This window comes from Cricetulus griseus, chromosome 5 (assembly GCF_003668045.3).
Source record: "Cricetulus griseus strain 17A/GY chromosome 5, alternate assembly CriGri-PICRH-1.0, whole genome shotgun sequence".
Classification (NCBI taxonomy): Eukaryota; Metazoa; Chordata; class Mammalia; order Rodentia; family Cricetidae; genus Cricetulus; species Cricetulus griseus.
Window position 1 is genome coordinate 189,907,980 of NC_048598.1, and position 251,846 is coordinate 190,159,825.

The 251,846-nt window shown below is 48.6% G+C and overlaps 2 protein-coding genes, 1 long non-coding RNA gene and 1 other non-coding gene across 7 annotated transcripts; 2 read left to right on the forward strand and 2 right to left on the reverse strand.

Moving 5' to 3' along the window:
• Positions 1–84,865: 84,865 nt before the first annotated feature.
• On the reverse strand, positions 84,866–93,335 carry Glrx5 (glutaredoxin 5). The gene is given in 3 exon segments (XM_027416472.2): positions 84,866–85,454; positions 93,024–93,249; positions 93,252–93,335. Coding segments are annotated over 3 exon segments (471 nt in total). The 5' UTR covers positions 93,321–93,335; the 3' UTR covers positions 84,866–85,278.
• A 1,570-nt stretch (positions 93,336–94,905) lies between these two features.
• On the forward strand, positions 94,906–95,181 carry LOC113835808. Its single transcript, XR_003485519.1, has one exon.
• Positions 95,182–95,580: 399 nt separating this feature from the next.
• LOC118238877 lies at positions 95,581–110,716 on the reverse strand. The gene is made up of 3 exons (XR_004770250.1): positions 110,512–110,716; positions 95,807–95,934; positions 95,581–95,719 (listed from the first exon to the last, which is right to left on the reverse strand). It is a non-coding gene; the product is annotated as an uncharacterized LOC118238877 (long non-coding RNA).
• A 3,958-nt stretch (positions 110,717–114,674) lies between these two features.
• Positions 114,675–195,977, forward strand: Syne3 (spectrin repeat containing nuclear envelope family member 3). Of its 4 annotated transcripts, none has more exons than XM_027416469.2 (18): positions 114,675–114,811; positions 146,994–147,151; positions 152,413–152,585; positions 153,539–153,848; positions 158,163–158,324; positions 160,270–160,617; positions 162,382–162,515; positions 164,208–164,382; positions 166,697–166,879; positions 168,759–168,902; positions 170,262–170,396; positions 174,387–174,548; positions 174,679–174,851; positions 175,270–175,399; positions 177,202–177,360; positions 180,210–180,359; positions 181,328–181,366; positions 188,940–195,977. In XM_027416469.2, the coding sequence occupies exons 2-18, from the start codon at positions 147,008–147,010 to the stop codon at positions 189,144–189,146; spliced, it is 2,928 nt and encodes a 975-aa protein (XP_027272270.1). In that variant the 5' UTR covers positions 114,675–114,811; positions 146,994–147,007; the 3' UTR covers positions 189,147–195,977. The 4 variants fall into 4 exon arrangements, with proteins under 4 accessions (XP_027272270.1, XP_035301396.1, XP_027272272.1 ...); XM_035445505.1 differs by lacking the exon at positions 188,940–195,977 and adding an exon at positions 183,767–184,329; XM_027416471.2 differs by lacking the exon at positions 114,675–114,811 and adding an exon at positions 115,888–116,033.
• Positions 195,978–251,846: the final 55,869 nt, after the last annotated feature.

Here is a 251,846-nt window from a genome sequence, read left to right on the forward strand (position 1 = left end):
ATTTTTTTACTGCTTTAACTTGTCGTGTAAATACTTTGGGAGATAGATGTTGGCAATATGATGGAGCCCCACAGATTTAGAAGCCAGGCTTCATGAGTTATCTGAGGAAGACAAACCTGGGCTGTTTCTCCTGGAAATCAAGCCCAGGCTGCTCAGATGTTTGTGATCAACATCATGTAAAATGTGACTGACTCTGGCAAGGGCAGCTGGGGCTTCTCACTAGCCTTGCCCTTGGCCTGGAGTGTGACTACTCACAGGGCCATCTCCTCAGCACAAGTCCTCACTTTTCTGAGGCCACAGCAGGACAGTCACAAAGCAGCCCTGTGATGGCAGCACCTGTGGCCTGAAGACCGGCTCTGTGTGTCCTTTTTCTTTTTGAGAACCGCAGGCCAGATTCTTTTCATCCCACCCAGCTCATGTGGAACACCTGTGCCTGTCAGCATTTCCCTCCTCCTCCCCTCCCTTCATCCTTCCTTCCTTTCTTTTTCTCTCAGAAGGGTCTCATGTAGCCCAGGTTGTCTTCAGACCCACTTTGTAGTTGAAGATGATCCTGAATTCCTGGTCCCCCTGCCTCAGCTCCTCTAGTGCTGGGATCACATCCCCAAGCCTAGTTCTCTGTCAGACTAGAGATCCAACCCAGAGATTAGCACAGGCTAGCCAAGCATTCTACTACATGAGAACCCCCTCACTGCATGGAGACACATAGCCCCATGGAAGGCATTTTCGGCTTATTTTATCTAAACTTGACAGAGCCCAGAGTCATCTGAAAGGAGGGAGCTAAGAAAATGACTCTAAAAGATTGGCCTGTAGGCAAGACTGTAGTACATTCTTAATTAGGGGTTGTTGAGAAGAGAGCTGAGCCCACTGTAAGTTCCTTACAAAAGTATACTGACCAAGTCATGGACATGTAGCCCGTAAGTCACACCCTACAAAACCTCTGCTTCAGTTCCTGCCTCCAGGTTTGTTGGGACCCAGTCCCCACGAGGTCTCTAAGAGTTGTTTTCCAGAATAACCAAAGGTACCTCCTGTTTTCCTGACCTCAGCCCAATAGCATCAATATCCTGTCGTGAACCCTTCACCTACAATTTTTGTAAGTTTGTATATAAGGCTGCTACATAATAAAGGTGAGAGACATTCTCTCAGAAAGTGGACCAGGCGTCTTGTAGTTCATCCAAATCTCCTGGCATTCCCCCAATACTCTTAGTGGTGGCCAAGAGCAGCCACAAGTGCAGGTTCCACCGAGATTGGGAAAGAAAGGGGACCTGAGAGATTACCCTCAGAAGGCTGGCAAGCAAGTAAGGAGTTGTGAGGGTGGATTGCAAAAGGTACTAGAAGATAGGTACCTTAACTCATAAGAGAGTTGGATTGTAAAGGCACTAGAGAAGGGGTGCCTCAGCTCCTAAAAGAATTGGATTCTAAAGGCACTAGAGAAGGGGTGCCTTAACTCCTAAGAGAGTTGGACTGTAAAGGCACCAGAGAATGGGTGTCTCAAATCCTAAGAGAGTTAGATTGTAAAGGCACTGGAGAAGGTGTGCTTCAACTCCTAAGAGAGTTGGATTAGAATAGAGATCACAGTCAAATACACAGAAAAAGGTGAAAGAGACAAGGGACTGGTAAGATTTCATTTTAACTTAGGATTGAGAAATAAGGCTACGAAAATTATTAAAGAAATATGAGAAATCCTCCTCTGAGGATCCCTCCCCCATGAGCTGCGCACCAGCAGCCCATGCTCTTGTCCAGTCAGCTGACAACCATGTGGTATGCTGGCTGGGGAAATCTCCTCCTGAGAAAAAGTTGCGGCGCTATGCTTGGAAGAAACCCTGGTTTATCCTGCGGAGAAGTCAGATGAGTGGTGACCCAGATGTTCTGGAATACTACAAGAATGAACACTCCAAGAAACCCCTGAGGATTATCAACTTAGACTTCTATAAGCAGTTGGATGTAGGCCTGACCTTCAGCAAAAAAAGAGCTCAATGAATGCACCTTCTACCTGGTGGCTGAGACAGAAGCTGACATGAATAGGTGGGTCCAGAGCATCTGCCACATCTGCAGCTTCAGTCAGACTAAAGAGAGCACAGACTCCCTGAGAAACATTTCTTCAGTCAGTCATAGTCTCTGCTCTTCTGCAGCTGAGTTCAGCAGCTCCAGTCAGCACCTGCTCTGAGCAAGGAAGTCCTCAGCTCCTTCACACTCTAGCCACAGCCTTGCGTCTAGCTCATCTGGCCTGTTTTGTCCACCAGTGCACCTCGGGAGTATCAACACTTGCACAATACATAAGCCAAAGGACAGGAAATGCAAGAAGTGCCAGCTTCTCTCAGGGCACCCGACGGGAGAGTGATACAGCCAAACAAAAACTTGACCAGGGCAATAGACACTGTAGATAAATTACATAGCCCTGGACTTCCAGCCGCTCTCACCGAGCCCTCATCAAAAGCCATCCACATCGTCTGTCACATTGGATGAGAAAGTAAAATATGTCCAAGTTATAAAGAAAAGACCCAGGCCCTACAAAAGACCATACAGGAATGGACACAGCACTTACGTCTGAGAGGAAGATGGGCAGCAGAAAAAACTCATTATAGAGTTTGCCTTTGACATGGCAAGACTAGCCATTTGGAAAAGAAGCTACTCTTGCCTGAACTGTTTGACTGTTGCTTTATAAACTAGACATGCAAGACCCACAGGAAAGTAACTGCTAAAACAAGATGGACAGTCCTAAAGGGTGGCGGCTTCATGAAAGAGTCTGCCAGATATTCTACAGGACACAGAAAAAATGTAGGGATGAACAGCCAATGCAGGTGGACAGTTTAAAATTTCCTCATTTGCTGAGAAGTCTGCCAGACACATGGTGGCCTGTAGGACAAAAATGGATGCATCAACATTACCAAGAAACTTTGGGTGACTGTCTAGGAAGCAAGATGTCTCTGTCAGTTCTAGAGTTTCTGTATTATCCATCTATGGTCTTTGGTGGAGTTGAAGACAGATAGTTATAGTAACATACTAAGATAGAAAGGTTAAAATCTTATAGTTCTTACTTGATAAATGTATTGTTATACATAAAGAACGGGGATGTGTTGGGACCCAGGCCCCATGAGGTCTCTAGGAGTTGTTTTCCAGCATAACTACAGGTACCTCCTGTTTTCCTGACCTCACCCCACTGGGATCAATATCCTGTTGTGAACCCTTTGACCTGGGTTTTTGTAAGTTTGTGTATAAGGCTGCTCCACAATAAAGGTGAGAGATTGTCTCAGAAAAGGACCAGGAGTCTTGTGGTTCATCCACATCTCCAGGATTTCGCCCAATACTCGGACTTAGTGCTGGCCAAGAGCAGCCACACGGGTTCCTGCATAGAGCTCCACCCTGGCTTCTCTCAGCAATGGAGTATGGCCTGTAGCCAAGAGACCCTTTCCTTCCCCAAGAGGCTTTTGATGACATCAATGTAAAGCTAATGGGGACACTCCCTGAGCCAAAGAGAACCTTCAGTAGCACAGCCTTCACAGTGGACACTCACCATCAGCCATCTTGAGTCTGGCTTGCCCACTGCAGGTTTGGACTTGCTCTGTCATCAAGTGTGCCAGCTCCTATCACAAATCCACCCGCAGGCACACATGTCCCCTTGGTTCTGTTTCTCTGGAGAATGCTGACTCATCAAGTTAGCCTCTACCCTGAGCAGTTCCAAGTGAATTTAGAGTTGTCACATAACCACCTTATCCCAGCCCCAAAGCATGATGGGATTCTGATTTGCATAATTCGAATCTCTGAGTCTGTGTGAAAAGAATTAAGAACTCCCTCATGTTGGAACCCACACTCCACAGGTCTCTCTGAGTTTTAGGCTGCCTTTAGTTTTATTCTATGGGGTGGTGCTGTCTATTAATAGGTGTTTAGAGTCAGGCCCGTTAAAATGCTGTGTTATGTGTGCTTGCTAACATGGTGGATGTGGTCTGAATGAGAATGGCACTCAGAGGTGGTGCCTCTGTGCTGACCACCCAGATGGTCTTCTAAAGACCCTGCATCCCTTGAAACCCCTCTCCTGAGCCGCCAAAGTGATGCATGTTGGACTCGGCGTTCTCCTACCCTTCATTTGTGAGTCCCATCCCTCTGTGTTCCAGCCAATCCTGTGCCTTGATGCCCACACCTGTGGCAGCCTCTGACTGTAGCAATGCCTGCTAGGAATGGCTCCATTGTTGGATCCCAGCCCCCACTGGGTATGTGTGAGTTGCTTGTCAGCCAATAACCACAGGTGCATCCTGTTTTCTAGTACTGGCTTATGGCCCTTGCCTTGCCCCACTGACATCAACATCTAGCTGTGAAAACAGGAACTCTTGCACCTGGAATTTTTCCACAGTGCTGTAAGTCTGTAACATTGACAAGAGAGTTTCTCTGAGGCCTGGCCCTGCAGCCTTTGCCTGCCTGCCCAGAGGGTACCACTACCCCAAGTCTCCCAAACACATAGATCCACTGCCCATGGTTGAGCCCTCCTTTACTGCATTATGCCCCCAACATACTGAGTCCTCTTGGACCCTGGTTTGGATTTCAGCCAAGTAGGTGCTGTCTAGCCTCAGAATGACAGTTTGGAGTAGTGGAAACAGTCTGTTAGCCTAGGATCAGCCTGGTTTCCTCATTCACATTTCCTCATGGTGAGAACCAGGATCTTGCCAAGATCTACCCACAGACACTGCTCCCAGGATAAGACCTCCTGCTCCAGGATAAGATGGTCAACAAGCAAATCCAGAAACCACAATTTCTCCATCATCACTGGGCACAACCTGCCCTTGAGAATGAGGACCTCTGCATCAGCAGACAGGAGCTTTCACTTCCTCCTTGCTCTGGATGAAGGACAACAGAGCTGGATGTATTTTGTGTGTTGGGAGGAGGACCCTGGGTTAAGTGTACTTACCATGGTAATTCCTGCTTCCCTAGGCCTTACAGACGAGAGTGAGCCTCTAGAACACTCTTGGCATTTTCTATCTTCCCACGAGTTAGAAAACCCAGGATTTCAGGGTCCAGCCAAAGACAGGGCTCCTGCCTCCTCCCATGGTTAACTCTCCCTCATTCTTTCATTCAGGGTTCTGTTAAAGCACTGGTTCCCTCTATATAGCTGCTCCACCCTGAACATTCCCAAGCTCTACTCAGCTCCACTATTAACAGGCTTGTCCTGTTTAGTATTTGCATAGGGAGCATCCCAGTGTCTGTGGGTTTTTATTACACGGACAGTACCCAAGCTGTTTATATTTGTACTGGACTGGCTGTCTGAAGGCATTGGCTGTACCAATCAAGTACCAAAGCGCATATAGGTTTGCTGTCCATCCCAAAGTCAGAGTCCAGTCCTTAGTTCAGGCATTCGCTCCATCACCCTCATCTTATTAACTTGACTTTTTGATCTTCCCACTTTGTACATGTGACAAAAACATGTTGGCTGTGGTTGGCTGAATTACAGACTGGCACCAACCTTTGAGAGCCTGAGTCTGGGGAGGACAGCTACTCCTATACCCTTGACAAAAGCAAGCTCCTTCTATACCAGTGGCCCTAACCTCCTTATGCTGTGTCCCTCATGTTGTGGTGACTCCCCAGCCACAAAGAGTTTTGTTGCTACTTCAAAACCATAATTTTGCTACCATTATGAAAATATAAATATCTAATATGTAGAATATCTGACATGTGACCCCAGTGAAAGGGTTATCAACACACCTGTACAGCTCTCATCCCAAGATTGGGAATGACTATTCTATATACACTGAGGAAGAAGCTTCTAGAAGAATGCACCTGGACTCTAAAGAGATGAAGCAAATCTGCTGCTAGCCGGTCACATTAGACAAACCAACCCTGGTGGTCAGAGTGTGGCAGATTTCTAGAGGAGGTCACAAATGTTCCTGTAATGTTTGGGGGTCATGTTCTACTTTCTGCTTGAGAACCCAATAAGGACAGACCATTTCAGCACAGACTTTAAGGAAAAACAGTAAGTTTAATTAGTTAAAAACAAGTTTGGGGTGGGGGTTGGTGTCAGCATCACTTCTAGGAGCCAAGTACTGAGCTTGTGGGAGAAGTACACCAGATGCTCCTGCACACATCCCATTGTGTCTTCAAGCCACTGAGCACAGCACCAGGTCAACTTCTAGCCAGCATTGGTATCTCAGAGATCCACAAGGCATGGAGTCCCAATCCATACCTGCTCCACAGGCTCCTCCAGATCAGAGCCACCTGAGGGTCATGCTGCACGGTGATGCAGGAAAGGGGTTCAAACAGATGAGGGGTCTTTAGAAGGATGATCTGTGAGGTCAACATCAGAGGCACAAAGACAAGAGAGCCAAGATGTCCCCAGGAAGGAGAAGGGGCAGGAAACACACAGGCCAGGCTCACATAAGCAGATCATCTGAAGTTCAGGGCTGACCCGAGCAGGAGGCACTGCTAGACTGGAGACCTAGGGAACTAGGAGAGAAGTAGATACATAAAATCTCAACTGAGGGTACAGGGGGCTGGGGCGTGAACGACTGTGAAGATCTAGGGAGGACCAAGGAGAGACTGCTTAGTGAATCCCTGCAGAACTGGGTGCTGGACCAAAAGGCGGTGCTCCAGCCAGGCCAGCTACAGCCCTGTGCCTGGGACATGTTCTCCCCAGCCAGGTAGAGCTGCTACCAAGCTGGGGGAGGTGCTCAGTGTAGGTTCTCTTGTGCCAATACCACACAGCCCTTTAGTGTGATAACACTGGAGAGCCAAAGTCAGTAGGTTCTAGTCCCATCACTGCTGTCCAGGGCTCTGTGGTCTCAGGACAGGCAGTCCAGTACCCAGAGTATGTTTGATTAGCTGCGACATGGAGCACTGGACACGTGGGTTTGATTCCACAGCTGACGGTGACTCTGTGCTTAATGTGTGGTCAGCTCACAGCACTTATATCCAGATGAGAAGGGTGACAGGTGACCACACAAGGAAAGCCCAGGGAGAGCCACTAGCACTGCCTTCTGATAAGGACAGAAAACCTTCTGGGGCCCATCTTACCTATTGTGTTGCCCATCTCTAGGACCAGTTGTTCTATTTCTCCATTCTGCAGGAGAAGGAACAGTCATCAGGATAATGGTGACACACAACTAGCCAGCTCTAAGACAATGACTATTCAGACAGACTTGAGGCAGCACAAAGAGGAAAGGGGGAGAAGGGGATCTGGGGTGTGGGTTCTATAGCCAGAGGCTTGTTGGGACCCAGCCCCCATGGAGTCTCTAAGAGTTGTTTTCCAGCATAACCACAGGTTCCTCCTGTTTTCCTGACCTCACCCCACTGGGATCAATATCCTGTCATGAACCGTTCACGTGGGGTTTTAGTAAGTTTGTACATAAACCTGCTACACAATAAAGGTAAGAGACATTCTCTCAGAAAGTGGACCAAGCATCTTGTCTTCATCCAAATCTCCAGGATTTTGCCAGATACTCAGACTTAATGGTGGCCTAGAGCAGCCACAAGTGGATGTCCCACCAAGATTTGGCAAACAAAGGGGACACCGAGAGATTGCCCTCAGAAGGCTGGCCAGCAAGTAAGGAGTTATGGGGTTGGATTGCAAAAAGTACTAGAAAATAGGTACCTCACCTCCTGAGAGAGTTGGATTGGAAAAAGGTACTGGAAAATAGTTGCCTCAACTCCTAAGAGAGTTGGATTGTAAAGGCACTGGAAAAGGGGTACCTCAACTCCTGAGAGTTGGATTGTATAGGCACTAGAAAAGGGGTACCCCAACTCCCAAGAGAGTTTGATCAGAAAGGTACCGCAAAGGTGACTCAACTCCTAAGAGGATTGATTGAAATAGAGAAAATACACAGAGAAAGTTTAAAGAGACAAGGTACTGGTAAGATTTCATTTTAACTTTGGATTAAGTAATAATGCTAAGAAAATTATTAAAGAAATAAGAAAATTCCTCCTCTGAAGAATCTCTCCCCCATGAACTGTGCACCAGCAGCCAGCTGACCCAACAGCCCGTACCCTTGTCTACTTGAACTCTCTATAGGCTTCAGTCAGCAGGCAATGCTGCACTGGCTGACTGGGAAATCACCTCCTGAGAAAAAGTTGGGGTGATATGTTTGGAGGAAACACTGGTTTATCCTCTGGAGCAGTCAGATGAGTGGTGACCACAGGTTCAGGAATACTATAAGAATGAACACTCCAAGAAACCCTTGCGGATCATCAACCTAAACTTCTGTAAGCAGTTGGATGTAGGCCTGACCTTCAACAAAATAAAGAGCTCCAAAATGTTGTTATGATTGATATCAAGAACAAGGAGCACACCTTCTACCTGGTGGCTGAGACAGAGCCTGACATGTATAGGTGGGTCCAGAGCATCTGCCACATCTGCAGCTTCAGACAGACTAAAGAGAGCACAGACTCCCTGAGAAACCTTTCTTCAGTCAGTCATAGTCTCTGCTCTTCTGCAGTTGAGTGCAGCAGCTCCAGTCAGCACCAGCTCTGAGCAAGAAAGTCCTCAGCTCCTTCACACTCTAGCCAGGCCACCCCACCCAACCTCACCCCTGAGCATGTCAAGCCACATCAGGCCTGCCACCAATGCATAAGCCAAAGGACAGAAAATAAGAGGAGGAATGTCAGCTTCTCTCAGAACACCCAACAGAAGAGTGATACAGCCGTACAAAAACTTGCCCAGGGCAATAGACTCTGTCAACAGAGTCAGCTCTCAGGTCCATGACTTCTATAGCCTTCCCAAGCCAAGCCAATACAATGCTTTTGACATCCCCCCTAGCCTGGCTTCACACAGCCACACCACGGGCAGCCTCACAGGGTACGTACGAGGCAGATAGTGAGGATGTGTACACCTTAAAGGCACCCAGTAAAACCCTGTGTCAGGAATTTGGAGACCTCCTAGTGGACTCAGTCATAGCTCTGCCACCACAGCACCCCAAGCCAAGTCAGACAAAGACACCTCGGTGGGGCAGCCCTCAACAAAGACCTCCAGTAAGTGACTACAACTATGTGCCTCTAAACCCAGGTCATTAGATTCCCATGAGCACAGGGCCACATCACTTTGACCCACAAGGCTACCCATCCACAGCCCTTCCTATTCATAAAGGTTCCAGCCGATGAAGCGAGATCCAGCCACTCCCTGTCAATTGCAACCTCAAGCCTGGCCGAAAAGCAGAGACAGCACCCTTTGATCTGTGAAACAATGCTGTCATCAATGAGCTACGTTTCAAGTCACCTATCACCAAGTCTTGGTCCACGATCAATAACACCTTTAACTCCAGCTCCTCCCAGTACTGCCATTCCATCACCACACAAAGCAACACCAACACAGACTCTGGAGACAGTGAGGAGAGCTATGTCCCTATGCAGAACCCAATGTCTTCATCCCATGTACCCAGGAGCACTAACAGCCCAGTTCCAAAAATTGGTACTGGCCATGTGAATTACATAGCCCTGGACTTGCAGCCACTCTATCCAAGCCCTCACAAAAAGCCATCCAAATCATCTGTTGTATCAGATGAGAAAGGAGAATATGTCCAAATAGATGAAGAAAAGACCCAGGCCCTACAAAAGACCATATAGGAATGGACAAAGATGTGGCCTCAAGACCCTCCAAAGATGCCAAGCTATGGTAAGGATGGCCATCCCTGACACCTCCTCTCCTTTGTGAGTTTTGTTCAAAAGATGTATGTATGTTCTGTATATGTGGTATGGCCACACATGTGTGTATGAAGTGTAATCATAAATGTGTGACTGTTAACAAAAGAATGCTATTGTGTTGTCATTAAATAGTTTAATTGCTGGGGAAGGAGCAACAGTTATTAAAGTACAGGCAACTTGGGAGGAGTATTTCTACTTTTGTTTCCATGGAGGGTGAAGGACTGTGGATTCCTTCCAGACTGGTGTGGTTTCATGAGGCAAGACCCTGTGAAGCAGTGGCCCAGGTGATCCAAATATTTGTTTTCATTTAAAGTTGGTAGGTTTGAAAGGGTAGTGGTCACAGTCAATCACTTTTTAAAGGAAAAGGGAAGAATATGATATAGAAATGATACTTTGTATTGGAATGGATCTTCATTTGTTGGTATTAGTTAGATTTTCTAGATATATAGATATTCTTCAAATTTTCCAAAAAACTAAAGAATATATGGCATTTAAATGGTTTAAGGTTTCTCTTGACAATGGTACACAACTGCTCCTGGCACACCAATTACATCTGAGAGGAAGATGGGCTCAAAGAAACTACTTATAGAGTTTGCCTTTGACATGGCAAGACCAGCCATTTGGGAAAGAAGCTACTCTTGCCTGAACTATTTAACTGTTGCTTTATAAACTGGACATGCAGGACCCACAGGAAAATGCCTAAAGGGTTCCTGCTTCGTGGAGGAGTACAAACTGCCAATGCAGGACAGTTTAGAATTCCCTACTTCATCAAAGAGTCTGCCAGACATTCTACAGGACACAGAAAAAAGATGACAGACAAACTGCCAATGCAGGTGCACAGATTAGAATTTCTTCCTTTGCTAAGAAGTCTGCCAGAAACATTGTGGCCAGTAGGTTAAAGATAGATGCCCCAAATTTACCAAGAAACTTTGGGAAGCAAGATGTCTCTGTCACTTCTAGAGTTTCTATATTATCCATCTATGGTGTTTGATGGAGTTTAAGACAGATAGTTATAGTAACACACTAAGATAGAATAGTTGAAATCTTAGTTATACTTGATAACTGTTTTGTTATATACAAAGAAGGGGGAGATGTTGGGACCCAGCCCCTATGGGGTCTCCAAGGGTTTGTTTTCCAGCATAACCTCAGGTACCTCCTGTTTTTCCTGACCTCACCCCACTAGCATCAATATCCTGTTGTGAACCGTTTGACCTGAGGTTTTTTTAAAGTTTCTATATAAGGCTACTCCACAATAAAGGTGAGAGACATTCTCTCAGAAAGTGGACCAGGCGTCTTGTCATTCATCAAAATCTCCAGGCTATCGCCAGATACTCGCACTTAGTGGTGGCCAAGAGCAGCCACAGAGGGAAGCATCACTGCCATCCCCTGCCCATTGTACACAGATACCCACATGTGTGCATAGATGCATTTTCTTTCTTCATCCTTTCCAAACTCCATTGTATTATTACCCTCCTGAAGTAGACAGCTCAACAACAAAAATATCTTCATGAACTCCCTGAAACTGAACTGATTCCCTCGACCCCTCCCTGCCAGAGGAAGCAGAGCCAAGCAGCAAAGACTCTAACAAAAGAGGAGCAACCCAACCAAACACAAACCAGAGAAGCTGTCTGAAAGGGGTTCAGACTGAAAGGGCCAACTGAGGCACCTGGAAAGGACACTGTCTAACCTGCTGAGCTGCCAGCAGGCTGTACAGTGTGCTCCAAGGTCCCAAATTTTGTGAGCCTTCTGTCACCCATGCTGGGTGGACTTTGGTGATGCAGCTGTCTTTGAGTCATTTCTTCTCCTGGAAGTGATCCCACACCCTCACCCATGTTCCGATAAGGGACCCCAATATACTCAATGCTTTCACAAGATGAACTTGGTGATACCTGTTCTTTGGTGTTATGGGTTCCCTATCTGGGGTGAGGAGATGAGTTTGTTTCATCTCACCAGGAAAAGACTTGTCACACAACAACACTCCCCAAAGGCTCCACTAAAAATGATCCTGCTAGAGCCCTTGAAGGAAGGTTGAAGGAAGGAGAGGTAAGAATCTCACTGGGGAGATCTGGTCCTGTCCCGTATCAGCTGTGACACTCAGGAGAGTAGCCCCTCTACCACACCTGGACAACACAGTAGAGCTGGCCCTAGGTGCAGCCTTGGGAGACCTGACCCTGAGGAAATGAAACCGAGACAAATGGCTCTGCCCTTTGCTCATCTGTGCAAGGGGTGAACTAGCCAGGGCAATGCTGGAGAGCTCACCCAATGGGTGAGGACAAGGGAGAGATGGCAATGTAACCAACCCTACCAGAACCCATGCCCAGATTCAGGGTGACATGTTGGTGCTCCCCAACATCACCCCACCTGTGATCTGTTGGAGCACATGATGGGAGCCAACCTGCAAACCCAAAGCTGCAGGATTTCCACTACACAGGGCACCAGCAGGATAACCAGGGGGAGTCCAGTGAGAGCCCAGCATGGACAGTGTAGCAGAAACCAAAGGTGTTGAACCAGATAACGAGTCTTCAAAGAACACTGCAAATAAACATAGATGGATGAGAGTGTTTATAACAAGATACTCTGTGTCTCTCAGCTTCCATGATGAGGTTAATTTTTCCTTACCCCCCCTACTTCTTTTTTCTCTTAAATTTTATTTTATTTTAGAGGGAGGGATTTCAATGGCAGGAGATACAGAGGAAGGGACAGGGAAATGAAGGGGATGGAGATGCATGATGGAAAGACACAAAGTATAAATGAAAGAGAGGAAAAATCTTACTGAGGATGACATAGGTTGAAAAGCATTTGCATCTGACCCCCCAGCCACTGCAGCTTTTAATAGGAGGTATCAAACAAATACTTACCCCGACACGTTCTACTACTGTCCAGAACCTTAAGTCTGTTGCAGAGTATAATATCGGTGAAAGTTTCCGCCATATCATGGGAAGAAATGTCAAACTTGAGAAGACATGGGACCGGGTGTCATAGCAACAGTTCTCCACATGCTGCAACCTGACAGTTGTACGTATTCCAGGCTGAAGGGAGTAGAGTGGAGAGGTACCATTAGTCAGGCCTGGGTGCTGGCAGAGTTTTTTGCTGACAAGGTCAAGAAGAGAGACTACAGAACTCTATTTCCAGGGATCCCAGCATTTATTCATTTGGAAATGAGAGCTAAAGATGACCTGTGGAGAAAAGCACACAGCATAATGTTCCAGGCCAAACGGACGAGTTACCAAAAAGAACTATGTGTGATTGGAGTAGGTCCTGTCCCAGCCTTCAGTGTGTGACAGAAATCACATACACACACACACACACACACACACACACACACACACACACACACTCTTCACACACATTCACATATCACACACACACACAATCACACATAGTCACACTTTTTCAGCCACCCTCTGGCCATGCACCCACAGCACTGAAGTTATGAGCAACAGAGCCACATGGGGCTTTTATGTGGCTGCTGGGATTATAACTCACAGGTTTCTGTTTTTAAGATTTATTTATTTGCTTTTGTATTTATAACTTGTTTGAGGCAGGATCTCTGTGTACACCTAGCTTGCCTGGAAATGACTAAATGGGCCAATTTGGCCTTGGACTTAGAGATCAACCTGTTTCTGCCATGTGCGAGTGTGTGTGTGTGTGTGTGTGTGTGTGTCAGTGTGTGTGTGTGTGTGTGTATGTGTGTGTGTGTGTAAATGTAATGATGAGACTGTTTCTTTGTATACAAACCTAGAGTGACAAACACACAGAGAAATAGAGGAAAGATTAAAATAAGAAAGGAGAGGAAAAAGGACACCGAAGAACAATGCTGGGCCTGGGGTTGCAACCTTGAATCCCACAGGACTCAAGAGGCTGTGGCAGAGGAACACAAGTGTCAGTCCAGCCTGAACTACAAAGTGAGTTCAAGTGTCACTCCAGGGAACACTCCAGTGAGTGTGTCCCTTAACAACAGGTTTTCCTGTGGGCCTCAGGTGGATTCTTTACAGGGGCTGTGGCTTCTCCTCACCCCCTTGAAACTCAATTGTCCAAGAAGCTCTTCTGGATGCTGCATCTGCCCCTCTAGGCACACTTGGATCCAACAGCCACTTTATTTTTTAAAGATATATTTATTTATTTTGAATATATTGTTCTGACTGCAGGACAGAAGAGGGGCCCAAATGTCATTACAGATGGTTGTGAGCCACCATGTGGTTGCTGTGAATTGAATTGCTCCTAGGTATGGAGGAGGAGAAGGTTTATTGCATAAAAGGGAGAGCATAGCCAGAGACGGAGCCATCTGGGTGAGTTTGGAGTGAGCATCACTGTTAGCCTGGCCATGTGAGGAGAGGAGAGGGGGGACAGGAGTTGCCCACCAAGTGTGGAGGCCTGGGACAAGAAACTGGCATAGCCAAAATTACTGATTTATATAAGAATGGACCAGAGGAGGGGAGGTAGGGTGGGAAAGTTGGGGGTTTGGGGCTCAGGCCTTGGGCAGGACAGTTCAGGGTCAAGGGCAAGGTAAGCCTGTCATACCCTGAAACAGGTAGGGAATGAGGGGTTCTGGGAGATGGTGGCCAGAGGATACTTTGATATGTTAACTGGATCCTCAGCCATTTGTCCCAGGTGTAAGACCTAACACCCCTCAGGCAGATACCAGGCAGAGGACACATAGTATATGCTACACCTACACAAAAGCTTGGGGAACACTTTGATACCTAGAAATGCTTTTCCTGCAGCATCACAGAGTAGTACGGCTTCCTGGGATCCACTATAGTCTAAAGTCACTGCCTAGAGCAGATTTGAAGGTGATTATCCTCCCCCCCCACACACACACATACACCCTAACACACCAAGACTACCCACAAGATCACAACACAGCCTCTCTGGAGCCCCAAATCTCACCGAGTTATGAGTTGGATGGTCTGTAGTAAATTCCAGGCTTGAAACCATCCAGATTCTCCCCTTCTCATCCTTGTAGTAACCAGGATTTTCCAAAATAAGCCTGGCTGGTGTTAATGCCAGGGGAGAAACAGCCATAGTGAGGAGCTCAAGATGCTGGTGGTTTCCTTAAAACACAATCCTTCAGGGGCAGGGTGGAGAACTAACCACAGGTTGCAGCAGGGGCCTGGACAAGAAAGCCTGAGAAACCTAGTTTTTCTGCTGCTGGGCCACGAAGTTAACTCCCTAGAAACAGCTGCCGGCTTCACCAGGTGCCCTGGATCCTCAGGCTAGCCCTCTCCAGGGCTTTGTGGGGACACTCCCAGACCCCCAGGTGCCCTAGATCCTCAGCCTAGCCCTCTCCAGGGCACTCTGTGACCCTGCCCAGACCCCCGGTGCCCTGGATCCTCAGGATAGCCCTCTCCAGGGCTCTCTGTGGACCCTGCCCAGATCCCCAGGAATTGTTTTCCTCACCACCTCTCCAACACATTTCCATCAAGAAACTAGTAGAATACCTGTATCTAGGACAATGGCCCTCAGACTACCTAATGCTGTGATGTTTTAATACAAATTCCTCATATTGAGTAACTACCAACCATAAAATTACTTTTGTAGCTACTTCATAACTGTCATTTTGCCACTGTTGTGCATTGTCATGTAAATACTTTGGAAGACAGATGTTGGCAAAATGAAGGAGCCCCACAGATTTAAAAACAAGGCTTTCGGGGTTATCCGAGGAAGACACACCTGGGCTAAGTTTCTCCTGGAAATCAAGCCCAGGCTGCTCATGTGTTTCTGATCAAGGTCGTGTAAAATGTGACTGACTATGTATGGCAAGGGCAGCTGGGGCTTCTCACTAGCCTCACCCTTTGCCTGGAGTGTGACTACCCAAGGGGTCATCTCCTCAGCCCATCTCCTCACTTTTCTGAGGCCACAGCAGGGGCAGGGCACTCACAGAGCATCCCTGTGATGACAGCACCTGTGCTCTGAAGGCCAGCTCTGTGTGTCCTTTTCCTTTTTGTGAAAGACAGGCCAGATTCTTTTCACCCCACCAAGATCATGTGGAACACCTGTGCCTGTCAGGATTTCCCTCCCTCCTCCTCTCCCTTCATCCTTCCTTCCCTTCTTATTCTCTCAGAAGGTCTCATGTAGCCCAAGTTGTCTTCAACCTAGCTGTGTTGACACTAAATTCCTGGTCCTCCTGCCTCAGCTCCTCTAATGCTGGGATTATGTCACCTCACCCTGTTCTACGTGGGGCTGGAGATCCAACACACAGCATGCACAGGTTAGCCCAGCATTCCACCACCTGAGACCCCTAGCTGCATGGAGACCCCCTAGCCCCATGCCAGGCCTTTCTTGCTATTTTAACTCACCTTAGCAGAGCCTAGAGTCATCTGAAAGGAGGGAGCCTCAATTTAGAAAATGACTCTAAGACTGGGTTGTAAGCAAGACTTTAGTGCACTTTCTTCATTGGGGATTGATAGGACAGGAGAACTAGGTCCTCTGTAAGGGGAGTAAGCCAAAGGCAGGTTACCTGGGTTCCATAAGAAAGAATACTGACCAAGTCATGAACATATAGCCAGTAAAGAGCAGCCCTCCACAGTCTCTGCATCAGCTCCTCCCTGGCTTCTCTCAGCAATGGACTGTGCCCTGTAAGCCAATAGACACTTTGCTTCCCTACAGGCTTTGGTGATGTGATGCTACCCAACTTTAATCCTATGACTCGGGTTTAAGAGGTAGAAGGATCTGTGTGAGTTCTAGGCCACCCAGATCTACACCAGATTGATCCAGTCCTAAAGAGAAAGAGCTCACATAAAGATGATCTCAGCACCTGGGATCACACTTTAAACCGAGCATGAGAGGAGTATGAAAGATAGGAGCAGTCTTCAGGAGTCAGTATCAGCACTGCTTCGACAGGTACATTGAGGACAGAAAGACACTGGACACTCAATCGTCTCCAGCCAGGCTGAGGAAAAGCAGTAGTGTGAGGTTTGGCGGAGGCAGGATCTCCTTTCAGTCAGGTAGAGTGAGAGGTAATGGCCAACTGCTTTCTTTTCCATCTTCACCTTGAAGCTTGAAAACCAGTGTAAGTCTCTGGGTCTTATTTTTCATGATACAAATGAAGGGGCCCTTAGTTCTTTCTCTCATATCCTCTGACAGTTTCGACTTTGACTGGATTCATCACTCTGGGAGAACGAGGCACACCTCTGGGGTGTTTATGGGTGGAGCACCAGTGTGGGTATGCCATCCCATGTGCTGGGACATGCAGTCTGAATAAAAGTGTGGGAAAAGAGAACAGGTGTGCATTCTTTCTCTACTCCTGGAAGGAACTGAAATGCTTCTCACACTCCCCACACGAGCCAAAACAATTTCTTACTCTTTTCTAAGTCATCTCCACCAGGCATCTTGGTCACAGCAGTGAACTAAAGCAGACATCCAATTCTTCTGTCCACCTCCACCTTTGCTAGGACTGCTTTATTGTAGCAAACACCATTATCTTTAAACATATGCCTAGACTGGCACTATTTGATAGACAGTGTTAATCCTATTTTCTCCATGTACAGGCTTGAAAGCAATACTTCCCCACCAGGCTCTGTGTCCCTATTTGTTTCAAAGAAATATTTAGTAGGACCACACCCCAAGGCTGGGTAACACCATCACTAGAACAGGGCATCCAGGCAGTAGGAGCCTGCAGCAAGGGAAATCAGATGACGCCTGGAGGGCAGAAAGCAAATGTGTGGGCTGCTGGATCTCTGCAGGCTCTCTCCTCCTAGTTTAGTCCATCCACACCGGCAGCTTATGGAGAGGGTGCCACCCACAGTGTGGGTCTTTTCAGCTCTCTTTGAAAACACACTCAGGACACACCTTGGCTTGCCTCAATAACAATCTAAGTGAGTCTGAACCTACTCAAGTTGACCACTAGGCTACCCAGGAGAGAGAGATTCCTAAAGACCAGTTTTCCAGATCAACTCAGCATGACACAGGACAAGGCAGTATCAGGCTTCAGGGCTGATGATGGTACCATCTCACCCTCATGGTAACCTTAGGGACTCTGAGCATCTTCCCTGTACTGACCTAAAGTGGGAAATTACCAATACGGAGTCAGGTAGAAATACAAGGGTATTTGATAGGGGAAAGCCTTATTTACAGAGCAACCTAGCCAGCTGGCGTGGCCGCAGTCTGTCCCAGCAAGTACAAAAGTGAAACCGAAAGAGAAACGCAGTCCCCTGAAAGTCTCACTCTACATCACCCTGACCACTCCCTCGCAAGCGTGGTCAGGCACACCTGTAGCCAGCCCCTAAGTAGGCGTGGCTACATCTTCCCCTACAATTCCCCTTTTATTCTAAAAGAGGATTAAAACTTAACAGTGTAGAGTATCCAAAATTAACAATCATAAAGGTAAAATATAAGAAGATACAACAATCTGCTTATGTCACATCCTAACTGTCTATTTTAACTAAACACTAAAGTCATCTGAGAGAGGTGTCCAAGCCTGAACACCTCCTTCCAATCCCAACCATAAACAATAGGAAGCTATCCCTAACTAATTATATACACTGTCCTAAATGACAACAATGGGGAAAGGGGACGTAGCATCCTCCAAGTTACTTCCTGCTGAAATGGGACGACGATAGCCTTGTGGGGTCCTGTAGGAAGAAAATGTTAATGTAGTGAAAGTCTTGAATGGATTGTATCCAGTCCATGTTAGATGGGATACTTTTGATAGAAGATCTCACTTGAAATCCTCAACTTGATTGAAGTCAGTATCTGAATCTTTGGCCAGAGTGTCCATTGAAATGGAGCAAGTTGGATCCAGTGTAGTTGAGGAGGTGTGGCCCATTTTCTTTCCAGGGTGTCCAGGGATTGCTGTCAAGAGGTCTTCATTGGCTGTGTGGGACTCAAACATAAACAGTTAGCAGAGAAATGTTTGCTTGTGTATGTACGCATGCTGGGGAATGCAACCATGAGAGCATAACAATTATGAGAGGGTGTATACCTTGAGAGAAAGATCCAAGAAAGGACAAAGATAGTCCCCAAATTCTTCTTTTATTCTGTATTACATCAATTGGCTTCTTGATACAATACAGAAACACTAAAGTTTAGTTAAATAACATGCTTGGATTTTAGAGAAGGAAAGCCAAATCCACCTCTAAATCCAGCATTGGTTTAATTGAATAAGGACTAGGAAATAAAGAGAAATAGAGTCCTCTGAGAGACAGCTGTAAAATGTACCATATGGCACATTCCTTTTGTTTGATGGTTATAGCTACCTTTTCTTCTTAAGCATCTACCCATGCAGTGTCCTTTGCCTTCTGGAGATGAGTTTTCCTGTGAAGATAAAAGGAAAACACTTCCCTTTCCTTTGGGAGGTTTCTACTTAGTTTATGAGATATACGTTAGTAGAATACCTGTCATTTCTCCTCGTCGACAGGTTTTTCCTTTTCCACTCGAATCTTGATCAATGTTGATGGTATCCAAAGTTTTTCTTCTCCTGTAGAAACCAATGCAAAACCCCTACCCCAACGTAACACATGTCCTGGTTTCCATACAGAGGTTAGTACATCTTTGAAGTATACTGGCTGATTCAGTTCAGCAGTTTTTTCCGTAGTCCAGTGTCTTTCTGCAGCTGTTTGTCCTTCTTCATTGGCATTAAGAAAGTTTAGTGTTAATAAAGCATTATGCTAACTATATTTGGAGGGTTTAGTCTTCTCCCAACATCGCTCCCAACACCATACACATATCCCACAAACATACACACACACACGCACGCACGCACGCATGCACGCACGCACGCACACAGGCATGCACACAGACACGCACACATGCATATACACACAGTGATTTTGTAATTACAAAAAGTAAAAATTTGGGGCTGGAGAGATGGCTCAGAGGTTAAGAGCACCGACTGCTCTTCCAGAGGTCCTGAGTTCAATTCCCAGCAACCACATGGTGGCTCACAACCATCGTTATGAGATCTGGTGCCCTCTTCTGGTGTGCAGATATACATGGAAGCAGAATGTTGTATACATAACAAATAAAATCTTTTAAAAAAGAAAAAAAAGTAAAAATTTTAAAGACCAACTTCCCTGTGCTGTGTAGTTTTTTGTCAACTTGACACAAGCCATGATTGGTGTGACCAAGCCATGCTGACTGTGGGTTATGACCCCCTGGCTGTTGGTCCTGGGTGTATAGGAGAGCAAGCTATGCGGAGCAAGCCAGGAAGCCACTTACCTCCTAGCCTCTGCTGCAGTTCCTGCTTCCAAGTTCCTGCCTAGAGCTCCACCCTGGCTTCTCTCAGCAATGGAGCATGCTCTGTAAGTCAATAGACCCTTTCCTTCCCCAAAAGGCTTTTGGTCAGTCCTTTGTGGACATCAGTATAAAGTAATTGGGGACACTCCCTGAGCCAGAGAGAACCTTCAGCAGCACAGCCTTCACAGTGGACATGAACCATCAGCCATCTTGAGTCTGGCTTGCCCACTGCAGGTTTGGACTTGCTCTGTCATCATGTGTGCCAGCTCCTATCACAAATCCACCTGCAGGCACACATGTCCCCTTGTTCCTGTTTCTCTGGAGAATGCTGACTCATCAAGTTAGCCTCTACCCTGAGCAGTTCCAAGTGAATTTAGAGTTGTCACATAACTACCTCATCCCAGCCCCAAAGCATGATGGGATTCTGATTTGCATAATCAGAATCTCTGAGTCTAAGTGAAAAGAATTAAGAACTCCCTCATATTGGAACCGATAATCGAAATGTCTCTGAGGTTTAGGCTGTCTTTAATTATATTCTGTGGTTTTGTTCTATTTTTAGGTTTTTACAGTCAAGCCACTTTTTTTCCTAGACACAATAAATTTTATTAAAGAAATAGAACAAACGGCATTGCAATAGGGCTTAATTATTTTTTATAGTTTATGGAAATTGTGTCTTAAGACATCAATATAATACCCTTTGTTTCCTTCCGCATGTTTTTTTTTCCATTTTTGCCCATTTAATTCTATATCCTACATGGCAGGCAGGGACCTCCTCTACCCCAACCTAGCTCTCAGGAAAACAAATCATATGGCACAGTTGTTGAATAGCAAGTTCTCCCATTGATCTCTCTCTCTCCCTCTCTTTAATATGCCAGATCTGCATGGCTCTGTTCCTGGGTTGTGTATTCCCTTTGCAGGGCAGTTTACCTGTTGTTAAATGTCCAGTACATTGTTTTAATTACGCTTACTATATACAGGGCTTTGACATGTTAGAAGATGAGTTCTTCTGACCTGTTGATATAAAGGCAGTCAAGCCACTTTCAATGTTACATCTTATATTTCTATGTGTGTGTGCTTGCTAACAACATGGATGTGGTTTGAATGAGAATGGCCCCCAGAGTCTTTTATATTTCAATGTTTTTTCCTTAGTTGGTAGAACTGTTTGGGAAGCATTAGGAGGTGTGGCCTTGTTGGAGGAGGTGTGTCACTTGGGGCACCATTGAGGTTTCAAATGTCCCCTGCATTATCAGTAGCTCTCTCTGCCTCATGCCTGGGGATTATAAGATATAAGCTCTCAGGTACTGGTCCAGCTTTATGCCTGCCCATCTGCCATGATTCCCCACCATGTTGGTCATGGACTAACCCTCAGGATCCATCAGTCCCAATTAAATACTTTCTTTTACAAGTTGCTTTGATAATGCTGTTTATCACAGCAAGAGAAAATCAATTAAGATACATAGTAATATTTGTTCCTGGTCTTGTTTCCAGAGAACTGGGGTGACTACATAACCATTATGTCCTGTAGTTTGGAGACAGACGTTTCTGCATCTTCAATTATTCCAGGCTCCTCCTCTCTCTTCTGATACCTTTGCATCAGCTACTCCAAGCACAGGGGTGAAGCAGAGGCAGCAAGCAGCTTCACTGGAAGCCGGGTCTATTTCAGAAGGAAACTTTTGCATGCAGAAGGATTATTAGAATTAGAGATCCTCCCTTAAATTGTTCAAGATAAAACAACCCATTGCTGAAACATTGAGGGAAGAGTCTCCCTGTGGCCTGGCCCTGCAGCCCTTGCTTGTCTGCCCACAGGGCAACACTTCCCCAAGCCTCCCAATCACATAGATGTCACTGCCGATGGTGAGCCCTCCTTTTCCTGTCCTCTTCCCCCAAAATACTAAGTCCTCTTGGCCCCTGGTTTGGATTTTAGCCAAGCAGGTGCTGCCTAGCCTCAGAAGCACAGTTTGGAGTACAGGGTACAGTCTGTTGGCCCAGCATCACCCTGGCTTCCTCGTTCACATTTCCTCATGGTGAGAACCAAGATCTACCCACAGACACTGCTCCAGGATAAGACCTCCTGGCTCCAGGATAAGATGGTCAACAAGCAAATCCAGAAACCACAATTTCTCCATCATCACTGGGCACAACCTGCCCTTGAGAATGAGGACCTCTGCATCAGCAGACAGGAGCTCTCACTTCCTCCTTGCTCTGGTGAGAGGGGATGAAGGACCACAGAGCTGGATGCAATTGTGTGGCTGGAGGAAGACCCTGGGTTAAGTGTACTTAACCCAACTTAAGGGGATAACCCAGGCCATCCTTGCTTCCCTACACCTTTCAGACAGAGTGTGCCTCTAGAAAACTATTTTCCATTTTCCCATGAGTCAGAACCCCCAGGGCTTCAGGGTGCAGCCTCAGACAGGGGCTCCTGCCTCCTCCCATCATAAACTCGCCCACATTGTTTCATTCAGCCTTCTGTTAAAGCACTGGTTTCCTCTATAGCTGTGCCACCCTGAACATTCCCAAGCTCTGCTCATCTCCAATGCTAAGCAGGGCTGGGCCTGCTACGTACTTGGATAGGGAGCATCCCAGTGGCAGATGGGTTTCTATTGCCCGGACGCCAGTGTATATTTGCACTGCACTGGCTCTCAGAAGGCAGTGGCCCTATCAACCAAGTACTGAAGAGCACATAGGTTTGCTGTCCATCCCAAAGCCAGAGTTCAGTGCTTAGTTCAGGCATTTGCTCCATCACCTTCATCTTATTAACTTGGCTTTTTGATCTTCCCACTTCATACATGTAACAATAACTTGTCTGTATAGGCCGGCTATGGTTGGCTGAATTACAGACTGGCACCAACATTTGACAGCTTGAGTCTGGGGAGGACAGCTACTCCTATACCGTTGACAAAAGCAAGCTCCTTCTATACCAGGTCCTTAACCTCCTTATGCTGTAGCCTTCATGTTGTGGTGACTCCCCAGCCACAAAGTTAGTTTTGTTGCTACTTCAAAATCATAATTTTGCTACCATTAGGAATCAAAATATAAATATCTGATATGTAGAATATCTGATATGTGACCCCAGTGAAAGGGTTGATCAACATCCCTGTATGGCTCTCATCCCAAGGTTGGGAATGACTATTCTATGCATATTGAGGAAGAAGCTTCTAGAAGAATGCACCTGGACTCTTAAGAGATGAAGAAGGGAATCTGCTGCTAACCAGTCACATTATTCAAACCAACCCTGGTGGTCAGAGTGTGGCAGATGTCTAGAGGAGGTCACAAATGTTCCTGTAATGTTTGTGGGTCACCTTCCACTTTCTGCTGGAGAACCCATAAGGACAGACCAGGCTAGCATAAAATTTAAGGAAAAACATTAAAGTTTAATTAGTTAAAAACAAGTTTGAGGCAGGCTTACAGTCAGCATCACTTCTAGGAGCCAAGTACTGAGCATGTGGGAGAAGTACACCAGATGCTCCTGTACACATCCCATGGTGTCTTCAAGCCACTGAGCACAGAGTCCTTTGCCCAGCTCCAGCTCAACTTCTAGTCATCATTGGTAGCTCAGAGATCCACAGGGCATGAAGTCCCCATCCATACCTGCTCCACAGGCGTCTCCAGATCAGAGTCACCTGAGGGGCATGCTGCACTGGGAGCCCAGAAGGGGGTTCCAAATGGATGCGGGCTCTTTAAAAGGATGATCTGTGAGGTCAGCATCAGAGGCACAAAGCAGGCAAGTAAGTCAAGCTGTACCCAGGAAGGGAGAAGAAAGCTCAGGACACAGACAGACAGGCTCAAAGAAGCAGATCATCTGATGTTCAGGACTGAGCTGAGCAGAAGGGACTGATAGACTGGAGACCTGGGGAACAATCAGAGAAGTAGATGCATAAAATCCCGACTGAGGGTACTAGGGGCTGGGGCCTGGGGGACTGTGAAGACCTAGACAAGACCAAGGAAAGACTGCTTCGTGAATCCATGCAGAACTGGGTGCTGGACCCAAATGCTGTGCTCCAGGTTCAGATCTTTGCCTGGGCCAAGTTCTCCTCAGCCAGGTAGAGCTGCTGCCAAGCTGGGGGAGATGCCCAGTGTAGGTTCTCTTGGGTCAATACCACACAGCACTCCAGTATGATTAAACTAGGTTCTAGTCCCATATATGCTATCCCAGGGCTCTGTGGTCTCAGGTCCTGCATTCCAATACCTAGAGTCTGTTTGCTTAGCTGTGACATGGAGCACTGGACACACACAATTGTTTCCAGGACTGAGGGTGACTCTGTTCTTACTGTGTGGTCAGCTCACAGCACTTACATCCAAAGGAGAAGGGTGACAGGTGACCACACAATGAAAGTTCAGGGAGAGCCACCAACACTGCCTTCCGATTAAGAGGGAAAGCATTATAGTGCCCATCTTACCAGCCCTGAAGTCCAGTGTAAGGACCAGGTATTCTCTGTCACCAATCTGCAGGAGAGGGAAGAACCATCAGGATCCTGGGTGACACACATCTAGCCAGCTCTAAGACAATGACCATTCAGACATGAGGCAGCACAGAAGGGAAGGGGCAGAATGGGATCTGGGGTATGGATTCTATATTCAGAGGGAAGCATTACTTCCACGGCTGCCCATTGTACACAGGAACCCACACGTGTGCACACACATATTCTCCCTCTCCATCCTGACCCTGACCTGTTGTATTGATAGCCTCCTGAAGTAGAGAGGTCAACAACACAAATCACTCCAAGAACTCCCTAAAACTGACCAGATTCGCTAAGCCCCTCCCTGCCAGAGGAAGCAGAGCCAAGCAGCAAAGACTCTCATACAAGAAAAGCAACCCAGCCAAGCAGAATCCAGCCAAACTGTGTGGAAGGGGTTCAGCCCTACTGAGGCACCTGGAAAGGACACTCTCCAACCTGCTCAGCTGCCAGCAGGGTGTGCTCCAGGGTCCCAACTTTTGTGAGGCTTCTGTCACCCATGCTGGGTGTGCTTTGGTGATGCAGCTGTCTTTGAGTCATTTCTGCTCCTGGAAGTGATCCCTCACCCTCACCCATGTTCCTATAAGTGACCCCAATAAAACTCATTGCTTCACCAAGATGAACTTGGTGGAATCTGTTCTTTGGTGTTATGGGTTCCCTATCTGGGGTAAGATGAGTGTGTTTCATCTCACCAGGTAAGGTTTTGTCACACAACAACCCTCCCCAAATCCTCCACTAAAAAACCCCTGTTAGAGACCCTGAAGGAAGATTGGATGAAGGAGAGGTAAGAATCTCCCTGGGGAGAGCTGTTCTTGTTCCTCATCAGCTGCAGCACTCAGAGTGGCCCCTCTGTCACACCTGGACAACACAGTAGAGCTGGCCCCAGGTGCAGCCTTGGGAGACCTGACCCTGAGCACATGAAAGCTGGAGAATGGCCCTGACATTTCTCATCTGTGCAAGGTGTGAACTGGGCCAGGGCAATGCTGGAGAGCTCACCCTATGGGTGAGGACAAGAGAGAACTGCCAGGCTGATCAACCCTGAAACTACCCAGGCCCAGAACCAGGGTTATGAGCTGGTTCGCCCCAACATCCCCACCATCTGTGATCTGCTGGAGCACTTGAAGGGAGCAAAACTGAAGACTCACAGCTCAGGATTTCCACTACACAGGGCACCAGCAGGATAACCAAGGGGAGTTCCAGTGAGAGCCCAGCATCAGACCAATGAGTCTCTGCAATGAACACTTGCAAGTAAACATATATGGATGAGAGTGTTTACTGCATGACTCCCTGGGTCTCTCTACAGCTTCCATGATGAGATTGATTTTTCCTTATTCCCTTTTTTTTCATCTTTTTCCTCTTAAATCTTATCTTTTGGGGGGAGGGGGTTATAAGGGCAGAGGGTGGATACAAAGGGAGTGGGAAGTGAAGGGGATGGAGATGCCCTAAGTGAAAAACACAAAGAATAAATGAAGGAATGAAATATAGGACCCTCCCTGGGGGTGGGAGAGGATGAAAAGCGTTTGCATTTGACAGCCCACCTGCCACCGCTTTCCCTGGGAGGCACCGCACACTTACCTGGATATGGTCCACTAATTTCCAGATCCTTAAGTTTGTGCACCAGTATGATGTCAGAGAATGCTGCTGCCATGTCTTGGGGAGACAGATCAAATGCAACTCAGAGGGAAAAGTGGCCTCCGGGGGCAATCTGCTCACCTGCAACATTCTGATGGTGATAGAGTCTTTAAGCTGAAGACAGTAGAGGGGACAGGGACGTTAGGGACAGATACCATTAGTCAGACCTATGTGCCTAGCTTTTTTGCTGCAAAGGTCAAGATGAGAGATTTTGGTTCCAACAGCCCTCACCACAGCATTGTCTGCAACACCTCGGTCTTCCCCAGGACCTGGGATGTCTGATTCTGTTTTGAGGCTCTGACTCAGGCAGAAGGATCACAAGTCCTGGTGCCATCTGAACTACAAAGTGAGTTCAAGTGCCACTCCACGGGCACTCCAGTGGATGGGTCCTTTAGCAACAGCTTTTCTTGGGGCCTCAGGGTCATTCTTTTACAGCAGCCATCAGATTCTCCCCCACCCCCAATTGCCCAAGAAGCTCTTCTGGATGCTACATCTGCCCCTCTAGGCGCACTTGGATCCAACAGCCACTTTAACCCAAGGCTGGCTGCAGAAGCAGAGTGGCTGGGAGGCACGTGACTCTAATGAATTTAACTGACTATAAAAACACGATCTCGTGGAAGCTGCTGCATATACATCCTCACTAACGGAATCCTCTTCTGGCTCTTTTTTCCCCTTGTAACTGAAAATATTTGGTACAAAATGTTTCCATACTTTATTTGGTAAAGGTTTACCAAGCAGTTGAAGTTGTTTTTTTTTTGTTGTTGTTTTTTATTTTTGTTCTTTTTGTTTGTTTGTTTTGTGTGTGTGTGTGTGTGGTAAGATAGGCAAATTACCCTCTTGTTAAGTTTCAAACCTGAAACAAACTAATGTTCATTAAGATATCATATTCGGAACCAGAGGAAGAGGGACAGGAGAATGAAAGAGGAAGGGCATGACTGCTCCCGAGGTATGGAGGAGGAAAAGGTTTGTTGTAGACAAATCTCAGAGCATAGGCAGAGACAGGGGAGAGTTCTGAGAGAGCATGACTGTGAACCCGGACAGAGAGGAAAGCAGGGAGTGGGGACGGACATGCAGGAAAGGGAAGAGGAGTTGCCTATCAAGTGGGGTGGCCTGGGCCAAGAGACTGGCATATTCAAATTTGCTGAGTTATATAGGGGCCAGAGTAGGTGGGGTGGGATGGACAAAGTTGAGGGGAGGCTTAGGCCTTGGGGTGGACAGTTCAGGGTAGAGGGCAAGGTAACCCTGCCATACCCTGCAACAGGTAAGGACTGAAGGATGCTGGGAGAACTTGGTGGCCAGAGAACGCTTTGATGTGTTAATCGTCACCTCAGCTCCTTTGTCTAAGGGGTAAAACTTAACACCCTTCACCCAAGTACCAGACAGGGGAGCCATAGTCTCTGCCACGCATAAGCAAGGGCTTTGATCTCAAGTGGCATCCCTGGTCCTTGGGGAGAGTTTTGAAACCTAGAAACTTTTCCTGAAGCATCACAGAGTAGTTTAAACTCTCCAGGTCCATTGTGGTCTAAAGCCACAGCCTAGAGCAGTTTTCAGGGTGCTATCTACTCACCGGCAGATGGAGGAACCCAGCAAGGGCCCTAATCAGTTTCCAGTGTGAGGCCCCCTTAGCTGTTAAATGCTTCCCCAGGCCATTCAGTGTTGGGGGCAACAGCAGCAGAAAATCAGAAACTGGTGGTTTACGTTCATATCTGCTCCTTCCAAGTTGTGTGGCTTATCCTGGACCTGCCTTTTTTCTGACCTAGAGAACTCCTATTCCTCCCTCAGAGCCCAGCCTAAACCATCCTGTCCATAAGCTTTCTCAGCATGCTCCCTCTGACTAGTCCCTCTGCCAGTAAGTCAGGCCTCACCACAAGGGCCCCCTACATCTGTGGATTAGCCTGAGCCTGTGGGGATTCCAAGCAGGGGCTCCTGGGGCTGGTGCAGGGGTGAAGACATGGTTCTGTTCAGAGACCAATATCAGCTATATTCTGACATGACTATAGCATCATCCCAACACACACACTGTAACCCACAAGGTCAGGGTACAGCCTTCCCAGAGCCCCAAAACTCACCCTGTTATAAGGTGGATGGCAGGGATGAAATTCCTGCTTTTCAACCATCCAGAATTTCTGCTTCTCGTCCCTGTAGTAACCGGGACTGATCCAAGTAAGACAGAATGGTGGTGGTCGCAGGGGAAGAGCAGCCATAGTGAAGAGACCGAAGAGCTGGCAGATTCCTTCAAATACAGTGCTGCAGGGGCTGGGTGGGGCTGGGGCAGGGAGAGTAAGCGGGAGAAGCCAAGACCTTCTACAGCTGGGCCACAAACTCGGGTCCCTAGAAACAGCTACCCAGCTTCACCAGGTGCCCTGTATCTTCAGGCTAGCCCCCTACAGGGCTCTCTGTGGACCCAGCTCAAACCCCAGGGTGTTATTTTCCTCACCACCTCTCCAGCACGTTTCCATCAGGAAACTAGCTGAACCCCCTGGATCTAGGACAGTGGCCCTCAGCCTCCCTAAATGCTTCGACCCTTCAATACAGTTCCTCATATTGTGGTGAACACCAACCATAAATTAATTGTGAATTGTAATGTAAATACTTTGGGAGATAGAGGTTTCCCAGAGGGTCACAATCCACAGGTTGAGAACCAATGTCCATTCTACAGGTTAATTGGACAAGACACACCTGGGTTAAGTTTCTTCTGGAAATCAAGCCCACGCCCCTCAGATGTTTGTGATCAAGACCATGTAAAATGTGACTGACTCTGGCAAGGGCAGCTGGGGCTTCTTGCTAGCCTTGCCCTTGGCCTTTGAGAGTGCCTACCTAAGGGATCATCTCCTCAGCCCATCTCCTCAGCACAAGTCCTCACTTTTCTGAGGCCACAGCAGGGCAGTCACAAAGCAGCCCTGTGATGGCAGCACCTGTAACCTGAAGACCGGCTCTGTGTGTCCTTTTCCTTTTTGAGAACCGCAGGCCAGATTCTTTTCATCCCACTCAGCTCATGTGGAACACCTGTGCCTGTCAGCATTTCCCTCCTCTTCCCCTCCCTTCATCCTTCCTTCCTTTCTTTTTCTCTCAGAAGGGTCTCATGTAGCCAAAGTTGTCCTCAGAGCCCCTTTGTTGTTGAGGATGACCCTGAATTCCTGGTCCCCCTGCCTCAGCTCCTCTAGTGCTGGATTACATCACCATGCCCAGTTCTCTGTGGCTCCCCAAGCCAGAGCTTCTCACAGGCTAGCCCAGAATTCTGCCGTCTGAGACCCCTAGCTGCATGGAGACCCCTAACCCCATGGCAGGCATTTCCTGCTTGTTTTATGTCAAGTTGACAGAGCCTAGAGTCATCTGAATGGAGGGAGCCTCAATTAAGAAAATGACTCCATAAGATTGGGCTGTAGGCAGAAATGTACTGCATTTTCTTAATTAGTGATTAATGGGGAGGGAGAGCTCACCCACTGTAGGTTGGACCTGCCCTGTGCTGGTGATCTGGGTTCTGACAGGAAGTAGACTGAGCATGTCATAAAGATGTAGCCAGTAGGCAGCACCCCTCCACAGCCTCTGCTCCAGCCTCTGTCTTCAGGTTCTGGCCTGCTTGAGTTCCATTCCTGATTTTCTTCAGTGATGGACTACAGTGTGGAAGTGTAAGACAAGGAGAACTCCCCATCTTGCTTCTGGTCAAGGTGTTTCATCACTGCAATAGTGACCCTAAGACACTAGGTATTGCATCTTGAAACTAGACACTGCAGACTCCATTTCACAGATGAAGAAACTGAGGCATGAATGGTGTGGCCTGAGGGAGATGGGTGGCCGAGACAATCTGTGACTCACCTATGCTTGGCTCTGAAACTTTGCTGCCAATCTTAGCTGAGTCCCTAGAGTTGCTAGGGGCACAGGCAGAGGCTGAGAATGTGTCCCTGGGAGGAAGGATGTGCACGGTCCTTTTGTCCTCTAGCTTGTCATTGTCCACATCATGGCTGACAGGTGGTAATGTATCCTGGACAACTTGGCCCTCTCTTCTACGTGGCAGAGAGCCATACCCAAATCCAAGTCTGCTGTATCTTAGCAATGTGCATGCCACTCACCTGTCAGTCCTCTGGTTCTTTTGTGTGCGTATACATGTGGGGGCATGCTCTTGTGTCTGCAGCTGCACATGTATCTAGGCCCCCATGGGCAGTCTTGAGTCTTCCTCAGGTGCCAGCCACTTTTTTTTTTCAACTTATGAACCATTAGTTTTATTGGAGTAACTTATAAGAATATGGATGGAGACTTACTTACAGGAAGAGACATATCTCATAGACAGCTGCATTACCAAAGCCCACCCCAGCATGGGAGACAGCTCATAAACTGTAAAAACATGAAGCATACTGCACAGCCTTCAGCCAGCTCAACAGGTTGGATAGTGTTATTTTTTAATTCTTTTTTTCCCAACTTTTTTTATTTGAATTAGAAATAGGATTGTTTTACATGACAATCCCAGTTCCCTTTTCCCACTGTCCTCCCCTACAGCCCCCTCCCAACTAAAACCCTACCTATCACATATCCTTTCTGCTCCCCCTGGATGGTGAGGCCTTCCATAGGGGGTCATCAGAGTCTTATTGTATCCTTTGGGATAGGGCCCAGGCCCACCCCCGTGTGTCTTGGCTCAGGGAGTATTCCTCTATATGGAATGGGCTCCCAAAGTCCACACCTATGCTAGGGATAAATACTGAACTTGTTGTACAGGAGGTTCCGTAGATAATTGGAAAGGAAGAAGTCAAACTCTCACTATTTGCAGACGATATGATAGTCACATTAGTGACCCAAAAAACTCTACCAGGGAACTCCTACAGTTGATAAACACCTTCAGCAAAGTGACAAGATACAAGATTAACTCAAAAAAATCTGTAGCCCTACTATATACGGATGACACATTGGTGGAGAAAGAAATAAGAGAAACATCACCCTTTACAATTGCCACAAACAACATAAAATACCTTGGGGTAACACAAACCAAAAACATGAAAGACCTGTACCATAAGAATTTTGAGTCTCTAAAGAAAGAAATTAAAGAAAATACCAGAAAATGGAAAGCACTCCCATGCTCTTAGATAGGTAGGATCAACATAGTAAAAATGGCAATCTTGCCTAAAGCAATCTACAGATTCAATGCAATCCCCATCAAAATCCCAACACAATTCTTCACTGACCTTGAAAGAACAATTCTCAACTTTTTATGGAGAAACAAAAGACCCAGGATAGCCAAAACATCCCTGTACTTCTAGAGGCATCACCATCCCTGACTTCAAGCTCTATTATAGAGCTATAGTCCTGAAAACAGCTTGGTATTGGCACAAAAATAGACAGGTAGACCAATTGAATAGAGTTGAAAACCCTGATATTAACCCACACACCTATGAACACCTGATTTTTGATAAACAATCCAAATATATACACTGGAACAAAGAGAACATCTTCAACAAATGGTGCTGGCATAACTGGTTGCAGACATGTAGAAGACTGCAGTTAGACCCAAGCCTTGCACAAAACTTAAGTCAAAATGAATCAAAGATCTCAACATAAATCCAGCTACACTGAACCTATTAGAAGACAAAGTGGGAAATACCCTTGAATTAATTGGTACAGGAGACTGCTTCCTGGACATTACACCAGTAGCATAGACAGTGAGGTCAACAATTGATAAATGGGACCTCCTGAAACTGAGAAGCTTCTGTAAAGCAAAGGACACAGTAAGACAAAACGGCAGCCCACAGACTGGGAAAAGATATTCACCAACCCCACTTCTGACAGAGGGATGATCTCCAAATATACAAAGAACTCAAGAAGCTAGTCTCCAAAACACCAAACAATCCAATTAAAAAATAGGGTACAAAACTAAACAGACAATTCTCAATAGAGGAATCTACGTGTCTGAAAGACACGTAAGAAAGTGTTCAACATCCTTAGTCATCAGGGAAATGCAAATCAAAACAGCTCTGAGATACCATCTTACTCCTGTCAGAATGGCCAAAATCAAAAACACCATTGACAGTTCATGCTGGAGAGGATGTGGAGAAAGGGGATCACTTCTCCACTGCTGGTGGGAGTGCCAACTTGTACAGCCACTTTGGAAATCAGTATGGTGACTCCTCAAGAAAATGGGAATCATTCTACCACAAGACCCAGCAATTCCACTCTTAGGCATATACCCAAAAGAAGCGCATTCCTACAACAAGGACATCTGTTCAACGATGTTCATAGCAGCACTATTTATAATAGCCAGAAACTGGAAGCAACCTAGATGCCCCTCAACTGAAGAATGGATAAAGAATATGTGGTACATTTACACCGTAGGTTTTGAAACAAGGTTTCTCATTGGTCTGGGACTCACCGAATAGGCTTGAATGGCTAGCCAGAGAGCTAAGGGGATTGGTCTGTCTTTGCCTTCCCAGATCTGGAGTCACAAGCATGTGCTTTTCATGTGGGTGCTTGGGATCAAACTGGATCCCCTTTATCAACTGACCCAGCCCCCCAACCTCCTATGATGATTATTATACCTGCCATGTGTCATTTGGAGAAGTCAATGTCAAGTCCGAGTACTTAGCACACAGTGTGGCACAGGAAATACTACCCTGTGGGTAGTATTGATGGGGACTGTGCTGGCTAGTTCTCTAGGGCCACATATTGCAGAAAAGGCTAGACGCACCAACCCTGTGAATTGCCCCTGGACACAGCACCTTACATTTCTGCTGACTTACCATGCCCCAGCCCTCTCCTGAAGCTGCTCCCTGCTGGTCCCCAGTGACAGTCTTCCTGATGGTGTGAACCGCTGTTTCCTCGGTGCCATGCTGCCAACTTTCCCGCTTTCCCTCCAGCTTCCACTTCTCATTGGTTTCCACGTCTCTTGTTGCTTTTGTTTTGGTATTTTGAGATGAGAGTCTCAATATGTGTCCCAGCCTGGCTTGAACTCCAGATCTTCCTGCCTCAGTTGCCTGTGTTCTGGAGCTGTACTTTTTTTTTATTTTATTCTTTTATTAGTTCAAATTAGGAACAAGCTTGCTTCACATGTCAATCTTTCTCCCTCTCCCTCCCCTCCCCCCAACATCCCACCTGCCCCTAGCCATCCCCCCTCCACTCCCCTGGCAGGGTAAGGCCCTCAAAAGGGGCTCCCCAAAGTCTACCACATCATCCTGGGCCAGGGCTAGGCCCTCCCCCATGTGTCCAGGCCAAGACAGCATCCCTTCACATGGGATGGGCTCTCAAAATCCCTTCTTTTTTTTTAAGACCTTACATATTTAATACAGTGTGTTACCCCTGTACAAATGGAAAAAAAATAAGTTGAACATTTCTAGACCAATATGGCTGTTAATTTTTGTACAATGCCAACTCAACATGGTAAACTGGGGTACTTTTTTCCAAAGTTGACCGCACAGCTAAAGTTTCCAAAAATTCAAATTATATATGTATATATATACATATATATTAATATTTATATAAAAAGACCAATAATAGCAATATGTTATGCATCAATAGCAGCAACATCTCTGTGAGTTGGAGCTGCACTTCTGATAACAGTGTTCATCCTTCCCACCCATCTGCCCACCCCATCGGAGATCTGAGTGTTTATTCCAGGATTTGGTGATCTGGTGACCACAGACTTTCCTCTGGGGAGAGCCAAAGCAGCAGTCACTCAGTAGCTCTCCATTTTTAGTCACCAAGCTAACTCACTATTGTGTGAGAAGCTCAGTAGGGTTCTTTCGGATGTTCCATATTCTCATGCTTTGGGGTCCTACCACAGGAGATGGACAGGGGCAGGGCCAAACAGAAGCAAATGACTACCAGCCCCCAAGTGTACACAGACCTGTGACAGCCCTGTCTCCCGTGACCTGCTGTGCCTATCAGCTACATTTCTTCTTCCCAGAAGTTAGGAATGTTCCTTCATGACCGCTCACCTGGATTCTAACTCTGAGTCCAGCTCCATCATGATGCAGACACAGGGATGGACTAGGGCTCTGAGAACTCAGTGAGTTCAACCCAGTAATCATGATGACTACCATAGTGTCAGACAATGTCGTCCAAGCCTTACCCACGACACAGCATCTCACCACAGATGGTCCAGCCTAATAGTAGCAATACAGGAGCACCTCCCTATATGAGCCCAGTCCCCTACACAAATACACATAAACACACACACACACACACACACACACACACACGTGTGAAAGTGCATATACAAATGCATACCACGGGGGGGAGGAATTGGACACACCTGATATTTGTGATTAAATCATCTGTACAGGGCAATCTGTGTTGGACCTACAAATCATATCCCCTGGGCTACTCGGGGCCAGAGTGAAAGGTTCCCATACAAATTACCTTGACAGAATGCAGACTTTCTTCTGGGCTTTACCCTTCTACAGCTTCCTGGCTTCCTAGATTCCAAAGATGCAAGAGGAGGCCTCGAAATATCCAGGCCCAGCTTCATCTCCTCTGGAAACATGAGGCAAAGCCTGTGTTGTAGGTAAACTTGTAGGAGTGTCCATGGAGCCTAAGGACCACCTGCTGCTGCCAGGATAGCTACGGATGCAACCCAACCACAAATCATCAATTTACTTAAAACATTGTAAGACTTTCTTTGGTGATTTTTGGGGGGAGGGGGCATTTGAAACAAGGTTTCTCTGTAGCTTTGGAAGCTGTCCTTGAACTTGCTTCATAGACCAGGCTGGCCTTGAACTCACAGAAATCCTGTCTCTGCCTCCCAAGTGCTGGGATTAAAGGCGTGCGCCACTACTGCCTGGCTGAAGCTGGATTTTAAAAATAAGAAGAATAATAACTCACTCATTCAGTTTTTAAGCGTGGATTCTGCATTCTGCAAAAGGCAGAATTGTGTCACAGTATCCAAAGGTTTGTGCTTCCAAAGCATTTCAGAGTGGCTTAAAGTCACACTGAAGAGCAGGGTGTGGCAATCCTGTATCATGGGTCAGGTGTAAATGCCCCAGAACTGTATCTACTTGTTATTTCTTCATTTCTCTTCCCTTTTTGTCCCAACACCTCCACCTAAGAGTATTCCCCAGCCTGTAGATATTTTAGGGAGCCATTTCTTCTGCTAACCCCCAAGTTGAACTGAGACAGACTCAGTTGATATAAAGCATTCTAGAAGATTCCAGAAAGTAAGATCTAGTCCCAAACACAATAATACTGATAGTCCTCGTGGTCCTTACTTTCACTCACCATCAGTCACTACTGTGTGCTGAATGTGGGCCTGACCCTGCCCTGCAGATAGACCCACAGTAGACAGACAGACAGACAGACAGACCCATCCCTCCTCTCTGCTTCCCTTTGTCCACTCCAGTGAGGATGCAGAGGATTGGTGAAAGCCACCCATGTGATTCTAGGTGGTGAGAAATGCCATCGTCTGGCGGGTGATGGGGGAAGGGGGGTCTCATATCAGTCCAGATGCTCAATAAGAGCTCTTGGGGGGAGGGGTGTTCAAGCATGGGGACCTCGGTGTTGGGCAACACTCTGCTTCATGACCAGGGACAGACATTCCCAGGTGACAGGAAGATTGTGAGAAAATCCAGGACAAGCCTGGAGGGCAGGAAGACTGTCTTGCAGCAGGGAACATGACCTTACCAGAGATGCAGAGCGCCTCACCCTCTGCTCTGCTCCTTCTGAGGTTCACTGCTCCCGGGGTTGACATCCCCAAGCCTTGACTCTCATCTCGTGGCTTCTTCCAATCAGCTCTAAGAAGAGGGAGAGAAACTAGATTCTGGAATGGCAGCTTGCTCCCGCTGCCTCGAATGTAAATGGGAAACCCTCTGAATAACATGGAAACAATGACAGATGAAGCGCCTTTATTCCTTTCCTTGACAGCCAGCACCTCGGGAAGCCTTTACAGTGCCTGACCTCCATCGGAACATAAGCTGGTGTTTTGCATCCGTAGACTCGGGGATAAAGCTAGGCAGCTCCTGGTCTGATAATGAGCTTCCAGTTTTTGGCAGGGCCATGGGGGAGGACAGAGGCAGAGAGCATCTGAGGCCTGCAAGGAAAAGTTATTTGAAAGTCAGGGCAAGTCAGACATGGAGCTGGCCCAGTTACTGAGATGATGTAGGGCTCCCTGGGGGGAAGTCACCTGTCACACAGCCCTGGACAAGGGACAGGGCCTAAAACTGAGACTCAGAGTCTGGGATCCCAGCTAACTCACTACACACACACACACACACACACACACACACACACACACACACACATCAAACATGTGAAGTGAGCCATGCCCTGTATAGACACTGCTGTATGTGCTGGTGGAAAATCATGACTATGTGAAGAGGGGTGCGTGCGTGCGTGCGTGCGTGCGTGCGTGCGTGCGTGCATGTGTGTGTGCGCGCGTGTGTGTGTGTGTCTGAAAGGGAATCCTAGGCTTAGGGAGCAGCAATTGCAAAGACATAAGAAAAGCCACTTGGCAGGCTCGGGTTTTGCCTACGAGTTCTGTGGAGTTGAAATACACACTGGTAGTCTGGTAGGCTGTCTGGCAGGCTATCTCTAGAGTGACTCCCCATGCCTCCTAGAGTTCATACTTTTGTATTATCCCCTTGGCTGAGTATGGCTGTGGCTGGGATTTAAGTATAACCCACCAAATACAGGATTCCTGGTTCATAGAAACCATGAGACAGGTGGCACGGTATACAGGTTACTCATGCTCCTGTCATATGGCCATGTCACAGAAGATGGAGGTGCCCATCTGGCACCTTTGCACTCCTATGCTGGTCTTGAAGAATCAAGGGGCCTAGTAAGAAATCTCATATAAGCAAGAAATGTAGACAGTCTCTACCCAGCAGATGTGGGGAGTGGGGAACATTACCCTACATGCACCAAGAAACAAATGCCACCAACAGCACCTAGATAGACTTGGAATCAATGGCTTCTTGAGCCATGCCTTTAGATGTGACCTAAAGCCTGACCTGTAGCTTGGCACATCCACACTTCTGAGCAACTCAATCACATTGCCTTGTCTTAAGTTCCTGTGGCCACAATATCCCTTGTTCCACAGTAACAGACCACAGGTGTGGGGCAGGGTGAGAGGTGAGGACCAATGGTGAACAGATTTACAGGCCACAGGAAGAGGTTTAGACTCACAAACTCATGGCCTTGGGTATGCTGGCTATCCAACTTCTCAACTTCCAAAACTATAAGGAAATCAATTTATTGCTAAAACCTCCCAGACTGTGTCATTTTTGTTGTGGTAGCCCAAGTAGGCTAATACAATACTCACACAGCTCTAAAGTCCCTCAGTCTTGTCAAGACCTGGGACCTCCTGGGATCCAGGACCTTGGAGGTAGGGACCTGAGGACAAGAGGCTATTTTTCTTTCTAAACTAAAAGATCAATTTAGTCTCCCTTCTCTTTATTTGGATTGTTCCTAGACGTTGATAGACAGTAGGAATCTCATGAGTCCTATTCAGCGGGCCTGTTATGATGTCTTGTTTTCCAGACAGCACAAACCTAAGAACCAGCAGGGGCCACTCATACTTTGGCTATGAACTCAGCACCAGCAGAAGACATTGGCAAGCCACTTGAAACCACATATTACAAGCCTTTGTGTGCCTATTTTCAGTCCTGTAACTCCACTTCTGGGAAACCATCCTGAGAAAATGACCTAGGTGCAAATATTTATGTGAAAAGACATAATGTTTATGTGAAAAGACATTCTAGCAACATGATTTGGAACAGAGAAAGATTGGGGAAAGACTACATGGGGAAAAAAAGCTATAGAACATGTAAGAAAATTATGATGCAATCCCTGATTAAACATTTGTATACCCTTACTAAAGACATTAGTGGAATTGGAGAGATGGCCCAGCAGTTAAGGGTTATGCTGCTCTTCCAGAGGACCAGAGTTCAGTTCCCACCACCCACACCAGTGACTCACAGCCACCTGTAATTCCAGCTCCATGGCATGCAATACCCTCTTCTTCATCAGAGTGGAATATTGTTGTGACATCCAGAGCCACCACCCTCCTACTCTCCAGCCCCTGAGAAGCACTAACTTAATTGACTTTTCTAAAATGGCATTGTTTCAAGATTGCCATAAAATGGGACTGTAAAGTTGATCATCTTTGGGGACTTTTTCCATCCAGCATAACTCTCTAGCAATGTATCCCAAGTTGTAGCTATTAACAGTTCAGTCTTTTTGCTGTAAACAGTATCTCAGGGTTCTGATTGACCTGTTTAACCCTTCCTCTGCTGAAGAAACTTGAGCACTTTCCAATTTTTGACTCTGAATAAAGCGGCTAGGACACTGGTTCTCAACCCGTGGATCGCAACACCCCCTTTTGTGGTTGAGTGACCCTTTCATAGGGATCACCTAAGACCATCAAAAGACACAGAGATTTACATTACAATCCCTAACAGTAGCAAAATTACAGTTGTGGAGTAGCAACCAGAATGATTTGATGGTCACCACAACATGAGGAACTGTATTGAAGGATCACAGCATCGGGAAGGTTGGGAACCACTGCGTTAGGAGGACTTAGATACAGGGAACAAGTTCTTGTTTGAGAGTTGTGCTTTATTCATGAAAAGTGTCTAGCTGGTGCCAGGGTGACAGCTTCTGCTATGTTCTCACCCTGGCAGCTTGTTGCTTCCTGTGTTCTGATAGGTGTGACATCTCCTGGCTTTAATTTGCATTTCTTCATGGCTGCTGCTGCTGCTATTATGTACTTGCAGGTTCTCAGATGCCATCTGGTCACCATCTTTGCTGAAATACCAGCTCGTGTCTGCTCGTGAGTAAGACTGTTGGATTGCATGGTTTTTTTCACTGATGGGTTTTGAGCATTTTCCCTGTATTCTAGCAGTGTAAAACCCCAGGTTGAATCCTCAGCACCAAAATAAATTCAAATAGACTCACAAGCCACAAGGAAAGCATAAGCAAATGTCTCACTCCCCTCACACTCCCTGAACATAATCAATGGCTTCTCACAAGGAAAGGCCTTCTGAGGAAGGGTGGCATTGTGGGTGCCTTTTGGATGCCCAAGGAGGTGGGTCCTGTGTGGTTAGTCACAAATAGGCATCTGTCCACTGACCATTGTACTCAGTGGTGCTTAGATTTAAAAAAAAGTTTACTTGGCACCTACTGTATGCAAGGCTTCATCTTACAACACATTCAGAAACTGCTTCTGAAAAAAAAAAAAAAAAAAAAAAAAAAAAAAAAAAAAGAAGCCCAATTCCTCACCTTTCCCAGAATGCAACTCAAAGCCGGGCAGAAGCCTGACTCCTCTGCCTGTGTTTCTATCTCAGTCTTCCAGCTTCACACAGCACACTCCCTCTTAGCTCTCACATGGCTATGTGGAACTCTTCTGTTTTCTGAAAGCTGCCCTCCATCACTTTAGGAAAATCTTACAAAGAGAAAAAGCGCCCTGGGCCCCCAAAGGACTTCCCTTGGGGTCAGGGGCCACTGGCTCCCTTTATTTTCCACCAGAGAAAAACTTGTGAAGGTTAATAAACCTTGGTTATAGGATGCATTGGCTTCGCCACACCCCTAAGGATGGAAATAAAAACAAATCTGAAAGCCTTTGTGTTGGGAGCCAAATCTCAGGGCTGGGCATGAGATCCTAGGCCAGGATTGGCAGACCACATAGTTAACCTTGACATAGCAGCTCCTTAGAACCTCAGCTCAAGAAAAGAAACAACCTGACCCAGTCCTCCACCCACAGGCTCAGTCACCTAGGCAACCCTTCCTGGGCCTCTTACTCATGAACTCTTTACCCTGCCAAACATCCTCTTTGTGGCTTCCTAATATCCTACCTATACCAACACCTGGTGCACAAACAACCCATTCTGCCCTTCCCCATATCCTGACTATGTAAGCTAGCCTGAGAAAAGTCAAGTTTGCCACTTGATCAGAATCCTGTCTTGTGGTCATTCTTTCTGCGTCTCTTGTCCCCATTCCCTATCCCTGACTCTCTTGCCCCAGGTTGATGTCCTGCAGGTCGGGACACCTTTGTGCTGGGTATGGGGTAGGGGTGTCTTTGGGCACAGGACCCTGAGTTCAGAGAAGCACAGTGTCACCTGTCCTTCTGTGAGCTGTGAGCTTTTCTCTTTAGAACCAGGGATCCTGCTTACAGATCATGCCTGACCCCACAAGATGAATTTCGTATTTCACAATGATCCAGAATTGTTTAAATCAGCATTTTTCTTCCTCTAGGAAGCCTCCCAGCTGGACAGAAGAATTCATTTTGGTTTGGGTTTTTTTTCCCCAAAGAGTATGGCTTATAAAAATATTTCAAAGGTTGCAGAAATGAATAAAACTGTGATAAAAGACCTCAGCCCCCAGCTTCACTCACTAAGGGGATGTGGGCAGGTGTGGTCTCAGCCTTGTCTGTCAGCTGCAGAGAGAGCCCCACCTGGTAAAGCTGTCAACGGGGAGTCGGAGATGACCGTGCAGTGACCAGCACCTGTCACCTCTGGTCTTACTTCTGCATGTCCCACCTTCAGACAGCAGCCTGGGGTGACCTGAAAAGCAGCCTTGTTTTATTCCACACACACACACACACACACACACACACACACACACACACACACACACGCACGCACGCACGCACGCACGTACGCACACACGCATGTACACATACACACACATGCTTGCACATGACACAGCATGTGTGTGGGGGTCAGAGAACAACTTCAGGAGTCAGTTCTCTGGGATCAAAATGAGGTCATCAGGCTTGGTGTCAAGTACCTTTACCTTCTGGGACATCTCATTGGATCAATTGTGGCCTCAAAAGGGTTTCCCAGATGGTTCCAAGAGACTGGGCCCACACTGGCTGGATAACAGATTTAAAGAGTGCTAGTCTAGTCTTCTGTTTCCCTATCCCCAGCTCCCTGTACTAACCCTCCCTTACTTCTGACCCTCCAGCCAGCTCCTCTGTGTGGTTAGTAGATTCCTGCCACTCAGGGAAGCTAGAGTAGAGTGCTGTTCCAGCCTATCCCCATCTGATTTCAAGCCAGCAACTCTGAGGTTCCCATTCTTTCACTGTGGGAGGACAGTGCTGCTGTGTGACCCTGGGCACACCGTCTCCTCTGAGATTCGGACGCTTGGGGATCCTGGGTGATGAACTTGCTTGTATTTCGTTAAAAGATGCCAGCGCTGGTTTGTGAGGCATGGGCTCCACACACAGCACAACTCTAGCTCTGGAGTGACCCAGATCCTGGTCTTTCTGCTGCTCTTTCCAGTTGGGTGAACTGGGCAGCGGGGAGTCTATGAAGTAGAGTGTCTCAACTCTACCGTGCAGGAGCTCCATGTCCTGTTAAGCAGGGATCCAGACTCAGTAGTGTGGGAGTGCCTTGTTTCCTACATGCTCCTGCAGGAAACATGATGGCCCCCACGCCTCTTCCCAGGGCCACTGGTCACACTTGGAGTAGGAAGCTTCACTATCAAAATGGCTCTGATGAAACCTAGCTGGTGGGTAAGTTAGGCCCAGTGGCCCAATCTGAGGGTAGACCCTCCGCACCCAGCTTCCTTTCAATAGTCATCGGTCCTCGGGCAATATCCATCCTGGCTCCTCATTCCCCCTCCCCCCACTTCTTAACTGGCACATTCTGGAAGTTCACTTGGAGGGCCTTGCTGCCTTTCAAATGTCCTAGGATCTTTGGCTCCTCCTCTCTCTCTTCTATTTAAATTCAAAACCCATCCCACTCGTGGGACATCTATCCTCTTGGTACCATTAGGAGATGAGAATGTCACAGCACCAGTCACTCACTCCCAAGGCCATGCTCTTATTAAAGCTGGCTACAAAGCATGCCACCTGCACAAATGACAGGAGAGGGAGGCCCACAGGGACAGGCTTTCTGTTAATGAGGCCTGCGGTTTGCCAGGTGCCTGGTTCATCTCTTAGACTCTGCAGGGGCCTCACAGACACCCAGAGATAGATATGGGGAGCTTTCCACATCCCTGACACCGCAGTTTTCAGGACCTGGGATCTGTCTTACGTCTTCCTCTCACCCTCTCCACAATTCTGGATGCACCCCAGCTTCAGGCTCCCCATATTTTCTATGACCCCCGTTTATAAGTTAAAAGAGTCAGGATCATAACTACAGCACAGGGCTCTTCCCATCCATGATACACATAGGGATCATGTGCACACCTGTAATATGTCATGCCTACGCCATGTGTGCTCTATAGTAGTGTACCTTCTACACAGTTGTTACAAACATGAAGTGTGTGCCACCTTGATAAAGAACAGCCTCCCCGCACATCGACCCCAGACTGCTGTCTGGGAGGCCAGTCCAGGACTGATCCAGACCCCTGAACATGGATGTCAATTAAGTGGCCTCTGCACTCTAGGGAGCCCCTGGTAGTGGATCAGTATTTTCCCCTGGTGTAAGAAGGGACTTTGAGAGTCCATCCCACGTGAGGGGAGGCACTCTTGGCCTGGACACATGGGGGAGGGCCTAGGCCCGGCCCAGGATGATGTGGTGGACTTTGGGGAGCCCCCGTCGAGGGCCCTACCCTGCCTGGGGAGTGGAGGGTGGGTGGGGTGGGGCAGGTGGGGGGTGGGGAGGGTTGGGGGGAATGGAAGGGAGTGGGAGAAGAAGAGATTGACTTGTGAAACAAGCTTGCTCCTAATTTGAACTAATAAAAAAATAATAAAAAAAAGAACAGCCTCCCCCAACACCACATCTGTCCCCAGCCTTGGCCTCATTCCCATTCCGTTTTTTTTTTGTTGTTTGTTTTGTTTTGTTTTTTTTTATTTTATTTGCATTGGTGTTTTGCCTGTATGTATGTCCATGTGAGGGTGTCAGATCTTGGATTTACAGACAGTTGTGAGCTGCCATGTGGATGCTGGGAATTGAACCCCAGGTGGTCTAGGAAGAGCAGTCAGTGCTCTTAACCGCTAAGCCATCTTTCCAGCCCCTTCCTGTTCCTTTTTTATTACAACATTTCTGCATGGAGTTTGTAGTGGTCTATTGACTCAGACACTCTCCCTGTGGGGGTAGCCCAGCAGGGAATCCATGTCTGATGCTGACCCACAGGGTAGTATGGCAGGCCCTTGAGCAGCTGTCTTGCCTCAGCAGAGCTCCTTTTCATGTCACCTGCTTGCCCCAAGTCTGCCAGGCAGGAACTTACCTTGAGAGACCTCACAGAGGACTTCCTGAAGAAAGCAATAGACTTGCTTGGGCCTGCATGGTGCTGTGTGGTTGGTCAGAAGAGCTCAGCAAGCCTTCACTTCACAGAAACCGGAACAGATACTAAGTGCTGGGTGACAAGACAGCACTCAGCACTCGGAACTCCATGTGGAGGTACGCTCTGCTGTTCTCACACTCCCTCCATATGACTGCCATCGGTGCCCCCACGCCCAGCACAGTGTTTGAGCGATGGTCAAGTTCAGACGTCATTCTACATGACTTTTGGTGGCATTAAGCTGGCTCACTGCACTGTCTGGGAAACATTCAGGATCAGGGACACATAGAGGGTGTCCCTTTGCTTTACGGACTCTCCGTCACTGGTTTCTTCCCAAAACCCAGCTAGACAGTAGAAGTTTCTTTGAATCCCTGCCTGGTGGACACAGAATGCCAAACGGCCAGGCCAACCCTCTCCTTGTTGGCCAGCTTCTGTGGCACGCTCCTCAAGACCCAGGCTCCAATGCTGGAGCAGACCCCACCAGGAGCCTCCCCCTAACTCTAGATGCAGATGCCCACTGGCATCTATCTACCTGGGTGTCCATTTGAGCATCTCAGAGTCAACATGCACAAAACCAAGCTTCCAACAGCCCTTCCTAACCCCACCAAGGACAATTCCAAATGGTCTAACATGCCCACCAGTTCCACGGGGAAGACATGGACAATGCTGGGCCTTGCTGGGCTATCCTGCTGACCCCACTCCCTATGCCTCCGTGGGTCCTGGGGTACACAGTAATGTGCAATAGTTAAGTGAATAGGCAGGCACGGGTAAAGCCCCAAGCCGTGAATCCAAGCAGGCTCCCCATTCCCTCCCCATCCTAACCCTCACTCAAAGTCCCTCTGGACTCGGCCTGGTGGGGACACACTCTCACTGTGGCCTTGCTCGCGATGTCTTAGTCCATGTTTTGTGGCTGCAACTGAACGCTGCAGACTGGGTAACTTAGAAAGAATGCAGGTTTAGCTATTTGTAGTGGCACACAGTTGCAATTCTGGATCTCCAAAAGCTGAAGCAGGAAGATTGTGTATTTGAAGCCAGCCTAGCTACATAACCAAAGACCACCTCAAAAATACCCAGGGCTGGGGATGTTCCTACGTGGTAGAACAAGCATCAGACGTGTGCAAGGCCCTGGGTTCCATTTCTAGCACTAGAAAGCAGGAAAGAAGACAAACAGAGGCACATTTAGCTTGAGGGTCTGGAGCTGTGCGGTCTCGGGGCATGGTGCCAGCATGTGTGCAGCCAGTGGTAAGGATTTCCTGCTGGATGACCACAGGCACTGCTGTTTGAACACGTGTGTCAGCAGGAGCCGGCTTTTTATAAGAAAGCCTCTGACATTCTCTTGACAACCCACGAACCCAGTCACCTCCCAGAGCTCCCACCTCTAAACAGCCTGAGCTTCAGACTCTGAGAATTTCTGGTCTCCGTATGGAGGCGTGGGTTCGAATCCCACTTCTGACACCAGATATAGTAGGAAATTACCAATACGGAGTCAGGTAGAAATATAAGGGTATTTAATAGGGAAAAGCATTACTTACAGAGCGAACCAGCCAGCCGGTGGTAGTCTGTACATCAAGAAGCAAAGAGAAACCGAAACGGAAATGCAGTCCCCCTACTCACTCTGACCACGCCCTCACAAGCCTGCTCAGGTACTCCTGTAGCCAGCCCCTAAGAAGGCATGGCTACAGCTTCCCCTTCAACGTACACTGGAATTCCAGGGGGCAAGCATTCAAGCCTCAGCCATGTATGAAGCCCCATCCAGCCTGCACCCCTGCAAGCAGATTTCCCTTTTCCTGGACGAGTATTCCAAAGGGTTGAATTGTTCTCTGCCCTTTCCCTCCCTGGGTTGATCTTGGAGCACCCCTCCCCTGGCCCCTCATATGCTATCTTGAACCATTCTGTCATCACCCTCTGCCCCATTCCCCAAGTCATCCTCCTATCCCAGTGTTCCAGGGCTCTGTCTCCATCCCCCCGGGCCCCATGTGTAGCTGCACACAACCTATTCAATAAGTAAATCACTCTCCGTGGCAACACCACATCTTTAAAAAGTACTTAAGACCGCACGTTCATTTTCCTCATGCAGATAAATCCATGCCCACACCCTTGCTCCCCTTCTGGGAGATATTTTCTAAATTTACAACCGCTTTTTGGGGGACGGAGGAACCACTTTATCATAATGGCATTCAATATTCCAAACATTTGCACTCCCGGTAATGTGTTAATATCTTAAGTTGTCAAACTCAGAGGAGAGCAAAGAGCCATCTTCATCCGCTCTACAGGCTGTGTCTGCTTGGTTATTGCTCAGGCCTCCCACTAACAAAGCTCCAAAGTAGATGCTTCTAGCCTTCCCCCTAGCCTACCTGTTGGAATGCTCAAAAGTCCCCTCCCCACCTCTGAGAGCCAAGTCTAACAAGGTGTGGCACACTCACCCCACTGTTTAGGAGATGAAAATTCTAGGTGGAGCCCGTCGGAGAATTGCAGTCACCGTGTCCTGCGTTTTAGAGATTCCCAGGAATGCCTCAGGGTAGCACTGACCATTCTGGCCATGTAGAAGAGCCTTAGGAAAGACGATGCCAATAAGACTGAACGTATTAGTCGGGGTTATTGAATTTACTTATATGGTGTGGTCTGGGCAACCAAACAATGGCTTGTCTTCACTCTGGAGAGGCTGAGGACCTGATAGCTGCTCAGCAGTCCCTAACGCTGGATACCTTAGCAGTCCTAGTCTGGCAAGGAAGCATAGAGGATTCCTGGAGAGCCACTGGTCTTCGGTTCACATTCGAAGAAGCAGGGCTCCGATGACAATGAATGACAGCAGCAACAGCAGTGGCAGAAAGTGGGTAGATGAACCCACCAGGGAGACACAAAGGCAGTCAGCAAAAAAAAAAAAAAGGCAAAATCTTTCCTCTTGGACCTCCTTATGTCTGAGCTGCCACCAAAAGGTGTCACCTACATTTAGGTGAGTCTTCCCACTTCAGCTAACCTAACCAGGGAAATCCAGGCATGGCCAGAGCCTTGTTTCTTAGGTGATTCCCATTCCAAACAGGTTAACAACCAAGATTAATGGTCACACTGGGTCTGGTCAATTGTCTAGACACTAACTGTATACAAAAAGCATGCTACCAGAGTGTGACGGGTAGTGCCCGATGTCACCTTGCCATACTCTATAATTGACTGGCGATAGACCTCTGAGAACATCTGTGAGTGATCATCTTGATTGTGTTCATGGCTATAAGGGGATCCATCTTATTTCCCCAATTCTCTATTCAGGGAATCCTGGACTGTATTCGAGTGGAGAGTGAGCCGGAAACTAACAGACACGATTGCATCCATTGCCCTCTCCTCCTGACTGTGGACATACTGTGTGGCCCACTGTCTCACGTTCCTGCTTGATCTCCCCGCCATGATGGAGAGCTAAAATAGACCCTGTCTCCCTCTAGTAGCTTTGGTCAAGGCATTTGTTTTATAGCCACAGAAAAAGAAACTAAGACATGGAGACGGGTAGGCGGGTTTGATCCTCATCTGCTGGAAGCTGTCTTATGAAAAAGGAAAGGAGTCTAAGCGGGGAAATGGCATCTAATGCTAGACATGGTGTGGCCTATACCTGCAATCCTAACACTTGAGAGATGGAGGCACGAGGACCAGGAACTTAAGGTCATCCTCGGCTGTAGCAAGTACTGTGCCAGCCTGAGCTATGTGAGACCCTGCCTCCACCCCGCCCCTCCCCACCCCTCAAATGGAATGTGTTTAAGAATCATTTGCTTGTGAAGAGATGTTTCTAGCAGTCTCACAATGTCCTTAGGCACCGTCTCCATCTTACAGGAAAGAGAAGCCGGGAAAGGTTAATTAACCCGCCTGTAGCTGCTATCCTTTGCTGCAAACAAATTAGCCTCCGACAGACTGACTGAAAATTTGGGTTAGGTGAAGTCAGGGAATAGCTTAGCTAGGGGAGTCTGGCTCAGAGTTTCTTGGGAGATTTTCAACAGCTGGTTGACAGGAGCTGTAGTTCAAGAAGGTTTAGCCAGGGTGAGCAGATCCAGCCCTGTGGCTGGCAGAAGAAAGGCCTCATGGCAACGTCCACACCTCAGACCCTGAAGCTTGCACATCAGGCTGTGCGGTGACGAGAATTAATGTTACAGGTAGAATTAAACTGTAAACTGGTGTGTAGGGACGCCCTCCTGGGTTCTCCAGGTGACCGCTGTGGGATTGTAGGGGTTCCTAGTTACGAAGAGAAAAGCCAGAGAAAGATGTGACAAGAGAAAGGGAGCTGGGTGGATGAGGAGCCGCTGTAGATGGGGGAGGGGCATTTCCATGATCTTAACACCTCCTAGACACAACCTGAAGGAGGAAAGACAGATTTGGGCTCCTGATTTCACAGAGACACCAGTCCTCAGCCACAAGGAGAAGAGGTAGTGTAGGGGCAAGGGGGTATCTCAGTAGCTGGTATTGGGAGCATCTCACAGAGGCCCCTCACATGGCGGTAGGCCAGGAAGCAGAGGAAATGAAACCCTGAATAGGGTAGGAGTCAAGCTGCAGCCTGCCAAGGCCCTCCCTTAGTGGCCTGTTCTGTCAGCCGGGCCCCACCTCCTAAGGATTCCACCATGGCCTCTCAAAAGCAGTGCTATTAGCTGGGACCTTTGGGGACATTTATTATTATTATTATTATTATTATACAAGGTTCTTTAAATATTTTGACATTTCCTTATTTGTCTTGTGTGTGGGGAGGAGAGCACCATGGTAAGGAGGTCAGAGGACAACGTACAGGAATTGGTTGAGTGTTCCAGAGATTGAATTCAGGTCATCAGGCTTGGTGGCAGGACCTCTTACCTGCTGAGCCATCTTGCCAGCCCCAGGGATATCTTAGATTCAAAACACAAACTCAAGGAACCTGAGAGACTTCTAGAAGCCATAAAAAGGTAAGGAAACAGAATCTCCTGCTAGGGACCTCCTGAAAGGGATGTAGATTTGGGTGACACCTTGGTTGTGGCCTTGTCCACCCCTGCTGATTCCCTGAGATACGGAACTATGAGTTGAATTTGTGATGCTTGCTGTAGGCTTCCAGGCATTTTATAATCTGCTGCAGTAAAACAGGAAACAGTTTCTCACATGGTTCAGTGACATGGCTCTTGGCAGCAGCTCTTGCCCCTCTATGGGCTGCTTGAGTGTCCTTATACCATGGCAGCTGTCCTCCTCCAGGTTCGACACAGAATACCAGGAACACTGCCACTCGGTATGTCATGGGAAGGCTAAATCAGCATTTCTGTCACTTCCTGTTTGGAGTGTTAAGTAGGAGTCATCCTTAAGACAAGAAGTGAACTCCATCTTTTGAAGGGAGGAGTTTCAAAGAATTTGTGAGGCTTTTTTGCTGTCGAAGGTCACATTAGATGAATCAAGAGGACTTGAAAGAGGACAAAAAGCTCAAGTTTGTAACTGTGATGCTTAATTTTAATTGTCAACTAAAAGAGTCTTTCAATGAAGGATTGTTGGCCAATGTGCTTGCCCTTAGGGAACCGTCTTCACAACATTAATGGTGGTGGGAAGACATGTCCATTGTGGCTGGAACCATTGCCTGGGTTTGAGTCCTGGACTATATCGGAGGAGCGAGTGTGCTGGCAGCATACATGAGTACATTGTTCTAGGAGTCTGATTGCGGATATGATATATCCAGCAGTTGAAAGTCCCTGCCTTGACTTCCCCACCATGATGTACTGAGACCTGGAACAGCAAGTAGGTTAAACCCTTTCTCCTTTAAAATGTTTTTCCGGGATATTTTATTACAGCCAACAGAAACGAAACTAGGACACTGGCCACAAAGTCTTTCCATCTCACAGAAAGAGCTGTGTCTACTGTCTAGATGTGCAGCCATACTGAACCTGGGTTCCCCGGGAGCAGCCATGGAGACCTGAGAGCTATGTCCCGTGGTTTTAAATTGTAAAGGGAATGCTGCCAACCCAAAGGAGGCTGAGCCAGCTCTTGCATGAAATGACATTGACTGAATTGCTTATGCTGTGACCAGAAGCTCCGGTGGGAGTTATTGATGCCTTTACTAATGTAGCCTCTCAGGGCAGAAAGCCGAGAGCATATTGGTGCAGGTGAAATGAGGCAAACCCACGGTCCTGCTATGTTGTGACTAGGGAAACTGAGTAGCGGAGAGGGCAGGACCTCACCCAAGCCACCTGGGTGCCAACCAGGACTATCTGCATCCCCAAGTCTGTTCCCATCGCCTTGATGAAGAAACAGGAGAGTCTGCTAACTGCTCCTCCCCAAGGCTTGGCCATTTCCTACTATGCTGAAAAGGCAGTTAATGCGTTTCCATGGGAACAAATGTGGCAGATAGGAGGGAAGTGCTGCTGTATCTTGGAAGATGGAAGTTTGGGGAAAGAACGTTGGAGTCCTTCCCTAAATCACTGCCTGGGTACCAAGAGAGTTTATCAGCAGACAACATAGAACTCTGGGCTTAGAGTTTCTTGTCTACCCTAGACAATAGTCCCAAGAAGAGGCAGACTCAAGTGGCAAGACTTCACTTCTGAATCCTACAACAGTTCCCAGGACCTACCCCCGAGCCTGCCCCATCACATTCAGAACTCATTTGAAAAAGTGATGCAGCTGCTCTGGAAAACACTATAGTGGCTCCTCAGAAATTCGTAGACAGAATTACAAGGTGACCCCCAATTTCACTTTTTTTTAAAAGATTTTATTTATTTGTTATGTATACAACATTCTGCTTCCGTGTATATCTGCACACCAGAAGAGGGCACCAGGTCTCATAACGGATGGTTGTGAGCCACCATGTGGGTGCTGGGAATTGAACTCAGGACCTCTGTAAGAGCAGTCAGTGCTCTTAACCTCTGAGCCATCTCTCCAGCGCCCCCAATTTCACTTTTAGATGGGTTCACTGAAGAGTTGAAAGTGGGGACCAGATCCCCTGCTTCTACACCCACATTCACAGCAACAATGGCGACAGGCAAAATGTGAAGCAAACCAAGTGTCCGTGGGCAGACAAAGGGATAAACAAGATGTGGTATGCACATATGACAGACATTTGTTGGACTTTGTCCTAGTTACCTTCAGCTGTCAACTTAATGCAGCTTACATCGGTGGTTCTCAACCTGAGGGTCATGACCCCCACAGAGTCATGGATATTTACACTGTGATTCATATAATAGCAAAAATACAGTTCTGTTGGGAGCCGAATCTCAGGGCTTGGCATGAGATCCTAGGCCATGCTTGGCAGGCCACATAGTTAACCTTTACATAGCAGCTCCTTAGAACCTCAGCTCAAGAAAAGAAACAACTTAACCCAGTCCTCCACCCACAGGCTCAGTCACCTAGAAAACCCTTCCTGGGCCTCTTACTCATGAACTCTTTACCTTGCCAAACATCCTCTTTGTGGCTTCCTAATATCCTGCCTATACCAACACCTGGTGCACAAACAACCCATTCTGCCCCTCCCCATATCCTGACTATATAAGCTAGCCTGAGAAAAGTCAAGTTTGCCACTTGATCAGAATCCTGTCTTGTGGTCGTTCTTTCTGTGTCTCTTGTCCCCATTCCCTATCCCTGACTCTCTTGCCCCAGGTTGATGTCCTGCAGGTAAGGACACAGTTCTGAAGCAGCAACAAAATAATTTTGTGGTTGGGGGCCACCACAACATAAGGAACTGTATTAAAGGGTCTTGGCTTCAGGAAGGTTAAAATCTATTGGCCTAGTGTTACCTGAGGAGGGTGCCTCTATTGAAGGACTGCCCTGATCAGATTGGCCTGTGGCCATGTCTGTGAGGGATTGTCTCCATTGATGGTTGGTATGCAAAGGCCAAGCCCAGAGTGGGTGTTACCATCCCTAAGCAGGTGAGCCTGGGCTATATAAGAAAACTAGCTGAGCAAGAGCCTGAGAGTGAACCAGGAAGAGAGCCGCCAAGCACTGTTCTAACTCAACTTCCTGCCCCAACGTCCCTCAATGAAGGACTGTCACCTGAAACTTACTCTTTCCTTCCCACGTTGCTTTTGTTCAGTGTTACATCACAACAATAGAAAGCCAACTACAACAGCCTTAACACAGAATGAACTTCTAAAACATGCGACCATGTCAGTGTGACTTTAAGAGGTTGTGCTAAGTGAAATAAGCCACAGAAAGCACCATGTGATCCCACTTACATGGCTGCCTAGATAAGTTAAATTCCAAGAGTCAAAAAAGAATAGGGCTGCCAGAGCCTGTAGGTGAATGGGAGTTGTTAATTTAATTGGTGTGGTTTCTGTGCCATGACTAAGTCTAATGGAGCCTCCACTTATGGCCTGCACCAGGACTAAATCCAAGTATCAGGAGAAAGCCTAGAGATTTAGTTAAAAACCGAGACTCTGGTCGTTTGTGCTAGGAGAATATGTGTGCATGTCTGTTCTTTTGCAGAGAGGGAGCAGCCTAATATATATACTTACAGCACAGTGGAAAAATCCCAGGTGTAAGAGCTAATGTTTTTTATGCCAGTGGGGTACAGCCAGGACTGTAATCCGGGACTAGAAAACAGGATGCACCTGTGGTTCTTGGCTGACAAGCAACTCACAGAGACCCCGTGTGGGCTGGGACCCAACATCTCCCAACAAATTGGGACAAAACTTCACTATGGGAAGATGAAGGGACTGTGGGGAGGGATAGTGGCCACCGCTGAGTGATAGTGTAAAAGAAGACCACTAGAGAATGACTTTAAGGTAGTTAAGATGGAGACAGAAGGTGGCTCAGAGTTATGAGCACTGGCTGCTCTCCCACAGGACCTAAGTTCAGTTCCCATCACCCACATGGCAGCTCACAACTGTCTATAAATCAAGCTCCAGTGGCTAGAGAGATGGCACAGTGGTTAAAAGCACTGTTCTTCCAGAGGACCCTGGTTCAATTCCCAGCACCTACATGGCAGCTCACAACTGTTGGTAATTCCAGTATCGGGGGACCCGACACCCAAGGCAAAACATCAATACACATAAAATAAAAATTAATAAAATTTTAAAAAATCAAGTTCCGGGGTTTCCAGTGCTCTCTTCTGGCCTCCTCAGGCATACATAGACAGACATACAGTCAAAAGACCCATATATTTAAAACAATTTTTAAAAAATTAGATCGCTAAGATGGATTTTATACAGTGTGTACTTCATCACAATATTTTAGAAATTTAAGAATGACACTGGGGAGGTCACACTGTTGGAAAGGGCCAGATTTGGTGGGTACACGGAGAGAAATGACACTCCAGCCTCTCTGACAGACCCTGCAGAATCAAGACTCAGCTATCCGTGCAGCTGTGTGTGAAGAGAGACACCAGAATTGGACATGGGACCTACCAAGCCTGACCCAGAAATCCAATGACTGTGCCCAACATGGAGAATGCCTCCATGCCCAGCAGAGGCAGTTCCAGAGATGGGGGGGGCTTTAAAATTCCCACCCTCTGTGCAAGCCAGCTCCATCTGACCCGCAGGGCCCCTAGATGAACCAGCAGGTGGGAGAAGGGAGAATTCTCCCCCCTCACCCCTACACCTTCTCTACCCTTATCTTACTGCCCTGAGAAGTCAGATCTGGGTTCCTCAGTTGGCCTGTACAGCAGCTTCCTGGAACTCTCCAGCACATAGCATAGCCTCAGACTGAGAAATTCGCCATTGGCTTCCTTGCTTGTCAGACTTTCAGACAGCCTGTCCAGACCTTATCAGCCTCCATAGTCACAGGAGACAATTCCCTAATACATTCCTTCACATCTGAGCAATGATGATGGACTGGCATCCTTTGGTGTCCCTCTGGACACTGAAATTGGTTCCAGAATTCCCACAGACTCCAACCCCGTGGATGTTCAAGTATCATATAAAATGGCTGGCATTTGTTCATGTTCTGTGTACACCCTCCTGTGTGGCTTAATCATCGCTATAATATTCATAATCTCTGATACAATGTAATTGCTGTGTAAACGGTTGTTACACTGTATTATCTAGTTAATAATAGCAGGGAGAAATCTGTGGCTATTCAACACAAGTGCAATTGTTTTTAAATATCTCAATATGTGGTTGGTTGACTCCATGTTTCTTAGTTGCTTTTTTTCCTGTTGCTGTGATAAAATTCCATGACCAAACTAACTTAAGGGAGAAAGGATTAACGTTGCCTCCCAGTTACAGGATACAGTCCATCCTAGTGGGTGAGTCACAAAGGTAGGAGCTTGAGGCAGCTAGTCACATTGTATCCACAATCAACAATCAGGGACAGAAAAGCTTCTGTTCAGTCCATTTCATCCTTTTCCTATAGGCAGGATCCCAGGCCAGGAAATAGTGCCACCCACAGTGGGCATGGTTTTTTTAATTAGTCTAATCATGATAATCTCCCACAGTCATGCCAGAGGCCTGTCTCCCAGATGATGCTAGATTCAATGCTAGCATCAAAGAGACAATCAAAATTAATCATCATGCCATGACTGTGAAATCCACAGATGTGGAGGGTTGATGGGACCTAAGTATAGCCAATTGGTCTGTCTCCTTGGGAAACCCTAAGACTGTGCCCTCATGAAAGAGGCTCATGAGACATCTCTCTCTCTCTCTCTCTCTCTCTCTCTCTCTCTCTCTGTCTCCTCTTTCTCTCTGTGTGTCTGTTTGTGTCTGCCTGCCATGTGATGAAACAGCAAAAAGACAGGTGTTCAGAAAACAAAGCAGACTCCACTTTGATGGGGGATGTCCGTGTGTGTGTGTGTGTGTGTGTGTGTGTGTGTGTGTGTGTGTGTGTGTGTGTTTCTCCTATTGCTTGATAAATAAAACACTGATTGGCCAATAGCCAGGCAGGAAGTATAGGCCGGGCTATGAGACAAGGAGAATTCTGGGGAGAGGAAGGCAGAGAGAGGTCGGGAGAGAGACACTATGTAGCCAATGAAGGAGTAAAAGGTCTGGACATTCTCCGGTAAGATAAGATCATATGTAAATAAGATTAATAGAAATGGGTTAATAACTAAGAGAGAGCTAGCCAATGAGAAGCCTGAGCCACTGGCCAGTTTATAATTAATATAAGCATCAGTGTGTTTATTGGGGGCTAAACGGCTACGGGACCAGGCGGGACAGACACTCCATCTACATCACTTAGCTCCATAGCTGACAGGACCTTGATTATGGACTTCTCCCAGGACTGTGAATAATAAACCCTGCTGCTTACAAGCCACAAAGTCTGTGCTGTGTTGTGACAGCAGTCAACAGAGACGAAGACTCCTTCCATCCATGGACATGCCCATAAACGTCATCAGCCTGCCAAGAGGGAAAAATGGAGGAAATCACAAACGTTGTTTGAGGTTTGGATATGGGATTTTCCCCTCAGAGCTTATGTGCTAGAGGCTTTGTCCCCAGTGTGTAATATCAGAAAATGACATTGAAGTTTGTTGTTGTTGTTGTTGTTTCCTCCATTTTTTATTTAAATTAGAAACAAGATTGTTTTACGTGTCAATCCCAGTTCCCTCTCCCTTCCCCTCCTCCCCTGCCCCCTACTAACACCCTACTATCCCATACCATTTCTGCTCCCCAGGGAGAGTGAGGCCTTCCATGGGAGACCTCAGAGCCTGTCATATCCTTTGGGATAGGGCCTAGGCCCTCCCCCATATGTCTAGGCTGAGGGAGTATCCCTCTATGTGAAATAGGCTCCCAAAGTCCATTCCTATGCTAGGGATAAGTACTGATCCACTACAAGGGGCCCCATAGATTTCCAAGGCCTCCTCACTGACACTGACATTCATGGGGTCTGGATCAGTTCCATGCTGGTTTCCCAGCTAGACATGGAAGTTTTTCGAGGTAGATCTTAACAGTCCTGAGGTCCATCCTTTCATGCCAAGGGGCTTTGCAAGCCCAGGGCTCACTGTGTACAGGGAAGTCCCCTAAGAAATAAAAAAAACAGCCGTCATTTATATCAGGGTGACAAAAGTCACAGACGGTAGTAGATGTGCTGTAATGAAAACCAATACAGAAGCCCAAAGTGGCTCTGACAGTGGACTCCAAGGCACACAGACAGGAGGCCTGGTGCTCCATCTGCCCAGTCCTAGGGTCACCTCCCTGAGAGCCCTGGAAATGGGACACAGCTGTTCCCAGTCTTGTTGGAGATTTGATTTGGTTTCTGATTTTTTTTTCTCACCACGGTTCACTCTATGTGAAGATGAGAGAAAGCTCGAGGTCTGGATTAACATGCTAATTACTCCTCCGTAATTAAATTAACGTTAATTGTCAGGAAATTGAAGTGATCTCCCCTCCAGCCATTTTCCTTGTTGCAATAGCCGCTGGCACTTGAAACCAAAGAGGCACTAGTCAAGGGGTGGGACACTGGTGAGCACAATAACAGTGAGCAGGCCCTTTCCATAAAGGAAAGGAAAATAGTAATCCTAAAGGTGACACCTTTCAGTAGTGTCACCAAGTCTTTTATGCATGAAGCTTGAGGGCAGAGACACTTCAGATCCACACCATGACAGGGACAAGGAAACAAACCAGCACTTCACTGAGAGGTACTCAGGTATTTCGTGCACAGAACCCAGCCATGCCTGAGGCGCCTGGTCCTGTGGGTTGCTGTGTGTCCTGTGTCACAAAGACAGGCTTCTCCTATGAGGAACACATATGCTGACCTCTGTGGAAATTAGAATTTCTCCTCATTGCCACCACCCCTCAAAGCAATCTACACGCTTGACGGTGGGGTAAGACAAGAACAAGATGAGAGCATTTGGCCAAATTTTCAGGTGAGAAAGCTACAACCTGGAAATTGAAGACATTTGCCAGGTCATGAATCCTATCCTGTTTAGTGTTCAACACTGAGCAGCTGGTCACCCAGACTGCCCAGAAAAGCGCACTGGACTCAATCACGCTGCTCTGGTCTCTAGACTGGCCAATAGGCTTATATGCTGTCTCTGTCAACCCACTGTCCTGCTGTTCATGTGTCCCTGGCTCTGTACATACATGGCTCTCAGTAGCTGGAAGACATCACAGTGGCTCATCTTCCACTTGCCCCCAGCTAAGCCTGCCCTCCCAAGTCTTTTCTTGGTATCCCTCAGCTCCAGTCAATGGCACTCAGAGCTCTGAGCACCAGCCTTGTCTCCATAGGACTGACAGGTGCCAATCAGTCTTTTGAGGTAGGGGCAGGGTGGAAATCAGTAATGTAACGATTTAGTGAGTGCCTACAGTGTGCCACATAGGAACGGAAACTTCTGCATGTATGACCCAGGCTCTGGGGCTTGGTGTGGGTGTTTACTTCTATAATTCCCACAGCTGGGAAGAGGCAGGATTGTCATTTAAAATTCTATCATGGTTTATAGAGCAAAACTGTTTCAAAAGACAACAAAAGTCTCTGCTGTTGGAGAGAGAGGGACTGTTTGTTACTAAAAAATAGTGTGTGTGTGTACGCGCACACACACACACATACATACACAGGCACACACACATACATACACAGGCACACACACAGACACGAACATGCACCCACATACACACATGTACACATACACACATATACGTGCACACATACACATGCATGCACACCCCAGCTCTCACCAGCCACATAGCTTCACTGTGCCTCAGTTTCCCCAACTGTAAAACATGGATAATTCTATTGTCTATTGTGCATTCCCAGGGTCTATGTGAACAATAAACACACATGCATGAAGTGTGTACAAGAAAGTGCTCTGTGCACACTCCTTCTGTACAGCTGTGTGGGAAAGCAAGCTTGAGTAAGTCCTTGAGCAAAGTGATTCCTGCCTGGCTGTGCATTTAAATCCCATGTGCAGTTGTAACTGATCAGGTCTCTCTCCAGAGTTACTCTGACATGTAGAGTCTGTGTTTATAAAGTGTCCAGGGTAGCTCTGATTAGGATCTGAGTAGGCATTCACTACTCTAAGTGCAAAGCATCTCCCAGAAGGACAGAGCTGGCAGAAGAGGAGCTCACTTCAGCTCAGCACAGGGAATCAAGGGATGCTGGCTGGACACTGGGAATGGACCAGAGTTCAATATGGTTGCCTTCCTTCAGCTTTGGCTGTCCTAGTATTCAACCAAGGCTGACCTGCACAGTGCACTCCGGAGGAATCTGTCTTTGAAAAAATAACGAATGATAGCTGCTGGGAGAGGAAGCATTGGTGTCCTTTAAGACCAGAAGTCTTTCTGGTCTATATACACATCTCCTCAGCCTTAAGTAAGCAACTTCAAGCATCTTCCTCCATTGCTCTCTGACTTATTTTGGGGGACATGGTCTCTCACTGGATTTGGAGTGCAGTTATTCAGATGACCTGACTGGCCTTTTTGAGCTGTAGAGAGCTGCTTGCCTCTGTCTTCCCCCAAGGACTGGGGATATATTGATTAGTCTTTGTCAACTTGGCATAAAGTCGAGTCTCCTGGGAGGATGGGACCACACTTGAAGAATTGCCTACATCTAACAGGTTTGTCTCTGGATGTGTCTATGAGGTATTTTCTTGATTAATGGTTGATGTGGGTGGGCCCAGCCCACTGTGGGTGGTAGCACCTCTGGACACTTTGTCCTGGATTGTATATGAAAGCAGGCTGAGCAGGCCAGGGACACCACGCCAGGAAAGCAGTGTTCCTCCATGGTTCCTGTCTGTTCCACTTAAGTTCCTGCCCTGACTTCCCTCAGTGATGAGCTGTGATCTGGACTTGGAAACCAGGTGTGGTGGTTTGAAAAAAAATGGCCCCCAAAGGGAATGGCACTATTAGGAGGTATTGCCTTGTTGGAGTGGGTGTGGCCTTGTTGGCGAAGTATGTCACAGTGGGGGTGGACTTTGAGGTCATATATGCTCAAGCCAGGCCTAGTGTTTCAGAACACTTCCTACTGCCTGCAAGCCAAGATGTAAGGCCTTCCGGCTACTTCTCCAGCACCACATCTGCCTGCACATTGCCACGTCCCACCATGAAGATAAAGGACTAAACCTGTGATACTTCGAGCCACCCCGATTAAATGTTTTTCCTTTATAACAGTTGTGTGGTCATGGTTGTCTCTTCACAGCAATAGAAACCCTAAATAAGTCATCAGATAAACCCATTCCTCCCCCAAGTTGCTTTTGGTCAGTGTTTTCTAACAGTAACAGAAAATGACTAGGACATGGGAGGGGGTGGAATCACACACCCTAGGACATTCGCCTCCACACCTGGCTTTTTACATGGGTGCTGTGGATCTGAACCGGGGTCTTCACACGTGCACAGCTCTTGTCCCCTGAGCCATCTCCTCAGCCTTAAATAAGCAAACTCTGTAACAAATTAAATTTAAGGCAAATGATGAGACCAAATTCTAACCTGTTAATAAAACGTTTTGCAAAGGGAACAATATAAATGACATGGTAGCAATAACCCACACTCTACTCTAGGCTTTACTACCATGATGCCAAATTTGTGCACCACTAGAACAATACCCAGGGACAAAGATGGTGCTGCATACTGCCGCTCTGCCACACGTGGCGGACCTTTGCCGTATGTGAGCTCCAGCCATAAGGAATGACTCTAAGATGCTCAGACGCATCCTATAAGCTTTTTTCATCTATCCTCAAATTCATTCCAATCCTGGAACTCTCTTCTCAGCCCTGCTGGCTAATCTACCCCAGCTCCTGCTCTCCCTTCCCCATCTCCACAGCCCCCTTCAGCTCAGATCAGAATCAAGTATACCTCCTCTGGTTTCACACACATGTGCACACGTAACACGTGCACACGTGTGTCCATACACCACTCACATACACATAAACATAAATATGTAAAATGTTTTATGTCCAAGAGTTTGACCTAGCCTTCCATAACATATGAACTATTTCAAAACATTGTGCTGTATAGCGTAAATATATGTGTATAGTCTACATCAGCGGAAAGCAAGAACGTAAATAAAACTAAATCGTCTTAAATGTTTTCAGAATTCCTAAGAAAAAGAGAAGCGCTCACGTGAATTGGGCATGTGTCTCAGTGTGCTAACACGATACCTGAGAGAGTTCCACAGAAAAAAGTGCTGACAGGAGGCAGAAATCTTCAGCCTGCCCTTCCCAACACGTAATAGATGCTCAGTGGGCAGGGTTAAGCGAAAAAATAAACACAACCCTTGTTTCCCTCAGAAGAGGCAGGAGTTCTGGAGCACCTCTTCCAACCAAAGTGTGTGCCCACATCAGTGCGCTGCAGGAGACCAGGCACACAGATGTGCTACAGATGTGCATGCCCGTCTGGAGGGAACCCCTGTTACAGCTCTCCATGTTTCCATTCACGAGGACCTCACATATGATTGGACTCTACATCTTTGCTTGAACCGAGGTGAACTGACTGGCGGGGGCAGGTGAGTGGACAGGTGTCTAGCCTCATAAGTGGTGCTTCTCCTGCCTCAGTTTTTCCAGACTGCCCCATCCAAGGCAGAAGCTGGGGACAGCACAGGTTCCAAAGTCTGCTCAACCCCACAGGATGGCCCTGGCTAACCAGAACAGAGGGAACTCCCAGGAACCAACTCAAAAGGACAAGACACCAAGATCTAAACTAAGTTATTCTTCCCAGCAAACTCTGCTGGCATCTCCACAGGGGCGTCCTCAAGGCTGTGACCTGTCCACAGGGGCGTCCTCAAGACTGTGGCCTGTCCACAAGGGTAAGGCTGTCACCTGAGCTTTTTCAAAGACGAAGAGTCATCCACATTGGTAACAGGGACTTGAGAATTTTACCTACTAGTCTGTGGGGTAGACACATAGGCTCCTTAAATCGCACATAAAAACAGCCAATCTGAACCAGGTATGGTAGTTCATGGCTGAAAACCCAGCATTCTAGAGATAGAGGCAAGTGGATCTCTGAGTTCCAGGCCAGCCAGGGCAACATAGTGAAACATTGTCTCAACAAACAAAACAAAATAAATCCAGTCTTCCAATTTGGAATATTTAAACACATAACAGACACAATGCCTGACCTCCAGGAGATCCTGCTTAGACTCTTGAGGATTTTTGTTGTTGTTGTTTTGGGGATTTGTTTGTTTGTTTGTTTGTTTGTTTGTTTTGTTTTTTGGTTGTTGGGTTTTTTTATGTTTGGCAGAGGCTGGGGTTTAAGCTGCATGGGTTTTTTATAGCCTCTTGGGCCCATAGGACTCTAAGGTAATTCTGCTGCGTCTGGGTACATCTTATATCGGCCTTATTTGACTAGAGGCAAAATAGAAATGCTGATTTCTGCCTACTTTAACAGACTTCCTGGAGCATGGCATACCTTTTGATGGCATGCCATTGAAAGAAGTCCTCACTCTCGGCCTGAGTCTCAGGTGACATCTGTCCCCACTCCATCTTTCGTCACTCTAAACCACTCTGGGTCTTCCCCGGTGACCCCAGCCCTGGAAAGGACACCTCTCTATGTTGACAGCTCACCCTTCATACCGCAGTAAACAGAGGCTCTTGTACCTCACCCCTGTGTGTACAAACAGTGCCACCTCTTCAGCGGTATGAGCATGCCCCACCTTCCACACTGCCTTCCCAGGAGGCCCAGCAAAATTGTCCTTTCTCTTCTGTAAGCTGAGTGCACTGAGCCTTCAAGTTAGCTCTGGCTTGGGATTCACCAGCCTTGTGGCCTTAATCAAATGGCTCTTCTTCTCTGGGAAGACATTCTGTTTTGTGCAAACAAACAGTCACTTAATCTGTAGAGTCATTATGGGTATCCAGAGACTCTAAAACCCTCACATGCTGGGCTAGTCTTTGCTTTGTCCTTTTGCTGGGCGGCATCACTCCCTGCTCTACCTTGCACTGAATCTTAGGTCTTCTCCGACAGGTCTTCGACTTGTCCTTCACAATGAAGAATATTCATTTGTCACTTATTTGCCAGGTGCTGTCCAGGGCAACCGGCTATGATAATCTGAGACTCAAGTGGCTACAGATTCCTGTGCTCCAGGGGCTAGGCTTCTAACCTGGGAAAACAGAAAGTAAACAAAAGGCATAAAAAGGCATTGTCTTGCATGCTAGGAGGATGATAAATGCTATGGAAAAAAAAGGAAGAAAATTGGGATGAGAAACTAGGGCAGACGGCTCACACCAGTGGCGGGCAGAGAAGCTAGCTCCAAAAGCAGCTGAAGAGATGAGTGGATTGCATTTCTTTGTTGAATGAATAAGTGAAGGAATAAAGCAAGAGTGAACAAGGTTTTATTTATTTCTTAGGGAAAATGTCTCGACAGCAAGAGCTTGACACTTAATGAAATTTCTACCAAACCCAGATGATATCTAATTAATGGGAGAGAAGGGAATTCACGGTATTGGTCCTAGAAGCTACTTATAGGACTTCTTCTAAAGAATGACATTCAGTGTGTGGGAAGAAGGGGGAGCCCTCCGTCTGCAGGGGAAGTTTTAATTGACTTCCTGTGTAACTGATATTTATAAATTGCATCTGACAAGAGAAATCTGTTTGCTTAACCATTAATTCCTCCAGCTAATTCTGCAATGAGTCTGCAAGACTCCGGCCCAGGCTGTGAGACTGGTACTTAGAGCTGAGGGTGCCAATGAGCTGGAGGCAAGACTCAGAGACTGATGGGGTGAGGGTAGAGGTGGGGGGTAGAGGGGTGGGCTGAGGGGAAGGTTCTTGTCTCCGAGGCTCTAGAAGACAGGCTGAATTTTAGCCATCTTGTGTCCTCAGATGCTCCTTCCCTGTAGAGAACACTAATAGTGTAGAGGGACCCTGAAGGTGGCTTTTCCTAAGGCCACCCAGCATCCCTGGGAGGTCACAGAGGTACAGTCTCCACCTCCTTTCCTAGACTAGGCAACTGAGGCTCAGAGAAAGCAAATGGTTGCCCCCAAACACTGCCATGTTTTAAGGGTCTCCTTAATACAGGATCCCCAACTCAGGGCAGTGGTGGCTCACACCTTTAATCCCAGCACTTGGGAGGCAGAAGCAGGTGAATCTCACTGAGTTTGAGGCTAGCCTGGTCTACAAAGTGAGTTCCAGGACACCCAGGAGTGTTACACAGAGAAATCCTGTCTCAAAATGGGGGGGGGGGTATTTGAGATGCTGACCTCACTGTGTGAAGTCGCCCAGATGTCCCTGGGAACCAGTCCTGCTTTACAAACCTACAGGAGGTGACATCGGTGCATGTGGCATTCTCTGGAGTCTCTTCTTCTCCCAGGGCCAGCTACACCTGGGCGTGTCTACCCAGGCCTCTCTAAGCCAAGCGATGAGAGGATGAGAGACAGAAAAACAAAGGGGGGCGGTGGAACTGGCTGGGTGTGACTCTCACCTATGAGGGCAGCAGAAAATCCTAAGGAAAGTTAAGTAGGGGTGGGGTGGGGTGGGGTGGGGGTAAGGTCGGGCTCTCTGGGCTCTCTGGGCTCTCTAGGCTCCTCTCTCCCTCCGTCCTCTCTCTCTCTCCCTCCCTCCCTCCCTCCCTCCCTCCCTCCCTCTCTCTCTCTCTCTCTCTCTCTCTCTCTCTCTCTCTCCCTCTCTCCCCCCCCTCTGTTTATTTAAGCAGGGTCTCATGTAGAGTAGGTTAGCCTGAAACTACAAATGTAGTTGCAGAGGACCTCGACCTCGAACTCCTGATCTTCCTTACCTCAGCGCCCCAAGTGCTGGGATTCCATTCGGCTGTGTTTTGGGAAAGACAGACTGTGAGACAGGGCGAGGGCAGGAAGGCTGGGGACTGCTCTCAGCAGCTCAGCCTCCCGTGTTAGTGGTTTCTACTCCCTGGCCAAGGAGCTATGGCGTCCGATATGGGGGTCTGAGTTCCAGATCCTTTGGGTTGTTTCTGGGCTATGGACCAGTGAGGAAGCATCACTCATCGGCTCTCTTCTGCCCCCTCGTGTACTGTTTCGGCAGCTACACCTCCTTGTGGTCCTTGCAGGCTTTCTCTAGAGTCCTTACTTATTTTAGCCAAGAGAAAGCCACCTTTTCTATGAAACACGAGATAGCAAAACCTCTGGACTTCGTAGAACGTCTGGTGTCTGTTTAAACCATTAATCTCTGACTTTGCTGCAGCAGCTAGCCAATACAGTAAGTAAACAAGGCAATATAAGGCATGATTCCTGGATAGACTTCGTGTGTGTGTGTGTGTGTGTGTGTGTGTGTGTGTGTGTGTGTGTGTGTGTGTGTGTGCATTTAACTTTCTTTTATGTGCACTGTGTGAAAGTGACAGATCCCAGGGAACTGGAGTTACAGACAATTGTGAGCTGCCATGTGGTTCTGGGAATTGAAAGCCAGTCCTCTGGAAGAGCAGCCAGAGCTGTTAACTGTCAAGCCATCTCTCCAGCCCCAAATAGACACGTCTTTAAGGAAGGAAATAAAGTTAATCTGACCTCCGTTTTTTGTTCATGATGAGCTTGTTTTGAATCCCAGGTTTCATTACTTCCTCTCTGAGTGCCTTGTGAAATTTCTAGGAACTCTCGCATCATCGATGCAGCCACAGTTGAACGAGGGTCATTTTCTCTTTTCTGAGAAATGCAAACCGTCCCTGGCCTTTAATGATACCCTCCTTTCTCACTTTCGGCACCATCTGTTTCCTTCAGGTGCCAGATAGTCATTTAGGGTGAGGTTCTTCCATTCTTTAAAGTCCATCACATGGGTTTGGGGAGGTGGCTCAGTTGCCAGAGTGAATTCAGACCCCCAGCACCTGTGTGATGTCATGAGTCTGGAATCTCAATGCTGGGGTAGGGGAAAGTGGATAGTTAAGGCTGGCTGGCCAGCCAGAACAGTGAGCTCTGAGTTAAATTAACATAACTAAGTGAAGTTAAATCCACTACACCCTTTGATTGGTAGACTCCACCCCCGGCTTTTTTCTCAAGGTCCTCCAGTCTCCTGCCACAGCTGCTTCTGTGGTTTTGCTGGTCTGGACTCCAAGTGAGCAGAGGACAAAGGAGAGATCAGGGCACACGGTGTTCATCTTACCTGGGACTTACAGGAATCAGCTTCTGAGCCTCACCCAACCCACTACACATGCACACCAATGCCCGTGTGCATACAGGTACACATGGAGGTACACATGGGTGCACACGCTGAGTTGTCAAGGTCAAATAACACAGCAGACATGAAGAGCTCTGTACAGACTTGTGGAGAGCAGCGGTGATAGCCATTGTGTGCAGTCCGTGACGGCCTGCTTGTCACATACCTAGAGCTGTCTAGGAAATCCACTGGGAGAACCTTATTACCCCTGAGTAGTTAGAAAACTTTGAACAGAGACAGACCAGAGAGGGCAGGAACAAGTGACCTGTATTGATCATATGCTCTATAGTCAGCTTTGTGCAAAGTCTCACTTCACCTGCTCCTCACAGCACAGCCAGGCTGTGTATGGCCTCACTGTATTTGTGAGACACCCGGCCATGGGGCACTTGGCTAACTGAGGCTACTACTATCCAAGCTATGTATATCCAGGGATTTATTCAACATGAAAGTATTGGACTATTGTAGCTGTCAGTAGAGCACATGGCAGAGTCTAGCACATTCCCAGCTCTGAGAAAACAAACTGGAGTGTTTCATATGGAGAGAAGTAAAACCCAATAGTAACCATGGTGTCCTTGATTCCTTACATTTAGAGGCCATGTGTAAGCTCTGGCCCTGAAGGAATATGACTCAGATAGGCACATGGCTGGAGAAAGGACGTGCCTTGACTTGGCACCAAGGCCACAGCAACATGGGAGTTGTCTTGCAACCACCCCTTGCAACACGACTTGGTCCTGGGTTCTGCATGAGGAATGCCACTTACAGGCTTGCTTGGCTGGCTTTCTTATATAACCTAGGCCCACTGTCCTGGGGATACCACCACCCACAAGGGCCTAGGCCTTTCTGTATCAGTTAGCAATTAATAAAATGCTCATAGACATGCCTATAGACCAATCTGGAATAGGTAATCCCTCAGGGAAGGCTCTCCCATAGATCTGGGCTGTGTCAAGTTCATAGCTTTAAGCTAACCATCAGTCCTCATGTACTTATGTACACATGCATATTCCTACATGTACACATGCATGTACACATATCACACCTGTGTACACTCATAAAATACTTATAGACATGCACACATTATCAATTTCTATACATATTCATATATACACATGTGTGCACACATCACCATATATGCACACACATCCTTATACATGGGTGCATGTACATACATGCACACGCACACTCATGTACACACATGTACATATTTATCTCACTTTCCACATAGACTGTCATGCACACTAGCACAGACACACATACATTCACACATGTATACACATATACTTATCCCGCTGCTACCCACTTTCTAGAAGATCTTAAACTATAACTGTGTGATGGAAATAAAAAAAAACACCATATGCCTTATAAGTTTTCTAGCACCCATAACCCCCACAAAAAAAAGAAGCAAGGAAATGCACACAAATACTATTTGTTTAATTCAACACACCCAAAACACTATTTCACATGTCATTACTCTTAAAAAACACTGGTAAGCTACACATATTTTCTCTGTTTTTATACTAAGGTCTTTGAACTCCAGTATGTATTTCACGGTCACAGCACATCCACGTGTGACCCCTGGCTGCCATGTTGAGCAGCCCAGCCTCAGATGGCAACCTTCCTCCTCTGAGTTTTGCTTTTGTTGACTGTATGGTGGCAGGGCTGCCTCCTTTGCACTCCACAGATCTGCCCTTTGACTTGACAATGTTGCCATCACCCGCTCCTGACTCATCAGCAGGGTATCCCCTACATGGGCAGCCAGAACAAGGCATGCACGTGACAGTCACTGGGGTTTAATGAAGTGGCACACCGCTGGGCTATAAAAAAGCCACTAGGCAGCCTTCCAGCCAAGGAAGTATTGAACAGCAGGTTAGGGAGATAGATAGTCAGCTGACAACCGCCTCAGCACTGAAGTCCCTGCTTTGAAAGATGACAAAATCATGCCATGAGGTAGCACTGGGGACAGGAAGTTCTGTGGGACTTGGAAGGTTGAGATATTGAGTTTAATGTGCAACTGCTGTTTGTGCCACTGGCATCCATGTCTAAAATCCAACGGAAGTACAGGAGATGGACCCTGGGAACGACACCGTGGGACAGGATGGATTCATGGGGTGTGTGTAGAGAGAAGGCCATGCAACGGAGTCTTTGGCAATGGAAGGCAAGCAGAGGAGGCCCATCCACAGAGAGAGGAAAGATCCGAGGGAAACCGGAAAGCGTGATGCCAAAGAAGGAGCAAGTATCAGCAATGCAGTGTTCTCGCTTTCTCCACCCTGCACCACAGCGTCCATAGTTCTTGTCGGTAACTCGTCCGTTTGGCCTGGAACATTAAGCTGTGTGCTTTTCTCCACACGTCATCTTTAGCTCTCATTTCCAAATAAATAAATGCTGAGATCACTGGAAATAGAGTTCTGTAGTCACCAAATCGAGCTGGGTTTCTTACGCTCAGCATCCTTCCTTCCTCCACAGGGTTCAAAATGATACACTTGACTACAAAGCGGGAAGGTGGCTCCGTTGCCAGCTCTGTGCTAACCAACGGCAAGGTGGTGGGATGTCTAATGGGAAAGCTGAGTGGAACAGGGCCCTGCTGTGAAATCAGCCAGGGAGGCAGATATTCCCCTGCACCGGCTGCTTTTCTGCCGACTTGACACAGGCTAGAGCTGTCTGGGAACCTTAATCGGGCAAATGGCCTGTATGCCAGAGCATGGCCATTTTCTTGACTGATGGTTGATGTAAGAGGGATGCCCTGATAGGTGGTGTCTGGAGCCCTTACCAGGTTTTAACCCAGGAGGAATGACAGATTCACCAAGTTGGTTTCGAGTATATAAGTTTTACTTCACATTTATGTCAAAGTAACACACAAAAGCATAAGCAAACAATCCTAAGAACCATAGACACTAGGCTCATAGCAGGTGGTACCTCTCCTGCAACAGCAGCAGGTTCTGGCTCAGGACTTGAGTTCCTCTGAATTCAAGCAGAGTCTTCTGAGGGCCCAAAATTGTGATATCGGGTTTCAGACTGGGTGGCTCTCGGGCTTAATGGACCCTCTGTTTCAGGTTATTGGAGGAGAGATCCAGGACATAGAGTCATGGTACACTCTAAAGTTCCTAGTTCTGAGCTGGTCACTTAAATAGCTTGCTAAATCTTGCTAATCACACTTTGCCACACAGTCTCACTCTTATCTCCAATAGGCCCATAGTGGGTCTATGCTCTCTTTCCTTTAATCTTTCTCCATCCAGGCCTTTGCCTGCCTGATTACAGGCTCCTTACAGGTAGTCCTAGGTTATGAAAGAAAGCAAACTGAGATGGGCTGCGGTGGCACACTCCTTTAATCCCAGCACTTGGGAGGCAGATGCAGGCAAATCTCTGTGAGTTCGAGGCCAGCCTGGTCTATAGAGCGAGTTCTAGAATAGGTTCCAAAGTGGCAGAGAAACCCTGTCTCAGAAAGAAAAAAGAGAAAAGAGAAGAGAAGAGAAGAGAAGAGAAGAGAAGAGAAGAGAAGAGAAGAGAAGAGAAAAGGAAGCAAACCGGGCACAGAGTGTAAAACAGGCCAGCAGGCAGTGTTCCTCCACATCCTCGGCTTCAGCTCCTGCCTCCAGGCCCCTGCTTCTGCCCTGCCCTGACATCATCCCTCAGTGATAGAGGATGCTCAGGACACAGGACCCAAATACTCTTTCCTCCACAAGTTGTTTTTGGCCACATGTTTTATCACAGCAACAAGAAGCAAACCATCCTGGCCCTCAAGGAAATCTCAGACAGGAGGAACTTGGTTCCCTCAACTCCTTGTAACCTGGCACAGAGCCAGGCCCCAAGTTGGTTCAAAAGGAATGTGCAGAAAGGCCAGATTCAAGAACCTGAATGTGGCATTTATGCCACCACAATCCTTGGGCTTTAGGTGATCAATATGCGTCTGCTAAAGGTTACATCGAAAAAGGCCATTTTTAAAGGCCAAGTGTGAACTCAGCAAAGGGCATGAAGGAGCCTGGCTAGGGTTCACAGGACATCTCAGTGAGTTAAGGGACAGAGAGTAGAACTGATTCATTCAGCGACAGTCGGGGAGCTGACTCTAAATACCACAGCCCAGCCCAGGGTAAACCCTTACAACAAAGCTTGTCACAGGGCACCAGGCTGCCACACAAAGTGGCACACATCTTCCCCTCTGGCCTTCCAGCAGAGAGGCAGAAGTGATCTCATGAGTCTTTTCAGGGTTGGAGAGAAAAGGCAGGCTCCCTACTATGGGCACAGAAACAACTTTTATCCCAAAGGGGAGAGGTGATGGCTTATCCTGTAGCCAAATATGAGGGACCATGGCCTGGGAGCACAGAGTCAGGTGACCCCAAATTTCATGTTCTGACGTGGTAGCAGCTTGATGCTTTTATCAAAGCCAGACAAGGCAACTCATTAATTACGGCACTTTCGTAGGTAGGTAGGCTAAATCAAACAGAGAACCCTCCCCGTCCAAGACCTCAGATCCATCAGAGTGTGGGGATAGGCAGATCGTGGGTGAGTGATGAGTTTATAACAGGGATGGAGCTTCCATTTGTCCCTGCTCTCATTGCTGAAAAAGCCGGTTCTCACGAGATGAGCCACGGAAGGAGAAACCACATTTATTAGAGGCTGATGCCCCAGAAGCTGGAAGGGCTCTCCAGTTCCTGGATCTCGACCCCTGTGGTGGTTTAAATGAGAAAGGCCTCCACAGGCTCCAGTATTTAAATGCTTGGCTCCCAGTTGGCAGTGCTATTTGGAGAGGTTTGGAAGGTATGGCTTCGCTGTAGGAAGTATGTCCCTGGGAGACAGACTTTGAGAAGAAAAATCCTTGCCTACTTCCAGTTTGCTCTCTTTGCTTCATGGTTATGTTTGAGGATGTGAACTCTCAGTTTCCTGTTCCTGTTTCCATGCCTGCAACTTACTGCTATGCCTTTCTGCCATGATGGACCCTTAGCCTCCTGGAACCATGTGCCCAAATAAACCCTTCCTTATGTCAGTTACTGTGGACATAGTGTTTATCATAGAAGCAGAAAAGGAACTAATACACACCACCTCCCCCCAAAAAACTATCCCAGGGTATAGGGGGAAATGCTGACCAGGCCCGCTTGGGGGTGATCAGAGTGATGTAGCAGGGGTTTAAATACCAGAGAGGCATGCATGTGGCCCTCTTTTTTCTCCCTCCCACCTGGCTGAGTGGACGAGCAGGCATCTGGTGGTAAACCTGGTCACTGGCTCCATTGCGTGAGTACTTTCTTAATAAACTATCTGTGATGGATCTAGTTCTGACTCCACATTGCATTTGGCATTTCCAGGGAACACAGACAAGTGACAGGCTTTTGTAGAGAGGGGCAAGAGGTGCAAGGGACAACAAGCATAAGGCTACTTGCTGGATGGAGTCTTAGTCACACAAAATGTGTCTCCTCCTTTGGCCTGAACGTCACAACTGACCTTCACCTTCTATGGCCAGTTCCAGGCTCTGAGCCTGGACTTATCAGGAGAGTACTGGGGAGAGAAATGACAGATCTGAGCTATGGACAACTCTACCACTAGAAGTCAAGCAAGCAGAGGAGACAAATGTCACTTGTCTGCAAATTAAACTTCACGGAAGTTTACTTGTGTTAGTTGTTTCACAGACCGGAGACTAAGGGTGGTTACTCCACATTCTGATGGTAGGTGAGGGTCACAAGATGAACGTCCTGGGGTTGGTAGATCTGAACGGTATTTCAGTGCATAAGGCTTTAATTATTCAGATGGGGCTTGTTTTCATTTAGAACGCCAGTCAAAAGGAGGGTAGACAATTTTGCAAAGGGCAAGTCTTAGAAGCGCAGCCACTGTGGCATGCAAGCCTTCTTCAGAGGTCACAGGGAGTCTAGTGCCTGGCATATGGCAGGGGAGAAAGAGCACAGGACCCTGTGACTCCAGACGGGATGGGTTGGCTGCACAGCCTCAGGTCCAAACTAACCAGTCCTTGAAGCCACTTCTCTCTTCCCTCAGGAATAAATAAGCAACCTGGGAGTCTGGGTGGAGTTTTTCTCCCCCTGGGCAATGCATGAGGTCTGTGGAAACAGATTGTTTACAACGAGCTCAAACATCATATGAGACAGAGCAATGCTCTTCCAGAAGACCTGGGATCAACCCCCTGCACCCACACAGCAATTTACACTTATAACCGTCTGCAACTCCACTTCTGGGGGAGGGAGGGTATGGGAGGCTACACTGCCCTGTCCCCAGCCTCTGCAGGCACCTGGCATGCATGTGATGCACAGACATACATGCAGGCAGAACACCCGTACTTTTATAAAATAAAAATTCATGTTTCAAAAAAAAAGGGCTGAGGTGTGGTGTGCCCTGTGTCCAGACCACACAGGTGTGGTGGAGCCACCAGAGAGGAAATGTGACCAAGGTTGCACCAATCAGAAAGGATATGGAGGACACTCTCAGTCCCAGGCACGTACAGCACCCACTGGTAAGCACTGTGTAAGAGGCCAACCCTGCAAATGCCATGGTCTCACCTGAAGCACACTGGCTGGGGCCTGGGCCACCACTCAGGAGCCATGTTGACAGCACCCCCACGCTCTCGTGAAGCTGCCCTTCACGGTGTCATGTCAGGGTTGGTAGTCTGGGAAGTAAGAATGAGTCTAGAGGGGCTCCTCCTGTGCATTACTGAAATGGCATGTGTCACTTGTGCCCCATGTCATATGACTGAGTGGGCAGGGGCAGTGGGTGACACCAGCCATCTCTGTTGCATTCTGGGAAGTGGGTGGCTCCAGACTGCCTGGAGCTTCTGGGCACATTAGCTGGGAGCCAGACTTCAGCAACAAACTCCCTCGCTGTTTCCATTACCAAAGGGGCGCGACAAGGGCTACTGCTGCTCAGAATACTGCCTGTGTTTGCTTGCAAACACTTTTTGAGGTTCCACAGAGTGCAGGTATGAGGGTGTTCACCCCCCGAGGGTCACGGACAGATTTCAGGGTGACCCACGAATGCAGGTGGGAAAATAAACACATGCTTGGTTTCCCTAATCTCTCGTTGAAATTTAGCATATCCTTCCATTAACAACACCGGCGACACAAAATATAATAGCATCTTCAATAACTGAATTTGTCTCCAGTAGAAACCACAGCTGTTTCCATGTTGCTTTACGTCTCAAAATATCCGATACATTGGCCTCTAGTATGAGATTATGGAAATTATTAGATTCCACCACCAGGCCTAATTATCTAAGGTGTTAATAAAGAGACACACACATTAGTAATTCTGTTGCATGGTTTTGTATTTGGACAACTTCATTTTTAAAGGTTTGTTTATTTTTATTTTATATGCATACATCTTGCCTGTATGTATGTATGTATGTATGTGCACCACATGCATGCATGCAGTACCTACAGAGGCCAGAAGATGGCATCACATTCCCTAGAACTGGAGTTACTGTCAGTTCTGAGGCACCATGTGGGGAGCTAGGAACCAAACTTCAATCTTCTACAAAAGCAATACCCGCTTACCACTGAGCCATCTCTCCATCCCCTAATAATTTTAATGCAATTGAAGGGACTTTATTTTATGCATGTAAAAGAGGACCATACTGTAGTAGGGTCTACATTAGAAACATGTTAAGAACCCCAGGTTAAGATTAACGAGTTTACTTGGCAATATCTTGTGCATTTTCTGTTATTACAATAAAATATTTGATGATGGGAACTTTATAAAGAAAAATCTTACTGGGCATGCAATCCCAGCACTTGGGAGCCAGAGATGGGAGGTCAAGGCCAGTCTGGGCACCTGGCAAGTTCCAGGCCAACCTGGGCTACAAAATGAGATCCTGTCTCCCAGAGCTGAGATCCAGAAGCATAAATGGCCAAGTTTCTGTCCTTCACAGACCACCCAGTGTCTGGGATTCTGCGGCTGCACCTGCGAACAGGATAGCGCAGGCCTCAGACTCCCTCTGGGAGCCACTGTCAGCCAACTCTACCTTCTGGGACCATGAGGTCCACCTGACCACCGAGATCTTTAGAAAAGGTTCAGAGTGTCGCAGACTTAACCACCTCTCCATGCCATGTTCCTGGTGGATCTTCTCAGCCCTAGAGCTCCCAGCCTCCTTGAATGGAGAATGGGAGACAGTTTTCCAAACTTTGCTCGCATCGCCAACGCATCCCTCTCCCCACTCCCACCCCGCATCACACCATCATCCCCCATCCTCACACTCCACCCTCCTCCCCAGACCCCACTGAAAGCTCATCCCTCCTCTCCCCTCTGCCCATCAATGCTTTATCCTTCCACCCCCAAAACGTCATGCCCACTCACCCTGGTCCTGAAGATCTGCGCCCCCCCCCCACCTCGCCGCGCCGGGCGCGCGCACGCACCCCCCCTCTATCACGTGACTCTGAAACCTTAAGGATTCCTCCTAATTATATAGCCCTGTTATCTGTGCTCCAGCCCTCCCTCTGCAGCCCCGCCCCCGTCTCAGTCTCTCATGCACAGCCTTCATCCCCTCCACCTGCTGAGGGGTGACTGGAAAAGGAATCTGAATATCGAGTGGGGATGAGAGCGGTGTGTGAATAAGAATGGAGTCGTTACAGGACAGTGGAACCCTGACCCCCTTCTTACTCAGCCGCCTGTCTGGAGCCTGGACCCTGCTCTGCCTGCGGGGGGCACTGTGAGTTTGTGCCATTGACATTAGAATGGATGGCGTGAGCTCTGCGGGGCTGTCTTCGGGTTTATTCGGCATGGGGCTCCGTGAGCAGGATGCTATTACAGCAGCGTAATTGGTTTCTCCAAGGTGATTTACTACTCTTGTTAGCAGACCGGAGAGGTTGAGGATTTCAATCTACTAACATTTAGATTGCCTCAGGAGGGAGGCCACATTTGAAATGTGTCCTGCCGGCGCACATTTGAAATGCCTGCAGCTAGCACCGCGCTGCAGATGCTCGGCGGAGTGCTAATGGGTTCCCGACGCTGGTACGAGTGACCTTAGCTGGGGTAGCAGAAGCTAGACACTGTCCTCCACCTCAGAGAAGAGGAGGGTGTAGCTCTCAGCAAGGTGAGCATGTCCTCTTCACTGGAGTACCCTGGAAGCACTGCCTGAAGCCCGGCACACAGCTGACCCTTATAGTTTGAGGGTGCGCGCGCGTGTGTGCGTGTGTGTTCACACCTACATTTCCTCACCCCTGGCCACACTGGGAGTGTAAAACCCTTTGGGGTAGATGGAAAAGGAGAGGTGACAAAGACAAAAGGCACAATCTGCGACTATGACTCAAGGGGTCTGTGTGGCAGCAGAGAATGATTTGGTGAACCTCAGTGACAAGATAGGAGCAGATGTGCTGGGAGCATCGATGAGAAAGGCCAGAAACCATCATGCAGCAGGCAGGCCATCCCAGAACAAAACCAGACCGGCTGGGTCATTCCTTCTGCCCCGCCCCTGCCAGCGTCTGAGACATACCCGGTACTCCACAAGTGCTAGTTTAGAAGAGTTTCTAAACTAAGTGCTAAACTAAGTGCTAGTTTAAACTAAACTAAAGTGCTAAACTAAGTGCTAGTTTAAACTAAGTGCTAGTGCTAAACTAAACTAAGTGCTAGTTTAGAAGAGTTTCTCCTGAGGGAATTCCTATCTTTCCAAAATGTGAAAATGAGGCTGTATAAGGATTCAGGGTCCTGCCCCTGTCATCTGGCAGAAAGCGCTCAGGCAGTACCCTGGTCAGCCCAGTGTTCCATGGTTGCACAGTCTGCAGGCAGGTGCAAAAGACCCATTTAAATGAAAGACACCCCCCCACACACGCTTCACCCCGCCCCAAACCCCGCCTACTTATTATGCTCTGTTTCCAGCTCTTTCTCACTGTTCCCCTGGGGCACACGGGATTTTTTTCCTGTCTCCCTCTCCTCTTCTGTCCTCTCTCTGTCTCTCTGTCTGTGTGTCTTGCCCAGGACAAACATGCTGGGGTTCATTCAGTCTCTACATCACACCAGAGAAAGCTAACATTCAGGGGCCCCTTGGCTGGATCTCCCAGAGGCTCCAAGGGAACAAGAGTCAACAGCCAAGTTTGCCCTCTGAGAAACCTTGCTCTCTCTGCCAGTCTCATGGGTCTCAGTCCCAGGAAGAAAACTCGGTACTCATAAAAGAGGCTTTTGACTGACCTCTGGCCCTTCCTCCCTTTCCAGGCCTTCCGCCACTCTCCCACGACTCTAAGCCTGGCTGATTTCTCTCTTCACAGACACCTGGCTCCCTGACCCCTGGCCTCTCTCACACACTGTCCACTGGGAAGCCTGGAGGCCTCCAGGCTTTAGCCTTGATGTGCTAAAAGGTAGAAAAAGGAATCCCAATCCACCAGGATTCTTCTAAACTTTCAAAACCAGGACTTTCTCTGCCTCTCCTGCCTTGGGCGCTAAGCCTTCTGGCTCTCCGGGAGCAAGCGGCTAGCAGGAAATAAGTGGGCAGAGATGGAAAATGGAAATGCTTTGGCTAAAGGTTACAAAAGATTATCCTTGGGACATGGTTGTGATCATCTGGCCCTGGGGGTGAGGGTGAAGTCCCCAGAGCCTGCAGAGAAACTTCAAACAATGTTTGAGCATTCCTGATCTTCAGCCCTGAGACAGCAGGGGGTGAAAGCAAGCTCACAAAAGCTCAAGTCTCTCACTGAGGTGGAGTCCTCAGCTCTGCAGACGTCACAACTCTGCCCTGATTAAGAAAGTCAGGGTTTGAAAGAGGCCATTTCCAAGGGCTTGAAACTCAGAGCACCTCCTGCCAAAGGCTCCAATTTCCCGAGCTTCAATCTTCTCCGTAAATACTCGGGATACAAAAACAACCGAAAACTTTCCATTTAAGGGCCAGAAGTGTGGGGTCCTGAATTCTGGGAAAATTGGGTTCCCTTGGGGATCTGACATGGCTACATCCATTGACTAGAGAAGAGAGAGGAATCCCAGGCAAGAAACAGGAGCAGACAATTCAGGGCAAGTGGACAGGAGGGCAGTACCTGGCTGGAGGGAGTCTACTTGGAGGAGGGAGGCAACACAAAGCAGAGACAGGATGAGGAGAGCTGAGACCATTCCAGAAAACCTCACCCAGAAAGCACCTGGAGCCTTAGGGCCTGACTTTGCTTCTACCCTAAGCGCTCTGCATCCCGATCACTAAACACGTGAAAAAGTCATGCCCCAAGCTCTCGCTGCCATTCCTGTGCCTTGCCTGCCATAAGAGACCGTGCTCCCCAAACTGTAAGCCAAAATAAACCCTGCCCTCTCATACACTGCTTCTGTTGGACATTTTGTCACAGTGCTCAGAAAAGTAAATAATGCAGAGGTTGGCTGGCCTCAGTTAGGAAGCCTTGTTTGGACTCTCACATGTGCTTTCAGACATATGGTAGCTAGGACGCAGCCCGCTGAAGAATCTTCAAGGCTAGGAGGCAAAGAAAGCACACTGTGAGTTGCAAGTGGTTGTCAGCTGGGAGCTCAGCTGGAGTTGGCAGCCAGACTTCTCCATGTGATTCTTCTCCGCTCTCAGCAGCTGGGTTCCTGAAGACACTGTAGCATGAGCGAGCGCTCATGGAGACCCAGGCAGCAGCTGGAAGGCCTCCTAGGAGCTAATCTTAACCAACTCCTCTGCTGTTTCTGTGGCTGGCAGCACAAGTTGCCATAGGGAAAAGTAGACTCCATTTCTGAATGGGAAATTAATACATGTATTTATGCAATGAATGAGGACTGCCCGGGGTCAATTGCACGTATGTTTGCAGGTGCACATTTATGTAGAGGCCAGAGGGCAACCTGGGGTGTTCTTACTCAGACACTGTCCATTTTGTTTATTGAGATGTGGTCTTTGAGAACTTGGAATTTGAGTGACTTGGAACTTGAGGGAGCCTGGAGCCGTCATGGACATTGATATGTAACCCCAGGTATATATCAATGAAGCCATATATCCCTTCTACAAGGAGTAAGGGAAATAACTCTTTCTGGAGGATGAGAACCAGTTTCATGTGTTCCTAAGGAATGTTGTTGGCTTTTATCTACCTGCCAAAAACCCTCCTATAGTCCAGTGTGAGCTCATTTCTAGACATATGGACAGCCTGAGACTTGAGACCTAACAACTGGTACCTCCATCCATTTGAGCTCTGCCAAGAGGCCATTTCTCACTTTGAAACCACCTTGTCACTTGGAAAGCTCGTCCTCTGGTCTTCATATATGCACCGTAAACATCCCCTAAATTTTGCTTGGAACTGACACACACACACACACACACACACACACACACACACACACACACAATGCCCTAGATAACCTAGGTTCTGCTATGGGTGGCAGCAAGTCCGATTTAACAAGTCCTGCCTGTAACCTCAGTTCCAAAGAGGCCAGAGACAGAAGGCTCTCTCTTGCTTGCATCCTTCTCTGCCGAGAAATTGAAAGCCCTAGATTCAGGGAGGGACTTTGTCTCAAAGGAATAAATAGGTGGAGAGGGACCTACTGCCCTCTTCTGGCCTCTGCGTGTGTGCACAGGTGCAGGCAACTGCACACATGTGTGCACACACACAAATAAATCTTTATAAAAAGAATGAGTGAAAGACAGACTACAGACATCTAAAAGAAAGAAAAGCCAAGGGGGGTGGGAGTCACTAAGAATGGTGACCCAGCTCTGTAAACTCAGCTGTGGGAGGTAGAAGCAGAAAGATTGCCCGAGCTACATATCTGTCTATACCCCACTAGACAGGACTTAGGTGCACATCCCTAAAGCTTCAAGGGAGCTAGGGAATCTGGGAGATGTAGTCTTTATTGCTGAAAGTCTCCATCCAGCTAAAATGTCTGTTACAGTGAAAGGGAGAGGGGGTGAGGTTTAGCCACAAAGACATTAAGCAATCCTCCCAAAGCTATGCAGATAAATAATGCCAGTGCCACCATGTGGGTTCAAATGTCAGAGCCTGGCCTTGAAAGGGGAAAATTAATAAAAGTCTAAAACCCGGACTCCAAAGCCCAAATTAAAAAAAAAAAAAAAATAATAATAACACAAAAAAAATTCTTAAAGCTTCTCGGAGTTCCCAAAAGGCAGCGGCAGCCCAACAGACAAGGTTAAACAAAGATCCACTTGACTCAAGGCCTTAGACCAAATATCACACCCCTGAGTGGTGCTGACATTCCTCTAGTCCAAAGAGGATCGCATAGTTATCAATTGTAGAAGTCCCCAGCCCAGGAGACAATTAACAAACTCATTTCCTCTGCAGCATCCTGCTTAATTGCACCTTGCCTGAAGCATACAACCATTGTCCTGTCCTGTGTAACCACGGAAGTTTTGTAATCCCGGGGCTTCCAGCCCTACAATTTTTCCTTATAAAAACAACCCTCAGTCGAAAGTGGGCACCTCATTTGTTCCCGAACGAATGGGGTCCTTGCTGCAGCTCTATCCTCGGAGTCAATAAAGAAACCTTTGCCCTTGCATTCGGTGAGTCGTCTCCTTGTTGGCGGGGTTCTTTTTTGGGGTTCTGCAATCTTGGCACAACATCCTCAGCCATCCCACACCCCAGGATCCACGCCAAGTCCACCCACCATGTGTTTTGTAAATAAAGTTTGATTGGTATACTGCTATCCAGCCACCTACTCTCTCCTGCTGCTTTTCCCTGTACAGAGCCAGGCAGTTCCAGAGAAGGATAAATTTCCCTTCATAAAAGTTTCCAACCTTGTGCTATATTGATCCCTTCAGTGAAATACAGTATAGAAAATGACTGGCCCAGCTCTTGCCTGAGAACCAGCACTTAGACTACATTGTCAAGATGGGGCTGCTACTGTCATGATGGACAAAATCAGTAAAGGCATCAGAGCCAGCTGGAAGCCAGCATTGCCCAGGCTGCGTTCCAAAGGGGACCACTGTAGGGATTCAGGCATTGTGCTGGCCTGCCCCTGTCACCTGGCAGAATGCACTCAGGCAGCCCAGGATTACATGATTACTAGTCTGCGCGAAGGTGCAAAGGACCCCTTTCAAAGACAGACACCCCCCCACCAACTTAGCTCTCTTTCTGTGGTCTCTTTCCCATTTCCCTGGGGCAGACAGGACTTTTCCTGTCTCCCTCTTCTCTGTCCTCTCTGTCTCTGTGTCTCTCTCTGTCTCTGTGTCTCTCTCTGTCTCTGTGTCTCTCTCTGACTCTGTGTCTCTCTCTGTCTCTGTGTCTCTCTCTGTCTCTGTGTCTCTCTCTGGCTCTGTGTCTCTCTCTGGCTCTGTGTCTCTCTCTGGCTCTGTGTCTCTTTACCTTTTTTCCCTTCCCCCTTCCCTCCCCTTTCTAACAAAACTTCTCACTTAAGCTCTGTCTGCCTGCTCGGCATGTTTGTGTCCCCGCCCCCCCCTGTCCCCCCCCCCACCCACCCCCCACCCCCACCCCCGCTGCCTCGGTCAACCTCACCTGCCATGGAATCCACCAAGGTTCCCCTCAGTGCATTATCGTAATAACCCCTGTCACCAAGGTGAGGGCCTCAAGCAAGCCCTACCACCTGGGTCTGAGCCAGCTGAGAAGCACCAAAGCCCTGGGATCTCAGTGGGTGCAAGGGGAAGTGTCTCCTGCCAAAAGGAGCCCATGTTTTGCAGGGCTGGGGATAGACTGAAATTGCAGCTATTTTTCAATGCCTCGAATGTGTGTAGACTAGCAAAAGTTAAAAAGGGAATCTGTTGACAGAATGATTCTAAACTCCATGAGGAAGCTGGGGGGAAAATCACATAAGAGGAGACTGAAAAAGAAAAAGAGCTGTACCTAGTGGTACAGCCTGTGACCCAGAGACAAGGATCTTAAGTTCAAGGCCTACTTGGCCTATAGACTTAGTTCAAGGTCAACCTAGGCAACACAATGAGACCCTGTCTTTTAAAAAAAGGCCAGGGCTGTATTTATAACTCAGTGGTAGAGTTCTTGTTTAGTGTCTTGCTATATGCAAGACCTTGGTTCAACCTCCAGTAGAGAAATGAAAGAGAAAGGGATAGGGAATAAAGAAAGGGGAGGGAGGGGACGGAGGGATAGAGAAAAGAGATATGATACAGGGATTTTTTTTTTTTTTTTTTTTTTGAAACAGAGTTTCTCTGTGTAACAGCCTTAGCTGTTCTGGAACTTACTCTAGAGACCAGCCTGGCCTTGAACTCACAAAGATCTGCCTGCCTTTGCCTACCAAGTGCTGGAATTAAAGGTGTGTACCACCATACCCAGCAGTATATGGATTTCAAATTGTACCACTCCACAGTAGACTGGCACTACCCCCACTTGTAATATATGTAAACTATAGATATAACTCTTCTATATCCACAGTGTCCATCTCCTATTCATTCAAGTCCATGCCTAAATCTGAACCTGCAGGAATGGTTCCACTCTGAATTTAAATGTGAGAGGTTTAACTGACTCCTAGAGTCAGCTTTGTCTTTGGACAATAAGCCTTCAGGAAATGTTCAATGCATTCATGCCCTTATTAATTCTCTAGCAGGAGCTCTCCGGTGAGGAAACTGAGACCCAGAGAATTTAACTAGCTTATCCAAGTTAAGTGGCAGCCGGTCCATTTCCATCCCCAACCTTCCTCCCCTCTCTGCAGAACAGCTCTCAGCCTGAGGAGACCACTAGATGCTGGTCTGTTACATTGCCCACAGACTGATGTGACTGGTACCAAAATCCACTCTCTGGACCACTCTCTGGATCTTGCTCTGAGACCCCACTCTCAGAGCAAGATCCACTTCCATGAGAGGAAATAAGTATGCTCTATGGGGGATAATATGAATTCTAGAAAGAGGGGAATGTGTGTCTTAAGCTTACCAAGTACAGGAGGGAGCCAGGCGGAAGCCACCTAGGCAGAGAGAGACTCATTCTGGAAGCAACAGTGCCATCTTCTGGATTTCTGTGGTACAACCCCCCTGTGGCACCAGACCCAAAACATCCCAGGCAACCATCTTCTACTGTTGGGGATCAAATTTAAAACTACATAAGTGCTGGGTCCACTTAGAATTTAAGAGAAAGACATTTTTAATTGTTTAAAAAGCGTGTAAATTGATTCCTAATGAGACAAGACAGACATGCTTTCTGCCCTTCTGTAAGTTCCATTCGGTGAGCTTAGCTGTGCCGTTACCCACAGAGACTCACTCATATGCACACGGATATTTTGTTACACAAGGACTACAGGAGGCTGCAGCTTTGGAGCAGGTTCCCTTACTGGACCTCCAAAGCATCTGAAAATCACACCAAGCTTCACATCACCAAACCAAACCCCAGTCACCTGACAAAGCTTCTGAGGGATACAGGAGCTATGCAAGACAGTAGCTAAATTCCCAAGCAGCTTAGGGTCAGTTGGCACAATACTGACGTTTTCTGCCTTAATCCTTCCCGAAAGGTCACCCTATATTGATCAACCCTTTGTTTCCTGTTCTGTCTCCTGGTCTTATAACCAGGGAAGTCCTGGAGCTGGCCGAGCTGCTCGTTTGTCTCGGCTTTCCTTTCATCAGCCTTTGTCTGGGACACCAACCTCTCCGCTGCACCCAGAACATTACACTACCTAATGAGACACAGCACTGACCGTTGAAGCCCACACATAAGACAATTAAAATATCCACCTCATTCAGCTGTTTTAAATGATGCCCGAATGTATGTGTGCCTGTAGACTGTGCACGTTTGTGTCCAAACACATGTACCTGGAGTCGCATAGGCAAGCCTGGCTTAGGTGTAGGTGGACGTCATGAGTAAGTTATGGAATAAAAGATGACACAAGTTCTGGAGGAGTGGTAGAGGCTTGCTCTCCAGCCAGGGTAGTAGATAAGGTTTCTTGGTGTAAAGAAGATAACCACATGAAAGTCACTATGCAGGAGTTTCTAGAACCTGGGTCTGAGCCGTACACACAGCGTGCCCAGCGAGAATGTGCACCCAAACACTGGTGCACACTCATAGCTCTCACTGGAGGCTGGTCTCTGAACTCAGCTGTGGGTCACTGCCTCCTCGAGACCACACTGATAGAGCAGGTCCTTACCGGGTGCTCTGGCCTGAGATCATTTCCCCGAGGAGACAACTCTGTCTCCTTCATTGATGTGTACGGGGCTAGGGACACCTCACACCCAGCTGAACCGTGACTGTCCACTCCCAGTGCCTGGCTCCTAGGTCCTCCTTTCGCTTCCTGAGGGCAGTGGGAGATTGCATCACAGGCATCACATTGCTGACTCGTGGGAGGCAGAAAGAGACATTCAGGTTAGAGGAGTCCGACTCTGTCAGGTCCAAAGGAAACTCCACTCCCCCAGATTCTGGCAGTTAGACAAATGCTGGCATTTCTGAGGAGCTTGTGAGGCTTGTCTAATAAAGGAGTCAGTTCTCTTACCACTGGCAGAGGGACAAATGGTTATCTGTGGTGCCTATTAGCATATCATAGTATACCAAAGTGCACACTGGCTCCCTCACAATTGCGACTTCCTGGCTCTTCTCACCCGTCCCCAGCTGCTCATTCTCCTTATGACCTGTTACTTGGGGCATCCTCTCACTTGCCCCACTCTTGGTTGTCTCTTTCTCTTCCTCTCTTGCTCTCCCCCTCTCTCTTCCATCATGGCCCAGTCCAGTCTACTGCTTTCTCTCTCTGCTCTGGATTCTTCCAGATGCCTTTGGCTGTTCTCTCCCTCACGTCTACAATAAAAAACCTTCTGCTTACCCACGCCTTGGAGCAGTCATGTCCTCAGGTTATACTGGGGTACCAAATCAGGTACTGCAGCCCCAGGGTCTCCTCCCTACACCCTGTGGATCCTGAGGGTGCACATATTCAAGTTGGTCCTATGGGCAGGTGTGGGTGCTAGTCCTGTGGCCATCCATTCCTCTCCAGAGCCCCAGCAGCCCTTCCCATGGAAACTTTTTGGTACAGGATCCCCAAAGAACACATGTCCATTAAAAGCATTAAAGGAGGGGCTGGAAAGACAGCTCAGAGGTTAAGAGCACTGACTACTTTTCCAGAGGTCCTGAGTTCAATTCCCAGCAGCCATATGGTGGCTCACAACCATCTATAATGAGGTTTGGTGCCCTCTTCTGGCGCGTAGGTATATATGCCAGAAGACTATATACATAAAAAATATATACATAAATTTTTTTTTAAAAAAAAATGTTCACTCTTGGGCTGCAGATATGGCTCCACAGACAAACATGAGTACTAACTACTCTCACAGAGGACCTGAGTTTGGTTTCCCAGCACCCAAGTGCTGTGGCTCACAACTGCCTTTAACTCTAGCTCCATGGGATCAGACGTATTCTAACCTCCTCGGGCGCCCACATCACACACACATACTCCCACCTAGACACACACATATAATTAAAATTTTTTAAATCTCAAAAAAAAGGGCTTTAAATCTTAAAAAAAAAAGTTTGTAGGAATAAGTTCTCTCCTTCCTCCATGTGGGTCCTAGGGATAGAATACAGATCATCAGGCTTTGTAAGCAAGCACCTTTACCTGCTGAACCATCTTGCTGGCCCTAAAATCCATCTTCAATGCACCGCTCAGTGATAATCGCTATTGGGACGTGGATCTGTATTCTTCCCTCTTCCCCCAAAGTCTACGGGAATTGATTGGTGTTTTTTAAACCTAGACTTTAAACATTCACACCATGCTTGAGTGTGCATATGTCTATTATGTATGCTGTTAAAATGTTTTAAAATCATTAAATATTTTCAAAGTCATGATGCTGTTTTGGTGATTGTAAAATGTTCTGTAATTCACTCAGCAAGTATCTCATTGTGACCGTCACTATTTCTTCATTCCTTTTGTCATATTGAGCTTCCCTCTGATAATTACATTAACCCTTTTGTGCATCCATTGTTATTAAAAGCATCTTTTTGCAGAAAAAAAAAAGGGGGCTGGAGAGATGGCTCAGAGGTTAAGAGCACTGGCTGCTCTTCCAGAGGTCTTGAGTTCAATTCCCAGCAACCACATGGTGGCTCACAACCATCCGTAATGAGATCTGGTGCCCTCTTTTGGCCTGCAGGGATACATGCAGATAAAATACTGTATACATAATAAATAAATAAATATTAGAAAAAAATGATGGCCGGGTGTTGGTGGCACACGCCCTTAATTTCAGCACTCGGGAGGCAGAGGCAGGTGGATCTCTGTGAGTTCCAGACCACCCTGGTCTTCAAGAGCTAGTTCTAGGACCGTCTCCAAAGCCACAAAGAAACCCTGTCTCGAAAAAAAAAAAAAAAAATGTTCACTCAACATAACTTCAATTTCTAAAGTGACTAATGACATATGATTTGGAAAGTGTGACAAAAATCCAATATAGTCACAATGGCATACACCACACATCTGTGTGAAGCTATCTAATGTTCCTAGAGAACTGGGTGTGATTCTGTTTGTACAAGGAACTTGTGTTTCCCTGTTTAATCCTCACAGTGACCTCTAATTATGCCGACCCCGGAGTTATTGAGACTCACCTGAGATAATATCTTCAATTTTCTACTTGGCAAAGGTGTGCAAATCATAAAGAAAGCATTCTTAGTTAACTTCTGGAAGGAACATTGCACTTCTTACAGGGAGGGCTTCAAGAGGGCACATTCTGGGTGACTCTGATAGGATCTCATGGATGCCCAGGCTTTGGGCAGATCATCCCCTGGCAGCCTGTTCTAGTGCAGCCAGTATCCTAGAGAGGATGCTTACAGTGCTGGTGTGCTAATATGATCCTTATCATTCCTGTTTTCGACAAAGGAGCCTTACGGAATACAGGCCGATCCAGGGAAAAGGCCAAAGCAGCAATAATGGAAAAGCAACTCAGCCCACAGCTAGTGTGACAGCAAGGGACAACTGCAGCATACTGATGTGTGTGACCCACGGCCTGGCATTTGTGCTTAGGCAGGAAAATCAGCTGCTAATGGTGTTCTTCCCAGAGGACATGGCTGCCAACACAGGCAGGATCCTGAGCACAGTCCCTCTTCTGGGCTCCTTCTTTACCTGCTGAACAAAAGGCTTCCAAGGGGTTCTAAGTCCTGTGAGGCATCCAGGAAGGCTCAGCTCAAAAGAAGTGAGTATGCAATCAACACAATTAACACCTTCACAGGATAGTCATTGTAGAGGGCTGTCATCTTCTGATCTGGCTCACAGGTCCCTAGTGAGATGGGGGAGGGGCGGTCTTGGTCTGCAGCTTCCCTTCCCTTCTTGGGGGAATCCCAAACCCTGGGAGGCCAGCAGGAGGCCCATTCACCCTTCCTTCAATCCTATCTCGGGAAGAGAGTGGAGCTCAAGATGACTAAACATACAAAGCCCTAAAATAGCTTTTGGGAGGTCAATATTCATTCTCTGTGCCCTTTTCATGGACAAAGGCAGCCTTCCTCCTGCCTTTGTGACTTCTAGGCAATGCTGTCTGGCTCCTGGAGCCTGAATGTGGCCTTGGGCAGAGCCAGACACACTGGGAGAGAAGTGCTTCCTTCCCATGGATGGGGTTAGGAGTCAGGTCCTCCACTCTAGCCTCTGGATGGATCAACCCTGGAGAAGTCCCACCAAGATACTATGCTAGATGGACACAGGTCCAATCAATTCCTCTTTTTCACGGAATAAAAAGAGGCCAGCTGATGCCTGCTCCCCATTAGCTACTGTCACGGGCTCCAAGAGTAGGGGTGGAGGGTTCTCCTCTCATGTCCACATCCCTCCAGCACAGTGTCACACCTGGCTCCATGGCACACACACTGTACCTACACTACCTAGTAGCCTAACGGTGAATATGAGAGATACTGCTAATGAATTATTCACAATAAGAGGACATAGGTCAGATCTGGGGCTGTACCTCTGTTGGTCAAGTGTTTATCTGACATACCAGAAGGTGAGGCAAGAGATCTTAAATTCAAGTTTACCCCTTGGCTAGGTAAGGAGTTCAATGCCAGCCTGGGCTGTATAGAAAGAAAGACAGAAAGGTGAGTGGGTGGGGGAGTAAGAAGCAGAGGGCAGGAGAGAGAAATGTGTGTGGGGGGGGGAATGAAGACAAGACAAAGGATAGGTGGCTGACCCTCGACATCCTACAGATCTATACTTGTTCAGGGAATTTCTCAAATACACATGGTCTGTGTTGGCAATTTATTTAAAAAACAACAACACTCCAGCCATCACATTTTCTTCTCTGTTCATCATTTCCCTTATAGAAGAAGTTACAAAAACATCAGGGGGTTTTGCCATCTTTACAACCCAACCCACAAGAGTCAGGAATGACTCCTGAACCAGGCAGAGAATAAAAGACAATATAAGAACAAATTTGGGTTACAGCAACACCGGATTACAATGCCAATTTACAGGGCAGTGGTTACAAGGAAGTTCACCATAGGGGATTCTGAGCCAAAGGCCAAGTAAAACCACTGCCTGCTTGCAAGGCTGGAGGCCCAGTGCAAGCACCCACAGCACAGGACATGACTCGGTAAGGCTTTTCTGGCAGCGAATGTGATGAAGAGGGCACTCTGCTCAGCGAGGACCTGGAGCCCTCACTTTGAGTCTTGGTTCTTCTCATCTATCAGGGCAGAGCGGATTCCCAGCTTTTTCAGTTCCTCCACCAGGTCCCCATTCTGGTGCATCTGCAGAAGGATGTCACAGCCCCCCACAAACTCGCCATTGAGGTACACTTGCGGGATGGTAGGCCAGTTGGAATAGTCTTTAATACCTGTGGAGAGATGGGAGATGCATCACTGAAACAATCAGGAGGGAGTGAACCTTCCACCCACCCAGGCTCTCCCAGGTGTCCCCACCCCCACCCCCCACCCCCAGCAATGAGTGTCAGAGACAAATGGACAGCACATCGCTTGACAGGTTGGTCACAGAGTCCCTCAGCTTCTCTTTCAACCTTCAGCCCCTGAGGTTTTCATGAGAATCAGTTAAGGCTCTTGGTAAAACAGTGACACATCAGCCAGGGAATGGAACTGTCTAACCAAGGCACGTGAAACAGGCCAAGCTATAATTATCCACACAGGTCATGTTTTCAGGAAAAAAAAATGTCCCAGCTTCGTTCCCAATGTGCTGTGAAATGTGGATCCACCCGAACTCACTGGCTGACTGGGTGACCCCACCTCTGCCTTCTTCCTGCAGCTCCGAGTGGTGGGGGCCATCCCTGACCTACACTCAAGATGCCGAGTGGATATTACCTTTGAAGATTGCCAAGAAGCACAGAAAACCCCTGGCCTATGGCTGCAACTCCTAAGCCACATGTTCTCAGCTCCCTGGATAGGCTGAGCCTAGTGACAGATATAGGTATATAGCCCAGGGTGATTAGTATGGCTGCGTGCATGCGTGCGTGTGTGCTCACATACACATACACACAAAATAAATGTAACAAAAATTTTTTGAAGGTCTGGGAATACATAGCTCAGTAGCTAGCTAGCTAGCTAGCATGAGTGCGAGCCCCTAGGTTCAATTCAGAAACAAACAAATTAACAAAGACATAAATACTATTGCTAGTGTTTTCAAATGGTCAAAATGTGCATACAAACACACAAAGTGAGCAGGTGCTTCCAAAAAATACAATAGTACAGGTATCTAAAACCCAGCCACAGTGGGCTTTTTAATGCAGATAAACTTACTCTTACTACTATATCAATATTTGTTTTCCAAATAAAATTACCAATTTGTGTTACATCACAATGGTCTCAGGAGACAATATATTTTCCTTTTAAAACTTAAACATTCTGAGTTTGCTGTAAATAACAGTGCTGGAAGGAGCCCGAGTCACAGCTTTTATCTTGCTTCTCCAGACAGCGAACACTGAGAGATGGTGACAGGCTGGGTGTGGTTGCACTTGTAAAGCCAGCACTCAGCTAAGGCTGGCCTGGACTTCACAGAGGGGTCCTCTCAAGAATGGGAGGGGGCTACAATTGAGGGCAAATCCTAGCAGCCTTCACAGTATCAAGTAACTAGGCACATTACACTACCTGCAGAGTCCAAGGCTTGTGTCATATTGACGTGGGTGGGGTGCCATAGATCCCCAAACCTACTCAGTACATGGGTCATGTGGATTTCTTTCTTGTTTGCATTTTAAACTTGACCCTCAAGTACAAACAGCCTATAGATCAGTTGCAAATCTTTTCCTTTATGACTGGGGTGGGGTGTGGGAATGAAGAACCATTTAAACACAAGCTCCCACTCAGTCTCCTGAACCGAACCATTGCTGTCTCTGTGTTTTACAGCTCTGCTTTCCTCCACAGGAAACACTGACTCTTGCTGAGGGTCCACTGCTTTGAAACATCAAAATGAATATGTTTGCTGCCTGAGGACCACCCCAAGCCACACTGAACTCTAAACAGTGTCACTGATTTTAGTAAAAACCTTTGCTGGAAAAAAGAATGAATTGTTTTCCATCATCATCATCATTTATTTCCAAAGGAGGAGGGGCTTTCTTTGGCTTTTGCCCTCTGATATAGTCCATCAGGGAAGGGACGTCACGGTGGAGGAAGCGGGAGGCTAGCTGGCCAGGTGGTAGTGATTTTATAGTGCCTCACATCACCCAGGTGCTAGGCTGGTCCCACATGTAAGGCTCTGCTACTGAGGACTGTGTTCCTGGGGGGTCTTCCACCAGAACACCCATCACCTAGCTGCCAACAAGTGGCTCTCAGACCAGACACTGTAGCAGTTCTACTCTGCCTACTGTCTTCCCTCATGACAGACATTTCAAGAACTCTGCCTCAAGGACAAATGGCAGTATCTTGGCAGTCAGTATTCAGGGTGCCACACACTGACTGATGGGTCATTGGGATTGTTTTTGCTGCTGTTGCTTGCTGGGAGGTTTTTTTGTTTTGTTTTTGTTTTAGCTCAATCTGGCCTGGAATTCCATATGTAGTCCAGGCTAGCCTCAAACTTGCAGCTACTCCTGCCTTAGCCTCCAGAGCGCTGTATCTGCAGGTGTGAGCCACAAACCCTGGCTTTTATGACCTTCACTAGTTCTGGTGACATCTGATCCTTCTCAGAGAGTAAAGTGGGCAACTTCCAGTAATGAAGACCATCGTCCATACCTGAAACACTAAAATGGACCATAAGGATTGTTTAAACATGGCTTATTTACTTCCCAGTTAGTTTTCAAAAACTGCAGCATTTAGTGACAGTCAGGTAGGAACTCATGAAAATTAGAGAATCAGACCAAGAACAGGTTTTAGTGCTAATCACGTTGTCTACAACAGTGATCAAACTCAGGACCGAGTGCTGAGACACTAAACAGAGACACTAGCATAAGTGCTGAGAGACTCAGGTCACATTTCACTGCTCCATCAAAAACAAAAAACAGGAAGACAAGCAATCAACACTCCCAGGCTGAGATGGCTGTCCCCAAAGTACTCGCCCTGAATCATGAGGACTTGAGTTTGAGACCCCAGAACCCATGTGAAAGAGCTGGGCACCAAAGCTCATGCTGTAATCTCCCAGCTCTAGAGGCAGAGCTAGGAGGGTCACTGGGATTTGCTGGCCAGCCAGTCTGGCTCCAGGTTCAGTAAGGGACCCTGCCTCAAAATCAAGGTGGAGTGACTGAGGAAGGCACTTGACATAGACAGACTCTGGTGTCCACACCCCAGGCACTTGTACCCACATACATGTGCCTGCCTCCTCAGCATTACAGCTTATCAAGCCAGAAAAAATAAAATGGAGAAAATACATGTAAAAAGTCCCCTGCTCTGTCCTTTTTCAGAAGGTGCTTTCCACACTGAAGCACTTCAGCAAATGACATTGTCTTGGTTTTCCTAGTCCTTGGAAGAGGTTCACAGTAGAACTTCAGGTGTGGACTAGTTCTCAAGTCACATACCAGGCTCTGTGATCTTAGGTGTGCCACATTGTAGGGTTACATTTCCTTCCTTTCTCCCACCTTGGAGACTAAGGGATCTCAGCATGGATACAGCAGAGTCTCAGGAGAGGAGAGCAAAGGCTGGGAACAGAGTAGACAAAGCTCAGGCACACAGGCTAGCAGAGCGGGCTCACTGGCCTCTGGATACAGCCCTGTCTGTTTCCTCAGCTGCAAAGTGGAGCTACGCTGCCTTGCAGATTTAATGAGAAGACCAGACGATATGTAATTGGTGAAATGATTTACTTCCTATCAGAGTGGCTAGGGATTATGGAGGTACATGTACCACCACCACCACCCTTCCATCAAGGGTCTGTCTTCTCTATTTGTCACAGAAGGGCTTTTCTGGGCAACACAGTAAAAAGAAAGCATGGGGAAAGAACACAGGAATGATACAAGCTGGGTATTCCGCACAGTAAGAGGAAAGTAGCATTTGCAGAGCTCAGGGTACAGAACTTCACACTCTTTAAGGATTTTCCATACATAATCCTATTTAACCGCTACAGACCTATAATATAATTATCCTTGTTTGAAAGATGCTGTTAGGGTTCAGAGAGCCTAAGTAACTCGCCCAAAGTCACAGAGTTAGCATGTGGTGGATCCAGGACAGCTTCCAGGTTTCTAAAGTCTAAAGTCAGCCTCGGAACCCTTGTACCCTCCCCACAGCTTGTCCTGCGCACATCTATGCACAGGGACTGACTTACACCTTTGACATCAGCATACATAGACAGTACAGTGCCATCAGTACTCTTTGCCACTTACTTTTTGACCAAGTGTGTTTCTGATATTTAGTCATGGCAAGTACACCAGGATCTAGTTTGTTTTAAACACAGTATAGTTTTACCCTACAGCACTGAATTACCATCTGCTAATCCAGTCTAACAGACCAGGATCCCATCCTGTGGGTTCGTCTCCATCACAAGTCACGTTGTCATGAACACCTTACACATGTATCCTGTCTTACTGGGGCGCCTCTAGGGCCAGGGGTAGCAAGCTGGCATCAGGCTAACCCTCTTCCTGAATTTGCAAATAAAGTTTTATTGAATTCAGTTTGCTCACTGATTATACAGCATCCAAGTCTACTTTCAACCTTCAACAACAGAGCAATGAACAAGATGGGGACCTGGGAGCCCACAGACCTCCTGGCCCTTCACAGAGGAAGTATGTCTCCTCCACTCTAGACTATCTCTCTGGAAGAAGGGAAACAGCTCTGCTCATCTCCAATACACTGACTGTTACAATTCCAAAGTGCTGGTGACAGATACCCACAGCACATGGCTTGGCCCACAGAAGGGCACACACACAATTGAGAATCCAACCTCCAATATTTGCCAGAGTAGTAAGTGCCTAACTATTGCCTTGAATGCTCAGGCACTGCTTCATGAACACAGGCCATGGGGAAGAGAACTGGGAGAAGGGTGCAGAAGAAAAGTAAGATTCAAGGAGCTTCTAAAAGACATGACAGCCAGTGAGAAACTATGGGTGACAGCAGCTAACAGGGAAGACTCCAAATGTCCCAACACCAGAACATCACCATGTCCAAAGTGACAGCCAGGCCAGCTACTTGATGGTGTTATGTAATGTACACACATATGGCAATGTCACATAGGCTTATGTGTCAAAAAGTTTACAAGTTATAAGGACAAGAAAAAATAGGCTAAGAGTTATGCATTTATTAACATTCAACCTCCTAATCTGGCAGGCACCATTCCTGATGTAAAGAGGACATGGGGATGGACACAGGACTGTGAGAGCACTCACAGAGGAGTCTGCGATGTGTTGTGTGACTGTGACCTGACTGTGGTGTGACTGTAATGCTAGTCCTCAGTCGCAACAACAGTGACAGAAAGCCTGCCCAGCTCAAGTGGCATTCCCAACACCACAGGCTATTTATTGCATAAGCCCCTGCCCTCCACAGGGTGAAACGCTGTGTGCAGACAGGCAGGATCTCACGATGCCAGCAGTGACAAGCCCAAGGAACCATGAGGCTACATTGTGTCCTGAGTTCCTCAAGAGCCCTGTGGCTGTGGCCTGTGTGTACCCCAGGTAATAAAAGTAAGGACCAGAAAGTCTCTGCACCACACTTCCTGGATCCTGGGTTAGAACCAGGGCCCTTTGGGAAATTCTGACACAAGGGACAAGGAAGGGCCGATGCTACAGAGGCCCCATGCTGCAGTAGGACAGGTAGGAGGGCACCTCCTTGCCTGGCAAAGCGAAGATGAGCTGCCTGCCTCCCTGCCCCTTAGCAAACACAGGGTGTAGACAACTACTTGAAGAGTCTCCACACGGTAAAGGCCTAACCTGGCTAACAAAGGCCCCAGTGGGGGAGCACACTCACATCACCCCGCCCAGTCCAATGTCAGCCCTCCGCTAACTTCACTTCTCTAAGCCACAGGAGATACATGCTTAATTGTTTGGATAACACATTTATTAACCACATTAACAAGCCAATGAAATCAACAGTCAAGAAATGGGAGGGTTGTGGCTGGGCATGATAGCTCACACCTGTAATTCCAGCACTTGAAGGCAGCAGGATCAATTCAAGTTCTGGGGTAGCCTGATCTATACAGTGAGTTCTAGGCCAGCTTGGCTAGCCTGTCTCAATAATAATAATAATAATAATAAATTGAGTAATAACAACAAAATATCAACTCAAAAAAGGAAGGGTTAAATTCTTCTCTCATTTGAGCACCTAATTACACAGATCAGAGGTCAGATGCTTGAGATGGAAGACAGCAAACCTCTTGCTTTTAGTACTCATATTAGTTGTATTCCATTACAGCCTGCCGGTAGTTACACTACACCAAGGAACATAAATTCTAAACCAAAGACCCTCAGACTTCATATTAAGCAAGATATCCACAAAACAACTGTCTGCTAAGATCGTGCTTGCAGGGCGACTGTGAGTAGGTCCCAGTTCAGACTGCAGAGTCGGTGCTTATCTTCCCCAGCAAGGAGCCACCCCTGACCCAAAACTACAGCTTGTCCTGAGCTAGATAACCCCAGAGCCTCACAAACAGCCAGTGTTAGCTGAGGAGGAAAACATGGAGTTCTGAGCATAATGCATGGTAGCATTAACTTGCCTTCCTTCTGCTTTACCCTGGAGCTTGGCCATCAATACGATCACAGAGAGCAAATGTGGGGTTGGCTAAATGAGACAACATGGAGAAAAGCACTTTGGAAACCATCAAGTTTGATAATACAGTAGCGGCCATTTAGTGGGTGCCTTTGGTGCCAACTGTTATGTACAGTGTATGAGGAGATAGGGGAGTTCCCACAATGCAGTGCAGTCTGGCCTTGAACTGGTGATCCTCCTGCCTCAGCCTCCAGAGTGCTGGGAGTACAGACGTTGAGTTACTAGTCCAGCTATATTTTTTATTTTCTCGTTTCCTCGTGGACTCTGCCAGGTTCGGTGTCATAATCTTCACTTTACTGAGAAGGAAATGCAGTTGGGCTGTACTGCGGACGGACCACAGAAGATCCCAAGCCAAATCTGCCTTCCACAGCCCCCAGCCCACGTCATCAAGAAGGGCCATGTGAGGAATGGCTGTAGTCAGTAATTTCAAACGCTGAACACTCCATTCTAACACAGAAAAGTCTCCTTTGGGCAGGGTGATCAAACCAGAGCACTAGGTCAGGAAGATGGGGAAGGGGGGTTACTCAGTACCTGGAACTAGAGCACAGGCTTCCCCAGATTCCACTGCCGGAGGAAGGGAGCAGCTTTCCCATTACTCGGCCTACCTTGACCAATTCTTGCCTGGCCTTTCTCCTCCCCACTCAAGAGCAAGCAGAAGACTGAGTAGGGTTACCTGGGAACTCAGGGCCAGTGAAAAGTCACAGGTCTGGCTGGAAGTTCCGTCTTCTGTCCCTCGGGCCCCAACCTCGAGGCAGTTTGTTAATCTGGTGGGGGTCAGAAGTCGTGGCGGCTTCCTCTTCCCTCTGAGTCTGTCCCGAGCCCCAGCCCTCACACACTGCCCTTCTGTGCTACAGTATCTAAAACCCAAAGTTCGTGTCTTTCCCCCAAAATCAGATCCCGACGCTAGTCCAGCTGGACTATGGTGCAACCCTCTCTGCAGCAAGAAGCCAGTCCCTGACACTCGAGGCCAGCCTTTGACCTCATCGGGCACACACGGGCAAACCTGAAACAGTGCCAGTCCCTCACTGAGCAAGTAGGCCGCTGGCTTCCAAGACCCTCAAACCGTCCCCAGTGTGCCAACAAGTCGCGGGTACTCGCGGCGGGTCCCCCTCAGCAAGCTGACCCGGGGAGGGGTCATGCTACCGACCACCCTCTTCCGCCGCAGCCAGAGACGACAGCTCGCCCCGAGGTGAGGAGACGCGAACCCCCCAGCCCGGGTGGCTCTTCGGGGATGTGCTCAAGTTCACCGCGCCCTCGCCGCCGGATCCCACGGGCCTGACCTTGCCGCAGCTCCGGGTCGTCCAGCACGTTGTAGGCCGCGTAGTCGCGGACGCCGTGCAGTCGCAGGATCTGCACCACGGCGTTGCTGAAGCCGCACTGGGGCTGCTCGGGCGTCCCCTTGAGGAACACCACCACCTTGTCCTTCTTCACCAGCGCGTCCAGCTGCTCCGCCTGGCCGCCCGAGCTCGCCGCCCGCACGCCCACCCCTGGCAGGCCGCCGCCGCCGCGCCACCGCCGACCGCACCGCGCCCCCAGCGCAGCAGAGCCGCCGCCGCCCGGCTCAGGGACGCGCTCATGCCCGCTCGCTACCCACCGCCTCTGCCGCCACCCCGGGGCTTACTGCGGCCGCGGCGTACGGCCGGCCCACCAGAGGCTCTCATTGGACAGACTCCGGGCTGAGTCTCGTGATTGGACAGGACTGGCTCCATTCCACCAATCATATCGCCCACACCGTGACGGGGGGCCGTCCCTGGAAGCCGCGTCCTACAGGCTCGCTAGTGAGCGTGGACGGCCGCTGTGCGTGCTGATTGGACACACTGGACGTCCATCAGAGTCACGCAGAAGGCCTGAAGGGCAATGAGAGGCGCGACCTCACGGGGGCGGTCGAGGCCTGCCGGGATACACCAGGATGACAGGACGGGCGCTGGGCGGGGCTTCTGACGCCCGAGGCACGCCGGGAAGGAGTCCCTTGCAGACGCAGGTTCCGCTTCCGTTGGCGGCGGCTGATTGCTACGGTAACGCGGGGAACCGAGGTGCGGTGGGCCTCCGCGCCTCACCGGCCGAGGTGAGCCGCGAACCTGGCGCGTCCAGCCCTGCCCGGGGCTCCGGCCTCGGACCCATCGTGCACGTGGACGGCCAAGCCGTGCCCCGCTTGGCGTGGGATGCCTCCTCTAGCGTGGTTTATTTTTTTTTTTAAGCATAAAAACGTAATTCCCGTGTGTACGTATGATGCGCGTGCATGCACCTGCCACAGCGTGGGAGGGGAAGTCGGAAGACAACTTTGTGTGGTCAGGACCCCACTCCCGCCTTTTACGAGGGGCCCGGGGATAGAACTCGGGTAAGTACCGTTGCCTGCTGAGCCTCCAGAATGGTGTTCCCAGAAACGAGTAAAGCGGGGCTGGAGAGATGGCTCAGAGGTTGAGAGCGCCGACTGCCCTGCCAGAGGTCCGGAGTTCAATTCTCAGCAACCACAGGGTGGCTCACAACCATCCGTAATGAGATCTGGTGTGCAGATACACATGGAAGCAGAATATTGTATACATAATAAATAAAATCTTAAGAAAGAAAGAAGAAGAAAGGTGTAAAGCGCGCTAGCGGTGGGATGGCTGGCTTCGGGGCCTCATAACTCTTTGTCCCCGCCTTAGAAAGGGCTATTGAACAAACTAGGAAATTGATGGGTTGTTACCGTGGCCTTTGTCTGCAAAGTGCCGGCACTCTAGAGGCTGAGACAGGAAGATCTGCTCTTGAGGGTTCTAAACCACCCCGGGCCATATAACAAGACCCTTTTAAAAACGGGAAACAGGAAGTGTGAGGATATAGCCAGGTAGCAGATCGCTTTTCTAGTGTAAATGGCATCCTGAGTTCCATCCCTAGCTCATGCGCTCATGCACACAAATAATAGTGTTCTGTCCGTGATTTCCGGAGCAGGTGATGCTGGCCACAGGGTGGAGTTCTTGCACAAAATGTACTGGCATATCTGCTTATGTTGCTGCAGAAAAGTGAGAATTACTTATAAGAAAGCAGAAAGCCCATTGCTTGCTCTGCTGTCCACTGTACATATTGCTTGACATGGCCTTACCCCCTAGAAGAGCTCGGGACATGGTCAGTACTCTTACACATGGATCTGGATCTTGGCCAGCAGGACTTGGTGGCATGCCCCCTGATCTGTAGTCTTGGACCTGCGCTGGGTTGGTGGTACCCTAGAGCACACCAGACTTGCAGAAACAGCATACTCCAGAGGAAGCTGAGGCATGCCTGCTCAAGAGCCATCAGTTCCATGTGCAATTTTCCTCTGATAGGTTCTGGGTACTGTTGCCACGGTGATGATGGCTGTGCTGTGCCATTGTCGATCCACCAACAGTCAGAGAAGCTTTGCAGTCAAGATATTGTTTAGCAGACGGAGTGGTTTCTGTTGGACACTTAAGTACTGCTACAAAACCTCCAGTTACTAAGGATGTTGCTGCAGGTGACCTGTTTGCATCTGGGGAGTGAGTGAATGTAAAAGCAGAAAGTCCACACAAGTGAGCCAGGGGGTCTACTAAATCATGGCTCAGCGGGAAACCTGAGCCAAGTAAAGTATGAAGACAGATGGGGACAGTGCCCCGCGCCTTCCTTGTCAGTCAGTGTTGTGGATGCTTGCTCTTTTTTTCTAAATGGCAAACCTGAAATTGATATCTTTTTATTTTGCAGACCTTTTGATCCCAGGTACCATAAGAAGACATACAAGGACTGCTGAGATGGAACAGCTGCTCTGGAAGTCAGTCTGTACCCTTAGCAGCAGAACTCTTAAATTGCCCCCAGAATATGCAAGCTTTTATTCATGCTTGCATGGCCGTAAGTAGTTGTACTTTCCAAAATAAAATAAAGACTGGCAATTTGCTAGTGGGAAGCCGTGTGTCTCTCCTGCTCTGAACCGTCTGATTGGCTATGGTGCTCACTGGGTGAAGGGAAAGAATCTGCAGACTGCTCTGAGGACCTGGATGCAGAGGAGGAATGGCAAACAGCATACTGCTATTAGTTGTGACAAAAACAGCTTAAGGGAGTGAGGGTTTATTTGTCTCACCGTTTGAGGACATAGGTAGGCATCATGACAGGGAAAACATGGCGGCAGGAGCTTGAGGCGGTGGTCACATGGCATCCACAGTCAGGAAGCACAGAGAGGAGTATTACTGCTCAGGTCCTGGGCCCCACCTATAGGATGGAGATACCCAGTCAGGATGGGCCTTCCTCCCTACTTGAACCTTCCTGGAAACGTCCTCGTAGGCACCCCCAAAAGTGTGTTTTCATGACTGTAAGTGCATTCAAATTGACAATAAAGATTGAGCCATCACTCTGACCTAATGTACGGTTGAATTAGGAAATAGTTTTTAAGTTGTCAGATACCTGATACAGCTGTCACGTAATGTCAAAGTAAGCAGATGGGAAGAGTGCTGAGCCCATTTTTCAAAACTGCAGCTCAGCTGGCTGTAGTGGCATGTGCCTTTGATCCCAGCACTTGGGAGGCATAGGCAGGTTGGTCTCTGAATCAAGGCCAGCTCAGTGTACAGGGTGGGTTCCAGTCCAGCCAAGGCTACAGAATAAGACTGTCTTAAAGTTGTGTGTGTGTTGTAACACTCTGGTTTTGCACTGTTGCTTTAGATAAAATGAAAATGTGAAGAAAATACACTTGTAAAGCAATTGTCAGAAATGTGCTCTTAACATTTTGTGTATCAGCTGTGGGTATGGATCCTTAGTGGGGAAAATGGGGTAGAAGTTTACTTTGAAGAGTCCTAGAAGTTGGGTAAAAAGCATAGTTAGACCCCCAAATACCCCCTGGGAACAGGTCAGCTCGGGAATCCTAACAGTCTTTCCTCCCTCCAAACAGATGAGGCTTTGCTACATTTGGTAAAACCCTCCTTTCTACCCACCCTCCACCAAAGCCCCAAGAAGCCAGTGAAAACTGATGTGTCTCCTGTATCTCAGCCCCAGACCAGCCAGATGGGGTGCTGGAGCTGAGTGGGCTGCAGGCACTGTCCCCTTTCCTTCTTTCACACCTGGTGCCCTTTACAGTAACCAGCGGTGAGGGGAGAAGCTGGGCTGGAGAGATGGCTATCTGTTTTAGAGCACTGACTGTTGTAGAGGTCCCAGCACCCACCCACATTCTAAGTGTGGTTCCCGGGAATCCAGCAGATACCCACACCTGCAAAACACTCATACACATTAACCAAAACCTTACCAGGGAAAGGGTGGTGAGACCGAGTGATACAGGTGTGTCTGGCCCTGCTGCTGGCAGCTTTGAAGGTACTGCCCTAAGAAAAAAGTGGCTGCTTGGGTCACGGGTGGAGCCACCAAACATTCCTACACTAAAGATGGCTCTTGAGACCCAGAAACCCACACACTGAGCTGAAACCTGGCCCATCCCTGTGAGGCACTTAACTATCAATCATCCCTTCACTCTCTGCAAACCTTCCATTAGCCTGATGTCCTGACAAAGCCTGGAGCAGTGTGTGGAAACCCAGGCAGAGCCAGCCCTCCCAGAGCATTTTCTCATCCCCAAAGTAAGAGCTAGAAATGCCTTTCAGGTTTGACTCCCTTTATCTCCAGCAAGGCAGCTGTTCTGCAATTTAGTTTAGTTTTTGTTCCATGTCTTGAGACAGCCTTGCCGTCCGTCAGAGCCTAGTTCTGCCTGAACTCCGAGCTCCTCCTGCCTTAGACTCCTGAGTGCTAGGGTTACCTGCCATGCCCTTACAGCAGCTGCTTTTGTAAACACTGCTCTGACTTTGGGGTTGGCCTATTCCCTACGTCACGGGTTTCCTCGCCTGGTCTGTCCCCAGGTTACAGCTTAAGTGGCAGATAGATGGTGTGCTACAGTTGTGTTAGGTCCGACTCCAATAGACCATATAGAAGGTGTGCATGGTGAAGAGCCTGAGTGCTGGCCAGGGATTTGGAGTGTAGAACTCTTTGGTTTGATGTCTTTATTTTATGTATTTTTTGTTTTGTTTTTTGAGACAGGGTTTCACAGTAACCTTGAGCTCACGAAGTCTTCTTGTCCCAGCCTCCTAAGTGCAGGCGTTACAAGTGTAAACCGCACCCAGCCAATATGTCTTTAAAGTTGTACTGTCGGACTTTGTTTTATTGAGAAATTTACTATACACCAAGTCTGAAAGAAAACACAGGAAAAGGTTTCCTGTAAAGTTGAATTAAGAATCAAATGGTGGGCTGACAAAATGGCTCAGTGGGTAAAAGGGCCTGCACCCAAGCTGGATGACCTAGGTTCAATGAGCAGGTCCCACCCGGTGGGAAGGACTCCTCCTCCTCACCCCCCACCCCCGTTATCTTCTTTTCCTCTGCTGCCTGTTTAGTGTGTGGTGCTGTTTTGGTTTGGTTTTTAACAGAAAATAATTTCTGTTATGCATACTACCTCCCAGGGAATTGTGAGGAGGTACCTAGACCCCAACATAAAAAGCAAAGAGCCAGTCAGTGTCACAAGGAAGGCCCATGGCCCCTCTGATAATCTCAGCCACAAGAACTCTTTAAGATCCTGGGGCTCCTGCTGAGTCAGGATTTCACCCGGCACTTCCCAAACCTTTGAGGCTTGATAATTTCATGCCTTCCAAATATGACTGTCACAAGAGTCCACTGCACACAGGCTTCCCCTACCCAAGAAAGGCAAGTCACCCCAGGGTTTTGGCCAGGGTGGTCCCCGTTAGAAATGGGGAGAGATATGGCTTCTCAGTCCTATTTTCAGAAGAAAATTGGAAAACGAACTTCAACCATTTTTTTGCCTTTTTAGCCAGAAGAATACCACTTGTTACTCTACACATTGTATTTTTGAAAGTATGGCCCAGTAAGATAACAAATTCTGGACCTGAGAAATGAATAGCTCAACAGTTAAGAGCACTGACTGCTCTTCCAAAAGACCCAGGTTCAGTTCCCAGCACCCACATGGCGGTTCACAACTGTCTGTAACTCCAGTTCCAGGGGATTTGGCACCCTCACACAAACATACATGCATCTGTGATTGCCTTTCCCTAGATGGACTGAGACCCAGCCTTCCTAGAGCCTTTTCATGAAGCCCTGCTTTCCTGAGTTAGTTCTACCCCCGACAACTCCCATCCACCCGTGCCTCTGTCTTCACGTTATCACAGCTGCAGTCCTAAGATAATTCACATGAGTGCTAGGCCATGTAGGGAAGCCAATAAGATCCTGTTGCCATCCAGTGCACCACCACTACACCCTGCCTTGGAACTGACCTGTAACTCATTGTGATCCTTCTGCCTCGGTATTGACATTAAAGATGTGAAGTACTGCTCGTGGCTCTTATAAGATTCTCATGGAGAAATTGTTGCTTGTGTGGGGGAAAACTTCTTTCAGAGTCTCTTTGTTTTGGTTTGGTTGTTTTTGCGGGGGTGGGGGAAGAACTGGGCATTTTAGTGCATCTTTGTCATACCCTGAAAGGCCAGCAGGGGGCACTAGGCTGCCATCCTTGCAGAAGCTGGAGCAGCACTGATAATGAGTCTGGAAATCAGTGAAGTAGCCCAGACTGCACTTCTCCCCCGTGTCAGTCCTGACACCCCACTATGGGGTGGCTAGCTCATATGCTTTCTGTTAGAGTTGCAAAGTGGCATGTGTAGCAGCTGACCGAAAGGTCAATGGAGGATTTGAAAAGTTGACAGATATTCTGGGGGCTTTTATAGGTGTGTGTGCCTCGGCTGGTACAGTGCTTGCTTATTTAGCATGCAGGACGTTCTGAGTTCAGTCCCCAACACGAATGGAATGGGATGTGAGGTTGTATGCCTGTAATCCCAGATCTCAGCTGCCAAAGACAGAAAGACCAGATTCAAGGTCATCTTGGTTATTTAATGAGTTCCAGCCAGTCTGAAATACCTGAGACTCCCATCATCCTCATCCCTACTTCCTTCGACCCAAACAAAACAAAAAGGAACATTGTGGAAGCATTAGGCATAAGCAATATGGATCATGAGTTACTGGGCTGACTAGAGACCCTGTTTCAAAAAAAATATGAATGAGCAAACAAACTCCAAGGGGATGGATGCGTTCTTCCTCACGATGCTGGAGGAACGGCTTTCTAGGACAGCCCTCCTATCAGTCTGTGGTTGGCAATACTGCTCATCAGGTGGTGAGGGACTGATACAAGCACAGAGTCCTTTTCCTAACTAAAGCACATCCTGGGATTGTTGAGACACCAGTGGGCTGGAAGGAGACTCTGATCACCAAGTGGAATAGTGAGCACTGTTGCCCTGTGCAGTCCAGGAAGCACAGTGGCAGGAACCAAAGAACATGAGCATGACACTTGATGGCTGCTTGGGCCCAAAATATGTGTGTTCTAATATGTGTTTATTTATTCACCATGCCTTATTCACTAGCCATGAGTTCCCAGACAGGATTCATTGTATAGGCTGGTGCCTACATACTAGCCCTAGCCCTTAAGGTCTGCTCAGTGCATAACCCTAAAATAAAGAACATGAAACACAGTCAGCAATTCAGGCCAGTATCTTAGCAAGCCCCAAAGTATGAAACACATACAGCACCCCCTTTCTAAGGCCCCCATCTCAAGATGCCTGAGACCACCAATAGCTTTGAATCCTGTAAATACTATGTTTTTACATAAACATACCTACCTATGAGAAAGTCAACTTGCAAATTAACAGAAATAAGAAAGAACAATAGCAACATTAATAGTAACAGGACAGTTGTAGCAATACTATAATCAAAGCTCTGTCACCTTGGTTCCTCGAAGCACCTCTGCCTTCTCCCAGAAAGGAAGCACTTCATAGCTTCTCTTTGGTATGTCCAAGTTGCCAACACCCCCTGCATTCTGAGGCCACAAGTGAAATAGGGTGACATGAACCCAAGCCGACAGGAGACCTGATGACCAACACAGCCACTACAACACAGCCATGACCAAATGGCTCACGGGCAGGTAGCATGTACAATGTGGATACACTGAACAAGGATGATTGCCTTTCCCAGCAGGAGAGAGTGGATAATGAGTAGCAGAACACTGCTTAAGAATGAGGTGAATTTAAAACTCAGGGATTTACTTTTGGAGTTTTCTATTTAATGAATTTGGAACTTGGTTGGTTGTGGGTAACTGAGACCATGGGAAACAAAACTGCTTCTAATTGAAGGTTGTGGTGCTGGTCATAGGTGTCACAGAAAGAGAAAAGCAGTGTGTTTGCACCCAGGGGAAATCACTTGCTTTGAGTGCACAAGGCCCTCGCCTCAATTCCTAGCACCCTAACTCCCGCAGTTATGCTACATGGGGTATTAGAAGGAAACCCACATTCTCAAGCCCCAAATACCTCAGGGTCTTGTAATGAGACTTGCAAGAATGTCACTAAGAATTGGCAGAAATGGGGTTGAGAGGAAATGACAAAAGACATCAGGAGCCAGAGAAAGCCCAGAGGATGGCTTTGAAGCTGCAACTCAAAAGAGCCTCCATGTGGGCGCTCTCTCTCTCTCTCTCTCTCTCTCTCTCTCTCTCTCTCTCTCTCCTCTCTCTCCTCTCTCTCTCTCTCCTCTCTCTCTCTCTCTCTCTCTCTCTCTCTCTCTCTCTCTCTCTCTCTCTCTCTCTCTCTGTGTGTGTGTGTGTGTGTGTGTGTTTAATGGGAAGCCTTTCTTAGGAGGGAAGGTCCCTGAAAACCTCTGGCTGCCCAGTCAGAAGAGAGCACTGTTAGGAACTCTGAGCATGGACTGGAGGCAGCCAAACCCACAGAGCAGCCAGTTAGGTGCTGTAGTAAGGCAGAACATTCCAGTCTCAGGTATTGTGGTGCCACCATGGGAGAATAGCTGAAACTCTGGAGAAAGGAAGGGCACTGCTCGAGACTGGCTGGTTGTAGGGGGTTCTGCTCAGCCCTGCTGGCTCCTTGTTGATTCGGAGGAACGTGGGAGGCAGGGTGGAGACACAAGAGACCATGGATGACTTTAGGACTTTGTGGTTCTTGGGGCATGTGAGGAATGTCTAAATCACCAGGCTACAACCAAAAGAGGAGATTGTTTCTATGATTGCCTCTACAACAAAACTACTTTGACCAATAACTGAGGTAGGTGTGGGCCTGGAGAGAGAAGGCCAGACGAGAAGAACCCTAGGTCTATGTGGTTGTGGAGGTAGGCCCATGAAGAAGATTGAAAAGGGGGAAGGAAGCCGGTGGTGGTGATGCACACCTTTAATCCCAGTACAGAGGCAGGCAGATCTCTGAGAATTCAAGACCAGCCTGATCTACAAGAGCTAGTTCCAGGACAGCTTCCAAAGCCACAGAGAAACCTGGTGTTGAAAAAACCAAAAAAAAGAAAAAAAAAAGGAGAAAGGAGAGAAGGATACTGGTGGAAAATGTCCAAGACACAGAGAAGCCAGGTGAGGGCCCAGGTTCCTGCTTTGGGCAGTGAAGGAAGTATGGCTGGGGGTTAATACCTGACCACAGGTGCCAGTCATCCTTTCAGGAGCTCGGGAAAGAGTTGGGGGAAATTTGTCACCATTTTCTAGCTGTGAGTGGCCTCTGTGTGTGAACCTGTGTTCTAGGCATTCTGGAGAGCTTGTGAAGTAAGCAAAGGCCCAGTCATTTTCCCCACATATGTCAATAAGGAACAAGAATTTGCATGAGATTGAAGAAAATGCCCCAACTGCAAACGCCGGCAGCTGGCCCTTTTGCATGGTGCTTGCAAGACCTTCAGTGCCCAAGGCCACTGGGATGGGATTACCTTCATTTGCCTCTCCGTTGGCTTCCTACAAGGCTTGTTTCTGCCTGCTGACCGTGGCCTCTCACTAAATCAGGAAGTATACTGAGTGACACTTGCTGTTTTTCTCTATGTGCCCACTCCATCATCACAGAGAAAATGTGGAATCAAAGGTCTTAAAGTCTTGGGCAGTTGCCAGGGCTTGCAGCAGACACTTGGAAAGCATGTTTCCTGTCAGGGTCAGGTGCTAATCGGCGACAGCTAACCTAAGGTTTCCTGGAATTAGGCTATCACAGTGAAATTTGATTGTCACTATTCAGGAAGGGCCCTGGTAACATCAAGAATTGTGATTGGAGAGATGGCTCAGTGGGTAAATTGCTAGCCACACAAACATGAGGACCTGAGTTCAGTACTCAGCATGCACATAAAACGCTGGGCCCAGCAACCTGTATCTATGATCCTCATGCCGGGGAAGCGTAGACAGAAGGTGCCTAGAGCAGCTGGTCAGCAGACTAGCCAATTGATGCCCTTGATTCAATGAGAGACCCTGCCTCAAAAAGTAAGATGGAGAATGATTGAGAAAAATTCCAATGTTGACCTTTGACCTCCACGTGCCTGTGCATGTATGCACATGTGACTATACCAGAGAGAGAGAGGGGGGGGGGGAGAGAGATTGTCATAAGAAACAATAGATTCCCTTTTTAAACTCTGTTTAATTCTTTGACGATTTTCCACATAATGTATTTTGGTCATTGTTGAGTGAACACTTCCTGGGGAGATGTGAACAAGTGTCTATTCACCCCAGAGGGCAAAAGTGAAGGGCCAAAGCACGATTCCACGGAAGAATACTTAGGGGGAACCGATGCATTTTCTGGGCTTGCTTAACAAGCATGGCCGAGGGGTTCCACAGGGCTGTGGAAAGTCTCACCCCAGCATGGATGACAACTTCCCCATAGCGGTGTATATCCAGTCTCCCCCCCTACAATTAACCTTCCAATTCCCAAGGGTTACACACAACTGGCAGGGAGGTACAGGAAGGAGAGTGGCTGGGATCTCAGGTGATGGCCTGATTCCTGTTCCCAGCCCCTCCTCCTTCTAGCCAGGGAACATCGACAGCCAGCTGCCCCCCCACACACCTGAGGAACTCATGCAGCAGCCACAGCTACTCTGATAAGGATGGTAAGGGCTGTTGTGCTGGGAGGACATTGTCCTACAAGTCACATTCAGCCCTTTCATGGACCTATCTGACTTGGAAGCCTTGCCCCCTCTATCTGAGGTAGCCCAGGCCCCAAATGCAGGCCTTCTCCAAAGACAAAGTACCTGTTTGTCTATGAACTTGGAAACGGCACAAATGCCGGCCCGGGCTCTACTGCCATGGCTTGGATGCCAAGGCCATGCCTCTAGGAGTCAGCCAGGGCTGGGCTCCTGGGTCTCCCTCGGCTTTCTGGGCACCCCGCCTATCTCCCAGCCTCTAATATTATCACAGGTTCAGAAAACAGAGAGAACACCCCAGCGACTTTGAAAACCGTGTCTCCGGGGAGCAGACACCAAAACTCTGTTTCCCACCTAGCAGAGCCACTTCCTCCCCGGCAGCCTCTTCCTGAGTTGTTCTTTGTGTCGAGGTTCTGAGGCAGGATTCAGTTTAGTGTTGCAGGCCACCGTCGGGAGGATCTTCAAATCCATGGCACATTTCTACCGTCATGTCCTGCATGAGCCCCCTGACAACTGTCACTGGGAGGACAGCAAGAACTGGTGGCACCTCTCATGGGTGTGGGGGGCCTGGGAGATAAGACATCTGGCCCTGCTCAGCCTGTTGGGGGTGTCAGGCCCGGAGAGGATCCCAGCCAGGATGCTTTGATCCTGGGAGGTTTTTTGCTCTGCCAATCACCCCAGGGCTAGAAACACGGATATTATGAAGGCTGCATATAGATTTCAAAAGAAAAAGAAACAAGCCGACAGGCCAGGTTGGCAGTATGCTGCTGTTTAAATATGAATGACAAGGCTTGAAGGGTGGGCGACCTTCAGCGCAGTGAACACATAGTGCATGTTTAGTCATCACAGAGAAAGCAGGGCAGGGACGTGACTTTCCTGATACTCGGCAATTCCGAGAAAACAAAACCACATTCATTATGTGTGGCGGGCTCGGAGGCCCTGTGTGCCCCGTGCCATCAGCCCGAAGCTCTGTTTTCTTGCTGCACAGGCAGATAATTCAACAGGACCAGGGGATCTGGGCTTGCGCACTCGGAGATGAATGAGATAGTGTGCCTGGCTGGTGCTCTCCTTTTCCATACTGCCAAAGCTACTGCTGTTTTTTCACTGCGGATTTTATCTTATTGATAACCTTGACCCAGAACAAACTTTAACATTTTGGGCAAAACAGAGCTCAGAGTGGAATATAGCCTAAGAAACCGACTGGAATTTACTCATGACCCAGAAAATGGTCCTCTGCTCTGGCTACCACACAGAATTTGAGTGACTAGGGTGTTGGTGAGATAGCTCAGCCAGGAAAGGTGCTTTCCACATAAGCCTGACTACATGAGTTCAATCCCTAGGATCCACATAAAGATGGAAGGAGGTTACAGATGGCCCCATAAAGTCCCTCTGGTCACTCCTGCTCAAAACCCTGTCCTATACTGTATATACACAGCATGCTCAGACACTAATTAAAACAAACGAACAAACAGCCTCTACAAGTTAACACTTGTTGCTCTTGCAGAAGACCTGGGTTTGGCCAGGCGGTGGTGGCACATGCCTTTAATCCTAGCATTCACGAGGCAGAGGCAGGAGGATCTCTAAGTGTGAGGCCAGCCTGGTCTAAGGAGAGGGTTCCAGGACAGCAAGAGTTCTGCAGAGAAACCCTGTCAAAAAAAAAAAAAAAAAAAAAAAAAAAAGACCTGGGTTTGGTTTCCAGTATCGATGTGGCTGTTAACAACCCTCTGTTATAGGTTCAAGGGACCCAATACCCTCTTCTGACCTCTGTGAGAGCCAGTGATGCAGACATGCATGCAGACGGAACACATAAAATAGAAAAAAAATAAATTATTTTCTTAAATGAACTAGAGTGGGGGCACTGGAGAGATGGCTCAAAGGTTAAAAGCACTGGTTCACCTCTTCCAGAGGTCCAGAGTTCAATCCCCAGCACCACCTGGTGGCTCACAACCATCTGTAATAAGATCTGGTGCCCTCTTCTGGCTTGCAGGCATACATGCAGAACACTGTATACATAATAAATAATACTTAGAGTGACTACGAGTATGGATTCTGGGGGCTGGGGTGATGGCTCAGTGGGTAAAGTGCTTGCTGCCCAAGCATGAGGACCTGAATTCAGATCCCCAGAACCTATGTAAAACATGCCAGTCATGACTGTGTGCACCTGAAGCTCCATGCCAGGAAGCAGAGACAGGCAGATCCTGGCCTTGCTAGCCAGTTACTCTAGCAGAAATGGTAAGTTCCGGATGCAGTGAATAGACCCTGTTGCAATGAAATAAAATAAGGTGAAGAAATGATTGGGGAAGAAAGACACACTAACATTGACCTCCAGCTTACACACACACACACACACACACACACACACACACACACACACACACACACACACGGGGGGCATCACAGCGGGGTAAAATTGCCTGCTATTGTATATCTGATGAGGGCCATGATAGCTGGGTGATGATGGGCAAGGGGTCATCGTTTGTAAAGTGAGATGAGAATCAAGGCTACCAAGAAGAGCAGTGATACAGGCAGAGTACTGCCGGCCTCGAGGTAATAAACGCAAAACACCTTTAGCAGTCTCCTCCGGCATCCAAGATTAATCCACAACTCTCACTCTCCAGAGGGCCTCCCCTCAGACACTCGGGCCTTCTCCTGCTTCTTCTGTCTCTAGGTTCCTCTAGGAGTCCATGATGCAGCACGGCCGGGCCTTTGCTGTTGTTTCAGTGACTCACGTGACCTGGTGCTGCTACCCCCACACACTCTGCAGGAACATGTAATTTGCTTTTATTGGATCTCCGCAACACAGAGCTTGGCCCAGAGCAGTAAATGGCACCCCCACCCCCACCCCCACGACTCCCCCCACTCCGAGTTCGTGCTCTGGAGGAATAAATAATTAGGAAGAACAGAGTGGGTGGGGTTGCCTATGGGGGCTATACCAAACAACTGGAGACGTGAAGACGCATGTGCAGAACGCTTAGGGCGGCTTCACAAGAGAGCACAGATCCAGAAGCTACCAATATCCTTCCACGGGAAGATGATTAAACCAGCATGCCATGGACCAGGACTCAGCAAGGGGAATATGTTAACGCTCTTTCTAAACCGGAGAGTGGAAAAAGTCAAGCCTGAAAGGTTCCTTTCTGTATGTGTCTAAGACATGGTTTCATTTTGTAGTCCAGACTGGCCTGGAGCTCTCAACCCTACTGCCTGGTCCTCCAAAACGCTGAGTTTGCAGGCGTAAGCCACTGTACCTGGAGGAGCTGAGGTACAGGTGACTATCTTAAAATGATAAACAAACAAACAAGCCACAGAAATAAGAATGTTTCCAGAGTTCAGACAGGCTGGAAGCTTGCTGCGACAGAATGTTTTGTCTTGACCGGCTTCTGTGTCAGTCTCCACCCGATGATACCCTAGCATTGTTCTGCAAGATGCTGGCAGCCCACTGTGCTGCTGCAGGATGGGAAGGGAGAGGGGCCAGGGGGCGTCTCTGTGAAACTTCTTGTAACTACTTGTAAATTCACAATTATCTCAAAGTAAAACACATAGTTAGCACATTTAACATAAGCCCACAGAAGCAGAGAGCGCAGTTCTGGCTGCTTTCCAGGAGATACACAGGAAGCCTCTTCCAGAAGGCTTCCAGTTTTCATAATTAAGGTTTATCAATCATGTGCTAGCATTTTTTTTTTTATTTTCTTGAAATGTAGCAGGAAAAATGTCTAGTCACAGTGAAATGTGTTTTTGTTTAACACAGTGGTTCTCAACCTTCCTAATGCTTTGACCCTTTAATACAGTTCCTCATGTTGTGGTGACCCCCAACCATAAAGTTATTTTCGTTGCTACTTCATAACTGTAATTTTGCTACTGTTGTGAATTGTGATGTGGCTATTTGAAATGTGACCCACATGTTGGGAACCCTGGTCTAACAAGATCAAAAGCCTCACTTTTTTTTTTTTTTAAGATTCCCCTCTTTTTAAAATCGAATTTTATGTGTGCAGGTGTTCTCTATGTGTGTGTCTGTACACCATGTACATGTCTAGTGCCCAGGGAGGCCAAAAGGATACATCAGATCCCCTGAATTGGAGTTAGATATATTTATGAGCCATCGTGTGGGTGCTAGGAATAGAGCCCAGGTACTCTGGAAACCCCGACAGGTGCTCTTTGTATAACTTGGAATTTGCTCTGTAGACCAGGCTGGCCTAGAACCCAGAGATCCACCTGCCTCTGCCTCCTGAGTGCTGGGATTAAAAGTGTGCACCCTCATTGTTGGGCTACGTTTGTGTGTCTGTATGAGGGTGTCAGATCCACTGGAACTGAAGTTACAGACAGCTGTGAGCTGCTATGTGGGTGCTGCGAATTGAACTCAGGTGCCCTGGAAAAACAGATGAGCCATCTCTCTAGCCCCTCTCACAATTTTTTAGCTTGTAGAAATAAGCTAGAGATGGTCTTTTCCACTTTCCTTATGTCACAGACTAGGAAACTCAGAAGTATTGGGATAATCTTTTTTATACATTGTGTGAAGATGTGTCCCTGTCCTTCTTCACCTGAAGGCACCTCTAATTGGTTTGATAAAGAGCTGCATGGCCAATAGCTGGGCAGGAAAGGATAGGCAGGACTTCCAGGGGGAGGTAGGAACTCTGGGAAATAATCAGAGGTGCAGAAGATTCACCAGCGGAGGAAGCTGGGCATACAGTATTGAGGAGAACATAGATTAATATAAGTCGATTCATTTAAGTTTTAAGAGCTAGTTGGGAACAAGCCTAAGCTAATGCCAAGCTTTCATAATTAATAAAAAGTTTCCATGTTCTTATTCAAAAGCTATTGATATAAAGAAAGACCAGATATACTAGCCAGAGGGTAGAGCCAGGAGCTGGAGTTGGGGGTAGGGTGTGAATCAGAACAAAGTGTAAATAACTATATATATATATATATATATATATATATATATATATATGGGGGAGAAATGTTACAATGAAACCAGTTCTTTGTATACTAAATATTTTATTTTCTTTTGAGACAGGCAGGCCTCAAGCTCACTATGTAGCCAAGGATGATCTTGAATTTTTCATTCTCCTGCTTCCAACTTCCAAGTACTGGGACCCAGGCATGTACCACTATGTCTGTTTTATCCAGCGCTGGGCATCTAACCCAGGGCATCAAAGATGCTAGGCAAGTGCTCTGCCAACTGACCTACGTCCTAAAATGTTAGTTTAAAAAAATCTTCTAGTTTGCTTCTGTTGCTGTGATAAACACCAGCACCAAAAGCAATCAGGAAAGAAAGGGTTAATTTGTCTGACACTTCCAGGTCAGGGTCTGTCACTGAGAGAAGTCAGGACAGGAGCTCAAGAAGGAGCAGAGGCAGGAGCACTGAGGAGCACTGCTTACTGTCCTGTTCTCACTGGCTCCTGCTCAGCCAGCTTTCATAATACAACCCAGGGCCACCTGCCCAGGAATGGCACCTCCCACAGTGCCACTGTCAAGAAGATGCCCACAGACCAATCTGATGGATGCAGTCAATCAACTGAGAATCCTTTAGATTATTCTGGGGTGTGTCAAGTTGATGGCTGAAGCTAACTAGGAGGAAAAAAAATTTTTTTTGAGACAGGGCTTCTCTGTGTAGCTGGGGGGCCCGTCCTGGAACTCGCTCTGTAGACCAGGCTGGCCTCAAACTTACAGTGATTTGCCTGTCTCTACCTCCTGAGTGCTGGGATTAAAGGCATCAACCACCACCACCAGGCATAAAATTACCTTTTTAAATTGCCAAGAAGAGTGGCAATCCCACCACTTGGGAGACTGAGGCAGGTGGATTGCCACAAATTCCAGACTAGCTTGGGCTGCATAGGAGGAAGTACCAGGATAGCCAAGGTTACATAGTAGCAACCAACGATCTAACTGACCAACCAGACAAACCTATGAATATTTTTTAAAAGACCCAAAGTCCAAAGTGACATGGCTAGAACTTAGTCACTCTAGAACCCAGCCCTGTAGTCTCACTTTTTAAATCAAGGCAAGGGCTGGGGACATAGTTCAGTTAGTGGGGTGCTTGCATAGCACGCAGGAGGCCCTAGGTTTGCTCCCCAGCGCTACAGAACAAACACAAAACCATAGAATAAAAAATAAAACAAACAAACCAAAAACCACAACAAAACAAGAGCAGGCAGGTCAGTGTGCAGAAAAACACCGCTACTCTAGTCCTGTGAGAGTCAGCTCTGACCTCACAGCCTTCCACAAGAAGGCAAGTTTCCCAAAGAATTGAATCTACCAGGTGGGCAGTAGGCTCCAGCAGGACCCCAGTGGGGCAGTATAAAGTAAGATTTGGGAAACTGGAAGATGGACACAAAGCTATTAAAAAAAAAAAAAAATCGCTGCTGAGCAGTGGTTGCACACACCTTTAATCCTAGCACTCTAGAGGCAGAGGCAGGTGGATCTCTGTAAGTTCGAAGTCAGGCTAGTCTACAGAGTGAGTTCCAGGACAGCCAGGGCTACACAGAGAAACCTTGCCTGGAAAAACAAAACAAACAAACAACGACAACCAATCTTTTAGAGTAGAGTAGGGATGAGAACCAGCTCTCCACGCTCAGAGAAGGACCTCTCTGCTGGTGTACCCCAGAAATTGACACCAAAGGGAGCCTTTCATCTGTGCCTAGTCAGCAGTCATTGCATAATCACGCCATCACGGAGAGAAAAGCCAGACAAGAGACAGGAGATAGGACCGGACATTTTCAGGACAGCACTGACACTCCTGGGTTGGGCACCTCTTTCCTCCCCTCTTGCCTCTGTTTACCCATCCATACAAAAGGGCTGCATATGCTAGGGAAGGCATCCCTCCTTTCCCCTTAATCTTTCCAGGGAGGCTGAACACATAAACAAATAAGAAATTGCACCTACAGAATGGAGGCGTGGCCGAGGAGGCTGACTACACAGCTGCCGGTGTGCAGCAAGCTCGAAGAACTCCCTGGGTTCATTGAGTGGGTTCCAGCTTCCCTGTGAGTGTTGGTGGAGACACACCACAGAGGAAGGGGTGGGAACAGTGGGAACTTCACTTTTTTGGGAGACGTTTTTTGCCTTGCACAAAACAGCCCCACAGTGAGTGAGTCAGAATTTCCGAAAGGCATAATTTTAGTGCCCTTCTTGCGGTTGCCTCTCCAGACTGCCTCTGAAAGGGAGGCCTCGGGCGGGGTTTCCTGTGCTCAATTCCAGAGATGACAGAGGGGCTCTCCCCCAGCCGTTTGCCAGAATTTTCCTTCCAGATACTTTCTTTTTTTAAAAAAAAACTTTGTAGCAGCAGATAATGCCTTCCTAGGTGCGAATTCTTTCCACACACTTACACAGCGTCCTCAGGGTTTCTTCCTTCTGTGTGGGCTTCTTCGAAGTGAAAAAGGATCACTGAAGAAAACAGGGCCCTAGACTAGTGAGATGGCTCGGTAGTAAAGGTGTTTGCTGAAAAGTGTGAGTTCGATCCCTGAGACCCACATGGTAAAAAGAATGTACCCATTTCCACAAGTTGTCCTCTGACCTCCACATGCTTGCCCTGGCACTGGGCCCCTCCCTCCTTCAGTTAAATAAAGAAATGTAATTTAAAAAAAAAAAAAAAAGATTTATTTATTTATTTATTTATTTATTTATTATGTATACAGTGTTCTGCCTGCATGTATCCCTGCAGACCAGAAGAGGGCATCAGATCTCATTACAGATGGTTGTGAGCCACCATGTGGTTGCTGGGAATTGAACTCAGGACCTCTGGAAGAGCAGTCAGTGCTCTTAACTGCTGAGCCATCTCTCCAGCCCAAGAAATGTAATTTTAAAGCTATTTTAATTTTATTCTTACTGGAGCTGAGGATGGAATCCAGAACCGTATGCATGCTACACAATGCCCTACCACTGAGCTAAGTTCCCAGTGGGTTCCAACCAGAACCACAATGCCAATAAATACAAACACCGATGCGTAGTGAAGTCCTGGTTTTGGCGGATGCACACATCAGCCTTACAAAAACCACCAAGTCCTGCAAAGACAAAGATAACAGGAATAGCCAACCTATCCATACATATGCAACACTTTGCGTGTGCTTATGGTGTGTGCATGTGTGTTTGCATGTAGAGGCCAGAAGTCACCATCTATTGTGTCCTCCTCTATTGCACTCCACTTTTCTTTCTTTCTTTTTTTGAGGCAAGGTCTTTCTGAACCCGGAACTACTGGCTGGACATGGAGCTCCTGGAGTCCGTCTCCCCCCGCCCCCCTTAACTGATGTGCGCCGATACTTCGGGCTTTCATGTGTTTCAAGTTTCATGTTGGTGATGGGAATCCAGGCTTCAAGCTTGCACAGCAATCTCCCCAGCAGGACTCTGCAGTTCTTAGTTCGTGTGTTTTCACCTGTGCAATGCCATTGCCGCCCCCTCTTCAGTATTCTAAAGGGTTACCTGGCTCACTCAGTTCATAGACAATAGAAAGGCAAGGCTTGGAGTTTGAATTTCTGCTGCTCTGAAAGTCTTAGCCATGGTAGGTGTAAGGATTCAGGCGCTATGCTGTCCTGCCCCTGTCACCTGGCAGAATGCACTCAGGCAGTACCCTGGTCAGCCCAGGGTTCCATGACTGCATAGTCTGCACACAGGTGCAAAGGATCCCTGTAAAGGAAAGACCCCGCCCATTTATGCTCTCTTTGCTGCTCCTCTCTTTCCCACTCTTATCTTTATCCACTCTCTCTTTCCCGCTGTTCCTCCGGGGCAGACAGGACTTTTCCTGTCTCCCTCTTCTCTTCTGTCCTCTCTCTGGGTCTCTGGGTCTCTACCTCTTTTCTCTTTCCTTCCCCCTTCTCTCCCGTTTCTAGTAAAAATTCTCACTTAAGCTCTGTCTGCGTGGCATGTTTGTCCCCTGCCTGGGTCAACCTCGCCTGCCATGGAATCCGCCAAGGTCCCCTCATACTTTGTTATAACAGTAGGGACAGTTCATCTCTGTGAACTGCTCCCCACATTCCCAGAGACTAGCATATGGTCAGCCTCTGGCGATGTTTGATGACAGACTGCATATGCCAGAGACCCTAGCCATCATAACAGACTGAGAATCATAATGCAGCTCCCGCCAGTCAGTCCTCAGGACACCACTCGTAAGACCATACAAAAGTCTGTGTTAGACCTTTTTAACAGAAGAGCAAACCAAGGATAAGTAACCACCTCCCTACAGGGTTTCTCTGTGTAGCCCTAGCTATCCTGGAACTCTGTCTATAGACCAAGCTGGCCTTGGACTCAGAGATCCACCTGCCTCTGCCTCTGCCTCTGCCTCTGCCTCTGCCTCTCTGCCTCTCTGCCTCTCTGCCTCTCTGCTCTCTCTGCCTCTCTGCCTCTCTGCCTCTCTGCCTCTCTGCCTCTGCCTCTCTGCCTCTGCCTCTCTGCCTCTGCCTCTCTGCCTCTGCCTCTGCCTCTGCCTCTGCCTCTGCCTCTGCCTCTGCCTCTGCCTCTGCGAATGCTGGGATTAAAGGTGCACCCCTAGTAATTTGTAACTCCTAGCTGCCTCAGGCCATTTTTCATTTGAGGTCTAGGACTTGAGAGAGCCAATGACTCTGGCACTCACAGCAGTGGTAGAGCCAGCTCTGCCCCAGTACAAAGCACCTGAACCCTAGGTGCTTTGCTGACCCTTTCAGACAAAGCTAATTACACTTTTAACTACCAGGAGGATCTTTTGTAGGATTTAACAAGGGGATGCAGGTTGAGAGCAGTCTGAAAAGCAGAAACCTTATCCAAATGTGAAATAACTGTTAGTCACCACCAGCCTGGCTGCCTTAACCCCCTGGGGCACCCAGCAGCACTTTGATGGACTCAGGACCAGAGGTGCTAGACCAGGGGAGGACCTTTGTGTTGGGTCTTCTCAGAGTAATTAAGACTTAATGAATGGGCTCCAACTAAGGAGTGGCTGAGCCTCAGGCATTCTGATTTAAACTGGGTCCACCCCCAGTGATAATCCCCAGGAGTTAGGAGCTTTACTTAACTGAAGCCTCTTCCTCAACCTAGAACAAAACACACACACACACACACACACACACACACACACACACATACACTGGTCCTGTTTGATTCCAATCTCTGAGGACACTGGCTTTTACACAGACTTATTCTGCCAGCTTGTCTAAGAAACCAAGGAGGGGACACTATGAATGGCCTTGGGCCTGTATTGGAGACTTTGTTGCCATCTATTAAGTGGACTGGTCATGCCTGCACCCTGAAGACAGAGGCTCATGTGATACTAGTTTTTCAAATTGTGATCTGCTTGGCAGCAGGCGCTCCATTCAGAAGAGAGACACAGTCAGGAGGATCTGTTACTGCCTGGAAGAGATAACTTGGAACCCCAAGGTGTTTTGTCTTTAAAAAAAAAAAAAAGTTTTTAATGAGATTGAACAAGGTCTGAGGGGATGGGGAAGGGGGAGGCGGACGACTAGGTGTAAACCCTAGGAAGCTGGCCAAATGTAGTGCTACTGGTTCTAGGCCGTTGCCAGTGCAAAGGCCCAGGGACAGAAAAGACTTAACACTTTCTTTTCAGATGCAAGGTTGAGGGAGGTGGACTTGAAACGGATTGGCCAATGGGATGGAAAAGTGTTGAGCTGGGGCTAGGGCTGTCAAGAGAGGAGATGGGCATTCTTGGGTCTTGGTTTTAGTGGAAGGTACACTGTATGGGTGGCTAGTGGGCTGGGGAGGGGTAGGGATGGACAGAGTACCTTCTATTAAGTAGACTGATGGATGCCATTTCATTCTTGTATTTGGTGACCTTGCTTGTGTTCCCTGCTCTGCTCTGTGAGGACAACACCTGCCATCCTCTGATCCCTTCCCCAATCTAGACAGGCAGGAGCATGTCCTCCCTAGGGTCTCCTTCTACTGGGTGGCCCCCACTATTTTCTGGAATGGGCTGGAACAGGTGAAGACCCCTGATCCATAGACCCTCTAGATGGGCATGGATACAGTATTCTCGTCCTCTTGAGCCTTAGGTTTTCGACTCGTAGCGGTGAGGTTCGTCCTCCGCCCTGGTTCCCCATCTGCGGCGTGGCGGGGCTCCGGGCGGGTCCCTAAGGGGGCGGGGCGGTCGCGGTGTCCCCCGCCCCGCCCTGGCCCGGCCCGCCCCGCCCCGGAGCCGCCCGGGACGCAGGGCGCAGGAGGGACTCGGCCGAGCCGCCCGCGGCGCCGCTCTCCTCACGCTCCGGGCAGGGTGAGTGCGGGCAGGGAGGCGGGAGGCCGCGCAGGGCCAGGGAGGGTCGTGCCCGGGCCCCCAGCGCACCCGTGTCCTGAGGCGTCCCCTGAGATCGGCGCCGCGGGAAGTCTGGGGACCCGGGGAGGAGCGCGGGGGGCGGCGGCCAGCGTGACAGCTGCAGGCGGGCGGGGCTTCGGTTCAAATGCTACCGCTCCACCCGCTGCGAAATCCCGGCACCCTAGAGGCTCAGCCGTAAGACGCCGCAGTGCCTGGGGTACCGTGTCGCGGGGGCCAGGTGTCTTCTTTGGTCTCCCTTCTTCGCCTCTAGAGTCCCGAGGACTTGTTAATGGGCTCACACGTCCCCAGGGCCCGGAATGACCCATTCTGGGGACCACGGACTCGACAAGGGGAGCCTGAAAGCGCGCAGGGAGGAAGGAAAGTCCCACGGCGTGCTTCGTTTCCTTCAGTAACCTATCTCGCTATGTAGCCTTGGGCGAGCGCCACACTCCCGCTGGTCCCATCCTACCTCTCTAAGGGGAACTAGATGTTGGCTTCGCATAATGTCAGATCTGGAACCGGTTCCCGGGCCGGGTGTCTCACACAGCCTGGGTGGCCCCTGCTTCAAAACTGTTCCAAGGGTGGTAACATTTAATCTCTGGTCCTGGGATGCTTTCCCTGTGTCTTGGAGACCTGCTTCATATCTGTAGGAATGGCTTCTTTCTAGAATGGATAGCCAAGGTTGCTTGTGGATGGCTTTAGTGCTAAGGGGGGCACACCCCATACCTCATGGGTGGGAAAAAGAGACTCGTCTTCTCGTCGGGGAACTGTGTGTTGCATTGGCCCTGCAGCCTAACTGGACGGCCCCTTTCATCTAACCAGAAAAGAAGAAACAAGTCGAGAAAGGGGGCGTGACTTGCATAAGGCGGCTCAGCCAGGATCCATGTTGCTTGGGTACTTGGCTCTACTAAAGAAAGGGCTTATAGCTTTCTTTGCCTTTTGCTGGGGAAATAGGGGGAGAGGGAGGGAGAGCCAACAGCTCACAAGGGTCAGGGGCTGGGAGGGAGGAGGGTGCGTCTGTGCCAACGGGCTGTTTTGCTGAGTTTCCTATGAACTGTGCCCCAGAGGGATTCTCCAACACACGTGAGCTCGCTCGCAGATTTCCCCAGCCTACTGGACAGTTACAGCTGAGCCAAGCTGCTCCCTGGGAGCCAAAGAGGCCCCTCTGGGGGTGGCTGTGTAGGTATGTGCCAGGAGGCCTTATTTCTGGAGCCACTGAGGGAGGGATGAGAACCCAGGATCATTTGTCCTGTCAGTCCTGAGAAGACCTTAGGGTGTGGCAGAGCTGTTCTGTCTCCATGGGAACAACTGTCCTCCCTCCATGGGGGGTTTGCATGTTTTGGAGTGACTATATGGACCCAGCCTTGCCTGGGCAGCCCCTTTGCCTATGATAGACCTATGGTTGTTGGGGGATCCTGGTGTGGCCACTCTGGAAGGCATGACATGGCAGGGGGGGCATTGCCTCCAAAGGACCCTGGAATCCTTAAGCCCAGAAGCCTCTGGCCTCCTGTGTCATCTTGCTGTAAGGGATGGGGTAGGGGAGTGGCCCAATCAGATGGCCACTTTGGCCTCACCTAAATATATGGCCTCTGGCTAGTTGTTTTACTTGTCAGTTTCAGAAATGGGGGCACCCCAGCTCCCCACAGTGCCTGTGTTATTGAGGCATTATGGGCAGCAGGTGAGATAGTGTTTCCTCCGGTATGGATATATAGCAAAGGTGAGTGGTTTGTGGTTTGGTGGGGGGGGGGTGTTGATCAGGATACCTGAGGTCCCTGCTCTGCCTCATTCCTTTCTGCCTTGATTTCCCCAAAGCTGTCAAACAGTCCTTGCTCTGGGTCACTCCTCTAGGGTCCTCTCATTATTGGAAGCTTGTCCTTGACTCTGGGAGGAGGGTGATCAGAGAGAGCTGATAGGGCATTCAGCTGTGGCTGTGGGGTTTTAGGATTAGTGTATTCTGTTGTTCACTTCTTGTGTTCCTGGCGGGAGGCAAGGACACCATTGTTGGCAACTACAAATAAAGGGACTGATAGTGCTATTCACTGGCTGTGTGCCTGGTCTGGGATTTGAACTCCAGACTTTTGACTCAGTGCTGTTCATTACTTTACACACCCCGTCTTGGACAATCCAAGGACAATTGTTGTGTGTTAGTCACTGGAAAAACTGAACATCAGGCGGGTCCCCAGTGATCATCAAGTCCCTGTTGGAAAAAAGGTGAAAGCATGGATTGTGAACACGCCCCCTCCCATAGCATCAATATATTTTTGGTACTGAGACAGGACCCAGGAAGAGCAAACAGAAATAAGGGTTGCAGCACCTCTCAACCTCCGGATTCTTAGCTTTGGGCCTAGTGACCATGCCTGAATCTGTGTGGCTAGGAAACAGATGGGGACAGGTCTCAAAATCTGGAACCCTGATTTCATCTCTAAAGTGACGTCACTGCTTTCCTGGTAGCTGAGACGATAAGATAAGTCAAGGGCAATGCTCTGAGGAACCTAGAGGGGCAGGGCTGACCAGAGGCCGAAGTCCCAGTCCTTGCTCTTGCTTGTCTTTTACTGCCTTTATGACACAGTGTCACTGGAACCCCACTCTGCCTGGTGCCAAACCGTAGAATCCTAGCATCTTCTTAGTCCAGGGCACTGAGGAAACCTGAAAGCTCAAAACACTAGGGTGATGGTGAGTTGGATGAGGAACATGCACCTAGGAATTATGGGATGGGCTAACTTAACTGGAAATCACATGCCACTGTGGTGTGACAAGGGACAGGACTAGATGAATGTTGGCAGTTAGGAAGGAAATCACTTTTTAATCATTGGCTGAGCATTTCTATATGTTCAAATGTGTATAGCATTTGTGTTGATTCTAATGAAGCATTTTTTTTTTCTTTTTTGAAGAGAGAGGGTCTCCTAGAGTAGATAGATAGCCGGGGAGGACCTCAAACTCCTAATCTTCCTGTCTCTAGCTCCTCTGTGCTAGAATTACAGGCATGTGTTATTTATTACACCTGGTTTATATGATGCTGGAGACCAAAGCCAGGGCTTCCTGTACGCTATGCAAGCACTCCACCAATTGAGCTGCATTCTTGGGCCAAGTTTATTTAGAAACAGGGTCTCCATATGTAGACAGAGAAGGCCTTGAACTCATGTCCCCCTCATGTCAGCTCTGCAGTGTTGGGGTTGTACACATGCCTAACCACATCTGGTTTAAGGAGATGTATAAAAGAAAAAAAAAAAAGGCCCTGGGGATGTTAATGTGAAACCAGTGTGGCGGCTGTTGTGGGGGTAACTGGTGAGAGATGAGCCTGTTCCCTTCTCAGTAGGACTCATTTCTGTCCTTTTTCTTCAACCCAGTACAGGCCTCGTGTGTGTATATTTTAAAAGCATACAGAATGTTTATTACAGTTGTTCTATTGTATGTAGATGCATAAGCATGCCATGGCCCCATGTGGAGGTCAGGACTTGGCTCTTTCCTTCCACCCTGTGGGGCTGGGGAATGGAACTCAGGTTGTTAGGCTTGCTTGAAAGTATTTTATCCAAACGATTCCCTTGTATTTTAAAAATGTTTTCATATCCCATCATTACAAATAGGAGATACATTCTCTGTTACACCAAATCTTACATAGTATAAAAGAAATTGAAAGCTGATAATAAGCATGTTCGGAGTCTTTTAGAAAATTATTCATTGGACTCAAACATTCATCTGGCTGGGTTTAAATAAACAAACACAAGCCCCATTGTGTGACACGAGTTCCCTTTATTTCGGGGACACAAATTTCCCTCTCCATTCGTCCTGGCAATGGCAAAGCTGGGAATCTCAAAATAAAACACAGAATGTCTTAAAGTTCTGGCTTAATTACCCTTCCAAATCATGAAATTGTGACATTTTTGAGCTGGGAGCGACCTCAGGTCATCTGGTCCAGTTTTCTGGTTTAACAACCCAGAGAAGTGGCCTGGCCAAGGTCAACATAGGATATATATGTACATAAAGAGGACAGTTCACAATGGCTAGCCACACCTATGCATGACTCTCATAGGAATACCACCTGTCACACTAGCCTGACACCCTGAGATCTCAGCCTCCTCCTGAGGGCAGACAGGGAGGCACAGGTGTCCTCCTGAGATGACACTAATTTGACTGAAGACATGGGGAGAGCCAGAGTGTGCAAGGTGACTCGTGAGCAGAAACCTCACCGAAGGCGGTACATGAGCTTGGCTTGGAGTCTTGTTTCCGAGTCCTCTAAGGCTGCTGTTCTTCCTCATCCTATTGGATAATTCATCCCCAGCCTGCACAGTGCCCTGGGTACGGTCAGTCCTTGTTTGCTGTTGCTGGGGCAACAGATTCACAGAGGTGGACGATTCCCTCCAAATCCTACCGCAGGTGAGGGTTAGGACAAGAGAGCCTGAGGTGAGATCTGAAAACGTGGCTCTTTCGTTTTTTTCATGTGCTAGGCTATAAACACATTGTTTTCACTGCCGAGAAGCAGAAAGTCTGGCCAGCCCTGCCTGGCAGGCCACAGGGAAATGGCCTTGTGGAAAACAGATGGGCGGGGTCCTTGTAGCTGTCATGTTGCAGGACTCTCTGAGCTGACAGCCCCAGCCTGGCCACACTGCCCCACGCACAGGACACGATGTCTGCAGGACAGAGGGGGCGTGTATCCAAGGCCTGCCTGGTTTTGTCCGGGTGTATCTGGCACACCCTCAGATTTCTGGCAATCTTCTCTGTTTTGACCGGAAGGTGTTTTTCCTGCCTGCCCTCTGGAGAGGCACCCCATGCTTCTGTTTCCTAGGTGCCTTATGCATAAGATATTCTTAGTGCCCTTGTGTTTTGAACTCAGGAGGTCAGGTGTGGCATCATGGTGGTACTTGCAGAGTTCTGGATTTTGGAGCATTTCTGATTTTCACACTGGGGATGTTCAGCTTGTGCTTAGAAGTCACAGTTGCAATGGAGAGCAAGAGAATCCCAGAGTTCTGGATAACCTCCTCTGAGTCTGTAATTTTACACACAGGGAAACTGAGAGTCTGTAATTTTACACACAGGGAAACTGAGTCTCCACAAGCAGACAAAATTGTCTTCGCTCTGCCTGTGTGTGTGTGTGTGTGTGTGTGTGTGTGTGTGTGTGTGTGTGTGTGTGTTTGCACGCACATGCAGGGAGGGGCCAGAAATCAACCTGGGAAATTGTTCCTCAGGAGCTGGCCACCTTGGGGTTTTTTTTGTTTTGTTTTGTTTTGTTTTGTTTTTTGATTTTTCGAGACAGGGTTTCTCTGTGTAGCCTTTGGAGCCTATCCTGGCACTCGCTCTGGAGACCAGACTGGCCTCCAACTCACAGAGATCTGCCTGCCTCTGCTTCCTGAGTGCTGGGATTAAAGGTGTGCGCCACCAACACCTGGCTCGCCACCTTGATTTTTACACAGGGTATCTCACTGACCTGGGATTGGCCTGATGTTGCTGGTGTGGCTGGCCAAGGAGCTGGAGTGTTCCTTCTGTCTCTACCTCCTCCCAGAGTTCCTCCTGACTGCTGCCCACCCAGCACTGGGGTTACAAGTATGTGCCACCACATATCTCTTTGAAAATGAGGGTTCCAGGGATCAAATTCAGGTCATCATGCTTGCAAGTCAAGCAATTTACAAACTGAGCCAACTCCCCAGCCAGAAGACTGACAGCTCAAGTCTTCTGGTCCTTGGGGGTCAAGAATGAACCTCCCAGCTCCCACCCAATGCTCTCTCACACACCTCCCCTATTTTGCCATTGTTGATGTTGGTGTGACATCATGACCACGTGAAGATGGGAAGGTCGGTTTACTGGGTTAGGCCCCAGCCATCATTAGCAAGCTGGGAGTGGTGGGACTCCAATTAAGCCTCAAGTTTTATGTGAGATCTGAAATGGCTGAGCCCCTCCCAAGAAACATTTACTAGAATAATACTGCAGGCTGACTCACTGAGGCAGCCTGTTTCCTCCATGATGGGAGGAGCTGACATCTGACCTTCTCCACTCTCAAAGCCTGCTCTTTAAGAGGGGAGGCTCTACTTAGGCCTCTGTGAAGTGTGCTCGCTTGGAAGCCTACAACAATAGGTGTCTGGGGGCCTGAGATCTGCCCCTACCATGTGCCACCCACCCAGAAAGGAACAGATTTCTTAGGCTTCTCTCCTTTTTCCTCCGGGGATGCTTTTGGGTCTCCCATGAAACCCCACATTCATTCTGACTTCCCTCTCCTCACCACCTGTGGCAAGAAGTTTCTTCTGCAGATTGCCCTTCCCCCGCTCTTCCTCCGTCTAGTGGACATCCCCTCCTAGAAGATTCCATCGGATGGTGATTTCCGTTTTCTGCCCCTTGTTCTTTGCTATTGATATTTAATCAATGGCTTCTCAAGTCTGGCTCCCCACCTGTCTGCAGCCCATTCATCTTCACAGCTCACTGGCAGTCCAGAGAGAGGCAGTTATAATTATGACTTAGACAAAAGGCTTTCCAGCCTAAATAAGACCTGACAAATGGTAGGGGAACACATGCGCCAGGCTGAGGAGTGAAGTGGGCAGGGCAGACCCTAATGTTTCCAGGATACTCAGAACCTCAGTGAGCTCTGGAGCAAAGACCCAAGATAAGTTGAGACACCTGTTGTCATCTCTCATGACCCTTGTCACTTAGGGGTCTGTCTGTTCCAGGAGCTCTGACAGCCTTCACTGCAACTTTGACAATGCCTTGACCTCATTGGTGGATCACACCCAGCTCCTCTCCTTCGCTGGGAGCCCCTGCCCCAGCCTTTCCATTTGGATCTCAGCACCTGGTCCCTCCTGGTCCCAGCCCCTGAGAGAACTTTCTGCCCACACAGTAGCACCTTCCAGCATTCACCAGCAGGGTCTGACTTATCTCTGGGCCACTGACATCTCAGCACTTAGCACTGTCTGAAATGTGAGCTCTGGGTCTGCAGCTGCGTCTATTGTCTGTTCATTACAAGAAGTTGAGTGACACAGGGCAGGGACCCACATCAACCAGATTCACTACTCAGTATATAGTTTCCCCCAGGCATCTCCAGAGGGACGGTTCCAGAAACCCCGAGGATACTGGATGAATTGTTCCAGAACACCTGTGGCAAAGACTTAAGGAAGGGAGGGTTTATCTTCGCTTGGGTTTGGAGGGTACAGTCTATCATTGGAGGGAAGGTGTGACTTGCCTTCTCCCTTTCACCTTTTAATTCAGCCCAGGACCCCAGCCCATGAGTGCTGCTGCTCGTCCTCATGATGTCTTCCCTCCTCAGGTAAACCTTTCTGGGAACACCTTCCTAACTAACCTAGAGGTTTGTTTCCATAGTGATTCTACATCCAGTCACGTGGACAATAAAGAGTAACTATCACAGACACCAAATCGATGACACTCAGATCCTTCTATAAATATGTCTTTACATAATTTATACTTGCTACATACATCCCCCCCCGCCTTCTTTTTAGTGTGCTTCTGTTTGTTCTTAGACAGGGTCTCTATCTATAATCCAGTCCTGTCTAACACTTGAAATTCTGCCTCAGCCTTCAAGTGCTAGAATTACAGGCAAGCAGCACTATACCCAGCTCTTAATGTATAGCTTGGACTGACCTGGAATTCACTGTAATCCTCCTGCCTCAGTTTCCCTAAGGCTGGGATTATAGTATGAGCCATCACACTGGCTCTCATGCACTTGAAACTGTCTTTAGATTACATAAGGTAGATGCCATGTAACTAGTTCCTAGGCTATATTATTTAGGGAAGAATAAAAAACAAGTCACTCAAGACAGATGCAAGTATTTTCTGTCTGTCTGGTTGCATCCTTGGCTGTAGAAGCCGAGAGCCGACTATGCCTACGATTGCAGTGATGGATGGCCTGGGCCATATAGGAGATTCTCTGCCCAGTCTGCGTGACGACCAGCCTCTAGTGGGCACTTGCTGTGGGCCAGCATTGCACAGTGTTCTTTACCTCTCCTTCTCCTCGTCCCACAGCAATTCAGAGAGGTGTGCTGCCATAACTCTGCTTGACAGAGAGTTAAGTAACCTGCCCTTGTCATCTTCAGGTGTCAATGGGGTTAGGAGTTGAATTCAGGTCCTGGGATCCAGGCATCAAGGCTTGATTGTGAAAGTGGAGGGCAAACCTACCTAGACTTCAACCTTCCAGTCGGGCAGCTCCTCTGTAGCTTCAGGGTCTCTCCTTATGCCAAGCCATTCCTCAGAGGAAACCCTTTCCCTAAGACCATGCATTGACCCAGGAATGCCACAGGTCCCCCAGAGCAAGAGCCCCACCCTGGAGAACCCTTCCTGTTCCTTCCCCTTTTCCCCCAGAACTCCACTTGCAACTTGTTGGTTAGCCATTGAAACCACAGGGTGGAGGTTGTAGGTAGCACGTGAGCTGGTTGAAGTTGCCAGGTTAAACGGCCGGTCGTTCACCCAGCACTGGGCAGCCAGCCTGATTGTGAAATTTGCTAGCTTGTCTATTTATGGACTTCAAACTCAACTTTGCTTGGACATGATTTTAAGAAATAGATTTTTAAAAAGTTTTTACCCCTCTGGAGGCCTCTCTTATTTCTGTTTCTTCTCTCTGGGCAAAACCACTCAGATGCCCAGGCTGGCTACTCCTGGGTGAGGTCTTGGCTTCAGTAAGGAGGATAGTGAGTTCCTGTGTTTGTCACCCACAGGAAGCAGCAAGGTTAGTCATGAAGCTCCTAGCAGATGCTGGCTGTGGTCTGGAAGCCAGAGGGACACGTGTTTGTGGCTGGGATCTGGGCTCTTCCGCCCTGTAACCCACATACCCTGGACAACTGCATTCCATCAACATACTTGACCTTGACCTAGATGGAATGGGTAGCAAGATGCCAGGGACATGTCCCTGTTCTGTGGGAATGGTTTGGTGGGTAGAAAGAATGCTCTAAACATAGGCCACCCCTAGTTGGTGTTAACCTGGAGGAAGGGAAGCTCAGAGGGCTGGGTGGGCCTGGAAAGCCTTTAGGTGCTCTCTCTCTCTCTCTCTCTCTCTCTCTCTCTCTCTCTCACACACACACACACACACACACACACACACACACACACACACACACGCACGCACACGCACACTTTTTTCAAGCTCATGTCTGTATATTATAGCATGCAGGGAAGAGCAGAGGAAACTCTGGAGACTGTTGTCTCCTTCTACACAATCCAGAGAATGGAACTCAGGTCATTAGATTTGGTGGCAGGTCCCCTTACCTTCAGAGTCCTCTGGCTGATGGGCAGGCCCTTTGAATTTCATCCAAGAGCAGTCTCACTGGGCCTCAACTCTCTCCTCCAGGAGAGTGGGGAGAGAGGGCCTCCTTTCATCATCTTGCTGGGTCTGTGTGGTGAGCCTCCCCCACCCCAGGAAGCCAGGGGTCATTGGGTTGTTTGGCCACCCTGCAGAGCAAAGTATTCCTTACATCATCTCTCAAAGGTCAATCCCACTTCCTTTTTAGTCAGTTTCTGTCTATTCCTGGGCTGTGGTACAGTGTGACAGACCTGGTGGGACCCTGTTTTTCTCGCCTGCAGTGTATCTTTGTCATCGTATAATCTTCTTATATAGGGCTAACTCACCTGTCCAAGGAGCTGGCCACACCTTCTCTGATCCCTGAACATCCATCCTCTCAGGGTACTCCTCCCCCCTCTTCCTGAGTGCTCCCAGGTGGGGAGACAGGCTGCTGGAAGCTGAGCAGTTTTGCCTCCTCCACCAAGGGCACCTGCAGGGAGCTGAGCTGGCACAGCTGCTGGTGAGTGTGTCCTCTGCTCAGGTGACAGGATGCAAGCTACAAACCTAAGTTGAGGTTGCCCTTTTCTCTTATGGAGTTAACCAGGGTGTGGGGAGTGTCAAGTGGGACCCAGCACAGTGAGTGGGACCTGCTGTCTGATTTCCAACCTTGGCTCTCAATGTGGAACTCAGGAAAGGGAAGAGCTCCAAGCCGAGGACAATACATGACTGACAGAGAAACTCGTTATCACCAGCTCAGAGCACGAGATGTATAGACAAGGATGACCTTGAACTTCTGATCTGCCACCTCCAGAGCGATGGGATTACAAGAATGTGCCACCACCACACTTGGTATAGGAAGTGCTGGGAATTGAGCTCAGGACTGTGTGTGTGCTAGATAAGCATTCTAGTTGCTGAGCTACATACATCTCTCGCCCTTTTTGTTTCCTTTAACAGTCCTGAATGTAGGATATTTTTCATGGTCACTTGGTTGCTAGTGGGTCAGTAGAACTAGAAATCTCTGGAAGTGAGGCTGCTTCTTCATTTCTTTTGAACACTCCCAGGCAATTCTGATGGGTGGGGATAGTTGAGAACCCTGGATTAGCCTGGGACACCTCAGGGTGGCACAAATCTGTCTTCTTTCCATCACTCCCCTCAGCCTCTGTCAAGAAGCAGGTTTCCATGCAAACTAGAGACACGATCCAGAAAGAGGTATTCAAGCCTGTTTCTATCCAGCCCACTTTTTTGTTTTGTTTTGTTTTTCAAGACAGGGTTTCTCTGTATTGTTTTGGAGGCTGTCCTGGAACTGGCTCTGTAGATCAGGCTGGTCTCAAACTCACAGAGATGCACCTGCCTCTGCCTCCCGAGTGCTGGGATTAAAGGCATGCGCCACCAACCCCCGGCCAGCCCACTTTTTCTTAGGCTGTGTAATAAGTAGGCCATTGATGCTGCTTCCCTATTTGAGGCAAAGATAACAAGTTTCCTTTCAACGTAAACTTGAGTTAGGAGTGACTGAAGGAACAATCTATACTTTTTTGTGGTAGGTTCATTCATTCATTCCTTCGAGACATCCTTGCAGAGAAACCCTGCACCGTGCTGGGAGGCCAAGTGTGTATGTCCAGGCCTGTCATGAATACAAGTGGCTGAAGGGTGGGGCCAAGGCCCTCACCTCAGGTGCTGATAACCCGGGACTCTCCAGGGAACTAGGATACAATAAGTGGCAGTGGGTTAACAAAGGGCTTTCCTAGGCTGGCTTTAGTCAGACTGGGGCTGGTGTGGAGAATTTTCTCAGTACGATGTGTTTGCCTCTTCTCCAGCATTCTGAGATCCTGGTCCTCAGGATCTTTTCCTGGAGTCACCATTGCCCTATAAACTTGGTGACTATATTACAGGACTTCGGTGTCCACAGGTGCCCAGGACCTCACTGGCTCATGGACAAACTGGTCATTCAGGAGCCCTGGGTCAGGAGGTGGCCCAGCTGGTTGCCAGGATAGGATGTGGTTCATACCTGTAATCCCTGTAGTTAGGAAGGCTGAGACAGGAGCATTGACATGAATTCTTGTCCAGCCACAGCAGTCTGAAGTAACATTTCAGTGCTGTGTCTGCTGATTGACTAATGACCCGAGGGTAGTTAACTCATTTGTTCATTTACCCAGCAAATACCCAACTCCTTCTGAACAATGCCCTTGCTGGGCCCTGCAGGAGATTACAGCCTATTGATCTGGGAGCTTGCTGACCTGATTAATTTAATCAGCTTCTTTACCCTGGGGTGCGAGCTCTCATAATTCTGTCCTGTTGTTGAAGGGCCTCCCCAAGTCCCACAGCAGGGGGTGGCTCCAGACTGAGGGGACTGCTCCACATAGAGTTCCAGGTCGGAGGCTCCAGCCTACAAACAAACATTTGGGAAGGATTATGTTTTTCTTCCCTTCTGGACAAGGGAAGAAGGTTCTGGAAAGAACAGGGTTCTGGAGTGGCCATTTGCAAGAATGGTGTCCTCCAGGTGTTGTCAAACAACAGTGGAGATGAGTCTATGAGTAGCTTTAACCTTGGTATTTTTTTATTTTAAAATTCACCATCAATTTTTTACTTCATATTATGATGATAATTTTGAATTTTTATGAAGTCATTTTATTTATTTTTAAGTCTTGCTATTGCTGTGTAGCCTTGGCCTGGTAATCGCTTTATAACCCAGGCTGGTCTTGAACTTGTGGCATTTCTCCTGCCTCAGTCTCCCTAGTGCTGGGGTTTCAGGTGTGCGCAGCATGCTCTGCTAGCTTTGGTTGTCCTTGTGTGTGTGTGTGGAGGTGAAAGTGTCCTCCCTCAGTTCACTGGGTGTGTGTTTGCCGGGCAGTGTCACTCTGCATGTCAAAGCTGGGCTGGGAGGAGGCCTCAGGAGATGAAACTCTGGCTCAGGAGGCAATGACTGATCAGAAGCAGCTGTCTTTAGAAGTAGGATGAACTGAGCCAGGGCCTTCTACGTCCAGTGTGGGGATAGGAGCACCCAGGAATAGGTCTCTGGTGAAAGCATCCCTTGTGGTCCCCAGGAGAAGCTGCTTGGCTCCTGGCTGCCTCTGAGAGCACACACAGGCTGCAGGACACTGTGAGTGCCTGAGGGCAGGGTGGGGGAGGACCTAGGGAGGGGACTTGAAGATGAAAGTAGGTGGTCAGCTGTCCTCAGTTTGCCCCAGAGAGAATATTTATCTGAGCTCAGTACCAAAAAAGTGGCCGCCAAACCAGGACCAGTGGATCATTCAGGGTCATTGCTGCCACCCTGATGGTGGACATCACCCCAGGTCGTCCCTGCTGTTCTGAATGGGCATGGGTGTGAGGGGTATTGCCTCTCCCTTGGGCCTCCATGCTCTAGACGTCTCAAAGGCCCTGTCCCTCTGTCTGTTGAGAAGCTGGAAACTTCATTGTCCTGAGGCCAACCCTGCCTATCCAGAACCCTGTACTTGCTAATCACTATCCCTGTGAATGTGGGCATGTGTGGGCTACAGGGGCATCCTTAGTCCCTCTTGGCTGGAGATAAATGACCTGGAAGCTAACTCATGCTTTGCATGTCAGATCTCCTTCTCTGTCTGCACCTTTTCCCAAGCCACCGCCTCCACTGTCCTTCCAAAGGAGCCACCTTGTCCCTGTCTCTCCTCCCCTGGGCAGAGTCCTCTCCTCACAGAGTCCACTCTGCCCCAAACCAGGCTCAGCCTCCTTTGTTTACCACGAGCAGCAGGAGGTCCCCAGCATGGTGCAGGGAAGCACTGAGAGACTGTCACCACAGAATGAAGAAGGCTCCATTCCTTCATTCTCTCTTCAGTGCCTTGTGTGCCAGGTACTGTCCTGGGTAGCGGGACTGAGCGATGAACACAACTGGAAAAGCTGTAGTTGCGTGAGAATTGACATTCTAAAAGGAACTAGAGATGTCCTTATTTATTTATTTATTTATTTATTTATTTATTTATTTATTTATTTATGGTCTATGTATTTATGTGTCTGCCTGTCAGTTTATGTCAGTCTTGGGTGACATTCCACCTTGGTTTTTGAGACAGGCTCTCTAAGTGATCTGGAGAGCTTGCCAGTAGGCTGCCTGGTCAGGAGACCATCCTGTCTCTCCCTCCCCATCTCGCTGAGATTATGGTAATGTCGCCATCCCCAGCTTTTACATGGATTTAGGGAATGGTGCTTGTCTCAGTGAGGGTTTCTGTTGCTCTGAAGAGACACCAGGACCACAGCTACTCTTATAAAGGAAAACATTCAATTGGGGCTGAATTCCATCCAGAGCTTTAGTAGATTATTGTCATGGGAAGAAGCATGGCAGTGTGCAGGCAGACACGGTGTACATCTGGATTGACAGGCAGCAGGAAGAGAGAGGGGGTACTGGAACTGGCTTGGGTGTTAAACACCCCCCCATGACATACTTCTTCCAAGTAGGCCGCACCTACTCCAACAAGGCCACATGCCCTAATCCTTTCAAATAATGCCACTCCCTATAAGCCTATGGGGGCCATTTTCATTCACACCACCATGGAACTCAAGTCCTCACTCTGGTGTGTCGAGTACTGTAAAGACTTAGCTATCTCCCCAGCCCTAAGTGTGGGTCTGCCTTTTTGATATTACACTTTCATGTCATCATTTACAAATGTTTTAGGCCATACTCGAAGCTCCTGGGGCGCACACAGCCTGGTAGTTCAGTAGGCAAGCCAATAAAGAGTAGTGTAACAGCAGGTGGCAAGTGCTGTCAGACCCAGGGAAGTAGAGAGAGCCGGCTCCACAAAATTGTCCTCTGACCTCCACATGTGAGCTGTGGCACACACACCCTTCCCCCATCATACACACATGTGTCCGCACACACACTCAATAAGTAGATAAATAAATACAAGTGGTCAGACCTAGAGCCTCTGCCAACCGCTTAATGAGTATAGGGGAAATAGCAAGAAGCTTAGACCCAGGTATAAGAGGTCCTCCTTTGCGACCAAAAGAAGGCATCCTCTCAAGAGGTGGTGGCAGTTTAACTCTTTGGGGACCATGGATGGCATTTGCCTTTCATGCAAAGCCTGTGGCCTGTCAGTTTCTTCCAGGAACTCAGTTAAAGCCAGCATTGTCTGAGAGGAGGGGAGGAGATAGTTTGGAAAGTCAGGTGTGTGTGTGTGCGCGCATGGTGTGTGTGTGTGCGTGTGTGTGTGTGTGTGTGTGTGTGTGTGCGCACCCCATCCCCAGAGGGTGTAAAGATCCAGGCTCACATGCTGACCATTCTTTCCCACCATCTTAGGCGGGTGCCCTCAGCTGCTCCAGGGGGAGGCAGAGCCTCCAGCTCTCTCTAGCTGAAGAGAGCGAGGGTGCTAGGTAAAACCTCAGCTCTGCACACAGCAGGCAGCACTGTTCCTGTCCTTGGTCCTTGGGTCTGACTGGAAGTTCACCCAATACAAGGCTCTGCAGGGGAAGGGGGAGGGGAAGGAGGAGGGACAAGGTCTGCCCCCACTGAGGCCAAGGCCAATTCAGTCAGGCTTGGGAGGCAAACCCGCTCCCTAGGATCCTGGGGGAGGGCACACTTCTACCCAACTCTGCTGAGGTTGCACCTTGGGCCATGTCACCCAGCTTGTAGCAAGGCCTGCAGAGCACCATCTCCTGGGAGCCTTCATTTCCCATGGGGCCATGTCACAGCTGGCAGGCTGTGGGGATTGTAATTGGAATGTACCTGCCAGGGCTTGGAGACATCAGGCTGACCACCTATCTAAGTGAAGCCCAGGGCACATGTCTGGGGATGGACCCCACTCTTTGGGGTCCAAGGTGAAGAAGGCCTAGCCTGGTTTGAGGGGAGTAAGTGGCTCCCCAGAAGACTCAGGCCTGCCCCTCCCCCAGGGGACTATGGGCAGGACAAGGCAGCAGAATGACTTGCTGTGTGACCTTGCTTGGGTTACTTAACCACTCTGTACCTATCTGTGGATTTCTTATCTATTTAAAGAGTAGGAAGAGGATTCCAGGAGTTTCGGTACCTAGCTCTTCTGGATACTTGGCAGACTTCCTGGAAGCAGTGACATCAGCTTACGGGGACTAGGGAGGCAGGGAAAAAGGAGGGGCCCATAGGCGCAGAGGCAAGGTGGGCTGAACCTGGGAGCTACATGGGGCTCCACTACCAAGTTGAAAGGCAGCGGTGGGAAATGGGTGAGAGGGTGGGGGGAGGAGAGAGGCCTGACTGAGCATCGTGGGCTTCCTGCGTGGGGCTGTCCGCGCTTAGACTCTGCTAGTTCCTCTGAAGACTCTGGCTCCCCTTATTCCCACACTCTGGAAGGTTCTGGAGAAACTAGTGCAAGTGCCCTGGTGCACCCTCCCCCACCCCAGCCAGGAGCCTTTCAGGTCCCCTACCCTCCCACAGTCCTCTTTATGAAACCAAGTACAGGCAAGTGCTCTGTGCTATTCTATAGGACCCGAATAGAACCAGGGAGGGTATTTTCCCAGGGTATTGAAAGGGAAGCTACCCACCTGACACCTAAGGAAATTAAGGAGCAGAGAGGTCAATACCCTGAGGTCATGCAGCCAGTAGATGAGGAAGCCAGATTTAGTTGTCAGTCCAAGGACTTGGAAGCCTATCTGGTTTCTAGATAGCAGGTGGTGAATGTTGTACATGACTTTGTAACTTATGCTGGAAGTCTAGGGAACTTGAACTCACTCACTTGGTTAACTTAAAGGGTTTCTCTTCCTTCATTCCTTCGTTCCTTCCTCCCTTCCTCCCTTCCTCTCTCTTTCTCTCCCTCTCTCTCTTTCTCTCTCCCTCTCTCTTTCTCTGTCTGTCTGTCTGTCTGTCTGTCTCTTTCTCACACACACACACACACTCACACACACACACACCTGCACATAATCTGAAATTGATCAAAATCCCTCCTGCTCCTATCGCTTTAAGGAAATTAACTGTTACTATCGTTACTATTTGAGACGAGGTGTCATATAGTCCACGGTGGCCTTGGTCTCCTTTCGTGGCTGAGGATGCCCCTGGTGCTGGCATGCAGGCTTGCACACCAGAGGCAGATTACACTCTGGACGCCTGCTGAGGATTACTTTGCTCTGTTTTCCACATTTGTTTCGGTCTCCATTGTTGTCTGACACAAGTAGGATGTGTAGGGTGGCCCACTGACCAGATACCATCCGCTCTTGTCAATCAGATGTTGGAGCAGAGCCAGCTCCTGGGGGGGGGTCATCTGCAGCTGCTTTCACACCCCCAAGGCAGGTTTGAGTAGTGATAGAGACCATGTGGCCACTGGGTATATTTACTAACCCTTTCCAGGAAAGCTTGCTGGCTGGTGCAGGAGCACCCTTCTCTTCAGCCCCGGCCCCAATATTAGTCATCACGTTTCTCAAGGCAAACGGCCCAGAATATTCCACGGGATGGATGCCACATATTTTCCTTTGCCATTTTCGTTTTTTGCTGAACTAAGCTATTGCACGCCAGCTTTCCCCTCTCAGTGGCGCAGTCATTTGGAGAATGTATTATTTAACAAACACTTATGCAGCACCCACTGGTGCCAGTGGGGCACAGGTTTAAACATTTTACCACTATCAATCTTTGGGGCCGGCGGTCAGCACAGTCACAGTACTGACTTCATAGTTGGAGGCGTGACATCCATTGACTGATAATGTGTTAAACTCAGGCTTGAATCCAGGCCTGCTGGCTCGACTGCCTGGCTCTGATCAGTTGTGGGGAGGTGTCCTGGGGAAATTGGCCTTGAAGAATCCCATGTGCAGGACAAATCCTGTGTACAGTTCAGGCTGTGACTCACAGGTGTTTGTTCTACTCCACCCAGCAGCCCACACCATCCACATCTAGCTCAGCTCTAGTCTTTGATAGTCAGGCTACTCAGCCCAAGTGACCACAAATGGTGTTTTTGTTGATTAAAACGGCCCATGCTATACAGAGGGCCAAAGCCAGAAGTGGGCTGCTGATCAGGAAGGTGCCTAGCGGTCCCCAGTGGCTTGGCCCACAAAGAAGTGTGCTTCCCATCCTGAGGGCCCTGGGGTTCACCCATGCTGAAGCAAATGATAATTTCACACAGGATCCGGCTGGACTGAGAAATCAGAATACAGTGAACATGGCCGTCCAGCAATCAGGAAAGCTTAAGGAGGGCTCAAGGCATCTCCCCTGTGGAACATTCTGGATCCTTTAGAGTAATAATTGTAGCAAACATGTTAGTTCTTCCTGGGCCAGAAGCCTTAAGGAGGCTCATGAGAATTTTAGACATTCTCCCTGGGAGAGAAACACATGTCAAAACACTACTTAGAGTAGCAGCTGTACATGGCACCTGGTGGCCCTTTCAGGAGCCTGACAATGACCCATTTTGGAAAGTGACGTTAGCGAGCACTGTTAAAGGACATTTATACTCTGGTGGTGGGCCCCTGAAGGCTATGCCTCAGACTGGAGAAGTGGGGCACAGGTGTCAGGAGTACTCAGAAGGGACATTGTTTTCTCAGTAGAGGGAAGAGGCTGGGTGGTTGTCAGGGTTGGCTGAGAGAGGACTCTGCTGTTGGGGTGGGTGGCAGGTTCCTGCTTATTCACCTCTGTGATCTCTTGCCCACCAGCCTTGAGTGGGTGCTGAGCTGAAATGTGATTTGTCATCAGATGAACTTGCCATCTCCCAAGCTTGGGAGAAAAAGATGCTGACCATGGTACCCATGGGAAGATGAGAGGCATCACACCGAGGTTCAGGGATACAGTGTATGTGGGATGAGAAGGACCGAGCAGAATGTTACTTGGATGTCCATCCTAGGCCAGGCCAATGCCCCTGTAGACTCATTGGCAGCCATGTACTTTGGGAATGCATGAGGATGGCTCTGAGCCCAAGCCATGCATGCTGCCATGCTTGTCCCCACATTAGGGACAGATGCTCACACGGAGGGGGTAGCCCGACGGGGCTAAGCTGCATCTCGTCTATCTCTGCAGTCGTCTGGGTGTGAGGGGAAGTCCTGTTCTGACTCAAAAAGGAAGCCCCCTCCATGCCTGTGACTCACTTCCTCATTTGGGTTACCGATTCACTGCTTGGCACCGTTGCTGGCAACAGACACACGTGGGCCCATTTCCGAGTCAGGATCTTAGTGGCTGTCTGATCTGGGGAAGACAGCTGTCCTCTCTGAGCCTTAGTTTATCCATCTGGAAGGTGGAGGTTTATTCAAGCCCTGGAAGTCAGTGAGCTTGTCCGTGCAGTAACACACAGAACACACAGCTAGGCTGGCCCGTTGTGGGAGAGCTTGCTGTTGTATCTGGAACTTGGTAACATTTTATCCAAACTGTAGAATCCCCCTCTGACATACAGAGATGAATCTTGTCAGGGCAATTGTAGGTCACTGATGATCATGAAGTTGGGGAGATTATATATATATATATATATAATATATATATATATATATATATTACATATGTATGTATGTATACATATGTATACATACATATATATATATTACATACATACATACATACAAACACACCACACACACACTGTGTGTGAGGTGTGTGTGGTGTGTGTGTGTGTGTGTGTGTGTGTGTGTAGTATGCTCACACTCATCTGTGGCATGCATATCAGAAGACAACTGTGAGAAATGGTTCTCTCTTTTCACTATGTGGGTTCTGGAGATCAAACTTGGAGTTAGATTTGGTGGCAAACGTCTTTACCTTCAGAGCCATCTTTTTGTTTGTTTTGTTTTTTGAGACTGGGTCTCCCTTTATACACCTGGCTGTCCTGGAACTCACTGTGTAGACCAGGCTGGCCTTGAACTCACAGAGATCTACCTGCTTCTGCCTCTGGAATACTGGGATCAAAGGCTTGTACCATCATGCCTGGCCCTGCTAAGCCATCTTGAGGGCCCACAGTTTTTAATATCTTTGAGTTAAAGCCTCACGTAGTTCAGGCTGGCTCGTTGCATTGCATTGACCTGGTTCTTCTCCCTCTAAGCGCTATAGTTTATTTTCCTCACTACGTTTTGTTTCTAGCTCTTACATTTAAGCCTTTGGGCATAGAGTTGTCTGTAATGTCCAACATGTTTTGTTGAGAACATTCTTTCTCCAATGAATGCTCTTGGCACCCTTGATGGAAACTAAGAATCTGTCTATGTGATTGTATCTTTATCTGCAGGTCTTTGTGAAGAAATAGAGCACCACTCCTCTCCCCCCCAGAGAGGCCCAGGTTTCTTTTATGCCAAGATGAATCCTGGCCATAGCTCTACTACCATTGCACTGCTCTGTGGTCCTGGCAAGCTAGATGTGTGTCGCCCACCGGTACTCTCAGCACTCTGGGAGATGGAAGCAGGGCTATCTCTGGTCTGGAGCTAGCCTTGGCTAGCCATCTCGAAATAAGATCCCAGAGTGAGTCTTTTGGCTAAACTCCAGGCTCATATCTGACAAACAGCCCAGCTAGAAAGGATTTCTATATGCCATGCAGAGACTGAGGCATCTGCCCAGAACTTTCCTCTTGGCTTTTTTCGGCAACTTTATTGTGCCCTCAAGACCCACCCCGCAGTGTGCAACCTGGAACCACGATCAGATCCTGGGTGGTCCCAGCCTAGCTGTGTGAGAGAATGTTAGTGCCAGTGAGTGCCCACTATAAACAGCAGCAGGCCTGCTCTCCCGTGCCAGTGCGTGGTGGCTTTGTGCATTGAGTGGGAGACACAGGTTGACTGATAAGCAATCCTGGGACCAGTAAGGGGGAGCGGGCATTCTGGCTGGCCCTGTGCACTGAAGGATGCAGGTTCAGAGGCAGGATGACAACAGGAGTGTCTACTAACAGGGTCACTTAGTAAACCCTGAACCAGAGCTAAAGGGTGGGCAGATGGAACCAAGGAGCAAGACAGACCAACATGAAGTGGGCTTCTGGGAAACACTCTCCCACCTGCTTTCCGGCAGCCACTGTGGTTTTACTTGCCCATCAGTTGGTCAAGCTGACCACCTACTGACCAGCTGGATGCTGAGGCAAGTGGTTGTGGGAAACTTCTAGAGCTAAAGCGCTCCAGCCTCCATACTGGCTCTTCAGGCGTGTGAGCAGGTTACTTAATGTCTCATTTCCTTATTCATAAGATAGAACTAATTATAGCATCCTCCTCATGGGGATTTGCCCCTAGAGCACTGTGAGTGCTGTAGACAATGGCTGGAGTTGTAGCGTGGAACAATGTAGCATTTAATGCAGCGTTTTAAGGCCACCCTGCAGATGGTTTTCCAGCCCAGGGCTAAGTTGCCTTGTAACATGGTAACTTAGCACAATTAGCCTTTAGAAGGTCGGAACAGAAGATGTTAATGCTAGTGCTTCAAACTTGGGGCTGCAAGCATTTCCGGTATTTCCAGTGAGTCTGTTAGAAATATGTCCTGAGGGGATCAAGGTGCCCCTTCTCCTATTAGCAGCTTTCCCACTGGAAGGACCTGAAAGCCAGGTGGCAGCCACTGGTCCTGTTTTAGCTGTGAAAAGAATGGGCTTCAGAGCTCATTGGTGGCGGTGCCTGCACTGAGACCTGTGTCCACATCTGTAGCCTACAGAAAGCTCTTACTTGGAGGTAAGCAGTATTATCTGAAGTCCATTCCTTCCTCTTTCTGGCCTTTCTTGGGCTTCCTGAGCTGATTGAAAGTGTTTATCAAAGAATGAAATAAGCAGAAAGCACATTTTGAAGACCTGCTAAGTGCCAACAGGGGAAAGACTCCCATGTGCATTGTCAGGTTCATCATCTCTCCATCCACACGTTTCTGTTGAGTACTTGCTGTTCCAGGTGTTTGAATCAGAGCAGGCCAGGGCAAGACCTTGTGTGTTTATATTCTCCCAGGCATACAAGCTCAGAGCTCCGAGGCCTGTGTAGCAGGCTGTTGATCTTCCGTGTTGAGGCTGTTTGTGACGGCCTCAGAAACTACATGGCAGTCCAGGTCCTATAGAGAGAGCTGCTGGGGGCCTGTAGGAGGGTGGGACAGAGCTTATAGAGATGCCTTTCCGAGCTCTGATTGCCTGATGCACATTGGGTGAGTCTATTTGTTTTACTGGCTTTACACCTCTTGGCTTTGATTCAGAGTGACAGGTTTTGTCCTCAGAGAGTCACTTATTCAGAGAGTTGGCAAGCAGCACCCCTGGACCTGGAGCAGGTTCCTCTTGGCTACCTTCTCCCCATCACTCAGCTCCTCATCCTCATGGCCCTTAGCCAGTGCCTGGCACTAGCACGCTAAGGAGTGTGGATGGTGAGAAGTTTGGGCAGTGCATGGTGGAGTTTACAAGCTCAGAAGCCCAGGAAGGTTCTACTGGATCACAGGTGTAAAAAAAAATTCGGTAAGGGGGCTGGAGAGATGGCCCAGAGGTTAAGAGCACTGACTGAGTTCAATTCCCAGCCACCACATGGTGGCTCACAACCATCCATTATGAGATCTGGTGCCCTCTTCTGATGTGCAGATATACATGGAAGCAGAATGTTGTATACATAATAAATAAATAAAATCTTAAAAAAAAAGAGAGCCTCCCGGGAAAAAAAAGATCAGTAATATGAGGCTGACATGGTGACATATGTCTGTAGTGTCAGATACTCAAGAAGTTGAGTCCAGGAGTTTGAGCCCATAGCAAGACCCTGTCTTGGAAAATAAGGAGTGATGGGCAGGGGTGTGGGGTGGGGTGTGGGGAGAAGACAAGTGAACTGTTATATCTGGAGGCCCAATTTGGTGCAGGGTCCATGGCCACTATGGTACACAGTCCTTTGAGGAGGTACAGGTTTCATGGGAGAGGCCCAGGAAGTGGCTAGCTGGCCCAGCAGGTCTAGTGGATTCTGGGACTTTCTTCTTATGTGGGTAAAAATCCTGCCCGAGGCGACAGAGTTACTGGGGATTGGGCCAGTGCTGGCTTGGCATGTGCCTCAATTCCCGGGACCAAATAGTACCAGTGAGAAGAGTGAGTGATGAGCGTAGGGATGCTGGGGTTGGACATCTGTGGGGACAGGATGTGACTTCCTGGGTGACCCCACCTTGCTGAGTCAGGTCTTTATGGGGGAAGCCCAGGGCAGGGACTGGTGAACTGTCCTCCCAGCCCAGGCAGGCCCTGGGCTATTCCTTCTGCAATTATTGGTCATGTGAGCTCTATGTTCCCTGTTGAGGTGTGGGCAGGAAGATCTGCTTTCCCAGGGTTCCCTTCTTCCCACATTGTGAGAATGGCTCTGGGTGGTACCCCCTTGGTGAAGGCCTTCTCTCTCCCCAACCACATTTTCCAAGTGGGAGTATGTTGGTACCTTTTCCTCAGAGTAGGTGCTGAGCTCCTTGGGGGTGGGAGAAACAACTTGTTGAAGGCAGAGGCAACAAAAGCCAGAGTTTAAGAGTTCTGTGAGGTCCAGGCCACAGGGAGGTGACACCAGGGAGTCCTGCCATCTTGGAGAGCAGCCAGCTCCTCAGGTGATCTTCAGTGCCTCTGGGAAGACAGAGAAAAACACTCAGGACTATTAATTATTCTACAGAATCTACTGGAAGCTTCCTATAGTGACAGCCATTAGAATTTGGAGACAGTACTTGGAGCCTGGCTGTGCTCTGTCTTTCTCCCAAGGAGGAAGCCTGCTTTGTGTTCTGGAAGAGAGATGACAGGCGGTATAGGCCAGAGTGCAGGGAGCCAGGGTGGACTGTGACTGAGTTCCTATGTCTATCCTTAGCCCATGCTTCCTCAATCCAGGCAAGGTCTGGCAGCCCCTCACCCCATATATATGGCAGGGACAGCTGCACACACAGCTGGTATAAGCCCTGTCTTCCCGGAGCCCTGGTCCCTGAAATGCTCATTAGTCAGAAATGGACATCTAAAGAGACATTGACTCAGGGAAGCCAGGCAAATGTTTGGAATTCCAGCAGGGGGGAGGGGGAGACAGGTGGAGACCGGGCCTCTGGGGCTAGCCAGTCTGGCCAACTTGAAGAGTTTCAGGCCAATGAGAGACCTTGCCTATGAAAACGAAGGTGGGTGGCTTCAAAGAGACAACGCCAAGGGTTTCTCCAGCCTCCATGTACACCAACATATACACGCACCCCCTCTCTCTTACACTGCCCAAACACACACACAAAAGGAAAAAACTCAACCAAGTTCCAGGTCAGTAAGACCCTGTTCGCAAAACCCAAGGTGGATGGCTTTTGAAGAAGAGCTTGACCTCTGGTCTCTAATTTATGTGCACACAGGCTCATGGCCTCACACTCTCATGCTCACACACCTTCATGTTTATTCTCTGTCTCTCCTGTCTCTATGCCACTCCTTTTTTTATGTGTATGAATATTTTGCCTGCATGTTTATCTGTGTATATACATACATGCACAGAGACATTCATTGCCCACAGGCCAGAGAGGGCACCTGATTCCCCAGAACTGGATTTACAGAAGGTTGTGAGCCTCCATGTGGGTGCTGGGAATCTAACTCAGGACCTCTGGAAGAGCAGCCAGTGCTCTTAACTGCTGAGTCATCTCTCCAGCCCCTGCCCCACTATTTTAGAATCTGATGGATAAGTGTGATTCAGCAGGACTTTTTCCAAAGGCTTCTGAGAGGTTTGAGGGTAGGTGCCACTGGCCTAGCCTGTTGGTCTTCAGAGGTTATATGTGGTGTGTGTGTGTGTGTGTGTGTGTGTGTGTGTGTGTGTGTGTGTGTGTTTGTGTGTACACATAGCTACCTTTAGTGTAAAATATAGGCATTTAATATAGTCCTCCTGTAAACCCTAGCTGTGTTGGGCTGGCATTAGCCTGGGATGGGGCATTCCACATCCCAACCAGGCCCCAATGGTCCCAACACCCACCTCAGTGCAATCTAGTCTACAGCAGATGGCCAGTACCATGCCTGTTGAGCTATTCCCATTCTGCCAGCAGCTGCCCTGTTGCCAGGGAATCCCTAAGGAGCCTGTGAACTTTTACAGCTGCTGATTGGCTGTTCTCCTACAGCCATATAAAAGGTTTTGGAGCCCCATCCTGCACCAGCAGTGCCCACAGTGGCCCTCCTGCCTTCTCTCCCTTCTCAGCTTCTTGTATTTTAACTTGGAGTCGCCAATGCTAGAGTTTCCCAGGAGGAATCTTGGCATCCCCCAGCCTATGCCTATTGATAGAGAGCTTGGGGCAGCTCCTTGAAGGTGCTATTTTTTTTTTTTTTTTCACGACAGGATTTCTCTGTGTGGCTTTGGAGCCTATTCTGACACTTGCTCTGGCCTCAAACTCACAGAGATCTGCCTGTCTCTGCTTCCCAAGTGCTGGGATTAAAGGTGTGCACCACCAATGCCCGGCCTTGAATATGCTATTTTATAATCAGCCTATCCAGGGAAAGAGGTGGCTCTGACAGCAGTCAGTTTTCACGGCCAAGGACTGTTTATCTGTGATGAAAGGGCTGATCTTAAGCCACTTTCAGAGCACTTTATTGACGGTTGCTGGCCTGTGTTCTCAGTGGCTTTAACTGAAGGGGGCCTTGTAATTCTCTCTCAAAGCAGGGCCTCTTGAATAACCATTGACAGTCATCTCCCAGAATCCTTGGGATTTTTTTTTTTAATTTTTTAGACAGGGTTTTTCTGTAGCTTTGGAGGTTGTCTTGGAACTCTCTCTTTAGACCAGGCTGGCCTCGAACTCACAGAGCTCCACCTGCCGCTGCCTGCTGAGTGCTGGGATTAAAGCCGTGTCCCACCACTGCCATTTAACATGGTTGCCTGCACGTACAGATGTGGTAGCCATAGACATTGAGGGCTGACTGCAGACCTACTGGTCCAAGATGGTAGTGGTGCCTCACCTTTCCAAAGCTTGCGGGTATTTCACTTGGTCCCTTAGCCTGTCTGCTACTGTTTTGTTACCTCCAGGATGGGATAAACATTGGGGTTATTCCTAAGTTTAGATCCTGCTGCCCTGGAGGGGTGTAAGGTTAATGGGGCAGGTGGCTGCTTCAATAGCCAGTTCACGCTCACCAGGCGTCCCCCAGCCCTCCTTTCTGTACCCCACTCTTAGAATCACCTTCTGTTAGCACCATGAAAGAGAATCCCGAGGACCATGCCATTGGCACTCTGGATGGCGTCCTCTCTGCAGCACCCTCTACCATCCCCCTTAAGGCAGAAACCTTCCCACAGCACACTTGGAGAGGCTTTAGGATTAAAACCAGCTGCAGCTCAGATCCTGACATTCTATCTTTGTATAAGGGGCCAGAGGGTAGGAGAATGGAAGGGTGGGAACCATGTGTGTTAGGGAAGGACTGAGTCACTGCAGAGTCTGGTGAGTCACAGCCCAGGGAGTGTGCCCCTCAGGACTCATGGTCAGTGTGTGGTGGGCCAGCTAGGGTGACCAGGCAGGAGCATCAGGATGTAACTTCTTGGAAGGGCACTGCAGGATCTCAGCTTTCCAGGGTCCTGAACAAAGTGCCAGTAGGCCAAATGTGTGGGCACAGGGTGAAAGCGGCCAGTGCAGTAAATCTGAGGGTCCTGGCTGAAGTAGAGGCCATGGAGGAGTACTTGCTTCCCATGGCATACTCAGCCTTCTTTCTTGTACCACCCCAGGACTGCCTGCCCAAGGTGGCACCACCCACTGTGGGCTGGACCCTCCAGCATCCATCATTAATCAAGAAAATGCCCCACAGATTTGTCTACAGGTCAGTGTGTTGGAGTCATTTTCTCAAATGAAGTTCCCTTTTCCCAGAGGACCCCAACTCATGTCAAGTTGACAAAAACACCAGTACAAAGGGACTGAGGCTAGAGGTTCAGCCAATGGAACAACTGAGGTCAAAGGTACAACCCCTTATCATTGGAACTACTGAGGCTAGGGGTTTAGCCCTTACCAGTGGCACTACTGAGGTCAGGGCTTCAGCCCTTAACAAAGGCACTGCAGAGCCAAGTAGGACCCCCCCCCCCACCTTCAACCTCAGCTTGGAAGAAAGAAAGGAGAGGGAGGGATGTCTAATTGACCCTGGCAGACAGGACAGGGAGCCTCAGCTGGCAGAAGGCCATGTTGGGCAATTTTGTCAATGTCAAGAACCCTCCCCTTCCTGTAAGACTGGTCCCTTGACACCAAATTACAGCTCAGCCATTTGCTCTGGGGGCCACAATCAGGGTAAAGGGAGCCTTTAAATGGACAGAGTGTTTTCTGACCCAATCCCCTCCTATCTGCTTCCCCGTCCTATCTGTGTCTATAGCCAGAGTCTTAGTCTGGATTTCTGTTGCTGCTGTGAATCAAAAGCAGGTTGGAAAGGAAAGGCTTTATTTGGCTTACACTTCCACATCAGAGTCCATCATTGATGGAAGTCAGGACAGGAACTCAAACAGGGCAGGAACCTGGAGGCAGGAGCTGATGCAGAGGCCACGGAGGGGTGCTGCGTACTGGCTTGCTCCTCCCTGCCACCTACAACACAGGTTTGGTGATGTCACTACCCCCCTTTCCCTGAAGCCCATCGGGTAATCTCTGGGTCCCTTTTTCCTGTGGTGGCTTCTTGGTTCCTTTGTTGCATTGCATCCATATGGATGTTTTGAGCAACCTCCCAGAAAACTGTCCAAACGACACATAAATCACAAATGTGGGTAGAAAAAGCAGCTGGAAAAGAGAGGAAAAGGATGCTTATTATTTTTTCTAAAAATAGACCACATGTAATGGATTTACTTAAAATATATTTGGAATGTATTAGATTCTTCAAAAGCATTTTAAAAAAGAATTTGTTGTTTTGGGTTTTTTGAGAGAGGGTTTTTCTGTGAAACAATCCTGGCTGGCCTGGAGCTTTCTCTGTAGACCAGGCTGGCCTCACAGAGATCTGCCTGCCTCTGCCTCCCAAATGCTGGTCTGAGCCACCCCTCTAGCCATGAATTTGTTTTTATGATGTGTATGGGTAGGTGTGCACATGTGAGGACAGTGCCCAGGGAGCCCAGAGGTGTCGGATTCCTCTGGAACTGGAGTTACAGGTGGTCGTGAGCTGCCCGGTGTGGGTGCTGGGATTCAGGTCCTCTGCAAAAGCAGAGTGATCTCTCCCACCCGGAGAAACTACTCGTTTTAAACTTCACTTTTGTTTTCTTTTAGTTGACACATTATAGTGTCCACATTTATGGGCACAGTGTGCAAATTCAGTGCAGGCATGCAACATGTGCTGTTCCCAGAATCCCTCTGCTTTGCCCAGCACCCCTCTGCTGTGCCCAGCACCCTCTCCTGTGCCCAGCATCCCTCTGCTGTGCTCAATAGCTTGCTGGCTTCATATTTGGAAACTTCAAATTCCTTTTAGTTCTTCAAAAGTGTGCAACAGGTAATATAGTGAGCACAGTTTCTTTTTAAAATACTATTTGGGAGGTCAAGGCATATATATTAATATATATTCAATAAAAATAATCCCATACATTTATGTATTCACACACACACACAAACACACACACACACACACACACACACACACACACACACACACACACGTATGGGATTTGTTAGAGTGACTTACAGGCTGTGGTCCAGCTAGTCCAACAATGGTTGACTACCAACAGAAAGTCCAAGAATCCAGTAGTTGTTTAGTCCATGAGGCTGGACTCTCAGCTGGCCTTTGATATATGCTGGAATCCCAAAGAAATAGGCTCTAAATGCCATTTCTTGCCAGTGAGAGTGAGGGCAAGCAGGCAAAGAAAAGAGAGCTTCCTTCTTCCATGTCCTTTGTATAGGCTGCCAGCAGAAGACGTGGCCCAGATTAAAGGTGTGTCTTCCCATCTGAAAAGGTCTGGATTAAAAGTGGGTCTTCCCAACTTCAAAACACAGTTATACCCAGTCACTTGAGTTATTTTTAGTTAATTCCAGATGTTGTCAAGTTGACCACCGAGATGTGAATAAGTGATCGCCTACATGTATGTGTGTGTATACATGAACCTGCACTGTGTTTGTGTTTGGTGCCCACAGAGACCAGAAGCAGCATTGGATCCCCTAGATGGTTGTGAACTGCCAAGTTGCTAGCTGCCCCGTTGGTGCTGGGAACTGAACCTGGGTCCTCTACAAGAGCAGTAAGCGCTCTTAACCCCTTGGCCATCCCTCCAGCCTATTTGCCTTTTCAACTGTCGATTTCTTACACTTGATTGCAGAGACAGTCTCTTCCCATTGGCTAAACTTCAGGCTGTCACATATGGGTCTTTGTAGTGATGGGAGTGGCCCATGAATTTAGATGGAAAACTCCACCCTTACCTCGACTTGACTCTGAGCTGATGGTTTTCTTCCCCATGCACAGTCAGCATCGAAGCCCCCCGCTATTCTCGGGCGGGGCATTCCTGTCACATGTATTTTTAGTTAATGGTGCAGCTGTCACACATGTCTCCGTGTGTTGTTTATGTCCAGTATTACTTCAGACTTACAGGAAGGATTTATAAGATCCATGGTTAGATCACGTGGTTTACTGTGTTAATATAATAGTAGCAATAGTGTGTGTGTGTGTCCCAAATTTGATTTTCAGTGGGTAACTGGGTCTTACTGTGGCTGGTTTTCTTTGCACTTGAGGAGCTTACCCCCTGCAGCCATACAGGCTCTGTGGGCAGCTGTCCATCTTGAACACTGCCAGGACTGTGTTTATTTATTGCTGGAGCTGCAGCATCAGGTGGGCTGGGCACTGTGTTAATTAAATTCCTGGGCGTGGCAGCTTTGTCCGAGAGCTTCAGATCCCCTGAACTCTGCCTGCAGCCTCACCAGCCAATGTCAGTGCCACCCAAGGCTGGGCTGAGCCCTGCCTGCTGAGAGGTGTAACGCTGGGTCACCAAGCCAGCGTGATTTCCTCTGTAAGCGCTGTCCTTGAAAGGGTTCTGCTAGACCCACTGCTCTAGTGATCAAAGGACTCCTTCCTCTGAGGCTCTGGGGTTGATTTTCTGTCCCTGCATTCCTGGCTTCATAAAAATAAAAGCAGAATTCTTGGAAGCTAGACAAGAGTGTCAACTAGACAGCAGTTCAGAGCCCCCAAAGAACCAATGTCAAGGCTAGCGCACGTGAAAACGCATTCCAAAAGAAGCCGAGAGACAGGGAGTGGCTGCAGGTGTGTATTAAGTTTCTAGAAAAATGTCAAAACAGCTATAAAAGAAAAACAACACATTGGGGCTGAGCCCTGAAAGGGCAGCAGCCACTCCTAGCACCGCCCGCCTATGCCCATGTCCTTTGGCCCTGCGCTGCTGGCATGGTCTTTGTCTGTGTCTCTTTGTCTGCCACAAATTCCTCCACCCAGTGCCATGGGGATTGAGGCCAGCCAGATTCCCAGCCAAGGTTTTTTTTTTTTTTTTTTTTTTTTTTTAGTGATTTAGTCATGTTCGAAAAAGGGTTTTCTTATTTTTTTTTTTAAATCGTAAAAAAGATGGTTGCTCTTTCCAGAAAATTTCCACAAAGTTTTGTGAGATTAACAATAAGGACTGGGCCAGGTGGTGGTGGCACACGCCTTTAATCCCAGCACTCAGGAGGCAGAGGTAGGCGGATCTCTGTGAGTTTGAGGCCAGCCTAGTCTCCAGAGAGAGTGCCAGGATAGGCTCCAAAGCTACACAGAGAAACCCTGTCTCAGAAAAACCAATAAATAAACAAACAAACAAACAAACAAACAAACAAACTAAGGAATGGGCTAGAGAGATGGCTAAGCAGTTAGGAGCACTGCTCTTCCACAGGACCTGAGTTCAAATCCCAGCACCCACATCAGGAGGCTCACAACCACCCATAACTCCAGCCCCATAAGATCTGACACCTCTGGCCTCTGCCAGCACCCATGCTGACATGCACGTACACATGCATACACATAATTAAAAATAAAATAAATATTTAAAAAATGAATGCAAATAAGAGGGGAGGGGAAATCTTTCAATGATGATCTTGGCATGGACAGTTGCCCTTTGCCAAGTGGCTCCTGAGACCATGGTGACTCTACCCATAGGAGAATCCTCAGGTCTTATACATGAACAACCAGGCCTTTGAGGGGCTGGGCCACTTCTACACACTCCTAACTCTTACTTAGTCACGGGCTCAGTAATGGGGAGTCCCCAACCCTTTTATACAAGTTTTTTTTTCTTTTTTCCATGTTGATTTTTTTCAAGATTTATTTATTATGTATACAACACTGTTCTGCCTGCACGCATGCTTGCACACACCAGATCTCATTACAGATGGTTGTGAACCACCATGTGGTTGCTGGGAATTGAACTCAGGACCTCTGGGAAAGCAGCCAGTGCTTTTAACCTCTGAGCCATCTCTCCAGCCCCCATGTTGATTTTTTTTTAAAGATTTGTTTATTTCTGTTTATGTGTGTCTGTGCATCCTGTATATGCATGCAGTGCCTACGGAGGCCAGAAGAGGGTGTCAGACACACCTGGAGCTGGAGTAATGGGTGGTTTTGAGCCACCATGGTGGTGCTGGGAACTGAACTCAGGTCCTCTTGCCAGAGCAGCCAGTGATCTTAACGGCTGAGCCATCCCTCCAGTTCCCTGTTGGTGGCATTTCATTCTAGTTAGGTGTGAGGCTGTAGCTACTAAATTCACGACTTTGCCTCACTTCTTGGTATTGTACCCTCAGTGTTCCCGTCCACAAGTCCCCACTAAGCTCGCCTTCTGTGGTGGGGGTAGCATCTCAAATGCAAGTATACCACACCCCATAATACATGCAACCAAGTCCCTCTGGTTGGGTGTGGAGGTTGCTTCTAGCTTCCTTTCAGTGAGCCACCTTATTTTTGATTAGTTAGCATATAGAATACTAAATTTCATGATCCACAGTACATATGACTTTTCATTCCACACATATCACTGTTCTTTGGTCCCCTCCCCCACTTTCCTCATTGCAAACCATCTGCCTTCTGCTTCCGTTACGTGTGTGTGTGTGTGTGTGTGCATGTGATATAATTTAACACGGATTTTACATGAGAGAGTATGTGATATTTTAGATACTGTATCTTGTTGTCCATCACCCTCTCTTGTTCGCCTCTCTTTAGACCTCTGCTTCCTGCCCTGTAGACACTTTCTACTCTCATGTCCTACACATGTTGCCGTTTTAAATAGAGGCATGGCTGGGATGCGGCTCCATGGTAGGGTGTTTCTTTAGCAGACACACAGCCCCGTGTTCCATCCCCAGCATTTGCCATAAAACAAAATAATGAGAATGGTACGGGGAAGTGTTGAGTATTAGAGTGTACGCCCATTCTGGGCTGCTTATTCCAGCAACCTTGGGCTCTGTGCAAAGCATCCTGGGAGACTGACAGATAAATCAGACCCAATCCCTTTACACGGAATTTGGATGGAAATAACCTTAATCCAAAGCAGGTTATAGTTGCTGTCAGCTGACACCTAAAACCGGCATGCAAAGAGTTTTGTCCTGGCTTAATGGGATTTTAAGAACACTGGATGAGAAAATCTGAGGTTAGGAGCAGTCCAGCTGAGGGGATTGGTGTGGGTGGTTGGCTTGCTCCAGCTGGCAGGTGTCACTCAGGAACAGGTGGGCTTTATTAGACTGGCTGGACCAGCTGCTTGCCTGTGTCTGTGAGGATCCCTTCCCGTTCTCCCCACCCACCCCTGCCACAGAGAGACACAAACAAGAACTGCTGGAGACACAAGCTGGTGTGAAGTAGGGACAATATAAGCTCACATGGCCATCTCCTTGCCATGTTAATTTCAGGAGTGCTCTGGGTTTCTGTGGGTTCGGCTGATGCCAGAGGCAATGTTCTTTCAGTTGAGGGCTTGGATCCATTCAAATCAGGCTCATTTTGGGTTTCACCTTCTCTGTCTGTGAGCTTTGAGAGTCTTTTGTGGAGGGTCTAAGAATGTAGATAGGAGTTACCTCGATCCCAAGCTAGCGAATGGGACAGGGAGGCTACGTGGCAAGGGATGTCTCTACCAGCCTACTGCTCGAACAGCAGATGCTATACCTGCTTTCTCCCTGCCTATTTCCACTTGGGTACTTTGGGATTGACAACTATGCCAAGTGGGGGAGCATTTGGGGGAGCTCTGGTACACTGTGCCTGCTGCCGCCTGGCACTCTCCATAACTCTGACCTCATGGGGTCCTTCACAGTCTTCACAGGTGCCATGACGCAGCAGCCCCAGGAGGACTTTGACAGAAGTGTGGAGGATGCCCAGGCGTGGATGAAGGTGGTACAGGAGCAGCTTCAGGTCAATGACAACACACAGGGACCCCGAGCAGCCCTGGAGGCACGGTTGCGAGAGACAGAGGTAGGCAGTGGCCAGGCTTTGCTGGCGCTGTGGCATTGGCCATCTCCCTCCTGCCCTGGCTGAGGGACTAGTGAGCTGTTCACACCCTGACCTGTGTTTAGGTGTCCTGGTCATTTCGCTTAAACATGCATTCTGATAATGTGGTTTGGGGCTGAGGCTGAGGTTCTCGTCTTCCAGAAAGTTCTACAACTTGACCTGGCTGCTTGTCCATACTTCTGTCATAAGATGCCCTGCCTTCCATCCTGTTGGGGGGAGGGGGGTCGGCAATCTGCACATCCAGGTGGGTCTCCTAACCCTGTTGGCTCAGGCTTGGCTCTGCCCAATACTCACCCCTGAAATCCAAGGTGTCTGCTGGGTCTGGATTGGCCTACTTCTGCCCTCAGTGGGGAGCAAAACCACTGATTGAGGCTGGAGAGGCGCCTCAGCTCTAAGTACCTCGTCCGGCTCTGGCGAGGGTGACAATTCAGTTCCCAGCACTACCTAATAGCATTCCTGTCAGGTATCCCTCAGCCACCTGTACCTCTAACTGTAAGGGATCTGTTGTCTTCTGGTCTCTACCTGCACCTGCACTCTCACACACAGACCCTCACACAGACACATATACACATAACTAAAAATGAAATAAATTGTTAAAAAGGTCGGAGGAGTCTGGAGAAAGGGATACGCAGTTAAGAGTACTTGCCATTCTTTCAGAGGACCCTAGTTCTGTTCCTATCGCCCGTGTTGGGCAGCTGATAGTTGCCTGTAACTCCAGCTCCAGGGGATCATACACTCTCTTTTGGCCTCTGTGGACACACATGTGGTATACATACACAGGCACATATGTGTTGATTTGGTCAGAGCCCTCACAGACATACCCAGAGGTGTGCTTTGCCGATCTCCCAGGTGCCTCTCAACCCAGTCAAGTTGACAGTTGAGACCGTCCATCAAGAGTCTTTTGTTAAACTGGGCAGTGGTGGCACACGCCTTTAATCCCAGGACTCAGGAGGCAGAGACAGGCACATCTCTGTGAGTTCAAGGCCAGCCTGGTCTACAGAGTGAATTCCAGGACAGGCTCCAAAACTACAGATAAACCCTATCTCAGGAAAAAAATAAAATAAGAGTTGTGTTGTTTTCCTCTGAAACTCTGCACAGCTCCCATTATCTACCAAAGGAAAACTAAACTTCACCTGGCGTTAGAAATCCTTCACGTCTAAGACTCCCTTGTTCTTACCCCTCCCAGGCTTATGAGTTCCTCCTCCATTTCTTGTCACTAAGCCTTTGCCTCTGAACCAAATCTCCTCAGAATACTTGTCAGCTTGGCATGGGTGAGCATATGAAATGAAATACTGCCAGACTTTTCTGACCCCAACTGGTTTCCTTGCACCCTCCTGCCCATCACTGCCCATCAGCACCACTGTCCTCCAGTGCCCTTGCTCAGCTGCCCGTCACGTGAAACCCAACACCTGCTGGCAGGCTGGCAGGTTGTGAGGGCTGAGAGGGACATAGGAGGAGCTGTTGTCTAGGCTGGTGTGTGTGTGTGTGTGTGTGTGTGTGTGTGTGTGTGTGTGTGTGTGTTTGTGAGTATGTGTCTATGTGTGTCTGTGTGGATGGGCTTAATCTTGGAAGTGGGAAGAGGACCACCTGCTTCCTGTGGGCTAGGACACTGGGACACAGGCCATACTTGTCCCAGGGCTCCCAGATCCTCTCCCAAGTCCCCATGTCTCATTCCCTTATCGCTCTGGTTCCCAGCCTTCTGGGTCCTGCACTTGAGTCCCAGCCTCAGATTTCCTACCAGCTTCTAGACCTCTTTCTTATCATGGGCACCTTAGCATTCGCTGGGGTCTGGCTTCCAGAGGCTGTGGGTGCACCCCTAGCTATGTCTTGCTTCTCCACTCCTTTCCAAGCTTGGCATCAATGCTGCCTCCTCCAAGAAGCCCTTTTGGATTTTTCCCAGTTCTTCTTTGAGCTCCCAGGTCGGTCTTTTTGCACCAAGGTCTGGGATTCTCTTGTTGGCAGCCCTCCCTCTGTTCTGCCTGGTAATCCCAGAACAGGCCACACTGTCCAGTGCCAGCACCATATCCAGCCTGTGGTCAGCTAGTGTGGGCTGGGCTCAGGGGAAGCCCCTGGCTAAGTCCATTCCAGCTTTCACTGCTTCCTTCTCTCCATCTAATTGGTACCCACCCTTGTCACCAGCTGCTTCGAGCCTGCAGACTGAATCTGCTGCTCCTGTCTTGCCAGACTTCCTTGGGATCCCTGCTTGCTGGTGAAGGCCCTTGTGCTGAGCAAAAGCTACAGAAGATAGCCCCCATGCCATGGCAGGGTGTGTATGGCAGAAGGAGGGATCAATTCTTCCTCTCTGCCCACCCACCTTCTCTGCTGTGGCCTCAGCCTCTGCTGGCCTCGGAGCTCAGCAAATGGCTCTTCCTGCATGGTGACAGTAGGGGCAAGCCTGTAGGTCTGGGGAAGGGTAGTTGCTTAGTGTTCTATCTCCTCTGGGACCTGACAGCTCCTTTGCCCTCAAGGAAACATCGAGATTACATGTATGAAAAGAGCAGAGGGTCTGGGGTGCTTTCTTGTCGCTCCAAGTCCAGCCTATGCTTCTCCCAGCAGGGGTTAGGTGGGCAAAGGCAAGATCACCCAGTAGGTCGCTCAGCTTTGGGGAGGAGAGCTTTGTCCTTGTCACTGCACAGGCAGGGTGGGTTCCTTAGGGGTGTGGCCTCGGAGGCTGAATTTCCCTTCTTCCCCCAAATTAAAGGGTCTCTTGGTTTGCAGAGGCTAACAGCACCCGGTGAGACTCATCTCCATGGCTTCTGCGGGTCCTCAACATTCTTATCTGTAAAACTGGAGTGAGCAACACATCCATCTTGCAGGCGTGAGGACTGTGGCATCTCCTACACACATCTGGGCATGAGACATACTGCACCTTAATTTTTATTATTAGTCAGAACAGATCTCTGACCAGCACGAGGTTCATCCCCAGACATATTGCAGGGCCCTGATCCTGGTGGCGGGTGGCACCCTGCATGTTGGATGCTCAGTCTAGAACACTCTGCAAGTGGCTTTGCATCTTCAGTCTATCCTGGTCATGGAGGTATTGCAGCCTTCTTCATTGCTGAGTGGGACACAGGTTCTTATCTGGGAGCCTGACACAGCCACTGCCCAGAGAGGGTGACTTGCCACATCCTGCCACCCCACAGAACAAACCAAACCTCTTCTCTCTTGTAAGGATGCTCCCCACTCTTCACTTAACCTGATCCCACACAGAGACAGGGAAAGGGGGAGGAGACTCTTTGAAGTTCTCCACTTTAATAACACCTGTGAGTGGGAAGTCTTTGTATACACTATTGTCATCCTTGCTAACTTTTATCGTATGAAGTAAAAAAGAGGGGTGGGGACTATTTTACATGCAGCGGGTGACAAAGCATTTACTTGCACGTTTTGTCAATGCGCTTAGAAACGTGTGTAAGTTGAGCGCAGCAGGGATTGCTGTATGAGTGAAAGGAATGCATAGAGTCGTCATGTGATCTGCCTGAGGTCACCCACTGTCATAGAGGGCCACATTTGAATGTCCCTATCCATCCACCTAGAAGGGGCGGAAACAAACAGGCTGCCAGGACATGAGTTGGAGGAAGCTGGCAACTAAGCTTGAGGTTAGGCCAAGGGGAGCTGCCAATAAACCAAGTAGGTGGGCAGTAATAAAAGAGAACAAAATAGATTCTATTGTCTGCAAAAAATGTAATAATAGTGCATAGTTATTGATGGTCAGCCCAGTGAAGGCCAGGCGGCATGTTAATATGTGACTTACCGTAACCCTGCTATTGTAACCATTACCTTCCTGCCTGTCATAGGCCTGATGTGCAGAAGTCACATGGGAAAGGTCACCCGAGGGTGACCCTTTAGTCCATAAATGACCTCATAATTGGTCCCATCGCCTGATGAGGAGGCTAAGCTTATATCTGTGAGATGGAATAATAGTAGTGACAGACACTGAGGTTCCCTGTCTGCTGTGCCTCATGCCCACCCTCAGGCAAGCTGAAGACAAGATGAGATTAAAGATGCAGACATCTATGAGGACCTGGTGTACCCCTGAGAGATGATGGGGTGCAGGGCTGGTGAGGTGAATCAAAGGGTAAAGGGGCTTACTGTGTGTTCCAGTTTCATCCTGAGGCTGTGATAAACAGAGTGTTTAGCCATTATTTGGCTTATGCTTCCGGGTCACAGTCCCTCACTGAAGGAAGCTGGGACTGGATCTCAAGGAAGGAAAAACCATGGGGGAATATTACCCTCTCTGTCTCTGTTCTCTTTTGCCTCTCTCTCTCTCCCTGTCTCTTACCTGCTTAGGGATGGTGCTACCCAAATGGGCAATGGACAATCAGGACAATTCCTTCACAGGCATGGCCACAGGCCAATCTGACCAGGAAGATCTCTCAACTGAGACTCTCTTCAGATGAGTCTAAGTTTTGCCAAGTTGGCCAGGATACCTCATAAGCCTGACTACATGAATTTGATTTCCAGGACCCACAGTGGGAGAGAATAGACCCCCTAAAATTGTCCTCTGACCTTTACATATGTACCGTGGCATATATGTACCACACACACACACACACACACACACACACACACACACACACACACACACACACACACTAAAGTTAAAGAGAGAGATGAGAGCAGAGACCAGGAGAGACAGGCCAGATTGGATGGATGTAGTCAAGGCCCTGGATGTCCTTTAGTGAGTCACCCATTAGGAATGGACTGTAGAATTCCTGTCACCCGTGGGAGCAGGGCCTTGAAGCAAAGGGCAAAGCAGTGTGACTGATTCCTTAGAGCCTTGGCTGGGTGGGGACCACAAAAGCATCTCACAGCAGACTTGAGGGTGTCACCTCATGACACACACACACACACACACACACACACACACACACACACACACACACACACACAACCACACGGTGATGCACGCTGCCTGCCCTTGTTTTCTTCTGAGTTAAAGTCTGAGGGTTGACCTGCTAATACCATGGTACAGGTCGTGGAAGGTACATCCCGGGAGAGAGTGAGCTCTGTCTGAATTGGAAGCTGGATGCAGCGGGTGGTCAAGGACAGGGCTAAGCTCCAGACCTCCCTCTCCCTTCTCAAAGCCCTTAGCGGTTTGCTCAGGGGCACGTCAGAGGAGTGCCTTAAACCGAGCTGCAGTATCTCTACCCTAGAAATGCCAGCTCTTGGCACTGTGCCTGGTGGTGTTGTGTCTGACCCTGGGAAACTGGCTGTTGTATCCACAGAAAATCTGCCAGCTGGAGCCTGAGGGACGAGTGAAGGTGGAACTGGCCCTTCGGGCAGCTGAGGCCCTTCTGGCAACCTGCCAGGAGGGCCAGAAGCCTGAGATCCTGGCCCAGCTGAGGGATATCAAGTCCCAGTGGGAGGAGACGGTCACCTACATGACTCACTGCCACAGGTGAGGATGTCAGGGGTCCTCACAGCTGCGTGCTCAGCTTGCCCATCACTGTACCATCTTGGGACCCCTGTCTGAGTGACACTTCTTCAGGCTTAGGGGTCCTGGGAACAGCATGTCTGTCCTCTTTGGATTCAGGCCAGCGCCTCTTTCTGATAACATACAACCATAATGGTGATGATGGGTGGACACTGGAAACTTCACTCATTGCACCAGCAGTCCTAATGGGCTTGTGTATGTGTCCCTCTACAGAACATTGGGAGATGGCTCAGTGGGTAAAGCGCTTGGTATGCAAGTATGAGGACATGAGTTCAAGTCCCCAGAGCTCATGTACATCTGAACATGGTAGTGCATGACCGAACAGAGCTGTCTGCCTTCCAAACCCTTTTCTCTGACATCACAAACAAGTATCTTGATGTTGACTGCAGAGACAGGGCCATCTCCACATTAGAGAGGCAGATACTGGGGCAGATGAAGGGGCAGAGCTACCCTGAGAATTCACATAGGCCCTCAGTCCTCTATCCCTACCCAGTGGCCACTAGTTGGCCCTCAGATAGTTGTACCTAATATGAGACACAGTCTTGGGGCAATCTCCTTATTGCTTTCAGGCAGCATATGCTAAGGGCCTGGGGCCACTGTGGGCAGAGTGAGGATTTATGTCCTGGCAGTAGGAGTTCAGAGCCAGAATCTGGGGTGCTGGTGGCTTGGGGCCACCTGAGCTTCATGTCCCCAGTGGGTACATATAGAATCTGGGCTTGGCCTCATCTGGGAGATTACTTACAGGATGCAAGGTCTCATGGGAAAGGAGCGCCTAGAATCTGGAGTGTGACTCAGAGCAGAGAAGGCACCTTTATGTCCCTCTAACACGACCCTGAGTATCTGGGAGGGGGCAGCGACAGGGTCTCTATGCCCAGGATCCAGGGGCAGGCGTCTGAGCCCTGCCATCTCTCCCACAGCCGCATCGAGTGGGTGTGGCTACATTGGAGCGAGTATCTGCTGGCCCGGGATGAGTTTTACCGCTGGTTCCAGAAGATGGTGGTCACACTGGAGCCCCCTGTGGAGCTGCAGCTGGGCCTGAAGGAGAAGCAGTGGCAGCTGAGCCACGCCCAGGTATTGCTGCACAATGTGGACAATCAGGCCGTGCTCCTGGATAGGCTGCTGGAGGAGGCAGGCTCCCTGTTCAACAGGATCGGGGACCCCAGCGTGGATGAAGATGCCCAGAAGAAGATGAAGGCTGAGTATGATGCTGTGAAGGCCAGAGCCCAGGTAAGTCGTAGATGGCTCCATCGCCCATCCACCTGTCTTCCGCTCACTCATAGTCAATCCATCTGCCCATTCTCTCATCAGCCACCTACTATGAGTCTATCTGCCCACCCACTTCCCACTCAGCCTCCTGGCACCTCTGCTCCCTTCCCAAGTGTATATTGGCAAGCCTACCATTCGCTCCTTACCACCCGCCCCATCCATCCGTCTACACACTCTCCTATCCCCTACCCACCTGGGCACTCACTCATCAGTCTACCGCTCCCTAACTAAGTAGTCTATTTGTCTCTTCCGGCACTTAGCCATCTACCCCGCCCATCAAGCCATCCTCCCGTGTAGTAATAGCATCCATCTATTTTCTTGCCTGCCACCTACTCATTGTCTGCTGTCCATCCTCACCCACTTGTCCATCCATCCAGCTCTTGGTAACCCATCCAGCAGTCTTGCACCCATCCTTCCACCCGCTGTCCATATGCCCAGAAGCAGAACCCTAATCTGACTCACAGAACTGTTTATGGGACCCCCTCCCCCTCCACCACACACACATGAATGCTCCTGGGGACATGTGGCTGCCTGGGTTGCTGGCCTGTGTCAGGATGAATTGGACAAGGTAGTATCAGGTAGATACTTGGCTCTTGTAGATATTGGCCCTCTTTTGGACTACCCTGTCCCATGGCAGGCACATGAGGGATTGTCTCTCCAGGTCTGATCCTCCAAGCCTGGCTAGGAAAGGTGTCTGGCTGTCCCCTGTGACTTACAGAAACAGGTGCTCTGTCAATCAGCAGAGCCCTGGGTACAGGGAGCAGGAGAGAGGAAGTGTGAGTTTTGTGTGTGTGTGTGTGCACGTGTGAGTGGAAGATAGGCTTCAGGGGAAGTTAATTGAGTACCACTCCCACCCCAATTCTGAAGCCATCCTGGCTCATGGCCTCTGGGAGTCTCACTGTCCTCTCATAAGATCCGAAGCCCAACAGAAATCATAGTTCTCAGGGTTTAGCACTGTGTTTCCTAAGCATCTTCCGGTCTCTACCCCTTCAGTCCTCCAGCCTTCTTTCTTACAGTGTACACATACAGGGTCGATGTCAGCAGGTACATTTACACAGGCTAAAGACGAACAATAATAATTAAAAAAAAAAAAATCCAAATGTCAGTCACCACCGACCTAATGGAAAGAGCCAGAAGTTCTTGACTCCCAAGGTAGACTTGGATCCTGGGGCTGTCACTACACCTGAGTCCATCAGTAGGGTTGAAGGAGTGGGTTGGGGTGTGGCTGTTCTGAGCATTAGCACAGAGAGGGGATTTGGGGCTCCTGGAGGAGCTGGGTGTAGGGACATGAGGCCTCCATGATGAGACCAGCTGTGAACCCTTGACTTTCTCTTCTTGAACCCCAGAGGGGTTAGAGGGAGTGTTTGAAGTAGTCCGATGGTTTTGGAAAACCCAAAGGTGGCTTGGCCCATGTGACATCACACTCAGATGTGTGTGTGTGTGTGTGTGTGTGTGTGTGTGTGTGTGTGTGTGTGTGTGTGTTCTTGCAAGCTGAAAGTGGGTATTGGATCTCATGAAGCTGAAATTACAGGCACTTATGAGCTGCCTGACATGGATGGTGGGAACCGAATTTGGATCCTGTGTAAGAGCAGCAAGTTCTCTGAACTACTGAGCTGCCTCTCCAGTCTTCTCTCCTTCTACCCCGTGCATCCTGGCTGTCAGGTTTGGCAGCAAGGGGACAGTTACCTGCTGAGTCATCTCAACACCCCGGTTTGTTTTTATGAATGTCCAACATGTGAGACAGTGAGCCTCTGATATGGGTGGGGACAGGACCACCCCCTTTGGCTTCGGGGACCACCCCTAAGAAGCTTCTAGGCCCAGTGTAGATGTGAGCAACAAGAAGGAAGCACAGGCAGGCCAGCTTGTGCCAGAAATGTCTTCCTTGTTTGATTTGAAACCATTGCTTCCGACTGGCAAACAGCAACATCCTCCCTCTTCCGCCTCTGAGAAGGGCTGCCTGGCATCAGGCCATGGGTCCTAGACTTTCTGCAGCCCTTTTTGGGGGGCATAAATCCAAGCCACCCGGTTAATTGCTTGGGTTTCAACATTGCTGATAACTCTGCTTGCAGCCGATGGTTTAATTGTTTGGTTTAATGAGAAGGCGGAGCCCTCAGCCACTCCTTGCCCTGTCACCCTCCCACTGGCTGAGCTGGCTTTGAAATGGCTGTGCCTGGTGCTCAGCTAATCTGGATTCCTGCCTACCACCACTTCTTGCCAGCGCCTGCTCCTCATCACAGGGACTTTTATTTACTCTGGATTTTACTGGGTGCCAGCACCTCATCATTCACACAGGCAGTGATAACCACCATCCTGGGAAGGGGGGTCCCTACCCACCCTCATCTATCACCTTCAGCATTAGGCTTCTGAGGTTCCTGGTAACCCACTGTGACTCATCCGTGAGCTCTTCCTGGGATTGGAGGAGCTGTGTGTGCAAACCACACCACAGGAAGTGGGGACCATTAAGGGAACTGAAGAGGCTCCATCAACTTTCTGAAGGTGGAGGGCTGACCTGTGAAGGCAGTGGTCCCCGACAAGGCTCTACTTTGGGATGCAGGTGGTCCTTATCTTGAGATTCTCAGCTCTCTCCTAAGTAACCTGGTTCCTAGTCTTGGCTACCCCATCTCTGAAATGGGGAGATTTTCTTCTGCACAGACTGCTGGGGAAGGTTTTCAGATCCACCTGCCTGCCCTCCTCAGTGGAGGGCTTGTGACTCAGTTTCCTACAGGCTCCAGGTCTTCCTAGACATGTAAGGTCACCAACCTTTGGCTGTTGTCTTATCTGGCTTTACATATTACTGCTTGGTGTTGGGTTAAGAACAGTTTACAGGTGTTTAAACGAGCAGGACAAATTTAGAAGCTGATTATTTCACGACATGCAGAAGTGAACGGAGTTCAGGTTCTAGGGTTCACAATGAAAGGTTTCATAGGAACAGGGCCGTTCTTTTCCCCGCTGTCTGGCTGCTTATGAGGCACAATGTGAGTAGCTCCCGAGTGAGTAATGGCAGTAGAAGCCACATGACAGGAAAAGCCAGAAGCAAAGCATTTGGCTTGATAGAAACAGCCTGGGGTCCCCCAGCTTGAGAGTTCCCCCTTTATCCATATGTGAGGATGGAGAATGCACTGCAATGGTTGCTGTCTGGCTCTCAGCTTGGGCTCTGGAAGAGTCCTAGACTCGCCTGACTTCAGTGTGCGCCTTTTCAGGACAGTGACCCTATTTAATACCCGTTGTTCTATGATCCATGGGTGTTAAGAAGGTTGTGGCTAGCAGGGCGTTGGTGGCTCACGCCTTTAATCCCAGCACTCGGGAGGCAGAGGCAGGCGGATCTCCGTGAGTGCCAGGATAGGCTCCAAAGCTACACAGAGAAACCCTGTCTCGAAAACAAAAACAAAAACAAAACAAAAAAGAAGAAGAAGAAGAAGAAGAAGAAGAAGAAGAAGAAGAAGAAGAAGAAGAAGAAGAAGAAGAAGAAGAAGAAGAAGGTTATAGCTTTTGGATGTGCAGCCACACAAGGTGCACAGTGAGTGAGTCGCCAGATGCTTTCCTGCAAACTCCCTCTGACTTACTTTGCTCCTATAGTGCTGCAACGCAAACTCTGAAGTGAAAACTTCCTAGGGAAGAAGATCACTCACCCGGCTTTTACTCTTCCCGGTCGGTGCCCATCCAGGGAAGTCAGGACAGGAACTGAAGTGGAACCCACAGAAGGATGCTCCCATTTTGCTTTTTGGCTTCCTCTCTAGGTCGCGCTCAGCTATCTTTCTTATACAGCCCAACCCTCCACATCTCTGGCCGTCCTAGTTGGGTGACCTTGGGCATGTTACTTCACTCTCTGGGCCTCAATGTCCTTGTCTGTCAAGTTGAGATAAAAATGACAACCCCTTATTGGATGGGCAGGGAGTTTACAGAGTTTGCATGGAACATTCTTAGCAATGCCTACAACAGGGCGAGCGGTAAAGGCGAGGGCAAGGACAATGGCTCAGGGGGACAGCGTTCTGTGGATGGTGTTACTCCCTCACCCTAGTCAAGTGGCATTCCTCAGACATATTGGGAAAGAATACCATCTGTACGGCTGGCGATGGCAGGTGCTGGTATGTGTGGGACTCCAGTGCCTGGTTCTGACTCTAGCATCCCTGATGGGCACTCTCACACATCCCTGTAGATCCCACCCCCACTCCCTGACAAGCAGGTTATTGCTCTCTGACCTTAAAGCGCCCCAGCCACAGGCAGTGGGCTCCTCGCCAGGCTGGGGACCCTCATGGCAGGCGATTCCTCTTGCAGCATAGGGTGGACCTCCTGACCCAAGTGGCCCAGGAGCATGAGCAGTACCAGGAGGGTGTGAACGAGTTCCAGCTGTGGCTGAAGGCGGTGGTGGAGAAGGTACACAGCTGCCTGGAGCGGAACTGCAAGCTAACTACGGAGCTTCGCCTCTCTGCACTGCAGGTACATCACTGTGACCCAGGCAGGACACTGAGTCCCAGCTAGCGTGTCTTAAGGCCTGGCTGAGGGAGAGCCTACATGTTGCAAATGGGGATTATATTAGTTTCCACACCAGACGCAGACCCCCACAGCCCTCAGCAAAGACTCCTGGGAAGAGAGTCGGGGAATCTAGTACAAAACATTTGGGGTTGTGGCTGACAGATCGGACACTTGGACTTATAGGATTCCAGTAGCCTGGTCTAGACCCATGGGTCTCGGTGCGGGGCACATGGTAAGTCAGGAGGCATTTTTATTCATTACAAGTCTGAATAGGTGTTGCCCCTGGCTCTCAGAGGATGGAGGCCAGGGATGCAGCTACACACCCTACAGTGGCAGAGTAGTACCTCAGTGGAGAATCATCCCACTCAAATGCCAATCATGCTAAGATGAAGAGCTTTGGGTGGGCACCGTGCTGTGGCCAAGGGAAGTGGGTCCATGCCACCTTTCACACTGTATGGCCCTGGGGAAGCCTCCAGATCCTGCACCTAGTAAGTGTATGCAAGGGTTTTGGCACCAGATGTATGCAAAAGAGGTGCAGTTAAAAAAAAAACAAACCTGCTGAATTTGACTATTCTGTGGTATGATTAAGGGGAAGGTTTTCACTGAGAGAGAGAAAACAGTCACCCATCTGGTAGAGTCCAGGACAGAAAAAGAAAGAAATAGACTGAACATGTCCAGCAGACTGGATATGGCTAGGGCTGGCTTCAAGAAAGGGGAGATTAGTAGGGATAGAGAATGGAGAGCGCATAGTGAGACTAGCAGGAGCTGAGAATAGTGAGGATAGCCCGGTTGTAGAAAGAAGAGTATGGCCCAGACTGAGCTCCTTTCTGGATGTTTGCACTGCCTGTTGGAGTCTGGAGAATTGGAGCTTCCTTTGGACCAGACAGCAAGTTATCTTCATCAGTTCAAGAGCCATTTCTTAGCTTTCCCTACACTGTGTGCTGGGCTTGTTAGTTCATATTTAAATCAACTGGCCTTTGAAGAAGGTGGTGAACATTGTTAGAAAGAAAACTGAGAGTCAGGTGGAGGTGCACAGGCGTTAGCCCAATGTCTGGGGGTTTAAGGTGGGAGGATTGCAACTTTGAGGCTAGCTTGGGAAAGATAAATATAAATAAGTATGTATGCCTATAATCAGATCCTGTCACAGAAAAAGGAGACAAAAGAAAACTTGAGTCACTGCTGTAAATGGCAAAGCCAGTACTATTCATAATTAATATAGAAACTTAAAAACCAGGCATGGAGCTGGGCGGCAATGGTGCACACCTTAAATCCCAACACTCAGGAGGCAGAGGCAGGCGGATCTCTGTGAATTCAAGGCTAGCTTGGTCTAGAGAGTGAGTTCCAGGACAGCCAGGGCTATAAAGAGAGAATCTGTCTCGAAAAACCAAAACCAAAGCAAAAAACCAACCAACCAATCAAACAACAACAACCCCCCCAAAACAGGTGTGGTTACATATACTTGTAATCCCAGCACCTGGGAACTCCAAGAATCAGAAGTTAAAGCCATTTTCAGCTATTTATTGAGGCCAACCTGAGCTACAACAGCCACACACACATTCTCCATATATCTGCACAGATACAGCGATATAGACATGCATTTAAAGTCTAGCTAGATATCGCATACACACACATACAGTGAGGCTCAGTGCCCCTGATTCTTTGGGCATATCTTGCTGATGGCTTCAAGTTGATTTGTTTTAAACATTAGCAAATGTCAGACAGTGCTGAAGACAGACATACTCAACAGAGACACTCAGTGGCTTGGAAGAAACTGGAGGGAATAGTTCCCATTTACACGTCCACAGTACCTAGGGCAGACCATCCACCCTTGGCATGATCCCCAGGTCTGTCCTGAGAGCACAGCTAACCTTTGCTTTCCTGCTGTCTCCCCCTCAATCACCCTGGACAGGACATCGCCAAGGATTTCCCCAGGGGCGAGGAATCTTTGAACATATTGGAGGAGCAGGCTGAGGGTATCATTCAGAACACCTCTCCCTTGGGTGCAGAGAAGATCTCAGGGGAGCTGGAGGAGATGCGGGATGTCCTGGAGAAACTGAGAGTCCTCTGGAACGAGGAGGAAGAGAGGCTGCGGGGCCTGCTCCAGTCCAAGGGGGCCTGTGAGCAGCAGATCCTGCGGCTGGAGGCGGAGCTGGGAGAGTTCAAGAAAAGCCTCCAGAGATTGGCCCACAAGAGCTTGGAGCCCGTGATGAAGACAGCCACAGAGGATGAGCTGGTGGCCCACTGGAGACTGTTCTCGGTAAGCACAGGGGTGCACTGGGCCTCAGGTTGCCACTTGGAGATACTCTATGACAGAGAGTCATAATCGGCCTTACGCACACTCTCTGATCCTTTGGCACCTGAGCTCCCGGAAAGGGTCATTGAGAAGGAAGGTGTTTATTCTCATTTTTCAGAAGAAGAAACTGAGGCCTGAAATATTTTTCCCCCCTTGCAATCCCTAAAGCCACACAGTAAGTTGGTGGCTAATTAAGACCCAAGGAACACAGGTCATGCAGACGTGGGCTTGGAAGCTCTTTCCTTACTCATTATGGGATAAGGGACGAGTGTTCTGGCCGGGAGCAGTAAGGTTAGAGGTGGAAGGAAGCACATAGTGGAGAGATGAGAGGCAAACACAGGGCGGGCAGGGTCTGTGGAGGTAGAGCAAGGACACCCATTTGGGGAAGCTGGTGTGAGCCCCTATCCACTCGGGAAGTCTCAGTCACCTTCATGTTACTATAACAACAGCAGCACCAACCGACTTACAAGGAACAAAGTTTTGCTGCAGCAAATGTTCCTGAGGAGTTGTTAGAGATCCAGTGACTGCATTTCTTTGGGCCTCTGGCAGGGCCAGCCTACCATGGTGAGAGTCTGTGGCAGAGTAAACCATTCACCTCCTAAGCCAGGAAGTAGGGCCAGCCAGGAAGACAAGACAAGCAGGCCCTTATGGACCCCTTCAATGTCACACCTCCTGAGACCCAAGGACTACCCCGGGGCCCTTCCTCCTCAAATCTCACAGCCCTGCTGCCAGCACTGTTCAAACCATGGCAGGATTGCTGATGGGTGTTAGATAAAGATTCCCAACACTCCCCAACCCCTTACTTTGTTGTTAATACTAGGATTTGGTCGAAGGAAATATCTGAAGCTGTTGCTGAGGCTCAGTGGTAGAACTTTAATAGCTTGTACCAGACTCTAGGTTCCTCCCCTAGCCCCTCAAGTGGGCAGCCATTAAAGGAAGTACCTTAAAAAAAATGAAAGTCGCTTCTATCTCTCTTCTTTCTGCTCCTCCATGGTACTAAGGTGTTCCCCTCTGTCCTTTACACACTTGGGAGCTTTTTTCACCCAGCCTCCCAGCAGGCCAGGCCACACTGCATCTTTCTACAAAGGGGACCACGACTTCTCAAGGGGCACCTGCTTCAGTCTGAGTTGGAGCGTGGTACAGTGGTTAAGAGTGGGGATTGTGGAACCGGACTGCATGGGTTCTGGCGGGTTCCTCTCTCCTGGTAGCTTTGGAGGAAAGGTTTTAACTTTAGGTGTATGTGAATTGGGAATAATGGCAGGAGGGACAGAGAAAGGGCTTAGCACCTAAAAATGCTGGTGCTTGAGAGGCACTGGTTTTTAGCATGAGTCCTGCTTGCTAACCAATGTTCCACATTGTCTAAATCCCTTCTGTTGGAGCTCTGTGCTTCATAGCTATCATTTTCGTTAGTGCCAGGGATTAGACCCAGGTGGGAGCCTACAGTTTAAGATACCCCAGCACCAGAGGGCAAGGCTGTGTCCAATGGGAGCAACTGCAGTAGAATGGAGCTAGATGTCACAGTGTCACTGTGGGGAGGGTGACACCATGTGTAACCGGGCTGCTACAGGGAAGGGATCAGGGGCTGAGCCTAAGGTAAGATCCCCCAGTCCATGCCCTTAGTGACAAGATCCTCCAGCCTGGCCAGTCCCCAGCCTCTACTCAGCCCCTGCGCACACACCGTCATTCCCCCAAGGAGCCTTGCCAGCTCCTGGTTGTCATGTCTTGCAGGGGACACAGGCTGCACTGGCTTCAGAAGAGCCCCGTGTAGACCGGCTACAAACTCAACTGAAGGAACTTGTCACCTTCCCCGACCTGCAGTCACTCTCTGACAGCGTGGTGGCTGCCATTCAGGAATATCAAAGGTACCCAGGCAGGTTGAGGGTAGGCAGGACTAGGGGTGGGTGGGACTCAGGGTGCTGGATACTTGGCTTCCTGTGTGTGGAGGATGGCGTGTTCGGGGATGGCAAGTCTCTACTCAGTGGAGACTGCCTGCTCCTCATTCTTGCATTTGGCTCCCAGCAAGAGGTGTGTGAGCTTTGCTTTTCATGGCTCCGAGGCTCGTTTGCCTGGGTCTTGAGTGGCTGGACGGTGGGAGGGCTTTGCCACGCAGTGTCGTAAGGGAGGGCTGCTATGTTAGTGAACACTACTCCTCTGCTTCCGACCATGCTGAGACTTAAGTACCAGAGCATCTCTTCAGCAATGCCTCTGATCGCCTCTCTGCCCATGCATACAGTTGGGCTCAGCAAAGAGTAGAGCATAGCCTCCCTCTGCAGAAATGAGCATTGCACATTCAGGGTGCTCACCTATTTTTTGCAAGAAGGCATCCTAAAAACAGCTCAGCCATCCCAATAGCACCCCTATAGTAACCTTATTCCCCTGCCTGGTTATGAGGGATTCCTTTAGAGTGGACACAGGAGCTTCATCTGGCTGTGCCTCTCATCCACAGCTGTTCATAGGCTCCACAGCTGTAAAATTGGGAGAGTGCCTAGATCCCACTGCCGGATGCTGAAGCAGGGCAAGGCTGGGACTTGGACTTGCTATATACAGAACCAACAAAGGCTCAGTAGCCACGGGTCTCCTCTCCCTCAGCTTGGTCCGCGAAGTTATTGGATCCGGGTTGCTTTATCTGGTGTTGGGTCTTGTATGTGAAAACTTACTGATAGGAAGTAGCTGGGCCTGGCATGATATCTTAACCAGGGTTGAGTTTGGATTGACTGGGCAGAACCAGGTTAGGTCTCCATAGTTTACCCCCAAGGCTTTTGGTCTCCTGCCTTGAAGCTGGGATAGCTCTGTGTGAAGACAACACATAACAGTGCTCTTTTATCCAGAGAGCCTAGCTTTCAAGCTTCAAGAAGGGTATGGCTGTCAGAACATGCCGCCTTTAGTGTCCTCACTCTGAGGGCTGGCACAGGCTAGCTCATTCCGCAGCACCTTCTTCCAGGTTGACAAATGCCCTCAGGCTCAAAGTAAATCTGGGTCCCAGACCCACGTTCTCACCATTTATTTCTTTTAAAACTTGGATTAAGCTCTTGTTTGGTTCTAAGTGGGAAGGGCAGCCTCCTAGCTTTCTGTTACTGGAAGCCTCCAGTGTTACAAATGTCCTTGGGAGCAGTGTGCAGGGAGCAGTGTGAAGGGCATCTAGGATTACGAATGTTTCTAGCAGCGGTGTAAAGGGCAAACTCCTTCTTCACATGAGGAAACTGGGCCTTGACAGTTAAGCCACACAGGTCACAGCTGCTCTGCCTGACTCTAGACTCCCAGCTTTTCAGATATTGGGGACCCAGAGGATACTTGTGTACCTCATTTTCTTGAGCACCTCCAGGCCTGAGGGAGTTGAGGGTCTGTCCTCAGGAAGACCCCAGACATGTGGTCAGTGCTATTTTGTCTCAGTGCTCACAAGTTCCCACCCATTTCCTATGTGTGTGTCAGTACACACTCGTAGCAGCCCATGTGTTAGGAGGGCATTCCCTGCCCCGGCAGCCTGGGCAGAGGCCTCACCCAGGACTGATCTCACTCTCTGCTCTCCGGGTCTGCGCCCTGTGCTGCCCTGGCAGTATGAAGGGAAAGAACAGCAGGCTCCACAATGCAACCAGGACAGAGCTGTGGCAGCGTTTGCAGCGGCCTCTCAATGACCTGCAGCTGTGGAAGGCCCTGGCCCAGAGGCTCCTGGACATCACCACCAGTCTGCCGGACCTGCCCTCCATTCATACCTTTCTACCCCAGATTGAGGTAAGCAGGTTTTGTGGGGCTGGGGAGGTGCTGGCCCAGGGTGTGGCATCTCAGCGGCTCTTCCAGGGACAAGTGCACACCTGGCTCCCCGAGATACCTGGGTCCAGCTCTGTATCAGCCAAGTACCGAGTGTACAGGAAAGGTCATCACTTGTTCTCAGGGACAAAAGTTGTCCTTAGTTCTCCAATAGAGCCAAAGCCTGGTGTGACTTTCACCAACCTTCTGGAAGCTACATGGAATTTTGTCTCCCTTGAGGACCCACCATAGGTAGAGTATTAAATGGCTCTGCAAGAGAGTGCTGTAGCTGTTCATTGCCTTCATTGCATCTTCAGCGACAGCTTGATCAGTGGGGACTTCAAACACAGAGGTCATCGGGCCAATTTAATGGGTCAACAGTGCCATCTGGAACCCAGGCTCTCCATGCTCCAAGGCATGTCTCTTTCTGGCCCCCCACTTATACCAAGTAGCGAGTAGATTTGTTATTGGTGCGAAACGCATAGGGGCCCGAGGACTCCCTCCATCACCGTTTTCACTGCTAACAAGGAGATAAAGCCTTCCTGGGAATCTTTCATCTCATTGGTCGGGCAGGTCCTGTGACTACCCTTGAAACCAGTGCCTGGCTGAAGATGGTGAAATTGTCATGATTGGCTGTGTCAGTGACACTAACAATTCTGGACCTTCAGTTGGGCACAAGACAAATGTTGGCTGTTTGGAGAGAGAGGGATGGTTACAGGGGGAGCATTTGGCAGCATCCACCACAGAGTCCCTCAACACTGGGGCTTTGATTAGCTCATAAACCCTGCTTTGTGCTACCATTGAGCTCTCAGTCCATGAGATGCTCTTGTGTCCGGGATTCTCAGACACACAGAGCAGAGAGAGGCATGAAAATGTGCTAGGTGTCAACTGCATTTTATATTAGTTTTTGTTCTGATTATAAAAACATGCCTACATTCCCCTGAAAGCATAAAGATTTCTGAAAAATTAAACAAAAATAGTTTACCCACCACCCCACAAAGCACAGGACCATCATCAACATATCAGAGTGGTTTTCCCCTCACCGTTCTGGCTTACTGGGTGTTGCTGGGAGAATCTTTACTCAGGGTTGACCCTGCTCCCCCTGTAGGACACTGCTCAGCCTGCAGCTTGGAGCTTGCACATGTGTGAGCCTGAGGTTGATGCTGGGAATAACTGATTGCTCTTCACCTTATTCACTGGAGCTGGAGTTCACGGGTGTGGCTGGTCTTGCTAGCCAGCTTGCTTTAGGGATCCCTGCCACCTCTGCCTTCATAAGCTGAGATTACCATTGGGCCACCACACCCATTTGGGTTTCTTGGGATTCAAACTCAGGTCCTCAGGCTTGTTTAGCCAGCACCTCAATTGTTGAGCTGTCTCCCCAACTTTAATCTCTCCCTAATTATTTATTTTATTTAGTTTTTTTTTTTTAGTTTTTGAAACAGGGTCTCACTCTGATGAAATTCATCCCAACCTTTCCATGTGATAGACAGAAAAATCTAATTAATTTACAATTTTTGTGTATTAAGGATCGTGTCATATAGCTGTAGACTTTGGAGATGAAGGCAGGAGAATTGCTATGAGTTCAAGACCAGCCTAGGCTATTTAGTAATCTTCAGGCCCGCCTGGGCTATAGAGTAAAACCTTGCCTTGAAAAAAGTCTATTGTCTCCCAGTTCTCAAGGCCAGAAGTCCAAAAGCAAGGTGTTTTCAGGAATTTCAGAAGGTCTGTGGTGATGGTCTCTGTGGAACAGTGGTTCTCCACCTGTGGGTCGTGACCCCCACAGGGTCAGAGACCCTGAATATCAGATAATTACATTATGATTCATAACAGTAGCAAAATTATGGTTATGAAGTAGCAATGAAAATAATTTTATGGTTGGAGGTCACCACAACATGAGGAGTTGTATTAAAGGGTCACAGCATTAGGAAGGTTGAGAACTGCAGGCGTAGAGGCTGGTGAGGTGTGGGGGGTCAGCTCTGGGGCACCAGCTTAGAAGCAACAGGCAGGCAGGTTCTGTGGTCCAGGGGAGAGAGGCTGAGCGTGTGCCATAGCTGGTGGTGGTGGTGATGGAGGGGACAGGGTTTCCCAGACAGGAGGGGGATGAATTATTTCTTGGCCTTTGGTAATGAGATGCTGAAATTCAGGGCATCCTCCCAGTGTATTCCTGTCATTCTGCTTCTACTGTACTGCTTCTTCCAACACCTGCAGAGTCACCGCTCCCACACAGCAGTGGTAGGAAACGGTGTAAGCTTGGGACTACCTGGCTGTCTGAGGTGCATGGGTACCTTGTCTCCCACAGGCGGCCCTAGCCGAAAGCTCCCGCCTGAAAGAGCAGCTGGCGATGCTGCAGCTGAAGACGGACTTGCTGGGTAGCATCTTCGGCCAGGAGAGAGCAGCCGCTCTCCTGGAGCAGGTGGCAAGTTCTGTGAGGGACAGAGACTTACTGCATAACAGCCTTCTGCAGAAGAAGAGCAAACTGCAGGTGAGCGCATCAGCCGCTCCGCCCTGGAGCTCAGCCAGAGGCCGGGCACAGCCCTTCTTGGTATTCTGATTTCAGCTCCACCCCTGCCCAGTGGCTCCGGATATATGCCTTGGTTTCCCACAACCTCAGGTTTTGTGTCTGTAGCTAGGGCAGGACCCTCATGTGACCCCTCTCACTGGCTCCCTAGTCACCTGTCTGCTGCTGGTCACTCCTACCCCTGTTCTCTATGTTTCAATCAAGTCTCGCTATCTTCTGCAGAGAGGATGGACAAGCAGAGATGGGGTGGGCGAGAAGGCTCGACCAGTGAAGGTGCTAGCTGCCCAGCCTCTACCTGATTTCAATCCCCAACTCCTACAGTTGTCACCTGACCTTCCATGTTTATGTATGTGCGTGTGTGTGCATGCACACGCAATATATACATAAATGAATTAAATGTAGTAGAAAATGCAGATGCAAGTGTTTGCTGATTTTAACCCACCATGATCCTAGGAGTGAGTGTAGGTGGAGTTTTTCATCAGGACTGCTGGCCAGCTCCCGAAAAACCACACAGACTTAATATTAATTATAAATGCTCAGCCGATAGCCTAGGCTTATTACTAACTAGCTTTTCCAACTTAAATTAACCCATATTTCTTACCTATGCTCTGTCACATGGTGGTACCTTTTTTTCAGCACAGCATATTCATCTTGCTTCTCTCTGCATCTCCTAGCAACTCCTCCCTTTTCTCCCCAGGCTCTCTTTTTGGCTGCATGTCCCGCCTAACCTTTTCCTGCCTAGCTATTGACCAGTCAGCTCTTTAGAGTAATACATATTCACAGTGTACAAAAAGATTGGTACACAGCAAGTGAACGTTATTAATGGCATGCTCTTGACTGCATTAAGTCAGAGCAAATGGCTTGGCACTCTGCAGACAGCCTGTTCTAGCTGCCAAATGTTTGCTGAGTGGCCAGTTATACCGATAATAATAGCTACGGTCTACAGGTGTTGGCTCTGAGCCAGCCAACTGCTAATCTTTGTCCAGCTGACACTATGGGGGAGGTGCCACCGGTTTCCCTGTTTTACAGGTGAGGAGAGTCTGTCAGGTATCTCATGGTAGAGGAGTCAAGGTTCAGGCTGCATCACCTAACTCCAAGCCCTCAATCTTACTTCATCTGCAGGATGAGGCAGGGTTGCAGGAGCTGGGGGAGCCAGAGAGGAAGTGAGGTCTTCACTCTGAAGCCATCGAGGCTGCTGGTGGAGACAGCACACAAGGGCAGTTACAGAAGGTGTCTTCAGAGCAGTCTAAGCAAAGCAAAGGTCTAGAGCAGTGGTTCTCAACCTTCCTAACACTGTGACCCTTTAATGCAGTTCCTCATGCTCTGGTGACCCCAACCATAAAATAGCGTTTGTTGCTACTTCATAACCATAATTTTGCTACTGTTATGAATCATAATGTAAATATCTGTGTTGTCCAATTGTCTTAGGTTCCCTGTGAAAGGTTCATTCGACCCCAAAGGGGTCTCCACCCAAAGGTTGAGAACCTCTGATATACAGGCTGCTTTTGCTGCTGCTGCTGCTGCAAGGGCCCAGGCAGTGGAGATGCTGGTGTCTGCCAGGCAGTTGGCCCAACTCTGCCTCTATAGCACAGAATCAAACGGAAATGAGTAGGCGGGGCTGAATCTAATAAAATCTTATTTATAAACAAGCTTCTGGTGAGAATTGGTGTATGGGGGAGGGATGTTGGTTTAAAGTGTGGTAAGACAACACTAGAGTGGCCCGTCAGAGACGGCTTTCAAGAGGAGATGGATCCAGAGGGAGTATAGTGAGAACCACCCAGCCCAGTGTCAGTTCTTACAAGGTGCTGTGAGAAAAATACTTCATTTGTAGTTCTATTTGCAGAGCCTGCTCGCCCAGCACAAAGACTTCGGGGTGGCTTTTGACCCCCTCCACAGGAAGCTCCTAGACCTCCAAGCCAGGATCCAAGCAGAGAATGGGCTTCAGCGGGACCTTCCTGGAAAGCAGGTCCAGCTCCTAAGGTTGCAGGTGAGGAGTAGCTCTGTCACCTGGAACACTGTTGCCTGCGCGGGCACTCCCCCTTCTGGCAGCAAGCTGCAAAGCAGTAGCCCGCCTGAGCCCGAGGTCTTTACTGCAGACCTGACTCAGTAGATACCAGCTTATTCAGCTGGCAGTTCCTGGGCTGGGCTGTCAGCACACCCAAGTGAGTCGGCAGGGGCTGCAAGCAGTTCTTTTGTTTGCCCTTGGGTTCCGAAGTCTGAACAACGGCACTCAGTTTGGTTCTCCTTTTATTCAGTTTGGGACTTCAGCCAATGGGGTGGTGCCATCCACATTCAATGTAGGTTTTCCCTCTTCCGTTAAGTCCTATTTGGAAACACCCCACAGACATACCCAGAGGGGGTCTCCTAGATGATCCAAATCCAGTGAAGTTGACAATGAGTACTAACTATCGTGTGAACTATTTTTGTTGAGTCCGGAGACTTTCAGTTGAATAAACCAATTTTGCGATTAGGAAAATGTTTTATATCATGTGTGGACTGCATGCAGGCGGGTCATTGGTAATCGCTGGTCGGCTGAGGAGCTTTACTGGTTTTTATCATGCACAAGACACAATGTTTATTGTTTCAAACCCAAACGCAGTTCCTATGTAAGCCGACAGCACTCTCTGGAAAACATTAAGCGTGGTACATTTTAGGCTCTAACACTGAAGTGAGTATAATTCTTCATAAGAGCCAATGGTCACCAAGTGAGAGTCCAGACATGAGTTTTTTCCCCAGGACGCTGTCTGGTCTTTCCTATAGTTTATTTTAGTAGTACCCCAGGATATTTGTGTCTGAATTTTAAAGATTCATTTGCCCTGAAAAGGAATCTATTGGACCACCCATGTGGTACAGCCTCTGATAGAGGGAGCATGCTATGCTGGGAACCCCAACCAGGGACTCTCCCATTCAGCCCCTACCCCACTGGGCCTCCAGCATGGAGGGGCTTCTAGATGGAGGATTTTCTGGGTGGATGGAGGGGCTTCTGGGTAGAGGATTTTCTAGATGGAGGGTCTTCTGGGATGGATAGAGGGTCTTCTGTATGGAGGGGCTTCTGGGATGGAGGGTTTTCTGGATGGAGAGCCTTCTGGGATGGAAGGTCTTCTGGGTGGAGAGCCTCCTGGGATGGAAGGTCTTCTGGGTGGAGAGCCTCCTGGGATGGAAGGTCTTCTGGGTGGAGAGCCTTCTGGGATGGAAGGTCTTCTGAGTGGACTGCCTCCTGGGATGGAAGGTCTTCTGGGTGGAGAGCCTCCTGGGATGGAAGGTCTTCTGGGTGGAGAGCCTCCTGGGATGGAAGGTCTTCTGAGTGGAAGGTTGTCAAGCTCACTTGCTCTTCTCTCTATCACAGGGCCTGCAGGAAGAGGGTCTCGATCTGGGGACACAGATAGAGGCTGTGAGGCCTCTTGCCCAGGGGAACTCTAACCACCAACACAAAGTGGACCAGATTTCCTCTGACCAGCAAGCCCTGAAGAGGTCCCTTGAGGTAAGGGACCAGTGAAGGGCCTGAGCAGCAGGGCCAGGTCTTAGACTCCTGCACTCGTAGGGCCTTTCTCCTTCCACCCTCCATTCTTTCCAACCTCTCTTTCTTCTCGTCATCATTTGTGTAACTTCTGATCGTGGAGCATTTTCTGTATGCTGGCTGTTGTTCTGGGCTGCAGTGTTCTGGGCACACACTAACAGACAGGGCCCGGCTTTCCTGGGGATTAGGTGGATGGATGGTGAATCTACCAGTAAGTGAGTGATGCCAGGGTTTCACGTTGTGATGAGGGACACAGATGGAGAACAGAAAAGGCTCCCTTGTCCCATCTGCTTGTGTGGGTACACAGTTCTTGTTTGTGTCCCCTAGCCCTGGTGGCCTCAGAGCCTTGTTTACAGCACCCTCTAGTGGCCCTCTGAGCACTTTCTGGTGCACAGGATTGATTGCATTTCCTGCAGTCAGAACCCCAGACTTTCTGACAGTTGACTGAGACAAGTAGGGACACAGGCTCCAGGCGCCCTACACACCCTGATTCAGACAGGCCTGGGTCTGCTTTTAAATTAAGCCCCAGGAGCTGAAGCTGATCCCTGGCCACACCTCAAGAAAACTCGTGCCAGCCACCCTGGCCCTGTACACCCAGTTTCCATGGTGAACACCTTCTTTTACCATTCTGAAGCTAGCAGGTGGACACACCACTCTTACAGACAATTTAGAAATGTCTAGACTAGAAAGAAATCTTTTAAACTTTATTTTTTGTGTGCATTGGTGTTTTGCCTGCATGTATGTCGGTGTGAGGGTGTTAGGTCCTGGAATTATGGACAGTTGTGAGCTGCCATGTGGGTGTTGGGAATTGAATCTGGGTCCTCTGGAAGAACAGTCAGTGCTCTTAACCTTTGTGCCATCTCTCCAGCCCCTAGAAAGAGACATCATAATCAAGTCATACATAAGTGGCTTAAGATAGTCAGGAAATATTCCCTTCATGCCACAACCACTAATGTCACATCCTGCAGCATGGCTAGCAGTACCTCTAGGGGTGAGATAACAAAGCACAGTCCTTTGTATATAGTATAGGTGTGTCCCCAGACAAGCCAGTGGTCTTGTGGAACTTCAAAGACCTCCTTGTACCTGTGTGGAGTTAGAACCTGTCTTAGTTAGGTTCCTGTTGCTGTGGAGAGACACTATGACCACGGCAACTCTTTTATTTTATTTTATTTTATTAGTTCAAGCTTGCTTCACATGTCAATCCCTTCTCCCTCTCCCTCCCCTCCCCCCAACATCCCACCTGCCCCTAGCCATCCCCCCTCCACTCCCCAGGCAGGGTAAGGCCCTCAAAAGGGGCTCCCCAAAGTCTACCACATCATCCTGGGCCAGGCCTAGGCCCTTCCCCATGTGTTACGGCAACTCTTATAAAGGAAAACATTTCATTGGGTGGCTTACAGTTCAGAGGTTCAGTCCATTATCCTGGTGGAAGATGGCAGCACGCAGGCTGACGTGGTGGTGGGGGAGGAGCTGAGAGGTCTACATCTTGATCTTCAGGCCACAGGAAATGAACTGGGTCTACACCAAGCATAACTTGAGCATCCAAGACCTCAAAGCCCACCCCCATAGTGACACACTTCCTCCAACAAGGCCTCACCTACTCCAACAAAGCCACACCTCCTAATAGTGCCACTCCTGTGATCTTATCGGGATCCATACAAACATTCAAACTACCTCAGAACCCAGTCCCAGGCCATGGCAAATAGGCTTCTAGTCTCTGTGGATATGGGCAGGCATGAGACAATTTTGGGGGAGGTGGAGCAGTTCTGTCTCCCTCCATGGAGTGGGAACAGCTTACATTGTCTGCTACTTTTGGCCCCTGATCCACTCTCAGCCACAAATGCTTCCCCAGGAGACTCCAAGAAACATGGTGATGCCATACACCAGGAACTAAGGAGCCCTGTTGGCCTAAGCGACACCTTGGGTCTGCATGAATTCACTAATCCTGCTGAGTAAACTTGCATCTGTTGTCTTGGGGGCAAAGAAAGGGAATAGAGAGATAGGTCATTGTTCTACCTTCTAGAAGCCCCTAGAAGCTTCAAACATCAGCTCCAAAAACTATATCCAAATGATGAGCTAGGCCAATCGTTAGAGGACACATTTACTGGGTGTCATTAGAAGTCCCAAGAGGGTGATATCCCATCATGGTTCTGTAAAGAGAAACTGTACCCCTTATTCAGACATTCAGTGCTTGTTAAGTCTAGTGAGTATAAACTCCTCCTTCCATCACAGCCAAGTGGCCTTCATGTCCTGTCGTCACGGTGACAAAGACGACATTAGAAAGGTTTGCTTGGTTCATAGTTCCAGGGTGTAGTTCATCACGGTTCAGGGAACCATGGTGGCAGGAACTAGAAGCAGCCACTGGGTCTTCAAGTATTAGAAGTACTTCCCTCTTCAGGAAGTAAAGAGAGATGGACTCTGGAGCGCTATGCAGACCAAGCTGGCCTTGAACTCACAGAGATCCAACTGTTTCCAGTTTTCTCCTTTTTCATGTAGCCCTGGGCCCTGGCCCATGGACTAGGGCAACTCACCTTTATGGAACATCTCACCTCAGTTAACCGAACCTAGACAATCCTTCAGAGACTGTTTCTATGGTGATTCTAGATCAGGTCAAGAAAGGTTAACTATCACATCCACAGGGAACATGTCAGAGGCCACAGGTCCCTATGGCAGGAAGCCCTGGGGGGTAGTTAGTTAGTATTGGTACCCAGGTCCTGGCACTGTGGATTCAGAGGAGCGGGGCTTAGAAAATGTTTGAAGCCATCTCTGATGAGTTGTTGTAGGTAGGTGCAATATGTGGAATGCTAACCACCACCCCCCCTTTGGGCTTATAGCCCCTTGGCAGGGGCCTGGCATCCATATTTCTGCCAGTGATTTTTTTTTTTTTTTGAGATACAAGGAGATAGGAACTTTGGAAGCCCAGCATAGAGGCTTGAGACCTTCAGGGTAATACAGTGAGAATAGCGGCAGTGGACAGGAATCTGAATGGTTCATGGTAGGCTGAAAAGGGGACCTCAGAGAGTCCCAGGCCAGGGGACCAGGAGAATGGAGATGTCCTCCTGAGGACAGTGCCTAGCTTTTTTGGAGGCAATGAAGAAGAAGGCCCATGATTCAGACTTCTGAGAAACTGACAGGCCCAGGAAACAGGATGCAGGGATGGAGGGGAAAAAAGCAAGGTAGCTTTGAAAACCTTTGAATAGAATCATAATCATATGCAGAAAAGAAAATCTCAAAGAACAAGCAGCTCCATGTAAATTCCCCCAGACAAAACCTAGGATGGTACCAGCCTGCCTCATGCCCCGCCCCTATGAACTGTCTATCCCTTACCCAGAAAGACAGCCCTGACCTCTGAGCTGTTTGTTCCACCCCTCCACACAATGCTTGCAGGAGTCTCCACCATGCTGTAGGGGGTCTCAGGCTGCTCATTGTTTTTAAAGACTATATTTATTCTTTGACAATTTCCCACATAATCAATCTTCTTCTTAACGCTACCCCCTCCCTTCTGAACCATCCCCAGCAGGTCCCCACCCCACCTTCATGCCCTTTTCCTTTTTTAAAAATTGTCATCCACTGAGTAGTTAGTGCTGCCCACATGGGAAGAGGTGCTTGGCCATCTACCCCAAAGAAGAAATGACTCCTCATTCCGCAGTAAACTTCAGCTGCCAGCAACTTCTCAGGCAGGGGTGGGGCCTCTGGAGCCCCTCTCTTACCCGAGCTGTAGTGTTAACTGGCTTGGTGTTGTAACCGTAGCTGCTGTGAGACTGTGAGGGATATCACGTCATAGCATCCTTCCCATCCTCTGGCCCTAACAGCCTTTTCACCCCATCTTCCATGTTGGTCCCTAATCCTTGTTGGAGACATGCAGGCAGGTCTAGGTATCTTGCAGAATTGGGGTATCATCCACAGACTGCCTCAGGCAGCATTCAGACTTTCCTGACCCTCCTGGCTGTCCCACAGGACCTTGTGGACAGGTGTCAGCAGAGCGTACAGGAGCACTGCACCTTCAGCCACCGGCTGTCAGAGCTGCAGCAGTGGACCACCCTGGTCACACAGACGTTGGAGTCACACCAAGGGGATGTGAGTCTGTGGGATACTGAGACCCAAGAGACTGGACCCGAGGTAAAGTGCTGGTTCATCTCCCTGCCCACATTCTCCTAAAGCATTCTGAGTGAACTTACTGGGGTACAGAGATCCCGCCAGACCAGTGCCTCACATGTGTGTGTGTGTGTGTCATCCATGTGTCCCACAGAGGCTGCTGGCTGAAATTCCAGAGAGAGAGGTCCAGCTGTCCCTGCTCCAAGCACTGGGCCAACTTGTGATGAAGAAGTCTTCCCCAGAGGGGGCGGCCGTGGTCCAGGAGGATCTGAGGAAGCTGATGGAATCCTGGCAGGCCCTGCGTCTGCTAGAGGAGAATCTGCTGAGGTAAGGGCCTTGCTTGACTCCTGGTGTCCTTAGAGCGTATGACTGAGGGGTGTGTGCCAGGCATGGTGCTGGGAACCTGGGGATATCCCCATCTTTGATCCAACTAGTGATTCTGGTAGGGTTCTGAGGACTGGAGGACACCCCTTACTGTGGAGTTAGCCTCCAGCCTATTCTTGCCTGAGATGACTCCTTTATCTACATTGATAGGTATGTGTGCCTTGCTGGTATGGTTTAAGAGTAAGAAATAGCATGAATGTGCCTGGGAAACTTTCTGGTGGTCCCAAATGGTGGCTGCTAAAGTTCTTAACGGTAGCAAATCGTCCAAGTTTCTTTGGTGCCCCGGTACTATTGCTTCTCTGGGGACTTGATGGATACTCATCACGTGGCTTGCCTTGAGTAAGTATACTTGTCTTCCCAGTCTCATTAGAAACCAGCAGCTGCAGAGGACCGAGGTGGACACAGGGAAAAAACTGGTTTTCACCAACAACATCCCAAAGGCCGGCTTTCTCATAGACCCCCGGGACCCCATTCCCAGGCGGCGGCATGGGGTGAGTACATCTCACAGGCTTTGGGAGAAAGGTCAGATCCAATGTCAATCGGGGAGGTGGGGGCCCCAGACCATGTGCTTAGCTCATAGGATGTATCTACTTTCTTGTTGCTTGTCCCTCCCTGATGCAACCCCAGAAGCAATGCATTGCTAGAGGACTGCGGATCCTGGCGGTCTTAGATTTCAGAGGTCCCAGAGCACATCAGAAGGTCAGGAACACCCCTGGACAAGACTGGTCCTCATTTATCTGAATCCCTGCAGCAGCTAGTGTTGGGAGAGAACTAGAGTTAAAAACTGACTGCTAACCTCAGATGGCAAACAGATCAGAGATGCAAGTCCTGACCCAGCAGCCTGATTGCACAAGCTCCAGACATATGGTCTGTGCTGTTGGACTCTGGAACACAATTGAGACACAGAAGGTGTGGCAGCTAGGCTGGATGCTATACCCAGTTCTGGGATGAGGAAGCCCTTCTAGGGATAATGAGATATCCATTGACCCCTCAAGACTGAGTGGGAGAGGGAGGGAGAGGCATTGCCTTAATTACTTTTCTATAGTTTTCATGACAAAACATCATGAAAAGGTAGCTTAAAAAAGAAAACATGTATTTGGGGCTCAGAGTTCCAGAGGGTTAGAGTCCATGACCGTCATGGCGGGGAGCATGACCACAGCAGGCAGCCATGGTGCCGGGTCTGTAGCTGAGAGCTCACATCTTGATCCACAAGATGAGGCGGAAAGAGCTAACAGGGGATGGCCTGGCCTTTTGAAACCTCAAGTCCACCTCTAGTGATGCGTTTTCTCCAACAATTCCATAGTACTAATTCTTCCCAAATAGTCTACCGCCTGGGAACCAAGCATTCAAATGTATGAGCTTATAGGGACCATTATCATTCAAACCACCACAAGTGTGTTCTCAATAGAGGGGGGAGTATATACAGAGACCCAGAGGAGTGTAAGTTCAAGGTGCTGGGATGCAGCTGCATCTCAGAGAGGATGAGGGGAGAAGGAGGGGAGGAGGAGGGAGGCAGCCCAACCTTCTTCAGAAGCCTGTAGAACTGGAACCCAAGGCTTTCCAGCCATATCAGGGAAGAGTGAGGCGCCACCAAGGGATAGGGAAGACTTAGCTAGACTGCTGGCTTTCATTTCACTCTGCCTATGTCTTCACAAGAATGGAGGAAAGATGACCACTGGGTAAACATCCTGGTCAAGGCTGATGACCACTGGGTAAACATCCTGGTCAAGGCTGATGACCACTAGGTATACATCCTGGTCAAGGCTGATGACCACTGGGTAGGCATCCTGGTCAAGGCTGATGACCACTGGGTAGGCATCCTGGTCAAGGCTGATGACCATTGGGTAGGCATCCTGGTCAAGGCTGATGACCACTGGATAGGCATCCTGGTCAAGGCTGATGACCACTGGGTAGGCATCCTGGTCAAGGCTGATGACCACTGGGTAGGCATCCTGGTCAGGATGATGACCATTGGGTAGGCATCCTGGTCAAGGCTGATGACCACTGGATAGGCATCCTGGTCAAGGCTGATGACCACTGGGTAGGCATCCTGGTCAGGATGATGACCACTGGGTAGGTGTCCTGGTCAGGATGATGATGACATCTGGAGCTCTAGAGAGGTGATGGTGAGAGATGCTCTTGCCTCCTAAATGTGGATGAATAGAGGACCCTTCATCATCCCTCTGAGCCCTCCAGGTTCCCTGTCCTCATCTTTACCCTTCTGCTTTGGTGGGATCCCCAGGAACCATGACCAGCAGGCCTTTCTCCTATCTAATCACATGCTTCCCTGCAGGCAAACCTACTGGAAGAACATGACCTCCATGAAGATCACTCCCAGCTCCTGAGGGACTTTGAACAGTGGCTGCAGGCAGAAAACTCCAAGCTACTTGGAATCATCACAATGAGAACAGCCACAGCCAAGGACTTGAGGACCAGAGAGATGAAGCTGCAGGTCTGTTCCAAAGAATGATCCCTAATGGGGTTCATGCCACCAGAAGTTCTCAAATACAGGAGTTCATACTTAATAGTAGTTTATAAGCCATCCTGAGTCTAAGTAATGATTTTTAAATTTCTTGGTTCAGATACTCTAGAGCTAACTTTTCCTTGCATCTGTCCATCCATTTGTTCATCTGTGCATCCATTTGTCCATCTGTGCATCCATGCACCCACACATGTATCCGTCCACCCAGCAATCATCCATTTATGCATGCATCCATCCCACCTTATATTTCTCTATGTGAAAAATATCACTACTCACTTGATTATGGTATCAGTTAGCTGCCACTGTGTCACAAACCACCATGACAACAAGTTGCTTAAAACAATAAGCTATTGTTTAACTCATGATTTTGACATTTGGCGATTTAAACTGAGCCTGGTTTCTGCCAGTTCTGGGGCCCAAGACAACCTTACCTTTTGTCAGATGTGGAACAGCTAGGTGGCTCTGGTGGTGGTGGTGGTGTGTGGCGGGGACTGGCAATGGATAGAGACAAACATGACGTGTCTCATTCTCACGTGGGACATCCCAGACAGCTTCAGGTGGCTGCAGAGTGTAAGGAAGCGTATGGAAACAGGCAAGACCCTGGATGCCTAGATTAGGAACTTGCTAGAGTCACATGGATTCTTCTGTGTGATGCTGTACAATGAAAGTCAGTCACAGGCCATCTCAGATGCAAAGGAAGAGAAAAGAGACTCCACCCCTTGATGTAAAATCAAAGGTATGGTGGGCAGGGGAGAGGTAATTACATGCTTGTATTTGGTCTACCACTATTCTCCCCTTCATCCTGCCTTGTTAGTCATCTTGATAGATTCTGGGACTACTGAGTCCAAGTTCAAGTCTGGTAGTTCTGGACCACTAAGATGGTCTGGAGTTAGTCTGTAAGTGCATTCAAGGCCCAGATTCACTTATGGTTTAGTCTGAGAATAAGCCTGCAGGCATCTCATCTACAAAGGGAATGGCTTACAAGTCCCTTCCTCTGCAGAGCCCAGTCTTTTATTTTTTTAAAGATCGATTTATTATGTATACAGTGTTCAGTCTGCATGTATGCCTGCACACCAGAAGAGACCACCAGATCTCATTATAGATGGTTGTGAGCCACCATGTGCTTGCTGGGAATTGAACTCAGGACCTCTGGAAAAGCAGCCAGTGCTCTTAACCTCCGAGCCATCTTCCCAGCCGATGAGCCCAGTCTTTGACTTTCACCATTTTACCCTTGGGAAGCTGTGGAAACAGATTGGTTTCAAAGCTGGTATTATTCCCTCTAGGGGGGCAAAAATCCCGAGAGCAAAAGGAGGTCTGGACAGAGGCCTTGTTCCTCTGTGTTCCTGTCCAGCTGCAGAGCATCTGTGGTGGCTTTATTTTGTTTGCAGAGCTGGGGATCAAACCCAAGGCCTCAGACAGGCTATGCTCTGCCATGGAGCTACCCTTCCACCCCCTTTCCTGAGTTTTGTCCTGACTGGTCTCCCCTATTTGCTAGCGCATTGATGGCTTTAAACACTGCATTGTGTTCTCACTGCACGACTTGTCCCCTGATGGAACTCACATCCCCATCACGTCTTCCCACCCACATCCCCAACTCAGATCTGTTGTCCACCCTCTGTTCCTGTATCGTATCAAACACAGCCTCTGGTCCAGCCGGCACCATGGTAGGTTCTGAGCAGCTTAGCCAAGGTCCAAAGCTAGGGCTGAAGCCTAGGCTCCAGCCTATAGACCCCTCCTCCACCCCACATCCCAGCACCTCTCAGGACTCCTGGGAAGAGGAAGTGTCACCATAGGGGAGAGCTGTGGTCTACTTAGACAAAAAAAAGTCGACCCAACTCATCATCAACACTGTCAGTCTTAGAAATGCCAGCAGAGTAGCATGCTCCATGGTGATCTCTTTGTGATGGTGACTGATGTGACAAACCTCCCATGGTCCTGGAACATCGTGTTATAAGTAAACTCTGTGGAATGTTCTCTAACATTCTGGATGCATAGATGAAGGCTGGAAAGATGGCGCAGAGGTTAAGAGAACTTGCTGCTTTCACAGGCGACCTGGGTTCAGTTCCCAGCATCTACATGGTGGCTCACAATCATCCATAACTCCAGTCCCAAGGGATCTGATGCACTCTTCAGATCTTGGCTGGTACCAGGCATACTCATGATGCACATATATACATGCAGGCAAAACACCCATACACACAAAAGAAGTATTCCTAAGACCAATTTTAAAAATATATTTATTTATTTATTTATTTATTATGTATGCAGTATTCTGTCTGCATGTATCCCTGCAGGTCAGAAGAGGGCACCAGATCTCATTACAGATGGTTGTGAGCCATTATGTGGTTGCTGGGAATTGAACTCAGGACCTCCAGAAGAGCAGCCAGTGGTCTTAACCTCTGAGCCATTTCTCCATCCCCCCAAGACAAATTTATAAAAGAATATTTATTATGTTATGTGTATGAGTGTTTTGCTTGCATGTATGTCTGTGCATCACTTATGTGCCCAGTACCCTTGGATGACAGAAGAATCAGATCCCTCGGGGACTAAAGTTAAAAATAGTTATGAGCCAACATGTGCATGCTAAGAATTGAACCCAGGTCCTCTGCAAGAGCAACTATTATTCTTAACCATTGAGCCATCTCTCTAGCCCTAAAAACATTTTTAAAAAAACTTGCATGCATGAGAGGCTCATGTTACCAGTCCTGTCCACATTTCCCAGCATGCCTCTGGTGGTACTTGATTGGCAAATCCTTACCAGCCAGCAGGGGTTCTTGGGCCACTGGGAAATCATGGCATGATGGTGCCTTTACTTTCAGGAGCTGGAGGCTCGAATCCCAGAAGGCCAGCATCTCTTTGAGAACCTGCTCCGTGTCAGGCCAGCAAGGGACCCCACCAATGAGCTGGAAGATCTGCGCTATCGTTGGATGCTGTACAAATCCAAGCTCAAGGATTCCGGCCACCTGCTGGTAAGTGCTTGGGTTAAAGGTTGGGGGTCCCAGGAGGCAACCACAGCTGGACCTATGTAGTTCATTCTGGTACATACATACATACATATACCAGGCCAATGTGACTGCTCAGAGGAAGAGAGGGACACTCTCAGGTCTCAGGCACTTGGCTCACGTAGTATTATTTGTCCGTCTTGCCTCCCAGTGGCGCTGGAGTCCTGTAAATAGTGCGCACGGATCTCTTGCTCCCACCATGTCTGAATTTTATGTACATTTTCCATTTGGTTTTAGAGCCACTTTCTGCTGGAGTATCTATCTGCACTCCATTCTCCAGTGGGTAGCTGAGTCCCACCCCAGACCCCACTGGGAGACGCTCGGGTCACAGTTACATCCCTTTGGTGTGGTGCTGCCACAGGGATGCATGGGTTGGATGCCAGAGGCCCTGAGACCCAGTCTTCCCTTCCACTGACCCTGACCTAGAACTTTAATCTCCTGGACTTCCTGTCTCCTACAAGCCATGGGTAATGATAGCCTTTGTTAAATGCTATGGTCTCCTAACATACCCATACAGCAGAAGGGAACCTTCACTCTGGACTGATGACAACACTGAGACAAAGAAGTTAAGTTTCCTAGGCCCAGGAAGGAATAGGTAAAATGACTACCCCTAGCGTCCCTCTTTCAGGTCTCAGAGCCCAGAAGCCACAGCCTCGGGCACTCCAGGCTTTCCTGGCCCCACAACTGCCAGTTTGGCCACTAGGTATCAGCCCAGCCCTGGCCAAGGCCCTCTAGACTGTGCCACCTGGCCCTGGAGTGTGTTAAAAAGCTCGTTAAACAGGATCCCCTGCTGGTGCAGGCTGTGCGATGACCAGAAATGTTAACGAAATACTCCCCCGACAAAATGAATAGTCTGTTACGGGTTCTGCTGGGGTTTAAGTTTTATGTGCCTAGCTGATTTTTACCCTGTTTCTTCCCCTTCCCTAAAATAACAGACACAGACTTCTCCAGGGGAGCTGACTGCATTCCAGAAGGTACGTGTCTGCCATCTGCTGCTGCAGCACACAGCTAGAGGGAGGGCAGAGAATGTTCAAGGCTAGAAGACCTGCGATTCTGGGACAGGGTGTCTGGGTTTTCTAGAATGTTCCATGAGATCTGAAGAGCATGAATAGAGAACAAGCTTTGTGTTGTAATGGGCTGGGCCCTGAGGTATGTGTTCTCAGGAAGCCCCAGGCTCTGGGAGGGATTGACAAGTGTGTGTAGATTGGCCTTGACATACACACAGTGGAGGGGGGGAGATCCTAGATTTGTCATCCAGACCCAGAACACACTGGAGAGTGACCTGATACTGTTTTGATTACTGTGCCAGCAGGTGTAAACCAGGACTGATCCAGGAGCCTGGACTATTCTGGGCAAATTAGATCATGTGGCCTCTTTGGTCCTAGGGTCATGTTAGAAAGAGATGGTGGAGTCCTTTGCTCTACCAGACACCTGTTTCCACTGGTGTCCATCGAGAAGCTCTGGCTTTTCCCATGTTAGTCATAGCTAAAGTGAGAGCAGTACCAGTTCCTACCTCTAGGCGGTGCCCTCCACTGCCAGGGACTGGTTCTTGGGGGGGGGAGCGTGGGGGTGTAGGGGGGGGAGGTCTCAGTTCCATTTCCAGGGCTGTGACCAAATATCCAACAGAAAAAAAAGCTTGAGAAGGGATTTGCTCTGGCTCAGGGTTTCAGAGCATGCAGCCACAGTTGTTAGGACTCTGCTTGGGCAGTATGTCATTGCATTGGGAGTCTGTGGCAGAGAATGGCTGTCCACTTCCTGACCAACCAGGGAGGGAGGGAGAGGAAAAGTGAGAGTTTTGGAGGGTGGGGGGAAGAGGAAGAAGGAGAAGTTGGGGACTAGGATCTGGTATGACCCTCAGCCAGCCAGACCCCAACTCCCACAACCTCCCCTTATTAGGAACCACCAGCTACGGGACCAAGCAGTCAAACCACAAACTGGGGTATTTCCAATTCAAGCCAGGACACTTGTGGCTTGGGCATCTCATTGTACCCTGACACTGACACCAGGTAGCCTTCTTAGCTCAGCTCTAAGCCTGAGGGGGGAAATGGCATGAAGAGCTGATGTGTCCACCAGGCATGTGACTGCTGATGGCAGTGGCCCTCAGGTGTCAACACCCATGCTTTACCTTACACAGAGTGTCCTGGAAACATCCTGGGGCCTTTCTCCCCATTCCTGTCCCTTGCTTTCCCTAGCATTGCCCTTGATTTCTTGCCCAACATCGACCATAGTGACATGAGTCCCCAGAAAACTGGTTCAAAGAGCCTGGAGTCACTTCAGATCTCTCATTCTCTGGAGTCTAAATCCCAGGTGTGGGCAACCTGGATCCAGTGGCCTCTGGAAACTTGAGGAGAATGGGTGACTCATGGATCAAGTAGGGCTTATTATGGACCAAGGCTGCACTTGGGGCCCTTCACCAACCAGCTTTATGGCCTTGGGGTTCCCTATCCCATATGTAAAATGGAAATGTCACTGTTGGCTTAATTTACTCCATGAACTAATTTTGAAGTCTGTGTGAATCAGAGCATACTGAGAGAGACATGTTTCACCCAGGATTCCCCCTAGTTCAGAATGGCATGAAACTCAGGGACTAGGAAGGGGTGTCTGGAAAGGCCAGGTGACCTGAACTGCCTGGCTTGGTGGCCCCTGGTAGAAGATGGAAGTCCCAAAATCAGTGTTCAGTCTGTCTGTCGTTGCTCCACTTTAAACCCCTCTGGGAGTCCCCGTTCATGCAGTCCAGGCTAGAGTTGATCAGAAGTGTCTAATCGTTTGACACTGAGACATAAAATCTTCTACAATGTTACAAAGAGTTCTTTCTTAAAAAAACAAAACAAAACAAAACAAAAACAACAAAACACCTCTCAATGTTTTAAGTAAGTTTATGGTTTTGTGCTGGACCACATCCCTAGCTATCCTGGGGTGCATGTGACATGTGGGCCATGTCTGACCTCTGTCAGACAGATTCTAAGATCCTTGGTACAGCCATGGTGCTCACGGTTGACTTCTTTTAGTCATTCATTAATCAGTACAAAGTCAGTAATGACTTTGTGATGAAGGCTGCTTAATGTGCTCAAAATCTATCAACCCCAAAAGAATGACAGTGTGCCAACCTAGAACATGTGTACCTGGCTAGGACATCTGTGTGGAGCCGGGGCTTGGCCATCTTTGCATCAGAGGGTTTGAAAGGCAGCAAACATGAGATCTCATAACTCCAGTGTTTTCCAAATAACCCTGTTTACCTTCTGCTAGGCGATGTCAGCCGTTGTCATCGTACTGTTGGGTATACAAACTAGAAGGTTCTACATGCTTATCCTTGCTATGTTTCAAACAAGTAGATGTAAAAAAAAGACTGACTTTAATTCTGCCTTCCTTTTAAGCCAATGGACCTCAGCTTCCTATGAAGAAGGAAGCCATTCGTGGCAGCTTGATATTCAGAGACAGTTAGGATGGCCTGTGAACACAGATGGCTGTGCCCTCCCCTGAGCTCCTGATCCATTGGTCTGGGTAGTTCATGAACACATTCCCAGGTGTTGCTCATGCTTCTAGTTCAGGAACCACACTTTGAGAAACTGGTGTTTTATGCTCTGCATTCAAATCCAGGCTCAGTCACTGGTGTGTGTGACGTTTGGCAGCTTACTCGACCATGATCTTCAAATGAAGGAAATGAGTCCACTGGACTAAAGGCAGGAAAAGTTCCCTTCCTACTGCCTGGCACATAGTAGGCTCTCAATTGTCATGTATGTGAGGGCAGATGCCTGTAGACACTGGTCCTGCTGCTGTTTCTTCTTCTCCTCCTTCCTCTTCCTCTTCCTCTCCTTCTCCTTCTCCTCCTCTTCCTTCTTCTTCCAAGAGCAGAAAGAGCAGTGATGCAGAGGTCTTGTTTTAGTCAGTTTTCGGTTACTATTACAAAATGCTTGAGGAAATCAGCTTATATGAAGAGGGAAGGGTTATTTGGCTCATAGATTTTTTTTTTTTTTTTTTTTTTTTTGTGTGTGTGTGTGTGTGTGTGTGTGTGTGTGTGTGTGTGTGTTTCGAGACAGGGTTTCTCTGTGTAGCTTTGGAGCCTATCCTGGTACTTGCTCTGGAAACCAGGCTGGCCTTGAACTCACAGATTTCCGCCTGCCTCTGCCTCCTGAGTGCTGGGATTAAAGGCGTGTGCCACCAACGCCTGGCAGCTCATAGGTTTTATAGAGTTTCCCATCCATAGCCACTTGTCCCTGTTGCTTTGGGCCTTTAGTGAAGTCATACATTGTGGTGGGAACATGAGGTGGAGCCAAACTACCCATCTCATTTCCAGGAAGCAAAAGAAGAGGAAGAGGAGAAGCCCATGGTCCTTTTCAAGGACACACCCCCTAATGACCTAAGGACCTTCCAACATGTCCCACCTCTTTAAGTTTATCATTAGTATTTATTCTGTGTGTCTGAGTATTTCGCCTGCATGTATGTGCAGGCATGCTGTGCCTTTAGAAGCCAGAGGAGGACATCAGATGCCCTAGAACTGGAATTACAGTTGTAAGCTGCCCTGTGGGTGCTGGGAATCGAATCTAGGTCCTCTGCAAGGGCAGAGTTCATAACAGCCGAGCCATTTGCAGCCCCCACCTGTTAAGTATTCCACTCCTCCAAATACTCTACCCAGGGCATCAGTTCTGTAACTCACGAGTCTCCGTGGGACACTCAAGACCCAAATTCACAGTCCTCATGTTTTTTATCTGGTTAGGTATGTGCAATCATGATAGGACTCCACACGTGTGTGCATACACACATGCACACAAACATGTGTGTAAACCCACATGGGTACACACATACACACATGCATGCATATACACCCCCCCCACACACACACCTACACACACACGCACAGACCAGCCAGGTAGAACAGAAGTGCCTTCTGCAAAAGCTGCAATCTCACCAACTTAAAAACATTCTCTATATTATTTTCAGCCCACAGGGAAGAAAGACACCCACTGTGGAGCTGATGACTTACGTGTGGTTGGTTCTCCACACTCCCCTTCCTCCCTCCAGGCCTCAAGTCATCTCAGGCTCCAGCTACGTCAGCAGCTACAGCCTGTTTGTTTGCATAAACAGGATAATTAAGATTTATTAAATTTGTGCTGCCAGTGTGTCAGCCAGCTCGGTGCCTGCAGCACTCAGACACACAGTAGTTGCTGTTTGAATAGCAGCTGGGCGGGAGTCACCTCAAGCCCTGCTGTGGCCTGGGATGTGTCATTGCCCTCCCTGAAAAAGAGTCTTTTCACTGGAGCCCTGCACTGACTGGCTGCTGTGCTCCAGTTTGCAGGGGCTCGGCGCAGTGTACCCAGGGGCTCTCGGTACACAGGCCCACATGTGGGAGCCACCTGGGAGTGGCATCAGGTTTACCTGACAGTATTTCCAAGGTTTTAAGATTCATAATTTTTGTCTTTACATTTTCACCTTGCTGGAATTTAGATTTTCGTTCCAACCCAGTCCTCCCGGGGAGTACTCAAGATTACTTCCTCCAGGTGAAAGTTCAGGAAACTTTCACCTGGGATTCTTGGAAGTCAGAGTCTCTGCTGATGATTGCATTTTGTTCTGTTTTTCTTTAGGCTACACTGGGGATATGCACTAAGCCCATCTGTTTGTGGGAGCCCTTGCCTATGGTTCAAGTTCTCAAGAAATAGCTTTTTTTTCCCTCTCCCTCCAACCAAATATGGAATGTTCTGGCCCCTTTCTATGAGGTCACAATCCTTGTTCCCCACTGAAGGCACAGCCCTCCACATGCGCTTTACCTGTGGCTTTCTTCTTCACTTCCTCTTCTCTCCCTCCCTCCCTTCCCACAGTCTCCCATAGCCCAGGCTAGCCTGCAATTCACTGTCTGTGAGGATGAACCTGGATTTCTAATTCTGCCAAACCTGGATTTCTAATTCTGCCTCTACCTCCTGAGTGCCACTATTACAGGTGGACATAACTATACCCAGCTTACCCAGTGCTGAGGGTCAAACCCAGGGCTTCACACGTGCTAGACAAGCATTCTGCCTGCCGGGCCACAGCACCTAGCTCCTTTATGGAGACTCTTCAGTCATGTGCATTCTGGCATTGGTGGTGCCTGCTTTCTTTCTTAGTGGTGAGATAATGGTTGCCTTTCAACAGGTGCCTGGGTTGCGTGGCACCTATAGATTTATGTTCTTGCTCTGTAAAAAAGGCAGAGGCCAGTCAGCCTCCCAGAGCAACTGGAAACATCCAGGAAGCTCATGGCCTAGGGGAAGAGTTGAGCATGGGGCCTTGGGTGGAGTATGTGTACACATGTGTGCACATGACAAATGGAGGCCAGATGGTCTGGCTGGAATACTGGGATAGTGAAAATATTCACAGTGAGCAGTGAGTGTCTCTGTGGTCACCTCCTGGGTACTGAGGGATAGGCAGATGGCCAGAGACGATAGGGTGATGTTCTTTCTCATTCAGCAAATGAAGGATGGGAGCCCTGCCTCCTGTGGAGCCCTTTCTCTCTTGGATAGCTTTGAGTAGGACACAGGCAATAATACTCTGTAGAGAAACTGAGGCACAGAGAGGCTCTTAGAACTGAGATGAGCTTGGATTGTACATTCCCTTGTTGACATCTTAAAAAATTCTTTGTTAGAAGTGTGTGTGTGTGTGTGTGTGTGTGTGTGTGTGTGTGTGTGTGTGTGTGTTCAAATGTGTTCATGCCTGTATGTATGTCCAAACTTTTGAAACACTCATTAAAGTATACCTTTTATTTCAAATATTTGTTTTTTTTTATTGTAAAGAACATTTTAGAGTTTAAAGCCCTCAAGTAGGAGGTAGACTCTTTAGAAGTGATGTCTGTGCAGTTGCAGGCATCCCCCAAATTCCTGCATGCCTCACACTTGTGGATGAAGACACTGCTGGACCTTCAAAGCTAGTTTAGAAGGGTCAAGCCCAAGGCATAGATGCATTTGCATAAGTGAAGCCCAGTTCTAAGAATGGAGGCTCCAGAGAAATGGAAAGCCCATTCTAAACAGCTCTACCCAGGAGGCTTTGGGTCACGGCATTCTAGTGGCGTCACAGCATACTGCCTTGCTCTCCCATCATTCTCCATGAGTCATATGGGTCACCCGAGACTTCTCAATCAGGCACAGTCATCAGAAAATGTCATGTTCCTCTGTTCCTCACCACTACAATCACCACCCTCACCACCCTCACCACCACCCTCATCACCACCCTCACCACCACCCTCACCACCACCATCACCAACAGAGCCACATCCTGCCCAGCCCCTGCAGACTGCAGGACATGCCCTGTGGACACAACAGCAGGAAGTCTGCTGGGCATTGGCGTGTGAGAGAGAGACCTTCAGGTACACTGATGGGGAAGTCTGCTGGGCATTGGCGCGTGAGAGAGAGAGACCTTCAGGTACACTGATGGCGATCATACAGAGGAGAGAGAAAAAGGAGAAGGATGGGGAGGAGGAAAGGAGAGCCCTGGGAAGTGGTCATGGTGCTCTTTCTGCTGATGTTCAGTGTGTCTGGGTGACCATGGTGACTATTTAGATGGTGGCAAGGTTAGGATGTGGACCTGTGATGATGGCAGCTATTTGGTACCTGTGGTGCACTGGGCTCCACTTTATTTAATCCTTACACTATGCCAGGTGGCAGCCGTTATTACACCCACCTCTAGATGGAGAATTTTGATTGGCTACCTCAGGATTCTCAGCAAGTGGTCATACGCAGATGCTCCTCAGTTCACCGCGGGGTTCTGTCTTCACGAAGCCACCACAAATTGAAAATGCCTGTAACACAGCAGAATATCTCAGCTCAGCCACACAGCAGCCTGTAGATGGTCGGCCACCACCTTTGTGATTGGGTCGCCCATGGGAAGTTGCTTGCCCCTGCTGCCCAGCATCTCCAGAGGGTGTTTGACCACATGGGTCTGTCTAGCTTAGGAAGAGATCAAAATTTCAAACCTGAAGTATGGTTTCCACCGAGGATGTTTTGCTTTCTAAGCCAAGCCATTGTAAGTTCAGGACCCTTGGTCCACCAGGGGGAGGGTTATATCATCCCTGGCCCAATCTGTTGTTCTCTTGTTCTTCTTCCTTTCAAATCCTTGAGTGGTTTAAGGAAACTGCAGAGATCCTCGTGGCTGGCAAAACTGACATCAGCTGCATGTCTTAATTTTCACACTGCCGTGAGAAACTCCAAAAGCAGCTTAAGGAAGGATGTGAGGGTATAGTCCCTCTTGGGGAAGTCATGGTGTCTGGTCACACTGTGTCCACAGCCCGGGGAGAGGTAGATGTTAGAACTCAGGTCATTTTCTCCTTTTTTACTCAGTCTAGGATCACAGCCCATGAGATGGAGGCACCCACAGTGAGGGCGTGTCTTCCCCCCTCAACCCAGTCTAGAACCCCCTCATAGACATGTCAGAGGTTTGTTTCCATGGTGATTCTTGAAGACCAACCATCGCAGCTCTCTTCACAGTGGACAGACTGTACCCCTATGGTCGCAGGTTACCCAGAATGTCCTGTTCCACTTCCCCTTGAGCCTCCTAGTCGCTCACAGCATATCTTGTGTTGGTTCACAGAGTCCGCAGAGGCGGTGGCGGAATCCCTGCTCTCTCCTACAGAAAGCGTGCCGCGTGGCGCTACCATTGCAACTGCTGCTCCTGCTCTTTCTTCTGCTGCTCTTCCTGCTGCCTGCCGGCGAGGAGGAGCGCAGCTGCGCCCTGGCCAACAACTTCGCCCGCTCCTTCGCGCTCATGCTTCGTTACAACGGCCCCCCGCCCACCTAGCCCACTGGGGCGTACAGGTGACCTTCTGCAGTCCCTCAGAGGCTGGCTGCCAGGGGGAAGCTGGACGGACCAGACACCCAGAACAGCCTCAGTCTAAATGCTGCATCTGTTCCCAGAACAAACTTGCTTTTTCTACGATGCCATCTCTGCCTATTTATACTAAATGTGTACTATGTGTGGTTAGAGACTAATGTACAGAATTTTTATATGCCGTGTCTGTATATGCTCAGTGCAGATGACTTCAGATACGATGTCTCTTTGTGCCTGTGGAAGTCCCCAGCAGTGTGCTTCCCTAATGGGATTTGTGACACTCGTGCCTTAGCTTCCTGCCATCCCTGCAAGGAGAAATCACACATTACTTTTATGACGACCTGTCTCCCAGGAATCCAGATGTCAGTGCAGAAGCCTCTGAGCTGTGAACGTAGCTGAACAGACCCCGAGCCCTGGGGCTCTTGTGCATGTGGGCTAGATAGAGAGAAGCAGTGATGTCCAGGCACAGGCCCAGCCCAAGCACTGCGACCGGACAAGTGACAGAGGGATACAGAGAGGAGCAGACTGATGCAGTTCCACAGAGTGATGGGGCTTAGTGTGCCCCACCCCCACACAGCAGCCACTGATAGCACAGACCATCGAGGAAAGCCTGTGACCATGACCGTGGCCCCATATCTTCAGGAAGTGGCCGGGGTGTTGTTTGTGTTTTCTCTAGGAGAAAGAAAATGAAAGATGAACTTGACTTTTTATTCTTGTGCACGAGGGTGAAGCACTTTGCCAGTGGCCTGTGCCAGTCCCAGGAGGCCTGTGCCATCATTGCTGTTGGGCAGTCTACAGATTAGGGTGTGAGCTGAGGGTAGAGTGGAAACACAGGCCCACACAAGGCAGAGAGGAAAAGACTCAGCCCATCTGATGGGGTCTCTCTTCCTTTCCAAGAAGGAACTGCACAGATTGGTGGGTCTACAGGGCCTAGGCAGGTACCACTCACAACCCACCCCTGTAGCCCCAGAGCTCACAAACTAGCCCCAGGCAGGGGCAAGCAAGGTGAGCTCTAGGCATGTGTGGGAGGCATCTGGGGTGACTCTGGTTTATGCCCAAGGCTGGAAACATGACCAGGGAATTCTGGGATGATACCTAAGTGGATTAAAACTGGATCAGGTTTGCCCTAAACTGACACTTTTTTTCATTTAGAAAATTCTTAATGCCCCCTTTTGACATTAAGGGGTGCCTTCAGGCCTTGTCATCAGATACCCAACCACAGTGTTAAAGACCCAGAGAGGCACCTTAAACACAACCAATACTGAGACCCTAAGAGGGACCCAACTCTAAGGTCACCACCACCCTTATGCACACACACCAAGTCCCTCCCAAGCTGGCATCAGGCCACAGCATGTCTGGCTTCATCTTAGTACAGCACCTAGGAAAGGCTGGGCACTGGCAAGCAGGAATGCAGTGCCTTGGGGCCTGTTACTCAGCTACAAGGCCTCTCCTGCACCTAGCCACTTTACTAGGAAATCAGGGGCGTGTGAACCCTGACTTCAGACCCTGATAGCCGAGTCCTGAGGCTCACAAGACCATTGGTCCACCATTGATCAGAAGTGTGGCAAAGGACATCTGCACTTCCTTTTCCACCAGCCCATTTCACAGGTGGGAAACCTGAGGCCCAGAAAAGGGAGATCACTTCCCCACAGCCACATAGCAGTGGGTTGGTCACCAGTCTTCAGGTGATATGGTGTACTATATAGCACAACCTCCCACACCTCCCTTCCCAGGAAGAACAGGGCTGGGGCATGTCTCAGAGATGATGGAGCACCTGTCCAACAGGTGTGAGTCCTGGGTTCCATCCCCAGAACTTAAGAGAAAAAAGAAAAAGGAGAAAAGAGAGCTTTTTCCTATGAATGTAGTCATGTCTCATGGTAAATGCTTGGGAGGGTGAAACTGTACTATGTGGGTGGCGGGCTGATGGGGGATATATCTATATTTTTAATTATCGATAATGGCACTGTGGATTGCTTATTTGCATAACTTTTTTAACAGAGGGGGCTGATATTTTTATTACTTTCATATGAATATAGCTGGAATATGACATACTAGACATCTCTGGGTGCTCTTCAAACTTCTTTTGCTTAAAGTGGGTAAGGCCACCTGCTACAGGCATGTTGCCTCCTAGCCAATTACCATAGAGAGTTGGAAAGTGTCCCTGGGGAGAAGTGTTGGGGCTTAAAAAACTTTGAAAGTCTTTGTTAGGGGTGTGTGTGTGTGTGTGTGTGTGTGTGTGTGTGTGTGTGATTGTTCTTTGGTCCTGCAGACAGTGCTCACATGTAACCAGGAATGTGTATGTGTGAGGGTCCAAGCAGGTGATATCAGTGCCGTTCGTTGGTCCCCTACCCTGTGCCCCTCTTTCTGCTCCATCTGTTCTCCAAGAATGCAGGAGCAGAGACTGTGTTTATAATGCAGATGGGTAACTGGAGTTGGTGGTCAGGACAGCAGGTGAGCTAGGAAGCCCTGGAGGTGCTGGTGGGAAAGAAGGGGGGGCTGACCACTACACAACTACACACACACAGGCTGTGCTAGTTTGGAAGAAAGTGGCCCACTCTCAGGAGGTGTGGCATTGGTGCCGGAAGTATGTCACTGTGAGGGTAGGCTTTGAGTTCTCTTTTGCTCACGCTTCCCTCAGTGTGATAGTCAGTCAACTTCCTGTTGCCTTCTGGTCTGGTTGTAGCCAGTACCGTGTCTGCCTGAATGCCACCATGCTCCCTGTCATGATAATGGACTGAACCTCTGAAACTGTAAGCCACTACCCCAATTAAATGTCTAAATGTCTTCTTTGTAAGAGTCGCTATGGTTATAATGTCTCTTCACAGCGATAGAAACCCTAACAAGACACAGGCAATGCCTTTCCTTGGGGAACCAGCACATTCGGTGCTGGCATTTCATTGAATCCCACACTGCCCACGCCAGTTCAAACCTGATAGTTCTTCATCCCTAAATGTGAGATGAGAAACTGAGGCCTTTTTTTTTTGAGGGGGGGCTTTCGAGGCAGGGTTTCTCTGTGGCTGTGGAGGCTGTCCTGGAACTAGCTCTTGTAGACCAGGCTGGTCTCAAACTCACAGAGATCGGCCTGCTTCTGCCTCCCGAGTGCTGGGGTTAAAGGTGTGCGCCACCACTGCCCGGCAAAACTGAGGCTTTTAAAGATATAAAGTCACTTGTCCATGTCCAGGTGAGACTCGAATCCAGGGTTATTGGGAGGAGAGGGCTTTGAGCTGGGCCACAAGCGTCAGTCTCTGTGGCCTCTGGGAATGGTGTCACTGAGTGGCAGCTCTCTGCCCCCGGCTCCATTGAGGTGGGATTAGGGAGACTCAGCTTCCTGTGATCTATCTAGTCTGTGGCTCTTTGAGGAATCACCTCAGCAGGCATAGCCATGTGTCATTGGCCATCCTCATGTTGCTCCAGGACGTAAGCTCCAGGGACCTGAGGCCACTGATGTCCCCAATCATTGTCCTCACTTCCCTGTGGGACCAGAGTCCTAAGATGCTTTAGAGAAAGGAAACTGGGGTTCCTTTGCAGCCCGAGACAAGGAGAACGACAAGCCCCTAGTGAGCCACTGCTGGAAGGCCAGGTGCCAAGGGTGTGGGCCACCCTGTCAGGATGCTCAGGCTGCCTGACAGCAAGAGAGACTGAGGGGACTGTTCTTTCTCCATGCAGTGTGGAGCCAGGACTGACCAAATCAACAAGCTCTGAACAGAAAGAGAGATAGGAAGTGGGGGTAGAAGAGAGAGAAAAAGAGAGAGAGAGAGCGAGGGAGAGAGAGAGAGAGAGAGAGAGAGAGAGAGAGGAGAGAGAAGAGGAGGAGGAGGGGTGGGAGAGGGGAAGATGGATGGATGGATGGGTAGATAGACAGACAAATAGAGGAAGTGTCTGTCCGTCTTCATTTTAACTCACATATTAAGCCCTTGGAGTTCCTTCTTGGGGCCATACATGTTAGAACATTAGGGTAAACAAAGTCTAGGCCCTGCCATCCGGACCTCCTAGACCAGGAAGTGTCTGTTGTGTATAAGATGCTAAACCCAGACTAGGGCCTTGGTCCTTAACATCTGCCTCCCACACATGCTCAACCCACCAGGAGGACCGTGGAGGAGACCCAGGGGACCTGGGGATAAGTAGGCGGGTGTCTCACAGCCTCTGCAAGTTAAATGTGGCTGTGACTATGAAGGCAGAGGCGATGTACTAGGGCGGACAGATGAGGGTCAGGAGAGAGGGCCTGGGCATAGCAGAAGGGAGGGAAGCTCACCAGCTGGGCCTCTAGAGGCCTCAAGGGAGATCCTTGGGATCTGAGCCCGGAAGCTGGGCAGGAGGCTGTCTATAGCTGTGGACATCTAAGTTTTTAGACACAACCCAGGAAGGATCACACCCCGTTTCCCTCTCAGGGAGTCAGCCTACAGTGGAGGCTCCTCTGCTCCCCTCACCCTAGTCTTGTACTTTGTCCAGGTCAGCACAGAGGAGAGAAGTGGATCATTCCCTCCCTTAACCTACCCATGGCAGACATGAGTAGTTGATCACTGAGCCTTTCTCTCTCTCCTGCCTGAATAGATTTCCTGATCAGCAAAACACTTCAAGTGTTACTGCTAATTTGTCCTGTGGGAAGTACCTTTTTATCATCCTCATCCCTCATCCTAGCGCCCCCCAGAAGACTAAATTCTTGCCTGCTTCTTTCCCTCAACCCCCACATTAACTTTAGAACATTCCAGTAGTAAGAAGTCAGTTTTTCTTAGCAAGGAAGAAAGGTAGAATGGACCAGTCTGGCCACTATTGGAACCTGAATCTCAGGTTCATTCTGAGCCCTGTATCTGGATCTCATGCTCTGTTAGCAGAACTTGGAGGCGTGGCCCTTTGAAGTTCCAGAAATGGCCTCTGTGCTGCCCACTGGCTCCTGCCAGTTGCCAGGAGTCCCAGAGCCCTTCATATCTACTCAGGGAATGTCCACCCTGGGAAACCTGGAGAGAAGAGATGTGCTACAGAGGCAGCTTCTCCCTGGTCCTGCAGAGGCAGCCGCTCGCCCGTCCTGCGGAGCCTGGACTGAGCTTGTCACCTGCTCTGTGTTCAAATCTTCCAGGACGATCACAGTGGCTTTCAGTCATTCGAGGCTACACTGGGCTCCTGAGAGCAACTTCTGGAAAGGGAAAAAAGGGCCACAGCTTTCTAGACTAGTGCTAACCTTCTAGCAGGGGCCCAGCATCACCCCATAGACAGACCCCGGGGCCTCTTTATCACAGGGTTGCACCTGAAGGACTTAAGATCAGCTGGCAATTCCCCCTCAGCCCCCAGGCACAAAGGAAGGCCTTCTGTTTGTCAACATAAGAGCAAGCACAGGGTGGGGGGTGTTTTAAAAAATGTAACAGAAGAACAAAAGCCTAGAATCTCCCAGCACAAGTGCTACAGGCAGCCCACTGACTCAGCACCTCCAGGCACCTGCCTGCCTTTGGTTCCCATGGTAACATCATAGGTGCTCACAGGATGGTACCCAGCCATCCCTGAACACAGGAGGCAGCAACGGCAGAGGAGTTCGGCTTCCCAAGAGATGCCAGTTTCCTTTCAAAGTCCAGAGCTGCCTGAGGGCCTCAGTGCCTCTCAGCTCTGTGGGGAAGGGCCATGTGAGTCCTCCAGTCCCTGCTCAGTGCTGTTGTGCTAGACTCCTGGTGATGCTGTGCAGATGAGGGGCAGAGCCTTAGTCTCTCTTCTAGTTCTGAGGGAAGAGAACAGAAGAGACCCACAAGGAAGGACCTGAAATACAGCCCAACTCCTGAGAGCCTGGGCTATGGAGTCATGAGTTTAGGGTTAGGTGCTGAACTCAGAGCACAGACAGAGCTAACACCTACCTAAAAGCATCCAGCCAATGAGTTAAGTAAGACATTTAGAATTCAAACCCAGGGTTAATATTTTTCTGCCACTGTGTGGAACTTGCCTTCATGTTCCATTACTTTTCCTTCCCTTGTGGACCACAGGCCACTGTTACTCCAGAATCTTGTTAGCCTGCTGGAAGGTGCCATTCTCGTGCAGGGGATGCAGAGCTCCTTTCCTGTGCCCACTCTGCCAGCAAGCTCTTTGACTCCCATTGCCATTGGGAGTTGGGAGCACCAGGATGGAGTGCCAGGGGCAAGGCTGGAAACAGACTCCAGCCACCGCTGTCAGGGGCAGATGCAGGACAGAGGTTGCTTTGAGAGATCACTGTGTGTGTGCCAAATTCTTCTAGAAGAGCAAAGATGCAGGGGTCTGGCAAGTTTTTGGAGCTCCTGGGATAAAGAGGTGGACAGGGAAGGCGTGTGCATGTCTGTGTGCATGCGTGCACACATGCTTGTATGCATACATGTGTTCGTGCGTGCATATGTGTGTTTGTGTGTTTGTTACATAATTGTGTTTTGGTGTCCAGAGCAATCAAATTCATTATTTAAACTGTTCCCTTGTGTAAACAGTACAGAAGGACCTTCTCTTGTCACAAGTCTCTGTGATTATAAAACATGAATTTTTGATAAGTTCAGCTTTCTGGGAAGGCAGGCAGAATTGGAGCCAAATGACGGTCTTGGAACATGTGTGTGTTATCTTGGTTCATATCAAGTCCAGAGCTGACTGAGGGCCTCAGCTCTGTGGGAAGGGCCATGTGAGTCCTCTGGCCCCAGCTCAGTGCTGTTGAAAAGTTGCTTGGAGATCCCTGCCTCTTGTTCACTTAAGTGTCAGTAATACTCTGCAAGATAATTTCATGTTTTCATTGTTGTTTTATGGGTTTTTTTCTTACTGTATCTGCCCTTTGTTTGAAAATAAAAAAAGCTCTATTTTGGTCTATGAGATACTGTGTGGTTGCCAGTCCTTCTTCTCAAGTCTGGAGTTATCTGGAGAAGGCGTGAGGTGGAAGATACAACAGGATTATGGCTGACTTGTGTTGACATGGTTTTTAGGCAGGGCTAATGCTGGTGACTGGGCTCTAGGTGGGGTATTTCAAGGTTGCTGGCCTCTTCATCAAAGAATTGAAAACAAGGCTCACAGGAATCTGGAGAAGCATCAAGGTCACACTATTTGAAGCAGAGTACTCTGCGACTGTGTTTGGATTTTTTTTTTTTTTTTTTTTTTTTTTTTTTTTTGCTCAACTCCCTTGAAAGAATGCACTTGGCAGCCTAGCTCCGTTACCTGTGTGTACCATAGTGCAGGTTACAGAGACATGCTCAAAATCGACAGAGGCCTGATTACTGTTTGGGGCCTCCTTTCTGGGGACTGAGGAAAGGAAGGGCTGTTTACTTAGGGGCATGACTTGAGTGGTTCCCTATTTTGATTGATACATGAGGTCATAGATTCCTTTTTCCTGTTGAATGTGTCCCTTCAACACATGCATGCATCTGAGTTTAATCCCACACACCCCAATTATGTGTATGCCCACAGTGATCAATAGGGAACCCTTCCTAAAAGGTTAGTGGAAGATGCAGTTTTGCCTTACTGCATGTGGTGGTTTGAGATTGGCCCTCATGGGCTCACTGAATGCTTGGTCATTCCTGTGGACTCCCTGTTGCTAGTCAGACAAGAGACTGCACCTGTGACGAGGCACTTACACCTGAAGGAAGGTGGTCCGCTCAGTCCATGGGGTCTGAAGTCTTAGATAACACAGATACCCTCAGAGGGATTCTGGTGGGTCTTACAGCAGGTATAAGGAGGCACCTTCCCTTCTGTCAGCATCAACGATAATGAAGCATGATGTCAGAACTTTGCCCACAGATCCTTCTCCCTGGACTGGCTATAGTGTTCTATTAGGTGGCTTCCCCTGTAGAGGCATCCATCGATCCATGAGTCAAGAACCTCAGTGTGAAAACACAATTCCGGTAAGAAATCTGGACCCAGTCTCTCTCCTTCCCATTGAACACCTTTCGGGCGTTCCACTTGCTGTAAAAGTGACATTAAACACACACATGCTTTCTAAGTCTGCTTGGAGTGCTTGTGTGCCTGGCTGGGTGAGTCATTCATTTTTATGGCTGTGACTTTTTTTCCCCTAAGTCAGGTGTGAAACGATTCCCTCTGATTTCATCCACGACTTCCAATCCCAGCAGTGACATGTTCCATCTTCCTGTGGACCGCAAGGCAAGAGCAGTATCCAGATCCTTGAATGGAGCCTCTCTGCCAGTTCTGGCTGCCTTGGTGACCTTTGCACTGCTTCCCTAGGTTAGGCATCCTGAGCAGAGATCCAACTTGCTGGGAACTACCATGGGTGGAAGGCATTGCAGTTGGTGTCTGGCTTGGGTCCTGCCCCTGCTCTGCTTTGGCTTGTCCTGTGGCCTTCTGCTGCCAGTTTCTCTGAGAGGGCTCATCTACCTAAAAGTGTAAAGGGAAATTGCTTAAAATTGTTTTGAGCCATGGCCCAGCTCACGTTGCTTTTGTGTGTGTGTGTGTGTGTGTGTGTGTGTGTGTGTGTGTGTGTGTGTGTGTGTTTCTTGGCCTTGAGCAAGTAATTGAAGCCCCTTTTCCTTTGGAAGGAGGTGACAAGGTAACAGAAAGAGTAAGTTTTTTAAAAAAATCTAAGTGCAGTGTGTGTTCTGGATTGCATCCTGGAACAGCAAGAGGCCATTAGAAGGAAGCCAATGAAATGCTGTCTGGAGTTGCTTAACACGGCTATGCTGGCGTTAATGTCCTTTTGATTTTGACAAATGCCCATGGTGTGTAAGGGGTCAGTGGAGCCTGGGTGAAGGTGGTGAGAATTCTGTGCTGTTTTTGCAGGCTTTCTCGAATCCCTCCCAAATTAAAATTTTATGTTTTAAAAATAGTCTTTACGGGCTTTTCTTTGCTCTTAATTTTTCTCTCTTCAGAGTGGTGAATCCGACAGGCTTGGGTCAGCTTGGTGAGCACGTGGTTTGAATAGCCACGTCTACAAGGCAATGGGCCCTGGGCTAGTTCTCAGCCTCCCTGGAGGGACACAGTTGCGAGGACTGGATGAGATTGGACTTGAAGATGCCAGGCACATGGTAAACAAGACAGGGGAGCATTTGCTCAGGACTGGCCCTATAGCCTTCTCAACCCTGCCTGGTGGGTTTGAAGGTTTGAAGCAGGGTGTCCTGTCCACCGTCCTTATTTGGGGTTCTCCATTGGGCTACACAATGACTCCCAAGTGTCCTGGGGAGACTAGTTGAGGGAAGATTCGAAAATCAATCAGTTCAGTTGCAGACAACCAGTATAATTGGGATAGGGAGGAACAGGTTTGTCATGGGTGGGTAAGTGGCTCACATAACTATCACAGGAGTAGAGCGGACACTAAGATTCCACGAGCAGACCTCCTACCCCAAACCCTCCCTGGATCCATGCTGGCCCTCCTGATGACAGCATCAGGAGGGGTTGCTGAACCATGGCAGCTGCCAATGGAAGAGTCCTGGTCTCCACTGCCTCTTAACAGTGCTTTGATGGCCCTCAGCAGGATGTCTCCTCCAATTCTCCCCTTTCTTGCAGAGAATCTGAGCTGCAAAATCCCATAATATCCAGAACTTTCAAAGGGCAAAGCAAGTGGCAGTCCCACTCTACTGTTCCTGCAACACAGAAGAGTTCAGGGCAATGACCCAGCAAGTCCGCAGCTCCTCCCTGGGCCACTCCTCTGGGTGCCCAATATCCACGCACCCCTTTATTCCATGTGACGGCTTTCAAACAAAGCCAGCAAAAGACAATTCTCCCTAATGTACCTCCTTCCTACAGGAATGGCAAATCACTGAACAGTCTCCTTGGCAATGTGTTCATTTGTGTGCACATAACTCAATCAGCCACTGTACTTGGGAGCCTCACAGGGCTCTGGGAACACATCCCTGGGAGATCCTGCTTCAGTGCTGGGCCCCATTAAGTCAATACTTCAGAATCCAGAAAGTGACGTTGAAGTCATTGTTCTGTTCCAGGCATTGTGAGCTGTGAGAGAGGAACTAGGGGGCCTTCTGCAGGAGTCAGAAGGCATTAGGGCTCCATGCAGTTAGAGGCAGCCGCTGAACAACCACAGGCAGAGCTTTGGACTCCAGTGATATGCTGGGCTATGAACAAAGAGAAGGCATTTCACAAACCAGCAGCCTCCTTGCCATTAAACTTTTGCTGAAAGTCATGTTCTACCCCAACGAAGCCCCGCAGTTGGAACAGAAAGCATCTCTCCTTTTGACATGTATTAAAATCTGAATGTGTCCTGGAAGTGAGGACAGGAGGGATGGAGCCCTGCACTTCATGGTAATCTGTGCCAGACTTCATTAAACCATAAAGCAGCGTCAACAGCTGCTAGATGCTTTCTCACAGAGAACTGATTCTGGCAGTGGCTATCAAGGAAGGAAATGGCTAAGAACCAGGCATGATGGCTTGCTCTCATAATCCCAACTCTTGTCATGAGGATTGCCATGAATGCTAGGCTAGCCTGGCCTACAGAGAGACACTGTCTCAACAAAGCAACAAACAAATGTCTAAGAAATATATAAATGCTGTCTCAAGGCCATGATCTGAAGGTGGCTTAGTAGCCCTCCAGCTCTGCCTTCTGGTGACCTCCTGTGAGATCAAGAATTTGAAAGAGGGAGCGAAGTAGACCCACTGTTCATGTCTTGCCCGTCTGCATCCCCCAGACCACCAGCTACCCAGGGAATGGCAAGACCTTAAGTATGGTAAGAAGAGCCAGGGGATCTTGGACAGCCTCTTCTACCCCTGAGGGCCTGGTAGGTTACCTGGCGACTGCCCACAACATGGGGTTAAGAAGGACTCTGAGGTTGTGTTAGGGGAAGGAGCTGGGAGCTATCTTGAAAATGGCGGAGGGGCATGCCTGCTCTTCCTCTGGCCTTGATTTCTTTCTAGTACTGGCTTTGCTCTGAGTCTGGGTCTGTAAACTCATGGGCTTATAGACTCTAGACAGAAAAGACTCTGAGCAGGCCAGATTCAGTGGAAGACACCACCACAGGGAGGCGGGGCCTGTCCAATTGCTGCCATGCAGATGTGTGTGGTCCCTGGGGTGTGAGTCTGATGGTTTCTGAATTCAAGTCTGAATTCAGGATTCAGAGTTCAATGTAAGAAGCATTTTTTAAAGTTACTATGTATTTATTTTTGTTTGTTTATCATGTGAGTGTGGGTGTGCCCTCCGATGTACAGGTGGAGTCAGGGGGCAGCTTGAGGAGTTGGTTCTCTCCTTCCACCCTGTTTCTGAGGCAGGGCCCCCTTGTCATCACTCTCCCTTTATTTCTTTCCATTTTTTCTTGTCCTTTTCAGTTTTTAAAATTCTTCTCTCATACCTTATATCCTGACCAAAGTTTCCGCTTCCTTCACTCCTCCCAGAACCCCCCACCTCTCCTCTCCCTCAAATCTAGTCCTCCATGTCTTGTAAGAAAACAGCAGACTTCCCAAGGATATCAACCAAGCATGGCATAACAGGTTACAATAAGACAGGGCACAGACCCTCAAATCAAGGCTAGAAGAGGCAATCCAGTAGGAGGAAAAGGGCCTCAAAAGCAGGAGAATCAAAGACACCCCCCACTCCCACTGCTAGGAGCCCCACAAGAGCACCAAGCTACACAACCATAACATATATGCAGAGGACCTCGCTCAGACCCATGCAGGCTCTGTGGTTGTTGCTTCTGTCTCTGTGATCTCACAAGAGCTCTGCTTAGTTGATTCTGTAGGCCATGTTCTGGTGTTGTCCTTAACCCTCTGGCTCTTACTGTCCTTTCTCCCCCTCTTCCATAGGGCTCTTTGAGTTCCACTTAATGTTTGGCTGTGGGTCTCTCCATCTGCTCCCATCAGTTGCTGGATGAAGCCTGTCTGATGACGATTGGGCTAGCCTCTGATCTATGAGTTATAGCAGAATATCATAAGGATTCATTCCACTGACTTTTTGTTGTTTTTTTTTTGTTTTTTTTTGCCAGTCATGTTTGGTTATATCCTAGGTCTTTGCACTGTCCAGCCTCTTGTTCCTGGACATCTAGGCAGTGTCAGGTGTGGGCTCCCTCTTGTGCCATGGGCCTCAAGTTGGACCAGTGATTGGGTGGCTACTCCCAAAAGTTCTGTGCCCCCATTATCCAAGTACACCTTGCAGACAGGACAGATTGTAGGTCAAAGGTTTTGTGGCTGGGTTGGTGTCTCAGTCCCTCCACTGGAAGCCTTGCCTGGTTACAGAAGATGGCTTGTGTACATTGACAGAGGAGACAGCTTCCTGAACAGAACACCAATAGCACAGGAACTAAGAACAACAATCAATAAATGGGACCTCATGAAACTGAAAAGCTTCTGTAAGACAAAGGACACCATCATTAGGATAAAGCAGCAGCCTACAGAATGGGAAATGATTTTCACCAAACTCCACATCTGCCAAAGGGCTAATTTCCAAAATATATAAAGAACTGAAGAAACTAGACATCAACAAACAAAACAATCCAGTTAAAAATGGGGTAGGGATCTAAACAGAAACTTCTCTACAGAGGAATCTCAAATGACTGAGAAACACTTAAAGAAATGTTCAACATCCTTAGCCATCAGGGAAATGCAAATCAAAACAGCTCTGAGACTCCACCTTACACCTGTCAGAATGGCTGAGATCAAAAACACAACTGATAGCTCATGTCGACAAGGATATGGAGCAAGGGGAACACTCTTCCACTGCTGATGGGAGTGCAAACTTGTACAGCCACTCTGGAAAATTGAGACTCCATCTACCTCAAGACCCAGCTATACCAATCCTGGGCATATACCCAAAAGACACTCAATCATACCACAAGGACACTTAATCAACTATATTCGTAACAACTTTATTCATAATAGCCAGCAACTGGAAATAAGCTAGATGCCCCTCAGCTGAAGAAGGTAAAGCAAACATGCTACATTTACTCTGTGGATTATTAGTTAGAACCTAAAAAATGACATCATGAAATTTGCAGGGAAATGGATGGAATTAGAAAAAAAGCATACTGAGTGAATTAACCCAGATCCAGAAAGACAAACATGGTGTGTACTCACTTTTAAGTGGGTATTAGCTGCAAAGCAAAGGATAATCATGCTACAAACCACAGACCCAGAAAGGCTAAGTAATGAGGGCTCACAGTGGGATACTTGGATCTCCTCGGGACGGGGAAATAGAATAGATTTTATAGGTGGACTGGGAGCATGTGGGGATGGAAACAGGAGGGGTACATGAGGAAGGAGGGACAGAGTACTGGGAAAGATGACTGGAATTGGGGGAAATTTTGGGTGAGATGTGGAAACCTAGAGCTATGGAAACTCCCTGGAATCTACAAGGGTGACCCTAGCGAAGACTCTTAGTAATCAGGAATGTGAATCCTGAACCAGCCCTTGTCATTTTTACATGGAGTCCACCAGGCTAGCTCTCCATGGGCTTCCTGCTGATTCTCCAGTCTCTGACTGCCATCTCCCTGGGGGAGTGCTGGGATTACAGATGCTTGCAACCACATCCAACAAGTTTTATTCATGGGCTCCCTGGGTGGAACTCAGATCATAAGGCACGCACAGCAAGCACTCTTACATGCTGGGCCATCTCCCCAGCCCAGTGATAACAAATTTAAACAGTTAAAAGTAATCATATATACTGCATGCATGCATGTCTCCAGACTGGTATGACCCATATGGCATTGCTCTGTAAGGTTTGTTTTTAATAATCCAAAAGATCTAAATTTCCATGTGAGACCCACAGGCGATATGCTTGTAAAGTCTCTCAGTCAACTTCCAGTCCCTTCCCCACATAGTCAGGGGTCATAAGCAAGTCCATTAGGACCTCATAGGCTTGATCTTACAAGGAGTCTTCCCCTTGGCTCTTCTTTTCCAGAGCTAAAAATTTAGGCTCAGAAATGGTACTGACTTATTCAAGGTTGCACAGCACATACCCAAATCAAAATTAATCCTTTGTGATTTTCAAAGCTTTGGGGTTTTATGGGAAGAAATTCTATGACATAATCAGCAACATTCAGTGGAAAACCCAAAGGCAGGTGCCTAAAGCCTGGGAGGATCCCAATTTCTAGATCCACTGTGACATTCCCACTGTTGCAGAGGATTGCAACTTGACCCACTGTAGTGAGTAACTTGGCAGACATTCTCGAGCTGGACCTGAACCTGCAGCCCCGTGAGAGCAGGCCTCTGGCTGCAGTCCATCCCATCAACTGCCCTGAAGGACCTTTGCTTTGGGGTTTTCTAGAAGATGGGAGAGACAGAAAGGCTCTGAAAAGTGTCTCTCCCATCTGGTCCCCATTAGGGTGCTGTTAAATTTTTCATGCTCTTCATTGTAGCAACAAATAAAAGCAGAACGAATCTCTTTGTTAAGGGGTCCCCAAGTGACATCACTGTTGACAAAGTGGCAGGCTTACTTTCTCATGACTAGAGTTGACCAGTTCTGTGAGAGGTTTGGAAAGAGAACAGGTTCCCACCATGAAGCTGAGTGGGAAGAATTTTGAGGTGATGGAGTTGGGGGGAAATGACAGCTCTAGGGATTGGGGTGGGAAAGAAGGCACTCCTCGATGTTCTCAGCCCTGGAGATGACAAATGCTTAGTATCCATCCAGCCATACATCTATTCATGTACTCAATAACCCATCTATCAATCCATTCATACACATATCACAAGCCAACTCATCCATGCATACATACATGCATACATGCATACATACACACCAGCCAACCCATCCATACATACATCCACACCTCCATCCACCCATCCCCTCGTCTGTCCAACTCACGCTTCCAGCCAACAGCATAACCATTCATCCATCTACCCATTCACCTATTTATTCATCTACCTGCTAACTCATCCATTCACATATCCATCCATCTCTCTACCCACGTATTCATCCACCCACCAACTCATCCACTCACCCATCATCCACTCATTCCTTCATCTACCCACCAGTCCATCCATTCCTCCATCAATCCATCAATCCACCCCCACGTCCATCTACCAACTCACCCATCCATTGCTTGTCTACCCATTTTCCCACCTACTTGTCCATTCACACACACACACATGTACCAGTCTTGTTTTTTGTTGTTGTCTTGTTTTTGTTTGTTTTTCAAAACAGGGTTTCTCTGTGTAACTGCCCTGGCTGTTCTGGAACGTAAGAAGCAAAGGCAGGCAGATCTCTGTGAGTTGGAAACCAACCTGATCTACATAGTGAGTTCTAGGCCAGTCAAAGCTACATGGTTCTGTGTGAGACACTCTCTTTCTCCTCTCTCTCCACACATGCACGCGAGAGCACACACACACACACACACACACACACACACGCGCGCGCGCGCGCGCGCACTCCTGGGAACATCCAAAGATCTCCGATCCTTACCACAGAGAGTTGCACAACCATGTTCATCACTGCTCTGTTCATCACAACAGTAGGGAAGTGGGCCCTGCTTTTAGGGCATCTGTGGATGCTCTCTTCACAGTGTGCCTGGATGAGAACCACTTTGGAGCTTGGAGGAATGTCTCAGAGCATGAAGCTAGCTTCACCAAGCCTGAGGAGGGACTCGAACACTTGTAGTTTAAACTGCTCCCCTTAGTCTTTGTGTGTCACAGCTCCTGTATGCCACCTGGTTGAGCTTCACTGCCCTGGATGAGCAGCCCCTTTCTGCCCATTTTACATATGAAGAAAGGGAGGCTCAGCAAGTTAAGCTTGCTGACTTAAGAAGGAAACCAAGGGCTGCAACTGACAGTGCTCAAAGTCAAACTCTCCTGCCTGCTGCAGGTGAGGTCTGGCCCACACAGCTGCTTCTCTGCCTGGTATTTTAGGGGCATCCCCTGGTGACCACAGAGAGGACTTGTCCTGGACTCACCTGAGGCTGCTCCAAGCAGAGGTGACAGATGAAGTGGGCATCTGAAAGTGTTAAATGAGGGCATAAGTATTTAATTATTATTACTCTCTATTTAACAATTTTAAGTTTGGCTTCAATACAAAGCCACTGCAAAATAAACGTAGCATCGGGGCCCAAGTCTCATGCCTTCTTGGAGCCAGCTGCTTTTGCTCTCCCTACAAGGCTGCTATGTAGGTCAGGTTGGTTTCCAACTCACAGAGATCTGCCTGCCACCATGTGCCCCAGAGAGGTTGTGTTTGCGGCGTCCTCTACCATGACGGGGTTCCAGAGCGTGGAAGGAGACGCGTGCCTGCTTGTCTATGGCCCTCTCACACCAATAATGGCTGGCACTGAATGCTTCATCTCATACTTCTTTGAGTCACTAATGGCTCTACTCTGTCCTTGTGGTAGCCTCTTCCTGTGTTGCTGTGACGAAAGACCCGACACAGCAACTTAAAAAGAGAAGGGTTTATTCTGGGTCACAGTTTAAGGGTACACAGGCCACCATGGCAGGGAAGGCATGGTGGAGGCCGCACAGTCCATCATGGTGGGGAAAGCATGGCAGCGGAAGTGTGAGGCGGCTGGTCCCATGGCATCCACAGTCAGGAAGCAGAAAGTGATGGGTGCTGTGCTCAGCTCATTTTTCCATTTCTGGGCAGCCCAGGACCTCAGCCCATACAAGGATGCTGCCTAAACTCAGTATGGCTCTTCCTCCTCAATCAACCTGTTCCAGAAACTTCCTCAAAAACATGCCCAGAGACTAACCTAATCTAGAGATTTCTTCACAGGCATGCTCAGGGGCTTGTCTCCTCACCATTTTAGATCTTGTCAAGTTGACAATATTAGCCATGGAGGTCCCCCAATGGCTGGTTTTGGGGATCTGTGTCACCCCTACTTTCCATTATAGATGTGCCTTTGCTGAGACTTCTCCATCTTCCGAGCCCAAAGCAGGATATGTGCAGCCATGCTGCTTCCACACCCATGTCTACATCCAGTCCTCCTGGATGCTGCTTCCCACTCTGGTCCAGCCCAAACCCTTCTCTTCAAGCTGCCATCTTACTCATTAAACAACCAGTAATGGCAAAACACTTCTTGGGGAAGTTCTGTGCCATAGCATGACACAGCCCCCCTTAAGAAACACCTGTGGGACCTGCTACTTCCATGTCAGGCTTATTCTCTCCCAAATATTTTCAAGACAGAGTCGCCAGAACCTTGAGACAAATTCCAAGAAATGTCTTCAGCAGAATGGAAGTGTGCACTGGCTTAGCGTGCGAGGAGCCCGCAGCTGCCTGTAGTGTTTAGAGTCCAGGGGGCCAGGGGAAGGTGTCAACACTCGGGAAGTGGAAAGAACCATGCTCAGAGCATGATGGAAGAAATGGGAACCAACTACGGCAGCAGCAGCTATGCTGGCTGATTCTCTGCAGGGCCTCTGTGAGGAAGCAGCTGTTCTTACCCCCTGTGGTGGTTTGAAATAAAATGGTCCCCAAAGGGAGTGACAGTATTAGGAGGTATGATTTTGTTGGAGTAGGAATGGCTTTGTTGGAGGAAGTGTGTCACTGTGGAGGTGGGCTTTGAGGTCTCATATATGCTCAAGCGATGCCCAGTGAATTGGTTCACTTCCTGCTGCCTTTGGATCAGCATGCAGAATTCTCAGCTCCTTCTCCAGCAACAGGTCTGCCTGCACACCACCATACTCCCAACCAACCTGCTCCCTACCATGGTGATAATGGGACTAAACCTCTGAAACTGTAAGCTTCCACCTCAACTAAATGCTCTCCTTTGTGAGAGTTGCCATGGTTATGGTGTTTCTTCACAGCGATAGAAACTCTAAGACACACACACACCCATTACACAGATGGGGATACTGAGGATGCCTTGGTTCCTGCTGTTTCTAACCCAGATCTTCCCAGCATCCTCCAGCCTCTCCCTTTGCCTGACACAGCTTCCTGGGTGTTCCCTGTGGGAACAGAATCCTGAGATGATCTATACTTGCCCCAGGGTCCTACTAAAGCACAAGGGCCAAGCTGAGAATCAGCCAGCCTTTGCCTTGGGCCATTCTTCATCTTCAGCATTGTAGTCAGCCCTTCTCTCCCCAGACTATCCAGCCCACAGGTCCTCCTATCATTCCCCCAGTTAACTCCCCAGTCCTGGAAACATTTATTAATTGTCACAACTGGTGAGGAATGTTGCTGGCATCTGCTGGGTAGAGGCTAGGGATGCAGTTAAATGTGCAGCAATGGAGAAGACAGTCACCCAGGACAAAGAACCGGCCAGCCCTGCAGGCTGGGTGAGTTTGAGAAGCTCTGCTCCAGGCTTGGGGTCCAGCTTTGTCCTTGTCTGATCAACTGCTGGCCCCTAATATGGACATTCTATTTTTGAACCCCTCCTTGACTAGAACCCCCAGAGCTCGTTCTTTACTCTGCTTCATGCCAGCAGCCCACCTATGGCATTTCATGGCTCTTGCTGAATCCTGTTAGCTTGGCTGGATGGTCACCTGTTTCCTGTCCCTGTCCACGTGCCACCCCCACCCTGTGCAGAGGGACTAATCAATATGGCCCTTCCTCCTACAAAGGCAGGGCTTGGATGTATGTGGCTCGCACGGGCTGCTGTGCCACCCTCTGCTAAGACACCAAAGAGACTCCCATCTCCTGGGTAGAAGTCTTCCCACCCCAGGACACAGTGTCTGGCCTAGCAGACACCACCCACCCACTTTTACTGAAGTATTAATTTTAGGCACCCAGAGGTTCTGATCCTTAGAGTCCCAGTGTGGGGGCGAACCTGGCAGGAGAAAAAAAGACACTGTGACCCATGACTAAAAATACAAGTATTATCCAATTGTCAAACATCATTCAACTGTGACAGCTGACTGCCTGATGCAGACAACAGCCCCCCCGCCCCGCCCCCGGCAGCGGAACTGGCTCCCTGGGAGTCTTTCACTGTGGACATTAGGATGGATCTAGGCCGGCCTTTGGCAGACAGCTTCGGCCTCAGTGCTCTGGGTTCTGGGCTGGGATGCAGGCTGGCTCTGGATCCGTGGGAAGGAGAAAGGCACTGGGCCCTGCTCAGCTGGTCCCCTTTCTTCAGGCTTCCACCCCCTGCTGAGAAGTCCCCACTCATGAGTGGAATGAAAGTTTCAAAGTACATTTCTGCTGGAGTGGGGGCATTGGAGGTTATGTCTACACAGACTCCCTCAACTTGAGTTCTCAGTGAAAGTCGTTCCCTTCCCATTTCACCTACAGGAGAAGAGGGCTGTGAATCAGTCAGACAGAACCCCCCTCCCACCATAACCCCACCCCCTACCATCACCACCCCTCCCCGAAAACCCAACCTCACCCCCATCTCTGCCCTGCGAAATCTAGCCCTGTCTTTTAGGCCTTGAGAGGTCCTTTTTTCCATGAGGGGATTATCCAAGTTTTCCCTTCTCTGTCAGGCTAGCACCAACCACAGTGGGCTCAGTGGCCCTGTCTGCAGGGCTCCTAGGGTGCTTCAACCATATGCATGCACATTATACTCCTATTCTCAGCAAGGCGGGTCTTGAGGAAATTCCATGAGGTGTCAAGAACATCAGCTCAAATCCCAGCGCTGCTGTGGCCTTGAGTCTGACTGTCCCCCTGCCTCAATCTTCCCACTTTTAAAAAGGACTCAGTCCTGGCATGGTGGCACAGACCTGCAAGCCCAACGCTCAGGAAGCTGAAGCAGGATTTTGAATTTGAGGACACCTTGGGCTACATAGAGAGGCCCTGATTAAGGCAGGAAGGTCTCAAAGCCTGGCTTGTGGGGGCTCTGGTGATTTTTGAATGCCAAGAACACCACCACCATAGCCACCTGAAATGCTGGTTGCCGCTGTCACCTGCTTCAGGTACAAAGAGTGAAGCTATGCCATCAGACTTGAGTCTGAAGTCTGACTCCACTGTTAGTGGGTTTGGGGGTTGCACACCCCCCAAAAGAAACACTGATACCCTAACCCAGTTCTTCAGAAGGTGAAGATATTTGGACAGTAGGCTGGGTTCTGAATCTAATATTCCTGCTATCTATAAGAAGATGGTCACGTGACAATGGAGGCACATGTTGGAATGCTGAGTATAAGAGGGGACCATTAACCACTTGCAGAGGCTTGGAGAGAGTCATGGAATAGCCACTTCCTCCACAGATGCCTCAGTTTGGACTCTAACCTCCTGACCTACCCAGGAAAAACCCCCTGTTGTTGGAAGCCAGTCAGTTTGTGGTGATTTGTTAACAGCAGCCTTAGTTAACTACACACTGGCAGCACTCTTGTCCCAGGCTTTGGATCCTCAAGTGTGATCTGGGGACTGAGGGACAGTGCAGCTGGAGTGAGGGACACCGGGTAGGTGACTGAATTAACTTTACTAGAAACTTTAGAAGAAGAAACGTGGAGGTGGGAAATACACAACCCCAAGACCATCCACAGAGACCCACCATGGATCCCAAGTAAGAAATTCCTATTCCTAGACAGCACTAGAACTCACTCATGACAGCATGGAAGAATCAGCTAATTTCTCTAGGACAGACAGGACAGAAAAAGGAGGCAGGGGATAGTCATGGCCAATTTAGGTGCCACCAACCTGTACCCCACCAGGGGAGGTGCCACAGTCACCCATCATGTTTGTCCAGTGCATCTTAAAATGCTGATCTTCTTGGAATCAGATCTTAAAAGAACCCCCCTGCACTGCAGCATCCTCCATGCTGTGGGGTGAGTAAGCCAGCCCCATGCAGAGAGGTCACGTGACACAGGCCAAGGCGAATGGCCTCTCCCAGATTTCTGGCCATGATGTATATGGTGACAAGGGAAGCCCAAGAGACTCAGTGTGACCAGTCTCAAGCTGGGGGTCTAGCTGAGGATGCAAGAGGAAGACTCCTTCCCCAAGGTGGTTGAGATGAGATGTCACACACCTAGAGGTCTTTGTAACTGTGACCCTTAATCATCTGCATCAGCTGATCTTCCTCAGGCCATGTCTAGTGCCAAGCTTTTGCCTGTGGTGACCAGGAGGGAAAAGCTCCCTGGTTCCTCCAGCAAGGAAGGAGGCTCCTCCCTGGCTTCTGGTCAGATTGCAAGCTCTATGGGTGTGAAGTCTAGACTGTAGCATCTGAAACTGTGGCCGGCCCCAGGAGTCATGTAACTCACCGTGGCGGCTGTGACAATTTTGGCAAGAGTAAGAGACTTCCAAATACACAATAACCATAAATGAATCTGAAATCAGCTGATGCTTGGTTTTAACGGTTCACCCGACAGTCTAGGAGTCCCTGGGACGTGAGGAACTGTCTAGGTTAGGTTGTCCTGTGCTCCTGCCTGTGAGAGACTTTAATTGAAGTGTGAAGGTGTGGAGTGTGGGGACTCACCATGAATGTGGGCAGCACCATTACACCGGTTGGACCCTGGACTAAATGAAAAGGAGCGACTGAGCGAGCTGAGTAGGCACACATGCGATCATTCTCTCTCTGCTCTTGGCTGTGGATATGATCAGCTGCCTTGACTGCCCCACCAGGGCGGACTCTACCTTGACCCGTGAGCAGAATAAACCCTTTCTCCCTTAAGTTGCTTTTCTCAGAGTATTTTAGCACAGCAACAGGAGAGGAAGAAAGTTTTACTGGCTGCATCCCTTCATGGTGTATCATGTGACTTCCGGTCAGAACACACACAGTAGGTGAACTTAGCATTGTGTGTCCTCACACAACCCCTCTGAATTCTGCCTGAAACACCTCAGCTCAGGTTTGAGATTGAAGTATGCTCCAAACTGCAGTGTTTTTATTGCACATAAAACTTTTCTGCTCTTAGCCAAGCAAGGTAGTGTATGCCTTTAATTCCAGCACTCGGAGGCAGATGGATCTTTGTGAGTTCCAGGCCAGCCTGGTCTACAGAGTGAGTTCCAGGACAGCCAGAGCTATATAGATAAAATTTAAAAGAAAAAACAAACTTTTTTTTTGGAGCCTATCCTGGCACTTGCTCTGGAGACCAGGCTGGCCTCGAACTCATAGAGATCCGCCTGCCTCTGCCTCCTGGGTGCTGGGATTAAAGGTGTATGCCACCAACGCCTGGAAAAAAAAAACAAAAACCTTTTTTTACTCTGCTAGAAACATAATGGTTTAATTACAGAAAACAAAGATGTTTAATATTTTCCTATTGTCATCCCTCATCATGTTTCAAGCTAACAGATCTTTAGATTGTCTTGTGTTAGGATGCTTAACTTTAGAAATTGACATCTGAATTGCTGGCTGGAGTTTCACAAGGCATGGGACAAAGACAGACTTTCCAACAGTTTCTAAATGGCCCTAGACATACTTCTGCCATTCTGTACTGTGTATTTCTGTAAAATGGCATTCTCAGCGTTGATGACTATAAATGATGACTACAAAATCAAAGCATCCATCAACTCTGAATAGTGTGAAGATGTTATACATCCTACAATATCACACATATCCAACCAAAACTTCATTTTGTGCAAATATAAGTGTGTCCATCCCATTGCTATGCAAATTTGCTTTAATCTTCAATAAAAAGTAAAATGATATATAATTGATATATATATATATATATATATATATATTAGATATAGATATATCAAAGAATATTTTCTGAGGCTCTGGTTGGTCTGGAACTCTCTGTGTAAACCAGGCTGGCCTCAAACTCATAGAGACCCACCTGCCTCTGCCTCCTGAGTGCTGGGGTTAAAGGTGTGCACAACAATACCTGACTCCAAAGGATGGTTTGGGAATAACTTTATTTGTGAATTACTATCAGCAAATGTTTGATTTGTTTATGTTATATATCTCTACAGCAGGCATTGCCTAAAGATGGCTCAAGCAAAAGCAGTTGCAAATGGGGAAAGTTTTAGAAGTCTGCCTAGGGATTCCAGGAGCAACTAGCAAGCAGCAGTCTCTGGAATTTGCTGTGGTGGTGCTGGAGGGGAAAGCACAGGCCTTCCTGGTTGTAGGAGGCCTGGACCTCTGGAGGGACTGAGTGGGGCTGGGGGTGAGGGGTGTGCAGTATGAACTTTTGTGCTTCAGCCAGATACTGTGAGGACTGTAGCTGGCAGAGGCAAGAAGAAAACTGGAGAGCCAGTCCTGATGGTAGCCTGAAGGACTAAAGTGGACAGACTGTCACCCTGAGACTTCCCGTCAGAACAGCTGGAGGGCTTGCAACTCCCAGCAAGCACTCTATCCCGGGACCACAGTTTCACCCTGAGCTCCAGTGTGAGAGGAGGGCCAACAGGGGTGAAGCCAAAGAAGCTGTGGGAGGGACAGGGTGAGGAACCACGTTGGCGGCTGGGCTAGTGGAGAGAGATGCAGGTTTTCTGGTCCAGGGAAACAGACTCAGGGATCATGCTGGAAACAACAGGCTCTCAGGCTTTTGCTATAGGGTAGGCCATGCTGAGTGTCCCTACCTTCACCCCACACAAGCTGGGCAGCCAGGCTGCCTGGATGAGATGGCAGCCCACGCTCACCCGGTGTCAGACCCAGGATTTGTTACTGACCCCCCTGTGCCTCCGATCCCTGGGACATTCAGTTTCATGGTAGAAACAGAATCCACCAAGCTCACAGGGCACCCACTCACACCCCACCCACCCGTGACCTTCCAAAAGCCGCCTGTGTTTGGGTGGTTACACTTGCAGGAAAATAAATGATAGCCCTGGAGACTAGCTATGCATCCTAAACTGTGGGTTGGCTTCACATTGTCACTATCCCCCCAGGCTCTGAGCATGGAAGGTCCTCCAACCAGCATCTCCTAAGAGCCCTCAGAGCCTTCCCACCATAGACTATGCTCTGTTATTTGGCCTTCCATGCTCTCCCCTATCTTTCTCTTACATAATGAGTGACTACGACATTGCCACACACACACCCCACCCCAGTGCTCTCAGATCAGTGCTTCATTTGACCTTTCACCTCTAGTGCCACGGGTGCTAGGACCAGCAAATACAATGCCAGAGCTGTGCAAGTCCCGTGTTGAATGTCAGTGCGGGGAGTAGGAGATCAGCCAGGCTTCCCACAGGAAGTGACACCTGACGAACCGGCTGGATGAGTGGCATGTTGGCCAGAGAACAATTTTTATGTGAGTGTCACTTTGCCACTGCTGCTCTTAGGTTATATAAGGGATAGAAGATTAGAAGAAGTCATGGTTGTTGGTGACCTCATTGTGTCTGATCAACCCAAGTCCCAGAGGCTGCTCAGCCTGCAGGAAGATATTAGAATGCACTGAGTGGCATCAAGAGTTATACGAGGGTGTGTGTGTGTGTATACACATATATATTATAATATATATGCTGTATATATCACATATACGATGTGATACATATAATTTATAATATATGATATGTAAATAGACCAGAATTATATGAGGGTAGATAGGTATGTGGATAAATATATTAGATACATAGATGGAGCATATATACATACACGTGTGTGTGTGTGTGTGTGTGTGTGTGTGTGTGTGTGTGTGTGTGTAGAGGCCAGAGACAATCTCAGATTCCTCAGGAGCTTGTTTTTTTGAGATAGGGTCTCTCATTGGGCCTGGAGCTCACTGGTTGGGCTAGCCTGACTGACAATTTTGCGTCCCATGCCCCGCCCCACCCCTGTCCCCCAGTGCTGGGATTACAAGCACAGGCAATCACCATTGCCTTTCCCCACTGCCAGGGCTTTGATATGAGACACAGGCTCAGAGAGCCTTGGGCCTGAACCTGTCTCACCACATTTGACCTCAGTATGTTGGTCTCATCAGTCTCCTTTGATTTGGGGGTTGCTAAGGATTCTCCTGTTGCCCTGTATTACAAGCCCTGTGCCAGCCTATAGAGGGTGAGAATCAAACTCGGGCTCCCTCTGCCCCTGGCCTGCTTTCAAAGCTGGACTGACTTGACTCTGAAGGATGCGGCATGGCACCTGGCACCCAGGCGGAGCTGAAAAGATGTCTCCAGGACTGATCTGACCCCTGGGGAGGCCGAGCACCCTAAGGACCCAAGCAGATAACTAATCCTATTTTGAAGCCTTCTGCTTCCCTAATTGCAGGCAAAGTAGGCTGCTGGCCTCTTCTGACCCCTCTCCTTGCAGGAGGCTGTAAATCCTGCCAACCAGTGATCAGATAAAAAGCGTTTGCTTGTGAAGTTTTAGCATTCTCTGTGACAGAAAAGGCAACCCTTTGGCCCCCTCATCTTGTTGCACTATAAAGTCAGGCCTCTGTGCGGGGCAGATTGGAGATCATAGGAACAGAGTCTGGAAGGTAGAAGATAAGGGAATCAAACAAAGGGGGTTGGACTCAGTATAAAATCCCAGCTCCATCTCGGCCCCCGACTAACTTGCTTAGCTTCCCAAATCTGATTTGGGCACCAAAGGAGAAAATCAAAACCAGACACCGACATGAAAGGCCATGTTCTGTTTGGTTTGTGTTTTTGTATGTGTGAGAGCCTTATCACGACAAGAAATGAGAATGTGTTCCCGAGAGGAATTCTACTTGCAACAAGGTGAAACCATTCAGGGAGCCATTGTTTGCAGCTGCAAATATTGCCATTTTAAAAACTGCATTGGGAATATTTTGCCAAGGGGCATAAAGTTTCCAGTCTACAAACAGAAGAGGCCTGGATGGATTTCTTTCTTCATCTCTCTCTTCCTTTCCATCCCCTTCACTCCCTTTTCCCTCCTCTTCCTCTTCTTCCTCATTTTAGGCTTCACGTGTCTTCCAACTCATATCTTCGCCAAGGGCAACCTTGAAGCTTGACCCTCCTGCCCCTAGCTTCCCAGTACAAGCGGGTGCCACCCCTGGTTTACACAGTGCTGGAGATGGGACTCAGGGTTTCAGGCAGGCAGGCAAGCACTAAATCAGCTACTGGCCTACAGCCCCAGTCCTGAGGCCTGCGACTCTACGGGAAGGACAACCTTGTTCGCCACTCCACCCCAGTCACTGGCATAGATATGACACCTAGCAGATGTTCACTCAATATTTGTTTGATAAATTAATTAGCCCATATCCTCAAATGTCTCTGTGGTGGTTGGAATAAGAATGTGCCCCCCTAGGCTCATATATTTGCATGTTAAGTCATCAGGGAGTGCTAGGCATAGAGCAAAGGATTATCAGACTACGATCTATACCACCAGAGTAACCAGAAAGCAAGGAGGAGCCTAAGAGAAAAATGCATGGTCTCCCAAAGAAGGGAAAGGGACAAGATCTCCTGAGCCATTTGGGAGTGTGGGAAGAGAGGGGAGGGAGACAGGAAAAGGAGAAGGGGAGAAGAGGAGGGGGAGGGCTGAGATCTTTAAAACTAGGAGCTAGCACAACCCTTCTCTGTAAGTTGATTTATCCTGAGTATTTGTCACGGTGGTACAAAACTAATTAACGCCACCTCCTAATACCATGACCTTAGGACTTAGGATTTCAGTGTGCAAATCTGGAGGAGCAGCACTAAAAATTCAGGCCATAGTGCACTCCCACACCAATGGAAACCCCTGAACTGCTTGTGTCTGCTGTGTGTAAACTTCAGAACAAACCTTCATCCAAAATTCCCAAGTTAAACTGTGTCCAACCTTGTGTCCCTGAGGAATCTGCTTCCATTGTGGGTTGCTCATCTTCTCACACAGAGACGCAGTGTTCTTCAGTTTACCCCATCGCATGTAGGCATCAAACCTGTACAGTGGACCCTGCTGGAAGGCTGTCAGAATGGGGCAGCAACAGAACCATGGAGATCATAGAATAGCCAGCGCGAGTGGGAAGCTGTCTTTTTAATATTATGTGAAGGCAACGGAAGACAGAGCACTGTGAAGATGGAGGGGTTATCTGAAGCTGGCCTACCTGGAAAAGCTCAAGGAGACAAGGTCAGCACTAAAATGAGTGATAAGAAATCATCACCGAGGACCAGGAACGTGGCTCATTGGCTGAGTGCTTGCCTAGTGTATACAAAGCCTTGGATTCAATCCCCAGAAAGGGGTAAACCAGTGTGGCAACATAATGCAGGCCTGGAGTCCCAATGCAGACCTGCACATGCTCATAAACCAGACCAAACTGCAACCTATCAGGGAAGCTGATAATGTTCAGCACAATACAACCACAGCACTTGAACTCCATTACTCCGAGGCAAAAGCAGATCTCTACAAGTTCAAGCCTAGCCTGGTCTACATAGAGAGTTTCAGGACAGCCAGCACTACAAAGAGACTCAACTTCCAAAAACAAGACAAGAAAACAAAAGCCAAAAAGAATATGATAATATGACACAAAGGTCCTCAAGATGACTCAGCAGGTAAAGGTGCCTAGCACTGAGCCTGACAACCCGAGTTCAATCCCTGAACCCACCCACACTCTTGAAGGAGAGAGCTGACTCTAACTTCCACACACATACACACACATGTACACAGACGCAACTAAGTAACTCGTAATAAAAACAATTTTAAAGGCAATGATACAAGACACAAAGGGAAACTCAACTAGAAACAACAATAATCAGAGACACAACTCAATCTGAAATAGAAGAGTCATCTTAGATAAACAGAAAACCTCCACAGAAACAACAGCAAACATCTAAAAGGAAATCAGTGAGTAGTAGGAAGACATTTTTTTAGAATTTTTAAAATTATATTTATTTAGTCTCTCTCTCTCTCTCTCTCTCTCTCTCTCTCTCTCTCTCTCTCTGTGTGTGTGTGTGTCTGTCTGTCTGTCTGTTTGTCTGTCTGTGTCTGTGTTTGTGTCTATGTGTCTGTGTTGGTGCAGATGTGCCATGGCTCATGTGTGGTCAGAAGACAGCTTTCATGGGACAATTCTCTCCTCTACCACTTGGGTCCCAGGGACAGAACTCAAGTCATTAGGCTGGGTGTCAAGTGCCTCCACCTGCTGAGCCGTTTCACTGGCCTGAGATTTGAAAGATTTGAGAGGAGTGAAAATAGTCCAAGAACACCCGGTGTGTGGATAAGAGATAAAACAACAGCAGGAAAGTGAAAAATAAATCATACAAAAACACCTGTTAAAGGAAAAAAAACAAGCACTGCTCAAAATGCCCTGATTACCTAAGGGTACTGACCAAAAGCAACTAACACCCACCACCTATAAGAGACAAGGTAGTAACTGGGCATAGTTGTGCTTTAACCCCAGCACTCAGGAGGCAGAGGCAGGTGGATCTTTGTGATTGCTAGGCCATCCTGGTCTACAGAGCGGGTTCCAGGATAGCATACAAGACTACATAGAGAAACCCTGTCTTGAGAAACCCAAACCAAAAACCAACCCCCTGCACCCCCCCAAAAAAAAAAACAAAAAGAAAAGAAGATGCTTCTGTGAGTACTTAGGAAGAACGTGTGATTTATGAGGTAAAGAAAGTGGTGTTGCTGTCAGTTTTTTTTTTTCTCACTAACAACAATTTATGGCAGAAATGCAATACCTTCGTTCATATGCACAAGAGGAAAAAAAAATGTAAGCAGAGGGATTTATGTACAAGAAAATGAGTTTCCAAAAGGAGAATCATGTAAAGACTAACTGAAGTCACTGACCTGTGGGAGTCAAAAGCCATTGCTGCAGAGTCCTCCCAAGGAGTCTGACAGAAAGCAGGGTTCAGGGCACCGGGGTGACCAGTGACTCAACACAGGGACTATGCAGTCAACCAACACAGCCTACAAAGAGAGGCATACTAGCCATATGCTTCAGCAAGGAGACATGGCATAGCAACAGGGAAGGCAGAGAAAGCTGATGAAGACGGAGATAGACAGGAAAAGCATTTGTAAGCCAGGAGTGGCCCCCATGCTGTAATTCCCATGCCTGTAATCCCAGCACTCCGGAGGCTGAGACAGGGGCATCTTGAGTTCAATTCCAGGTTGAGCTACACAACAATACCTTCTCTCACAAGGGAGAAAAATACTTTTTCAGTGATCAAAATTGGTATCAACACCATCATCATTCTTACTTTTTGAGAAATGTGGTCTGATGTATCCCATGATAGTCTCGAGTGTAACAGGTCTTTCTTTGGACTGTCAGCTCCCGAATAATGAATGGAGACTTCTTTTTAAGTATGAAAGCATGACCTTAGCTTAGGCTTGTTCCCAACTAGCTCTTATAACTTAAATTAGCCTATTTATATTAATCTATGTTCTGCCATGTGGTTTGTTTCCTTGCCTCATTACTGTTTGTCTGATTTCCTCTGCTTCTGGCTGGCAAATCTCCCAACTCAAATCCTTTCCCAGAGTTCCTATCTCTCCTTGGAAGTCCTGCCTATCCTCTCCTACCTACTTATTGGCCATTCAACTCTTTATTAAACCAATCAGAAAGTGCCTTAGGCAGGTGAGGTTAAACAGACACATCTTCACACAGTCTACAAAAAGATTATTCCGACACTTGAAACCAATATGTAACTAAAGATGACCTTGAACTTCAGATTCTATGACCTTCAGATCCCAAATTCTGAGATTATGGGTGTGATCCACCACACAGTTTTATGTGGTTGCTAGGGGGTCAAACCCAAGGATTCATGTATACTAGACAAGCAAACTTTAATGACTAAGCTACAGTTGGGAGATACAACTCAGTGGTCAGCATGATGAGGTTTTAATTCAACCACTGAGTTGAAGGCACCTTGACAACTGGACCACAACCACAGCCTGTTGAAGGTATTATTATTATTAATTATTATTTTTTGAGACAGGATTTTTCTGTGTAGCCCTGGCTGTCCTGGAATTTGTTCTATAGGCCAGGCTGGCTTCGAATTCTTAGAAATCCACCTGCCTCTGCCTCTGGAGGGAAGGATTAAAGGTCTTCACCACTATGCTTGGTTTGATAATGTCACAAGATTTCAGTGTGTCAAACAATTTAATGGGTAATAATGGGAGATTTAAGCTGTTAGGATTTAAATCTCCTTAAGCCTTCTTCTTAATCTCCTTCCTGAGCTCCTGACCATCACGACTCATGCCATGGAGAAAGTAAGTAGGATAGAAAAGGGTTAAATAAAATAGGAATGCATTAAGACTAAAAGAGCTATAGGATTATCCTAATTAAGAACATCAGTTTGAACTGATGGAATCATTTGCTTTTGCATATTACATATGTTCTGACTCTTTCCACTGAAAAGACCTACCTAGAACAAACACATCACAACAAACAGATGTCAACTCAAAGGGCTATGCGAATGTTAGGGCTCACACTGGAAAACTTGCAGAAGAAAAAGAAAGAATAATCTTCATGAGCTTGAGATAGAAAAAAATATGTTTAGGAGGAAAAGACTATTAACCAGCGAAGGAAAACAACGATCAACAGGACGTCATTCAGCTAAAACCATTTACAGCATTAAAAATTAAAATGACCACAAATGCTCACTTAAAATAAGTGGATTTTATGGAATGTAAATTATAACCTCAATAAAGCTGTTGTAAATGAGCTTCCTTATTGTTTAAACAAATTAGGAAATTTGGGGAATATATGAGGATTTGTGAATTCCAAACACTATGAACCAAATGCTCCCAAACTGTGCATTCCACCATGCAATAATAAAGAAACAAACATTTTTTGAAAGACAGGGCAGAAAGATTTGAGCAAACCAAGATGTGTGAGCGCCAGGCAGAGAGTGCCCATAGAAACAGCTGATGTGCAGACAGTGTCTGTATGGAGTAGCTGGTCTGCTCATGCATTGCTGGTGGACTATAGAAAGCAAGAGTCACTTTGGAAAGTTCTTAGAAACTTCCATGTGATGTAGCTCTCCACAACTCTGCTCTCAGGCTCCTCCCAAAGAGAAATGGAAATGTAAAACCTTACAGAGACACACAATGGGACGTGAATGTGTGTCTGTCTGCTTTCCATTACCATAACAAATGCCTGGGATAAATCAACTAGCCAAGATAAAAGGCTTATTTGTGCTCATATTAGAGTTCATTGTTCGTAGGCTCCATTGCTTTGGAGCCTCTGGCAAGTGGCACATCATGGTGGGGACCTTGCAGTGACATAAAACTGCTCACTTTATGGAGGCCAGGAAGCAAGAAAGAGAGTGGAGGGAACCAGAATCCCACAATCCTCTTCATGGACATACCTCCAAAGATCAGAATTTCCCACTATGCCCAATTCCCCATCTCCCAATAGTGTCACAACTAAGGCAAGGAATGAGGGGGGAATCGAGGCAGGGGAAGCTTTACTTCCACGACAAGGCAGGCCTTGGGACCGCTCCACAGTCAAGAGGGAGATACCAGGGTCCCAGGAGAATGAGATGAGGGTGGTTCACAAACTGTGCGACTCTAGCATGAGAGCACTGGAGGAGAAAGAATTGGCTAACAGATCCAGGGTTTAGTGTGTGTGGTACAATGACACAGTAGGAGATATGTATCTGATGTCTACACACAGTTCCAAGTGTTCCAGAGATCTCCGGGGTGATGACAGTCTCCTGTATGCTAATGAGATGGCTGGGGGCAGGGGTCCCCAGACAGCATGGGCTCAGGTTCAGGGGAGCTTTGCTTTGTTGAATACTGAGGTTCCTGGAGAGTGGCCCATCCAGTGGCCCTGTGTGTCTCTTTCACCTGCCCATTCACTTGTATCCAGTGTCACACCCTTTATGACCCATGGCTAAACTGTTTTTCCTGAGGTCTATAGGCTCCTTCAACAAAGTAACCAAATCAGATCAAATCAATCTCTTTATAGCTGGTCAGTCAGAACCACCGGTAAAATAACCCGGGGCTTGTGATTGGTGTCAGAGAAGTGGAGACCTCAGGGGACCAAACACTCCATCCCTGGTAAGCTGACACTACCAGAGTAGCCTGTGTCAGAGCTGGGTTACAGGATGCCCAGCTGGTGTCCGGTGAAGACTTGCTGGGTGGGGAAACCACACACATAAACACCCATCTGATGCCAAAGGTGTGAGGAGAAGAGAGGAGATTTCTGCAAGAGAAGAAGAAAAGTAGGTGTACTGGGAGACAGAATCCAGGAACCAGGCCCGTCTTTTGCCCTGGCCAGCATGGGCTGCTGTCCAGCCCTGTGGTTAGCCAGATCCTGGGAGGTACATAGTTGTGGTGGGGAAGAGGGGCCATCAACGCCTGACACTCCTTCCTCAGGCTTTAGGTCACCTTCCATGTCACCTGGTGGTCCCTGGTCACCTTCTCTAGCAGTTAGAGTAACCCTGGGGCCAATGTACTTCATGAAGCCGGACAAGGTGGCTAAGAGGATGCTCCATTGTCCTGCCCTACTGTGGAACAATTATGAAAGGGACCTCAAAGAATCCTAAAGAGCAGTGCTTCTCAACCTGTGGGTCATGACCCCTTGGGGACACATATCCGATATTTGCATTACGATTCGTAACAGAGAAAAATGACAGTTCTGAAATAGCAATGGAATAATGTTATGGTTTGGTGGGGGGTCACCACACATGAGGAACTCTATTAGTGGGTGGCAACATTAGGAAGGTTGAGGACCACTGCCTTAGGGATCTGGGCTCCTCTGACCACTGCCTCAAAAATGAGTCAGCATCAGCTCTGGGAGGACTCAGCCACCAGCGATGGCTTCTGAGCTCCAAGGACATCAGGGGTGACTGCAGAGCTGTGCTGGTTTGCTCAGGGTGGAGTAGACTTCCTCAGCTCTGTGTTTACCAGAAGCTTCGCTACTACACCGTGTGAGCCCACGTCCTCAAATCCACAGAGCAGGAAGCAAAAATTAGAGTTCTGCCTGAAAACTTCTGTCATCATTACTTTTTAACGTCAACATGACACAACCAAGAAGTTGTGGAGAGATGGCTCTGCAGTTAAAAGCACAGGCTGCTCTTTCAGAGGAGCCAGGTTTGAATCCCAGCACCCACATGGTGCCTCTCAAACATCTGTAACTCCAGTTCCAGGATATCCAATGCCCTCTTCTGGCCTCTGTGGGCACTGCACACGTGTGGGACACAGACATATATCATATGCATTATATATTATATATATATTAAGAAATTTTAAGGACTTCCCAGATCAGATTGGCAGGTATGTCTCTGGGGAATTGTCCTGATTGTTGATTGATTCGGGAGAGCCCAGCCCACTCTGGATAGCACCACTCCTGGTCAGCGGGCCAGGACTGTGTAGGAAACCTGGTTGAGCACGAAGCAGAGGGGAGTTCTTCCATGGTTCCTGCTTCAGTTCCTGCCTGGATTTCCCTCAGTGATGGACTGTGGCCTGGGAAGTGCAAGCTGTTTTCAGTTAGCACTTATCACAGCAACAGAGAAGCAAGCTAGCATGATTCCCTTCCTGGGGCTGACTCTCTGAGCTCCCTAGCCCTGTCCAGGGAAATGCCAAAGACAGGGAGGCTCAAACAATGGAACTCTATTTCTTCCAGGCTCTGGAGATCAAGGGTGGATAGAACTGGTATCTGATGAAGCTCCTCGATTGGCTTCTCCATGCTGTCTTCTCCCTGTGCCTGGAGTGATCATCTGTGTGTGTCTATGTTCAAATGTTTTCTTACAAAGACACAGCTGTAGGCTGAGGCAATGGCTCAGTCAGTAAAGTCCTTGCTATTTCTAAATTTAAACCCCCTTGCAGAATAGTACTGCTGTGCAAATGTGAGGACCTGATTTTGAATCCCCAGCACCCATATAGAAAACTGGGTGTGGAGGCATGCACCTCTAACTCTAGGGCTGGAGGGCAGAGACAAGTGGATGCAGGTGGGAGAGCTCACTGGACAGCTAGTCTAGTTAAAATAATGAGATGCAGGTTTAATGAGAGACTCTGCCTCAAAAAAATCAGGTGGAGGAATAAATAAATAAATAAATAAATAAATAAATAAATAAATAAATAAAGACATGCTGATGTCAACCTCTGGCTTCCACAGACGTGTGTGTGTGTGTGTGTGTGTGTGTGTGTGTGTGTGTGTGCACCAGAAACAAAGAAAGACACAACTGTAATGAATTAGATTTATCCTAATGCCCTCACTTAATTATCTCACTAAAGACCCTTTCTTTAATTAGTCACAATGTGGGGGCCAGATTTTGAAGTAGGAGTTGAGGTAGGAATGCCATTCAGATAGCATGGATCTTTTATTTCAAGTAGGCTGCTATTCATTTGATTTGAGAACCAATCAAATGCAGAAATGGTTACCTTAGCAGTCCCATGGATGGCTCAGGGCTCTCTCAGCCAGACACTCTCTTTCTAAGCATGCCCTCCCTGGCTTCAAATGCCAGGGGCATGCTGGCCATCTGTTACTCAGACCTGGCAGTGAACTTTACCCCCAGAGAGGTTTTAAAATTTAAATCCCCTTGCAGAATATTAAATCTGCTTGCCTCTTTCCTATCCTGGGTCCCAAAGGAGCTGGTGGTAATTGAGACCCAGCCACTCAGTCCTCTCACAGGCTAGCCTGGGTTCCCAAAGTATAGGTGCTGTGGAGTGTTTTTATTTGTGTTTTAAGGGCTTCAAACTCCAGAGCGTTCCCCCAGGGCCCTGGAGGGGCCTGAACTCTTTCCCTTCCACTCCGTTCCACCTGCTGCTGCCTGACAAAGCTCTGTTTGTGTCCCTGTGGCTGTGGGTGTGTGTGTGGGGGGGGGGAAATGGCTAACCTTGCACCACCTCATTCACCAACAGGCTACAAAAAGCCCAAACATGAGGTGCAAGATCAAAACAGGCCAGGCTGCGGCCCTGCCAAGCCAAACAGAAAGGAAACAAGCCCAAGCCTGCAGAGAAACCAGATTCCCCTGAAACGGCTGCTCCCTGCTGCGTCTGGAAGGCCCCGCTCCAATAAAGCAGCTCCGAAAGACCCAAAGGACCCCCATGGCCCTCAGCTTGATGGAGGTGACAATAAAATTCTCAGAACATCCAGGCCGCAGGCCCTGTAGGCACTGCCCGAACGTAAACCAGCTATGAGCAGCTGGGGATTGGGAGGGAAGAGGCCTGCTCCCGACAAGGCCCACCAGCCCACAGCCCACAGGCCAGAAAGTAATAGAGAAGCCATTAGGGACAGGGAGGCCAAGGTGGCTGGATGGGAGGGGGAGTCTGCCACCTCTCCAGGCCTCTGCTCCAAAACCAGGCTCAAGCCGTTAACTCCATGGGAGCTTCAGGAAGGAGCAATGGCTGCCAGCAAATACAGGTTCCTAGAGGAATCCAGGGGGAAGCAGCCCCAGGAAACAACTGCAGGCCTAGGGGCTATAAACTCAACTTTGAAGGCACCTTGGAGAGGCAGTGCACTGGTTCACAGAGAGGAGGTGTGTGTGTGTGTGTGTGTGTGTGTGTGTGTGTGTGTGGTGTATGTGTGTATGTTTGAATGCATATGTGTAAGTCAGAATCCAGTCACTAGGCATACCAGTCATGTGTGTGCATGCAGATCCTCTTTATTTGTAGGAACGCAGAACTGTCTGTAGATTCAAGTGCTGTCATAGATGGAAAAACAATGTAATTAGGCCTATAATGTTTCCATCTGTACATTCTTAGGGTTCCCTGTGCAAGACAGCATATTTACATAGCATTAAAGTTCATGGGAGGGTGTGTCCAGGTGACACCCAAAAGCCATGCCATTTTACAAAAGGGACTTGAGGATTAGTGGATTTGGATATCTAAGAGGACTTTAGAGCCAATTCTCCATGGATACCAAGGGAGCTATATACAGTGGACATGGGTATGGCAAGGGCCCACGCAACCCAAGTTGAACAAAGCAAATATAAGATGCTTAGTTGAACTTGGATTTAGACATATCAAAAAAAAAAAATCCAAAATAGGTTTTAATAGAAATACCCTCCAACATTTCATGGTCCGTATACTAAAATGTAACTTTGTCAACTTACAGGCAAAAATCAATTTGAATCTCTCAATTTTGATTTTTATAGTTAATCTGAAAAAAAAAAGACACCCCTCCCCAACACACAGTTTTTCTTATCAAGATTCCACTGAAAAATCCCAGCTAGTCCAGCTCAAGGCTGTGAGAGGAATTCCTTGAAGCCATCGGCAGGCTGGGATAGAAGCCAGTTGGTCATCTGGAAGAGAGCCAGGAGACTCTCTTGGTGAATGTTAGTGAAGAGGACAAGCCATTTGTCACCTGGACAGTCTGTGCCTTGGCTCTCTGCAGTGCCCATGGCTCCTCTGCTGCTTTGTGAGTAGTCTTTCATTTATGCATGGACAGGGCTAGTCAGAGGATGAGCCCATCAAGGGAGACCCCCAGACAGTAATCCTAGGGCCCCAGTGGGAGATGCTACAGACCTAGTAGAAGAGGGAAGCCGTGGAAACCCCTGTGATCTGCCTCCATTTCTTTCAACTTGGCAAACCTGTGCTTCATGACTTCATGAGTCTTGGAGGTCAGCTCCCAACACTTGGAAAAATAAAGACACAGAGGTCATCTCTCTCTCCAGAAAAGCCCATTTAAGCACCTTGGGGCCTGCCTGGGTGACAAAGTTTAGTTCCCAGTGCAAGGACATCTCTGTGTCCCTCAAGAGGAGGTTTCAAAGTGACTTTCTAGTTGGCCATTTCAAATTCACACACACAAGTTGGAAACCCCTGCCCTCTGCAAAAAAGGACTAGGAAGTCCATGGACATTCTGACCTGATGGATCACAGTAGAGCCCACCTACGGAGAGTCAAAGACTTCTCTGTGTGCCCAGTGTTTGTGCTCATAACTGCCATGGCAAGCTCAGTAAGTACTTGCTGGAGGGAAAGTGCTGTCTATACGGAGAAGGGAGCCTGCCCCTCTTGCTGAGGAAGGACTAACTGCTCAGCTGACTGAGTATGTGCACAGGCCCCCCTCCTCCTCAGAGTGGAAACTGCAGGTGGGTACCCCAATCACCACTTGCTCATCTGCTTCTGTTCCTCCTGAGGAAGACGCTAAATTTAAATCTGAGAAATGCAAGGATGAACCTGGCTGGACCAAGAAAGGCAGGCGTTGGCAGGGTGTGGGAAAGTGTTTCTCTGGCCAGGAACTAGCACTGAGACAATCTTCATGTTCTATTCTTTGACTGGAAGGTTGTGTCAAACCAGCGGAGGTGCCAGACTGGCTCAGACAACTCCTTGAAGTCCAAGTGACCAGCCCCCTGCCCCTGCACTCTGTAGACTATCCAGTAGGGGGCACTGTTGACTCCACATGGGCTAGCTCAACAACTACTCAAAGTGGCTGCTGTCCTAGCCTCCCAAGGAGTGAAGGCTGCTCTGAGTCCTGCAGCAGTCCTTGGGTGCACAGCTGCAAGTTGTTCACCTCAGCCCTACCTGGCACAGCTCAATCACCTGTTTCTTTGGGACTGACACAGCCATCACAGTCACAGACAGTGCCCCACCGTCTCTAACTGAGCCCTAAGTCAGGAGAAGGTGTTGGGACACTAAGAAGAATCCAGTCCCTTTCCCAGTGTGGGGGAGTCTATTGGCTTCCTGGAGGAGGGGGTAGCACTTCAACGTGGACCCCAGAACCACTAGGGTCTCAGGCATAGAGGAGGGGTTGGATGAACTCTCGGATAGGATGCTTCCTATCTGAAGGGGAAGGCCCGGGGAGCCGGCTTGCTGCCTGCAGAGCCCAGCAAGCACAAGTGCAACAGCAGGGGCCTACTTTCTTATCTACTCTAGAGGACATCTGACAACATCTGCACACATTTTGGACAGTCACATCTAGGAAGGGTGGAACTTCTGAGATCTGTGAGCACAGGCCAGTAAAGCTGCTGCATCCCTCATGACTCCCAGGACAGTGCAGTGAGACAAGACAGCTTTGTTCCACAAATACATGGTGTGCTTTCGAGATGCCTGCTTCAGTCCTGTAGCTTTACTGTCTGACCTTTCGGCAACTTGGAGCCCAGCCTGGGAGGCATCTGGTATGGGAGTTCGGAGGGGCCCTGTTGGGAGGTCCTGCGATAGTAGTAACAGCACCCGTTGAGACATACGCAGGGGCCTGACTCTGGGGGTGGCTGTGCTGGACTCCCTCACAAGATGTAATGAGTATATTGCTTTTTCTGAAGGTACAGAACAGTCAGACAGACTGTCTAAGATCACACAGCTGGAGCACATAGCGCCCAGATTTAAGCCTGGAAACCGTGGGGGTCCAAGGCCTACATTCTTTCCATACCTTGCTACCCCCTGCAGAGTTCCCACATAACACACCAGGGCCCTCGCTTTCCAAAACAAACAGGAGCTTTCTGTAACCTCCAACCCTTCTTGGGCATGTCATCTGTGATCCTGTGGGACCAGTGTTTTCCAGTTCTCAGGTTCACCAGCCCTACTTAAGTGCTGTCCCTAAGCCTTAAGTTTTCCCCATCCCCTGCTTAATAATAGATCCGTCAAGGTCTGCATTGTGGTGGGCCAGCTGGCTAGGAATGACACCCGGTGGCTGCCTGCAGGTGCACATCAGAGGACAGGCTCGGCTCTGTTCCCTTGTTCACCTTCCCTGGCCTTGCACTTAATCCTCACTCTGATTGGCCCAGGCAGGTATTTTCCACCTCCAGGTTCATGGAGTCTTCTCATACTTGTGAGGACAGCCAAGCAACCACCCCATGTGAACCCTAGAACAAAGAGGCCTCAGAGCCCCTTCTCTGACTCCACAGCAGCTCAGTGATGCATTTGTGACCAGCCCAGGACTGCCCGATTATGCTTTGTCTGAGGTCAGCCCCCTGCAGCCAAGGGACAGAGATCAAGGTCAGCCTTAGAGCAGGAGATAAGTGAGGGACATGCCTGCAGCCTGTACTGCAGCCCCAGGGACACTTGTCTCAGTACCAATGTTCTGGGGATTTAGCAAAGGTGTCTCTCTGGCCCTAATGAAGACACTCATTGCAGCTCTGGGAACCTCTGAGCAGCCCTGACTCTGAGAGCACCGAATTTTTCTGCCGAGTCCTGGACAGAGACAACCCTGGAACCTAGGGTGGAATGCACCCGGGCTGAAGCCAAACGTTCACTGAACCAGAACAAGCTCGGAGTGTTTTCCAAAGTCGTTCACTCGGAACATGAGTGCATTTGTTTATTCATCTAATCTTTCCTCACTGGCCGCCGTCCTCTGAGCTGGCACGGTTCAAGGCAGGTGGATGCTGGGGAGGAAGAAGTGAGGGCAGCCACAGGGGGCCACAGAGAAGGTAGCACACTGAAGAAATGGTCAGGCTGTGTCCTCGCTGCCAGCCGGTATCTGGTACATGAGCCGTCACTGCCATGTGCTCAAATAAGATAGAGAGGGGTAGAGCAGCCTGAGAGACAGGCAGGGGCCCTAACAGAAGCATTTTTAGGTACCCCAGAAATGAGGTAGGGCTCCTTATGGTCCCAGAAGTCTGAAGAAGAGATAAACCCATATTTTAACCTGCCTGTTATTTTACCTGTGCTGTCTATTTTTATCTAAAGGAAATGAAGTAACTGAAGAGCATTAAGCGGTACAGTTGAGCTTTCCAAGGTCTGTAAGGGGTTCTGAGCAAAATGCCTGGATGAGCATTCTCCCATCATTCAGTTATTCATCATTACTTCATTCATTCACTGACCAGCCTTCAAGGGACACCTACCTAAACCAGAATCCTGGAGTCTCTTCCACTCTCTATGCACTTTCAGCTTCCATAGCAACAGAAAAGCATCCCAGGGACGCCCTCAAGCATTGGGCCCTAGCAAGCGGCTTAAAGAAGATAGATGTCTGATTAGCTTGAGACTTAGCTTCTGCCTTAGCTGGGTACAGAGAGGGAGGGCCTCCAAGCATGGAGCTACCATTCCATCAGGAGCCTTGATCTTTCCAGTTTACAAAGCACTCACTTCCAGTGCGTCTTTAGACCTTCCTAACAGCTCTGGGAGTTCCAAAGAAGGTAGAACTAATGGAATGGAAAGGAAACTGAGGCTCAGGGGGTAAAGCCATGCTGCCTAGGGACCCTAGGGTGGGTATCTAAACTAGTTAGTCACATGCACCATCTGAGAGTCTTAGGGATAAACACCAAGCATGTGTCCCCTGTGAGGAACATGCTAGTGGCCCAAGATAGTTCTATGGCAAATGCTTGGTGAGCATTCTATTTTCTAAAGGCAGCCATGACAGCCTGTCCAATCCCGTGGGATCCTTCTGTGTGATTTTCTATCTGCTCATCAGGATGTAGACCTCGATATCACCCCCACTCCAAATCTGGGCTGGCTTTAATGACTTTCCCCACCAATAGAATTGGCATTAGTGATGCTTTAAGATTTCTGGGGTTTGATGGCTCATCTTCATTGTCAGCTTGACTGGATTTGGAACTACCATGGAAACACCCTCAGAGCACATCTAGAAGGGTGTTACTGGAAAGTTTAACTGAAGGAGGGAAAGGCACCCTAAAAGTGGACAGCATCATTCCGTGGATACTTTCCCAGGTATCTTTCACAGAAAGAAGAAAGCAAACTAAGAACCGGCGTTCATCTCTCTCTGCTTCCTGATTGTGGATGCAGTGGGACCAGCTGACTTAGCTTCTCCCTGGGATGGACTGTGCGTCTCCAGCTCTGATCCAAATAAGCCCCCTCCCTTAAGTTGCTTTCCCTGGGTGTTTTTTAGCATCGAGAGAAGTAATTAGTACATGGGCAAAGCTGTAAGAGGCATGGAAATATATGGAGGGAGGGCTGGGTCAATCTCATGCTAATATTGGAACAATATCCTTCAGGTCTTGGCAGCTGTGCTGTGGGAAGTCCAGTGAATGATCTCATGATGTCTGTCTGAGCTCCCAGCTGATGTCCTGTGACTGGGTGAGCTCCTGGACATTGCACACAGTCAGGCCTTCAAGTAACTCTATTCCTAGCTAAATCCTAACAGTAAACAGAAGGAAACATACCAAAAAGATTTCCCATCTATATTCTAGAATGCCTAGGATGGTAATCCCCTATTCCTGTCAGTGGAGAAATAGAGAAACAGTATTCCTTAAAGCAGCTCCAGTTGGGGATCCTCTGCCCCTTGCTAGGCTTGATTGTCAGTGAAGCGTTACAGAGACAGTGACATAGGGGATAGTATGAGCAGGATTACTGATGTGAGCTGGGGATGCTGGCAGGATTGGTGGCCCTGGTGCCCCTTTGCTTAGTCACAAGCCGTCTAGCCCAATGCATCAGACAGAGCTAGGTCAGTGGCAGAAAGTACTGCGCCTAGGGCAGGCAAGTCATCCACACCGCCCTAAAGTTGCCATGAGCTGACTTACTGGGAGACAGCTGGGTTCGGGACTTTGATGTCCCCTGCATGGAACCCACTGTTCTGTTTTCACTGTATTCTCAGGCGTGGCACCCAGGGTGTACCACAAAGTCCTGGAAAGAGACTTGTTAGACTGAACAGGGTCTTTGAAGCTTCACAATTTGTTAGAATACACACAACTGAAGAAAAATTCAAACTGAATGGGTTAGCTCATGGTGGTGATTCCAGCCCTTGGGAGACTGAGTTCAAGGACAGACTGGACTCAATTGTATATTAGTTTCTTACAACATTCTTAATTTATCTAAGTTGATGACTGCTTCCAGAGTAAAAAGGAAAGGAGAAAGGGTGGGAGAAGGCCATTTTGCAGGGCACCAGATCCACCCACTGCCGGCTGCTTTCAATGAATCCCTTAACCCCACGGCAATCTGAAGATTCCCATCAGCCCATTTCACAAGAGCTGCAAGGTACATGTCCAAGGCCATGACCCTAAGTAGCTGAGTAAGGATCTGAAGGACAGTCCACTTAGACTTGGAGGGCCATCTCCAATTCACTACATCAAACCGTCAGCAGTAAGCAAAGGAGGTTTTTTTGAACAGAAATTCACTGGTCTTATTCATCAGAGTCCACTAGAACCAGTTCTTGAACGTGATTATGGGATTGCTTCATTTTTGGACAGTTGGAGAACAGCAAACAAGGAAGACAGCGCTCCTGTACTGCTTCAGTCAGAGTCACAACTCTCTCTCTGTTTCTCTTTGTCTCTCTCTGTCTCTGTCTCTGTCTCTGTCTCTCTCTGTGTCTTTGTCTCTGTCTCTCTCTCTGTCTCTCTGTCTCTCTCTGTCTCTCTGTCTCTGTCTCTGTCTCTCTCTCTCTCTCTCTCTCTCTCTCTCTCTCTGTGTGTGTGTGTGTGTGTGTGTGTGTGTGTGTGGTGTATCCAACAAATATTGGAGGTACTGAAAGTCAAGTCTGACGGGGACACACTAAGTAAGAAAGGGGGTTGGAGAGATGGCACAGTGGTTGAGAGCACAACTGCTCTTGCAGAGAACCTGAGTCTGGTTCCCAGCACCCACAGTTAGATCCCAGCTCCAGGGGATCTAACGCCCTCTTCTGGCCTCTGTGGGGCATCTGCACTGCACTCACTCACGCAATACCCACCCCACCCTACATGCACACAACTAAAATATTTAAACCATTTAAAGAGAATGCACTTTTATTTTTCTAAAAGGAAACCCTTTTGGTCTTGTTATATTTCTCTCTGTCTCTGATTTTCAATTACATTTTGTTCGGATTGTGTCTTAATTGCCCTTCTCTTCACTTTGGCTTTCCTTCAGGTGAGAGCCTAGGTGATTTAGACTTTCTATTTTAATGACCCTGCCCCATGCTCTATATTTTTCCATGCATCTTCATACCCTTTGAAGGACTGTCTTGCTTGACATATGCTAATGGGTCATGCTGTGGTTTGAATAAGAATGGCCCCATAGGCTCAGGTATTTGAATGCTTAGTCAGCAGGGAGTGGCACTCCTTGGGAGGGTTTAGGAGGTGTGGCCTTGTTGGAGGAAGTGTGTCACTAAGCCAGGCCCAGTATCTATCTCTTTCTTTTCCTGATGCCTACAGATCTGGATGTAGAATTCTCAGTTCCTCTCCAGCACCATGTCTACCTGCATGCTGCCATGCTTCCTGCCATGGTGACCTGGACTAAACCTCTGAAACTGTAAACAAGCCCCAATCAAATGTTTTCCTTTATAAGAGTTGCCATGGTTATGGTGTCTCCTCACAGCAATGGTAACCCTAACTAAGATACGCATGTTATTTCATTCCTCCCACAGTGGCTTTTTCTGAACATCTTCAGCATGACGAGTTCTCTGCACAACTGGAATTCTTTTGCACTCACCAGGAATTGTTCTCCAGCACAGTAGATGCTCGCCTTGGTGGGTGGTCCTTGTGTTTTGGAAACTAGTGTGTGTCCTGATGTCTTGGGTGAGGGATTCTTTCACTAAATCATGCTAGTTGAGTGTGCTCCATCACACCTTGCTCCCCTTTTTTCTTTATCTGTCTTTATGTTTTGTATAAAGACCTTTCTATGACTCCACATCATCCTTTGAGCCATGCCTCTTTCTATCCATTGGCGGTAGCCACATCGTGGTACACAGTTTCCTATAGTAATGCTTCACACTGTATGAAAGCTGTCCCTCCCCTGGCCTGTGTGCTAATTTAACATATATCCTAGTGTACATGTTACAAACTTCACGGTACTTTTTGTTTTGTTTTGTTTTAGGAAACAGGGTTTCTCTGTGGTTTTGGAGGCTGTGCTGGAACTAGCTCTTGTAGACCAGCCTGGTCTTAAACTCAACAGAGATCCACCTGCCTCTGCCTCCCGAGTGCTGGGACTAAAGGTGTGTGCCACCACTGCCTGGTTACTTCACAGTACTTTTTTTTTTTTTTTAATTTTTCACCCTGAGGAAGTTTTGTATTTATTTATTTATTTATTTATTTATTATGTGTACAACATTCTGCTTCCATGTATATCTGCACACCAGAAGAGGGCAGCGGATCTTATAATGGATGGTTGTGAGTCGCTGGGAATTGAACTCAGGACCTCTGGAAGAGCAGTCGGTGCTCTTAACCTGTGAGCCATCTCTCCAGCCCCTTCACAGTACTTTTAAAGCCAATACTTTAAGCATCCCATTACTTTTCTGCTCTGTTGCAGGTGTGTGCTGATGGGAATGTAAAATGCTACAACCCCTTTGGAAAATGATTGGGCAGTTTCCGAAGCCTTGTCTCTGGACTCCATCATCTCATCCTATGTGTTTACTCAAAGGAAACTGGAGCTTATTTCCACACAAAGACCAAGACATGAATGCTCACAGCAGTTTCATTCCTGGTAGAAAGAAACAGGGAACAGCTCAGGTGTCTATCAGCAGGTTAATGGCCTCAGGGACTGGCATAGCCTGTAAGACAGGAGCACAGTGCTGACACCTGCACAGGACTAAATTAGCATGCTGCATGGAGGGAGCCAGAAAGAGCAAATGTGTGCTGCGGTGCACTGTCAATCACTTGTGGTCTCAGAAAATGCAAATTCAGTAAGCAGCCAGACCAGTGGTCACTGGGGATCAAAAGTGAGAGAGGGGATGGATTGCAACATAGCACATGATGCTTTTGGGGGGTGGTAGGTAATGATCTTCACTATAGTGGTGTTTCCATGGCAATACCTGGGCCCAAACTCAAAGCCTATACTATACTTTAAACACATGTGATTTATTGCATGCCAACTAGACAGCAATAAAAGCATAAACATTTATTGAGCAGGCTTAAAGCACATTGGGAATGGCATAAGTGGTCAGTGAAGTTGATAACACAACATGATCCACACTGAGAAAATAATATTGGGAAACGAATGGATAGAATGTCAGCCCGCAGCGGGACAATGTTTAACAACTTAACATGTGTGCACCCAGAAGTTCCTAAGAAGGGAGACGAGGGGGACAAAAAATACGTACAGAGGAAATAATGGGCAGAGTTTTCCCCAAGTTTCATCAAAAGCTCAACCCTAGAAATTAGGATGCAGAGGAATTGAGAGAATGATTAAATTCTCAGAAAGCAAAACTAGAGAGGAGCATTGTAGTTAGCCAATGAGCCTGAGGTGGTTAGATACTCAGCATAGCAAAAAGGAAGGAAGGAAGAAGAGAGAGGGGAAGGAGGGTGGATGAAAGAGAGAAGAAATGAAGAAAAAGAGGGGAGGGGGGAAAGGGGAGGAAAGAAGGGAAGGAGGAGAAAGTGAGGTAGGAAGGGCGGAAGAAAACACACATACTTTTTAAAAAGTATCCAGAGTAAAAAAAGAGGAAAGGAATCCATAACGAGGGTGGCGGCAGCCTCTTCCGTAGAAACAGAAGATGAGGCGATGGAGTCCAGTCCGGTGTTGCTTTAATAGCAGTCTTGTTGTGGGATGCATGCCGTTGGGAGGTTTTGTCATGTGAATAGCATCACGCATACAACAACAACAACAACAAACCCATAAGGGGTTAGAGAGATGGCTCAGTGGTCAGAGCACTGGTTGCTCTCCCAGAGGATTGAGTTTAATTCCCAGCACCCATACGGTGACTCATAACCAGTCGGTAACTTCAGTACCAGGGGATCTGATGCCCTCTTCTGGCTTCCACAGGCACCAGGCACACACATGCTGCACAGATATACATGCAGTCAACATACATACATACATACATACATACATACATACATACAACAAAATAATAAAACTGCATAAAATCATGATGAACCAGAAAAAGCAAGCAAAAGATCAGTATCACTGGCATTTCTGCTTGCCTTCATGACAGTGTCCATTGGCACAACCTCATTACAGAATAGTCTTTAAAATTTTACTACGTTTTTAGTGCTTCAAAGTCAATGAAAGAATTAGGAAGAATCTTAAACTGAACAGTAGCATGATGTACTAAGATTACAGGGGCTCCAGCAAACTTCCCAAATAAGCAGAGAGGGAACATCTGCTAGCTGCTGCAGATACTAGTGGGCAGTTTCCTGTGGAACATCTGACAGCTTAGACAGAGTGCAATAGACAGAGAACTGACTAACTGCCTGCCACCTGTTAGAATTGACTCAAGAAGAAATAGAAAGTCTGAAATCAAACTCCCTCCTCTCTCCTGGATCCACAACAGGCGTTATTGGTTGCTGTGTTTATTTACTAGCTCAACAGTCCAGTGCGTCTTTATTCCTTTGTCATAAAGTTGTACTGGGCATCACCTGGGTTTCAGGCACTGTACTAGGTATGAGAGATGCAAAGGTCACTCCCATTATTAGAGTCAATTCAGCATAATTTATATTCATTCTTACTAAAAACTTGGGTTCTGGAGCCTGGGTGAAGGATTCAGTTCACAGAAGGAGTCTGTTTCTAGAGAAAAATCAGAGGAGAAGGTGCTAGCTATAGATTAAATCATAAGATCATCTCCAGCAGTCAAGACCATGCAGGAATGGGGTAGGGTGAAGCCCCCAAGGACTCACCTTTGACTTCCCCTCCCACCTTTTCAAGGTTGTCCCAAAGTTAGGTGTTCCTGGGGGTGCCACAAACAGTAAAGGAGCTGGAATGCAGCTTGGACAATGGTGATGCAGGCCTACCCCTGGGACTAGGAGAATGGCAGCTGGCAAGCCTGCTAGGGTTTTCCCACCCTATCTCTGTACTCCTGCCTTCCTCTCCCTGGGAGTTACTTTCTAAGACTGTGCAAACAACCAAGGTTCCCTGGCTGCATTCCCCAGGGGCTTCTATTTCTGGCTGCCTTGTTTTTCCTGCATCTTGGGAGTCTGCATTGCCCATGACTGTGTGGCTTTTCCGCCCACCTATGTGAAACTTGCTGCTTTGGAAGCAGCCAGGCCAGCCTTTTTCTGCCATCTCACTTCTTCTGACCCAGAAGGGTAGGGAGTTCACCCTTTGTCTCTCTAGAGTTCCTCCTTGAGTCCTATTGCAAATATCTGGACTCTGCACCTGGCCCAGTCCTAGAGCCTAGACTTAGCTTCAAAGACTGTAAACCCCGGCTGCTCAGAGGGTTGAGGCAGGAGGACCATAGATCTGAGGCCAGTCTGGGTAACTTAATAAGTAAGACCTGTCTCAGAGTAAAACTGAGGGTAGAACACTTGCCCAGCACTAAGCTCAACCCATGTGTAAAACAGCAAGAAAATAGTTTCTGTACAATTAGTCTCCTCCAGTGGTAATCCCCAAACCAGCTGGGGAAGCACAGTAACCACCTCCACCCCCACCTCTGCCTGTCTCCTCCCTCCTGAGACATGCCACGTGGACTCCAGTCCAGCAGATAAATAATAAAGTCCTGATGGGAGTGACTCCTTTGTTCAAGTCTTTATCTTTCCTCACTCTGGAGAATCCCATCCCAGCATCCTATCCACACTGGATCCCAGCTACCAAGCCCTCATCACCCACATTCCTCTTTGGCTGTACTAAAGCAATAGCAAGGCTGCTCAGAGAGGTATCTCAGGCCTGAGGGGGAGGGCCCAGGACTCGAAGCAGTCGATCAGGGCTTACAGGTGTAATCATGAACATTCCACTCCACCCCAGCACACACAGGTCCCTTCTGTCTGTCACTTGCTCAACCCTGTTCCTGAGGCCCATGCTGCCCCAAGAAGGAATCCTAGGTAGTCCTCATGAAGTCTTCTACTCACTATTTTTTTTGAAAAATATTTTTTAAGATTATAATTACATCATTCTCCTTCTTTTCCTCCCTCCAAACCCTCCCATAGGCCCCTCCTTTCTCTCTTTGAAATTCATGGCCTCTTTTCATTAGTTGTGATTACATACATATCTGTAAATGTACACACACACACACACACACACACACACACACACACACACACTCCTAAGCACCCTGCTCAGTCTGTATAATGTCACTTGTTTGTATGTTTTCAGGGCTGACCATTTGCTAATGACTAGCCAGTGGGTGTGCTCTTCCCTGGGGAAGACTATTTCTCCCACTCTGGACATTCCTTAGTGGCCTGTAGTTCTTTGTGTGGACTTGAGGCCTTTTGCCTGCCCACATTACCATGTCTCTTGTTGTCCTTGTTCGGCTCATGCTTAGGCAGGCCTTACTGATGAGACTTTATGGGTGTAGCATTTGACATTAGAAGGAGACACAATCTCAAAGCAAACTCCCTGATCCTCCGGCTTTTACAATCTTTCCGACCCTTCTTCCACAATGTTCCCTGAGCCTTAGATGCTGGAGGTGTTCTGTAGCTATATACATTGGGACTGAGTTCCCAATTTTGATTGGCTGAGGTTTTCTGTGATGGTCTCTGTTGTAAAGTTTCCTTGATGAGGGCTGAGGACTACCTGTATCAGTCTAGACCCTGGAGAAGGATGTGTAGGATTTCTCTGGGTGGAGAGGTTGGATGAGTCTTGGTTGTGGGGGAAGGGGCCCTTGCTCACTCTTAAATACTTCTCTAAGGCCAATGGTTCCCTGACCTCAGATTAGTTTATTCATTCAATGTCGTAACAAAACAACTACCTACCTTCAGTCACAGCAGAACCACCTCTTCCTCTTTGGTGATGTAGGTGACACAAAGGCTCCTGGGAACTCTGTATCTGGAGTCCAGTTGTCACAGGAGTATGTGGCCTGCCCATCCTCTGCTGTCAATCACTTCAGAAAGCCTCTTGAAGACTAACATTTATCTTTCTTTGGTCTTGTGTGTATATATTTGTAGGTATGCAGGCCAAGGGCGAACCTCAGGTACCATGTACCTTGTTCTTTTGAGACACAGATTCTCAGTGGCCTGGGACTTGCTGACTGGGCTAGGCTGACTGGTTGGTCAGCAAGCCCGAGGGATTTGCTTTTTCTGCTTCCCCTGCACTGGTGTTATAAGCATAAGCCACCATACCCTGCTTTTTTTTTTTTTTTTCCCAGAGGTCCTGGGGATTGAACTCTGGTCCTCATGCTGGCACAGCACTCATTTACTGAGTGACCTGTCAGTCCAACCCACTTCCTTTCTTCTTTCTTGACAAGATCTTGCCACGTAACATACTCCAGCTGATCTCAAGATTATGACTCTCCAGTTTCTGTCTCCTGAGTGCTAGATTATAGGCCTGTGATTCCTTTGAGATGTCTTCAGGGTGAGTCAAACTATCCCTGAAGCTGGAGAGAGCACACATCCCACTGTCCAAAGTCTTTCTACTTTCAGATGAGAGAAAAGTACCTTCCACACCCCCAGGTTGGAGGGAGATTGGGCCAGGAGGTTGGGTGGGTAGATGGGCTCCCCATTCTGTATTTGGGAAGTCTCCAGGCTCCTACCTGTTGTCTGTGCTTTGGTGTGTTTGAGTACAGGGACTGTCAGGAAATCCAAGCCCAGCCATGCTTTTGGGGTCCTACCCAGAGGGTCTGGTCTACACTGTAGGAGACAGAGGGGTATTGGTGGGAGGCCTCCACCTAGAGCCTTCATAAACACAGAGGTAACAGCTATATCTAAACACCTGGATATAATGTCCTTTCCATTCAAGGAGCCTGGCATGGGAAGTCGCCCAGGAAATGACATTATTCAGTCAAGTGACTAAATCTTAGTCTGCTCAGTGATTGCCCTAATGATTCTCATCATTCCCCAGGCAGACTCAGTTCTGGCTAGACTTCTGCCCTTGCTGGGAGCTTTCCAAAGCTCATGGTTTCAGCTGTTCCACCTGTCCTGGGGCCTGGGGCTAACCCCACTTGGAGGATGCAGCCAATTCCTCCCAACCCCAGGCAAGCCTTGCTCACCCTGATGGCTGCTCCCTCCTCCCTAGACTATTCCAGAGCCCCAGGATCCCTGCCTTGCTCCCTGTCACTGTGTAGAATTTACCTGTTCTCATACTCCCCAACACACACACACACACACACACACACACACACAGAGAGAGAGAGAGAGAGAGAGAGAGAGAGAGAGAGAGAGAGAGAGAGAGAGAGAGAGAGAGGAGGAGAGAGAGAGAGAGAGAGAGAGAGAGAGAGAGAGAGAGAGAGAGAGAGAGAGAGAGAGGCTACTATGAACTAAGACACATGTGGCAGAAGTTTCTTCATGGTGCTCAGAAAGCAGAGAGAGGCAAAGGCCAGCCCTCCACAGTCCAGTTGTCTTTTTCACCAGCCACACACCAGGCTTATGAATGGATGAGTTATAAATGAGTGAATAGTGAATGGATGTGTGCATCAGTGAGTCAATCATTTCATTGATCATGGATGATTAATGGGTTGGGAGAACTTGGCTCCTCACTCTACCTCAGTTGAACAGTTTTAATGGGAGCCTTGGTGATGAAACAGAGCCAGGGAATTCCTCAGCATAAAAATTAACCTAGATTGTTCTGCCCCATCCACCCTGAGCTATGGACAAGATACTCTATGGAAGTTGTATGGCTCACATTAGGTCATCACAGCACAGTATCCCAGAGCCTCGGCTCACAGCAAAAGCCAGGGTTCTGGGTGCCAATGACCAGCCTGCATTTTTCTCCTGGGGTTTATTACATCCTTGTTATTCCTGAAGTGCAGCTAGTGGGGTCACAGTGACTGTGACAATGCGTCCCGTAGGACAGTGTGCACGCCCTGCCTCTGACAGCTCAGGAGTAGGATACATTGCCTCTTTCCTATTTTCAGACTTCCAGTCTGCAGCATCCAGGGCTCACCTTCCTGTTGCTGGAGTTCCCAGTACATAGACTGGGCATGTCCTCGGTGGGTCTTCAAGCACTCTCTTCATCCTGCACCCCCTCGGCCGGCTTTCTCCCCGTTAACTGACTGATTTCCCGGCTCCCCTCCCCCAACACCCCTCCTTCTGAGGTGGCTCATCTTCATTACCAATGTGAATGGATTTACAAGCCATTAGGGGACTGCTGAGGAAGTTTCCAAAGATTGACAGAGGGGATGATGGGGAGACCTGTCCTGGGTGTGGATGGCCTCCAGATGGAGTGACAAGGAAAAGGGGGAAAGAAAAGACACCCAACTTCTGGCCTTTGCCTCTCTTTGCTCTCTGAGCACCAAGAAGACACTCCTACCATTCTCCCACTCCCATGATGCTCTGTCTCACGGCAGAGTGGAAGCATGGAGCCAGGTAACCGTCAATCGACTTCTCTGAAACCATGAACCAAAATACAAGATCTCTCCTTCAAGTTGTTTCAGACATTTGGTCACAGCAGTAAGAACACAAACAAAACTAGAAAGCCTAACACCGTCCCTTGTCTTCTGCAATCCTTTCCTTCCGTCTCTCTTCTCTGTCTCTCCCCTCTCCTCTCCTTCCCCTCCCCTCTTCTCTCCCTCGCCACTCCTCAGTGACCTCATCCATCCTCAAGGCAGTTGGTATTACATGTGCACTGATGACTCTCAAATATTTATCTCCAGTTCTGCTCTCTCTTCTGAGCTTCGGTTAACGACCTGTCTTTCAGCCTCCTCCTGTTGAAAGCCTCTAACTGGACTTATAATTCCCCCTGTCCCCTCCCCACTTATCCACTTCAGCCTTGCCTGTCTTAGCGTCTGCACAAATATTCAGGCCACCACCATTCTTGCCTCTCTCTCATCCTTCTCCCTACATCAGCAAATTCCATAGTCAGTAACTTCAAAGTAGCTCTGGAATCTGTGTCTCCTTTCCCTACTCCCCACCCTGACCCAAGTCACAATCAGTCCTTGCCTGGATTATTTCCTCACGGTCCTCCTCATTGCTCCGTCCTGCCCTACTTTTTCTCCACACAGCAGCCTTCAAGACAGCAAATTGTATCATGCCTCTCTTCTGAGTAAATGTTTCAGGGTGCAGCCCAGTGGTAGCGTACTGGCTTAGTATGCACAAAGCTTTCTGCCCCCATCACAACATACACACCCATACACACATGAACACATACACACATGCACATATACACACATACACACAGAGCGTCGGCAGATGAACCCATGAACAGATCAGATGAACTAGTAAACGAGAAGGCTCTGTCTTTATCAATGGAAAAACCCATTGACAGATTCATAATCAATGTTGTTGGGAGGCAATGGATACTAGAGAGGGAGTTTAAAGAAAACAGGGGGTGGGGGTCATGCTTTTGAAGGGTATAGCTTGTCCCCAGTTCCCCCTCTTCCTCCTGTCCTCTTGCTGGCTGCCATGAAGTGAGCAGTCTGTTCCACCAAGCACCGGTACCATTATGTCCTTCATCACTGCAGACCTGGGAACAATAGACCTAGTTGATCATGGCCAGCAAACTTTGAAAGTGTGTGCCCAAACATATCTTTGCTCTTTTGAGTTGACTTTTCCAAGTTATTTGCCGCAGCATGGAACACTGACCCAGACAACCCATGGCCACGTGGCATTTTATTGCTGTATCTTCCTCTACTCAGCCTTCCGTATAGGATCAGAGCTCTCCCCGAGGGCAGACTCCTCCTGTTTACTTACTCCTTGCCACACCCTGTGCCTAGGATAACCATAGACAGTCTTGAGACTCTCCATGTGTTTGAACAAACTCACCTGTCCTCTCCTTCCTATACACTCATGGAGAAACTGTCCCAAAGCCGTGCCCTTCCCATGTTTACCAAGGTGGGGCTAGCACAGACATGCAAAGTGATGTCCATTAGATTGGTGGTGGGAGAAAACAAAGCTAGAGCAGAGAAATGGCAAAAATCTACACTATGTCACACCAGCTCCTGGGGAAGTGTCATTGAGATGACAGTGGGTATGAGCTGGTTGCTTTGTCTGTCCCCAGAGCTCAGTCTATGATCTCACAGCAAGAGACTGTCCCAGGCAGGAGAGAGCCACCTCTCAGTGCAGCACTGAGCCCTTTCCTCAGTGCCACCCAGACACTAGGGCTGCCCAAGTGTGACCACAGACCACAGAGTAGTGAGGTCTAACTGGGCGTGTGTCTTTGTGCTGAGTCCCTTTGTGGGCTCCATGACATCAGTCCTTGCAGGGCCAGTCAGGTGAACACCATTATCATTGTTTCCTGAAGAAATTACACACTGGGCAGTGTGAAGCTTGCCCAAGGAAGCTGAGTGGGAACAGACATCTGTCCTGATACTGAGCAGGAAGAGACGTCTGTCCTTCCACTCCTGAAGGCATACTCCTTGAACGGATGAGAGGTTACTTAGAGAGCTAGGATGCCCCAGATCACCCTTAACTCCCCTACATTAGGGGAATAACCAACAGGTCTTACTTTGTGTAGCTTCCGCCCCCAGCTCCTTGTGAAATGATTAAATATGGGAGGGAGATTGCCCGGAGCACGTGCCCATAAAACATAGGTGTGAACACTGTGGTAAAGGCTATGCCACTTTTAAAGGGGAAAGAGGACATGGCCACAGAAATAGTGAGGGAATTTACATAGAAGGAAGAGAATAAAAGGAGCCTTGGCTTCTACAAGGAAGTAGAGATGTGGTTTACAGTGCTATGTACACAGAAACTTCTGGTAGGACAAGAAACACACAGGGTTTCCCATCGAATAACCTTCCACAGTGCAAAGGTCTCTGGGTGTGTGCCTAGCTCAACTACGTCCCAAAAGTGGCAGTGGTAGCGTGGTGGGGGAGCGGCTAGACCAACCCATGGTCCAAGCCATTCAGGTTGGCCCTCACTAGCCTGGCATCTAAGAGGGGGGCAGTTACGAACCCTAAGTGATAAAGGAGATCAATGGGGAGCCAGATGTGGGGAGACCAACAAGGAAGTGGCTACCATTGTTCTAGGAGAGATGGAGGCAGCACAGTCAGGAGGTGAGAGAGAGAGAGAGAGAGAGAGAGAGAGAGAGAGAGAGAGAGAGAGAGAGAGAGAGAGAGAGATGAAGGGGACAAAGACCTCAACACGGATGGCCAGAAGGACGGCAAGTCTCACTTGAGGCCTGGAAGACCTTAAAGGAGGGTGGGTGCCCTGGAGCAGCGGTTCGGTTCTCAACCTTCCTAAAGCTGCGACCGTCTAATACAGTTCCTCGTGGTGTGGTAATCCCCCGACCACAAAATTACTTTTGTTGCTACTTCATAATTCTAAGTTTTGTAATATAAATATCTGTCTTTTCTGAGGGTCACGGGTGATGCTGTTGAAAAGGGTGTTTGACCCCAAAGGGGCTGCAACCCACAGGCTGAGAACCACTGCTCTGGAGGGAACACAAGAGATGGGCTTGGGGATCAGACAAGCTGGTTAGGTGTCATGAGAACAGGTGCTCTCTGGGACAGCCACGTGTAGTAAGAACACACATCAGTGTGTGGTAAGGACATTAAAGCCCAGAGCTTGACTGGGGCACACTAACACAGAGCCTTACTCTGACAGGGGTTGTGGAAAGGGAGAGCCAGTTTCTGATGTTGGAGAGCCAGTAGGAAAAGTGGGCTTTCATTATGCACCAGATCCAGGACTGTGAATAATGGAGGGAACTCAGCCTGGCTACACTTAGTCGTATAAGCCTGTAATTCTGGCACCTTAGGAAGCTGAGGCCAGAGGGTCTCAAGTTCAAGGCCTGCTTGGGCAACTTGGTATAAGTCTGGCTCACAATAAAAAAGGAAATAAAGCATAGAGCTTGGATACAGCTCAACGATAACATGGCTGCCTTGCCTGCCTCAGGCTCAGGTTCAGTTTCTAGTAGCTCAAACAAACCAGCAGGTTACAGCAAACTGAACTGGAGGCAGTCAAATGGGATAGAGACAATGGCATGACCACTAAACCACCCCCAACTTGCATAATTCTTTGGGACACAGTTTCTACACCGGCCACAATACACCTGCATTTCAGAGGAAGTGTGCTGGTACACAGGAGGTGTCAGCAACCTGCTCTAGTTAGACATCACCAACCCAGGCCACCAGCCCTCCATGCTGGGAGTCATCTTCACATATAATCTAAGCTATATCTCCAGAAGCCTCAGCCTCCAGAATGGGCCTGAGGAAGTTCCCTTGTCCAGAGCCGGGCCTTCCTCCATGACAGCCGCTGCCTCATGTGGGCTGGGGAAGCCTGGTGGCAAGGTCAAGGCCACCTTGTCCTTTCAGGTAATTGAAGATGACAACAGTATTTTGTGTCTCACGGGGACTACTGGAGATCAAAGGCGGTACGAAGGAGCAGCTGTGACAGGCTGGAATTCCCTGGCAATTCTGAAATTACTGAAATTGGCCACAGTTATGGCTATTACCATGAGGACTGCAAACTCCCCCACACTGCCAAGGGATGTATGTCTGACAGTGAGGTGAGAGTTGCCTGTGGTGGGGCTGATGGATGCTTCCGCTGACCACAGTTCAGACTTCAGGATGTATTACAGGTCCAGAGATGGCCAAAATGGAGTCTGGGTAAAAAGGAATCCGAGCACTTTGAAACCTATGTGAGGGGAGGAAGTGAGTTCCAGAGACTGGCTATTATGGTGGCTATAGCTGCCTCCCAGTAGAGGTATGTGTTGGTTTTCTGCTCCAAGAGCCTGACCAGAAAGAGGGTCACAGAGTCCATTTGGCAAAGAGTCGTGAGAGGAAACAAGACCCTGAGCCTCTGCTGGTGCCTGAGGCTACTCCTACCTTACCAAGGACTAGGTCTGGGGGAGAGGTGCTTAAGAACCCAGGCAGCCCAGTGACTTCCAGCCCAGGAAGCTCTCTCCATGGGCTCCCAGACTCCAGGCCATCCTGGGGCTGCTCCCCCCACCCCACCCCACCTGTCTGCTGCCTCAAATCCTGCTAGAGGCTATGAAGGTAATATTCCTTACAGAACATCCCTGCCAGTCAATAAGGCTCCATTATTGAGTAAACAAGGAAGCTTGTGTCAGCCAGGCCTAGGGTTTTCTTTTAAAAGTCGATGATGAATGGAAGGCTTGAATAGTGGAGTAGCTTGCTGACAGGAACAATCAAGATATCCCATTAACTCTAGGCAGAGAGGGTGTGTGGCCATGCTTCTACTGGGTGCCTTCACAGAGCATGGACCTCTACTGCTGCTCCATGGTAAGAGGCATCATCCTTCGCAGGCCTTTGCTGATGCTTTCACACCTCTTCAAAGGGCTCTCTGTGTGGCAGGGCCACCTCCAGACCAACCACAGGCACTGGGTGTCTGCCCAGGAGCCTGGTGACATATGGGGGCCTTGTTCTGACCCTTGTTCTGACTCATCAGCAGGATGCTGCTGAGGAATTTCTTCCTGTGTCAGAATTCTTTTTGCAAGCAATAGGCAGCAACATGGCTGCCCTATTCAGAAATTGGCAGGTCCGAGAGATTCCCCATCCGGCTTATGGCTTCTTGGGTAGGGGTGGGGCAGGACTGTCCAGGCAGCAGGAACCCTCGGGAAGGTTTCCTGGGTCACTGCTCTGTCCTCTTATTGGACAAGCCAGCTTCTTGTAGTTTTAGTGCTGCTTCCCTCTGCTCAAGACAGAAACCTCAGGGACTGAGGTGTAGGGTGAGAAGTCCAAGCTCACTTCTGGAGCTTGAAATCCCACCAATCTCTGAGCTAGAAATCCCACCAACCTCTGAGCTGAAAATCCCACCCATCCCTGAGCTAACCCCAAGCTCAGAACTTGAAATTCCACCAATCCCCACCCTGGAAAACTCCACACCCCCCAAGAAACCCTATACAAACCTGCTTCTCACCCAGCTCTTTGCTGTGTCCCACTTAAGCAGAGGCAGTCAGCCTCCTGGGTTTCTTCCAATAATGCTCTTGTGTGAGGTTTGTTATACAGTGTGACTTTGTGGTATTCCTTGGCTTCCAACTACCAGGATACTGTCCCCCTCAGAGTTGTAACACCTACATGAGGGACTGTTCTGAATGGGCTAATCTGGTCCTATATTTGCTCTGTGGCTATAGGGAATGAATCTTGTGGTAGTTTGAAGAAGAATGACCCCCATTGGCTCATATGTTTAATAATTGGTCCCCGGTTGGTGGAACTGGTTGGGAAGGATTAGGAGTGTGGCCTAGATGGAGGAGGTATGTTCCTGAGGGGGGCTTTCAAAAGCTCATGCCATTCCCAGTCAGCTTTCTCTGCCTTGTGCTTGTGGGTCAAGATCTAAGCTCTTAGCTATGGCTTCTGAACCATGCCTGCCTATGTACCACCGTGTTCCTCATCAAGATGGTCACAGACTCACCCTCTGAAAGTGTTAGCAAGCCCCTAATAAACCCTTTCTTCTACAAGTTGCCTTGGTTATGCTGTTCCACAAGAGTAAAAGTGACTAAAATGAGCTTCTTGATGGAGAATCCTAGCAGCTAGCCTAGAGAAGACGCTTGCATTAGCAGGAGTGTGCATGGATGTTGGACAGACAGAACCAACACTTGTTCATCAGCCATCTCCTCTCTACAAAATGGAGATGGTCATGCCTACCCAGTGGAAACATGGTAACAGGTGGGAGTAGTCATGTGCCTGGCATAGCTTGTAGGGTGTCATACAGTACAGTGACAGCCTCCCTGGGTCTGTGGCTAGTTGTATGCCCCTGCCATTGGGACTGGATTCTGATGGCCACTGCTTTGAACTCAGAAGGTGTCTCCTTCCATGAGAAAGAGAGGTGGACATCTCAGCACCCACATTCTCCCTTCCTCAATCAGTCCACTGTCCCTTAGGAGCTGACTCAGAGCTAAGAGGATGCAGGTGCCCTGAAGTCATGGTGACCGTCTGAGCAATTAGCTCACATGCCCTATGGGGTACCAGGTCCCTGTGGTACCCACGGAACTCTCCAGTGAGCTTTATGCTCTACACATGGCTTTGCTTTCTCTTTGAGGGGGTATTACCAGGATTCGTTTGAGGTGTTCAGGGGCAAACAAGGCACCAGATGCTACGATGTGGCCTTCCACTCAAACTTTCTGACAGGTATAAAAAGGTAATTGAAAAAGAATAGTTCTGAGGGCTGGAGGACATATAAAACCAAAGAAAAATAAGACAACATGTAGTCAGTCCATCCGAGGAAGCTGGCCTCCTCCCAGGTAGGGACTGCTGGGAACCTCTGCTAGGTAACATCTCAGAGAACTAACAAGACCGCTGCTTTCTCTCTGAGACCTGTCACAGCATTTAGCAGCAGTTAAGAAACAATGCCATCCTGCTGATTAGGAGGAAGAAGGGTGAGTAAGGTTTGGGCATATGGCTTCATTATAAAAGGTCACCTGCCCTTTCTTGGACTGTCTGTGTTGAGAGAAAGAGAGAGAGAGAGAGAGAGAGAGAGAGAGAGAGAGAGAGAGAGAGAGAGAGAGAGAGAGAGAGAGAATGAGTATATGCATCAGCCTTTGTTACTGAGAAGCAGCAATCCACAGGCCTGGATCCTAGCTTACAAGGCTATCCTGAAACAAGCATAGCCCATTCATGTATATGGGGCTATAGGTCTGCATGTACTATCGGTTATTCTGCAACTGAGGCTCTAACAACCTCAAACTCAGAACCAGGATAGTCCCTTCCTTCTTCACCCACAAACTCCCCTGTGGTAAGTTCTCAAGGGGCTATCTCAGAACTGTGTAGATCTTCAGCAAGAATCAAACCTGACCACATGCAACTGTAGCTAGTAACTGCAAAAAGTGAGACTGTGAATGAAGTCCAGTCTCCAGGGTGCCAGATCTCTAGCAGTCACCCACAGGGGTGAGGGGAGTACTGCCTTCGAGGAAGACACTGCCTCTCATACCTGAGTGCCCCAGGCTGGATGATCTAGCAGGCCTCGCATGGGAGGCAGGAAGCAGGCTCACAGTTGCCGGGGCATTTTCACATGGCCTCTGTAACTGGCTCACCTGGACTCTTCACACCTTGGTCTCAGCATCCCAAACAACCCAAAGGCAGGCAGAAGTCTGAACACACAAGTGCTATTTAAGTCTCTGTGTGGGTCACATTTGCTAATGTTCCTAGACCAACTTAGAACATGAGGGAAGGAACTAACTCCATGTGACAGAGTTCTTATAGCCACATCTGTCCCCACCCACTCAGAGCATTACAAACTGTCCCATGGAGGTGGAGGCAGGGACTGGCATGGGACCACCTGTGCCCCACACAGTGGCTGACAGAGTGAGTACCATTGAGTCTTGGTGAAGGAGGTGGGAAGGGAAGGAAGGAAATGAGTTTCAGAAGATGCAAGAAGCCCTAGGAAGATGGAGACATTCTTCAACAGGGGACAAATGGGAAAGTCTGGGCTGCTGAGTGTCCTGTCCCATCACACACACACACACACACACACACACACACACACACACACACACACACGCCACTTCCCATTAAGCCAGTCTTTATTGCCAGGCTCTACACTTGGATACTCTTCCATACTCTTCCATCTTTGGGATTCTCAGCCCTTGGTTCCTTCCATTCACAGCTCTAGATTCCTGCCCACCCCAAACACCTTCCCTTTATCTCCCTGCCAGTGTTTGCTGCCTCATTGTCATGTGTTTGTCCCTCTAGCATCTCCACTGAGTACCCAGGAGCCCCCTGAGAAAGCACAGGGCTGGGAGATGGATTCGGCTATGAAAACAATGAGTCACAAGGTCAGGGATGCTCTATGCCCACAGCTGTCCCATGTCCTGTCAGGATCAAGTGGAACTGAGACTCCACACCTGTCCCCACACTGCCCTGAGAGACCATGTGGCCCTGAAGTGAGAGCTCCATCCTCTTGGGAGAAGTGGCTTCTGGTTGTGATGCAGCTAGAGGGTGTGGTACACACAATGCCCCTTGTGGATGGGGATGCTGAAGAACGGAGCCTGACCTTAGGAGTTGACAGGAGCCGGTTTCCTGCTCTCCCCAGTGGGCTACCTGCAATGATCTGGCCCCGGGCAGGTGATGCTCCCATGGGCAGGTCTACCCATAGAAGGGCTTGTTTAAAAAATAAGCCTGTTCTTAGAACAGGGCACAACAAATTAGGCAGGCAGCCTGGGACTCCAGATAAGTGCCGGAGTCCCTGCTGTGGTGGCCACTGACCCCATTTCTCTCCAAGCCCCTCCTCCTTCCCATCTTCTCTTTCAGCTTCCTGCTGAGGCTGGGAGAATGACCCCAAGGGTAGGGGCGCTGGTTAGAGAGAGCCAGTTACCAAGTTCGGGAGGCTGGAGGGACAGCCAGGGCTCCTGCGCACCCCACAGTGACATACTCCAACTCTAGCATCACTCTGTGGTCCACACTGCTGGGGTTGGATAGTGCCTGGATACCTCTGACCACACCCTAGGGCCAGTGCTAAGGTAGGCTAAGACAGCCTTGCTAACCTGGCACCTGGAGGGTGTCTATTTAGCAAAGGAGACACTCTAACAGTACTTTTTGTTGGTGAACAAAAATGTGTCTGGCTACTGAGACACACTGGAGGACCTTGCAGGCCCAGCCAGCACCTGCACTCAGAGAGGGGCACCCAGTTACAGATGCCCCGGGCCATAGCCACTGGAACTGAGGATGCCAAGGTTATTGGATGCCTTCGGATCCCTTCTCATCAGGGATCTTGCCTTGAACTTGCTCCCGAGTGACATTAGCCTGTGACACAAGGAGAGTGGAGGGTCCTTGCCGGGTGCCCACTCTGTGTAGGAGCAGCCCTGCACACTATGTATATTCGCTGCCTCTGTAATTTGCTGTGACTCCATTTACAAGGGCAGAAGTCCAGGCCTGCCCAAAGCTGAACAGGAAGCGTGTGGCAGGCCTGTGATCAGAACCTGTGTAGGATGGAAATCACAGCCTTATTCATCTGGTCTCCTTCCAGCCACTAAGGGGTCCAGACAGCTATGACCTATGTCACATCCTGATGGCTTTCTCCCTGTGTACTTACTGTCTGGATAGAACCCTCCAGGCTGACATTCCGGCTCATGTGCATTCCAAATACAGAATTGTGAGCTAACAGTCACTGTTTTCAGTCACTTTCTTCATGGCCATGTTTGTTTCGCAGCCATAGTTGACTGGTACAATAGGAAAAGGGTTTCCCTGAAGAAGGGGAAAGCTGGAAAGCTGGGCTAGCTCAGAACCACCAAAAGGAGTTCACCAAAGAAAGACCAAGAGAAGATGAACAAAAGAAGGAATGTGAGAGCCAGTGGGTAGGTGGAACAGCAGCCCCCTGACAGTCATTTGAACATCTGACCAGAAAATGAGTAAGTTGGTCTGTTAGAACTGCCCACACCAAGGTGTGCAATCAGATCATGTAAGAAACCGTGTATCGCCAGCATTCTTGGACTACCGTTATGTTCCTGCCCCTCTACCTCCAAGGCAGATCTTCCTGTTGGCTTCCGTTATGTTCCATCACCAGCACTGGGACTTCTTAATCAATAGAGCCCTACAGCTCACACTTCTGTGTCCGGATTCTTTTGCTTCATGGTGCGTTTGTAAGAGTGACCTGTGTCTTTCTGTTTCTTTGATAAATACATTTTGTGTTGTGTCCATTCTCTTCCTGAAGGGAGTCAAGGTACTCAGGCTGTAGAAGACAAGGTGATGAGTGCTCTCCGACACATTGCACACCTTTTATCCATTCCCTGTCCCCAGGCAGGGTCTCATGTAGCCCAGGCTAGCCTCAAACCTCCTATGTAGTTGAACTTCTGATCTTCCCACCTTTACCCTCAAGCGCTGATGTTAGAAGCATATGCTACCATGGCAGCTGATATGGCAGCTAGGGCTAGAACCCAGAGCTTCATGCATGCTAGGCAAGCACTCCAGAGCATAAACTACATCCCCTGGTCTCTCAAACTGGGGGAGCCTCCAACTTTGGGGGAACATTTGAACAGTATGCATATAAGCAGCTCTCTGGAGGAACTAATGGGAGCAGATAGCTTGGGAGAACAGAGTGGGTGAAGGAGGGGAAGGACTGTGGACATACCAAGAAGGATTAGAAGTCACTTTCTCTCATGATGATTGGAGGTGACTTGGTGAGGAGGAGGGTGGAGGCCATGGGGGGGGGTGGAAGGACACCAGCAGGCAGCGGTGAAGGCAGTAGGGGGGTTGTACACAGGACCCTGGGGACAGAGGACGGGGCTGGGCTCTGGCTTCCCAGGTTTTTGCGATGGTATCTGCCACTTTGAAGCATTCATGCATTTCCTCTGCCAGGTTGGACATTGTCTCTTGTGTAATTTGGTGATTGCTGGGGTTGGAGCCCCCCACAGCTCAGTTGGGCTGGAGCATGGGCCTTGGAACAAAGCTCCTAACTCAGTCACTCTAGCTGTTGGGTGGTGGGGCAGGGCTTTCTCCTGTTCATCCTGCCTCATGGGACATGCCTGTCTTTCCTCCCAGTATGCAGGTTTATACTGAGGAATGAATAAACGGCAGCTGCCCTCATCCAAGGGGCATTCACAGAGTCCAGACAGGAACTACAGGGCTTCTTTTTGTTGTTTGTTTTTGATTTTTTGAGACAGGGTTTCTCTGTAGCTTTGGAGCCTGTCTGGGAACTTTCTCTGTAGACCAGCCTGCCCTGGAACTTAGAGATTTCCTCTGCCTCCTGAGTGCTGGGACTAAAGGAGTGCACACCACACAGGGCTTGTTATGACCAGCCTCAGATGGGCATCACAGCTGCCATGTTCCCTTTTTCGAGCAAGCCATGAAATCCAGCCCAGGTGTAAGGAACAGAGTGAAGAGCAGGGAGGGAAAGCTGCTGGGTGACGGTGGGATAGATTAACAGGGGGATGACGAATTATCACATAAAGTGGGTGGGGCTTGCTATCGGCTTGAAGGCTTCTTCCTTTTCCTCTAAGAAATCTACATGTGAATCCATTTACATAGCATAGAACATACAGAGTCACACAGCACATAACCACCTGTTGGTTAACAATGAACTACATGTGGGTTGGTGGTCCCTTAGGAATCTAGCACTCAGTGATGTCATGGCAGGCTTAGTTTGTGTGAATGCACTTTACGATGCTCCCTCAAGGACAAAATTGGCAATAATGCACTCACCAGGATGCAGGCAGTACCCCTTCATTATGTCATCATTACAAATTCACCTTCTACAAAGGCCTCACTGAGGGTTCTTTTTTTTTTTTGAGAGAGAGAGAGTTCAGATTTAATTTTCTTTTCTAAAATTGTCTAAGAAACTCTGGCTTTATCATATTTTTTGCATGCACATATATATTTACATTTTATCTGTCCATACATAAGCATATTATACATTTACTGTTTACCATATAAAAAATAACATGTAAATTACAGCAAAGTTTAAAGACTAGGGAAGCACACCCCACCACCAACCACCATGATCTTCCATAGTGGGTCTGTCATTGCTAGCAGGGTTGACACTTTCATCCTTTGGTAATTGTATTAGTCACTTTTCTCACTGAGGGTTCTTAACAAAGATTTGAGGCTAGCTGGGGTCCTCCAGCAGAGTCCCTCTCTAGGGAGCTTTTTTTTTTTTTTTTTTTTTTTTTTTTTTTTCCTGATTTCTGGCCTTAGCTCAACCAGACCAGCAGGGCAAAGCTCACCTTCAGGCCAGATACAAGAGAGACTCTGCCTTAGACAGCCAGGTGTGGGAGCCTGCCCAGTTCAAAGCTACCGTTGATAGGACATGGAACACAAAGATCAGGCTGGTTTCTTCTACACCCAAATCTTGGCTTGGATCTCTTCCTGGTTAAAGGACTTCAGTGACTTTGGGGACACAGCTAGACTT

Excerpts from the sequence above, each read along its gene's own strand:
- Syne3 (XM_027416469.2), top strand. The coding sequence starts at position 147,008 with ATGACGCAGCAGCCCCAGGAGGACTTTGACAGAAGTGTGGAGGATGCC. Across the intron at positions 153,849-158,162 it reads CTGTGAAGGCCAGAGCCCAG|CATAGGGTGGACCTCCTGAC; the intron begins GTAAGTCGTAGA and ends TTCCTCTTGCAG. Across the intron at positions 166,880-168,758 it reads AGAAGAAGAGCAAACTGCAG|AGCCTGCTCGCCCAGCACAA; the intron begins GTGAGCGCATCA and ends TTCTATTTGCAG.